This window comes from Fusarium solani (genome assembly GCF_023522795.1).
Source record: "Fusarium solani strain SB1 chromosome Unknown bctg00000009, whole genome shotgun sequence".
NCBI lineage: Eukaryota > Fungi > Ascomycota > Sordariomycetes > Hypocreales > Nectriaceae > Fusarium > Fusarium solani.
Window position 1 is genome coordinate 1,413,519 of NW_027072144.1, and position 218,570 is coordinate 1,632,088.

Below are 218,570 nucleotides of genomic sequence, written 5' to 3' on the forward strand. Positions count from 1 at the left end.
GTTGACGTTGGAGCTGGAGCCATAGCCACAGGCTCTGTCCTGGCCCATGAAGGGCCACTTACCATCTCAAAAGCTGTCATCTCCATTTTGTTGTTGCTGAATGCCAAAGTGTTTCTTGCAGAAGGTCAGAAGGCATGGCATTTCACCAGAAGGTTGCAATACTTATGCTGTCACTGACAACGTAGGGACGAACGTCCTTTTCCTCCTATGCGATGGTTCGGCTGTTAGACCGAGCTCAGTTCAGGGTTAACCATTTCTGCCTGCGAGCCGGGGCCCGAGAGACTTACTCGTCATCTACGTCGTGGCATTGCGTTCCGAGAGCTCTTCGAAGATTTGAGATAGCACAATGGTCTTTCAGAGCATTACAGCCAGCCACCCCGATTAAGGGATGGATGAAGGGACCTGCGTGACGGTAGTGCTCAAACCCGTCGCAGCAGCAAGGTCTGGAGACAGGAAGAAGCTCCACATCAAGAACTTTCTGTACTGCATCGATATCTGCTCTAGTTAGCTGGAAATTTCTAAACTATGGCAGCTTAACAGAGCACGTACATCGATAATTGGAACCTCGAAGAGGCTAAGGTCGCTGAGCAAGCCTGGGTCGACCTTGAGGCCGAATTCGAAGTCAGTGTTCAGTGCAAATCTACCAGCGTCGCCCCCAGAGTTGTAGATGGCGCTCTCGTTGTTGTTATCCATGGAAACCTTGTTGTCGTCATGCTCGGCGTTCCTGGTGTCCAGCCTATCCTCTGGATTAGGCTGGAAGTTCGCGCCGAAGTCTCCGGAGTCCGAGTTGACGCGGGTGCTGAGCTTTCTCTCAAAGTAGAGCGCGCTGTGCCCGCTGGCAACTACCATCGGTGTCGTTGAAGGGTGCGAGCGAGCATGCAGTGGACTTCCCCTACGGCTGGAAAGTCATCCAAGTGTTTCCGGGTGGGCTCAGCGTGCGCGCCTTGAGCTTGGTGGGCTTGACTTTGGTATAGGCTGGGTCAAAGTCAACGTCGCCGATGCATCGGACGGAAAAGGTCAGATCAGACTCTTCCTCTACGTTGAGCCAGATGTTAGCTTGTTCAATTTCCAGCTCGCTGTCCATTGAGGCCTGAGTTGTCCCTTAGATCCCATGCATGTTTACACGAGGGCGAGCAGGAAGTCTGTGCTATGGGACTTCAGCCTTACTTACAATGATGGAGAGGCTGTAGCTGAAACCGGCTTTGAATTTACCCTTAACGTGAGCTCCAAAGTCAAGTTTGTAGTCCTCCCGTCCAACTCACAATTCACCGGCTATGTCCTAGTTGATGGGAGTCTCGATCTCCTCGTTACTGCGTCGTTCCCCTTCGCTCTTGTACGTTTCGGTATTTTTATACATATCTCACCAGCCGGCCCGGCGCTCGGCGAAGAATCGTTTGCGATCCTGCGGCACAAGGATCACCTGACCCTATGCCTGGAGGGTCGATAGTGACGTTCCAATAGTCTCCGAACCCGGAGTTGTCGATGCGGACTTTGGAGTTTCCAGCACCACATCGTCTGCGGTTCAGGTCCATATCGAAGTCGAAGTCAATGACCTTTCGCGTAGAGCTATGGGCGGGTAGAAAGATGACAGGCTTTCATTTGCAAAGGAGTTTAGTAGAAGGAGAACAGGCAGAGGCTGATAGATAGGCGTCGGTCTTCAGATTTTTTTGGGAGATCGCTCGGGCCAAGGAATTGGGAGCCCACTGTGAAAATGCATGTCAGCAAGGCTAGCGGGCTTTCAGGGCTTCCAGCACGAAGATTCGAGCCCAACGTATCGGCCATAGAAGTCCAAGCCGAGAATGGTGTTATAAGGCTCAACGCCAACGCACCAGAGCTGCAGAGCTCGTGTGTCTGTCAAAGGTGCTAGATAGATGTTGAGTGTTCTAATGGCACTTACTAAGTTTAGGGCGTAGTCGATTTCGGTCAGGTTGGTATGCGGTAATTCTTTATGATAGGGTTGCCGCTATGCTAGAACGCCGTGTAAGTCATACGATATGAGGTTAACCTAATTGATATGAGCCTCGATGCCCTTGAGATCGAAATGGCGAAAGTACTAGCCTGAAAGGGGCGCTGCAAAGGTGATAATGTAGTCACGACTGCTCGCGTTAATAGTCTCCAGTGATGCTTTATAGATAGTTCTTGGCATCCCCGTCTGAGCCGTCGCCCTCGTCAGCGCTGAGACATCCCTAGTCTGTGACAATGTCAGTGATCCTTCTGCTCCGGAGAGTCTTCTCGAAAACGGCTAGAGCGGCAAGAGCTGAGGCAAGACTACCAGAGCGGGATATGAATAGCCCCCAAATGCAGCCCTCGCCGAAGTCTGTGAAGAGCAATCGATTGGTATTAGCATTAAGTCCGAATCCCCTGTGGTATGATAATCTATGATATTTACCGACATCGCCATGTTCGTATTTGGGCAAAAAAAAAAAACTCCTAAAAGGTTGCTGATCAAGGTGGCCATGTTCTCCTTCTTCAAAGCGAGCGACGGGGAGATATCTTACCATGAGTCGGGTTCGCTGAAGGCCCAACCATCAAGGGCAATGGCAATCTTGAGGTCCGGGTTCCTGGCTTTGGCTTTCGATGGTCCTGTAAACCTTAGATTCGATGGCTGATGATCTTCAGGGATTGGAATTTGACGGAAAGCCCAGGGGAACAAACTTTTCTCACTTATCCATACCTTATTTTAGATCATTGTAGATATCCCGATGACCTTCGCATCCCGCTCGAACAATTAGAGACTTACCCGAGAGTGCGTAGGCTTGCTATCCTCGTTGTCCCATTACCACGCCCACTAATAGTTGCCTAACAAGTCCTCGGTTAATGTCTTACTCTCGCTCTTGGAAAATGCGCCACTGGATTTGGAGGCACCTTGCATCACTGACGAGGTCGCCAGGCGGCCTTAGTCGACTACCCGAGCCCGAGGTGAGGGATTTTTCAATAAACACTGAATCCACCTTGTCAAAGGAAACTATGCCTCAATTATCTTTCCTTGTTCCACCGAGGGGACATGCTCGCACAAACGTAAGTCTGCTGGCTTCTCAATTCCCAGTCGTACTTACTTACCGTCAATCATTTCGGATACGACGAACACAAATATCCCGCGGGTACTCAACCTGGTTCACACGAGTACTTCAAGCCTCAGATAGCCCTTTTCTGACGATCAGCTATGCATTCCGTGTCAACTCATAAGTTTATTCTGCAGCTTCTGTCAGCCAAGGAATGTGGGCTGTCTGGACGACGATCTACGTGATTGCCGGCAATAGCCCTACAGTCATCTGCGGGTACTGAGTCATTAGCATGCAGAAATAGCGAACTGACTATGATTCCAGAGTGGGCAAGTCCAAAAATCAAGTCCCGGACGGCATGCCTCGCAAGTTGCTGGAAGTTGTTAAATTCGTGTTTTCCCGTCAACTAAGCATCGCGTGATCGAGGGAGGGCCCCTTTTTTCGCTACGTAAACAAATCAGCGTTTTGCTAGGTGGTGCAGAAGATGAACGCCATCATTACCGGGTTGTAGGTTCTCGCTGTCTTTCTAGACGAGAAGAGCAGTTCGGGCTATCAACCCCGCGTTACTAGCCCTTCGCCTTTCTCGAAGGATTCAGTCGGTTAAAATCCTGTCCTACAAGCATGCCGATTAGCCATTTTTCGTTTCCGCCTTTAAATAGATTACAAGTGACGGGCCTCCTCGGAGAGCCCGTGGCTTGGCAGTCAGGATTAGGACGAACTCTTCCTCGAGCTTTACGACGAGGAATCGCTCGAGAAGAATGGCCTAGCATCTGGGAGCCTAGATCAGCGTTGCCGCCAAGTCAACTTGAGTCAAATAAGTCAAGTTGGGGGCCAACTTGACTTGCTTGACTCCTCACCAGCCCAAACTTACCGGAACTTGACTTACTCGGTTCAACTTGGCAAACTGACCTAGTGTGACAGTGTGAGCCGCTTTCTGTCCCGACCGGCTCTATTCGATTATCATCCAAGCTCACCGCCGTCCTCGCGGCATTCTTTCCCAATGGGATCCGCGAGGAGATTGCCAAAACCGTATACCGTGAGTCCAGCCCCAATTCTTAAAGCACTGTAAGAACTCGAGGGCCTCCGGATGCATTGTCTGACATTGTGACGTCATCGTGAGCTTCGACAAACTAAAGACCCTCTCACAGTCAGCAGCCATCGCTGGTATAGCCAAGATATCGAGGGTAATCTGTGACGGCGCCTGATATTCGCTCTTCGTCTTACACCGCTGCCCAAGGGGTCATCTATGGCCTCAAGCTTTGCCTCGTAGTTTTTTTTTGAAGCTCTCCTTGTAAGGAACCTGGCTGCTAATGCTGCTGTAGCATCCGGCGCCTCTGAGCATCTAGCCAACCATTGCAACAACTCTTCTCGTACTCAAGGCCTTGCGATGCAGAGTGGTTCGGCTGCTCTCTACCGTCGGCATGATCAGAGGAAGTGGTATACCAACGCTCGAACTGGTCCTTGTAGTCCCTCTTAGCATCGCGGATTCATTCGTGTTGAACATCTGCATTCTACAGACCTTCCAGATATGTCATCAAGCACTCGCGATGTAGGATAATGGAGGTCGCAAATAAGGGCGAGTCAGCAAGCTTAGTGTAGTAGATATTGAGCTCAAACCAGGTGCATTGGATGGAAGCAGAGATATAGCGGCCTTGGCGGCAGCGATGCCCTCTCTTTTACTTACATCGCGGGCGAAAGGGTAGGTGTATTCATCTGGTATAGAGGTAAGTAGGTTGCTTAGGGCATTTTCACTTAATGGTGACTGTGGATACGGTTGAAGGCGGTGGCTGTGACGAGTGATGTTAACCTCGTAAGCCTCGAGTTAGGCGGGTAAGTTGCTAGACCGGACTGGGAGCCCTCCGTGCCTGTTGGCGGGAGACGATGGGCACTGAATAGTATCATCGTCAGTATCCTGTCTGCACGGTCTGGTGCTTACAAATTGACCGCGGTTTCGGCTTATTTGGGTCATAATGCTGCTTTAAGGCTTCGGGATGCTCGAGAAGCTAGGGTATTCTATCCCTGTATCACTCAGAAGCTTTCAATCGTTAGGTTCAAGATGAAATTTCGTGAGGGGGATTGCTACCTTATTGTGCCTCTCGAGCAAGGGAGCCGACGATGCCACGCCGCTTCCGCATAGCTCACTCAATCAATAGGTAGGTTGAATCCAACTTAGACTCGTTGTCGGTGACTTCAAGCTCAATAGAATTCTTTAGAGTTGGATTCGACTTCAAGCTGCATTGCAAAATCCACCAATGCCTTCTACCGCTGCGGCGATGTCCGAATGTACCTGACGATGTTATAGCGCTTTAGGATAGGGCTATTCTTACGCTATTACTGGAAGTCAGCTCCAGCATCGCCCATATTAACTTCATCATCAAAGGCATCAACCCCGAAGCTTGAGAGGAAGGCTTTGGCGATGGGGGCGAAGATATGGCCAAAACAGTGTACCCAGTGGGCCTTGGTTTCATCCATATCTATTAATAGGCCTAACACTTTGTAGAGAGCCTCCATGGTTGTATCGTTGTTCGCTGCAGTATCCGATATAGCAGTCTTCGCATGCCGGTTAGGAGAGGCTCAGAGATCGAAGGAGGGAAACTATCAAAAGACATCCTGTAAGTCAGCCTGGAGCCCTTCTTTCGTCGTCTTCTCGAATAGTTTTGACAGCTTCTCTGGGAAAGAGGTCCGCCCAAGGGCCAATTGACCTTCCAGGCTCGAAACGGACAGATTGAGCAGCTCTATCATGTATTTATTCGAGAAGTTGAGAAAGGCTGGTCGGCGTCGATGATATACGCCAGGTCATAATTCTTCGGCACGTGCAGCGCTTGCTTCCGTCATGGGCCCGAGCCAGGGGCGCTTCGAGGCGGCCATTTGAAGGTCGAAGACGGAATCGTGGTCATCGGCGGCATTGGGGTCACTGGGGCCTTGGGGTCTCCTAGAAGGATCCTGTGGTTACTAAGGCCGTCAGTAAGATCTGAGAGGGAGGAGGGATAGATACTCTCTAAGATGTGCTAATGCGGAGGTCGAGGCTTGATGTTGGAAGAGCATAGGGCTCCCCATCTTGCCACAGGCTCGGTTTAGTAGTGTCATCGGGGTTTAATTCGAGCAACAATACCCCGTAGTCCTTAATCCAAATCGTCCGTAGCTGCCCTCCCTTCTTGCGGGCCTTATCTTCTAGTACATGTGACCGGCCCTTTACATTAGAGCGCGAGAGCGATTGCATGTCGTCGATTGCGGGTAAGCCTCAATTGATAGCTCGTCCAGCTGCTGGGCTATAGTTTTGCGTGCCTGCGCTTGGCGACGAAGGAGGGTGAAGGCGTACGGCGCAGGGATGCTCTCTGGAATGCTCTGAGGCGTCGTGAAGGGCGAGGGGATTCTTCGGCTTCGTTATGACGGCCTAGATGAAGCATCAGAGTGCGAATAGCATCAACTGGGGCGGAACTGACTGTGGCGGAGGTAGTAGCAGTAGAGTGCCATCAAAAGACCTAAGGACGAAGGAGCTCATGGCTGAAAGCGCGAAATCTGTGGAATTTTGTGGTGTTGACTCGGGCAGCGCCCGAGCCACGGCTCGTGGCCGGCTCGTGTAATACGCTCCAAAACACCAAAAAAAAAAGAAAAATAAAATAAAATAAAATAAAAAATAAATGGCGATCATGATGTAAAAGGGACACTGTTTCGGTCTCATGTTGGATCGAGTGGAAACTGTAGCAAAATACGGAAAACATCAAAAAATATGTAATGCCTCATACAAGTCAAGCTACCGGGGGGCCATACTTAACTTACTTGACTTTGTTTGTGTCAACGAGCCCAAGCTTACTCAAGCCGACTCGGCTTGACGGCAGCGCTGGCCAAGGTCGTCTGGAGCCCGTTGTCAATCAAAAGAGCGTGCTACATGACCACCAGGGTTGGACATCTATCGAATGTGAGTTGAATCGATAGTCATTCGACGCCAAGTCACGACTGTCGAATCGAATTTCTTAGCGTTCGATTCGGTCCTGTCGCGTTGAGAAGCCCGTCGCGCGATCTTACGCGGCTGAGCATGATTGGTGTCTTAATGGCCAGGGTGCGGTGTGGGTGCTAAGATCAGTTAGCCAGTACATCCAAGCACCCCAAGCTTTCCAATGTAAACCAGGTCTCTTGCAGCTGCAGCCATCATCCTCTATGGTAACCCACAATTGGCTGCTTTATAAAATTTCAATGCCAATCTACTGAATGGGGCCTTTAACCAATCTCCACGGCGACCATGTTGCGCGTATGAGAGAGGCTGAAGAACGTGTCAACTCGGCTGTAAAATGCGGCTGGAGAAGTTAAGAGGTACTGGGGTCTTCATGATAGAATAGGTGAGAACCTTGGTATCCTCCATCATCTGGGTACAGGGTAGGTCCGCCTCCGAGCTTGCTCCGACATGCGCGACGGGATCATGCTCAATGCATGTCGATTATTCGGTAGAATGAAAGGAATGCAATAGAGAGGGCGGTGGGGGGTGGGAAGCCAATCTAGATTTAGAACGTTTATTAGTGCAGGATGTATGATGGCACCGCTGAGATGCCGGATGAGGGAGTGAGAAAATGGCGATGGCTCAGTGCATTCGAAGTTTCTGCTGAGGTGATTGAACGGAGACGGTCTGGTGATGAGTTTTGCCACCTAGTAGTGTTGGAAGACTTGCAGGAAGACGGACAAGCCTTTAACAGCATCTCTGATACTAACTGGGACTTTTATCAACGAAGACACTCCCACAACAATAAATTTGAACCTTCCCTATTTGGGGGGGTTTTGGGGGAAGAGGGGATCTTGGTGTTTCTACGTACTTTCTTGGTATTACATTTTAATTGTCGGACTGGCATGGTCACAAGAAGGTAATGAGCAAGTCAGCCGCCGCGTCGTTAGGGATACTAGGTCTTGGTAAAAGACCTTACAGATTTCTTGTCTTCTTTACGTGCGTGGCGAGATCATGGACCCTGAGTTGCCTTCCAACTTGTCTATTTCTTCCGAATTATGGCACTGCACCATGTAGGGAGAGACAGCAGTGCCCTCTTGGTAAAATTGCCCCCTTTTGCTTTCGCAAACGGTGGTAATGAAAGATGTGACCCCATAGAAGAGGACTGAGAGGATAGTTTCCTTTCCAACAAGGAGAGGGGAGAAGTAAGGTGAAATAAAAAAAAAAAAAAAAAAAAAAGGACTTCAAAGGGCGTCTAGTAAGTCAAAAGACCAATGGAATTAGGTCCCTCCTAAATTGAAGGAAAGATTTTCCAAACTCGTATCGCTTGATCCGAAGCCTTGGCTTATGAAAGCGAAAGAAGTGCAATAGACATGCTTCTTGAAGGTAAAGCAAATCATTCTCCCAGTCTCCTCCCCAGCCGCTCCAAGAGGTAAGAACAAAAACCTATCCGTCTCGTCAACGAGCGAGTTGGGCTCGTTGTCTGGACTTGGTGATCAGGATGAACTGAGTAAGAAATGTGTAGTCCTGAGGAGCCAAAGGCTTCTGTCGCTCCTACCCTTGACTACAAGGGAATCAAGGCAAGACTTCGCTTGTTGTTGATCATCATGCTTCCTCAATCAGCTGGTCGAACTTGTGAGACGTCATTTGACAAGCCTTCAATTCGAAATCAGGATGAAGTCACATTGATCCTCGGATACACTCTGAGGAAAGGAAGCGAGTGTTGGGAACAAGTCCGACGAGGTATATATATAGTGAAATCGGCAGTCATTTTAGGACACTTCACGATGAGGCGAAACTGACTGTGTACCTTCTTGTGGGACGGTGCAAATGGGACTTCAACAGCCGGTGTATACTCTTTTCAGACGATGGACTGAAAAGGCCCTGACTACATGTTCAAAGTGTAGTTCTCGGCTGCTGTGCTTGGATTGAGATTTGTGACCACACGATCCGTTCGCCCCAATAAACGAGTGTCCCTCCTTCCTTTGAGTTCCTATCATCCTCTCCTTCCTGCTGCTGCCACTGCCCTTATTATCATCTGCCTTGGTCTTTCAATCAGTTTTACGCCCAGTTTTTTTTTACCTAGCAGTTAATAAACGCTATCCTCGTGAAACTGGTAACTCGCACAATTATGACAGCCGCCAGTGTCATGGGCCATGCCCGGCACTCATTGGAAGGTTACTGGGAGTTGCTGACGTCTGACAAGAAGACACAATACTTTTTGATATGCTCAGTGTATATCTTGATCTTTACGTACCATACCCGGCGCAGCCTGCCAGTCTACCATGTCAAATTTCGCCAACAAAGCTCTTCATCACTGGCACTACACATCCTGGCCGGTTCGTTTGAGCTTGCACGATATTACACCCGAGCTGTTGACGGGGATGTGGTCCCAGAAGTCATCGACACGGTCGCATGCTTCGCCCAGGCATTCACAACTCTACGCCTTTCAAAGACCTTGTTGCGGGGCGACGTAAGGACACGACCGTCTTACCAAGCTCCCGCACTGATGCGACCCTTCATCGGATTAGCTGCGCTTGTTTATCAAAGCCCCTCTATACATCGGGCATCAGTCAAGCTTCTCCACGCCTTCCTCTACACTCGAATGATCATATTCTTGGCCAAGAGGTTCGGTGTGGGTAAGATTCACTCGAACGCCACGATCTACGCGCACGCTGTTTTCCTGGGTGCTATTATTGCCATTCATGATTCTGGCCTGCCAGCTGGTGTGCCTGTTTACATCGGTATGGTGGGGGCTGTCATGGTCCTCAACCGATACGTTGCGGATCGTCTAGCCAGGTGTGTAACACTTAATGACCCTCAGCCAATGCAAAGGCCTAACGCCGTCGATAGGTCATGGGCCTCCAAAGTCTCCATGCCGATATGGGAAAGAAATCTGACGTCCGTGTTGCTCTGGCTAGGGCTGGCTGACCTGGAAGTGGTCAAAAAGTATGATCGTTCTTCAAAGCCACCCTGGCCTGTGAAGGACGAGTTCGTCCAAGAAGGGATGTGAGGAAAGGAGGCGCAAGGGTTGGGAGGCGGCGAACGGATTTCTATAGAGCGATGTAATGTCTAAAACATCGCCTCATGGCGGTACACGCTTTGTAGTGAAGGGGAACAGACATGTGCGAGAGCAGAGCTACAGGGGAAAACCCAATGTAGCCTGTTCAGAAGGCCAGCACTTGTCTTTTGTGAATGAGCTCCACAGAAAGAAGTGACCGTTCTTATGCAAAAGCGGGTGCAGCGATTCTGTCTTCCAGATCAAGGAATAGAACCTATCAAGGCAACGAAATCTGACGGCCTGGCAGAGTAGAAAATAGTGTAAGATGGAAATTCCACCGCAACAGTGGGCAAGATAAAAGTGTCAATTGGTAGTTAATGACGATAGGTATAAAACCGCTAGTCAGTCACAACCATTTTCATAGCCCTATTGGTGTATTTTATCGTCGGCTTGGCGCAACAAGAAACAAGAAACGTCTTATTAAGACATCAATTATGATATACTCTTAAGGCCTTGTTCGATAGCAACACGGCGCGACGCTTCTCCAAGAACGTTAGTCACGAGAATTAACTAACTTAATCAAGACTTCCGGCCGATAACAATCCTGTGTCCGACGTGCACATTCGCCTTCACTTTCTGGGCCAGACGCCCCCTGCATCACAACGCGTGAGAGAAAGCTGAGTGGGTGATAGGTGTGCCTTACTAGGTTCAAAGCTCTCCGCTAACGAGGTTACTGGGGAGGACGAGGAAGGCTAGGGCGATAATGGCGTAAAGTCCAAGAAGCATAGCGCCCTCAAGGTAGTTGGATTTGCCGTCTTGCACAGTGTATGTAACGGCAAGAACGGAGACGAAAAAGACAGCAGTTTGGACTGAGGGGTAACAGGTTAACATACAAACATCCGGCACGGCTGCGGGTTGTTCTAAGCCTACAAGTCTCAAAATGAAAGTTCATATCTGAGCCAAAGGCCCAGCTGACGACGACGAGGAAAGGAGTGACGAAAAGAGAGATCTGAATGCTGAAGCCAACGGCAACACTCATGGCTAGGTCCATCTTATCCCGGACTGCAACGACGACGGCGGTGGTACGCTCGGCGGCATTTCCAATAATGGGGATCAAAATCAAGCCAATAAAAGCCCTGCTTATGCCTGACGTCTCGACAAAGCTGTTGATACTTCCCACAAGGTAGTTGGCGCAGACGGCAACCATGATGGTGGTGACAACAAGGACGGCGACAGCGCTGACGGTACCCAGGCTGGGCTCCTCGGGCTCCTCATGCTCGCCAGAGTTCTGGTTCTCGGCATCGAAAAGGCTGCTGTGAGTACGAAGCTGGAAGACGCGGTAGAGGAGGTAGAGGAGAAGCAGTATGATGGCGATTCCGCGCGACAGAGCGAGGATTCTCTGGTCCTTATCCCTGTAGCCACTCTGGTCAAGCACGGCAGACAGCTATATCCACGGCCAGTTAGCTTGTTCCTTGAAAGTGGCGAAAGTTGAAACATACGGCAGCGGGGATGATGAGCGAGGCAGACGAGAGTGCCATGAGCGAGCAGGTAGTTTGTGCTGTAGCCGAAGAAAAGACCTGCTCTGTACCGTTGCCAGCCGATCCGCGATGGACGATACCACCAAACAGGAAGCACATGCCCATCACCAGTAAAAGGTTGAAGAGGCTCGACCCGAGCATAGAGGCCTGGACAATGTCGATATGCTTTTCCTTGAGCGCTACAATGCTGACCTGCAGTCATGGTTAGCATCTCGGTTTCGACGTAGGTCTTTCGTAGGGGAGGCGCACAATTAGCTCGACGGCATTTCCAAGGGTGGCATTCAGGAGGCCACCAATTGTTTCTCTCAGCCGTAGAGAGATCTCTTCGGTCGCAAACGACATGACAGCAGCGAGGGGTATGATGGCGAAGAAGTTGATGGTAAAGACGGCAGTGGGATTCCAGCACTGCTCCCCGGCGACAATGCCGATGGGGACCATAACCAGAAGGAAGTTGGCATAGCCTGGAATTAAGTCAGTCACATCGCCACCAGAGAAATGGGGTTTCAGAGTCATGCGTAAACATACTGCTGAGAAGGGTAATCTTGGTGACATGCCATAAGTAGGCGAGATGTCTCAAGGCAGAGTTCTGGCTATTGAGACCCGGTGTATATTTTGAGTCCAGGAGAAAATTCAAGGTGCTCGAGCCTCGACGGAGACTGATGCGGCCGTCAACATTGCCATGAGGAGAGGCACCAACGAGGCTATTAATAGGGGCCGGCCTCATAAGGGGCGAGCTCTCGTTGAATGAACCGATCGACATTGGGCGCCTGGTCTTTGTTGAAGAATGTAATATGCGATAAGTGTGAGCTAGGGTGTAGGAATATTTGGCAAACAGAGATGATTCCTATGTGCCTAGGAACAAGCAAGACAGGGAGCCATATGAACGGGAAGACTTCTTGACTTAAGTAGGGAAGCCAGGAGCGACAAGGCGGCTGGATCAGCAAGGGTATGTGAAGGTGGAGCATGCTGCGCCTCATCCGTGATACGGAGGTCCAACTGTCGCACTCTGCCATCCGTAGGTAGCTCGTAATCATAATCCTGCGGATTACTAGGGGCCTGAAAATCATGAGTTCTATTACCTATCTGTATTATTCACCCTGTCAAAGCCCTCATATCAATGGCCATAGCGTCGGACTATCACGCGGACCATATCCTCCAGTGCCAAATTGCATAATGCCTCTTCCGCAAGCCTATCCCTCTCGTCCTCCCCGCCAATAAACCCGCTGCGCTCTAGAAATTGGGAAACGCAGAGTCGACCATTTACCCTCCAGCAGTCTCGGGCCATGGAAACCGCCTTCCCACAGCCTCTGTCTAGGTATGGGGAACGAGGAAGGTCTGAGTTGGGAAAGGCGGTGGCATAGATGCGTCGCCAGCGCTTTGCCTCGCCGAGATAGATTTTATCTCGTCGTTTCAACTTTGACTCTTGGTAGAAGTTGATGCCTTCAATGGGCTGTGGGTCACGAAGCTCACACGTTCTCTCCAAGATGTGGCTATCCCGGCTGGACAGTGTGTCAAAGGTCTGAGAGCAACGGGGGCAGTAGGGGGGCTTCATGTGGTGACGCCTTAGATGACGGATAACGTCTTCGATGGACCGCAGGTCGTATTGCAGCAAGCATTGCTGGTATCTGGCCGGGTTGTAAACGTAGAATGGGCATGCCAGGTGGAAGTATCCGACCAGGGGGAGACTACGACGAACCCGCCGATGCTGTCATCGCTGTCGTTGCCCTCCTTCCAGTGTGATGTCCGGAGTCGCTTCCGGGGGGGTAGCCTGTCGTCAGGAGGCAGAATATGTCGTGTGGATTTCATCCAAGCATCCAGAGAATCCAGGGCGGACTTTACAAGCTCCGGCCTAGAGCTCTGAAACCGGTGGTTGTGTGGTAAAACGTATTCTTGGGCAGCGCCCGGCGAGGAATGCTCGCTATCGCTGCATGAAATGTCATCAGAATCGCTACCACTAGCCGAAGAACTGCTATCCAGGTCATCCTCGGAGCTGTGACAGTACAAGGAGCCCCTCGAGCCGCGGAAACATTGGTTCCGGGCATGGGTCCTCGGTTGCCGAGACCGCTCCCGTTTGATGCTGGCTGAGTTGTTAGGGGGCGGGGGTTGAGATGATTCGCGTGTAAGGCCCGCACCAGGCCTAAATGGTATTTGACAGATGGTAGATGTCGTTTGAGTCTCGGCTTCCTCCTTTGGAGTTGGTGGTTGGCCGGGGGAACACTTCCCCTGGCACGATAGAATCCGCCGGGTCATGTTCTTTGGATGAAGCTAGTGCAAGAGCTTCGTTGGGGAAGGAAGGGACGACCTTAAATTGCGCCGAGCAAGGTCATCGCTCCTGGCTTTAATGGCTGATCCAGTTTTGCACCCTACGCAAATAGGACGCCTCATCTTGCAGCACTGGCGTCCAAATGGGGCTCGCGAACCGTCCCAAACGCGTAGTGTCCCTGGGGATCTGTTCCTGCAGTTGCATGAACAGTGTACCTAGCATATGCAATGATGGCTGTCGCCACCAGATGTCAGGGCAGAGAAGTGCAGCGGCTTGCCAGACATTCAGGGCGCGTGGGCACGGCTGATGGCTAGGATGATGCTTCATCGTGAAAGAGACTTGCGTGCATAATCAGCCATGAGAGGAGAGATGCCAGGGATTGGCTTCAGGCGGAACAGGCATTGTCGAGTCACGGCTGTCGTTGACGTAGGATGGAAGAGATTTGGGATAACGATGAGGTCGGCGGCGGAAGAATACTGTTAGGCAGACGCCTATAATCAGAGCTCCCCGTATGTCAGCCAGTCAATCAAGCACAACAATCATACCAACCGAGTTGGATAATTTCATCCTTCAATCTAATCAAATCATCCGATTTTCTAAGTTGAAATGATTGATATACCATGCACAACCACCCTTTCGCCACGTAAAAAAAAAAAAAGCACCACCAAAACTCGTCAATTTCACTTGCACGAAAGTCGGCCAAAATAAATAGCTACCTAAAAGAAGGTACCTCTATTGATTATAGAAATGATTGGAGGTGATTATTTTGACTCTGTAAGGCTGTGCGGGGTACGCGATATATGCAGGTCGTGCTATTGAAATATTGTCAGGTTAATCACCAAGCTCCTCACTGCTCTTTCTCGTGTTTTTTTGTGTTTGTCTTTGACAACGACAAAAAAATGCCTATCTCGCGGCTTCGATGGGAATACACAGAGGACGACATGGTTAAGGCTATATTGGATATTCCTGATAATGGCTTTTCGCCCTCTCAAGCGGCCCGGAGACGAGGAGTGCCCCGAGGGACTCTAATCGACAGACGTAACGGCCGCACAGCCGTGAAAGAGTAGATTCAGCCTCGCCGACATTTGTCCAAGAATCAAGAGGACAGATTGGCTTTCTGGATACTCCGTCAGGAATCCTTGGACCATGCTCCGTCCCACAGTCAGATCCTCGCTTGCGTCATCGGCTTGTTGAGACAGCAGGACGAACATCCCGAGTTAGGACGCAATTGGGTGACCAGATTTATCAATCGCCGCATAGCCCTAAAGACCAAGATGGGTAGACGTCAGGAAGCCAACAGGTTCAACTCTTTCACGCCCAAGGCAGTTCACTGGTACTTTGATATCAGGGAGGGCCAGTATGGCTGGATCAAGCCTGAAAACATCGTCAACGTTGACGAAGGGGGTATTATGACTGGTTTCGGCAAGCATCTATCTGTATACCTTGTCAGTTCTTGAAATTTGGCCGACTAATCCTTTTTATTTAGGCTTAGATAGCCTGGTTGTTGGAAGCGTGGACCCAAAGCGGAAGGCATTTCTCAAGGGACCACAGACTCGAAATTGGACTTCATTTATCGAAGCTGTCACTGCTGGCGGCCGCGCCTTGATCCCTGGCATAATCTTCAAGGGGAAAGAACTCCAGAAACAGTGGTTTCTTGAGGAATTCAAGAAGATAGCAGACTGGTATTACATAACTTCGCCTAACGGGTGGACTGACGACCACATTGGCGTTGAATGGCTTGAAAGAGTCTATCTGCCCCAGACCATGCCTGCCGACGACTCTGACGCGAGACTAATCATTTTAGATGGTCATGGGAGTCATGCAACGATATGTTCTTCCTTTCCTTCAGCTCAAGATCACTACTGAGCGACGGAAGGATGAATGGATGGCCACGTGCTTTTTGAACAACGTTTATTGCTGCTATCTGCCAGCACACTGCTCTCATGGGCTCTAGCCGTTAGACAATGGAGTATTCAATGCCTCCAAAGCCGCATATCGACGAGAGTTGGAAAAGTTCGCTTCATTGACTGATTCCACTCTAATGGACAAGGTCAATTTCATCAGGGCCTACGCCGAGGCGCGTCGAGTTAGAATGACTAAGAAGAACATACTCTCCGGCTGGAGGGTTACTGGGAATTGGCCGATCTCACGTGCCAAAGCGCTGCGGCATCCAGAAATCTAACAGGATAGGCCAAATGGCAACCCAAGAGCAACCCCCGAACCCGCGCCGTATTTTGACTCGGACGATACAACACAAACGAGCCGTCAAATTCGTGATCTCGGGCTGAACAAAACACCAAAGACGCGGAGACGGTACAACGTAATAGCAAAGGGCTTTAAGGCTTAATAGCAGACGGTAGCGGCGCATACTGTTGTTATGTCGCGCAGGGATGCTGAGTGCACTTGACAACAGGTAGTTCTTGTTGTAGTGATTGTGATTATTCTTTGTTAAGTTTCCATGATCTCAATGAGAGGCCCTTTGGGGCCTTATATCTTTGAATGATCCCATCTAGGACTTTGAACCTTAATCGTAGGACTTCAAACTTTAATCTTGATCCTGAAGTTAAGGGGGAACTCTCAGTTCTTCCAACACATACTGCGAGGATTGCAAGCCTAGAGGAGGAATTGGCTCGCCTGAAGAGAGGGAAGAAGAGGAAGGCGGTGCCGAATCCTAACAAACGTTTTATGACTCTTGGTGAGACTCTAGCTGGTGGAGAAGCCATATCCGAAGAGAAGACTCAAAATATGGCCGTTGTGGTGGAAGGTGGCTGTTCAGGCGAGCCGGAGTCAGAATCGGAGGCTGGCTCGGTCATTGAAGTCGGAGAGGAAACCATACCCCATCAACCAACCACGCGATCAGGGCGGGTTATCAGAAGACCGAGGATTCAATAGATATGTGCATTTATTATTTATAAAACGAAAAATTTTGCGCATATCTATCATTTTGGTCAAGTTCTGTGTAAGTAAAGTTGCTGATTTTTGGTGGTGCTTTTTTTTTTTTGTGGGGCGAAAGGGTGGTTGTGCATGGCAACGCTCCCTAAAACTATGGCTTCATCCTACAAGACGCACCCCTGTCTATAGTCTGACTCGATCAAACTGCATCTGGTCCGGAGGACACAAGTCAAACGATACGACACCCTTTTCATCAAGAGAAGCGCCACGGTTACACACGGAAACGTGGCGAGTGCCCCTCGTCGTCTGACGAACCTCCCAATCGCTTACCCCAAGATGATCTTTAGGTATCCACAGAGTAGGCCGCCGAGCACGTAGGGCTCTGTGTTCAAAGGCAGTGCGGACGAGCATGTCTCTCATACCCTCGGGCACATCTTCCAACCTTGTGGGAAGCTCGGAATATTCTGCACTATCAGCGGCCACCTCAAGGTATTTGTGACTAGTGGCTTTGTCGCTCCGGCTGCAGGCCTCGTCATTGACGTTGCACTCGGCAACGCGATGCTCCTGGGTGGATGAGCCCCGGCGCAGCGTTTCGTTCAAACAATCGCTCCCTTCTATTGGCAGATGATGGAAGAGAGGTGCAAAAGCTCCGTTGAGCCAGATCTGGTAGAGGACTGTAGCAATGAATAGCAGAATCATGATCACGCCCTGCGCCGTGCAAGCGAGCCTCCCATCTCCATCCTTCACTATGAAGAAGAGACCGGCGAGGCAGAGCTCCATCACGTATACGCCAGTGAAGGTCTGATTGAGCGCGCGGGGTAGAGCACCCCTCCGGTGTCGTAGTCAGACTGGTAGACGTAGAATATCATGTACCGCTGAGCGGCCCAGAGAAGGGCGAAGGTGAGAATAGCAAAGGCAGATATGAGGGGAGAAATGATACAATACGTCAGGGCGATACACGCAAAGTTTGTGTAGGCAGGGAAAACAGCGCTCCATCTGACAGAGACGGGGCTAGTATGGCGGAGCCATTTGGCACGAGGTGTAGAATCGAGCAGCGGCCCAAGAACGTAGCGTGTGATAAGAGCGCCTCCCTGCAGGAGCGTCGCGGAGCTGGCTGAGAGCGACTGCAGGATCATGTAGGAGAAGAAGTAGTTGGCTGCCTTGGGCAGATTCCTGGACAGCATGTCGAGCACGTCTCGTGCTCTTTGCAGCTCACGCACGTTGGCTGCCAATTCGCCGATCGACGCCGTAAAGAAGGAGGCGATGGAGACGACGAGGAAGATCTGGATATACAGAAAGACGAAGTAGAATCTCTGGACGAACTCGTCCCTTAATGCGTGGGTCTTGACGCCCTTGAACTCGGCCAGGAGTTCCAGGAACAGCGGCAAGAGGTAGAGGAGAAGTGCCAACAGTACGGTAGGCAGGAGGCCTGCGAATGCTTGGACGGCCGTTCTGAGCATCTGTCTGTCCTCCAAAAGCGACTCCCAGTGGCTCCCCTCGACAAGCTGGTCGATTTGGCTCAGAGCGCCCGTCCAGGCCACGGGAATGGACCAAAGCGAGACCATGACGAGCAGGATGCCGTACGCCGCCATCGATCGGAACCAGCTCGCCCGGTAGGATAGGCCCAGATTGGCCCAGATAACTCCCTTGGGGCAGAAACCGATAATTCTGGGGGTCATCTGCCCCGGGAGACGGAGAATCTCGCTCTGACAGGCCATGTGAGCTGCCACCTGGGTATTGAATTGGATGAATGCCGAGTCCAGGAGCGGAAAGCGATCTTCCGGGTTCTTCTGCAGCAGTTCGATTTCCGAGTTCATAGCATCCAGCTGCTCTCGGCACCAGTCTATGGTGTCGACTCTCTTCGAGAAGGGCGCGATCCCGGGAAGCCATGGCAAGCCAAAGAGCGGCAGCCGATGGGAGGGTCGGTCGTCACTGCTCAGGATCTCCCACCAAGGCCATACCTTGTCATGTTTCTCGCAGTCAGTGCCGCCGCCGCCGCCGCCGCCACCGCCACCGCTGCCATCACCAGAGTCTCTCATGGATAATTTCCCTTGCTTCTCGGAATCCATACGACTGAGGCCTGGAACTCGGGGCATCCGACGCCCAGACGCCGATTTCGACCTCTCGTACCCGCTGGTTGCGACTTCCAACACGCCGTCAGGTCTCAACACCGGTTTGCCCGCTTTTCTCCACGCCCGTTGGGTAGCCTTGACGAGGAGCGTTTCGGCCTCTTCGAGCTTACGATGGATTTCATCGCGGCGGTCAATCTTCTCTGCCAAAGAGGAGAAGTCTCTATTCACCCACACGTTCTCCACCCCGCCGGGAAACAGGAAGAACAGGTCCCGCAGCTTTTCTCTGGTGCACAACGAAGCGGGGATCGAGTTTACCAATATGGTCCTTGCCGAAGGCCTGGCCCGGTGGTCGGCGCTCGTGAGATAGCTCTGCCGCACCTCTACGTACCTCTTCATCTCGTGAAAGAAGATGAAGCAGACCCATGTCACGGCGACAACAGACATTGAGAGGTGCGCCCAGTAGCGATGCGTGCTCGTCGGCCGCACATTTCCCCACGCCAAAGTGTCCAGCCCCGTGGTCTGATCCGGGTGCCGGCCTGTCGAGTTTCCCCCTCCGTCAGAGTTGAGCTGACTACCCCGTCCGCCGACATAGTTTAATGGCACTAGCACGGGTATCACCACCACGGCGATTGGGACGAAGATAGCAAGCAGAGTCTGTAGGTATCGGAGGAAGAAGTACGCGTCAAGCCCACACCTCTTTATGGTGTCTTCGTCACGCACGTTCCACAGCCACTTGACGGTGGTGACGAACCCGTAGCGTTGCCGTTCCGGCCGCTCGTGCGGGGGAGCTAGATATAATTTTGACTTGCTGATTGCGCGTGTCAGTATGTGGTGTGGTCCCAGGTGGAGGCCAGCGAACTCACAAAACACGGACTAGGTAGTTTCTGAGGAATAGAAACAAAAGGAACTGGATGAGAAAGATGATAGAGCCGCTGCCGACGGCGGTAAGGAAGCTAACAACGCCAATGCCTCGGTCGTTCTGCGCGCCACCAGGCAGTCTATCGCCCGCAGCTCTAGCAACGAGAAGAGCACCTGGAGATACTAGTTCTATCATATGTACGAAGCCTACGATGGTGATGCGGCTGTCGCCTTCCGCCCTCTTGGTGCCTAGGGACGACCAGGCACGAGGTGCCGTTGGTCTTGGGTGCCACAGATCTTAAAGTATTTACATGCTCTGGATTTGTAGTCGTCTTAGCCGAATTCTACTGAACTTAGGCTTTAGTCCAAATTTCTGCGTCCTTTGTCAGACCCGTCGGCTAGTATGCAGGAAGCATGGGGCCTAGGGTTGCCCGGGATTGAAATGCTGTGAGGTTTTAAAAACCTAGAAAGACGTTAGATTAGCAAGTCTATTTTGTACCAAGATACAACGGCCATTTCAGTCCCAAAACTCGAAACAAGGTATCCTATCGCTACAGTGTGGTGCGAGTTCAGCGTCAGTGTATTGGTTTTAGACTTTCCAAGTTGAGGCCTAAATTGGCAACTGAAGCAACCTGTGCACTCTCTGTACGCGGTGAGCTTCTTGACAAAATGGGTCTTGCTGCTAGAAAGGGCCCGATGCCTGCGCACTGTTCTATGCCCGTTTTCGTCAAAACTACAATGTCAAGTTACTGACGCTGAAAACGCACCACACTGTATTACCGTAGTGTAGCAGAGAGCTGTTTCACGCCCTGGCTTACGGGATCGGAGGTTGCTGTTGCTATGTTACAGTCGAGACGTTAAAGAGTAGTCACCACTGCCCATGAGGCAGTCTTTGTTCTCTGAAGCTAGAGTGTGACTACATTGATGCTAAATTTGGTTTTATTTTTTCCTTACCTCCTCATCAGCAAATCCTAATGGCGGAGGATACTATTTAATCTGATAAATCGGGGTCCCGCATCCACAAACTCAAAGCCTTCGCCCTTCCTCTCTCTCTCTCCCCCTCTTGCTCCACAACAACCAGTAGCCTAGGGCCTTCAACACCTGAAAGTGTGCCCTATAGTGAGCGATGGTGTAATAGTAGTCATTATGGGAGCTGATTGTTCTTCCGTGATGGTTGTGGTAGCTCCATGTAGGATACACACCTAGATTCGAAGCAAGTAGATGTATAATGTCTTCTGCGTTTGCACGTAGAATCCTATGCCAGGAGGGAGTTTTTCTACGCGATCGTTACCAATCCCTCGGGAAGGCTTCTCGGCTTGGCTCAATAGAGGCTCCAACTCAGCAGTCTGCAGCGCTTTCTGGTACACGCGGCGAATATCGAATAAGCTGCGTACTGGACGGTTGAGAGGTTCGCCGTCAATATGAATGGTCTTCACCCCACGTCCAGTGACTTGAACATCAGTAACTCTCACTGAAATATGACGATTTTCATGGTGTTCTTTATTCATGTTGAAATGTATGCTGTGATGTGTTAGAAGTGTGTGGTGTGAGCGGCGCGAGGACTGGTATTTATCAGAGTGTGTCGATGTGAAGCGTCGAGGCTTGTATCGGTGTCACTATTTAGCACCTGGCCGAATTAGGCGGCTTGCTTCGTCAAAGTCGATGGGGGATACAATGGGCTATATTTAGAGTCGAAGATGAATGTCCAACACACTCGCTCTAGCGATTCTATGTTGGAAATATTACGCAGGGGTGCTGAATGCAGGTATCGATTGAACTTGATTGTTATTGTTGAGATGAGAGTCCTTGTCGGGTTTATATCTCTAAATGATTCCATCCAGGACTTTGAACTCTAAGTCTAGGACTTTCAGACTGATGGTCTTAATCCTGAAGGGAAGGGGGATCCTCGGATTTCCAACAAGACCTATACATGGCTCAGTCCAGATTCCATATCATCTCCAGCTCCTCCACCATAGCTATTGCCTCTTTGAAACCCTGTCTGTTTCTGATATAGACCGCATCTAGCTCATAATCATATGTTACACCGTAGCGATTGAGCGCAGAGAGCCAGCAGTCTTTCAACGTCACCCCGTGAACTTGGGGCATCTGCTCGATTTTCTTCAACAGCGTCGTCCAACTAACCTTGTCATCCATCACCACTTCCCAAAGACTGATTTCCTCCAGTGTTGATTGATGGCGGAGAAGTAAGCCAGCCAGTTCCGATTCGGTGACTTCCAACCGGGCTAATTCCAGTTTCCGTAGCTGGGGGATTGACAATATGCTGTAAAGACATGGAGAAATAGTTTGGAGATCGAAGTCATTGCTGAAGGCCAAAGAAAAGTGCGCCAGGTGAGGAAAAAGACCAATGAAACGGGTAAGATTCTGGCTCCAGGTAGGGGCGGAATCATTCTCCTCGGAGGTTTTCTCAAACGGCGGAGAAGCAAGTAACTTTAGAGTCGTAAGGCTGGGAATGTCACTGCGACTCTCGGACTGCGCCATATGCTCCGGTGACAAGTCGAGTAGGTGGAAGCTGATTGGGGACTTGGTCTGGGGCCTATCTTCCTGACCAAGGTAGATGCACAATTCCTCTAGAGGAAGCTTGCTTGCATTTGCAGCCGTAAGCATGACATGCAACACATGCTTCACAAACCGTTCGCTACCAGCATCGTCATAACCTAGGCCTCTGTCGAGTTCACCTATTTCCCTTTCCAACCGCGCGGCGCCCCAAGGAATACATGCATCGGTCAGGAGGAGTGTTGTGCAGTTGCTGAGGCGACTCATGGCTCGTCCAAGTGCTTCGACATCCGGGCCTGATAGAAAGTCCTCTTGGGCATCGAAGTTTCGGCGGTATGTGGTTGCATAGGGTTGGTTGGGGGTGTCGTCGTCATCATCATCATCATTCTCTGGCCACATACTAAGCTCCCCGCTAGGCCACAAGTCAGGCCCATCCGGGTCTGGGTGTCCGGCCATAATGCTCCAGGGGCTTTGGCTTTCCCTCAGGTCGTCTTCTGGTTCCGGGAAGTGATCGGTGCAGAGTCCCAACGTGCGCACTTCCGGCCCCAACAAGGGGTGTTCTGAGATGTGGATAAGCGTGTTCAAGCTTTCCTTTTCCAGCATTACATAACGCGTCTGGAAGTATGTACGCGCGAATCGACTAAAAGTCTTTGCATTTATATCTCGGCACGTTTGTCGGAACGCACAGAGGTCATCGGCGGAGAGGTATCCTAGTATTAACTGGGTAGTCTCCACCGGAAGCGATAGGAGGGTAGTCATAACGTGGGACGGGCGTGAGGAGTCGAGAAACATTGATCAAAAACAAAGTCGAGCAAATTGGCTGGCGTTCGCGCGCCACGCGTTCTTCTTATGGTCTAAGCCGGTCGCGTCGCCTTGTTCATTGCCCCTGACCGGGGTATCCCAAACTTTACATGCAAAATGAGGGGATCAATGATGGGTTTAGGTCTTCGGTTGTGTCTGGAAGGGCACAGCCAACAAGATGACGAATAAAACGAAGTCTCCACTCAGCGCGCGAGGTCCCTGCTCTTGTCTGATGTGATATGATATGATAAGATAAGATACATAAACATCCGGCCATTCACAGGCCATGACGGATCAAAGATTTGCCGGCGGTTGCCCCGGTCTGGTTGCTAACCAGAAACGCGATGTCACAAACGCGACCTCGGTTCTTTCCTGTCTTTCTGAATGTGTCCCATCCGCCATGAGAAATGAATCGCAGTCCAAGGTTATTGAGGACAACCCTATTGGAAATGGCCTTGATGCCTTTTGTGCGTCCTTCAATTCGATATGCGAAGGCGCAGGTATCTCCTGCTGTCCAGACGCGTTAGACGAACTTGACCAAGAAGGTGTGGCGCCCAACACTTTGTTGCAGCACTACTCTAACTAGCCTCTAGATCTTCGAAACCTCACGCTCCCTCTCCTTTTCGCTCTACAAAGCCATACGGTCTCGGGCTTGCTCCTCACAAACACCGGTCGTGGCACCCTCCGAGGCGATCTCCTCAGACTCATTTCCGCTGCCGTCTCCGACGACTTTAATTTCGATCGCGTCAAACCTCTCCTGAAATCAGCCCTCACTAGCGAACCTGATACCCTAATCTGGGATCAAGTCTACGTCGCCGTTACCGAATCCACCCCGCCTCCCCGACCGATAGCCTCGTCCCTCCAACAGACCCCATGGCTGCGCAACACAAGCAGCTTCGCAAACTCATCCGAGCACCGCAAATACGTGGACGACGTGCTGAAAGAGGAGCTTGGGTCTATGTATGTCGGGCTCCGTCACTTTCACAACACGTACTTTGGAGGCGTGGTCGGCCTTGACGCAGTTTCCGAGGCGTTCTTTGACCAGTGCATCGAAGGCAGCGATCCACTCTTTGAGGACGGTTGGAAGGGATGGCCCGAGGACGCGAACCAGGACGACGTGCTGAGCTGGTTTTCCGACTTCAGCGACAAGCTAGCGGCATTCGCAGACGGCCACGGGTCAATCTCGACGCATCAACATCGACGACGGCCTCTTGCACAGCCCAACAAGCCAATTCAAGGTTCCACCGGAGAGCGCAAGCTGGACGTCGGTTTCGTCAAGGACACGAAGGCTGGAAAAGACTCGCGGTGCCACTGGTCGCAGATCTTGGTGCCTGGAGAGCTGAAGAGCAACCCATCCGCCGACAAAGCCTCGATGGCGTGGCTTGACCTGGGGAGGTACGCGAGGGAAGTGCTTACTGCGCAGGACACGCGTCGCTTCGTCTTAGGCTTTACCATCTGCGGGTCCCTCATGAGGGTATGGGCGTTTGACCGGCTCGGGGGCATCGCATCGGAGCAGTTCGACATTAACAAAGATGGGCGTCAGTTTGTGTCCACGATCCTTGGCTTTCTCTGGATGAACGAAGAGCAGCTAGGGTTCGACCCGACGATTATGACGGCAAACGGGGAGCGCTTCATCGAGGTCAACCGGAATGGTTCGACCGAGCGGATCATCATCGACAAGAAGATGCAGCGGGCGCCTTGCATAGCTGGTCGAGCGACGACATGTTGGAAAGCCCACCCCGAAGGACAGCCGGAGATGCTGCTTGTCATTAAGGATTCGTGGCAGTATCCGGAACGAGATGAAGAAGGCAAACTGCTACGCGAGGTGACTGGCAAGGGTGTCGTTAACGTAGCTCGGTACTATCACCACGAGACGGTCCAGATTCACGGGGAAGATGATGATATCCGGAATAACGTTCGAAGGGGGCTGGACATTACGCAAGCTGCAAACTACCGTCCGGAACGACCAATGCGGCGGAGCAACGTCGCGTCCGGCACATCGAGAGGGGATCGCGGCAGAGCCGGTGCCAGCAGGAAGCGGTCATCTAGCCAAATCGTTGCTCCTCTTCCTTCTAGCAAGCGGTCCTGTTCTGTGTCTCCAACAAAGGCCGCCAGCATAGTACCAAACCGGGTACATCGGCGTCTCATTGTCCGAGACTATGGAATGCCCATCTACAAGGCAAGCTCCCGGTCGGCTCTGCTTGCTGCGTTTGAGCGCTGCATCGAGGGACATGAGTCTCTGCACCGGGCAGGCTTGCTTCACCGAGACGTCTCGATCAACAATCTCATGATCAACGAGGATGACGACAATCCGTCGTGGCCTGCTTTTGTGATCGACCTTGACCTGGCCATCAAAGAGTCGCGAGAGGCTGCGTCAGGGGCAAAGGGGAAAACGGGAACACGGGCTTTCATGGCAATCGGGGCGCTACTGGGCGAGCAGCATTCCTTTATGCACGATCTCGAGTCGTTCTTCTGGGTGCTGTTCTGGATATGCATCCACTACAACGGGCCAGGCGAGAATAGAGTCGTCCAAGAGTTCGATAAGTGGAACTATGTTGATATGAAAGAGTTGGCAAAACTAAAGTTGGGTACCGTGGCGAAAGAGGGGATTTTCCTGGAGACAATCTCCGATAATTTCACGCAGCACTACGAGCCGCTTATCCCATTATTGAATGGGCTGCGAAAACTTGTTTTCCCTCGAGACAAGCCGTGGGAACGAGAGGATGAGAAGCTGTACTCTACAATAAGAGAGATCCTCCGGAGAGATTGGGAAGCTTATAGTACTGATTAGCGATGGGCAGAATAGCGCTGGCAACTAACTGTTTAAAACTTTTTAGGGCACCATCACACTAAGTCCCACGCAACCTCGCGCCAACCCGATCACACTTCTATGCGTGGATATCCGTGAAAGCACCGGCATCGGCTTCCAATGGACCAGCGGACTCATGCCAGCTGTTGTTTCCTCCGCTAGGTCTACCGACTGATCCATTTTCTGCCTGGCCTTCGTCCTCCACAGGAGCTTTAACATCTAGTGCTGCCTCTGGACCAGCCAAGGAAGTAAATATTAGCCATCTGTCTTGATCACTCGGTACCTGGCGACCAACAAGGACCGACTTACCCTGTTGTTTTGCCTGCTTCTCCTTCCGGTATGTATCAAGAAGCATGTCGTATGGCAGGGTTCGGCCGGCAACGGCACGTTTGGCACGCATACTGTGCCTCTTGCATGCCAGTGATCTGGCACACGGTTGACTGTTGGTTAACATTATACCGCATTGCAAGTCCAAGTCCACAGGGCCTGTTGCGAATAGTTAGTAAACTCGACAGAAGGGTCATTAAGAAACACTTGCCCCTGGGCTTGGGCACCTTGGCCTTCGGCTCATCCTTCTTCTTCTTGGTTTTGGGTCCCTTATCTGGATCGCCATCGGCCTTTCGCTTCCTACCCTCCTTGTCGTCGTCGGACTTGTCCCCGGCAGCCTCCTTGCCAGTTTTGCTCCCGGCGACTTTCTTGTCGGCTGCGATACCGTCGTCGTTGTCGTTGCAGTTGCAATCACCACCCTTGCCTTCACCCTTCTCCCCATCTTCCTTGCGTGCCTGCTCTTCTTGTCTTGCAGCCCTCTTTGCCATTTCTCTAGCCTCACGTGCTTCCTTTTTCCTCTACGCCTTTTCCTCCTTAAGTCGAAGACACCGCGCAATGTGCCCTTTGCCGCCGTCGCCAGCAGACTCTCTTTGCAGTGCTTGCACCGTCGTATATTGGGACTATCTAGGAGCGGCCGGCCGGTCGCAAACGTCCCGCGCGAGCTCCCATCCAGTTGCTTCACTACAGGTCCTGGAGAAGACGCCCCGGGGCAGGTGATGGGCTGTTTTTTGGGTCGTCTTTTGATCTAGTAGTCAGTCACCTGCGTCTTGAGGCCTGAGGATGTCTTAAACAGAGCGCGTTTCACAGTAGCAAGCGTTGGAATTGAGGTTGAAAGAGCCTTGCTCTTCTACAAAGGAAAGTGGCTGAAAAGCCGGATTTATCAGCCACCTAGTGCCCCACAATAGGGGCTGTTCTTGACCAATCAGAGGGAGAGGCGTCACGCAACACATATGGACTGGCATCCCATGACGCTCCAGGACGTCAATGCCTCCTCGGAAAGTGGAATGGGCCTTATCACTGCCCCCTGCTCTCCTGGGGGCGACAACACAGCAAAGTCAGTTCGCTCGTTGCAACTCACGGCCCTCGGCGAAGACATATCCCCCATCGCGACATGTTCTCGAGCCTCGATCAGTTAAAAATTTTACGTAAGCAGAAAAAAACAGCTATCTTTGGACGTGCGGGGGCAAGCAGTTGTTTGCGTGGGATGAATCCAATGGATCATGAAGTTCAAAACGTCACGCAAGATGGAGATTGACTCGTGTACTGGGTATAGTATACTATCGGGGTTCTCTGCTTCTTTGCATATCTAGCGGGAAGATGGTAGGTAGGTAGGTTTTATTACGCCCAGGAGAACTAATCTCATAGAGCCGCTGGATACGCTAAGCCAATTACACTTCCGCCGTCTTGATCCCAACCACAAAGGGAAAGCCCAGACTTCTCTCTCCCATTCGTTTTGTTCCAGCCTCGGATCTCTGCGGTTGTGTTGTGTTGCGGCCAGAGTTGCGCGTCCGGGGGCGCGGAGTCTAAAAGCGCGCACGGGCGCCTCTGTAGCGGGCGCCGGCCACCGTGAAAGACAATAACGCTAGGAAAAAAGAAGAAGGGGAAAAAGAAAAGAAGAAGAAAAAGAAGAAGAAAAAGGAAGGACCACAAAGCACATAGAATGCCTAGCTCACTAGGAACAAGAAAGAGAAAATCCATAGTAAACCAACCCAAGTCCGTCGAAAAGCCATTCAGTAATCTACACGCACAAGTTCTAGATGAGAGAATCGATTGAAGAAAAGGGCCTTCTCATCTCCCCATCAACTTCATGGGCCGAGCATGAAAGGGACGAGGACCGGGGCATCAAAGTTCATGTGTCCGGTTCCGAGGTAGTATGTCCTCATCCGCCTCTCTTGGGCAAAATACTGCCTAAGCCATGAAGAACCTCCATAACAGGCATATCCCTCGTCCCTGCGGCAGTCTTCTCCTTCTCTTCTCGTTGACGCAAACGCAGGGCACTAATGCTGAGAACCTTGTCCGCCTCTTTTCCTGCAAGAAAAACCCGCTGCTCGAGCTTATGAACGGCATCGGCGAGTTGGTCAATCTGGAATTCGAGCAACGACTGTATGGTACCCAATCGGGATTCCGTTTTTGTCCGAACTGCGTTGAAAGATGCAGCTTCGTCTGTCAGCAGTCCCCTGATCTTGCCTTCGTCGGGATCCAGAAAATCGAAATCGGGCAGAGCAACAGGCCCATTTTCACCTTTGGGGAAGAGAGGTGGTACATCGAGTAGCGGCTTTCTTTTTGCCTGCCACGCCTTCTTCTCCTCTTGCAGTCTATCCAAAATCAGAACTTGTAGTCTCAGGATAAAACACCAGTTATCTTATACACACCTTTTAACGTTCATCTCCAGTTGAACCCGTTTCTCATCCAGCTCCATGTTCCTGGGATTAGCCCGCAGGACCACAGGGGCCTTTGGCATGTCGTCTTCCCTACTAAACCAGTCCGAGAGCTCGGACCGAGACGAGAAGTCCTTGCGAAGCTGGTCTTGGATAGCACGGGCTGCTCAGTGTTAGCAAGCTGGGCCCCTGGAACAGGATCTGCAGAAAGATGGGCAGATACATCTCGACTACTCACCACCTAGAATAGCATTTGACCTTGGCGTTCCGCGAGGAGGCTTCTCTGTCAAAGAACGTTCACTACACCAGATCAATAGCTGCTTCATCCGGCGAGGCTCCGTCAGGCCTTCGGCTTCAATGTGTTTGTAGAACTCGGCCGGGTTGACTTCCCGGTGTGGTATGGCCGTCTGGCCACTCTCGATCAAGGAACTGGCCCTTCGCCCTCTCATGCCCAAGCTGCTACGTCGGTTGGTGTTGCCCTTCTTTCGCATCTCCTTGTTCCGGTTGATGACGGGCGTGTCGCTCATCGCGAGGGCGACTGTGCTCGATTGCACCGACGGTTCGTTCTGCTGTGACTGATCCGGCTCTGGGGACCCGCGAGGAGGCGCCTTTGCGCGACCTCCACGTTTATGACGTGCGCCATTTGTCTGCGCAACAGCAACTGACCCTGGCGCGGGAGCTGCCTCTTCCAACTTTTCTCCCAATAGTCGTACGTTCCTCCTGCTTCGTCCCTCGACAATTTCGAGTGAGGACTCTTCGTTTGACACATCTGCGCTTGCCTTTCGTCTCGTAGACTTCCTCGTCGCAGGCTTTGCCGCTGCAAACGTTTCATTCGTCCTCACGCCCTTCCCCTCCGGAATGCTCCCATTGATCGCCGAGCCCCCAGTAGCGCGCGGTCCCGCTGACGTCCGGCTCCCCACCCCCTCAAACTTCTTGACGGGTTCCGGCTCCTTTACCTTCTCCCTCTTTGAATTGCGGGTAAACTGGAAGTCACCGTCCTGTTCAAAATCGGCAGCTGCTAGATTACATTCAGCGCGCCATCCCTACTATGGTTCGTCGTTCTACCCACACCTACCGATAAGGCGCTTGCCCGATCGTCGCGCTGGATGATTGCTCATGCTGATAACTTGAAGCGACCTCCGAGCTCCCACCAGCGTCGTCATGAGTAGGTGCGCATTCGGGAATGTTGTTGCACTCTAGCACGATGGATGTGGGAGGAGACACCGTCGCGGGAAAACGGTCATGGTGGAGGCTGCTCCGTCCTAACCTGTCGGTGGGCCGCGTGGACCCCTGAAGCACGCGTCGTGTCGTGGCACACATGTACCGACGAGGGCAAAAACCATTGCTGAACGTGGTAGGTGCTATTCTGTTTGAATTCGCGACGGGCTCTGTCGGGCATTAGCTTCGTCCAGAGGTTCTCGACTTGCAACCCAGTGGGGACGGACGAAGACGATAATTTTGTTTATATGAGCTACGATTGTAAAAGGCTAGGTACCTATCGGGCTTACGCCTGAATCCCTCCTTTGTTGAGCTTTGCGTCTAAGGGGCTAGCCGTTTTAGGGTTTGTTCGTTCTGGGCCTTCGACCAGTTACAACGAAGTTGGCCCAGAGCCCGCCCGGCCCTGGACGCCCTCGGGAGAATTGAGATGGGTCGGTCGCACTGAGCGTGCCAGAAGGGCAAGAACACTAGGTAGAAAACAATGAACAGGAATAGTGTGTTCGTTGGTTGGCTGCTGTCGAAAGTGCTGGGTAATCTTGAAGCACGCAGGTCGATTACTGAGCCACAACCCACGTAATGATATAGAGCATCAGTCCAATCAATCTGATCAAATTTGAGTCAAAGGTTGCCAGTGACCATCAGAGACAATAGTTTTTATTGGAAATGTCCTCGACCTTGGTCGAGGCATGAGCTTGGCAGAGGTGCGCGAAGCGGCCTGTCAAGCCTGGGCGTGATTGTACTTGCCGAAGGAGCTGACACGTGACGCGCTAGGCAACACCACCCTGATGACTGCCTGGGTGGCGAGAAGATGGCCGAGACAAACCATACATGGACGTTAGTATTGCTAAGAACAACGAGGCTTTCGTACTGGGCTGTCAAAATCGATCCGACGACGGAACGCGCTCGAACGACGACGCGTCGACCACGTCCAATGGACCAGGCGAGCTCGGCGCCGGCTTTCGAGATACGGACGAGGTGATATCGGAGGGCGACACACCATGACCCGACTGGTGTCGAGTTCGAAATCTAGGAAGCCTCGTCTTGTTTCAAGATCCCAGCAGTTTCTCGCTCCTATCTCCATCGCCGCTGATCGCTCAGCCCGACAAGATACTCCTACCCAACGCGCCAATCTCGGTAAGTGCACGGGTGCTACAGAGACAATCCATGTTGACTTAGGGTCCAGGCACATCGAGGTCGGATCTTGGCAAGACACATGCGCAAGGCGCCTCACCCAAGAATCCGACCCTGACCCCGGCCCCGACTCCGACCCAGACCCAGACCCAGACCCAGACCCGACCGCTTCGCGCGAGAAGCCCCGAGTCCGGCGACCTCAACGCCGACAGTGTGGCGTATCTGGACCTTCCTGATCATACCATTGCCTCCTCCGGCTCGCTACCGTTCGGCAGCGATGGGAAACTCTGGGGCAAAGATTGCGCATCTCGACCAAAGCCAGCTGCGTCAAGCAGTAAAGACAGGCAGAGCAAAGGGACCAGCGTGGAAGAATCCAGCGATTCGGGCGACTTTCCAGACATCTATCGGCTTCTCGGTACCTCTCCTCCTGCTCCGAGCCCTCGAGGTCAATCTGGAAAATGTGGAAGAGGCGGCGGATCGTGCCGCACGGAAACACACCGAACCCGCGATGGGAGCAAGCATCCTCTTTCGGCCGAAATTCTACCCGCCAGCGAGGAGGACAGAGATGCCATAGCATCGCCGTCAAGACGTGTGCACGGTCAGTTTGCCCGCGAGCGACAATCCCAGCAGGAGACGGTACCCATCACTGGCACTCGACCTTCCCCAAAGAAGGCATCAAGCTCTTTGGAAAGGTCTGATGCAAGATCGGAAGCTTCCGACGCCGTTCATCAGACTCGATCGCTTCCACAGCTCACAGATGGCAGGGATGAACCGTTCATTCCCGAGCCCCGCGACAAGTTTTTGATGACGCCTCCTGACAATAGTTCGATCGCTCTCTTGGAGATCCCCACGACTAGCACAACAGAATCGGGTACGCACATAGCGCTGACACCCGTGCCTCCGGCCCCGGCGGACGTTGCTTCACCCTCACAATGCCAATTGTGTCCTGCAAATGCGGCTTCCAGAGCGCACGCCGTGGCGACGAGCAGCAGCTCGCAGACCATCGAGGCGACCCCCGAGGGTTCGTCCGCCGAGCGTCCCCGTAAGCCTCCTTCCCAGTCGAGTCGAGTGCCGGCTCTTCTGTATCAGCTGAGGTCGGAACCGTCGGCCTTGACCAGATGGAGTGAGTTGATGGACAAGCTCATTGAGCAAAACGGTGCAAAGTTCATGAAAGCGATGAGCGAACGCTGGCCGAAGGAAAAAAGAAGCGAGGTCAAGTCGGAAAAGGAGCGATTGTTACGACGACAGAAGGCCATCAGGGATCTCGCTGCGACGGCGGATGAGTACAGGGCGCTTTGTAGGAACCGTGAAGAGCTTGCCCAAACCATTACCCAGGCCTACGTCCAAGGCCTTGACACAGATGGGGACGAGGTTCGACTTGACGACCTCACTGATGAAATCCATGCGGTGGAACAGGGCATTGTCGAAACAATCGATGGTAGTGGGCTGGACGTAGCTGGCTTTCTTGAGACCTTCCGGGAACCAACCTCCGGCACCCCTCCTGCACCATCGGTCGTGATGGGCGGTCAGCACATGCTTCAGAACTGCGTCACCGTGTCCGCATCTGTGGCGTCGAAGGATGCCATACCGGCAAGAGAGACGGGTGCACCATGCCGGCCAGAGCCGGCAACGACGCCCTCGGCGGTGAACTCCATGCTTGTGGATGCAGGAGGGCTGGATGCTGATGATGACGGCTTCTCCGATCTGGATGAACCTCAGCCCCAGCCGGCGCCCAGAGCTGCCAGCAACCTGGTACCAGATAGTCAGGCAAGGCCTCAGGCGATACATCACCTCCCCGACGACGTTGAATTCAGCGAATTTAACGACGACGAGGAGATGCTTGCTTTTGCACAAGATTACGAGGCTCGTCAGACCCATGCTCCCGTCTCGCAAGACTTTGGAGAAGCCTCCTCGGGGTCGGAGACATTTACCAACGGCGGAGCTGTTGCAGAGTCTCGAGCCACGTCAAGGAAGCCACTGCCTTCGGTGACGCCAGGATCAATCCCCGCTGACCTGATGAAACACCCATGGTCACCTGAAGTCCGAAGGATGCTCAAAGACCGGTTCGGAATGGAAGAGTTCCGTCATAATCAGCTTGAGGCGATCAATGCCACATTGGGGGGTAAAGATGCCTTCGTGCTGATGCCAACGGGTGGCGGCAAGTCCCTGTGCTATCAATTACCGGCTATTGTCAAGACTGGCAAGACTCAGGGTGTCACCGTAGTGGTGTCGCCGCTGCTCAGCTTGATGCAGGATCAGGTCGACCACATGAAAAGACTGGGCATTCAGGCTGTCGCGTTCCATGGCGAGTGCCCTGCCGAATACAGGAGGCAAGTGATGGCTGCGTTCGAGGAGGGAAGCCCGGAGGATTATGTTGAGCTCCTGTATGTTACGCCCGAGATGGTGAGCAAGAGCACTGCTTTCAACAATGGGATGCAAACTCTGCATGGTAGAGGCAAGCTTGCGCGCATCGTCATTGATGAGGCCCACTGCATCAGTCAATGGGGCCACGATTTCCGACCAGACTACAAGGCGCTGGGCCAAGTCCGCCAGAGATACCCTGGCGTGCCGGTCATGGCTCTCACAGCGACGGCAACACAGAATGTCATCGCCGACATTAGGCACAATCTCGGGATGGACAGGTGCCAAACGTTTTCGCAGAGCTTCAATCGCCCAAACCTGTATTACGAAGTTCGCCCAAAGACGACAAACGATAAGACGATAGACAGCATTGCCTCGCTGATCAGACTGCAATACCGGAATCAGAGCGGGATTGTTTACACCATCTCTCGGAAGAATGCAGAAAAGGTTGCGGAGAGCCTGACGAAACAGGGGATAGTGGCCAGGCATTACCATGCACACGTGGACCCTCGGGAAAAGGTGGAGGTGCAGGATGGTTGGCAAAGGGGTCAGGTCAAGGTTGTCGTTGCTACTGTTGCGTTCGGTATGGGCATAGACAAGCCAGATGTGAGATTCGTCATGCATCATGGACTTCCAAAGAGCTTGGAAGGATACTACCAGGAGACTGGTCGCGCAGGTCGAGACGGCAACCCGTCGGACTGCATTCTCTTCTACGGCAAGGGGGATATAAGGGTTCTGAAGAAGCTGATCGCCGACGGCGAAGGGAGCAAGGAACAGAAGGAGCGGCAGATGTCTATGTTGAACCGTGTCACAGCGTTCTGCGACAACAGGTCTGATTGCCGGCGCGCTGAAATTCTTCGATATTTCGGCGAGGAATTCACCGCGGGACAGTGCCGCAAGACGTGCGACAACTGCAAGGCGGGCTTGATCTTTGAGCAGCAGGACTTTTCCGAGCACGCGATTGCTGCCATCCGCGTCGTCCAGGCACAGGGCCGGATTACAGCGGTGCAATGCGCCGACATCCTGATGGGGAAGAAGTACCCGCCCTATGCGGCTCATCTCTCGGACAACTGGTATGGCATGGCAAAGAGCCTTAAGAAGCATGAGCTCATCCGAGTTATCGACAAACTGTCCGCCGAGAAGGTATTCGATGAGAACAACCACGTTGGGAATCACGGCATGGCAATCCAGTACATGAAACTCGGAGCGACACACCGCCTATTTCTCTCAGGACAGCGGAAGCTGATGCTGTCGATTCAAGTATCGGAAGACGGGGCGACTGACAGCAGGCTAGTCAAATGGCCGAGGATGTCCGACGGGAGCGGTGAAGGTAACGTGCAATGTTCGGGGAGTAAGAAACGGGCCGGCAAGAACTGGACAGGTGGAGTGGCAAAGCGGAAGTGTACCGACTCCGGCCGCAAGGCTGGCAGCTCTTCGACGGCAGCCATGACGATCAGCAGCGTGACAAACGGGAAGATGCAGCGAAAGAGCGGCATCAAGGTGATGCCATTGTAGGGAAAGAGCCCGAGACTTTACGCTGAAGCTCAGGCTTGGCCAAGGGTACTCGCTTATTTGGGGGGCCCTTCCGTCCGGCGATGACCCTCTGGAAGAGTCACTGATTAGGAAAAGGGGCTCTTGGTTAGGAAAGCGGAGGTAGTTGCCAATTTACCCAATTTAGTATCGCCTAGATGTAGTTTCATGAAGAGGGCATGCGTGAGAACTGTGACCGATGCGACTGCCTTGTGTTTGTATAGAGACGCAAGGATGATGTCGACCGCTGTTGACCTGCTGATCGCCATTCCTCCTTTGACGCCATGGATTTGCTTTGACTAGCCACACTGATCTCTCCAGCAGTCGGGTAAATGATGCATGCCGCGTAACAACCGGTTCCCAATCCTGAGCCACCGCCGAGTCAGGTTGGCTCGAATATTACAGAAAGTCCCCAAAGCACTATGAAATCAGACCAGGTTGAAATAGTAGTAAGTAGCATCCACCAACGACCGAACCCGTGCTTGCCCTGCTGCAGCAAGGCTGAATTGACTGAAGTGTGCGGCCTCGATGTTCATCAACCCAGACAATGCAGGATCATCAACGATAGGATGTCCAGTTTACTCCCAAACTACCGTGGATCGCGAGAGTCGCATGTCAGTGCTTCTTCTCTTCCAGGGCCGGCAATAGCTAGTTCGAAGTCGGCCAACATATGAAACGACATAGGAAGGAAGACCACAAGCGAGACATGCTTCCACATGCCGCCCACGGGCGAAAGTCTAGAGTTTGTGCCTTGGGAAGTAAAACTTCCGCTGCTAACAGGTCCTTGGCTGGAGACAAGTCAAAGGCCATCCGTTTCCAGAAATAATTTGCATAATATTACGCGGGCGCTGACTGGACTGGCTTTGCCGCATAGCTTTGTGACGTATGCTGGCTATCACTAATCACAAATACATCTGTCTCCATCTACCCGCTACCTAGGTGGCCGAAGATGATGACTTATACTTCGCCTCGAATGTACTCCTTTTCAGTCCGGTTCACTATCTTTCCAATCACCAGGACCGCCAATTCTTCCAGATTCCTAGCCGCATATCCTTTTCTAAATTCGACGTTCTCCCAACAGACTTCCCTTCGGCTGCCATCCTGCAGGCAGTATCTGCTACTGTTTACAAAATATATGTAAACATGTCTGCTGGGATCGCCTTGGAGCGGTGGCTGACTTGTGCCCTTCAAAACACCCACTTCGTAGAGTTCGTTGTTTAGTTGCAACCGACGCTTACGCTGCTGAGTGATTCTCTTGATCCGTGAGTCAGCTCGTTGCTGTTTTTTCTGTTTTTCCTGTTTCTGCATCCCGTTGGACTGCACAGCCACTGTCCTGACTGTGATGGCCTTAGATTGCTTCGCCTATTGTGAGTCATCCTCTTCAACACTTTGCAGCGGTTATGGATATACCTGGGCTGAAGCCTAGAAGCTATCGAGTCCAAATAAACAATCGATTCAGGTGGTGGCACAAAGCGGGGTTTTCTTACATGATCTCAACCCCCCATAACAGGATGCGTATCAAGGCGACACAAACCTCCAAGCCGGCCACAACAGGTAAGATTACGCTATTCGAGAGCTGCTGGTGTCTATAGAGGCTAGTCGACAAGCGCAGATAGAGAGGTTAGAGAAAGAGAAAAGCGGGAAATCGGAGGCCAGCTCGCTGACATCGTTGACGAGGTGGGGTGCCGCGGATGAGCATTGATCCGAGAGGCTTCGGCTTTGCGCTGGGCCCCGCCATTCAGTATTCGGTCCTATAGCACAGAATGCGAGGCTAAGTCAGATTCGATGAAAGAGACTAACGTAAGTACGAATCGATTGATATTTGAAGTATTGCAACGCTAGCAGTTTAAGGAAATGTTCTGTCGTTCTCCCCCCTGGTTCGATTACTCTACACCCGACCTGCTGCCCAACTCTCTCCTGTTAACATTTTCCCTTGGCACCCGCTGTTAGCATTCTGCTAGGGCGAAAATATTTGCAGGCCAAAATGGCAGCAAGCGCAGTTGTAGAGCTAACGGGACTCTAACAGATGCCAAAAGAGAGGGATTCAGAGAGTTGACCTTTCTCTGTGACGCCTGTTCCCAACGACACTAAGCTTCGCGAGCTCTTGGCATCGCCTTTAGGCGCTCTTTCCTATGTAGTATTTCCGGCTTCTTTGAGCCTCGACTTTCCGGCTTTGCGAGCCTTAGACACTCTCGGCCCCGTGCCCTCGACTTCCCGTACGACCGACCTCGGCAGCCCCGGCTGCCCAGACAACACCAGCAGCCGCCAGCTACTCGACCACTTGGGCCCTCTCAGGCCCTCAACGTACAGGGCCTCAATCACTCCTTGTCTTCCGTAGCTTCATGCTGCGTGACCGACCTCTGCAGTTATGCACTGCCCAGAGATTTTCTTCCTTCTGCAGCTACGGCTGCTGCCTGGAGTACAACCGGGCTCGACATTTCTGTCTCACCGCCTCGAGATAGCACAGACACAAACCGCTAGGTCGAAGTCGTGAGCCCTGCCCTGGGATAAGGGTTCTCTGATTGACATTCCCACTCGATACCCTTGGAACTTGCCACAGTTTCGTTCGAAGTAGGCTTGGTCGGATTCCTCATCATACATCTCACAATTACTACCGTTCTTGCTGGGCTTATTACTCCGCATACCTGACTCTTTGATGCGCTCACAGGTATTCCCTTCCTTCAAGACAAGCGTGATAGCAACCCTAGACCAAAACGACCCAGAATCATTCTTGAGGCGTCAAAATATACATGCATACATCCCTGAGGCGTCGAGAAAGTTGTGTCTGGAAATCACTGGGCGGTTTTGTAGAGCAGCGTGCCACCGAACGTAAAGTTCAAGATCGACGACATCGACAAGGAGTGGACTTGGGGTTTTTGGGTGGGTTGGCTGACGAAATGACAAATTGATTGGCAGCTCCTGATTTGACTAGGAACCTCATGCCGAGTAGCTACGCTGACCTGCAGGACGTCGATATATTCTCGTAGTCAGACGGCAACACGCTTACCAAAGACCATGCTCTTCGAAATTGAGTGTATTCACTACCTACACAATCCGCTTCGTCCGTACTTCTTCCAACAGAATGTTATCCTCAACCGTTAGGAGGACCTAGTCTCGGTCTTTCGAGTATACCCTGATGCCAACAGTGCAAACTGCATTCCAAGGATCAGACAACTCCTCTTCGTCCGAGTCGCAAAGATCATCGCTCGAAGATTCACTGAACTTGCGCCGCCTCTGTCCCTTTTGACGAGGGTGCGCTGCCGCCTATGAAGGCTTGCCTATATCGTCGTCTCTTGGTTCATGGGTCATGTCGTCGCTGCTGTATAGCGCCTCCCAATCGTCCACCGGCGAGTCCGAAGAGTCCTCCGCTGCGTCGTGCAAGGGTTGTACTCTATCTCTATCCCTGTACAGAGATCCGACGCTATGGGCTTTCTCCGACGGACCGACGCGGACGGATTTGCGACAATGTCACTTCTTGTCTCCTTGACCAAGCCCATTTTCTTCTCAGTTGACTTGGGCTTCTGCCAGTAATGCCATCTATGACAAAGGGTTTTCCTTCCTTTCCACGGGCGCACGGCAAAGAGAGCGCCTACAGGGTGATGTGCTGGGAACTATGCAAATCTTTCGCCAAGACCTTGCCGCTATTGCTGCTCGTTTCGAGCCCCTCATTCAGAACGATACTCCCGGGACCTTTGTCATTACTCTCCACATTCTCCGGCTCCTCCTGTTTGGATGAAGCGATTTCTTCCTTCCAGGCCAACTTCTTCCACCCCGCTCCGTGGGTCATCGGGAACGGCTGGCTCAGACTCCAGACTTCGCCGCCGACTTTTCTCCAGGTTCTTCTTATTTTATTTCTTGGTAGCGTGGCGCCTAGCACTGCGTTTAGCCCATTGTCGACGACGCTCTTTTCGTCGGTTTTCGGACGCTTTTTCTTTTTTTTTGAAGATTTGTCTTGACGCAGCTTGGCAACCTTATTCAAATAGAGCAAAGCTTTTCCATGAGCTAATTAGATTGTAGGCATGGCCCACTTGGATAAGCTTGTCGTTCTCAATCCTCTCAAGGCATTCTTGCCGAACAACCTCTTCGATCGACTTTACTGAATGGTCTCTTTCGCTTATCACTTTCAGGTAGACGTTCCTGGTGAGATGTCGGGGATGTCCACAGACACTGACCGATTCATCAAGTAGTTGCCGTGAGACCGGGCAATAAAACTATCGGCATTAGGGCTATCTCAGGAAGGGAGGCGGAAGTGCAGGTGGAAAGAGTACTGGCCGTGCAGTCCCCCAAAATAAATAGCGGCGATCTAGTTGCGATACTACAACCACGAGAAGTGAGCTTTGCGTTACCTTGATGCGAAACGTTCCTGGTAGCTGGCCTTCCAAGGGACGTCCTGAACCTCTATGGTTCATTCCTTGGAGCCATCGCTCTAGGGACCTTCCCAGATGCCTTTGCGAGCATCGCCCCAAGGGTTGCGTAACTTGACCAAACGGTGGCCATTCTTCCGTGAACGCGCTTCCAGGACGATATAGGCATGGGCCTCGGCGATGCCGTCGCGCTCACCCTTTCCGTTTGCTAGATAGCCAGTGGATGCGCCGAAGAGAAAGTCTTGGTTGACTTTGGACATTTCCCTGTGCCAGAACAGCTCTGTATCGAGGATATCAGAAGTTGCTAGTTCCGTGGTGACACCACCGGTCAGGTCCTCCAAGCCTTCGCTAGTCCAGCCACCGGCGAGAGAAGAATAGCCGCCGTGCACTTTCGCGTACGCCTTCTCGATGAGAGACACCCAGGTCTCGTTTTGATCTCTGCGCTGGGCAAAGAAGAGAGATTTAGATCCTGTCCGGTACCTTTTCCGATACAGGTTCTCGGTGCCGTCTTGGCCGACTTGTACCAACAGATCTCTCTGCGTACTCCGAGAGTCCCAACAGGGTGATTTGAGGTACAGCTTGTCGTCAATGATGGAGTATATCCACTCCCCATCTCGGTAAAAGACGAACCCGTAGACGCCGATCGTCGTGCTGTAGCTAACGCACGTCCGCTTGACAGCGGTGGGGATGTTAGCAAGAGCAACTAAGCCTGTCATCAACCAGCAGTCGCTCAAGTTGCCCTGCGTAATGTCGCCACCCTGGATGCGTTCCATGAATGTGGGCTGCTCCAATATCTCGTGGACTCGCTTGACGGCCTTGGGTACTTTGTCCTCCGAGCTTGACAGAGACACGGCGCTCAAGTCGTAATTTTCTTCACATAAACCATTCAGACAATCTCCTTTCTAGTGTTTCAAGTCCCAGTCCTAGAGTAAGGCCAGTCATCGTTGGAGAGCCGGGGGAGAAGGCGAACTGACCAGATCCCAAGTTAGGTCACGCTACCGCATATTGACACGCTTGCATTCGTCAACAATCTTTTCGACTTTTCTTCGACATTTTACGGCGGCTCAGGCATAATCATCTTGTAGCAACTTGTTCGACTGACAAATATTGAGGGCGCCCGGGTCCGAGTCGGAAGGAATGACGTTAACGACTTGACTAAACTCCCGTTGAGAGAATCTCGTCCATATACAGTCGACTGACGTCTGCGATGACTCGTTCTTGTCTCTTCTACTTTTCCCTCTGTGCGAAGAGATGCTCTTAGTACCCCTCCCTCCCCCACCCCCCGGCACGTCAGAAGTGTGAGGGCTCATTGCGTTGGTGTCGGCCCTCATGTAGGAATGTTTGGTTGCTAGTCCGTTGGTGGGCGATGCCTTGGCGAAGTAACAGTAAGCTGCGTTAGATATAGTATGCCAAAAAGACATTGAGGATGAGTTGCTCTGGGTAGGGCATTCGAGGTTATTAAAAAGGAGCGATGCAGGCATGAATAGGTCGCTCGCATGGTCTAGACTACACTGGGACAAATAAGACGCAGTCTTGTTTCGGTCCTTTGGCACAACTCAGAATGGTGTCTCATCCATCGCCTTTGGATGGGGACCTGTAGTCTAGCTATTTTGCGCGCGACGTTGCCTCCTTGCGTGCTTTGAATAGGTCATCAAGTATATCTATGTTGGTGCCTCAATCTACGGATGCTTTGCGACTGCATCTTGACCATATCAAATATTTTATAGCGAGCTAAGCGATGGACTTTAAGATCATCGCAAGGGTGTGATGAGACTAGGGCTTTGAGGCGAGCTAGGCATAGATGTATGAATGTATTATTGTTGTTGGTAAGTTCGGCAGTCTCGGAAGAAAAGATCGAATTCCAAAGGGGAAAAGAACCTTGTCATGGCCAGGTGGAGAATTGACGGTCGGCAGCAGGCTCGCCTCGAGTCGGCGGGGCATTTTCCGAGGACATTGGGACGACGCAGATGGTAGTCGGAGAGCATCATATTCACAGGCCACAGTTGGTTGGACGCGCCAATTACAGCCTATTATCAATCGAGTCGTCTGTCTATTAGTGATGAAGTTGACTAATGTACGTGTGTAGGATAAAAAGACAGAAAAGCAACAAGTTAGTTATAACAAGTTGCTCTGCTCTTCGTCAGACGTCTCAATATTGACCCGACTTGTCGCAAGTTCATTCCACAACGCCTTGCCCTCGGTCGTGCTGACCGTTCTTGGCCACCACTTGTCGGCAACTTGGTCGCCACCTGCGTATCACGCACCCACTCTCAGTTTGAGCCATCCTTCCTTCATTCCGCAGGTGGGGTGGTTTGTTAGGGGCTGATCTGTTGAAGGTTATACGGCAGATCTTGGACTCTGATACTATTTAGTCCGCTTCAGTAGAGGCACGTAATTGCCATTTTGAGTCCCGGCCAAATCCGAATGCCCCATCCGGAGCGAGGAACAACCCCTATAAAGCGACTAGGCTCAGATCTGAAAAGCATGTCATGGGAGCTTACACAAGCCCGAGTCTCGTTGGATTTCAGTCAATTCCGAGTTTGGGAAAACCGTATTACCTGACACAAGTGTCATAGGGAACGACCGGGTGCCAACGGTTCTAGGTCCTTGTTGTAACGAACCTGTTCCGCTTTGCCGTTCAATCATAATGATAGAGACACCAACGGGACTCTTCGAGCTGCTACCGAACGAGACTATCCTGCACCTCGCTGGTCTCTTGCCAATCGCAGACGTTGTATCCCTGAAGCGCGCAACACATGGCCTTTTACCGGTTCTGGCTGAACGCATCGATCCGTCTCGATACCTCCAAAGCACGGGCCCTTTTGCCGACAGCACCGAGTTATTGGAGGTAATGGCAAGACACGGTGCAGTGCTTTCCGGATCTAGAGCTCTGGAATACTTTGTTCCGGGGTCTTCCACAAACGATTCCGATTGGGATTTCTATGTGCCCCCTATACTGCCATCGATCATAGCAGTCAAGAATGCCCTGGAGAAGTCGGGTGTGACATTTGAATCCAGCCTTGAGTCGGCCGCCCGAAAGTTGAGAGAGAAGTCAGAAGTGGTTTTGAACCAGAACCAGATCGTTTCTATCGCCTACGAGGCATTCTTTAACAAAAGTTCATGGTCGATGGAGCAGCGGATAGTGATCAATAGCGTCCGCTACATGTACCCAGCGTTAAGGGATATGACAATACACGTTCGCGAGAATGGCTCGGTCGGCTGGATGGAGGATCTCATTCCCATCTTCATACGGGAGGGCGGCCGTGTAACTTTCCTGCCGCCGCACGAAGAGATCACCCATGTATATCCCGAGAACGTCGCGTCAAAGGTTCTCTCTGGCACGGCCCATCGGAACGGAAGTGCGGTGTCCGTCCAGTTAGTGGTCGGAACAATCGATCATCGAATGACCTCCATCACCGATGGCTTATCGCAGACGGTGTTTGGGAGCATTTTGTCTTTCTACGGAAGCCACGTGCAGTGCATGCTGAGCAAGCATATAGCCATACATCTGTATTACCGTCTTGCATCAGGGAAGCGCGCATTTCGTTGGCAAGTTCCTGAAGCTGTCCATCGAAAGGCGGAAGATGCCGTGGAAAAATACGTCACTCGCGGATTTCGGTTTATAACAGCGTCTGACAACGGGGAGGAATGGACTTTTCGCTCTGCCCAAGACAGTGACTCGTTCTTGATCGAGTTTGATGCCTGTGAGCACTATGTGCCTACTTTGTCACAAATCAAGGATTTGCGATGGTGCCATATGGGCGAGATGATCCAGATGTCTCCACACCCGAGAATGACGGATTCGCGACATGAGTTGCTCCGTTTTGGCATCGTCAGTAGGTAGAGATACTTTGCCGAGGCGACCCCCAATATCGACCATAAGGTACAAGCCACGCGCTAGGGTATTGCAGAGTAACTTAGTTACAACCACCACAAGATAATCTCTTTTGATGAAAAGCGCGGAAAGTTTACCTAGAACGCGGCAGAATGGCCAACCATGTGACCGTATTTTGAAAGCCTCGAGACTTCTGATCATTGTATAGACGTGTTTTGATAACAATAAGGGAAAATGAGGCTGCAAAAACTGTCCCTGCATGGCCGTTTTCAAAGACCAACCGGGCGAACCGACCGGCCAGGCCTAGGGTTGGCCCCGATAGCGATCTTTAATGACAAAGGTAGCACGGTAAATACGGTTTACGACGGCTTAATACGGGGTGGAAAATAATCCTTAGAATCACTAAACATCGATGGTACAAGCAGCTGGATCAGGGGCTGGTTATTTTTCTTCTGGCGATTTGCGAAATGAGAGGTTTCTCTCACCATGAGGCTATCATAGGCATACTAAGTCTGGATGAGATACTTGACTCCTAGATCTATTACCAAATAATCCAAGATCTCTAGTATAAGTAATAATCATCCACAAGGTATGATTACAACCCCTTTGGCACGAAACGTCCTACCCTGCCTTGGGCCGCTAATGTTGAAATGCTTCCATCCATCTGCTTCAGTACTTTCCAGTTCGATGCCTAAGAAACGATGTAATACTGCTATGGCTTCATCCACTCGGCTAGTTTTTCGATCATGGCATTTGTCCCAATATGCAGCGATTCGGCGTTTTTTTTCACTCGCGCCATCATGTCCGATATTTCATCGAATTGGCTGTCAAGCTTCTGGGTGGTTTGATCTTCGCTGCCCCCCTCCCATTCCATATCATACGCCAGTTGTTGAACGGAGAACAAACGAAAACCAAGATCCTCCATGAGGGCTATGGTTTCTGCTATCGTGTCTCTTCGCTCAAGTAGCACCGATTCCGATACGAGACGAGTTGCGGCTTTGTTTCGTGAGCATGTAATCAACATAAAGTCGTTTACCGATCGAGCATTTTCCCAATCGTTGCTAAGCGAGCTGAGCGACTCTTGCAGAGTCCTAAGTCGGCCTTGAACGCTAAGCAGGCGTGGCGCGGATGGCTCAGAGGAATCAGCAAGTGTTGACATGTCGAGCAATGGCAGATTCACGAGGATTTACTGTGCAGACCTGACCACTTGCCAATGACAGCTCTGTGGGTTCTTTTATTCTCCAGGCGGGCCACTATTTAGGATTTTATCATACTTTGGACGTGGAATAGGCGGGAATTGGACAATATAAGCAGAATCCGAGATCGCAAGGCCGCTATTTGGCCGTAAAAATCGGTATTTCTGAGCCGTCCGATCTCCCTTCCGAATAATATTCGGCGCGCTTATCTCTAGATAGTCTGTTTGGAATGAGGCTTGTACAGTAGAGTATCTGGGAATGAAACAACACATAGCCACACTATCAGCGTGAAGTTCGGGTCCGACATACCTATGTGGACCACAACAAGGGCCAACTCCATTCCAGCCCTGAAGACCTGCCGAACAAAAGATTAATGATAATCGGTCACCACAGAGATCAAACGAAGCTTGAGGCGTACGCATCCAGACCCGGAGGGATTCCATCTACCCATCGTGCAACGAATTGTATAATATTGTATTAGATGGTGCCTTTTGTTCCCACGTGCTTCATGGTAGGATTTGAGTGGTGTAGTTGTCACTTCTTTACCAACTATGGACAGTACTACAGTTATAATCGATCCCATAAAAGCCAGGCGTTGGATGAAGATACTCTCAAGAGCAACTTAGAAAGCCCTCTCCCCAGACTCTTTGCTGTTTTCCCTCTATTTAGACAATTGCATGGAAAAGTGTGGGAAATGAGAGCACTCGGACTTCTTTCAGAGCTTACTTTGTCATGACCCAATCTTGGCTGCTTTGCGTCGTTTCTGCGCGGCATAAACCGGGAGAAACACCCAAAGACAGATGGCAGCACGTAACGTCTTACGAATCACTTTGTGCCAACTGAAGGTGTCTTGTTCGTTACGTGCACGGCGCCGCTCTATGCTATTGTCTCAGCACCGAATTGCCATGTTATATCGGAATTCAAAAACCTTCCGACGGGTTGTCGACTAACCTTTGACCGCATAATAGCAGAATGTGATTAACAGCAGACTAAAGATGACTGCGGCGATAATAATTCCAACCCGTGCTGCATTAGACAAAGAGCCTTTAGATGGCCTATATTTGCTGCTATTTGTAGCACCATGCGCTGAATGCCCTTTAGATTTCATCATGGTCGATCGGCAAGGAAGATGGGGTTAGGGGTTCGTAAACTCAAAAACCGTATTGTCTAGCTGTCATCGCGTTGGGAAGTTGTTGATCTATATATTTTCTTGGGAGACACATCAGGCTCTTGATTTTACGACGGCCTTAGTACGCCAATGTTCTCCGCAGACGGTTTCGTCCTAATCTTGGAGAAACTATTTTGGCCCCCCGGCACCTTTTCCGTTCCATTTCTCGTATTTACGGCGCAAAGGGGAAGAAAGAAGGGAAGAATGAAAGAAGACAAAAGAGCTGAGTATTCTGCTTCCGTAGTTGAAGTTCTTGCCAAGATCGAATTTGGGGATGACTCTTTATTTTCTATCTAATGAGGGTCTAAATGTTAGTCTTTTATAGTTAAAGTCTGTTGCCAGGACTGAGACTTCTGTGTGTTTGATCCTTCGGATAGTCTCTATCCGGCTCGGATAGGCCCTATCGGTGTCACACTATTGAATGAGCGACCTGATCTTGACAGCGACCGTGACACCTGTCATATTACCCAGCAACCAGCTTTGTCAATGTACTCATCTTCTTCATCAGCCTTCGACTCTTTGCGTGCTCGGTATTCTATGTGCTTCTCTAATTATTGCCTCCTGTCAGAGCCCTTCGTGGCAATGTTCCTGTGCCGCTAGTTCGACCGCTGACGATGTTGACCATGGCTGGCATCAGCCGCCTGATGTTCATTTCAGCATATTGAACCTCCAAGTATGAGCTCCCGTACAGCGCCCGCGGATCTTGCTTGATGAATGGCGAAGGATCGTAAAGCGTATCGATCCTCCGCCATCTTTTTTTTTTTTCTTTTTTTTTTTCATTCTTTTTTTCCCTTGTGAAGGATAGCTGGGCAAATCCAGCTATCGTGACCTCGGCCTTTTAAGGCTTCCTGACGGTTACAGGAGGCAGCTTTGAGTGGATAGACGACATGGTCTTCCCATCATTCTGAGCTGGACTATTAGGTGTGACATTGATGAAATCTGCCCAGTCAAAGTGTGATGCTGGAGTGGCAGGGACGAGATTGCCGCTGCCGAGTGGGCTGACTGACGGAACCGGGTCTGGATTATTTGTTTCCTGTAAGGCAGTAGACGGGAACCTTGGCATGAGTGACGGTCGCAGATTAGTGGCGTGGAAAAGTCGGGCAGTTGATAAGTCGTCGTCCCTTTCAGGAACGGTCGGGCTAAATGGGGGATTACCGATATATTGGACCACTGAGGCGATACGTCCGCGATAGGTTTGGTCGACGATCGATGGCTGAGAACGCGCTTCACTATCTTCACTATGCTTCCGTGACTGGTCGTTGAAGGTTGTCACAGTAGTGGGGGATGGGCAGGGTCGTTTGCTGGGATTACATGGGCTATCTTCGACAAACGATGGGCAAAGAGCGCGCTTCCGCGCATTGGCGTGCCCATTGGCCTGCGAGCACGGGTCCGCCTCGTGCGGCGGGCTTGGGAGGGCAGAAGGGTGCGGAAGCTGGGCAGTGAACGCAGCAGAGCGGGAAAGGAGGTCGTATTCGGTCAAATGTCTTTGCCGTATCTCGCCCCTGTATGCCAGCTCTATAGCGCCGAAGGAAAGGTCTTCGCATCCATGGTCGGTTTTAAACTGGGCAAGGGCGAGACGATTCTGCAGCCGGCGAGCAATCTTCCCGTAGAGACAAAGACGAGTCAGCACGATCTCTTTGGGGCCATCACCAGATCCAGACCAAGTCAGTGGGGGTGGGGTGGGCCGAGTTGCGCTGTCGGACTTACCTTGGCTAACTCGGCGCGTCTGAGAACGCTATCGACAACGTCCTCAGGCTTCTTCTGTTGCGGTAACATAGTTGCATGTTCGCCCTGCCTTATCACACGCCTCTTGTTTCACGGCGTCGCCGAAACTTGGATTGCGTGGATAATGATCGTGACGTGTCTCAAAGCGGTGATGAGCCAACAACTCAGGCTGTGTTGTGGCGGCACTCAGGTGACCAGGCCGTACGCGGACCAGTAGCGCTTGGGGTTTCTCCCTGAGTTAGAATTTGGCCGCGGCGTGTTGTAAAACTGTGCAGAGTTGCTGGATGCACTCGATAAAATTGAGACGATTGCTGCTATCATCATCGGCATAAGAGTTTGTGATTCTATCTAAGATTTTTTGAACTCTTACCTAGGACGTCGAGACTTGGTCCTAAAGTTAGGGGGCGGCGGCGCAACTTTCCCCTGCAAAAACTTTTTTCCTTTTTTTTTTTTGGGAGTAGTTTTATTGGGGTTGCCTCACGTGATGACCACACTACAGAATAGACTTCCCGACTCGGAGGGGTTCCTGAGGGATTTCTTCTCTCCTGTAACGGCCTTACGGGGAGTCAATTGCTCGCCTCGGCAGGTATCTCGTCATCTCACGCAGTCAAGACTCGACTTTCACCCTCCCGCCTTCCCTCTGTATATAGCACTACTACAATATACAGGCACTTGCCTCCCTACAGGGGAGCGCGTCGGGCCCTCTCTGACGCTACGGTCTAACACGTTTACGTATAAGACCGCAGCGACAGGTGACCTGTTGCGGCCAAACTATACACACTCTGCCCCTCTTGACTGCGTGAGGTCGCCAATGGATTTTTTTTTTTTTAATTAGCTCCATCAAGTTCGGCCTAACCAGTAGAGGCGTCGGAGGATGATCCACAAGACCCATTTCTTTGCCGTCACTTCTCAGACAATGAATGGCCTTCCTCTGTGCTAGTGTCAGCTGATGCTGCTTCCTCTTCGTGCATATCAAGGCAGAACAGTCTGAAATATTTGGTACCGAAAAAAGAGATTTGGTACCCAGCAAACCCAACCACTGTGGTTGTCTCATTCGGCCTCTCACCAAGACTGAGGATTAATATAGCAGTTAGACAGTTGCACCTGCATCGTGTTTTACGAGCGCCAGGTTCATGAGTGCCTTAGGACCAATGCCCTGTCGGATAGCATTCGTCAGGCAGTCCGAGTAAAGCCAGAACCTAGGATCTTCTGGTTAATTCACTGGCTCGCAGTTTTGCAATCGATCAATTGTAACTTTAGAACTCGGATGGCGCGTCATCCATACAGTATGTTGCACCTTCGTCATCTAATTCCTCCCATGGCTCGATAACATCTGCCCAACACCACCGCCGCGTATCTATTCACTTAAAACAATCCCGTACTCCGTTGATTACATTTGGCCGTGCTCATGATCGATAGCAAACTATGTCTTGGTCATCGTCTTCGCCTTGGTTGTATTCAGGTGAAAATGGCGGATATAGTCTTCAGTCTCCCTCTGGGGATGAGCTGGGCCAGGCTAATTTGGTTTTGACACAGACATGGTAGGATATTCGTAACCGGCCTTTGAGTAGTTGGCTAAGTAGTCGGAAGAGTTAGAAATCTGCAAACTTCATTAGAAACATAGATCTTGAACTATCTCGGAGGAGGTTTGGACCGGCGTAGGTAACTTACGTGTGGCTTTGGCTGGTCGCAGGGGCTGAGCATATTAAAATCCATAGGAGGCATGTAGCCATAAATCATGTCAGTGGCCAGCTCGTCATCGCTGGAGGGCTCCCACTTGGTTGCGGCGCTAGCGTGCATCGCCGAGGTAAGCATCATAGGGACGGTGGAAGTTAGGGGGCAGCTGTGATAGGCACCAGCGGTGGCCATTATCGAATAGGACTGAGCGGAGCCGAATGGAGCCAGGAAGACCTCGTCGGAAGTAGAATAAGTCGAGTAAGTGAACTGAGGGGGGCTGTCGGAGCGGGCTCGAGGGCCATAGATCCCGGGGAAAAAACCGTCAGTTGGCTCCATTGAGGGAATGAACTGGCCTTGAGAGACGACAGGCTTGGCGGCGGTAGAAGGTTGAGGCGTTCCGGATTTGGAGGATCGTTTCGAGTTCTGCTCAAGATCCACGCGACGCTGCTTGAGCTTCTTCCCTACAGGAGGTCATGGGCGTCAGCTTTTGTTGAGAATCAGATTTGTAGAAGTCATCGGGAGTCTAGCCGGGTGGAAGCCAGGTTCTTGGGGTCGCCAAGCGGAGTAACATACGGTAGCTGCGCTGAGCAATGCGGTTCTGTATCCGTCGGCGCTCGGCAAGGTCAGAAATCTTGATCCAGTCCTCATCGGGTTTGGCAAAAGCGCTGAAAGCACTTCTGGCACGCGAGAATTGTCTTGGAAGAGAAGGTGCTGCCACGTGTGAGTAAGCGGGTTGTGGCATGAAGGTAGACATTTTGGGCAAGGTGGACGTTGGTTGATAGTGGGAGTTGAAGTAGAGAGGCGTCGCGGGATTCGATATCGTCGCTCTTGTCAGCGACGAAGCTCTAGATAGCCCAGGCACGGTTGGGACGATAAGTCGAACCTCTGCTCGCCCCCTTCTGTCGGTCTGGCTCTGATATGGACGCAATTGACAGGCAAGAATGGATGGATGTGGTGGAAGGACGAATTGTTCGAGGAGAGGCGGTGGTATTTTAAGAGTTTGAAAGCGTAAAAGCAAACCAAGGCTATGAAGACCTGAGCTGGTAATTGAATCGGTAATAGATGGAGAGCGGACGGTAGGTGAGGAGCAGACACTGTAGATTAAATATTCCCAACGTTAGGCGTAGGAAAGGCCAGCACGGGAGTGACGAGGGATGAACCACCAGGCCGCGGGAGGATTGAGGGCGTATCCAGCGCTTGGTGATGGCCTATGGTCCATGTCTCAAGCCATCTTTCCTCGCCATGTGCGGTCTGCCTTGCACCCCACGCCCGTCTCTTCCCGCATTCTGATGAAGGCTTCCACCGCCACTCTCTCTGACTGGGCGCCGGGCGCCTAAAGTTGAACGTTCTCACCCACTCTCCATTTTGTGCTCTCCATATGCCCTTTTACGCCGTGGGGGATCCGTACGCGGAGCAAGAGGATCAGGGAGGTGTATTCGCGACCACGTCATTGTGTGTAATTTACGACTGAGCCTACTCCTTCAATTCAGCCCTGCAACAGGGCAGCCATCTGCTTCATGGATACGAGCGCTGTCTCTTGGTGCCTGCTGTATTGTTGCTGAAAATTCCCCAGTATTCCGCTGTCATTCCGTCGAACTGTCAAAGGCGAGGCCTCCCATGCTCCACAAGACTGGAAAATGAGTTCGAGCTATAGTAATCGTTGAGCCGGAAAGACCACGGTCAAGTGTGCCAAGGATTTGACCAAAATGCCCTAGTAACCACTCATGCCTGATGGAACCTCTACATGACTGTTCAAGCAGGGAGCACGGTGGGAAGAGATGGAAAGAACGGCTTGTGAACTCGAGCAACGAGAGCCTCATAGCGTGACTCGCTGGGCAGTCAAAGCCTGTCCTTACGCACCCTCGCAAACACCTGGAGCCAGCTCTCTAAGATCTGCGTCATTCAGCATACTTGCCGTTGTGCCTCGCCGCATAGAGGTGTGAAATCCCTCTGACAACTTGAATGGGTGCTCACATTGGTTTCGGCTTGAACCTGGCAACGAATTGACTTACAACTACACACAGCGAAAACAAAACCAATATTCAGAGGGACGATAACTGTATCTAATTTGACTGGAACTTGACGTATAATATTGTGCTGAATGCTCCCCATACCGGTATGAGCTGCTACGCCATTTCTGTCTTATACTGAACGTGCTGTTTGCCATGTATTAAGGAGGAGTGGGGTATCTAACATAGTCTCGGCCTTCCACGTGGCCCTCTTGGGGCGGACTATTGACGTCGCTTGCATACTTGTTGGTGTGCTCGATATGAGGCATGGTAGGATTCATCGCTCGGCAGGTGATGGCAGCTTGCTCAGCTACGAACTTGACAAGCTTCTGTGACGCCCAGGAAAAGTGGCTAGTCGAGTACTTGAGGACTAGAGTGGGTGAAGGGTTATGGAGGTGGTCCGACAGCTGTAGATAATCGGGTTGATCCCGTTCTCCGTCACTGACTTCGGCCCGACCAAGGATAGTTCGTGCAAGGGCGAGGGAGGTTTGGGCCATAATGGAAGGCTTCGTTGAAACGAAATCGCGGTGGTAGAGGGCGATCTCGCGTAGGTAGGCGGCCATGTGCTCAACCTCTTGGTCCTCTCCTTCTTCCTCCACCAATTGTTGTGAGAAAGAGTCGGCAGTCGGGTGCCCAATGACCCACTCAAGGGTATCGAGCACATGCCACTCCATCCGGATAAACATGCTGACGTTGTACAGTTCGCAGCACATGGTATTGAGCTCGTGGATTTTGGGGACGTGGCGCTTCTTATCGCTGTACTTGGCGGAAATGAGGAGTGCGGTGCATCCGACCAGCTGGTAAAGCTCCTTATACACCTGTCGCTTCGAGCAGTACCGGTCAAGGAGATTGACTGCGAGAAAGAGCGTCTCGGGAAGGAGATTGAAGGCAGCATGGGCCTCGACGAGGAAGTCGATGAGGTACGGCCTCATGAACCATTGGATATGGGGCTGCGTGTCAATGAGAGAAGTATTGGGCAGAGTTTCATTCTAGTATTGATCAGTAAAAGTCATGATGGAAATGCGCTTGATGCTCGGACATGCCTCCATATACTCTCTATGCTGGATGATGTCCTCTAGATATTCGTCGCGTATCAGCCATGAAAGCTTCCCGGCAATGATGTCTTGCCGTTGGTGACCATTCGAGCTGAAAACTTCCTCAGCAGTAAGACTTTGATGCTGGTTGGCCATATTGAATTCGATGAAGAGGGTGTTGTCGTGATGGCCCGCTATCTCGGGTAAAAGGCAGCGATGTAAAGGAGGTAAAGTATGGACCTGGCCGAGTATAGAGAAGGCAAAGATTGCCCTTGGCCTCAGGTGATTAAATAGACGATCAAGGTATCCTGTTATGTCTTTGGCCGCCGAAGCAGGATTTTCCACTCCTGGTAGCTGCCCGAACGTGGACTCGACGCCCTCGTCAGAGGTTTACGTTGTCCCCCCACAGCGCCTTGCAGAGTGGACACCGTGTGTATGTGTGTGTTTTGGGGGTGAAATCCGGATGGACAAGTCAGATACGCTACTTGATAGCAGTAACGGGAAGCGTGCCAAGCCAAGGGAGGCGGGCGGTGGAGCCCTCTCGATGCCCGATTTCATTTTCAATGTCCGGGCTTTCATGGCACGTAAGCTTCTTTTGCGCCTTAAGCAAATCCTTGGAGACACTGTCGTTGAAGGAGGAGAAAGGGTGGGCTGCACCTTGTTCCCGTGATAGCTGCTGTGCGTTCTGGTGACTCGTAAACACTCGTCAAACCCTCGTCCATAGTATGCATGCTTTATTTGGTGGCCAAGACACTTCCCTCATCGAAGGGCCGACCTTACCGTTTAGTAGAAAGCGTTTCCTAGCAGGACGGTAGGGGATGCCCAGGAGAGAGGGGGTGGTTGAACTACACCGCGTTCTGCGTTTAAATCGGATCCGCCTCAGGCAAGACTTCGGGTGGAAGCTCCCTTTTGGGGAAAAACGAGAGAGGTCGTGTGCCGTACAAGAGCGAGAGGAGAGCAGTGATTGTGCGGTATGATATGCGAACGAACTCTTTAATTTCTCGATTGCTATGCCCAGAACTCACTAATACTGTGGGTATGAGCTCACCCCAGTATCCGCTCGAACTGCGCTACCGGGTTCATCTAGGAACGGTCGGGTCCTGTGGACGTATCTCGGGGGCCACGTCATCCTGTGAGCCTCCAGGAACGTGTACGCCTCGTGCTTGGGTTTGTACCTTCTACATCGGTCTGGGGCAGGTCTCAGGAAGGTGTGGTACTCGGTACTCGGGATTATGCCTCGTCTTGGCGCCACCCTGTCTCATCCGAAAGCTCAAGCAGGATAAGGGCTATGTTATAAATAGTGTCTCCTGGTGCAGTCTCTGAAACCCCAAGACTTTCCTCGCATATCACTCTGTTGCCACTTTTTGTGCCTCAATCAAGGAGAAAGAAATAATCGACATTTTTTCCGGCTTACAGCCCCATCGAGAATGGGTACTAAACGGAAACACGAGGGCCAGCACATGCATAGCTCGACAAGAGTTGAACAAAAGTATATGTGAGCATCTTGGATTTACGAAGAAGCCATCTCAGTAACCCCTGAGCTTCTGTTCCCGCAGCCACGGGCGCTAACCTCACGCCAGAGAGAACTTGATCAGCTTGGAATTTCATTTCTTGCCTCCCGAAGACATCCAAAAAGCGCTAGACACAAACAAATACGACCTCAGGAGATCTTACCTCGAGCTGAGCGACATGGTCAACTATTGGGACGTCGACGATCCGCCATGGCCTGTGAAGTGCACTGCCGCGAACACCAGCAGGGAAACTGAAACCTGCCTGATGGATATAAGGCTCAACGATGCCATCAGGAGAGAGATGAACATTACGCTTCAAGCTCTTAGAGAGGAGCGAAGGGAGCGGCTGCGGAGTAGAATTGCTGACCTGGCAACTACGGGGTCTAAGCAGCGCACCAGTCCCGGCCCCCGGAGTGACGAAAACTCGGCCGAGTGTGAATGCTGCTTCGGGAGCTTTCCCCGATCTGGCATGACACGCTGCAATGCCGAGAAAAGCCACGTAAGTGATGCTGAGTGCTATTCTTGATTCTATTTGGCGTGCTGGTTGACTTTACCAAGTGGTTTTGCGTGCAGTGTGCTTGTCGCAATGCCGAAGCTGTCGTCGGGAGAGCGCAGCATGAGATTCGTTGCATGTCCATCGAACCCTGCGGTGCTGGATTCTCACAACAGCAGCGGAAGTAGTTCATTGACGATACTCTTCAGAAGGCACTAGACCGGATTGAGGCCAAAGAAGTCAAGGAACTCCTTGCCAGGGATGGTGTTGAGCCTCTAAGTCAGTGTCCATTTTGCGGCTTCGCTGCCATCTACCCCCCTATTGAGTCGAGTGCGAACTTCTATTGCCAGGATCCTGCATGCGAAATCATCAGCTGCCGTATATGCCACAACAAAAGCCATGAACCATGGGGTTGTGCTGGTGTTGTCCGAGGCCCAGGCTGGCGATCAATTCAATCTAGGACATCGATTGAGTTGAAGCATGGATGGCACGGTCAATTCTATGGCACTTGCGCGCTCGCACGGTTCACTTGTTGATCTTTTGTCCACCAGATGTGTGATTGAATTGAATTGATCGCCAGCCTGCCGAGGCCAGAAAAGCGCAACCGATGCGCAGAGGGTGGAGGAGGCCAAGTCAATGGCCCTCATCCGGAAATGCAACAAATGTGTGAACCATCCCTCTTTTTGGCATATCTATAACTAAAGAATGACGGACACAGGTCAAACCCCCTTTGTCAAGTCGGACGGGTGCAACAGGATGAAATGCCCCCTCAAAAGTTGCGGCAACATGCAATGTTATGTATGTTCCACAACCTGCGATTACAACCACTTTGGTATCACTGGCAAGTGTCCTCTATTTGACAACACCGAGGAACGCCACCAGATGGAAGTTGAGTCGGCAGAGCAAAACATGAAGAGGGAGATAATGGGGGAGGATCAGAACAGGACTCGTGGCAACCTGCACGCTATGTGCCGGTCACATTTCTAGGTCAAGAACACAAAACAAAGCCTCGCTCTTGCCTCTTCTTCCAAAAGATCCACTCTACTCTATTGGTCGTGGCTCAACCAATGCCTTGAGGAACGAAAGGTCTATGCCCCGCCCTCACCCCTCAAATTCCCGCTTCTGATTGGCTCCAAAGAATTGACCAGGATGCGTTTCAAAGTCCGTCATGATTGGTCGTCGGTGCCTTGTTTCTTCTCCCTGTGTCTTGTCCTAGGAAGCGCGTTTCCCAGCCGCCCGCCGCCGCCTGATCCCCCTCTCCCATTCATCATCAAACCATCAAACAGGCGCAACGCCTCCTGAACCGTCCTGTCGCTCAGTTTCTCCAGTCTCGCCTGCGCCGCAGTCATTTCTTCGGGGACCCTGTTTCCCACCAGGTCTCTCTCCCGCACCTTGGACACCAGCATGATGCCGTCCAGCGTCCGACAACGCGACAGCTGAACGTACAGGCTGTACGGGTCGCACTGCGAGGGGACGACGCGTCCGTCGACGTTTGTCGTCCGCGTCCCTCGCAGCTCCAGAGCTACGCGCTCGAACGTCCCGCCCTGCACTTTGTAGTCTGTGCAGGCAAAGGCCGCCGCGCACGGCAGACCCTTTCGGCTGACATCGTTCTTTTGCCACGGCCGTTTCCGCTGGCATTGTATCTTAACGCTCATGGGCGTCAGGAGGATCGTGCCCTGCGGCATCCCGACGAAGTGGAAGTCTCTTGTCGTTTCCGACTCCAGGATTATCCCCGCCGGCGGCCCGAAGTGGATCGTCATGTCGGCCGAGATCCGATGCCCCGGGTACGCCTTGTCGACAATGACCTCCACCGCCAAGTAGCTGGCCCCGTTCACCAGCTTCAGCCCCTGATGGGTATTGTGGTTCACAACGACGGGCATCCCCGGCACGAACATGAGGACGGCCGGCACCGGTATCGCGCTATCGTCGCCCTGGTTCAGGATCATGATGGCTTCTTCCTCCGTCGGCAGGCCGTCCTTCCATCTGTGCCCGGAGATGAAGATGCGCATCATAGACCGCTGCTGGACCTGGAACGCCAAGGTTGCCTCCATGTTCAGATTCCACCGGTTCCTGTTCAGCGGCGTCACCACGGTGATGCCTGATTCCCACGGGATCCGCCTGCCTTCGCGGTAGCATCTTGAGTTGAGGAGGTCCAAATCCGTACGGTCCTGCACGCCCGATCGGATCCGCTTTAGCAGTCTCTGCAGCTCCGGATCTCCGGCGGCGCGCACTTGCTCGTTCAGCATGACGACCGTCGTGAATTTCTTCCACAGCGCGTGTGCCTTGTCATGCTGGTGCCGTTGCTCGGCCTTGAACGAGTTGTCTACGTCCCACGAGACGGCCGTGCTGGGGAGGAGGATCGACCGGTCTTGGACCGGGCGGAATTGGTGGAAGTCTCCACAAAAGAGAATGATGGGAATCCCTCCGAAATCCTGCTGCGATCCGCGCAGTCGGCAGAGCTGCTCATTCACGGCGTGCAGCGTTCGTGCTCCGAGCATGCTCACCTCGTCGATGACAAGCACATCTTTCTCCTGCCAGTCCATTCGAGACTGGCCGTGGATGAACCGCTCCGCCTGTTTCGGCAGCCGCACCCCGTCGAGATCTTTGGCCGGGTTCGCGCCCGCGCCTTGGTCTTTTGTGAACCCACAGGCGGAGTGGATCGTGATGCCGTTGATCCGAGCGGCGGCCGTCCCCGACGTCGCCGTGATCAGCAGACGATTCGAGACGCCCTTCTTGGTGAAAAGCTCGACGAGTGCCTCGATGACGCGCGACTTGCCAGTTCCACCCTCGCCGCCGACGAACTGGCAGAGTTGATCTGCGTCGCCCTTCTCCCCGCGATGAATCATGTCCAGCTGGCGGCATATTATCAGGAAAGCGATCGCCTGTCTTTTGTTGAGCGTCAGTCGTGTTACCAGATCCTTGCCAGCTTCGAGGAAAGAGGTCGATGGGCCGAAGTGGACCTGTACACTTGGATCCGCGTCGCCTGCCATCTCCTCGGAGTCCGCCATCGTCATCTCGATGTCCTCTTCCCCAAAGCCGGTGAGCACGCCACGCGCCGCTGCACTGCGACCAGTCCCATGGGCTGAGGCCATGTTTTGTATGCCCTGGATCATTTTCACCCTCTCCTTGGAAGCACATGTCTGCTGCGACTTGATTGCTTTGACCTGATCCTGTAGCGGCACTCTGGCGCCGGAATATATACGCCCTGGCATGTCAATCCGTTTCGGCCCCCCTTCGGGCGTCACGGTGGCCTGGAGCTCGGCCGTCGAGCACAACGCTGATTGTTGAAAGTGGCAGAGCTGCTGCGTCATTGCCAGGAGCTCCGGCGACCCAGCCGTGACCTGGTTCGTGCCTGCTGCACTTCTGATGACGTCGAGAAGCCGCGCTGCGTTTCCTACGTTACCGGACTGGTATAGCGGCCCGGTCCCTTCGCCCGCATCGCCCGCCCCCTCCTCATCGGCATGTGGAGCCGTGGTTTCACCGTCGCCGGATGAGGCCGCCCATTGCTTGGCGTCCCGCTTTGCGTCTTCGGCGGATCGACGGAGCAGTTGCACGTTACCGACGAGGCATGAGATTCTCGGAGACAGCGCTGCCCGTGCCCGCGCCCATATGTCGTTGATGTCGTCTCGCTCTTCGCCCAAGAATGTTTCCCACGGCACAAACAGGGCAAGATGCTGCACAGCTGCTCTTCAGCACGAGAGTTAGTCCCTTCAACCACCTTCGGTTAGGTCGTCGCCACACACATACCTACGATGGCACGACTCCTCTTCGTCGTCTTGTTCAAAATCTTTGCTCAAGTACCCGTCAAGGCAGACGATGGCATGCTTTCCTGGCCGTCGTAGCACCTGCACCCAGTGTTTCCCAGGCGCCCAAGTGCTCTCGAACGGCACCTCTCCCCAAGCACCGGAACTTCCGTTCTTGCCAACACGTTGGAGCCAGACGAGCGAAACGTAGTCATATAGGCACAGGCCTCGCAGGACATCTCCACGATGGTGATAAGCCTCAGCGAAGCTGATTCTTTGGCCTGCTTCTTCCACGACGATCGACTCGTCCACGGAAGCGTCCGCGACCGCTGTGCCGCTCTCCTGCCGGAGGTGTCGCCACCGTCGGAAGACGTGCCAGTAGAGCAGAGATACGTTAAGGTACGCCCAGGCGCTGCTGTTCGTGAACTCGCTCGGGTACCCTAGAAGATGGGCAACGACCTCGACTTGCGATAGGGGCTGCTCTGTGAATATACGGTTCGCCACCCTCATCAGAAACTGTCGCGTCTTGTTTTTTGTACCGTCTTCGTCGCTGGCGGCGCCGCCGCCTCCAGCATCCTCCCCAGCGGCCGGCTGGCCACCTGCTGAGACAACAGGCAACAGTTCTGCGGCCGCAGCGACGCGCTTCCACGTCGGGTCCTCTACTTTGGTCGCATAGTTCGTGACGTAATAGACGAGGGCCATGGTCTTCCGCTGTGTCGCTATGAAGGAGATGTCGTGGTTGTGGCGAAGCCCCACGGCGATGGCCTTGTTCCACCGATTAACCATGTTGTGCGTCCTGCGAATCTGCAGCACGCCGTCTGGCGTGAATGCAGTTTTGTCGACCAATCTCCATGGCGCCTTGAACCGACAGAGGTCGCCCTTCCGTCTCTTCTTGCCCAGGGAATACTTGACGCAGGTCGGACTGTGAGTATGAATCTGCGTTGCGCCGGCACAGAAGTTGGCTTCCTCGTCAAAGGCTGCCGAGAACTGCTCGGTGTTGTCCAGCAGGGAGGAAATGTCGGCCGTCACCGACCGCTCCGCTTGCACGGCGCAGAACCCTTCCTGGTCAAGATCCTACGGAGCATGTCAGCCTAACCCCGTTTACCCACCAGGAGCCCTGGATGGCCAACAGCACGCATTGCGCATTACCTACCTCGGAGAAAACACTATCGACGTATTGGACGATGCGCTCACGATACGCCGCCTGATCCTCCCCGTGGATGTCGGCAAGCATAGAGCTCAGATGCGCGTTTCCATGCAACCAGAGCAGCCCGTGAACGTGAAGCGCCCCTCGTTCGTTGGTTTCCACAGCGCCATAGTACTGGATGATACGCCCGAAAACTGACTCTTCTCCCACTTTCACGTAATGCTCGAAGAACAACGTCATCTCCCTGTGGAAAAATAGGGCCGAGCTCATAGGGTCCGAGATGGACAGCCGCATACGCTTGAATGACATGTCAAGGCTTCGCAAGAACTCTTCGGCTGCCTCGGGATCGCGTGTGCGGTACGCTGCCAGTCGGAGCTTCACTGGGTTCGTAATGTCGTTTGGGTTGATGGTGAACCAAATGGCAGGCACGCCATAGCGAACGATGAGCGCCTGGATCCTGTGCCGCATACTGAGACGGAGCTCCCTGGACATAGGCTGGTGGTAACCATACAGCGAAAGGCTCCTGAGAAGCTCTTTCACACCTTCATCGGTGGTCCTGCCCGAGCTCTCCAGCTCCGCCCTAGCTGCCGCTAACCTGTCTGCAGTCAGCGACCGTACGATGCGCTCCACCTTGCGGAAGTTCTTCCTCGACACGCTCAGCATGCTGACACGACGGTTCCTCGACCGCACGCCCATGTTGAACACCAGAAATGCGAAAATGTGGTGCGTCGCAAATCGGCCACCATGGCGCCGCAGCACAATGTCAGCCCAGGTCCGAAGGCTCATGTTTCGAGATGACAAGAGGTCTCGCGCCGCCGCCTCTGCTCCAAGGATATCGGCGGGACCTCTTTCCGGCTCCAAGGTGGCTTCTTCGGCCAGCCGTGGGCCCCCAAAGCCGAAAGGTAGTAGCGTGGGAAACGTCTTCGCGAAGAACGAGGCTTCAAACGAGTCGGCAAATTCATCCCCGCGACGAACGTGGATGTACGGCTCAGAGCCATCGGCATATCCTCGCCGGCTGTCTCCCGACGATCCAACCCACGTTCTCGGGCCCATACGGCCGTCGTCATCACTTTCACCGACTGCGTCGCAGGCGAACCGCAATTTCTCGGCGTCCGCTACATCTGGCGGTCCGTCCAGTGCGAACATTCCAGACGAGGTGACCTCGTTGATCGGTTTCACCGTCTCGTCAGGCTCAGCGTCCCTTTCAGCCGGAGACTTGTATGCCTTGTTTTCCCCTGCTGTTCCAGTCTCGCATCTAGGCGAGTTTTCTTCTTGATTGAGCGCGGTGAGGATTTCCTCGATATCCACCGAACCCTCGTCGTCCATGGCGCGCTCCGTGGGCGGCACGACTTGCGCAGTTCGTGTTTTCTCCCACGCTGACGGCTCGTTCCGCTCCATGCGATCGTACACCAACGACGGCACCCCATGCGGCGGGGCTCCCCAACTCTCCATCTCCGCCGCGTCGATCTCGATCTCGGCATAGTGTGGATTGTTCTTCTTCAGCCAGACAAGGGCCCTCTCAACAACTCGCCGCCTCACCGATAGGAGGCTTGAAAGATCGCTCGCTCCCGGCTTTTCCGCGCCCTGCCACGACACGTGGATCTCGTCCATGACTCGCACAAGCGGATGGGGGAGCACATTCGTGGCCAGCTCCTGCACATTGTTTGGGAACACCGTGATGTGGCCCTTGACGTGCCTCGGATACCTCACAGTCTGCCTCTGGCCACCCGGAATGCTGTACCTTGTGACAAACCCATAACACGAATTCAGCGCGATGAGTTTCTCCTCAATCAGTGTGAGGCCCTTGAGCTCGTTGGGAAACATGTGCTCACATCCAAGGCGGCTATGAAGCTGAGCCGCTGGCGACAGCCCCCCCTGCTTCAAAAAGCGTATACACTCTGAACAGCCCAAAATAGTCCCTCCAACGGGAAGGCAACTTCGACATGAAAATGGAGAGCGGTCGCCCTTATCGATGCGGCTCGACAACCATCGGTTCCACGCCACCTCTCTCAATTCTTTTTTCGCGCGCTTACGGTAGCACAGCCCGCAGGTCCGTATCGGCAAAGTGCTCGCATCGTGGAACGCTTTGTAGAAGTCTCTCACAGTCGACACCTTCCTCTCGTGCGGTATTGGCGTACACCACGTCTGATCGTTGGACAATCTCTCCTTCACGGCAAAGTCTTCCTCCAAAAAGCGAAGCACGCTCGCCAAGTCTTCGGCCTGCATCTCCCGTCTCCTCTGCCTTCCGGTTCCAGTTCGAACCTGTTTCCTCGGGCGCTCGTCCCGGCTAGGAGGACGGTCTCTCTGCCTCGAATCCGCGAGTTCTTCTCTCGATGGCTCATTCGCTTCTTCAAAACCCGTCTGATGTGGCAGCCCCGGCGACGACCGTCCGACTACGTGCGTATTCCCCGCCGCGGCCTCCGGCTCTTTGCACTGGATAGGCCGGGTGCCCTGCAATTGCTTGGGTTCGATAGGCCCGGGCGTGTATGCTGCATTCCGTCGAAGGAGCGAAGCGCCGCTAACCGCCGCCGTACCGCCCGGCTCATCATCTTCAGGACCCCTCTCCCGAGGCAAAAAGTGTCGATGAAAGAGCGGGGGTTCAGAATTCGCCGCCTCCGGTGCGCCAGGTTCACTGAGCAAGGAGGGCTGCCATGCCGACGACCCCGGTCCAGCAACTCCTCCCGTCCCTCGAAGCTCTCTATCATCAAGCTGAACCGATGGCAGATGTCGCGCGGAACCTCCACTATTGGCCGTATCATGAGACTTCCGTGCTCTATTTGACCGCAAGCCACCTCGCGGAGGTCTTCTGGGCAACGACCTTGCGATTGCTTCCGCATGCTGCCTCCATTCGGTATCTTCAACCTCAGGCTCCTTCGGCAGAATCTGTCGGAACCTTGATGCTGCATTCGCCAGTGAATGGTATCTTGATGAATGTCCCAGCCTCTTGCCCCGTGCGCTGGGCTCCTTTTCGGCAACCGCCACCACATCTACACCGACTCCTGTCATCCCATCTTCCTGCTCTCTCTCCCACAAGCTTACATCATTACCCCCTTGTCCGCTCCCAGCTGACGACGAGCAAGCTCCCACGTGAGCAACCGCCTCATGTGGTTTCGCCGCTGGACTATCCATCCTGCTGCTGCCTTCTCGACATCAATGACTCCAGGCGGGACGGTGGATCACAAGGCTTTCCGCGTCGGACTCCCTTTAGTTGCACGATTTCGCTTCTGGACGATGATGATGATTATGCTCCTTAATACGGCATTGGTTCCTGGAGTATCCCAGCGGTCCGCTAATAGTCCCCTTAACCACCCGCAACCCTTCCTGTATGCCTACAACCCAGACTCTTTGCTCAACTGCCGATGTTGCCCTTTGTGGCGCCGCAACTCCCATCCTTCAAGTCGGTGACACACTTAAGCTGAAACCGTTGCTACCCCGATATCAGCTGATTCCATGTCGGCACTTGGCCTTCATTCACCTGCTTCACAGAATAAGACACTGCTCCATCCCCTACCGTCACATCTCACTTCTGACATTTAACATACATCACTTTCAATGACGTCTCTGCCGCCAAATCGGCCTTGCTCATGACCTAAACCCCGCATTCTTTATCTACTTGAAACCTGAAGCTTTCCCGGACCGCCGTCTGGGCTCTGATCTGCCGAACCCCGCACCCCAGATACTGCGGCCCGCGAGAACTACCACTGCATCTGTATCCATATAGAGACCAAGCCATCGTCACCTCGCTCACTTCCTACTTGCTCTTCCCGACCGCGGCATCTACCATCCTATTACCTCCAGCGTTCATCTCCGGTATTCCTGGCTCGTTTCTGGCAGCCACTGCTCCAGTGTATCATATCTCCTCCCGCTCCCTTCCCCAATGGCCCCTCGAACCCTCGCAAACCTCTCGAGAGCCAGACAAACGCGGGCAGTGATATGTCTATGATGCCTTTCATCAGGAAGTTGAATAGGGATCCACTCGAAAAATCCCCTTATTGTAGCAACAAATGGTCACTTTGTAAAGCAACAAATTGACTGAGATATCTGTTGTCCATCCACCAGTGGCGGCCATCAATATCCCCCAAAGTACGCAAATCCTCCTCGCCCACATTACTCATCCTTGGGCATGCAGACCTTCTTGTGAATCTTCCACTTTGCCCTTTGATGCTCCCTCCTACAATAGCCCCCGGCCCGGAATCGCCCGCAACTCGATGCCTTCTGTCCTTTCCCACACATACCTTACAGAGGCGAACTAGTCATTTGGTCATGATGGATACATGATTCTACAGACGCAAGGTTGCGTCTCCATCGCACGACATTTTCAATCTTGCATTGTGTTTCAGGGCCCCTCGCTTCCTACACCACCTCGACGAGGATGTGCCGGCATACCCTTGAAAGGACCCCATCTCCCGCAGATACCTACATATGTGATCAACATCACCCAATCCAATCCAAAACCAATATTTGATAAACCTTTCGACGCCTGTCCTTGATTGAATTGTCGCTTTGCCATCAGATTCGCCAAACTGGCCACATCGAAGCCGTCAACCCACCAAAAAAATTCTGGAAAAGGAATAACTACATAAATGGTAGTCTGTTGCAATTATTTTCATCAGGAAAGTACACAACAATGCAGCTTGCCCTATTCATCAGCCACAATGTGAACCCAACTTGTCTGTTCCCTCACTCCATCCACAATCTCTGATGTTGTCCCCGTCTCCTTCCAGGCTCTCCTTGTCTGCTGACATTCTCTCGGCACACACGCCTTCTTATGAACCTTCCAGTCCGCCTTTTGGTGGTCTTTGCCGCAATATGCCACTGCACGACATCTATCGCACCGCTTCACTCCCACAGTCGTGCCGCATACCTTGCACAGCTTGACCTCCAGGCAATCAGTGTGTCCCAAAACCTCACCAAGCATCTCCTCCTCTTGCCGCATTTCCTGCATCATTAATTGCATTTCCTGTCGCATCTGGATCTCACACTGCCCGCTTCCACACAAGGAGGTGACCCAAACTACAATGCGAGGTTTATCCCCGTGCAACATAGATATTGGACTCTGTAGGATGTCTGTCGCAAACCGCCCGCAGCATTCACAGAAAGCCCCCGAGGCACTGCGACATGCTGATTCATGCTCCTTCATAAGAGGCATCATGGCCTGCGCGAACCGTTCGTTGTATTCGGCATCTCGTCCGGCACGATTCGCCTCGATGACAAGACTTCGGGCGATGCTGTGGTTGTGTGTGAATTGCCTGGCGCCAAATTGGCAAATGAACTCGACTTGAACTGTGGAGGTTGCCATAATTTAGTTTCCGGAGCTTTAGATGCTCTGTGTAGCAACGTGTCGAACCGAGCGTGCTTGAACGGTTAAAAGTGGAATGATGAGCAGCAAGCAGCAGTGTGTTGATTGATTGATATCGAATGTGTCTTCTTTTGAAGGAATATTCCTGGTTGTTTTATGATAAAATTTTTGGAATATTTCATCATGCTTGTCTCACCATCCCCTCATTTTCTCCGCCCTTTCATACCATCTTTGCTTTTTATAGTATTATGACGTTGCAGGGCATAGCGTTTCAAACTGCGCCACCAGGATACCCTGGACTTCAAGTGTAAGCCACCAAAGACGGCCCCACGTAACCTTATGAATAACACTTGTGAAAATCTCCTTAGCAGACTCGGGCCATCAATGCTGTAAAGCACTATGAAAACCACCCTCTCCATCTTCGTTCCTCAAGGCTCTATGCGCAAGCCGCGACCGGCTTGCCTCTCCTGTGACAGATTGATGATTGCCATGGTCGAGGCGCCCAAAAGCAACCCTGATTGGTGGGTTGAACGGTCCGTGTTCGTCTATGAACCGAGTGAATTGGCTCTTGGGCAGTTGGGAGGCTTCGGTAATTATTGCATCTAACTTTAGTTGCCGGGGTCGTGCTCGCAGAGGACGTTAATGCTTAAAAATGGAGAAAGTAAGGTTTCGGCAGGATGAAGAGGAGACTTGGAGCGAACTTCTTTCACTCAATGCATAATACATGCGCCGAAGCAGAGAAAGGCAATGTCTAGGTTGTCGCCCCGTTTTATTTGGCGCCCCAGGGAGGACTGCATAGGTGCCACAGATGACGGTATCCAGCCCGTGCTAGATCCTCACAGATACTGTCTGTATCTTGTCAACCTCAGGTTCGCCCGGATGCCAGGAATTTGGGGAGAACGTTGGAAAAGACGCCACGGACTGACTATTGGCAGTTGCAGATGGTTCTCTACGTCGAGTTAACCATCGGGGGTAAGAAGGGGAAGGGCTGTCCCGTTTATGAGAGAGCTGTGGGGATGAAAGAGCCACGATGAACGTGGTGGATAGCTTGACTGAGAAACCATATTTCGGCACGGAAAATGAAGAAATCGCCAAATAAACTCCCGGGGCTACAAGACCAAAGGCTAGCTTACAACATACTATCTGGGAGATTGAAAACGTGATACTTGACTGAATGATGGTGATCTGGTGACACTTGACGGCTACGGCCGTGACACCGTCGAGGCAATTCAGAACCAATTCATCTGCATATCCCTCGTCTCCCTCAGGATCCACAACGGCATTCTCAGATCTTCAAATGAGACAAGATTTCTGCAGAAGCTGGACATGATCTTCTCCTTGAGATTCAAGGGTACGCGGAAATGACTCAGATGAAGAGATTGCGACGAAAGCTATTTGGGGCGCCTGTGGCTGGGGCGTAGCATTCCGGTTGAAACCAACCCGTGATTTTCCCTTTACCTGGATAAGAGGGCATCTTGATCCCAAAATCAAGACGGTCGCCTGCCAGAGTGCGATATCGCATAACGATAGCCTCTTGCGCTTATTTCCATGATACGAAAAATCTAAATATGTTACCTAGTTTAGTGCTATCATATCAATACCTCAAAACTTGCGTAGAAGGATCATCGTGAGACATGGCCATCGAGAGAAAACCAACCTTCCCCTGAGCCTCACCCTATGGTTTCCCCAAGAAAACATCCATACACGTTGTCTTGATAAGATATTACTAATGGCAAGGGTAAGTCGTCATGGGAACATATATATAGTTTATAGAGGCCCTTGGCTTCGAACTGGTGTCCCGTCTCATTTAACCACTTCCTTCATTATCGTTCTCTTCCTGGTCAGGCCTAACCAGTACATTACATGAACATGACGCTCCGACCGAATTCCTCTTCATTCCAAAAAATATGTTACACGTGCCCGCATATTCTCGACGAAATTCTATCGCAATTGTCGGCCTCCGAAGCCGCGTATGTTCTCGCTCTCGTTAACTTGCCCGAAAAAGAACATACAAATGCATCGAAAAAGTACATCAAGCCCATCAGAGACATCCCGGAGCATGAAAAATGGATCAACATGGTGGCCTCGAAGGGCCATGCCGTTTTCCTTGTTGGCTCTGATGTGCCACGTCTGATGCTGAGGCTTAGGAGCCCTTTACGCTACTGGAAGAGCTTCGGGGGCGAGAGCTTTGAAGACGAGAAACCTTTGCGCATTTGGCTGGCCGTTAGGGTTTCCCGTAAAATCCATCGGCAGAGACAACAACGGCTTGAGAGCTCTGGGTATGCCACGTACTCGGTGTTGAGGGATGGAACCACGACCTACGGTGCGGGGATCAAAAGGCTCCGCGAGACGGACATGGTTTTGACAGACAGCAATGTCATTCCGCCACCGGGCGGTACAAAAATCGATGAGCGGGGACTCTGGTCACCTCAGTGGAAGCGCAGCAGCCTAAATAGGAGCCACATCGAGATTGTCTGGGCGCACTTTCCTCAACTCTGTGGCGAAAAACACGACGTCACTCCCCGGGTCGATTTATGCCCTCTGCAAGATGATGCTAGACATCTAGGCGATGTTATGGGGGGACGGCACTGTTCAGTCGGTGGCAACAATGCTTGCAGCAAGGTCACGCCAGGAGGACAACCTGAGTTGTTCGGTTATAGGAAGGACAAAGTCCGAGCCACCATGCCCTACGTGTGCTTGAACACTGGAGAGCAATCCATGTCTAGGGCAATCGATGACGGAGAGCTGCAGCCGGACGAATACGCATTTATCATCCGTTTCCGATGCATGGATGACACTTCTAGTCCTCAAATCCGCTCCGAAATACAAGGAATTCCCTGGCCTTCTGAGCTGGCGAGTTGAGGCCGGGAATAGCTGGATGATCGATGCGGTGGATAATCACAGGAGGCCCTAGGGAAGTACCGGTGTTATAGAAACTTTGAATAGAAGAAGGTGATTGGAAGCTAGGTTAGAACTGTTAGAACTGTTAATCCTATATAGCTATATACTAAATCACACGTTCCATACGACAACGCCAAGTCGCCTTTGGGGTAATTGATTTGCTCAACGAGCCCACCGAATTGGTGCAGCACCTTTGTAGTGAGCAGATGCTTTTGTTCACATTCTGGTCGCAAGAATTTTCCATGATCTCGCCGGCGTTGAATTCATTTGACTTGGTTCGGTCATCATGTCAAGGACTACTGTCCTCTCAAGTATTTGCAGACTCAACACTTCGAGAAGAGCGTGCAGGGTTTTGACTGAATCTTCTTCCCCAACCCTCATTCATATCAATAGAGGCCAAAGGAAACAATTCATATTTCTTGGCGGTAAAGAATTATATGCAATGAACAGAAAAAAGCGAAACTTGAATTGCGAGAGAAGGCCAGGACTGGCCTATGTTACATGAGGTTGTCAACGATTGCGCACTCGTCAAGAGTTGATATATTGAAAAGGTGGTTGTATACCTTCCTACCTTCCCATTACCCCATCATCACACGCCACGATTTCGTCTGGAACAATGAACAACGAACTTTGAACGGCAAAAGAATCAACGCGAGAGTGGAATTGGGCTGGTAGGACGCTACGCCTTGGAGATGTTGGCATTATAGTAAGACCGCCTAAATCGAGCCGACCGTGTGTAGCTACAGTGCCTGCATACGAACAGAAATCAGGATGAGCAGGCGGTTTTTAAAGCCGGTCCGTTCCGCACTCTTCTGGCTTTTGAAGGCTCAAATCCTCTGGAGACGGTGCTCTTGACCGCTTGAAGCAGGTGGGTTTTGGTTTCCACCAATACCGAAATCGACATTGGCGGGCTACAGGTTCAGTCTCGATTGAACACAAGGCTGCATTGTCTGCTTCGGTTGTAGAAGAACTGGCAAAAGCAGGCCCGTACGTTCCAGGATCAATTCCTCCTCTCAGCGACGTAAAAGCAGTTTCATCTCCAGAACTAGAATGTCATTTAGACAATTAGTAAAGATGTAAAGCGTCCTATGACGGCAGGCGCTGGCTTGCTTACAGATATGTGGATGCACCGCAGGAGCGAAGTCCATTTTCGGCCGTATTAGAAGAAGTTTGTCCACTTTTCGGCAGACTTCATGCCATGTCCAAGGATATTGCTGTATTGCAGAGCAGGATACGGCGGCTGGGGCTTCTCTACGGTAGCACCTGAAAATAAGCATTCAGCGAGTCCAGATTGGGCGTTGATTACTGTCCCATCAAAACTGGAAAGTTGTTTCCAAGACGTCCAAGGCTGGTTTTTGTTAGGGTGCCAGCAAACATCACACCACGAAAGCATCTCAAGCGAGCTTTGGAGGTTTAAGGGTCAGAGTGTGCCGACGCAATGGCTCACATGGCCAGTCGCAACGATGGAGAGGACTCATAGTCAGTCCAACAGGACTCACTTCTAGATACCTTGCTCAAAAGGGTTCCCTGTATCAACTTAGAAGCTTAATAGGCAAAGAGACTAAAAAAAAAAAAATCATATTTCATACTCATCTATGTTAAAAATCCATTCTTGGATATTACAAGGCTGCGCCGGTTCGTAATGGCTGTCAGAGTTGAGATTCATTGTCTATTTTTCAATCAGCAGTGGTTCACTGCTGGTAATCGTCCGAGTACGGACGCCTCCCACTCCTCGGTAGCTGACAAGGACGGAAGCAAGAGAGGTATATTAAGGCAAGGCAGTCCCTCAGTGGCCAACATCTAAATCGCCATTTCATTTGCAATAGCCATGGCACCTGGCAAGGGAAAGGAAAAGAAGTCCAAGGCAGTACCCTCAGCTGAGAGTGCGAGAATAACAAGATCGAAGCAACTACAACAACAGCTTGAGAAAAAAAGGCCTCACTGGAACGCGCGTCTGCAGCCTATGATAAGGCAAGTCCGGAAAAACAACGCGAGATTGATGGCATGCGTAATGAGGTCACTACGTTCCGTGCGGTTGCCGAGTCGATGGTTGTAGACCCGCCTGACCAGGGACCAAACGAAAAAGGAGACACTCTCCAAGACAATGCGGCGGGTCTGGAAGGAACGAATGGAAATGACGGTGGCCTCTCCCCAATAATAGGGCCCCCATCCGGCAATGGCACATCATCTTTCCAGAATGATGATGGCTCAAAGGCACCCGGAAATCGAGGCGGCGACGGCGAAAATGAGCCCGGGCACGAGCCTGGGGCGGCAGATGAAGGAGGGCAACTACAAGAACCAGAGACAGGGCGCGGCGGGACGGGGCCTGATGTTATGGAGTCCATTGAGGCTGACGAACCGAATGGATCTTTGTTCCTCCAAGATGATGATGAAACGACAGAGTTTGAAGATCCGGAGTATGGCAAGCCGCTGTTGACTATCCCGACAACAAGTGGCGTGAGCGAAGAAGGTGTGAAGACAGTCGGATGGTTTGGTAAGCACCTTCGCAAGTACATCAACATGTATGGGAAAAAGAATTCAGCAACCTACCGCCTAGAGAACCGTGCATTCCCCCGTAGCTATGCGGAAAATCCACCAGAAGATGAGAACGTGGGAAGTGCGAAGAACAGATTTGGAGACACACTACCGGGTATCGGCAGGCTCCACTACCCCGATGCGGAAGCGCCCAGGATCTGGGGAGTTGCCTGGCGGGGCTTGAACTCAGGTGACTTGGAGGATGACTTGGAGCTGATCGACCCTGGATGTAACGAGTCTTTCACGCATACTGTCACTTACGTTCTCGTGGGATGGACAATGGATGGAAAGGAGGAGAAGAGGTGGGAAACGCGAACCGCTTATCGAAACATAATCGGAAGTAAGTCTTTGGCCGATATCCACATTTACAAGGCTGCGGTCGAGTCTCAACATAGGTACATCGAGGCCATGGAGGGCCGGCGCAGGGCGATCAGCAGGTCGCCTTCCGTTCCCCTTCTAGAAGGAGGCCTCAACATAGCGAGGGACAGGACCCGATCATCGGCAAGGCGCACGGGCAAGTCATCACGGAGCAAGCGGGGGCTGGCGCAAAGCAATAGAGGATCATCGCCAACTCAGTTCTTACCGTCACCCAGGTCCACCGTGTCTCCCCAGCGACAGATGCAGGGTGCGGGTAGTCTCGCTGAGCTCAAAGCGGAATTTCTCTCAGACTGGCCAGAACTGCGGAGTGCCGGAGACTTTTTAAAACTAGGTGCGGCCAAACAGCAACAATGTGCAGAGGCTTGGAGGACCTATAAGTCGTAGGCTTTGGCATAAGAGAGTAGGAAACAGGAAACGTGATAGCGCAGCTTCTGAAGCCTGTCTTGCCTTGGTTTTCGTCGTCGACGTTGTTCCGGGAGCTGTAGGCTCTTTTCTTTTCTTTTTTCTTTTTCTTTTTAAAAGTGAGGGAGTGATGATAAGGATCGCGATTCGATGGTTTCTCTTTTATTGTCCTGGAAAAAAAGCTAAGGGCTATTGTTATCTAGATGAGTGAAGGTTTTTGCGAATTTTTCTTTCGTTTCCATTTGTTAGGTCATAAAGTTAGGATAGGAAACTTACATCTACGTTGCTCTCATTGCTTATACCAGTCTCTGGTGCGGCTTTATTGCTAAGATCTAAATCGCCACCCTAGTACACAACGAGCCAGCTTAAAATTTGCAGACGAATTATGTAAAGTTTAGCTTCTCCCAGATCTATTGATGGCAATAAGAAGCACTGCGCGTCATGGATGCGCCGCACTCGTGATTAATATCTTGATTTAATATAAGTTTCAGGTGCGAGGTTAAACAGGATCATAACGCCACATACGATGTTCTATAGAGTCAAGTTCTAATGTTCTCATGTATTGCCTGGTGTGTTCTTTGATGTTGTGCCCGATGCCTCCTCTTGAAGACGTCATTGATACCTACAATGATGTGATATAGTCTTTTTCCATCTTTGTTATTATTCCCTGCCCCTCCAACGATAGTTTGGAGTACGCATATGGATAAAGGCGCTATCGCCAGACGATGTGATTATCATTAATGAGACCGAGTTGAGCAAACTCAGAGCCCCGTCTCTTTTCATCATTCATGTATAATATAGTACGCCAGTCCACGTTGGTTGGTTGCCCAAGGCCTGCGTCGAGAATATGCTCTTCCGCTGATAATTCTAATATATTGCTGCCGCTGGTCAATACACCATGTATTTGAAGAGATAAAAATATCTACATAGCTTGATAAGAACCACAATAAAATCCATGGGAAGCAAAGAAGATTAATATGTACGCAGAGTATGGGGGTTTTAGAAGATAGAACACTGAACATGCTCGTGAACATGAAATTAAGAGGACTCAGTGCGTCATTGTATATTCTTGAACAGAACTGAGCAAATGGATTCATCTATACAAACTGAAGCTAAAAAGCCGGCACTACGGAGTCATGTCGACTGGGTATTGGCTAACTAGGGATGTAACCCTCACCTCCTTCGAAGCCCGCTCACTCCTTATCAGACTCCACCTGGGTAATGAAGTTGTAGCCATCTTCTGGCCTGAATTGCCAGATATTTCTCTCACCGCTGATTTCGTAGATAATAAAGAGATAGCCACTTTTGAAAAACCAAGAGGTGACGTTTGCACTGTCATTTCCGTACGTAACTGCACATAAGCGGGTGTCCTTCTGGCGACGTAGTCTAGTAAAGTCGGCAAAGGGGGACTGTCCGTAGCCATCGACATAGTACGTGCTGATGTTCAGGACGATGCCCGACTGTTTCAGTATGATGTCCCGCCCCATTTCATTCAGCCAGTCATGAGTCTTTAGTTCCTTAAGTAACCTTTCTCTGAGTGGAGGATGGTCATTGTGGTCTGTATCGTCGTCCTTTAGCCGAGCTGATTCGACCACTAGGACCAGATAGACTTGGCTTGCGTTTGGGGTCTGGCTTTGGTCGTGGAGCTTATCAAAGTCGGAGCTCAGTAGATGGAGCCGGTAACCCAGCTTTGTCATTTCTTTGAGCCATGTCGAATTGTCTTTGAGAATCACTTTCCAGGCGGCGCTTTCACCAGAAGCCGACTGTTTAGTGGTAGAATCTGACATTTCGAGAGGCGGTGTAGGAAGTGAATTTGGTTGGCTGATACCCGGAGATGGTGTAGGTGAGGTCGAACCTTTATATTAGTAGAAGATGTAGGCCTATGAGCTATTTTGTCTTTGTAAAGCTCGGACTGCTCTTTTAAAAGGACATTTCCGGACAGGCACAGAATGAAAAGAAAGAGAGAGAGAGAGAGAGAGAGAGAGAGAGAGAGAAGGCCATTTGGAGCCGCGCCGAGGCGAGTTATACTGCCCCAAGCCTTCGAGCGTAACGGCGGGTTTGAGATCGATCGTGTGTTAGGTGAGAATGGATGCCCGAGAATGGCTAATCACGCTCCAATTACATCCATCTATTTTCCACCCAAAGATGTAGGGCTAAGCAAATTTGAGTCTCAATCGCACCTTGCCCAGAGAAAGCTGATCTCACGACGATAGCCTCTTACCCCGCCAGGTCCGGCATATTTCTTTAAGCGGCGAAACAACCACACAGGCCATGGTGTGATTTTGTCCACTATTGTTGCCCCACACGAATCATTAATTTGTCCATCGCCATTTATCAAATTTCTTAAACGTAGATATGAACGCCGAGCCGATGACCTACGGGAGTTGGCGGATGAGTTGCACAGTTTTCTCCCAGAGTAAATCTTTTTTATAGATGCTGTAAACACCATCTCGCGATACGAATTGCGACTGGGCGCGGAATACTCTTTCCCGTGTTCACCTCCTTCGACGTCGTTAGCAGACGCCGAAGTATCTCGTCCGTCGTAGAAAATGCCGGTTTATTGGAACAAAGGCCGCAATTGGACGGCAAGTCTGACTGGAATACATTCATTTGTGGACCTTCGGAGCCTATATCAATCCTCCCTAGGTAGCTGTACGTGAACTCACAGGGCGCTGATTGAAAAGAACGCCTGCTCATAGGCCTAGGCTTGGGTAAGATGAAGGCTTTTCTTCTCCCCTTTTTGTTTTCTTACGTACATGCGTTCAATGAGGCGTGCGCTTTTACATATGGGCAGTGGGTACCTGAGCCAGGCCAATGCTTTGCGTTGGTAATGAGGGAGCTGGATATCAATCGACAACAAATTGAGGACCTCAATCCATCTGTAGACCTTGACGATATCTTTCCTTCAATACCCTATAATGTGCCTTACAAGGTGCCTAGGTACTCGGGCGTGTGGATTAGTGGTTGCCCGCCGATGCTGCAGCTTTCGGGCGGCGCCGGCTACCCTGACAGCCTCGTGTGTGGTCATAGACAGAGCATGACAAGTCAACCTCCCTCGTCCGCCACAAAAACAAAGGCGACACCTTCGTCCAGCTTTTCGACCGACGGCGGGTCGACTACAACTGATGCTACGAGCATTTTAGTGTCTAGGAGGCCCGTAATGTTGCCATCGTCCCTAAGCGCTGCAAAGTCTCGACATAAGGGGAATAAGGACCTCCCATCAGACACACCGTCGAGCCGAGAAGTACCCACGTCATCCACTACGCCTCCAGTCAGAGAAGCAAGCACGTCTCTAGGCGTTCCTTTAGGAAATACTATTCGACCATCTATAACGTCCTCCAGCGAAGAGATGAGCAGTACCTTGAGACCAATGCCGGCAGTAGGAACCGCAGCAGCGTCAATAGACCTTTCGAGTATGGGCAGCAGTGACCCTTGCGCTACACTAGCCTCCACGCGAACTACCACATCGTCAGCCACACAACCGGCAAAGGATTACTCACGAAACTCGCCTTCTTCAAGATTGGGTACGACACAAGAAACTGCCCCATTATCCAAGGACACTCCGGCTACAGGAACTAGGACGCCATCTGAGGAACCAGCAACCTTGCCCCCAGATACGCACTCAAGCGGGAGAACAAGCGCGGCCACCAAGACCAAGACAGAGCCAACCCAGGCATTCGAGGCTTCAGCAAGTCAAGTCACCTCGTCGGTCACTGAATTGAGCACAGCGCCAGTAAATGATAATGACTGGCAGTCGTTGATAGAGTTAATGAAGACTGTACTGACCGAGAATTCAAGCACGCCGCCGGCCACACGATCATCCTGGGAGAATAGGAAGACCTCGGATGCACAATTCACTACAGTCTCAACCGACAGAAGGAGTTCCGAAACGGCCACGATTACTGTATCATCTGCGATGGAGACAAAAAGATCGTCGGTCACGATACACCAAAGTGAGCACAATGATGAGACTGCTACAACAACCAGCTCTGATAAATCACCAATCGCCAAAACCGCCTCATCAACTACGGTATCATCTTCCCCCCATTCAAAGGGTCAGAAAACTACGCTGCATAGAACGAAATCGGCTCCGCCTAAGAAGGCGACGGCGACAACAGCAGACCTGAGTCAGACGAGCTTACCTCCACCAGTGTGTGGAGATGAGGCAGAACTTCCAGGGCATGGAGATATCAAGAAATCGAGGGTTGAGACAACCGCGGGCAAATGGTGCGCTGACGGGCGGTATCAAACATTGATTGGTCCGAAAGATAAGTGCTCCCTTGGCGTAGAATGGCTCGGTGAAGTAGGCCACGAGTATTCTATCTGTTGGGCAGAGGGATGTGTAGGTGAGGTACAATATCGAGAAAGTCCACTTGGAAAGGATGGTCCATCGTGCAAGGATATCATGCTTAAAAACTGGAGTTTGTGTAGGTCTGGGAGTCATACAACTTTTCCTCAACGCTAATATATTCACAGGCACCGGTAATGGAGGAGTTGGTGGCGTGACGCAGGTTGGCTGCTTACTTTACAAATTTCGAGGTGGAGTAGGGAAACTCCAAGGGTATAAACGGGTACGTCGGCAGTAACATCTGGAGAATTGCTACACTGTCTCGTGAGGTATGGTATGGGATCATCCTCAATTGATTAGATTAGTCACTGGATTTCAACTTCTTGGCTTTATGCCCTGCTCGAGTTCCTTAGTCGGTCGACCACTATAGTCGAGCATGACCATGTCCGGGTTAGCGTTTGGTTCCAAGGGCCGAATATCCTTCACTACTGCTTCACATCGCAATGTAGATGATGTTATTCCGGGCCATCATGGAAGGTACCCTGAGCCTTAGAGGTCATACATCGCCATTGATTGAGCGTGTTTCCGCCTCCAGTTATGGACCCACCGTGATGTTTGGATCCAGCCTTGGGGTTCCCAGGGAGTCGCTTCAAGACCTGAGAAGCTTCGGCGCATTGTGTGCCATCTATTGGTGTTCTTATTATTGTTGTCAGCAATGACGACAAAAAGCCATCAGCCACAACAGCCAAAAACACAGTTATTAAAACATGACAGTACCAAAACCCAATACCGTATATTGGTGTTCTTGTCATCACTTATCTCTCCGAAAGTGGCCGCCACTTAGCAAGAGACACAATTATCGAATACATGACGATGGTCTCTTACCCATATCTACGTTCAGTTTTCCCCTGATCGTCTTGCCAATCACGCTGCTTTTCAGCTTTGGATTTTAATGTTGCTATGGATTGATAAATATGCTTGTTTGGAGACGCCATTGGTGCCAACAATCCCTTGTCAAGCACCCCACGTCCAATTGTGTAGCGAAGAGAACATGTTCTCCTTCAGGGGAGTCGTAAAGCGACGTGCCTAGCGGCTGTAGTTGGAGTTAACGAAGTCTCGAGCTACATGGCCAATGAGAATCTTTGATGGTAAGTATATTTCTCACTGCTGTACAGCAATTCAATATATCATTGTACCTAGTTTGAACATCTCTTTTTGCCGCATCGTTGTGGGTAAAGGTCAGGAGACTCTTCCAAAACAAGCAGAAGCCACCGAGTTATCCGTCCGCCCTCATATCGCCTAGCTTATCATCAAACGGCCATTTTCAGCGCCAAGGAGGTCTAGAACCTAGAAAGCTTAGGCTTCTGTGCAGAGAACGAGGTGGCATAGTGTCTTGAAAAGGGAAGACTATAAACGCATGACTGGATTCCGCCCTAACTGATTTCACTTCATTCTATTTAGTTACATATGTTAAACGCCCGCTTCTCCTTTTCCATACCATACCAAAGAGGAGCAAACTCGGAAGAAGTCCAAGACCTTCCATGTTATAAGCACAACATCTTATGCAGGTATCCTTTTACCTGTGCCATATTGAATATTCTCAACCTTATAGTCAAGAGGTGTCACGATGCCAAGAGGACTAGGGCAGGATGGCTGGTTGCTGATGGCTAGATCTAGGCGGCATTCCTCATCTAAGCCAAATTTGCACAACTGGTCATTGATATTATACAGTGCGTAGTTCTGGGCGACCCAGCTGGCGGGCTGGCTAATGCAAGACGCGACATAGTTCATGCTATTGGAAGCAGAAAGGGGAAGCTTGCCATCGTGAAGCAGATGCCGGCATTCCGAGGCATGCACAACATCGTAGTTCATGTCAATGCCTCCACCAGCATGGGGCTCCTCAACGGCAGATTTACCGAAGGCAAGGTAGTTCCAGGCATCGTAGGATATGTCATAGGCCCCCCCGGAAGTGTCGATGCGGAGAAGATGAACTGAGCGGTCCTCGTTGTAGACCCTGACACAAATTTCATCACAGCCAACAGAGCCCGGCCAATACGCGACACGGTTGTTATCTATTTTGCAACCAAGGACACCAATGGAGCTGGAGTACTGTTCGTGAGGTGTGATATTGGCGATGCTGCGAGGGTGGCCAGCGACCACACAGCCTGCGAAAGCCAAAATAGTGATGGCGTTGGCGGTCAACGATGACCCGGGTCGTTGAAGCAGCATGCCTTTTCTAATCGGAACAAAATGTATCAGATTCATGGCAGAGCTACGTATAAATGTGGTCTAGATATTAGGAAAGGCTAGTTTTCATTCAGCTTCTTCACTACTTATATATCGAAGCGAGACTTGCAAAAGCTTGTGTTCCAGGGCGTCCACCATGGTTCGTATGATCTTTCTTTTTTGGCCCAGGTTTAGGCCAAAAGTACAATACAAAGGGGGGAAGGGGCCGAAACGGGAGGTTGCTCCTCTATCTTGTTGATCTGTTTTATACCTACCGGCACGACCGAGATTCATTGCGGAAGACCCCGTCGGGAAATGGTCCCATCTCGGCTGGTCGACAACCCTTGGCTCTTGGTTTCATAACACTAGCAAGGAATACAAGCAAAGGTAGCTACGATATCGACGCTGTATATAGCCCCCTAAGGCATGGGAGACGATGTTGAATCTCGCATTTGAAACAGTGTATCTACGGATGTTAACCAATGTATTGAAAGATAAAATTCACTAACAATTTGTCCTTGATGGTGCTTGCTTAGATATGAGCAGAAACAAACGATGGTTTTCAGACGCGTCATTCATCAATAGCTGACACTACCGCCTTCCAATGATAACCGCTGGGATAGAATAATTGAAATATCTCATGAAGATGTAGATAAAGTCTAAGATATTGCATTCTTTGTGGTCTGAGTTTAGCATTTCTGCCCCCGTCTCCATTCCGTGCCCGCTAGAGCGACACACATATGCGGCCTACATCATTCTTTCTTGCCTCTTAGGCTTGTCCGCCTATCCACGAAAGGAGCTACCGCGCCTCCAGTCATTCTCCTTGTTGGACCCGAGCAAACCACAAATAAACCATAAAATACGGTACTAAACAAAATTGTGGTCTGAGTTTAGCATTCTGCCCCCGTCTCCATTCCGTGCCCGCTAGAGCGACACACATGTGCGGCCTACATCATTCTTTCTTGCCTCTTAGAGTACAAGTTCCCACTTCTATGCCATCCCGCGCCGAAGTTCAGCAACTATAAGGCTAAGGTGAAGTGCCATCGGTAGCCCGCGTAAGAAGTGTACCCGTCTGGAATGCTTGATTCGCCGGAAACTTGTAGATCAATTTAGAGCTTCGGTTGGGCACCTCGAGCATGACCACTCGGGCCCTTGAATGCCTGCATCTTGTCGACAAAAACGGCCCATGATTTGTTGGACATGATAGGTGCAGTAGTGTAGGCATCCGCTTCAGAATTTTGCAGCGACTGCAACATGTCGGCGAACACATCATCGTATGCCTCGACTGCGGCGTCCTCGAACGCTTGGAGCGTATGGCCGTCGCACGAAAATTGCCTGAAGTCCGTACCGACACACATGTGTTCGTATAGACGGAGAACTTTTGGACAGGCCCCCAATTCCGTCGCTGCCTCGTAAGCCATGCGGTGGCCGATTGCCTCAGCTATAGGGCGACAGCAAGGAAGGATATGCTGGTTGAATGCCTGGCCTCTGTGTCCGCCATATCCACCAATATCCTTGAGCTTAGACATGGCAGCTTCCATCATTCGCTGTTCACGGCGAGCCAAAACTGCCGTCGGATCCCGCGGCGCCGGGAGGCTGTATTTCCCTCCAAGAAGTTCTGAGACCAACCCTAGCAAAACAGTTAGTTTCAGTCACTGAGGTGGGTGAATTCAAAGAGACACACGTATACACAGGACCAAAGTGTCCCCTTCAGCAATGGCGTTGCCCTGAAACGTCAATGCCAACTCGCTTATCTGGTTGTACGCGAAAAGGCCCTGCCAGCCACATCGCTCCGTAAGTTCGTTCAAAATACGGGAGCCTCGGACAACGGTTGATTTGAAAATGGTCGCAAGGGCATGCCGCACGGGCGGGCTATGGGTAGCATTCATGAATGCCTTTATGGTCCAACGGGCATACAACTCCAAGTATCTTACCCTGCACCCATCCCTCGATGATTGGGCGCTGCTGGGTGCTGAAGCTCATGATCGGTAGGCATGTATGCCCGTCAGGAGCGGTAATCGTTCGTCGTTGGCTGTAAGTACCAGCAATGTGCGTACCAACCTTGATGGCAGAAACACCCATGATGGAGAGCGACAATGTCCCTATAGAAACCCGCCAGATCTGGCGGAGAAAATCGGCACGCTCATCTTTCGGCTTGGAAATAGGAGCCGAGGAGAGCGTTTGGGGGTAGGCGAACATGCTCGAAAGTTGTAATTGAGTGATCGAGGGGTTTGGTTCCGGGCCTCGTAGGCAAGATCCGTGCAGTGATCCCTGGTCTCATGGCCTCGGAGTCGCTCAAAGCGGACGAGGAAAGGTTTCACCCCGTGGCAATTCCCACTCACCATCAGGCGAGCAAACACGATTGCGACTCTTGGCATTCCACAATAGGGAGTAGTCGGAGGCATCGCCTTTGCCGCTCCGGCGTTGGGGGTGTGGAGGTCGAAGGAGCCATCGGCTTGCAGCGTCGCCCTGGTCTCCAGGTCTGCGTGCGTCCAAGCCGTGGCCAACTTCTGTGAGCATGAATTGGCCGCAGAGGTCGAAATTCAATAGCTTCTCAAGAAGGTCAGCAAGGTCGGGACGGTCTCTGATGAAGGGACTAAGTGTCCCGATGCAGAGGTTGACGTGGATGGTGGCGATGATGAATGCCGTCATGTCTCGGGCGGCAATGACTTGATAACGTTAGCACGCTGTTTCGTATTTCCAGACAGGCAATTTCAAGCTCACGATCAAAATGAAAGTTCCAAAACTTTTGGCTCAGGTGTTGGATATCGCCAAGTGACAAGGCTTTGGATGGATTTCATCAGTCAACATGATCCATTTTCATAGTTTCGCTGCTCACCAGCATGGCGGCACATTGATTGTGCTCTTTCATAATGCAGGGCGATAGCTTTCTGCGATGCTGGCTCTTGCGACATCTTTGTCGATGCTGCCAGACATCTTGCTCGAGTATCGCTCGCGAATGAGACATGACAAGGCGACGTATAACCGCGTGGCGTCGAAGGATCCCTGTGGATAAGACACGGCCAGAACGCGAGTGTGAGTTGAATGAATACTAGAAGAGTCAAAGACTATGAAGAAATGCTCAAGAGATTTTCCGTTTTCCAGGCTAACGAGGTTATCGCGACTTATCAACACCTTAGCTCCTGTCTCTGGTGAGGAGTTCTGAAAGTAGACGTTCACTGAGACTACCACGTCTGTTCGCATGTGAAGCCAGAGTTAGCCCTGAATGCACTTTCTTGGACACTTCCAAATTAGATCCAGCGTCTCGTTTCGTGCTACGACATGGCTTACGCTGAAGGGTCGTTTTTGAACTCTGCATAGAAAGGCAAAACTAAAACATTCTGTCTCCTTTTTTTTCTATTTACGCAAATAAGTTTGAGGACCCGAGGAGCTTGATAATCTGCAAAGTCATCCAAGATTCCGTGGAGATAGATCCAAAAACTGCCATTGAGACCCCATGAGACGAGTGCTTGGTATGGTAGCAAACTACGGAACGAAAGAGAAAGCAGACTGATTTAGCTCTTTGGGCTATCCGTCGTATATTTAGAGATCCACAACAGGATTTGATTCCTTTTAGGACCCAGCGCAGAGAATTATAAATCAGGAGTACTCTCGATCCAACTATGCGCTATCCACTTCTTTCGGCACCAGAAGTCCTATCATGTGTGAAATTCAGGTCATCAAAACATCCTGCACCACTTGCAATGAAATAATGGAGAGAGAGTCTCGCAAAACATGGTGCAAGAAAACTCTTAGAAATAGGCACTCTGGACGTCGCGGCTGGGGTCTCTATCGGAGGTGTACCACAACAAAACTCCCCCTAAAAACTATCCACCGAACCTGTGATGATTGCTCAGTCTGACATGCGGCGACTTTCAACAACCAAGACGTGACTGGAGGGGACTTGCAACCGGTATGAATTTGACCAGGTGAAACGAATTTTACAAGCATAGAGGGGCACAGTCGTATGCTGGCTCGTATGCTGGCACTGAATTGGACAATATAGTTTGGTGTAGTTAGATGGAGAAATGTTCTTATTGAATTAATTATTGTCCTTGATTATGTTGTCACCAATAAGAGATCCCTCAAAGCATTCTACCACTGACTGATCTCTGCCCACGGCCTTGGGCTGTCAATGCAGGACTTTCAAGCTTTAATCATCTCACCATAGTAAAGGGGGGACTCTCAATTCTTCCAATGTATGTTATATTCAAGTCGGTACACATCGCGTAGAGAGGCGGCAGTGTCAAGGCCAGTCACCACTTCTCTGAATCAAAAACAAAAATTCCTCGCGTCTATCATCGTTGCCGTTAACTAACCAAGTCTGCCAATGCTCACCCGCCCCTTATACGGCCAGCAGACAGTTCCGCCATCAATCTTCTACGGTCATGTCTCCGAGGTAGACGTAACCAAAGTGAAATATATCCAACTTTGGCCGTTAGGGGGATATAACAAATGACGCCTTGTTGTAGCTTCAAAGCCGTTCAGGTCCTGGGCCTGGAACTACGCAGATCGTTTGGCTCGTGTTCGCCTAGGGCGAACGGTGTTGCCATCACCATTAGCACCTGGTTCAACGAGACCACCAGGCTCACTCATCGTTATCCATGCCCAGATGGCCATGACGATGAGTCCAGCAGGACGGAGAGCTCCACTCCAACCGATGTGGCAATCCAGGTGGGATACTTGTCTGTGTACCACAAGATGACGCCGGCCGAGAATTCGATAATGACGAGATCGAGCATAGCCAATGGAGTCCAGGCGAGGATTTTCCCCATACGGCTTGGTTGTTTGCAGCCTTCGAATGTAAATTGGAGCATCGTAGCAGAGGCAACAGCTGTGACAGAGGTTATCGTGGCGCTGATAAGCAACCTACACGCTATCTGCGAGCGCACCCCCATGTCTTCAGCCTGGAGCACGCCAAAGACCATGGCTGTCAGGGACATGACTCCCAACGTAGCGGCAAACGTATTGAAGTCGTCGTAATATTGCAGCAGCCTACGGAAGACAATGGTCGATGATGTATCGGCTAGCGAGGAGAACATGGTTAGTTCTAGGTGTAGAAGGTGTGACTTTTAACCTACGCTGAGTCATATTTGGTTTTGAGGCAAGTCGACGGCCACCGGTTGGATTGTAAGGCAAGGTATTGACCAGAGAAGTACGTGATGCTGAAGACAGTCGTGGTGTTAGATTATTGAGGCGCGGTCGGTGGGTAGGTCGGAACATGTACAAGTTATAACTGAGCGCGCGGGCGTTTCAATGATTCCTTTGATCTCAGAAGTTGCTTCCGTTTCTTGCCGTTCCGCCCCAACTGTAACTTCTGGCGTGAGTGGTCGATTATCACTGCATGTTAGGTCTACACCTTGTAACTCCTGAGTCGGATTGATAGCGTTGACATCTACTTCAGCAAAATCGTCGGGTCGGATTGTGTTTATGTTGAGAGGTTCAATTTGGCTGCCCTCAACAGTCAAATTCCCCCCGGCCAAGAACTGGATGTTTTTGCGCACATGTAGTGTGGGATTCTAAGCTGGAGGAAGGTAAAAATAGGATGGAAAGCATCTTAATGTAATATTAGGCATGCCGATACGCAGCAGTCGGACAACGTAGGTTCCGCACTATGGCGCTCCAAGACGAAAATGTATAATAATGTCTCTCTGCCGCGAGCTTGCTTAGTTCTCTTGCTACTCGAGTCCGAGGCCTTTCTGCTCCGCTGACACTAATGTGTTTCTGTGTCTTGTGAACTATGAATGCTCCCTCGTATACCCTGCGTGGCAACGATCAAGAGAGTGAAGAACATGATACATCGGACAGTTATCCTTATAGCCCAGGTCTGTATACGTCAGTTGTACGGGCCACTACCACACGCCCCACGCCAGAGGCTTGCACACATTCCTGGCTAATCAGGGTCGGCTATCTAATCGAATGGATTTGTCCTTCCTGCAAAAACGTAGAACCTGCTCTCTTTTTCGAGTGCCACTATTGTGCACTCAAAAGGTGTAGGGTTTGTGCCAAAGCTCAACACGTTCCTAGCTCCGGCGCCTGAGCGTCGGGTTTCATACACATCGGGAGAAGCAAAGCTTTGATTGAGCGGACGAGCGGACTGCTCGCAATCATACCTTCTGAGATCGGCCCGAGTACCGGGTACCGAGGCGCAATGGCAGTGGTAATCATAGCAAGGGTGGGGGATGAGGTTTTCGTACGGCATCCTTGATGACGCGATCATCGGTGACGCCCCAGAGCCTAGGTGTTGCATAATCGCATTAATCGCTTGATACGGAGTACATGGTTGGTATTCATTAGCCTCGCTAGCCCTTAAACCATTCACACCGATTCACCCTGTGGTAACCCTTTATGAAACTCACCACCCTAATGCAGAGATATCCACATATTATGCATATGAAACACAGAGTCTCGCTTGTGCTGCTATCTTGGAAATACAGTGAGGTCCTCCGTGCTTCTACAATCCTGCTGCACCTCCTCCGCCAGTGATGCCACCTGGTTGATGACTTGGAGGCATTTGTACAGCGTTGACTCGCCCTGGCTAGCTTTTTCAGCCTCTTGCCTGAATCGCTGAGCGAGATATTCGTGCTCTGCACTCAAAGTCTCTAGTTCCTTCTGCAAGCATTCTCTTCTGGCTGTCTCCGCCTTCAGACTTTCTTGGATCATGTACAGCTGGCATGTAGTATGCACGCACAGCTCCTCACGCGCCATTGCCTCGGATTCCGCGGAGAGGACACTAGAGGCTGGCGGATAGGTCGATGGGCGATATATGCCGAGGCTCGAATGGTCGGCGCCAATAGCGGCCTTCGCAAAGGTGACTGCATGGAAGCTCTGCCCGACCTCCCGGCAAAGTTCTTTGTGCGCCGTCAAGCCGTGGTCGCTCAAGTTTTTCGAAAAGAGATGAGCGACCTCTGCCGTATAAACCCAGGTGTATACATCGCTCTGTTTGGTTACGAGCCGAACTTTCGAGGGTTCGATCGTGATGCCTGTTCGCGTTTCTTCAATAGAGTCAGCATTTAGCACACTTGTTCCAATCGAATCCGTCTTACTTATATGGGCGGCAAGTTCTTCCCTACACTTTTACGAGACACCGCCGTTCTCATGGAGTGTTAGCACACTTGTTCCAACGAACTCGTTTCTCGCTCATGGAGTGTTACAACGAAGTTGTCCATTCTCGCAAGCTTGAGTCCCTTTGATGGATTGGCTTTGTTTTTAGCCCACCGATGCCGGGTATTGCTGGGTAATTGAAGGGAGACACGGCTGAACGGGTAGGTCTTCGTGCCTGTGCTGTTTCATATTGCACAGCCGTAAATATACTGACATGCGTCGTGTGGTCCACATATTTGACTCCGAATGGTAGGCGAGTATTGGCTTTGCGACTGTTGATCAGAAGGCCAAATACTACTTCAAGCATGTTTCTTTCGGCAAGGCCTAATAAGTTTTAATTTTTTTTCCCTTCTTTCCCCGTTAGAGTAATCAAGCCTAGCCATCCAAACGAGAATGCAGTACGCGTATCCTAGGTACAGGATTCGTCTCCTGGAAGCAATATGGGATCCTCGGACTCTTCCTCTAAGTCCTCAACTCCTGTGCCTGGTCTGTGCAGCGAGAGTAATCTTTCGATAGTTTGATTTTGCACGTCCTGCACGCCCCGCATGTAGTGGATTGTCTCCTTCAGCTCGCCTAATTCCTGGCTCACCTTGGCCATTGTATCCAAAAGGCTCTTATGCGCAGTCTCTATGTGACTTTTTGTCAACCTTTTATCATCGAGGCTGTCATGGACGCACGTCTTTGACTGGCTTGCAACATCGGCTGATTCACCTGAATCGTTTCCGGTGAAATCCTCGCGTGTGACGTTCGTCCTTAGTGTCTGACGTTGTTTGTGGTGCGGAGAATGAGAATAACACATGGCTGGTGATTCTGGAGCCAACGGTGCCCCCTTAGTTCGGAGATGAATGAAGTACAGAGGTGGTGGATTGGCTAACTGGGCATGCCGATTTATAAGTGTGGTTATATGCCTAGCCTTGCGAACATCAGTGTTGCTGCAGCGCTATTCAAGCCGAGGCCCAAATTGGCCACGGGCTGGTGTTCAATCATTGTTCACCTGAAAGCCGGACTGGTGGATTCACGTCGAAAGATGATCAGACACGTGAAAGGCAGGTGTAGTAGTATTATAGCTATCTCGTAATATTCCGAATTCCCTTCCGCCGCGGAGAGGTGAAGTGCGAACACGGCTGGCTTGAGCGGCAAGAGCTGGTAAACCATCCCAAATAATACCAATCCTGGAATGCGAAAGTAATCGAGGTAGCCTCAAGGGCAGGATTGCCTTCTCTGTGTGCAGACACAGAGATGGCGAGGCTGATTGAAAGAAACCTGCATGCCGTCTTTGCGTTTCGTGATCATGAAAACACCACAAAACGCTCGTAGAAACGAAGCAGCTGGATCTATTAGCGAAAGAGGGCATTTGGCAGGTGGCGAGGAAATGAACCTTTTGAGGGCATTTTGTATGCAACATCTGAGCTTTATGCCTTGTCTTCTCGCCTCCCTTCCACGTAGCGTAAACGACCAAGTCCCCGTTGCCTGCATCCTCGCAGCCATCAATGGTCTGGATGTGATCTTCCCAAGAGCCGACAGGGGGCCTCCACTTTAGCTTTTTAGAAACAGGAAGAGAAAGACCGAGTCTTCGAGAGGATGCTCTGGGAACATGGCCACCAGCACCCTCGTGGCGTTTGGTGCGGACCGCCGTTCTCGACTCCTTCATACCACTGGGCTTTCCAGCGAGCCGATCAAAGTAATCTCGAATCATTTCTTCGCCTGAGATTCTGCCACAACCCAGAGAATCTTAGGAAAATGCCATGAGACTTGAGGGATTGTATCACTAACCTGAGGTTCTCTAAAGGCTCCCATGTCCAGTCTTTCTCGGCTTCATAACCTTGCCACTTGACTCGGAACTTTGTGTTTCCCTGCGAAAGGACGATGTTAAACTAGAGATAAGCGGCTTGGTTCTTTCTGACATGATACCCATTACGCTTCAGGCTCTCTCGGTGGCGGGAGAGAACTGGAAGACGCCAACATTGTAATGGAAGGGGACTTGCCGGGGGCGGGGCGTTATTACATTTTCGTCCATAACATGCTCCTGGATTGAGTCCACTATGAATCTAAACGTCGTTATTATCCACTACGCACCAGTCTTGTTGCATCAGAGCTTACATGTCACTCTCGGACTTGAGTTTTCGTTTTTCTCTGCGTTGTTTGGCCATGCCGTCAGTGACCATTGGTGTTTTGCAAACCGCAACCTTTGCTCCGTCCACTCAGATATCGTCGCCTACTAGGTCAAGTTGGCCTAGCTATAGTCCGTCCTAGTCGTGCGGCCAACAAAGGGGAAAGTGGGGAAGCTCCGAGGTTTAGACCCATGTTAAACCTACGTAGTGAGCTGAGAGGCAGGATTACGGAGGGAGTAAAAGGGTTTGGTCGCATGTGGTGATGACGTTGGCCGCGCATGTCCGACTTTGACGGCGAACCCTATGATACATGCCGTTGCACCTCCATGAAAGACGATCTTTGGTAGAACTTTTTGAGTTGTGAAGAGATTGTTTGGGCAAGCAGCAGCGAATAATTCAAGCCGCTGATGTCACCGGTCCACCCGCGTTATGATCGGTCGGAAATAGGCTATTTGGCTAAGGGCAGAGACAGAGAAAGGTCGATGGTGAATCTGAGCCGTAACATGGTGTGCGTCTATCATTCGTCTCAATCAGACGCAATTGGATTGTGGCCTCTATGTTACATACGACGTTTGGTTCGATGGCGTTTAGTGCGTTGAGCACAGTAAAGCCGTTAATGGCTTTGGTGCCTACCTAGATTGAGACTGGGGGATTCGAGCGACGGCCCGACCGACATGATGCAAGCACAGAAAGAGACCGTGATGGAATCTCGGTTCGACCGGGACTGAGATCCACATCGTGCCCACTCTGAGGCCCACGGCCGAGAGAGCAGCTGGGAAGGCATTCAGGCACACGGACAGTCAGCAACCGGACGAAATAAGAAGGGACAGCAAAGGCGTGCGAGTTGGTGAAGCGGACAGAAAACCAGACAAGAGACATAGTGGGGCCCAGCCATACCACCCACACCATGCACCTAACGACATCTAAGTACTGGCGTTGCTCAGCAAGCAACGCTCTACGAGAGCAGTGAATCTTTTGTTTAACGTTCTCGAAGTCGCTTTTCAGGATCCTTCTCGGCACACTGATTCTCGTATTGCGCAGGACATCCCTACTCGTCTCACACAGTATCATAGCATAACTGTGGGAGGTACTTGTCGTAGGTAAAGTTGGCAGAGACCAGCGACAGTTTTGCACTAATTCTAGGTGCCCAGATGCAGCAGGCGGGTATCCATCCATCCCTGCGTTACCTAGAGTCAAACGCGAAAATTTGGACGGCCGACAGAAGACCCCTCCATCCCCGGCGGAAGCTTGTTGTAACGGACGGACAGTGTCCTGAAATCGTTCGTCCTCCGCAAAATCAGATATCGGACCGTTATCCTAGTAACGATGGACTTAGTTGAAGACAAGTTCTCGGCCAGTCGCATCACCGATGTAGGTTATTTTTCATCATCACACCCAGACAATTAGCGTCATGAAAACCCGATCTCAAAAGAGAGCCAGCGGAAAGGCAAGCCTCAGACCCAATAGGATCCGCCGGAAACACAGCACGAAACAGGAAGACTACAAATGGGAAAGTTTGGAGATTGATCGTGTGGAACTCGAAGAGTCGACTGGAAGTTTCATCGTTGTTGTGAAGTGGCCCAATGGCGACGTATCCCAGCACGACAAGGTAGAGATCTACAACAAATCCCCACAAAAGGTACGTATAACGGGAACGATCTCATAGATTGGAAAATAACTCGGGACCTTCTTATCAATAGATGCTGAAGTTCTACGAAAGACATTTACAGTTCGTCGACAGAGAAGAAGCCGAAAAGTAGGGCGAAACGAGCTGAGGATCGAGCAATTACGGCAACCGTATGTGGGCTTAGGGTAGTTTTTTATGTCTCGGCAATAATGCAATGCTTAACAAGATTTTCACATTCTTTATTGATGCGTCAAGTTCCTATCGCCCGAAACTCGAATGAGCACGACGACGTGGCCGTGAGCCACAGCATGTACCTAGTAGGTCAGTGGGGAAATTGTCTACCATCGATTACCACGAGAATGGAACAATTGACCGTTCTGTCATTAGATAAATGAGGAATAGTGAACCCGCGTAGCATGGTAAACTGAGGCGATTATCTAAAGCTGATCAGAAGCTGACTCTAGAGTGATATCGGGAACAGCACCATCTCGCAGGCAACGTCGAAACCCGACACCATTTACAACGGCCTCATCCATCACTTTATTACTATTCCGGTATCGTTCAGTGTGAACGCTTGAGGTGGCTTGAGTCCAGAACAGGGCCGGTGGAAACTAGAATCTCATACCCATGGTGATCGATTACTGCTGACCACTCACGCCCAATCAAAGCAGAAACATGGGCAAAGGTTGACGTCTTAAACGGACGGTGCTGCGGCTAGCTAGTCAGTCTAGAAATAAGAAGATACGTCTAATTTGGACTTTAGCTAATAGCGGGCTTAGCCTCGGTCTGCCCTCGAGGTGAAGATGCGTTGTGCTTCGGGTCCGAGCACTACCGGTATGGTTTAGTTACTGCAAAGTCGCCAGGATTGTGAATGCTCAATTCTGGACGTCTATCAATCTCTTATATATCAATATCATTAACAATGGTAGGACTCCTCTTTCATTATGTTAGGCTCCAATCTCTGTAACCCATGATACAAACAGGTCCAACCCAAATCGGCTTTTGTCAACATGTGCCCTGATGGTTTTCTGGCCGCATCCTGGCGGATCAAGATGATCGAGCGTATTCGTCAGAGCACTAGGGGTCAACGTGAGGAATGGATCCGTGCGGCCGGTTACAATCTATTCGAACTCCAAAGTGATCAAGTCTTTATCGACCTTCTCACCGATAGCGGGACCGGAGCGATGAGTGATCGCCAGTGGGCGGCTTTGTTAGTGGGAGATGAGACATACGCCGGGTCATCCTCCTTTTCTCTCCTCGAGGGGAAAGTAAAAGCCCTGTTCGGATTCCCGTACGTCCTTCCGGTCCACCAGGGCCGTGCCGCCGAGAACATCTTATTCTCCGTGCTCATCAACAGGGGCAATGTTGTGCCGGGTAACTCTCATTTCGACACTACACGGGCTCATATCGAATATCGACAGGCGACGGCGGTGGACTGCCCCCTCGACAACGCCTTCTGCATCGGCGAGCATCACCCTTTCAAAGGGAACGTCGACTTGCAGAAGCTCAAGGCCGTCCTAGACTCCGAGAATAACAACGTACCCATGATTGTTGTGACAGTCACCTGCAACAAGACCGGTGGTCAGCCAGTGTCCCTAGACAACATGCGTCGTGTCAGGGCACTAGCTAGAGAATACCGCATCCCTGTGGTTTTTGACTCGGCACGATTCGCAGAGAATGCCTGGTTCATTCAGAAACGGGAGCCCGGCTATTCCCAAAAGACCATTGAGGAAATTGTCTGGGAAATGCATCAGTGCGCGGACGCCATGGTCATGAGTGCCAAGAAGGACTGTAATGGCAATGTCGGAGGCATCTTGGCGATGAGGGACGAAGGTTGGTTTCGACAAGCTTCCGAAAACGTCATACTTTTTGAAGGATTCACGAAATACGGTGGAATGGCTGGGCGAGATATGGAGGCCTTGGCTATCGGCCTCGATGAAGCCACGTGCTCCGACTACTTGGACTCTCGCATTGGCCAGGTCCAGCGGCTTGGAGACAGGTTGATAGCAGCTGGTATCCCTGTCCAACGGCCGGTCGGTGGCCATGCAATAGTTGTCGATGCCAGTGCCTTCTTGCCTTTAGTTCCCAAGAACGAATACGCCGCCCAGGTGCTGGCCGTGGAGCTGTACCTTGAGGCCGGCGTGCGGGGCGTAGAAATAGGCACGCTGATGAATGATCGGGACCCGGACACGGGTCGTGACCGTCGTGCAAAAGCTGAATTCATGCGTCTCGCCATCCCGAGGAGGGTGTACACGAACGATCAGCTAGACGTCGTAGCCAATGCGCTGATCAGTATCTACCGCCGCCGATCGACTATATTCAGAGGATTTCGGATTCTCGACGAGTCCAAAAGGCTCAGACATTTCACTGTAACTTTGGAGAGAGCAGGATACTTTGTCGGCGCCTCCGTGAGAACGCCGGCAGGTGATACCCTGTAAGAGATTACGATTGCTCTAGGTGGAAAGGCCATTTGTCAATGGTGGTTGAGGCTCCGCGTAGCTATTTGATCATTCTGTGTTCAGGAATTAGTCCCTGAAAGAAATAAAACGAGATTTTACTAAATAAGTCGACCTCGGGGACGTGACCGCATATGTCGAAGAGTCTCATGAGTTTGAAAGACACGTGGGATGAGCTCCCTCTGGTGCAGATAGGGGGATCCGGGTAGAAAAGTCCAACAAGCCGATATCCACCACCTAGACTGCGATTCAGAAATTTAATTACTTCTTATCGGGCTTGCTTACGCTTGAGTAATGCTCACGGTCGAATGAGGTGCCCAGCGAGCTGGTCAAAGATGAAAAGGAGGAGGAAAATAGACTGCTTCCCTATCGCGGTCTGAATATTCTCTATCTGCAGCTTGACTGCTTCTTCAATGGCCCATTCTGCACCTGTATTACGCGTACGGGAGCATCTACCGTCGATTCGGGACATTCGGAGTGACCCAAACATGCTGTTTGTCCATGACATCCTATGATATGCTCACCAGACGACCTTATAAGATAAGACATCGCTTGCAACTCATAACGGGTCAGAATACTGCGTGATCTACATGGTTCTATTGCTTCTACTTCTTTTTCTTTGCCCTTCAGCTTGATTACAACTCTTCGGCCGCCACCCGCAATTTTTCCACCGCTCAGCAAACCCACATCAACCAACCCCCCCCCCCCCAAAGTCTCTTCATCATGCTGCTCATGTTACCAGAAGAGATCATATGCATGATTGCAGAACAGTGTTCTCTGAGGGATCAAGCTTCACTGGCACGCTCGTGTACCCGGCTGCATGGAATATGCAATCACATCCTGTACAGCAACGACGCTCGGAACCACAGGTGTTCTTCTGTGTTTCATGCTATAGCCTGGTGCCACGACCAGTTCCTTGCCCTGAAGACCCTCACGGCAGCCAAGGCAGGTGGAGCAGACTTCAAGCGATGCCGTGATTCCCGTAATCATCATCCCGCGTCCCTCCACCACTCCGACGCGACGCTCCATTCTCCCATCCATCTGGCAGCCAGGCGTGGACTGGATGGCATCGTCTCCTTCCTTATCGATCAAGGCATCCCCCCAGATGGACTGGAGGATGTAAAAAGAACGCCGCTCGCGGAGGCCATCTTACACAACCAAGAGTCGGCTGCCATCCTTCTAGTTCATCGAGGTGCGTCCGTCGGGCTTCAGCCTCCGCAGTTCGAGGCATACTGCGCTGCTATTCGCCAGGGCCTTGCAGAGCTCACAGAGATCATCGTAAAGGCAAGGGGCATCGACGTCAACTCTGGTGTTGGGTACGGTTGCACGGGATTCCTATTGGCTGCGTACTACAGACAGAGTCGAGTGTTGCGCGCCCTCCTCGACCTCGGAGCCGAGGCGAAAGGGGCATTACGGCATTTTAGCCAGACTCACTCGTTCGCATCTCTTTTGTGGACCTTGCAAGCGGGTGCTGTAGCCTTGCGGAAACACCTGGGCCCCAGAGGGCTCCTTGACCTCGTCGTATCCGTCGTCATGGAACAGGCGGCGCCGATTCAGAAGAGCCAGCAGGTGGCCGCGTTGCACACTCTGCTGGATCTGTTGCAGAGAGAAAAGTCTGCCGTATATTCGGGATCCGCGCTCCAGACTGATGAGTTAGATCGCTTCCTGGATGCCCTCCTGCAGAGAGTGCTATCGGTTAATCGCGCAGACGCAGCTATCGCGTCGGCACTGTTGCAGCATGGTGCCCGCATTCGAGTGGGCATCTTCTTGCAGCTTTTAGATGCTCTCAATTCATCGGCCTTTTCCAAGGACACTTCGCGCTACCTACGTCGCTATCCCAAGCTCCTTCAAAGCTTTGACTTTGTATACTCTTACTGCGCCAATCTTGCAGCCACAGAAAGGAGTTTCACGGTCGACTACTTCATCGAGAATGTACCGAATCAAGCCGTTCGGCTCGTGTATGAGTTGAAGCGGCTCGACTTGCCACTTACAGCCAGGGGAATCCAGAGGATGGGTCTCAGAATAGCTAGGGAAGGGAGCCGGGAAGCGCAGTCCGGCAGTGCGGCTTAGTCTGTGTTGACTAGTTAGCTCCCGCATGACGCGACGTTCCTTGCTGCGTCTTGAGCGCGTCTAACATCTTTCTCTGGTGATACCAGTGTGCTCTTGATAGCTATTATACTTACATGCCGGTAAATGGAGGAGTTGGATGTTGACGCGGGTGTACGCGAATGTGCCTGTTGTCCGGCTGCATCTGAGGAAACAGGCTCTGCCATAGAGTCGGATCAAGAGATTTCCGAAAGACGCGGCAGGCATGGTGGTCGCGAGTCTCAAAACAGTGTGCGATGTGCTTCATCCGTCATCACTATCCCCATCTTGGCGCATGTTTAGCTTCGCGCGAGGACCTGCGGAGAATGCAACCAACCACTCGTCTACCACTTTCTCGCCACCACTTCGGAATAAATACCGGCGGAAACCGTCAACTCTCTGGCATGAACACAAGCAGTCTCAAAGAATTTCCTTTTGGCGCCCACCAGCATCGTTCCTCTTCCATACGCACATCCTTCCATCGATCGTTGGCTTCCTCTTCGGACGTACTCCCACCATCGAGATGGACGCATCGCTTGAGCTTAGTATCTTTGCCGTCGCGACGATCATCCCATTGGTAGTTCAAACTCTTTCGGCGATTATCCTGTATGGTCGCAATTTCAAGTCTGTGTCCGAATCCAAGGCGGTGCACCGGAATGGCGTCCAAAGGATGAAGGCCGCTGTTCGAGGACAGATGTGGTTTGGCGCCATTTCAACGCCCATGGCATCCACATTGTTGGTGGTCTCTTGGTTCTATCAAATCGAAGAACTGCAGAAGGTTTTCTGGGGGCTTATTATCCTATCTTCGTCTCTATTTCAGGTTTGCCAGACATCACTTCCCTTGCATGCAGAGCAAGAGCTAACTGCTTAGATATTTTCCTTGCCAGAGGAAGCCCTTTCAGCCGCCAAAGCCCTCCATGCCAGCAGCTCGTACAGAGAGTTTTGGGATCAAAACAAGCCAGTCTTGCAGATCTCCACCGTCCCTCTCATATCTTTCGTGATTACCACGTTCGTCGCCGTCACTCTACGAATCACACTGCCCGCCTATTGGCCGGCCGCATGGGCCATGTGGATGGCTCTCGGCTGCGTTTTGAGCCTGGCTCGATCTTTTCGTTATTTGAGCATCTTTGACGAGTCGGGCGATCGCTGGAGGGCCTATACGCTGGTCACGGCTGGCTGTATTATTCTTGGCACCTCGAGTTTGGCCCGAGATCAGGCGTCTACCAGAGTCGTCATTCTAGGAGCGAACCATGTTGTTTTGGCAATCCATAGAATGTGGACGATGTGCGGCATGGATAGCGTACTGAGAGCTGAACAGGAGTGCAAGAGTTTAAGGCCTGCATCATCGTCGGTTTTCTCGGATGGAAGCTGCAACAAGGGCGAAGTTTGAGCGGCCTCTCATTGCTCGGGCCGAATCCAACAACCCAGCGTTATCAACGAAGCGGTGATGAAGCAGAGCCACGGCACAAATGGGGGAAGGGTCGAAGATGGTCGAAAGTCATGTTCGAAGTAGCTCAGTTCACTGAGGTTGCCTTCCCCAGGTCGTGGACACAAGCACACACCACCTCTTGGGACATCCTCCCAACGGGAACTGCTTTGCGGTCTCCCTCATCCCCAGGTCGGCTTATCTCAAGTCATGTCATGCTTAATAAATCGCGCATAAGAAGAGCTTATTTCATATCTAAGAATGTACTGCTGAGTTCATATCTGGTTATCAACAACCAGTTTCGCCGACCACGTTAATGCCAGTCACAGCCCAGCCACTCCCCTCCAATCTCACCTCACTCGTTGGGCCTAGCTGAATCTTTATGTAAAAACTGGAGTTCGATCTGGCTGTCGGCGTATCGGTCGCGTGCTCGCCGGGTATCTAATAGACATTTAAAGTATTATTAGCTCCATTGCTTCTTCATTGTTCGCTAGAAGATAAGGCTGTAGCTTACCGTGATGTTCACAACGATAGTGACTGGTGATTTATTGACCTTGCGTCTCTGTTCGTGCCACACGTCGCCTTCAGACCTTGCCGAGGAGGAAGGGGTGCAAGGAACGACCCTTGTGGGCGTTGTCGGTTCCTGGCCCGGCTCTGTTGGTGTGGCCGCCTCTATGGACGATCTTGGTGCAGTGGCGGAGGAGGCTGGGCCTGGTCCGGTAACACCCCCAGAAATCGACTCGCGACTTCGTCGGATTCTTTGCTTATGTCCTCTTCTCTCCCTCGCTGAGCGGTTCTGAGATCGGAGTTTAAGTTCGTCCTCGTCTAAGAAAGATTGTGTGAAGAGCGGGCTTGACATTCTGAATTTGTGCGCTCAGCAGCTTTGGCGAGTTCTCGGGAGGAATATGATCGAGTGGGATGGGGCGAGTCAAGGCAAAGAGAGATGGACGCATCAGCAGCGTGAAAGGGCTAGGGGAATTCGACCCCTTTTAAAGCCACCACCGTTACCACCAAGCATCCCTGCATCCGTGCCAGAGGATTGAGAGCGTGAAGTTTCAGCGCTGAAGTCCTTCATAAATCTCACAGAGCACGAGGCGATTGTGTCACCTCCAATCATTAGTCTCCTACACCAGCGAGGCCAGGTAGGAGGAAGGATTCGACGGCCCCCGTTGGATGCAGGCCGTTGGTGGGGAGATGCCGGCTGAGCTGATGTCACCAAGCATCGGATTACTCTACGGAGAGCAGCAGGGATATTTCGGCAAGTAGGCTGGGTCGTGTGAACTACCTTGAACGGTGCGTGCGGTTGCGAGTAGAAGCAGAACACAGCTACCCCCCAGAGACCAGGCTACAGATATACCTTGTTCGAACTCCCTACGATGCAAGAGGGCGCTATACAGAACCGGTTTTCAAATCACACTTCAGGGACAGTGAGCAACGAGGCGGATGAGGGAGAAGGATTTCGGGGGCAATGGTCGAGAAAAAAGATTCAGGTGCTTCGGCCGTAAGTAGGACTCCACACGTCAGTACAGAGTTGGTCCGTTCTGGTCGTGAATAAGCCTCCCACTTCTCAGCCAATCACGGTGGCACTGCAGTTGGATGTTGGTCCAGCAAGGTGGACTGTTATTGGATCAGCAGAGTTACAATATCTGAGGGCGGAGGAGCACATGTCAAGAGATTTGCGAAGACATCAATTATCGACGGTTATTGGTGTGCAGCATGTGGAGACTTGCGAAGATTTACTGATAGAAATATACCTCCATCGAGTGAACGCTGGAAGAACATCAGTAAACTGCATTAGTTTTCCGCCAGCTGCATATTTCTAGTTTGAGATTCCTGACGGTCTGCCTTTCTACATGACGATGAATGAGAACCATGAGCCTGACTTGGTATTTGAAGAAAAGCTCCCGTAAAACGCCAGGGGTGGCATGCGCAGGAAGGGTGCCGGGTACCAATAATGAACCAATCTAGTACCGTCACAAAGTGCAAGTATCATTACTTCCGGCCGATCTGAAAATGTCGGTTAGAAGTCTTGTTTTTGACGAATGCGTTGGGTCCAAGTCTCGCAGCGATGCTTGGCCCTGTCCACTTTAGGTCATGGCTTTGGATTATAGAAGGCCCATTGTCGGCTGATACGAGTACCCGGCAGCTTCAATGAGCCATTTTCGATTTCTAATGGCATCACTGAACCGAATAGTATATTTCTCTTGAATCCAGATCGCTCACACAATCCAAATGTACCCCTACGCCGTTTGGAAGGGCCGTCACACCGCCTCTCAGCCCTTACGAAGCGCCTCGCGATCGCTTTTCCTTCCGCCAGCATGGATACTCACCCTCGAGGTAATGGCCCCCCTAAGTCTATCAAGGCCACAATGAGGGCTCAGCAGTATGTGAGGATACTTGCCTCTGCTGCGTATCGGTCTCTAACACAGCCTCCAGATATGACCCGGCTGATAAGAAACTGCATCTTAACGAGGTGGAGATCCCGAAGCCCAACGAGAGCGAGATATTGGTCAAGGTCGTCAGTGCATCGCTCTGCCACTCCGACTGCCTAACCTTCGATCCGGGCCTCGCCATGAGCGAGGTGAAAGTTCCTACTACCCTAGGGCATGAAGCAACCGGTGTCATCACGGAGGTCGGGAAGCAGGTGAGGCAGTTCGAGGAAGGGGACGCCGTCGGTTTTCTTGCTTCCAGCGGATGTTTTGAATGTGATGCCTGCACCACGTGGTAAGTGCACGAGGCCTCGGCCGCGGGAGGACGGGTTTATCTAATGGTCGACAATAGGTCAAGCGTTGGATGTCCACAAGGCTTGAAAGCACAAGGGTTTACTTGCGATGGATACTTCCAGGAGTACGTCGTGGTCGATGCCCGCAGTGCCGTAAAACTCCCAGCAAGTCTGGACGTCGCCTCTTCAGCACCCCTTTGTTGTGCAGGCGTCACTGCGTACAACGCGATCAAGCAATGTCAGCTTACGCCCGGAAAATGGTTAGCTGTAATTGGCGCTGGAGGTGTCGGACAAATGGGCGTTCAGTACGCCAAAGCCATGGGGCTGAATGTCATCGCTGTTGACATCGACGGAGGTCAGCTGGATGCCGTGAAAATGGCAGGAGCAGACTACACGTTCAATCCAGAACTATGTCCGACTTATGCAGATGACATCAAAATCGTTACAGAACATGGGGTGGATGCTGCTGTCAGCTTTGCGCCTTCCGAGAAAGCTTATGACGATATGCCCGGCATGATCAGATGGGGTGGCCTCCTGATGGTAGTGGGGGTTGTCGATGGGCCTCTGACGATCGAACCGTTGGACATCATCTTCAAACGATACGTCATAAAAACAGCGTGCAACGGAACTGTCAGAACTCTAGAAGAGTGCATTAGCTTCAGCGCTGAGCATAGCATCAAGCCCTTTGTGGAGTTCATCGGGCTGGAAGATCTTCCGCAGGCAATAGAGATGATGGAAGCCGGCAAGCTTCGAAAGCGCGTCTGTGTCAAATTTTAGGCCAGCGCTCCTTCCACAGCGCAAGATTCGGCGTCAAATATAATATACTCAACCTTTATGGATTGGCTACGTTGGGAAAAGGGACTCATGTGGTGTCCACTAGTGAAGTATGGGATATGTAGAATACAATCGGACGAGGCACGAAGGGGCTTGTTAAACACACACTGTAGCTATCACTCTCTCATAGTCATCAATGTACCGTGCCCTAGGCAATTCCCACGGCTCCCCCTCCTGAAAACAAATGTCCTGCGAGCATTGTTCCCGGCCAGAGAACCCCGCGCCCGTCACCAAGATGTGATCCCGACCAAGTCGACCCCGAATCATCAACTCAAATCCCCGCCGACTGACCCCTCCCTTCCATCAGCTAGCGGGAAGCTATTCGTCGTTCCATACATTCTAGTATTGCCTCTTCCACTCTCGTATTGGCCACACAAGGGCGAGGCGTGGAGTTCGTCTCTCAAAACGCTCTATTTAACGTTGCACCATCTTCAGATGCCCTATAGTAACATCTACACGTACACCCAGTCTTGTTCCAGAACATGCCGGCACGTGTTCATGAGTTGAACAACCTCTGTAGACACCAATTTCTGATCTCTGATCAGCTTCGACCGAGACATTGCTTTTTGCATTTGCTCCGGGTCAGCCTCCTCCATTGAACCGGTCCCCTCAATGTCGACGATAGCGCCGTATATCACATGATTCTCTCGGGCGGAGTATTGCAGGTCGAAGCGGCGCTGAAAACGATCCTGTTCGCCGCCCAGCTCCTCGAGGAGGCCGCGCGCGAGGGCGACTATATGATGGGCCTGAGCGTAATCAAAAGATCCCGGCTCTAAGTGTCCTTCGACTTGCATGAAGGGCGCCAGTAAGGAAGCCTCATCCCGCGCCAGCAGTTCAGATGCTGCGGCCCCGTCGTAATTTCCAAGCAGGCTCAGGCCCAGAATCTGCAAGCATAAACAGAATTTCACCCGGGTGAGTTCATCGGCCTTCTGCAAGCAGGCTCAGCATCGGCTTTTATACTTGTTATCGGCTTGAAATATCGTCATACCTGAAGGCTACGTCCTAGCATCATCCACTCGAACAGTGTTTCGTTTGCAAGTGCTTGATCGGAAGGCATGTCGCCTGTACCTGGGCCAGCGCCTTCCATGCTTTGGACCGCTCTGAAGATTCCGAACGTGTCGCGGTGATGGTGCAGACCAATACTCGACCACCTAGCTTGCGGACTGATAGATATGTGCGACTGGAAGAACCCGACTCGTGGCTGGATGATACCGTATCTACGCTCTAGGACGTTGACTTGGCGAGGGATGAAGAGATTTCAGACAGTCTTATTTTTTCCAGAAACCATGACAGCTTTTCTAGGAGGTTGACTCTTCATAGCCAAGAGAAACCCCCTGCCCCCCCCACTCAGGCCAAGATTGAGGACATCCGTCTCCGCTTCCAGCCATTTGAGGACTCGGACGTTTAAACTCAAGGCCACCGGACACGTTTGAGCCTTTCGAGTTACGTTTAGATGCCACTAAAAGCTAACGGCTTGGTCCCCACTTCCACGCCGTCGCTTTCGGACACAATTTGACGGGGTTCGCAAATAGAGAACAGTAGATAGGTATCCATCGCGTGCAGTGCCTTTAATCTCCTCACTCTCCCCGTTCCCTGTTTTTCCCTTGCAGTTGCTTGATTACTCCGAGTGCCCTTCCTACCAGCGCCGAGATCTCCATCGATGCTTAAACCAAAGCCCGTCATCGACACATCCCTTCCGCGTTGTCATCGAGAGCGACTTGAAGAACCAATGAACGACCACGGCGAATCGCATAATCGCGATGGCCAGACTTCAGAGGCCAAAATACGGTTCAAATATGTTATAATATCGTCGCGTTCACCCACTCTTGTCGGCAGATCTTGGAATCCGGAACAACACTTCACCGACAAACCCCCCCCCAAACAAACTTTATGCATGCGGCCCAATGTTGGCGCATCAGGGCTACTCCTGAGACTACATGCGCCAGGGCTCTCTATGGAAGAGACAGCTTTCGACAATGAAGACTTTGCCGAGGTGAAGATGGCGTTCAACCGGGCTATTGGAGAGTTGAAGAAGCGACTAGCCCCGAACAAGGTTGCGAGGGTTATGATGCAGATGGAGCCTCTATATTTGACCCCTCAGCAGAAGCCTCTATGGATATTTGAGATGGACCAGACTTGCGAAGCACCGCGCATGAATACACAAGCGCGGAGGCGTAACAGTGTGTGGGCGGTCCAGCCATCCCCTTAGGGGGCTCTGGCTTCCTCAGAACCCTCCCTTCTTGCCGGACATGGGCTTATCTGGTTTACATCTCCCACGTTCAGTTCCGGTGTTTTCCGGCTTGTATTTGTGTCGCGCAAGGATGGGAGATGTGGAGGCAAGGACGAAGTCCACTGGCTCCTTCCTCTCCGAACAGCAACCCCCCTCCACGAGGACAGCGCCCTGCGTCCGTTGACATGTGCCATTTTATCACAAGCGGCAGCGAAAATCAGGTGTTTGGCACGGACATGTGACCAATCAAATCAGCATGAGGAAAACCAGTCGTTCAAGGTAGGTGCCCCCTGGGGGTAACCGCATGTCATCAAGTCCTCAACCCCTTTTTCACACCCTTCATACCATTAAAAGCCACTGCCTCCATGATCCTCAATCAACCCGCTCTATTCTTCTCTCATAACCCTGGGTCTACCGACAGGACAGAAACTCTTCTCTTGCCTTATGTGGCGAATTTGGTTTAAAAAGATATTCGCGGCGTTCAACATAGGTTCGGCGTCAAAACGTTCTCCTATCCAGTCGCTCATTCCCAAGACTTTCCTCGCATCCTGCCATGTCACACCTCCAGGATACCACACAGGGTCTATTTCCATCACTCCAGCCTAGGGAGCAATTATCACCAGACCAAATGCATCCGATGACAATGTATTATGGAAGCTTCCTGTCTGGCCCAAACTACTGCCAACCAGAAAATATTGACCCAAGCCTCACCCTTCTTTCTACAACATCGAGGGTGTTCGAGGGGGCACAAGGGACCACTCTCTCTTGCGTGAGCGAGGCGCCGCACTTGGCGGCTGATACACCAGATATGTTCGCGGAAAGCTGGGTATTCGGCCCTCGGGAGCCCACCCGTGAAGGCTGCCCTCTGCAGGATAGTTCAAGGTCTGTGGCCCCTCTTCCTTCGCAGGTCAACCAAGAGACTACCATGCCTGTCCCCGACCAAGCACTTGCCGTCTGTCACATACGCCCAGAACAACAGCCATGCCAATATGGCGGTGCTCGTCTGGCCAGTGAGACCGGGCGCAACCAGGGCATCACTGATACTATGAACCAGCAACGGGGTTCTACTGGGTCAATTGCCGATTTCCCCAGCGACTGGCCAGATGGAGATGCACCAACTATCATGATGCCGTGGGACCCTTCTTTCATTTTCTATGGTGAAATTCTGGCAGAACCATTCGAGCAGGGACACTTCAACTATAGAGAGCTGCGGTCCGATGCACCAGACGGCGAAGTCCTCCGTGTTCCTGATGACTGGGAGATGGCTTACGCCACGGCAGAAGAGAGCGTGAATCAAACAATACGTTTTGGGGCTTGTGAGAAAACGCAAGATCGTCTGCAAGGAGAGTGTAGCTTTATCAGAGAAAGGGATGCCTGCTGTGCGGAATCGAGGCACGATCAGAACGGTTCGGGGGCATTCCTTACCGATTGCAATAGAATGCAAGCCGAGGAGAGGGAGGGGAATCCTTTCAAGAGAGGTGATGCCTGCTTTGAAATTTGGAAGCTGCTTTCAGAAAGGCCCAAGATAGCGACTAAGTGGAAGAGAGTACGTAGTGGTTTCTAGTGGCTGGACAATAAATGTATTCTAGCATCATATTGTCAATGAACATAAAGGATCATGTGGGCCAGGAGGCGGGATTCTGCTTCTAAAAACCATGATAATCTACATTTTGGGAAGAGAATACTGTAGTGAGTTGCAGCCACAGACAGACAGAGAGGAGGGCGGATAGAATACCATTCTTCCCAGGGCCACACACCACCACCACGACGGTCGGTCGATCGGTTTGGGCAGTTATTTGATGAGAAAGCCTCCAAGCTTTGCGCAAAGTCCCTTTCACAGGCGTGACGACAGACTTCTCGCAAAACATGTATCCTCAATCATGGCAGCCCGTATTGGCCCCGCTTGTTTCGACGAAGCAAAGGGGGGAAGCGGACAAAAGCCGCGGCATGCTTATCGCCTGAACCAGCAGTATATGAGTGGGCTTTGGCATTCCCTGATGTCTTGCACTTGCGAATGCCACTTTCAAGTTGCTATTGCGCGATTTTCTTCTCGGCCGGCAGTCGCATCAATCTGACTTTGCAGGACATCGGTTGCGCATAAACACGCCGCACACACGCTCGAGGGACCTGTATAGCTCGCCAAGCCACAGGTGTCATCCGTACAGGAGTTCAACATACATCATGGCTGGACGCCATAGGGTAAGTAGCATTGCCGCTAGCTGCATTCCTACGATACGCCTCGTACTTAGCTAGGTTCCCGCCTAGATGAATAATGATTCTAATGCGACTCTCTAGTTTCCTACACCGCTCGAAGAAGCTTCAACGTGGTACCTTCCGGACCCCGAAGACAACTATTGCCGCTTCACAGGCGGGAAGAGCTTCGAGGACTTTGAAAAGCTCTCCGAGCACGAACGCCGTAATGTATTCCGCAGCTACTTGGCCGAGAAGACGCCTATTTTAATACAGGAGCCTATTGCCTGGACCAGTCAAGAGAGCATTGACTCGTTCTTGCTTCTGAAGAATGAAGCTCGAGACAACGAGGCTGGACAGCGTCTGCTGCAAGAGGCTCGGCAAGTGTTCTACGAAGAAAATTCCTTTATAGTCCTCTGGAGCGACTTGGATCGCTTTTTCGGCGATCTACTTGGCCGGTGGACCGACGCCACTCCGGTCAAGTCGCTGGTGCGAAAAATCACAGTCAGGATCGAAAGGCACGAGTGTGGATGTGGAAACCTTGGGGACTATCTGCAGCGCACCCGCCACTTTGCCACGAATCTGGAAAGCATCACATTCGAGTGGTGGGATTCTTGGAAGCATTGGGAAGCGAACAATATCGAGGAGGAATCGGTTGGAGATGGCACAGATGACGACGAGTCGGGCAGAACCCTGAAGGAGTCATCCTCAATTGGCAGTGTCTGGGAGTTCTGATGAGGGTAAGGCCTAGGACGGGTGTCAATATTTGTTTTATTTTAAGTTATTTTATTTTATTTCATTTTTGGGTGAGCAACGGTCAATACGTGTAGCCTTTATGTTTGCTTTGAGGAATCCACGGCGAAAATCGATCACAAGTGGCGTTGGTTCAGGGGCATGAGCAACTTGGGCCCACTTTGCCAATGGCCAGATTCGTTCACGCAGTATGGAAATGAGGCCCCGGATGTCGGCTTAGCCGAGTAACGAAAACCCCACAAATTATCTAGTTACTTATAAAATCTTTGCTAACTAGGTTTTTCGCGCTTACTCTGGAAAGCATCCGGGTCATTAACTTTTGTTCATCATCTTCCATTCGCTCATTCCACGCTCCGCGACACTTGCGTCGACTCGAGTAGCGGGCTCCTTTGCAACGTACTTCAAATGGCGAAACTTCCGGAAGAAGAGTACCAATTTAGGGTCGTTCAATGCAACGAGCCCCTGCCCTCAAAGCGCAAGCGAAAGACACGAACGGGCTCCAGCAGCGTGGGCGCTGAAGTCACTAAGCGACAACCATTTCCCTTCTCCAGTTCAAAAGTCTCTTACCGTTACCGCGTACTGCCCGCCGCGCAGTGGTCCGGGTTGCAGAGCTACAGATGTTTCCTCTGTGAGAGACGTCACCCGATTTCCACACGCCGTACAATTAGCTAATCGGTAAGCGCAGTTCGGGGCACTCGATTCAGGCTGGGAGATTTTGTCAGGGTGGCAAACCGGTTGGCGAGCCAGGATAGCCCGACAGAGCACGCTGTCAGGGATCCGAAGAGGCCCGAGAGAGACTGGATTGCCTATATACTGGAGATTAGGGCTGCTGACCCGTATCATGTCTTTGCTCGAGTATATTGGATGTATTGGCCTGAAGACATACCGAAACGTGTGATGAAAGACTTGACGCGCAGTCATGGGCCAGAAATATTCCACAGGTCACATGAAGTCATTGCCTCTAATCATAGTAAGTCCTGAACCCTGCGGCACCCCTCGATCCTGTAACTCAACCATAGCAGTGGACATCATCGACGTGATGAGTGTCAATGGGCTCGAAACAGTGAAACCGATGATAAGTTCACGGCGCGATGCGCGGAGCAGTCAACTGTTTTGGAAAGCATCTTTTGATTGCTTCCAGAAGACGATATCGGGGGACATGGGATCAAAGCAGTGATTTTATTCTACGGTACGGCAGCTGCATTACGCTGGATTCGCATGGCTTCGTGTCGAGACTGAACGATGGGGCATGAATATTACTTAGTAGGGGCAATGAAAGGGGCCGTTCGCCTTGAGTTACGTACAACGAAACCATTCCCGGGTTTGCCAACGACAACCGAGCCTAGGAGAGTGGCATTATATCGTCGACGTAACCGGATCAAGTTTGCCGCATGGCGATGCCGTGGGCTGCTTTCTTCTGGTCTCTCGTTCGGATGATAGTGCCGGATAAGAATGATTCAAGTGAGGCCAAAATGAATGGAAAACAGGAGCCTGAGATTTCTTACAGTGACGATGGGCGTCATGTTATCCTTTTACGAGACAGAGTCGACGAGACTATTCTTCGAAGCCACGCCTTCATGTCAACTGGCGCCGAATACCGCCCCCGCGTCGGTGCTTTTTACCCATGAACCAGATTTCCATAGCACGTTTGGTGTCGATGTGCCTTGCATTACAGTGTTATTCGCCCGATCGTCAACTTTCATGACCCGCCAAGTAGACGTAGAGATCCACATGTCGGGTGACCCAGCTGAAAATCCAACCACAGAAGGCGCAGGATGATTTTGGATGCTTCCAAGGCTACATGGCAGGATAAAGAGGACACCTTTGTGGTATCATGGCTAAAATTGACTTTTATCCCTCGCGTCCTCGTTCACTTAGGTACGCCCCGCTAAGTGTTGTTACCTCTTTCGGCTGCGCCATGTCGAGGCTACTAATCGACTCCAATGCATGCATGCAGAGCTTCATCCCTTCTTTGTCACACACATTCTCGAAAGCAAAAATCGGCCCAGAGTCCTAATACGTCATATTAAGTACTGGTTTATAAATCATCCTCTACTGCATCAGATTCAGGTCAGAACTACCATTGTTAAACACAATCTTCAGCATCCCATTTCCCGTCCCGCCCAAGATATTCCCTTTCACCGTCTTTCCAACTGTCAACCAGGTCAGCCTCAACACCACCAGGCCCTTGATCTAGGCAAAATGGAGTTTGACAAGCTAGAGGCTAACGACCCGAGGGTCACGTCGGACACAGCTTCTATCCGCGGCAAAACATACCACTATCTGCGGGCAGATCCGGAAACAGAGCCCCTTGCAACAATCTTCCTCATCCACGGATTTCCAGATCTGGGCTTCGGCTGGCGATACCAGATTCCGCATTTCGCATCACTGGGCTATCAGGTCGTGGCGCCGGACTTGCTCGGCTTCGGCGATACTGCTGCACCCGACCAGCCGAGCCAGTATGCGTTGAAGAGCATTGCCGAGGACATCAAAGAGCTGGCAAAAGTGATTGCCAAAGACAAGAAAATCATCCTTGGTGGACATGACCTGGGTGGCGCCGTGGTCTGGCGCACTGCCATGTGGTTTCCGAGTCTTGTTCAGGGCGTCTTCAGCGTTGGCAACCCTTTCATTCCGCCTTCGTCGGTCTTTCTTTCACCAGACGATGCCGCTCGCAACAAAAGTCTGGTAAGCTCGAGGTACCAGGTCCAGTTTAGGGGTACAGAGATCGAAGACGAGATAAGGGACGAAGAGAAGGTTCGACAATTTCTCAATGCCATGTTTGGAGGGACCAGCCCTGAGGGTGAGGTCGGATTCAGCGTCACAGAGGGCGTCCTCTTTGGCAATCTCCCTACACTAGGCCAATCCCGACTCATCTCGGACGATGATCTGGACCATTACACTTCCAAGTATTTTCGAAAGGGAGAACCTAGGCTGAAGGGCCCTCTCAACTGGTATCGCACACACGCGCACAATTATTTCGACGAGTTGCAACTCTTGCTAAAGCCAATCAAGTTTTCTATGCCAGCGCTCTTTCTCGCTGCTACGAGGGACGAAGAATTACCACCAAGCATGTCGGATGGGATGGACCAATACTTTGAGGACTTGACTCGTGGGGAGGTCGAAGCATCCCACTGGGCTCTATGGGAATCACCTGCCGAGGTCAACAAGCAGGTATCGGCGTGGTTGAAGGTGCTGAGACGAGATGCGCAACAGACGTAGGCAGCGATCAAGCCCTTGGTCAGGAGAATTGGGCTCCTCCAGTTCAGGTTTCAGCATCATACAAATCTTCAACATGCTCTTCGACCAGTTTCATCTGCTAGATAATATAGCCGATTGGCTCCGACCCTACACCAGTGAACAAACAACGCACCCCGAACAGCCTGCAAGGTGTCAGAAGAGCCTCCTAAGGCCGAACAACACGCTAGGAAGGTTATGTAGGATAAAGTTGCGGCAATTGGGCTTGTACCAGCTAAAAGTCCTACCTCTCTCTTCTTACAACCCCTTTTGGCTGCCTTGCTTGACCTTACTCCTCAAGGCATGTCTCTCCAAGTGTTCAACATTATATCCTCAGCAATTAAAGCATTATCCCCAAATCGGGGCCGTATGTCCTTGCGTCCTGACTCGCACTCATTCTTTCTGTCCCAATCGAGACTTGATTGCTGCCTACATAACCTGTAATTTGCGTGCATGATTTTCCCCATTCGACGGCGCCTTCCACTTTAACAATGAACGAAAGATTCCTCAACTTCGTTTGTCTTATTCGCCACCTGCATCCGTGTTGTGCATCTCCTTCGTGCGCCGAGGAGAGCAATGTTGCGCCATTCCAGCTACTTCTCCGTTGTCGCAGATGCTCGGTCCTGCGTTACTGCTCTGTCGCCGATATCTTTATCCGCCCCCCCCCCGGGCAGCAACACTACTCTTCACATTTCCAATGCTTCCGGGGCGGCGGTCGAGTCGTCGCGCCCGAGTTCATACGTGCTGAGCAAGCTGCAACCCCCCTCACCCCTTGCAAAAATGTCAGAGGCACTGGGGTTCCACTACGATGTCCCACGCACGGTCCATATCTCGATTCATCCTGGTCGGTAATGAAAATGAAGGCATGGGACCAAAAGTCAAACGAAAACATGAGCCGATATGCTATTCTAATGGGGGTTTCGTGATACTCTAGGGAATTGATATCGTAACCGAGGCCCGCCTTTCCGATGATGCCGAGAATAGCTCGGCTTAGCCACTCGAGTACTCCGTACCTCGAATGACTTAGCGGCCCACTTCTCCCCTTTCATCCCGCCAGCGATCAGCCAGAAGGAGCGGCTTTTCCGAAAAGATGGGGCTCATGGCTTTGATGGACCGGGTCGAGAAGTCGGAAACAAGTGTTTTGCGTTGGCAACCGTGCTCGTCTCCTTCGGCCGCCAATCTCGTACCGTAAGGATTATCTGACACCATATAGCAACCAAAAGAAGCTTGCTTTTGAAAGCCAATATCCATTTCTTCAAGCACGGCGCGCACCCGCTGTTACGTTGACTTTGGGCCGTGCGCAAAAACCGCCCACATGGTGGGGATGCACCATCTTTTCATGCGAGTGATGATGGCCGCTGATCACTAGCATAATGTCCGTTTTCATCGTACTTGGTACGTAGCATGTAACCTCAATCTGCACGCACGGATTCAGCGAGTGGAGGTTGATGGAGCTTTGTTTAATGAGGGGGTGGAGACGTAGAAAGAAATTTTTCTTAACCGGCCTCTGATGACGTTGAAATAACCTCACCACGTGATGAGTTTTACCAGGAGCCACTATACCAATTTAGGCCAACCGTGACCCAGCAATTAGTCAGCTTCCCACTCTACTTTTTGCCCGCCGACAGTCTAGAAAACTTTTCTTCAACCTTTGCTTCCACTATGACCGTTGGGCCAGCCACGGAGGATGCACCGGAAATGACAACATACGAGACCGGTCAAGGTGCGGTGTCCGAGTCCACGGTGGTACACGTCATATCAACAGCAACAGACGAGAAGTCATTGCGCTTCGTCACCTGTCATCAAAGCCCCCCAACGTGGCTGATCTGAAGTGTTTCGGAAAGCCATGCACAGTTATGTAGGTCGAGGGAGGCTCCTTCTCTGTTCCGGCAGTTCTGACGCTGTTTTGTAGAGAAAGCGTAAACGCTGGCATTATAACAACGCCAGTACGCTTTTGTTTCAATTCGGCAAAGATCCTCGAATTATTTACAAATTCACATGAAGTAGCACCGTTTGAAGACGTTGAACTCGTCTTGTCTTACTACGACACACCGACGGCGGAGAGATTGTCTGCTCTTGCCAAGTTCCGTGGCGTAAGCCGCTTGGGAGTCTTCTGGAACGTATTTCCCGAGTCATGCCCCTTGGACAGGACCGAAATTAAGAATCAATTCACCTCGTCTATCAGGGCCGAATGTTCTGTTGCGGTGACGTTCCAGGAATGGGGAATAACGATGGTCTCAAAAGAATGCGCGAAGGCCCTATGCCTACCCGGCCTATTCAACCTTGCTGGAGCCAACACAAACAATGACGATCGGCAATTCTACCACTATCATTTCCCCAATCCTATCCACCTCATTTTCAGTGTTGCTCAGGGTCCGTGAAGATAGCGGCAGGCAGTTGGGCTATGCACAAAGAACTGAAAATGGTATACGCGAGTCTGGTGGCAGCACAGGAGGACAGGCCAGATGTGCCTTCAGTGCAAGATATATTACAGCAACTAGGAATTACTGTACGCAACTAGCCTGGGCTTCCTTTGTTTTCTACTCACTTTAGTCGTATATACAGCTCCCTCTCTATTTGATACGTATATCTTGCTGCTAGTGAACATAATCAGACGATAAGGCGGCACAGGGTGTTGGAAGTAGCTACGTCTTCAAGACTTCCATAGACCACATTATGTGTTGTGCAAGTCACACCATGTAATGCGCCATATTAGACACATTGGAGTATATATAGTACCTTCATCGCTGTTGAAAGCCTTTCTTTCTTTCTTTCTTTCAGACAAAATCTACCAACCTGCTTTGCAGCCCCTAGCTACTTAAATAATACAGAACTCATCGTAACCGAGTCTCGTTCCCTGCGGAATCGGGTCTTTCCTCGAACGCTGGGCATCAGGTGAATCAAACGCCCTCTACCTGGCTTGATCCATTTCTCGAGGATGCATTGCCGTACTCCCTAATCACCCACCCGATAAATTTATCCCACAGTTGCTCCCACTGACGATAAATGCGGTCGTGTTCGGCGCCATCGAGGCAGGCGTGCCGCAGGCTCCATTGGATAAACTGCTTCCAGCCGAACAGCCCCATATCAGCCTTGCCTACCATGACCTGGTAAAAGTCGTGTGATAGAGTCGACCTAGATACCTGTCAGTAAATTCAGAGACAGAAACTTGCCAGCAGTGGCTTACCGAAATAGCGTCCCGTTATCTGAGCTGATGGTGCAGTGAACGTTGTTGGCCAGCAGTTGATACATCGCATGGCCACTGACACGTGGGGTGAGCCCAAGGATCTCGTTGGAGATGGGACACAGCTCTAGGCAGATGCCTCGTTCCTTCATGAGCTGCATAATGTACGGGTGCTTTGCGAGCGCAAAACCATGGCCGATTCGCTTCGACTTGAGGAGCAGCGCGTCGACCAGGTTACCGTCGGTATCCGAGCCCATGTCCAAGGTCTCGCCGCAGTGAAAGAGGAATGGGATCTCCACGTTCTGATCCGCACACTTCTCCTGGAACGCAATGAGCTCTGGAACAAAGTCCTTGATGGGCCGCCCCTTGGACTCTTCGCCGACGAGGTCGAAGCCTATCCTGGAGTCAGCGTTTCAGCCCTTGCGCGTGGGTATCTATTTGCTCACCCGCGATCCACCGTGGCCACTTCTTCTTGAACGTAAGGCATTCGTCAAGGGCTTCCCTAATTTGATCGGGCCTGAATGACCGGGGCGTGCAGTAAATAACCTTGAGGCCGCCAAAGAACTTGCCTTCGCGCTTCACTTTCGCCTGGAAGCTCTCCACCTCTTTGATGATGAGCTTCATGATGCCCTCATTGTCGATGCGCTCGGAACCGTCATCCTTCCATAGCTGGTTGCTCATCATGAAGTTGGGTCGGATCTCAGCATAGATGATGTTGTCCTCCAGCCAGGGTTCAAAGCCACTCCACGAAAATCCACATATGGATTCACATATGGATCCATATCAAATACACTCCATTCCATCAGACCCTCTTGTGGATTTACTACCACTCCATGCGAGCCGGGCCACATATGGAAATTGTGGAATGCAGTGGATATTCCATAATCTTAGGGAGGTTTACAAATACCACAGAACCCCTAGTTAATAGGTTGAGTCTGAGGTATATGCTAACTAATATGCCAGGTCTAAGACAACGCATGCCTGTCCCCTCAAGCACCTGGAATGCTGTTCAGCTGTTCCCGTGATGCTGCTCGCGACCGTAGCTGCCTGGCTGGCAGAATAAAGAGCTGCACGATCCCGTGCATTAGTGCATGGAGGACGCGTCCCTCAGATAATTCTCATCAATTCGCTGATGCTACTATATCTTCGACTATGTGGACTTTAATTGTCTGATAAAGCCACTGCGTCTGCCTACCTTGGCTTATTTTCGCGACATGGGTGGCCTTTTTTGGTCTGGCTGGCGTCAAATCTTCAGATGCAAATATCGGGTCACGATGGCCGACTATCAGCCCGATTCTCGGCCACCTACTCTCGAGCGCTCTGCGCAAGGGAAATCGACGGCGGCGATCCCAGAACGAACAGAAGAAGACGAATAATGGCTATTTCGCTTGTTCAGAGGATGGACTTTGTCCGAAAGAGATGGCCAAACGCGTTAATGGGTCTACCGGTTTGGATACGACATTCAGAATATCGCAACGAAGGAACGCCGCTGGGTCTGTTGTCTGTGTATCAAACGGAAGGACCCGAGGCCGAAGAATTACAACTACAAGGGCCTACAGAACGCTGAGAGTCACTTGTTCAAGGATCACAACGGCATAGTCGATCCTTCAGGTAAAAGGCAGGCCCTGAAATCTACAGTTGCAACACCCGCCCGCTCAATTGCTACGCTACTGCGATTGAATCCAGAGGTCCCCCGCGATCAAGAAATAACGAACCTACTGATCAAGCGGTTTAATAAAGCCACGTTTCAACAGATGATCGTCAACTGGATCGTCAACACAAATCGATCGTTCACCACCGCGAAGGACCCTGACCTGCGAGCAATCTTCGAATATCTCAACCCCTCTGTTTCCATTACGGAGGCTCACATATCCGATGTAACAGTGCGCGCGATCGCCGAAAGAGAGTTCAACGCGAATAAATTGGCTGTACGAGAGACGCTTCGAAAGAGCCCAGGCCAGATCCATATCCAGTTTGACGGATGGCGATCCGGGAACAGGCATGCTCTTTACGGCGTTACTTGTATATTCAGGAATCTCGACAACAGGCCCCAGAAGTGCGCTCTCGGCCTTCCGGAGCTACTAGACCGCCACACAGGCGAGAACATCGCTGAGCAGATACTCGACATCGTCCGGGAGTTCGAGATTGGGGATAAGCTGGGCTACTTTACGCTGGACAACGCCTCGAATAACAAAACAACAATTGAAGAGCTGGGCCGTGAGCTAGGATTCGACTGGAAAAAGCGCTGGGTTCGCTGCATTGGCCACGTTGTCAATAGAGTGGTGAAACACATGCTATTTGGCCAAGATCCGGACGCGTTCGAGCAACAGATCTACGATGGCCAATTTACGGCGGCGAGGGAACATGAGCAATGGCGCAAAAAGGGCCCAGTGGGCAAATGGCATAACTTCGCCGTGGTAAGCCGATCTTGTTCTTATTTTTACTACATTTTGTTTCCTAACTCTCCTCTTTTCGGGCTTATTTTAACTGGATTTGCAGGAGGTTAACAGATCCGATATCTGGACCGACATCCTTAAAAAAGTCCAGCAGGTCGAATCCCAACTATCCGACGATCCAGCGATCCAAAATCATGGCCCTGTTGGCGTTGTATTAGATAACGCTACCCGTTGGCTTTCACAGCTGGCCATGATCGACCGGGCTCTTGTTTTGCAGCCGTTTTACGACCCTTTTATCCAACGAGCGTTGAGTGAGTGGAACAAAGCGAACCTTACGAAAAGTGGCTCCGTTAGGAAGGGTGCCAGGATGCCGTTCTTTTTGAAGGAAGAGAACCGGATTTCAGGCAGCGACTGGCGTGTGCTCCAGGCGCTCCGCGATATCCTACTAGACTTTCAGCTAGTAGTCAAAGCCTTGGAGGGTGATGGACAGGGGAAACACCAAAAGCAAGCTCAAGAAGATGAGGTTGAGCCTCCATTATCCGGTAAGCCCTGGCTGGATTGAATTAGTCTGTAAATTGGCATGGCTAACCAAGACACGACTTGAAGGTACAAGCTGGGATCTTCTTCACGCGTACGAATATCTTCTCGAGTCCCTCGAATCCGCCAAAAAGATAGCCGTTGGCCTCCCTGACTCCGGGCATCTCGCCGTTAATATTAACCTAGGCTGGATAAAGCTGGATGAGTATTATCAATACCTCAACGATAGCCCCGTGATTTACGGCGCGGCGGCTCTCCATCCTGCTTACCGCTGGGCATTATTCGACGATCTGTGGGGCGACGATGCTAAGCGGCGCACGTGGATTGTAAAAGCCAAGGCAATTATTCAGGATCTGTGGGAATGCGAATATAAAGGCCTATTTTCTGAGGATCAAGACTCTGATTTACCTGCAAGTAAACGTCTTAAATCCTCGAGGAATAAATTTACAGCCTGGCGTAATAGCAAACGAGGGCTAACTCTTCAGAATCAGGCTGTTGACGAGTCTCCCGGGACATCTCCTTCGTCATCATATAGTGGGTTGGATCTCGATGAGTACGATCAGTGGCAACGCAATATCGACGATTCTGACGCCCTCGTTACTGATCCATATGAGTACTGGCACACTAGGCGGCTCAGGTACCCCAAATTGAGTAGGATGGCCCTGGATTTACTGACTGTGGCCCCTATGTCAGCAGAGTGTGAGAGGTTATTTTCAGTGGCCGGGCAGATGGTTACGAGGCTTAGGAATCGGCTAGATGCTTCAACTATCGGCCTGTGCCAGACTTTACGCAGTTGGCTACGTGCAGGATTGATCGGGCAGTTGGATCAGATACTGGCAGAATCTTCGAGGGAATGATGGCGATATGTCAGGGGTTGAGTTATGCAACAGATTTATTCCCTTGCTCGTTATGTGGAAACCCTTTCCACATTGTGGATTCACATCCATAATGGATACATATCCATCCATACCACCGTCGTGATCTTAGTCATCATCCACATCAATTCCATATCCTCAGATGTGTAGTGGAGTGGAGTGGCTTTGAACCCTGCCTCCAGCAAGTCCTCGAGTAATCGCCTTGTGTATGCTTTGTAGGCCGTCTCGTAGTTAAATAATCCCTTCATCATTCTCGTTCGCCCGTTGAACTTTTCCCATGCCCTGGACGGTATCAGTTTTTTCGCTTCCTGGAAACTCACACTGGAAAGGCAGCACAGAACTTACCCGGATGCTGTCTGCAGGTGATTGTGCACCTCTTCTTCGTGGAACATGAGCTTATCCTGTAGCCAGCCATCGGCCGTGGCCTTGTTATAATATTGGCCAAACCGGTCCCTGAACTCTTGAAACCTCATGGTCTGCCCAGGAGTGTATGTAGCGGAGAACAAATCACCCGGACATTCCCTTTCCGGGTTCATGATCTGGAATTGGATCTCGCACCGATCAAAGTTCTCGTAGCCGTTGTCCGGAACGAGGGGCAGATTGCTCATGATGAACATGCGGTCCATGCCCTTGGCGATTCCCAACAGCACGTCAGGCTGCAGGCAAGCATTGAAGTGGATGTGCAAGTGACTGCCCTTGGGCATGCGCTGAGCGACTTTGAATAACTCCGTTCGATCAATAAGCTCCCTGTTGGACAGGAAATGGTCGCCGGCAAACCTAGGGTGAAGTTGACCCCCATAGCCCGTCCTAGGTGGAGCTTTCCCGTAGACATTGGCATCGTCCTGGGCTTTCAGCCTTCGGATGATGGCATCAGCAAGCTGCTCACGCGACGTAGCCTCCTGCTGGCAGCTGTAATCAAAATCCAGCGCCCTCTCACGGAATAAAACCTCTTTGCGCAGTTCGTCATACTCTTCTATAGAGCTGGGACTTGCAGTAGAAAGGTTCACCGCGCTCAAGGGGTTGCCGGGGCTTCGAGCTGCAATATCGGCATCGTAAGCCCCAATGAGACTCTGCGCGGCGGCTTTCTCGCCTTGATCCGGGCCTTCCAAGCAGGGCTGTTTGCTCTCCGCCATCGGGTGGTGTTGTGCTGAACGCTGTGTAGTTGGTTTATCGTAGGTATCTTGTGGAGGTGGATAAAAGAAAACGTTGGTGTGTGATGATGGCAGGTTTGAGCGAAAGCCAAGGCAAGAGTTGCACTGATATATATAGTGAGGGCTCAATCGCATTCTGGCTTGCAGTATGCCTGGGCGGAGTTCGCCAGCTTCGCCTTCCGAAGCGGGTCCCTGGCCATCCGTCTTGTGTGGGTCAGCCCAAGGAAGACCCTCCTTAGTGACTTGCCTCATTGTAGGTTCAGAATACCCAAGGCCCTAATAGCAGGCCAAGCAGCCAAGCTCCGTGCCCACAACACCGTAGAAGAGTCACAAATGCCTAGAGGGGTAGAGTTAAGAGCTGCTGGAATACTTCTTTGATGAACGAGATGTAACATGACGTGTGAGATGCCTATTTTGAGTGCTATTTGATGTTACGGTGTAAGCAAATGGCAGTCAGAAGCCATCTTACCACCGAGTGAAAAGTGCCAAGTTTCCGGACCAAGCTTCTGCTTGTCCTACTGTACGAGGTTAGTCTCAGTGGACGGATGATGGGGGCATGGGAATAGAGGGTCCGTTACTGCGATATCTCTATAGCCTTACGCCTTCGCATATCCAACCAGGTCCGTGGGTTGTCTGTCCGCTTTCCTCAATTATCTTGATCGTCACCTAACACACTTCATGGGCTGCCTCCATGGCCTGGATACCATGATGTTTGAATATGCCTATCTTAGACCATGGTGCCTTGCTCCGGCTCTTTTACGCGTCTGCGTTCTCAAGAGTGACGAGGCCTCGCCGGAAGCATGTGTTCGCACACTCTCGACACATCAAGTCCAAGAGCTACCGCCACCCGACGGCTCCTCACCTGCTCCCACGTTACTAACGCCACTCATGCAGCTAAAATGATACGTGCGGTGCGCTGCTTTGACAACGGGAGGCCAGCTTCAGCGACCAGCCTTCTAAGGCGCGCGCAAAAGGCTGACAGTGGGCAAGACCAACATCGAAAATGAGTTTCCCAGGGACTTTGGCCAAGTTCCGCCGTCGCCAAGGTTGGCCCATGAATCCATGATCGGTCACGCCGTCGGCTACGCTCATAGGCCGAGAAGTCGAAGTTTAGGAAATTTGACATGTGCGGCAAGTTTTAAAAAGGAGTGTGTTAGGGACTATGCGTTCTAGCCATTGGCTCGATAGGGTAGAAAGACACAGCAAGAATTCACATTTGGTCACATGTGAAAATGATAGGAACGGAAGTTAAGAGAGAGAAAGAGAGAGAGAGAGAACTTAAGGCCTATGAAAAAGCAGGAAAGCTGTCTATACAGCAACTGTCTGGGAAAAAAAAAACCAGCTGGTAATGGATGATCAGGCCATTAACGTATGAGTGCCAGCTGGAAAAAACTAAATATGAAGTATTTTGGGCCTTTCAGAGGAGTTCTGTGACTCGTGAAAGGTGATCGTAACCTCGGAGAGCATTGCCCAGTCCGTTGGCTTATGTGCGATCGTAGCCTTTGCCTTTGAGAGCATTGCTCCGAGTCCTGTGGCTCCATCCGAACCAGCAACATCGTTGCTACCCCGTTCTTTCAGCTCGCCTCACTGGCGGCTGCAAGTGGGATCCCACGTGATCGCCGTCTTGGCTTGCGCCTCATCCAGGCATGCCCAGGTCTCGACCTTGTCCACACATCTCGATTGCCGTTGAATGGGTCAGTGACTTGGGTCGGGGCCTCAGTTTTGGGCCATTCAAGGTTCGTGACGCAGCACAAGGTCTTCCAACGCGTTCCTGCTTTTCCTCGCAGGGAAAGTCCTGCAGGAACGCGTTGAGAGTAAAGAGGAAAGAAGATTCGGAGGCAGTGCGGGGGGATGGGGGAGATACTCAAATCACATTCATGACGCCAAGGGGAGACGGAGGGAAAAGGGCCAAAATCGGCCACCAATTTTCTGGCCTAGCGCGACCTTCCGGTCGAGTGCGCAAAACGTCCCAAATGAGCCCAACATTCCCCGTCTTCGGGAGTGGGAGGGAAAAGTGCCAAATCGGCCGCCAATTTTCTGAACGAGCGGACCCGCCATTTGCGTCTTCAATGGAGGTGACCAGAAGAAGTGCTGGGCGTCGGCAAATGACCTTAGCGTCCTTTTTTTGACCGAAATTTTCAGCAGGTCGATGGATACTCGTGGCGGGAAATTTACGTTTTCTCCCGAAGCGCCGACGCGCTACCCGATCGCTCTGGATCTTTTTTGGATGTCTTCCCTGCCACAGGAGGAGCGAACGAGCAGGCACATGGAAGGAATCCAAGCCTGGCGTGCAGCTTGCCGTCAGGGAGAAAAGCATCTGCGACTAGCCGTCGTTGTTTGGAGGGCCTTGCGCGCCTTCCGATACTCCCGATCTGTCTTGGTTCTAAAGGCAGTCGCGACGTCCGGCGAGATGAGCTCTCCTAAAGTCTTTTTGTCCGTGCCCGTTAAGGCCCCGATGGTTTCTCAAAGGCAAAAAGCATGGTCGGGTAGCCAGAAAAATCCCCGTCCGCTAGCAATCCGCTAACAGCTGCGGGGAATAATAAACTTTTCCAGACCTAAATGGAGGCACAAAATGGTAGAGTGCCAACTGTAGGGTAGGTAAAACTCCAAATCACACACAACTACGAGGGGAAGATAGAATGAGGATGAGGCTTGATTGCCCACAATTTCTCCGATATTGATGTAGTGAGATAACTACGAATTCAAGTTCTACTGCGTGAATTTGTCCTACACCATGTGCATACTACCGATCACGCTGCGTCATATCATTTCTTCTGCCTAGTCTCTGCGACGACATCGAGTTTGGATAGTGAAGCCAATTATGGGCGTCATCGAGCACCTCCAAAGAGTGGAGGACTTTTGCTGGCTTCGGCTTTTTTGCCCACGTCTACACACAGGAATGGGGGAGGCGGGTGCTCACTGGATCTGCTAGAGGAAGACCATAGTGCTCTCTTGGCGTGGTTTCCTGGTGGAGCGAGCCAATAGACTGACTACCCTGCGTCCCAACAGCCTATGTCGTAGGGTAGGCATTTGATCTCTAGCCGCCTGCGGTCAGGTCATCATGGCGTTATGTAAACAACCTCAAGTTCACAGACAATACTTGGGTTAGCGAATCGGACGTTGGGCCACCAAAGTCCCAGGTAGGTCAGCCACACGATGTTTGAGGGAAAATATAGTACAGTATGGGGCGGATGAAAAGAAGAAGGAAATAAAGTCAGCAATGGGCTTGGGGCTCGCCGTTTCGGTTCGTCTCTGTTCAGTAGTCTTTTTTGTTTTTATTTATTTTTATTTTACTTAAAAATTTTTATTTGTTTTTTTTTTTTTCCTTTTTAAAGAAGATTTCCCTCCATACTATCTGGATATTATTGGAGAAGCGGCATGCATGATGGTGTTACATAGGCAGCCACCTCAAGGGAAGATGTCTCACGATGATACAAGAATTGTCTGAACAGCGTTATAGACCTGTTGCAGGATCAGCAGATCTAGTATCTTGGCGTCGTCTCTTTAAATATAGAGACGAGGAGGAACGAAGAACAAGAAGGAATCAACAGCAGGAGCCGGCCAACCTTGGCTTCTGGCCATCCTTCCGCAAATAAGTCGTAACCTCAAATAGTGTCAAGCTATCGTCCTTATTAGCTTCAACCGGAGTCAGATTTTGATCTCAAACAAGCTTACAACGCAATTCCAGTCCGGCGTGGGTTGGTTCGAAGGCACGTAAGCCTGACCAGTCCAGCACCGCGTGGAGGGACTGTAGTAGAATACGAGATAAGGAACGCCACGCATGCGCCCGAGCTTGCGGGCTCTGTTCTTAAGAGTGCGACCGCTTTTCGGAGTGAGTTCTGCCTGGCAGGGGAAGCTCTGAAGCCTTCTCAGTATTTGCTCTAGAAAAGATGGATGACAACTAGGTTTTTTTTTTTTTTTTTAAAAAAAAAAAATAATAATAATAATAATAACAACAAATCAAAATAAAGCAAAAATAAAATAAAATATATACCTTGGCATTTGCATGGGGATTGTTTTCAGCAATGGATCTTGTGCCCACCCAAGACTGGCTATTCAAGTCCCAAAAGCGTGCAACGGAGGAAGTTTTCCCATCCCTCCTTCGGTCGATGGCCCTTGACAAAAGGCTCTTACTCGACTTTAGGGCGTAGGCTAGCCGAAGACGGTTCCTCCTTGAGCCAGACTTTCGGGCGTAGACTGGCCGAAGACAGTTCCTCCCCGACTTAGACGGGGATAGCTTATCTTGGTTCTTCCGCAAATCCAAATCGTGCTGGTTGAGGTCTTCAGGCCGCTCCCGAACTGTATGGTTGGTAGGGTCGAAGTCATTGAGACTGGGGGTAGGGCCAAAAGAGGAAGCGTGAAGGTTGTCTGCCTGGTCCTGAGCGTTCATGGTGTCGCGACGTGGGGATTTTCGACAAAACTGCAATGCATGTAAATGATTAAATCGTGGACAAAAGTGGCATTCTGCCTTGATGGACAAGTCGTGATCGGCCGCAGATATACATACTACAAGGGCAGCCGTTTTTTACCACAAGCGCTTCACTTGCCCGGTTTTTTTTTTTTCCTTTCTTTTTTTCCTTTCTTTTTTTCCTTCTCGTGGGACAACACGACCAAAATCTACCATAATGGGCGTGCAATGGATCCCATTGATGAAGCGCGCACATCCTTACCGAAACCAGCAAGGGCGGTGGGCTTTGTTGTCACCTAGACCCCTGCAGTGCGCAGGGATGGGGATGCATTACATTACGGCCGAAATGGTGCGTGCGACGTTCTGGTTTGGCTACATGAGGTCAATTTCAGCCACCGTCCATCGAGCCGCGCCAAGACTGACAGCAGGCGGGACAAACATCCGACAGTGAGCTTTCCAGGAATGTTAACCACGTTCGATACGTGCATGATCGGACACCCTAGTAGGCCGATAAGCCAAAATTGGTCGGTTTGAGGGCGCAGTAGGTTTTACAGACTTGACAAGTTTTACAACGGCTTCTGGATTGCAGGTTTCTCGCAATTGGCTCATTTGGCATTTTGGCTGGTTTAAGCGTGGATAAACCAGCTGAAAGATGCACTGCTGGATGAGCTATGTGAAGAACTCATTCGGCTGTTGCATTCCACGCTTAGGAAGCCCTTCCCCTACAAACGACCCATCCGCATCATTGACTCGGACGTCTAGCGTCTCTGGCCATGCTGTGAACCATGTCGTCTTCCACTGTGAACGGGATCTGGAACCGTCCGGAGATGCGAATTCAGCCACGGAAGCCCAGCCCTGCGCTTCGCGCTAGAATTTGGCCATTTGCGTTCAGCCCCTCCAACTCCACAACTCCGTCACGCACAGAGCGCCCTTTTCAACCGCTCAATGACCTATAGGGGCTTCATTTGAGAGGATCAGACTCGTAGCGCCGCGTGGTTTGGGCAGTTTCAGGGCTTGCATTTTGGTATCGTACATTTTTGACCCCGCGGTCAAGCCACTGGAACGTCTGGGGAAATTTTCCGCCATGGGAGCAAGTAACATGACGGCGCGATCATGCAGGTATTACATGCAGCTATGGCGTGCGGAACATGTCGTGCAGGTACTACGTATGGATATGCAGGAATGACTACTGAATTGGACCCTTGCAGAGCCCGCACGGATCAGCGGGGCGGTATGTCACTCAACGGTCCCGAAACATCTGCGGCAAAGATCCGTTCCTGTATCCGTAAACGAGTAAGTGAGGAAACGACTGAGCGAGGAAACGAGTCGTACCCGATCCCTTTTTCGGCGCTTTGACAAAGGGTGATTACTTTCTTCAGTGGGGAAACAAGAGGCAATTTCCGTGCCCTTTGCCCTCTGTCCCTCCGATCGGCCTCGTATCTAGGTGACCTATCAACTTCAATATTATCGGGCCATCTGCATCGATTTGTCATTTCGTAGCCACATTTAACATTATTGCAGCTGATTCCCGACGTGATGATCAGGCCCGCTTGTCGCACTCGAAGTGGCTCTAGCTTCTATTGGATCCACTCTAATTTCAGCACCTCTCCACTCGGGGCGCACCAGACGAGCCCCGCGGCAGGACCATCAATTGGCCTCTTTTCAACGTGGCAATCATCGGCCGGCGCGCAACGGACGGCCGGCCTGGCACTGACTAGTACCCGCCCCGGCTGCCCCGGGAACAGTAGTGGCCGTTTCTTGCCTTTTGGATCTGAGCAACAGAGATGAGCAGGTAATGGAATGATGCATGGGCAGAATATCAGGCAGTTGATGGACAAAAGGCTCGCACCTTGTTTTACCCACAATGGCAGGTTCCGCGCCGATGTACGAGTCACAATCTGCTCCTTTTGAGTGGTATGTAGAACACTACGAGACAAACAGCTGTTCGAGCCTGCCAAGAACCATTTCCCATCGGGCTGGACCTCGGCGGTTACCCCTTGTTGCACCTGTTGGTCGCTGCCATCGTTAGCGTTTCAGGCGAGCACCTTTGATGATCGAAGAATTTCACCCGCAGTTTCTCATGTCCGCTCTCTCTAATCATCGTTTTCATTCCCAATTTCCACTGCGCGTCTCATCATGAAATATCCTCCGCGAAGACATCGCCATAGGGCCCATGTCTCTCGTGCGCAACCATACACCACGACCCAGTATCGGATAGCCCGGAGGCTATGCAGACCCAACGTTTGGTCTCGTCACCGACAGCACCGACAGTTTGCGGGCCCACCCCAGTCGACTCTTCTGAGGCAAAGGACAGTTGCCCGGCTTGATCCGCAGTCTCCAGCTTACCAGCCAGCAGGAGACGAAGGTCCCGGCTATCAAGATGAAAGGTTCGTGTTATACCAGCATAGAGAGCCTCTCTGATATGCACGAGCTGAACAAATCGTAGAGGCAACTATGGCGACGGTTTTGTCGGCGACTACGGCGAGGAGAATGCGTGTCAGAATCATCCGGAGCTGGAGCAGCGCATGAACCAGATTATTGAGATTGCCAGGGTACAAAGCAAACAGTGATTCTCCCAACAAAAAAAAAACCCTTCCCCTCTAGATTGGCCTTAGCTTCACTTTGACGTATCGTGCGCTGACACTTCATGTCTTTAGAATTCATGACATAGACAAAACGTCAGTATTTGGATAGGTCGAGTGATCTCGCTTTCTTGCCTCTATATGCTAACCATTTTACCGGGCAGAACGAGGGAATTGGTTCAGCAGTACGTAGTAGTCTTCGGCTCCTTCCTCCCCCTTCCCCGGGTCGCCGCTCCTGCTGACGTTTGAGTTGGATAGAATGAGGGAAGTAGCACAGCAGTAAGTATCGACCTTGAACTTCTGCTTTGCCTTTTTTCTGACATGGTTGCCTGCAGGGTTTCGACAATGCGCGAGGAGTGAGTGATATCTTTCATCTCAAAGGGAATATATTGAGACGCTGAACGTTTGTAGAGCACGAGAACTGCCGAATAATTTAGTTGAGAACATCTTGCTGCCCCTTTTTCAGACGGCCGAGACTCTATTGCAAGGAGAACAAGACCAAGTGCGTCACTCCGTGACGGGAGAACATGCAACAATGGACCCTGTCGAGATGTCCATTAAAGGCAACGAACCTCGTTGCTAAAGACCATATGAGAGTCAGATATCATGATGGTGTGGCCAACAGAGGGTTTCTCTCTTTTTTTTTTTTTTTTGCGTTTTTTGTTCATGTAGTCGAGGAATCGATATCGATGTCTCGTGTCGTGTCGGTGGCACGTTCTAAGACAAGGACCTCCAAGTGACGTAGCCTATCCAGGGTAGGATACCCTATTTCATCGAGTAGATTCGTGGTAGGGTTACCTCGGTGCCTCGCGGTTTCAGAGTGGGCTCTCTCCACTTCCTAGGATGGGGTAAGCATCAGTTCAAATGGAGCTACAGATAAAGGGAAATAGGTGTTTTGGTGGCGATGTCTGGATGCTTGAATTGTCTTTTCCTTCTTTGCCTCCATTTTTTGATCACTCATTACGTGGAACATCAAATGAGTTTACCTAGGCGTCGACTTGGTTTTGTTTGGGCTGTCACTGCTTCACTAAAACCAGAAACGACTTTAGGAGAGTAGACTTTTGAAGATTTAATGGTATGAAGAAGGATGGCCCTCGTCTTCCGAGGCATGGCATTGATCGTGTGCAGGCCAAGATGTCTTAGCACCTTGATTGATTGACCGTCCCTCTTCATCTCCTGGCACTTCAGCAACAAGAATTCGACCAACCAGTATTTGACGTGATTGCGAGAAGGGCTACTGATGCGGATGAAGATGATGCCACCCCTGGTATATCGCAACGGTATATTCAATACAGCTAGTAGTTTCCTATCAAGCCCCGATCCTTCTTCCAGTAGACCCCAGGGCCCTTGCCTGAGAGCCCAGAAAAGTCGCCCCAGAACTCCCATCACTTCTTCCGCTGAAGCTATCTAATACTACAGGTTGGAGCGGGCTCTCCGCCGGGTTCTGTGCGTGAACTATGTACGTGTATGCCTTCCTCGGTAGCCCGGGTCTCATTAGGCCAAGGAAAAACTTTCCAATCGCTAAGGATTCAGACGAGGCAGTGCGTAGCAAAGGCGAGTGTCTTTTGCTGCGCTGGCTCTGTGATCGGAGGCTTCCGGCATGCTATGTGTCTCGCCAAGCCGGCCCGTCGTAGGCCACCGGTGACAGCATCGACCGAGCAGTCCCAACCTCGTTCCTGTGATAACCGCCAGTAAGCCATCCGCCAACCTCTCTTAGTCTCTTAGAGGCAAATACGAACTTGATTGATTCTTCCACTTGGGCCTCCATAGGTAGGGGAGGGCGGCCAGAGGGATGGTGGGGTGTATCATGGATTGTAGTAGGTACGCGTTGAACTTGCCATAGCTGAAGGCAAAGATGTGTAGCTATCTGCTGATCGTTCCACCCGACTGATCGAAGCACATGAATCGATACATTGCGTTTTGTCTTTGACGCACGTTGGAGATCCCGCCGCGAGGCGGTCCTTGGAGGGGTGCCTGTGAGCTGCTGAAGGAGCTGGTGACGGAGCTCCCGGTGTTGCTGAGAAAGCTGCCCTTGGAGCCGCAAAAAAAGCTGCTCTTGCTGTTGCAAGATAAGCTGTTGTTGCTCTTGAAGCTGCTGCAGCTGCAGCTCGAGATCCTGCGTGGAAGCCATAGGCGAAACGTTGTCAAAGGAGGGCTCAAGCTGCGTTGTGTAGGTGTTAGGTTGAGATACCTCAAGAACGCGAACAACGATATAGGCTCCCTCAAGTAGGTTCAGGTTCAGGTTCAGGTTCTATTCCTACTCGGTTTTAGCCGCCATTTCCCAGCAGCCATCGCTCCCTCAAGTAGCATCCAAAAGTGATTCGCTCTTGCGCAAGGACGTTTCATCACGTGATAAGCTGCTTTCAACCTGCCCGCTCGCTCTCTCAGTCGATCCTCTTGTGGTAGGGAAAGCGTCGAAAATTGATGCCAGGGTGTTGGGATGGCGTGCATGTGCTTCGGGGAGAAAACGTAAATTTCCGCCGTGAGTATCCACTCGCCCGCTGCTGAAAATTTTGGTCAAAACACGGACAAATGCGGTGCTGAAGTCATTTGCCGACGTCGAGCGCTTCTTCCGGCCACCCCCATTGAAGACGCTAATGGTGGGTCCGCTCGTTCAGAAAATTGGCGGCCGACTTGGCGCTTTTTCCTCCCACTCCCGAAGACGGGGAATGTTGGGCTCATTTGGGATGTTTGGGACGTTTGGGACGTTTGGGACGTTTGGCGCGTTTGGGACGTTCTGCGCACTCGGCCAGAAGATCGCGCTAGGCCAGAAAATTGGCGGCCGATTTGGCCCTTTTCCCTCCGTCTCCTCTTGGCGTCATGAATGTAATTAAATATCTCCCCCACTCCCCCGTACTGCCTCCGAATCTTCTTTCCTCTTTCTCTCAACGCGTTCCTGCAGAACTTTCCCTGCGGGGTAAAGCAGGAACGCGTTGGAAGGCTTTGTCCGGCATCACGAACCTCGAATGGCCCAAAACTGAGGCACGCCCCAAGTCACTGACCCATTCAATGGCAATCGAGATGTGTGGACAAGGTCGAGACCTAGGCATGCCTGGGTGGACGAAGCGGGAGCGGGTGAGGCGCAAGCCAAGGCCGCAATGACGCGAGGTCCCACGCAGCCGCCAATGAGGCGAGCTGGAAGAACAACGGGGCAGCAACATGGTTGCTGGTTCGGAGAGTCACAGGGCTCGGAGCAATGCTCTCAAGCCGTAGGGGACTGGGCCTCGCCCTCCGAGGCTGGTACAACATTTACGTATAACAGGAGGGGACTGGGCCTCGCCCTCCGAGGCTGATACAACACTTTCGTACAACAGGAGGGGACTGGGCATAGCCCTCCGAGGCTGGTACAACGTACAACAGGAGGGGACTGGGCATCGCCCTCCGAGGCTGGTACAACACTTTCGTACAACAGTAGGGGACTGGGCATCGCCCTCCGAGGCTGGTACGACATTTACGTATAACAGGAGGGGACTGGGCATCGCCCTCCGAGGCTGGTACGACATTTTAGTATAACAGGAGGGGACTGGGCATAGCCCTCCGAGGCTGATACAACGTACAACAGGAGGGGACTGGGCATCGCCCTCCGAGGCTGGTACAACATTTACGTATAACAGGAGGGGACTGGGCATAGCCCTCCGAGGCTGATACAACGTACAACAGGAGGGGACTGGGCATCGCCCTCCGAGGCTGGTACGACATTTACGTATAACAGGAGGGGACTGGGCATAGCCCTCCGAGGCTGATACAACGTACAACAGGAGGGGACTGGGCATCGCCCTCCGAGGCTGATACAACGTACAACAGGAGGGGACTGGGCATCGCCCTCCGAGGCTGGTACAACACTTTCGTACAACAGTAGGGGACTGGGCATCGCCCTCCGAGGCTGATACAACGTACAACAGGAGGGGACTGGGCATCGCCCTCCGAGGCTGGTACGACATTTTAGTATAACAGGAGGGGACTGGGCATCGCCCTCCGAGGCTGGTACTATATTTCGCCGTAGGGGACTGGGCCTCGCCCTCCGAGGCTGGTACAACAGTAGGGGACTGGGCATAGCCCTCCGAGGCTGGTACAACATTTACGTATAACAGGAGGGGACTGGGCATAGCCCTCCGAGGCTGGTACGACATTTTAGTATAACAGGAGGGGACTGGGCATCGCCCTCCGAGGCTGGTACAACATTTACGTATAACAGGAGGGGACTGGGCATCGCCCTCCGAGGCTGGTACAACACTTTCGTATAACAGGAGGGGACTGGGCGTAGCCCTCCGAGGCTGATACAACGTACAACAGGAGGGGACTGGGCATCGCCCTCCGAGGCTGGTACAACATTTTCGTACAACAGTAGGGGACTGGGCATCGCCCTCCGAGGCTGGTACTACATTTACGCCGTAGGGGACCGGGCATCGCCCTCCGAGGCTACTGTTTTTTTTTCTCTTGCCTAATAAACGAGGCTAAGAGTTTTTTTTTTTTTTTTTGTTTTACATTTTCTAGCATTTCCATATGCCACTGAACGTGAATTCTCGTCGTGTATGTCCATCTAACTGGCCAAAGAAGCCAGACTAACCAGCACGAACCGATCGTGTGAACATGTAATGCGTAAGCTTCTGTAAATAATGTCATACGTGCAAAATTAGATATGCCCTCCAGCGGTCCAATGTTCGCTCTTCGGCCTACTGTACAACTCATTGTAGACTTACAGGACCGGCACTGACATCGACGGAATCCGGCCAATGTTCTTAGACGATGGTTAAATTAGAATCGAATGAAATATTGCCCTTTAGCATATCTGCGTGTTATTATATCTTCTTCTCTAGTGCTGCTAACTCTGCTAGTTTGACATCATCGCTGCTCTCTCCATAAGCTGACATCATATCAGGAGAACGTTTTATCCGGATATCAGGGTTATTTTATCATATCAAATATCATATCAGGATAGGCAAGTCTGGATGAGGCCAAAAGCTTCACTCGGTCCTTCTGGGGCGGTGTATATTGGACATCAGCGAACGGTGTATCTTCCTCTCAGACGACCGACAAAAACGGCCCTCCGTCTACTTGTCTAGAAAAGCCGCCGTGCTGGAACGGCGATTCGCGACTCCCCCAACCAGTTCGCCTCGATAAGCTCCCACCGTCCTCTCTCTGCAAAAAAAAAAAAAAAAAAAGATATATAAGATCGGTTGCTCTAAGCCCTGTGCCAGACAATTGGTTCCGCAGGGATCATTGGTGACACCAGTCGATTGATGAGAATTATCTATAGAACAAAAGAAACCGAACAGCCATGTGTTCGGGCATAGCTATATAAGTTCATTTCGTTAGGATTATGCGACAGGCCAGATGTGAAACCGGATAGTAAAGCTACATCCGGTCACACGGATGTTATGCGACACCCTCAGACGAATCCATTGATTCCTGGATGAGATCGGTAATTTGGTTGATATAGGCCCTCGGACGAGTTCACTTACTCTTGGATGGGATCGATTGATCTAAGCCCTCAGACAAGTTCCTTGACTCCTGGACGGTATTACTGAGGCAAAGGAGATCCGAAAGCATTCGGGGAGGATTGGAAGGGTATTGAAGCACAGCCAGTACGCTGGAGGCCGAAAAGGACAAAATCGTTGTCCAACCTCCGGGGTGGACCCACCACTCGCGTCTTGGCAGGCGGACGTCGGCAAATGACTTCTTCATCTGCGCTTGTTTGATGTCCTTATCAAGTTTGGTAAGAAGATCGCTAATTGGTGAGGCTAGCACGAGTTAGACAGCCCTAGGAAATCATGATGCTTCCGGGCTGGCTCTTACAACATGAACGCCGAAATCACAAGCGGGGTTGGAGACGTCACCGTGCCGTCGTTTCTGATATTGATATGGTGTGCTAGATCTAGATCTAGTTCTAAGCGTGGATATTGTCCGCCACTTTGCGTGTATTATTGATGACTCAGCGTTTGCCTTTCTACCCAGCTTTCCCAAGAGCATTGCATTTCGAATCTCGACATCCCGTCCTACATAGTGATTGGCTCGCCGATCAGGACGCCCCTTCCTCCATACCGGAAGCGATGTTTCTGTACCTCGAGTTTGGATAGTGAAGCCAGTTGTCGGTGTTGTCAAGCACCTCTAGCGATTGGAAGCTCGTCTCGAGGAGCGATGCCGATCCGCTCTTGTCGGCGGAAGCCTCCCAGAACATGGCCCCACCCAAGCCCAGTTGCTTCAGATAGGCGACTTTCTGCTGCACAGCCTCCGGCGGATCAAAGGATATGAGCTCGCGTGTAGTGGCATCGTAGCTGTAATGCGCATGGGCCGCGGGGTCGAAGCCCGGCACAGCCCCGTCCTTGGGCAGGGCGCTGTAGTCCCAGACGCCCTTCTCCCAGCTGCCGAAGCCCACATCGACGAATGGTTCACCGAGTCCTGCAGTTCCCTGGAACGAACGACCGTAGATGGGCATCCCGAGAACGAGTTTCTCAGCCGGTACACCAGCGTCAAGATAAGCTCTGACGGCGCCATCGGTGTTGAAGGGGGTGGCATCGGGTTCTTCGTCGTTCGCGTAGAGGTTGGCGTTATGACCGGTGTGGGTGCTCCACGATCCGGCGTAGTCGTAGGCCATCAGGTTGATGTAGTCAAGGATTTGGGCAAGGTCGGCCAAGTGGAGCTTGCTGTAGTGCTCAAATCCCGCTGGGGCGGCTATGGAAAGCTGGAAGCGATGGCCCGAGGCAAACTCGGCTGCATACGAGTCCAGCTCGTCTCGTACGGCCTTCAAGAGGAGGACCATGTTGGTGGCATCATCCTCGTTGGCTGGGTATTCCCAATCGATGTCGACGCCGTCGAAACCCCAGTCCTTCATTAGGGTGACTGCAGACTTGGCAAAGGTGGCTCTCGTGGTGGTGCTGCCTGCGACCGCGGCAAAATTCGTGGACCAGGTCCAGCCGCCGATGGAGAGCATGACCTTGAGCTTTCGATTGGCTTTCTTGAGGAGATAGAGCTGCTTGATGCATCCGTAGGCATTATCGTTGCCTTCGGCCCAAGCTTGAGCAGCGCGGAGGGGACATGTAAGCGAAAAGGGAACTTTTTCCTTTGTGATAGACGTGGAAAAACGAAAGTGAAAATAAATTTGACGAAAGAGATAGTGAGACATTGGAAGACAGCAAAAGGGGGCAAGCCGGGAAGAAGAAGGGGGAGACAGGGAAAAGGGAGGATTACTTACAATCGCCTGCGTAATGCTTCTCGAGATCGGCGTAGGTATCTTCTGTATAGCTTTGACAGAATAGCAATTAGCAATCCACACACCTCACCGATAAGCACATACACTGTCCCATCCACTTGAACATTCATAAAGGCATAGAGAATGTGCGTCAGACGCGAGACCGGGAGGTCTTGAGGGTGATAATCCCTCTGGTAGATGCCCCTGTGATGGGTAGTTTGTTAGCCTCGCTTCCGTCCCTCTCGCTCCCATGTCCCCCCTAAACGTGACGCCCAAGTCTGCATAACCTACCAGTTGACAAAATAGACCATGTTGACGTAGCTGGTGCCACGTTTCAGAGGCTCGAGCTGATGTCGCTGCAAGACATCGGGCTCTGCCAGACTCAACACGCTTTGGAGCGTGATCAGCGACGAGATCAGCAACGAGATCAGCTTGAAGCGGGTGAGGAACATAACTGTGATCGGAAAATGAGGTGGAGGCTGCTGTGAGATGCTCGGTCGTCTGCAAACTAAAAAGCTGCGGTCCTGCAATTGTATATGGGTATTTAGCTGAGAAGAAGGAACCGCGCGGCTGGGCAGCCTCCAAAAGCTATAGATCTAGATCGTCTTGGGAAATTGGCTGAGGATAGGCCAGCCCATTTAGGACGGTTGCCAATCCCAAAGACACCTGCCACTCGCCATGTTCGCCCCGGAATCTTCATTTTTGGACGTACATTATTACGCGACATCTGTTTTCTTCTAGCATCTAAGGCATCTGAGGGCTGTCGTGTTAAGCCTTTCGAGTTCACCTGCCCGTCAAAAGGGCATTTTTGTCGCATGAGTTCCAGCAGTCTCCACCACGCAGACGCAGGGTGGGGCGTAGAAGACGAGAACATCGGAGGCTACCCGGTACAGCATGATATCAGCTACCGACTCGCCAGTTTGTATTTCACTATCATGCCCAGCAATCATCTAAATCCTGCTATTGTGTGGTGCTGTAGAAGCATTGGCATAGAGCATGGTTCCAGCCTCACCAGGCAGGTCGGACAGTGCAATGCATAAGCCGCAAGCCCTGTATGTTCCGGGAGCCAGAGGCGGGATGATATGCACGATAACCTAACATGAAATAGTGTCGATGTTGGCGGTGTTTCGAGGACGGGCCTCTTGCACGGCATGGTCAAGGCTTCGAGGGTTCAGCGGGCTCCCGTTGATGGAGAAGTAACGGGAGATGGGATCACTGGAGTCGTAGGTGCGCCACCTGACATTTGTAGCTGCTCTCTGGCGCCAAAGTTGGCAAGGTTTTTCCTTGACCCAAGGCGCTACGACGAGGATCACGGTGTAGGCGCCCTGCATGGAGTTGTGCTGAACATTTGGTTGGACGCGCAGCGGACGGGGGAGACACAGCTTGCCTCTGATAATGTCCCAACGACAGCAGAGAGAAAGGAAGAGGGCGAACTCGATATCTAAACTACATCTTGCCGTGCCTTAGACCTCTAAAGTTTAGCTTGCAGGAGATAAATATCGAATACATTTATCAACGAGGACGAAGGGTTCTATTCTATTCGTTCGCCTGGGAACTCTTCCAGTCTGCCGTATGTCCATGCTCTTATCCTGAGCCGCTATTCACCGGCCTCTATTGAAGGTTGGGACTCCGTCGCCATCTCGGACCTGAGATGGTCCGCCACCTGTTGCGAATTAGACGAGGTACTGAGACGGCATAGAGAGAAGCGTACAATGGCATCCAAGCTTGGAACATCCTGGCTTTCCGGAATGTGCATTGCACAGACCCATTTGTGGCGGATGGGATTCCTGTAGACTAGGACACAGGCGGTATGACCGTATACTCCGAATTCAACGCTCTTTTTCGTAAGCGTGCGGCCCCTCTTTCTGATAATGGCCTTTTGTCTGTCATCATGCTGGTATAAGCTCTCGGTTACGGCAAGGGGTGGCTCGGTTGAGGTCAGAAAAGCAGGTCTCGGAATCTCGGGTTCGGGCTCCCGTTTCACTACCGTCAGACAGCGCCTTTTGTCTCTGGTAATGCCGATGTTGGCGTCCTGCTTTCTTTTGACCTACACAAAGTCAGTCACATAATTCCTAGAATCGATCGTAAAATCCCTACCGCGCCAGACTTTGCCACGGACGAGTCAGCCGATGGCAACGGCATCGGACGAAGCCTGCCAGCGTGTCTTGTATGGTAGCCTTTGGGCTGCAAAACTAACTCCTCGGCTGCTGCATCCGGCTGGTCTGGAGGGGAAAGCTTGTTGAAGTCGCCAGAGAGGCGAGCGATATGCCCTTGGTCTCCATTGGGAGAAAACAGTTCTGAAGCCAATCTCTGCATCGTTGAAAGGCTGAATAGGTTGATCAGATCCCCAATAATCTTTCCCACGAGTACCTCCATTCCGTGATCGTAGGCTTCTTGCTTCTGCGCCCTTGTGGCAGCGTGATTGAGCTCTAGTTCCTTGATTTGTCGGCCATCCGAAAGTAGTGCCAGCTGAACTAGCGATATATCATCTTGAGAAGGGTCGAGAGCAAACTGTTCTAATCTTCTCCTCGAACGATCGCGAAGAATGGCCAACTCGTCGTGAAACGCAGCATCGGGCTCCTGAATCCCTTTGAGATCTTGATCCCAGCTGGAGATTGAATCCTGCAACCTGACGGCACGACTCGAGCAGGCCATGACGTTCGGATGATGGGCTTCAGGGAAGGGAGTGGCCTCGAGCATCGCCCTGTATCAGACTAGGTTGATCGGGCGTTTTTTTTTCTTTTTCTTTTTAGGTTCCCGAGCGCCGCCGAAAATTCACAAGTTGTGGCGCGGTATTTTACTTATTTGCATGAGAAGTCAGGGCCTACTTGGACGGTCTGCTTTATAAATAAAGCCAAAAATAGACGCGCCGGACGACTTGGTCCATTTTCGGCTAGGGATCAAGGTGCTGGAGAACGTGGAGACGATGGGCCCTTGCAGATAGATGCGCTTGGTATGATGGCGTAAGATACTGTAACAACACGACAAGTTACGAAAATGACAACTGCAGCCCCCCTTCTGTTTATGCATTTGAGGATATTACATTAAACTATACACCCGTGCGAGGCGAGAGTTTTATGGCCTTTCTGTCACATTCTCTAGGCCAGTCCTCACACTGCCGACTAGTCAATACTGGCCGACCATTGTCTTTGTTTCGAATGCAAAAAAAAAAAATCCCATGGTGCATTATCAGATACGACGGTACCATGAGCAGTGGTACACTACTGTCCGCGGCCGTCCTCCCTCATTGAGGCGCCCGGAATGGCTGCGAGGCATTCAATAAGACGCCTCGGGTTATGCATAGTGAATGAGTGAGAAACCTGTCGACGAGCTCCGAAGCGTCGGATCGTGCAAGGAGGGCTCGCTGCATCGTGGTGTAAGAAGCTTCACTCGGGGCGCATCCCTGCGGCTGTAGAAAACCCTCACTGTCTGGCTTGGTGGATCTCCCCTCAAAAGCAGCCCAACATGACCAAACTTGCCATCCTGCGAGCCAGGGGCAGGCTCATCCGCCAATTCTGCAAGGGCCCGTGCGATTTGTGAAACTTCGCGACGATCCAAGTGTCCTACGCCCTCGATGGGGCACGGAGGAATGATGACGGTGATTGTTTCGAGGTAGCGGAAATTTGAAAGAGCGGCAAAAATCTCCATCAAGTTTACATTCGGCAGGACAAGAAAAGCAACATGCTGTATACGGGATATCATGCCCCCATGAGGATGGAGTCCCCTTGCTGGTTTCACATAAGAGTGTGGAATGCCCTGCAGCAGGCATATTGTGCGCTGGAGGCACAAATTGACGGGAAAGTACTCCGAGAAGTAACAGCTGATCATGGTCCACTCAACAGACGCTTCTTTACATGCTAGAGCCACTGTAGATGCTCCAGGTTGCTGGACAACCTCGCACCTTGGAGGGGGACTGTTGTCTGCTTGGCTTGCATCGTCTGCCGTGATAGATATCACCGACACATCTGCTTCCCACAGAGCTATCCGCCATATTCGGCATCTTATTTCAGGCGGTAAGAAAGGAAACTTGTGGAAGACCGTTGTGCTGGACACGAGCTTCGGTCCCACCTTTGAGGCCTCACCAGTTTTCATTATTGCCACTTGATGTTCGTTAGTGCGTGGCCGGTGGTCGGATACAAGGCTGGTATAGTGAATCTGGTTTATGGGACGGAGGGAGTGTTACTGGCTGTGACGAAGAAAGGCTGAGAAGATTTCTGGGTCCTATTTGTGCACGGATCAAGAGGTGCACCTAGGTGAGACTTTGGAGTTTATAGCTGTGAAGCATAGGTTTGATGGGAAAGCTGATGGTTATAGCATCAATTCGGATTATGGCGGCTGCTGCTTAGTAAGATATTGGCCTCAAATACATGATCCGTAGACGGCCTTGGACTGATAAGCGTGAGTGTAACAAAGAACAGTAGCTACCATCCGACGAAGTACGACTACTGGCCCACAGATGTAAAAATCATACTAGATTTATGATAAACCGAGCAACCATTGATACCAGCGGAGAATGCTGATGTAACAGAGGCTTGTATATGGCCGTAGTATCTTGAGATGTGAGATGCATTGAATTATGAAGCGTAACACGACTGGTGTAAGGATACTAGTTATTGTACATGGGGGAGACTACAGCGTCGCCGTGGGTTCGCAATCGAGTTGTTAACATCATGATTTGGCTTATGAGTCAGTTTGATTGTCGCTCATCATCATCGCCATCTCTCTCCATTGCGTTTCTCGCCTACTGCGTCCTTTCCTGCCCCGACGGGCGACTAGGCCCAGTCACATGATCAATCAAGCTCATTCGGGACCTCCTTGCTGCTTTCTAAGGTCACCGTCTGAACCCTATGCCATGCACTTCCCGTGTATTTTTCTGGAGCAACTCGCTTTGTTGAATTGGAATGGTGAGCGTGAAGAGTGAGATATGTCAGGCGGAATAGACGGGCAGAGGCATCCGTCCATCCGGGATTGCGGCTCTATCTACACTCTCTTCCAAAGCCATCTGATATGTTGGAGGTGATGTGTCCTGATCTGTCTGGCATGACCGGTGGGCATACTGTGCGACTCCCATCCCATTTATCCTTTCAACTTGAAGGCTGAGATGGCTCGAAGCATGGTTGGATATGCCTGTATTCTGCCCATTCCCGGAGCGGACAAGCTCGGGCTGTGTTTTCAGCCGGGGATGGGTTGCAGCCTGATTTTCCACATCCACTCTATATCCTGCCGGGATTTCTTCTGTCGTGTATGTTTTGCGTTTGCATCCTGTTTTCATTTGCGCCCAGGCTGAGTAATACCAAGTCGAAGAATGCCGGGCATTCCCGTCTCCTCCGTGGCAGGTGTGGTGGGAAGCAAGCGCGCGGGAACCAAGCCACATTGAACAGGATGATACGAGAACAACGGGCCAGCAAAGGGCGAGTATCGGGGTAGCGATAATGGCAAGGCTTCGCAGGCAAATGTCTACCCTCAGGCGCGGCCATTTGTGAGCGGCATTGACGAAGAGTATATGGGCGGCCAGTATGGCGGGTATAACCCAGAAGATGACCGAAATCGCGGTTATGACTATGACCTCGGTTGGGCCCATGCTGAAGAGTCGCCCACGGTCACTGTAGAGGCCTGCCCAGGATGATGACGTATGTACGTACGAAGGAGTAGAGCAATGCTTCGTGGTACGTTTGCTCAGGCTTGGCTGCTTCGGATACGAGGTCTTTGAGGCTGCTACATACTCCGTACTTTATACAACGCTCTATATCTGGCGTACTGTCTAGAACAGCATTTGAGTCGGGTCATCTGTCCGTAGCGTCCGTAGCGTCCGTAGCGTCCGTAGCGTCCCGTAGATGGGGTCCGCCTGCCGCCGCAATGAGCGCATGATTTTAAACTTCTGTTTTCGTCAGTGAAGTTTTAAAAGTCCCATACAGTGTTACTGGATCACCTTCGAGCACAGTATATGGGAAACCTGAGGCTAGGGCGTACTGTAGCGGATGAGTTAAGGTAACCCGCATGCTAACTCGCACTGTTCCTGTATGGAGAGGGTATTTACAGATACCGAAAGAGACCTTGGGCACCCAGCCAGCAACGGCCTTCCGGCGTAGCAGAGGTCCTTTCATAGTCCGCTTCTGGCACCATACTGACTTGCAATGGACTTGGACGCATTATAAGTCTCTCCTCCGCCTTTTCTAGAAAGAGATCGTTGATGAGAAGGGGAAGGTCGGCATGCACACAGCTGCATCACGTGTGGATTTGCTATGAACTGACATTGTGTTCGAGACTGCCTACTCCATAGTCTTGTCTGGGCTCCGTTCTTGAGGAGCAGTATATATCGGAAACGTGGATCCGGATTCGGATTATAAACAAGAGGCTCTAAACTTAAACACGCAGAAGGCCACCAAAGACAGAGGCCGAAGTCGAAGCCAAGGCACAAATCGGGGCCAACGCTGGGGTCGGAGTCAAAGTTAGCAGCTAAGATCAGGTGATTTAGATCGCCAACACTGATGATGCACGCTGGGTCGCTTAACCGGCGAAGTTACGTTGTTGAGCGTGTCTACTCGGAGCGCTGAGCCTTGCATGGCAGTCCTAATATGTTGTAGGCCCTCGCCTTCATCGTCATCACCAGAGGGTTTCTCGGCTTGCTCTTTTGGATAGGACTTCATATACCTCATGTGGCCTCGGGGCGGGGCAGACCTCGCAGGCGTAATATTCTTTACTAGTCAGGGCATACGCTCGATGGCAGCGTGTTTTGAACTCTGTTCTTCTCGCAAACTAGCACTATATCTAGGAAACTAAGACTGCTTGCTCATGCACGTACCTTCGGCTAACACAGCGGCTAGTGCAGGATCTCTCGGAGTTTGGAACGGCTTCTATCTCTGCCGGCGGCGATAAGCAACATCCTGGCTGCGACTTCGAACCGTGCCAAGTCCGCTAGGCGTCTCCGATTGATGCACATAGTAGCTGAGTATTTATCCCTATTTGTAATGAATAATTGTACAGGACCTACTGAGATGTCTGGCGATGGATGTGACCTCCCAGGCCCGCAACTAACATTGGGTATAGAACCAAAGAATGGACGGAGCCCCTCGCCGTTGCCGATTTCGGCGACCGCTTCGGTTACGTCCCAAGCTTTACAAAGTAATATAAGATGCATTCCGTCTGGAAAACGCCCCCCGCCTCGTTGCATTTGTCATTGATGTTTTCTAGAACCTCACGGCACGTATTGCTATGACCTGGTCCGACGGCGTCGTCCGGGCAGGACGGTAGCATCTGCATCCCGATCCAGACGTCATCGTAGGGTGCCTCTTCTATGGGATGCTGGGCGGTGATCTCGAAAGTGTCGAGCCGCTTACAAAACGACTCTATGAAATCGACCCTGGACTCCTTGCTTGAACTGAATTTTCCTGCTTCGGGGTGGGTTTCTTTCCAGCACACGAGCGGACTGCCGGTGCCTGTTGCCGCCGGTTCCTGTATATAATGAGAGCCTGTTGCCGTTGTTGCAGAGTCGGGGGTGGAGGCATCCGTCGTTGGGGTGGTCGACTGGGTGCCTGTGGGCTCCAAGCTCCCGGGTAAGCTGATACTGAATAAATCTCCAGAAGTATCCGTTTCGGTCGGTGTCTTTGATGGGTTTGCCGTACTATCAAGCCCTGTAGATGTGGCCGTCGAATCCAGACTGCCTCTGCTCACCGTATGAGAAGTAGGCGAACCTGCTTGTTTTGAATGTGCATTTTGGTTCAGCTGCAGGGTCCTAGGGCAGTCGCCTGACCATGCAGCTGGGGGAACGATCTCCATACTGGCATCATAAGGGACCTTGTATGTCCTTCCGGGGTAAATCTTGTTTATGTTAACACCGGAATTAAGTGCCTCGGCTTCCCCGTAATCGAAACCGGGCAGAGCCTGCCCGACATCCTGGGCAAATGTGTCCCCGTCACGAGGGATCCAGATGGCATAGTCGAGGGTGCAAGCGGCGCTGACAAGGGAAACAGAGAAGAGACTAAGTATCGGTTTCATTATCCTTGATCACAAATACACGAGGTCCAGGTTTCCATATCGCTTAGAGAGGTTTAATGCTGTTCTTATACTATTCTTGGATTTCCCGTCTCTCTTTGTTAAGTACGCTCGTATGGATAGGCTGTCCTTTATCGGCTGCCTAATTGTGGGCGGCTACGTTCGGCAGTTAATTGTTTTCTTGACGTTATGCCTGCCACCCACGGCCACGACGATGATGGTGATGATTGATCAACTAACCACTTGAGGCAAAGCCACACAACCTTCTGGAGGAATAAAAGGACGTGCTATGGCCAATCAAAATAGAGATACAAAGGACGAGGTCAGTCTCGCGCTGCCGGATCCGATCCGCCTTCTATAGAGGCCATATAGCATATCTCGGCATGTCGAGCTTCTCGATGTAAGAGTCGAATAAGGTTGGGCAGTGTTAGCCGAGGAACGGGTCCGCTAAGAGACTTTTGGTAGGAAGAGGAAAATGTCCGTGCTCATAACTATGAAAGTCCATAGCTTGATTGTCCGTGAGTATTCACCAAGGTTGACTCGTAGAGCCGATATCGGCCCAGGCGCTGCTCAACATTCATTAGTGTATTTTTTATCCAGTTACCGCGGAATCTTGTTTGAGCTAAAGCGAGACATGTTGCATGTGAGGCGAAGGGCGAATATCTGACGCATGACCCCCATCTACGGAACAGATCTTTCGGATGCCCGAGCTCTCCGTCTTATGTTAGATCACTATCAGGGTAAACTTTATTAGGTCATATGTTACTTGATGTGACCTGAGCTATCTACCTGCTGTCTCTTTGTCTTTTTAACTTGGAAATGTCCCTGCTTCTACTTTTCACGCTCGGCTCAGCTCATCGCATCATTCATTCATTCAAACTTTCCGACCCCACCACCAGCCTCCTTCTCGACCCCAATGCAGCATAAACATCCCGAATCAGCGGTCTCGAGAAGGGTTGTCGCGCAAAACCCGGCGAAAGGCGATGTCTGTCTTGTGCGCCGACACTGGAGGCTGGCTCTTGGGGCTTATCTGACGATGGTCCTGGCTGGTACTATGGCATACGCTACATTCGGTGAGTCGGAGGTGCAGAGCTTGGTATCCTCGACGCTGACAGAGTACCGTGGCAGCGGGTGTGAAACCTTTCGACCTGGCAAAGAGGTCGTGGGGAGGTTTCGATGAGCGCCCCACCACCGCCAAGTGTTACCAGCAAGAGCGGACAGCTATGATCCTCTCATTTCTGCTAGGCTCGTTCGGAGTAGATCAGTTCTACGCACATCATTGGCCTCTGGCCATCTTCAAGCTACTCACTCTTGGTGGCGGCGGAATCTGGTGGCTTGTTGATGTTATTCTTTGGATGGTTGGTGGCGTTTACGGGACTCCTGGCTGCCCCGGCGGAAGCAAACATGGCTGGCAGTACTAGAAAGCAGGGAACGGCTGGCTAAGTTTAGGGTATCGCAACATGAGAAGGAGAGCAGAGTTATAGCCATGTGGCCTTTTTTTTTGGAGAATGGGGACGTCAATCTGTTCAGGAAGGCATGCTCGAAATTCTACCCGACGTGTCTTATGCCTGTAGGCCGTTCCTTAGAAGCCTACATTCATCTCTAAGCGGCTGCCGACAGTTCCCTTGTCAAAGAAAGGGTCTAATTGATGCACCAGAGGCTTTGGTAGGTAATGTTGATTCCATGCACGGCATCTAGAAGACTGTTCGTTTAGAAAACTATCGTACGTTGTGTTGAAGCCGCAGGAACATTTCGTAGTACAAGTGATCGGCCAGTCGAGGCTGCTTCCGCCTCCATCCGGGCTCGCCTTTCATGGTCTCTGACTTCCACCAACTCGGGTTCCCATCGGCTACTCGTGCCCGCTGCTCGTCCCGTGGCCCTTGTGGGCAAGTCTGTTGTGCCAAACTTTGAAGAATTCGACACGCTTCAATGTCAGCGTCCTCCATCAGCGAATGATGCCTTTTCTCTGTGGCCGAAATCAGCCAATTGCCATGAGGTATCTAGTGGTCTCCTTCTTACTGCTGAATTGGCCATCATGTGGCGACAGCGGTAGCGTTGACGACGGCTGAGGTTGTGGCCTCATCTCCACTTGGCTCGGAAAGGTAGACGGGAGCAGAGTAGCAGAGGGCCAGAGCTACGCTTGCCTTCTTCTCTAAATGATGTACGTTGGTATAAGACAAGTTGTGCCGGGAGCGTCGAAGGATTTTCATGGGTTTTGCGGTGTGGCTGATATGCGGAGGAGGAGTAGCGGCGGAAGAGGTTCAGCCAAGGATCATGGCGATGTTGCGCTTTGGGTTCGCCAGTTATAAGCTCCACTCATGTGACTTGCCGAGAAACACTTACACCGGTTAAATATCGACCACCAGGCATACGCATTCGCGAAGCAACGACGTAGGCCATGTGGTTGGTGGCTGTGTAGTGTGGTCTGTGTGCCTCTTGACAAGGTTTCTTCAATGCCCAGTCTAAAGTTGGCCCTGCACGTCTTGGAAGGCGTCCAAAAAGGAGAAACAGAAGAGAGAGAGAGAGGCATTGAGTCAAGTCGATCGCGTACCATGATCTGCGGGTTATGGCTCCCAGCGGGGGTACTAGTCTGTCTGTCTTTTCTTCTTATCCCACCTGATTTAAACGTGTTGTTTCGAATTATACGTCCACAAGAAATCTCAACAGATCATCTCATCACCCCTTACCCCGAAAGGAATAGCATCGACACACTACAGCAATGCACGAGCTGCCCGAGAAAGTTGTAACTTGCGATGTGCTGATTGTCGGTGGCGGTGCAGCTGGTCTGACTGGTGCTGCAGCAGCCGGAGGGCTCAAGACCATCCTGGTTGAAAGGCAGAAAGCGTTAGGAGGCAAGACAGCTTTGGCAAGCGGAATGATCTGGATGCCGGGAAATCGGACTGTCAAATCCTGTCCTATATTGAAGCCTCATCAGCTTACAGGCTGCACCTTGCAGGCTAGGGCATATGTCGAGAATGCTGTTGCGATGTCCGATGAACACGGCAACGGCGCCTTGCCCACAACAGTCACGAAACGCATAGACGCGTTTCTGACCAAAGGGCCCGAGATGATTGACTTTCTACGTGGCCGCGGGTTTAGGTGGATGAAAGCGCGCTCCAGCTTCCCCGATCATCAACCCGAGCTGGATGGGGCACTGCCAGCGGGCGGCCGTACGCTCGATCCGGCCATCTTCGACATAGAATCTCTAGGTTCACTAGGGGAATACCTCTCCCATGAGGGTGAGGTGCCTCTGGTATTCAGATTCGAGGACTTTCGTATATTGACACGCCCGTTTGCATCTCTCCAAGATTTCCTTAAGATCGGCCGAATGCGCCTGAGGTCTTTGCTATGCTCTCTCTACTTCAAACGCCCGGCATCAATGGGACGGTCGCTCGTTGGACAACTTTTATCTATCTGCAGAGATAACGGGAGCATCGACATATACACCGAGACGGAGCTTGTTGGACTATGGCACGAGGATGGCGCGGTCGTTGGCGTCTCGCTGAAGAAAGGAAAGGAGACTTTCAAAGTTCGAGCACTACGCGGCGTGCTTCTGGCCACAGGCGACTTAGACGAGTGCTTGGGAGTTTCGGATATTGAATTTCCGTCAGGCGGCAACGAAGACGACACTACGAATGATCCTCAAGACAGCATTGGACATGTGGTGGCCCTGTGCCAGAGTATGGGGGCAGAGGCGTGCGTGGCGCGTGAGGTTAGGGGAATCCCGACGATGAAGGGGCTACGCACGGGTAGAACGACTCCCGCGATATTTGAGATCTCCAAGCCATTCTCTATCGTCGTCGATAACCAAGGGAATCGGTTCTTCGCGGAGTCCAAGCCGCATGGCGATGCGGCCAGGTCTATGCGCGCCAGAGCCGAAGCACGTCTAGCCCAGGATGCGAGGGCTTGGCTAGTTCTGGACCAGAACTATCGAAAGAGGTATACGCTGGGTGGCACCCATCGATGGACTGACATTACAAAAGCTCTTAGCGAGGGCATCCTCCTGGAAGCGGAGACTATTGGCGCCCTGGCAGACAAAATGGGCATCGCAAGGCAAGCGCTCGAATCCACCATCCGGCGCTGGAACGAAATGTGCGGCTATGGAACGGATATCCACCATAAAAGAGGCGACGATGACTACCAGAGGTTTATGGGAGACCCTAGAGTTGCGCCGAATTCCTGCATGGGAGCCATCGAGCGCGCTCCGTTCTATGCCGTTCGGATTTCTACCAGCGACGGTGGAAGAAAAAGAGACTCTTGACGGACGAGCACGGCAGGGTTTTGCAGTCTGATGGGAGGGCCATCCCGGGTCTCTATGCTGCAGGGGACACATCCGCTTGCGTTCTGAGAGCCACATCTCTCGGTGCTGGCGGAACTCTTGCGTCGACCATGGTCTTCGCCTACACTGCTGTCCAGCACATGTCGTCGCAGTCCCACAGTAGCCCGACGGTCTCGATCCAAGGGCCTTTAGACGAGAAGATCATTGATGGAAGCGAGCCCGAAAGGAGCCAGGATTGACTACGTCAGGGACTCCAGTTAGCGACCGTTGAGTACTCGCGTTAAGCACTAAATCCTAAACGGCAACCACATTTCATTCTGTTTCAATGCTGCAAGATAGTGGAGGGATAGGGCGATAGAATGACGGGATAGGTGCCGGACGGTAAGCCATATAGGTAATGCAAACGAGCTTTCAAGGATAAAACGTCCATAGAGATTCGCGCGCGGGGGGAGTGAACAAAAAAAAGGAAAAACAAAAACAATTAAAAGAACAGAGTAGAAAAGAAAAGAAAAGAAAAAGGAGCTGGCGCATTAGGACATATTTAATCGCAGAGTCAGACAGAAACAAAGAGGTACGCGATTAAAGCAGTGAGTATTATAATGTTATAACTATTTTACAAAGTGCAGAACCCTATCCCGACCCAGCTCAACGGTTTGCGGAAGCGCAGTCGATATTCCCAAAAACATCGGGAAAGCACTCTCTAATAGGAGGGAGTTCCATCACTACCCGCTCTAAGTCCGCAGGGAAAGTTGTTCTCGGCCCAGCTTGATTAAATCGACGCCCTTGACTGAAGGGCACCTTCGAGATCCTGTCCGTTCGATTCGGTACCCTCGACGCTTGGTTTTTATCCGCGCCATTGCCGTGCGTTACGGGTGGCGGCTTGAACTTCGTATGCGGCTGATTGCTTTGACGATTTCCAGTGCGCCAAATGGACATCATCGCTCGTTGGTGGGGATATGCGGCTCGAGTCGGACGAGCCGCTGGTCCGGGTTTTATTTTGGCTTGATCGCCGGCTGGCATTCGATTCGCTCCTGCTGGGCCACTCATCAGAGATTGTGGCATCTGATTCGATTCCCCGGGCAGGCACAACGCTGTCGTTTGAGATGATTGTTGACCTTGCTGCGGCCAAGAGGTTCCTCCTACGGCCGCGGGAGAGGCCCCATACCAGGTAACCCAACCATTTTCGCCTTGGTTCTGTCTCTGGACCACCAAGCCGGTAGGATGGGCGGGGCCCGTTGGCAGTGGCGGCAAATAGGAGTGATGTTCCAACTGCTGACGCACGTAGACGGCCGGGCGGCAGTCTCCCCAGCGGGAACTCGTTTTGGAAGCCATCCCCGCGCGGCCATGGGTCGGTGGGCTGGCCACTCCATTCCAAGACGTCGGGATTTGCTGTTGGCTATTCTTTGCATCAAGAGGTCCATATTGCCAGCCCTTCGCTGTGGCGGTCTGGCATGCCATGCTCTGAAGAGATTGAGCGGGTTGTGGGTTCCTGGGACAAGGCTTGACTTGAGGTCCAGCCATTTCGTAAAAGTGCCAGTCAGTCGGACGGTCCCAAGCAAGATGTGCGGCGGCGGTGACTTTTAGGCTGTGGTGTCGCTGGGCGGGACAAACACCTATTCGATGCTAAAAGGCGATAGCTTGAGAAAAGGGACAGGTAGGAGTTTGACTGAAACTTAGAACTGGGTGAGCGGCAACCAGAGCCCATGATTAGCACTTACAGACGGTCAATTCGGTCTTAGCTAAGCGGCTAGGTCCAAATGGCTTGGCTAATAAGAGACCGTTTTGAACAACGCCGGCGGCAAGATTAGAATGTTGGCGCTGTTCTGAGATCCGACATAGACGCTATGCTAAGCCCAAGGCTATTTGGTCAACCTAAACGTGGAATTTGGCAAGGAAAAAAAAAGAAAAAAAATGACGATGGCCATTTAGGGACTTTCACTTGACCGCAACGCCGGCATCACGGGAACCAAGCTGAGGGGGTTTCCGGGTGTACGCAGTCTCACCACTCCCAGCACACAGCCACTTTTGACCATGTTTTTGTTTCCGAAATCACAGCTAGCACCTCTGCCAGCATTCAAGCCCTCCTATAGAAGCCATTACGGATCATTGAATTTACGCGAAAAATTGATTACCGGACTGCAAACTTGGCTGTCATGAACCACCGCGACCTAGGTTTCCTAGGTAGGATAGATCGATGGCGATCTCAACAGAGTAAACCAACAGGGCACAAGGTACTCTACACCGGTCGAGTCCATGAGGACACAGATATCTCATCTTCATCCATGCCATCATCCTCGTCCTCTTCGCTCGAGGCCAGCCACAAACAGCGAAAGTCTTCATCCTCGCCAAACTCACGACAGGGCTGGTTATGCGTAAATAAGATGGAAATGGGGCTTGTAGAAGGCTCAGAATGAGCCTTTGCTTTATCAACGTTCTCCTCATTGTCAGAGCCGGATTCTGCTCCAAGATCCGCCGTGTGCTCACCAGCAGGCTGGATGGATTTGCAGTTACGGACGGGAAAGTAAGTAGCCGACTTTGAAGATGACTTTGGAAGAAAAGATTTCAGCCTCTTCCACCTGGTGATTGACCTCAGAGACCCCTGGGACTTTTCGGTCAAGCCTTGACTGTTGTCGATCATAGTAAAATTGCTGCGGTCCATGGCCCCTCACCCTAAGACAGAGCTCATTTTGGAAGACCAAGAACACATCTTATATACTATTACGCCCGTAGTGAGAGATGCAGTTGTCTGATTACGGACCGTTTGGCTGTCGCTTTCTGCGTTATCGTGGAGTTTCCTCGCGGGCTAGTCAATTTCAACCTCGTTATGCTTTTCTTACGAGGCCATCTTGTTCATGCGACCATTGACTGACTCTTATCCACAAGCACAAAATGCCCGGTCTCTAGAGGTTCGAGACACTGGGAGCGGAGTTTGAAATCTTGGTGCAGTGGTCGATGAATGACAGCTGGTACCCCTGAATCATGAAGGCGACCTCGCTGTGAAGAGAAACGGCCTCAAACCTTTGAAGTGGCTAGACGCCGCTTTTGTCTAGTAGTATTTCTCTTGGGTATTCAAGTTTCGGGTAGCTATTCCAGCGCCACAGCTACTGCAGGACTGCTGTACCTTCGGGATCGAATTGAAATGCGAAGGCTATTCCAGGGTGGCGTGTGGTGTGGTGCTTGTGGAGGGTTCTTTTTTCATGAAAGTTAAAAGCAGGCTTCCTCCTTCTTACCATATTCAATGGCTGTTAAGTTAGCCAAAGACCGAGGCACACGGTATTTATAGTCTAGGGTAGCCTTGGGTACATGAATAGACCTGAAACTGTACTTCTTGGAGGCCACCACTAGGCTTTCAAATTGATGGATGATAAGCTGGCGTCTCATTGATCTCTCTCTCACTGGTCTGTCTTATCTGTCGAGCCAAACAGTCAGTTGGGTCCGGCTTACGTGGTCTATTAAAGCCCTCAAACAACTGCTGGCTTAAAGTATTTGTTTTGTAGAGGGTGTATTTCTAGCTCAAATTATAGCCATGGCGAATAATTGCAGCGACACAATCAGACTTTTACATTCAGCCAAGTACTTCTAATAGCGACACTCAAAAGGCTTGCTTCTCATCACTCACTTTTCTTATCACCGACTTATTCTACGTGCTAGCGGGCATAGGATCCTTTGAGCCGAGCAAAGATCACAACGGGAATCTTCAACGACAATCATTCATGTTATGAAATAAAATCCGCCACCATAGCAACCGAGGTATAGGTTCAAAGCTATATCCAACTCGGCTCCTTGTACATAACTCCCCTGGGGCCTAGCGCGACCCGCGCCACTCCGCCTCCATCACAAACACAGACGCAACAACAGATACGCGTCTCCAGCGGGTATGCTAGCTGCAGCAGGCAGCCACGCTGTCTCAACGCTGCCCAGTCTCAAGCAATATCTGGTGGTAAAACGGCCAACGCAGCTGCAAAATATGAGTGATCCTAGTTCAACACATGGGAAGAGCCTGGATTATTCTCGTTTCAAGTCGCCTGCATCAAGAGCGCCGCAGGGATGAAATCGAACCAGCAGCTCCGGCTTTCGCCAGAATGTCAGCAGTTTCACCTGCCCAAGCCAATCCAGATTCTTATCGACCAGTTCCCAGTCATACGAGTACACCATGGCGGCGAGGGTCATCTTGGCCTCAAGATATGCCAGGTTGACGCCCAAGCAGGCACGAGGCCCAAGAGAAAACGGGCGGCTGGCCTCCTTGATACACCCAGAACCGTCCCCGATCCAACGATCAGGCTGGAAATTATCTGGGTCGGGAAAGCTTCGCGTATCGCGAGACATGACAAAGTTGTCCACTGACACTTCCGTGCCAGGCGGGACATCGTAACCGCCCACCTTCGCACCGGGGCAGGTCCGTGGAAGGCCTAGTGGAACTGGAGGAAACAGACGGAGGCCTTCCTCAACCACGGCATGAAGATATGGGAGCTTCTTTGTGGAATCTCCATCGATCTCATCCTTGGACGAGAAGGACGATCTCACCTCGCGCTGCAGCTTCTCCAGCGCTGTTGGCGTTGTTAGCAGATAGCAAGTCACACCGGCTAGGAAGGTTGCTGTCGTTTCCGATCCGTCCAGCAGCAAGATCTTGGCCTGCTCCGCTAGCTGGTCCTTGTTGAAGCTGCCGCGGCGGAGGATGTAAGCGAAGAAATCCTCACGCTTGCTTGAATTGCTCATCGCGATCCGCTGGGCCACCTTGTCTTTCGTCAGCCTCTCGTGAAGGCTGATACTCGCTTGAAGGTCACTGGGCATGAGCCAAGAGAGAAGAGATTCGGGAACGGATAGTCGTTTGGCCACCTGGAGCAGAGTGAAATGCTTCGTAAATTCCAGGATGAGCGAGACGTAGATGTCTGGTTTCCAATTGGCGACAGACCTGAAGGATTCTCCAAACGTCAGCTCGCCCATGGCTGTCAGCCCTTCGCTCCTCGCATCAGTGGCACATCTTACCGATGATATCAAATGTGAGCCAGTTGTACACAGCCGACATGTCGACGCCTCCGCTCCCCGGGCTGCCATGCTTGCCAATCTGCTCGACGAAGAGCCAGACGTGGCCCCGAATGATGTCCTCGCTCTCTCTCAGGGCTTTCGCGCTAAAAGCGTGAGAGAGGGATCGTCGCTGCGGCCGGTGCTGCTCGGGATCGATCGTGAAGACGATGTCCGGGTGCACGACGGAGGGACCTCGATCGTAAAAGACTCTGCTCTTGAGGAATGGCTTCCTGCCCTCGATGGCGTGGCCGTAGATGTCTTTGTAGGCTTGCGGGGTATTGAAGCTGAGCTCGTTGGGTGCAACCCTGACCACGTCGCCGTATTTATCATGCGCCCGCCTCATGTCGAATGGATAGTTTCCTCCCGCCCACGCTCGGATGAACCAGAGCTGCGCCGTCTTGAATTAGCATTCCGGTTTGCCTGGTCAGGCATTGGTTCCGGCTCACCTGACTGCATGCTGCAAGCTTTGGACCGGGATATCCAGCTAGAGGGTGGAAGCAGATGCGATAGATGGCCAAGGCCAAGAACGCGAACCCTGCCTGTTGAACGAGAAAAGGTTATTACGACAGATACGAGGGGCAGTTGGGCCATCTGACGTACCGTTGTGAGCAAAAAGACAAGACCGAGAAGGACGGAACTCTGAGCGAGAATGGATCGAAGAAAGCCATTGTCCAAGACGCTTCGCGACATTTCCGGTGCGACCGGCATAGGAATCAAATTACTCAGTCTGTAGGTCTTTGTTTAACTTGGAGAGCTTGAACCTCCCAAGCGAGCCGAGGACTACAGCCACCTTATGTAGCCTTCTGTGGATTGAGGAAGGAGTGACTTCTCAGTACAGGACTGGCTGAAATTAGCCGCTCGCTGACGAAGACTTTCAAGGCTTGTGCGTACCGGTCATGGATGAGTGCGTCGTAAGCAGTCCTTGCCGACAGTGTACTTGTGCCTGGCGGAATTGCCGAACGCTACTCGTAAAGCAGGTGCTTTGGAGCAAGTCCATCTGCTGGTGGAGTTCGAAATCTGCCGTCCACTTGACTCAGAGTAAGCCGTCCGAGTTATCCAGCTTATAGCTCTCTGCCGTCCATGTGAGTAATGACACTGGACTGCCGCACACGTACGCAATGAGTTCGATGAGTGAGTGCGCAGTCTTTGTCCCGGCTACCCTTCTCTTCTATCAACGTACTCTATTCAACCACGCACCAGGCCGCCATTATTCAAGGAGGATAATAGCAATTTTGAGACACAGTATGATGAAGACAGCATAGTAGACAGTAGGGATGTAGATAGAGCAAGGACGTAACGGTTGCATAGGAATATAGACGTTATTGATTATTACCATAGGCGAAGCAAAGGTATCTTCTACGCAATGATACACTCGGATCATTCTGCTAAGCCTGTTAACGAAGGCAACCGTGAATTAACGGCTCTCATTCTACTATCATATCATACCATATCGAAGGTTCCTTCCGTATGAGAGTAATAGTAGAGAGGATCTTCTATCTCTACAACTGTATCCTGTCCCTGTCGCTCCCTTCAAGTGAATCGAAAGGCGGCGGAAGCCAAGGACCACGTTATGAGCCCGGTGACAGACCGCAAGAATGCGTCGCCCTAGCCGACGGCGTTACCCCTAGAAGCTAGAGCGCCACTTAGCTCCGTGGTTGAAGACCACAGGCCTGCGCCGTTGAGGAATAGCGAACCGATGATAAGAAGACTGTTGAAGAGAGTCAACGAGGCGTTCTGCCAACTGGAGAACTTGACATTCATGTGAAGGGAAAAGATGGCACTGATCCCAAACGAGAACCAAGCTATTGTGACCGCCGAGGTCATTGAGACGATGGAGTCGAATACGGGAATGGCAATCGACAGGACGAAGGACAGCGTCCAAAACGCCGTGGCTATGCTCATCCAAATTGACCATGACCTGGTCGTGTTGACCGATATCTCATGGGCAATTTTGTAGTGCTTCATGACCTCGACGTAGACAAACTTGATTCCAGTGTGGCCGAATGCAAGGCCCTTCGACAACACAGAGGGAATGACGAGTCCGTAAGCAACCTGAGCCAGTATCCCAGGAGCTGACCCCAACGCAGGCGATGCCGTATACTCGCCGGCAAGGCAGTAGATAGATACTGCGACAAATACGTAGAAGCCGATGGAGCTGGCTTCGAGCCAGGCCAGTGCGGCACCGAAGTCTCTCTGCGGGTTGGTCATCTCAGCCATGTAAGACACAAAGCTGACATTTCCGGAGAAGGCGTAGCAGATCTTGAGGCAAGCGTTCAGACCGTCCCTGAATGAGGGTTTCGCAAACCAGACAGGCGCTCTCCTCCACTCGGCCGGGGCGTTCACAGGCCGTCCGGCTGCCAAGGCGGCTATCACGACGATGGTAGCGGCCAGGATGCTGATGCATGATGGAATACCGCTCTGCGAGACGAACCTTGCTGTGCGAGGGATGCAGAGAAACCAGCAGCAGATGCAGCCGATGCCGATGAATGCGGTCGAGCCGAGTGCATCATCACTGAGCAGCGACAACGCCACGGAGAAGGTCACAGAGGCTGACGCGGCGGTCATGACGACCAGGAGGATCATGCCGAACGCCGCCACGCATGCAAAGCCTCGTCCACCGACGATGCGGGCCATGTCGACGATGTTGAGCACATGCGGGTGGCGGTCGTAGAACAGCTTGAGCTCGAAGGCGGTATACCAGGAAAGACAGCCCAAGCCGATGATCGCGACCGTACCCGGGACCAGACCAAGCGTTTTTAACACGCCGGGGAGCGACAGGACGCCGAGGCCGACCTGGTTGGTCAAGAGCACAAAGATGGCATCTCGACGGCTCATTGTCCGAAGGCCGGGGGCCAAGGTGGTGTTGTCGACCACTTGTGGAGCCCGGTCGTCGACATCATGACTGCCGTCTGTAACCCCAATGCTGGTAGTTTCGATGCCGATTGAGTCGCTCCTTGGCGTAGATGAGAACACCGGCTCCTTTGCTTCCTTGTTGTACGAAGCCATGGGTTCGTCTACCGCCTTGCCTGAGGGAGTAGCCTAAAGAGCCCCGGCTCTGGTGTGGTGATGAAGTGCTGATCGGTTGGAGCAGAGCCAGAGGAGACGACTTGCGGTAAATCGGAATACTAATGGGAACACCAATTTCATGTCAAATAGTTTGACTGGGCCCTTTTACGCAAGCTTGAACATCTCCATGTCGTGAATGGTCTGTGTGGTTCTGGGTCCATTTCAGACCGGTCTGCTCCGGTGCCGCATGGCCTGTACGGGCCGGAAAAGATGGAGAAGAAATTACCAACTAGTTCGTCGCACTTCCCATACCGAGCATGTGGTCAAGCATGGGTTTGTCCTGACCCGGGGCCGAAAATAGACGACGTTGGGGTCGTACCCAGGGCTTCGGTAGCCCATGTAACAGCAATGGAATAGAGAGCTAATAAAGCCACGGAGAGTGGTGCACCTCTGTACGCCTTCATTCTTATCTCAAACCTTTTCGGACTGCACACTGGAAATTGATCGCCATCCTTATCCGTCTGCACGCCATTATGCGTTCATCCAGGAACACCAACACCAAGTCGGAGCTTCTGCAATCCCTCCGAGAGCGCTTCAGCCAAGCATCAAACCAGCAGCAGGAAAGGGTCAGTGAAGTGAGAATCGAAAACTGTATCGGGTTCTCCAAGGTCCCCCTTGGCATTGCTGGCCCGCTGCGTGTGGCTACCTCGGCGTTCACGGACGACATCTACGCACCACTCGCCACATATGAACCGACACTAGTGGCAAGCTGTTCTCGGGGATGTAAAGCTTTCAACGCTTCCGGCGGCATACGCGTCGAGGCCCTTGGCAACGGCATGTCTCGAGATCCCGTCTTCGTCTTTGCCAACCCCGGCCACGCTGCTGCCTTCGCCAAGACCTTGCCAACGATGCAAAGCTCGTTCGCTCGATGGGCAGAGGAGACGAGCAAGCACGTGAAGCTTCAGCTCTTCAAGCCCGCTCTGATAGGGTCTCAGGTCCATATCTTTTGTAGCTATGACTGCGGGAGTGCGGCCGGGCAAAACATGGTCACCAAAGCCACGCAATACGCTTGCGACATGCTTCGGAAGTTGTTTGCGGATAAGTACCAGATCCGAGACTTCTTTATCGAGGGGCAGTTGGCATCCGACAAGAAGCCGTCCTGGGGCAACGTCATGAACGCCCGGGGCGTCGAGGTCTTTGCCTGGGGGAAGATCACCCCGGCGGCGTGCCAGTACGTGCTCGGGTGCACCACAGAGCGCTTGTACAGGGCCCAGCAGACCCTGAAAGAAGGGGGCATCCGGAACGGCCAGTTCGGTTCCAACATCAACACGTCAAATGTCATTGCGGCCATTTTCATATCGACGGGGCAAGACCCGGCCAGCACAGCAGAGGGATCTTGGAGTCACCTGACCTCAGAGCTCGACTCGGAGACGGGTGAGTTGACGATGAGCCTCTACTTTCCGTCGCTGCCAGTCGGGACGGTTGGCGGCGGCACTGGATATCCGATGCAGAAGGAGGCGCTCGGGATGCTTCGGTGCGGCGCTGATGGGCCGGGGGACAAGGCTGAACTCGCCGGGATCATTGCTGCGTTTGCTCTCGCGTTGGACGTTAGCACGAGCTCAGCCATTGCCAACAACACTTTTACGGCTAGTCATATGCGCCTAGCACGTGGTGAGGTGGCGGCAAAGTTGTGATGCTGGCTAGTCGATTTTCTGTTGATAGAACCTAGCATGTTGATCGGGATCGCTCTCAACCTCTTTTAATCCCATCGCTTACAGATCAAGGTCGTTGCCTTTTCATGCTGTGATGATGTGCTGATGTGGGGGCAGATGTGTTGTCCCAGTTGAGTTGACTTTGATCAGAGAAAAGGCCAGGGTTGTGGCTTGTTTACTGATAGAGGGGGGAATGATGGAGAAAAGATGCATCGCTCTGTCGTTACTCAGGCATCAAACAACTCTACAGTATTGCTTGGTCAAACACGTGTGGTGAAGTTTTGGACATATATTAACGATGAGGACTATCACACGCCAACTCGACTCTGATTTGATTGAGGACCCTGGTAGGCAACATAGCCGCAACAGATTGGTTTATCGAAGTGTGCACATCCAGTTCGCCAAGGCCGCGATCTGATGAGCTCCCGACATTGACGCAGTCAGTGCCCATCGTATTCTTCATCACCGCGAGCTGCCTCCATCTTGACGCCTTGCAGGTAACTTTTCAGCTGGTCGAGGGTCAAGATGGCTCTCTCTAGTCTATTCACAAGCGAATGGTCCTGGCTCATGACCTGGCTTCCGCCGAAGCTACCCAGACGAGAGCAAGGAGAAGAGAATGGGGCAGATTCCGAGCCCGATCTGATCATGTAGCGGGACGATCTACGCCGCCGGGATTTCCGGACACGATGAAATGTTGCACTCGACTGCGCCGACGATTCTGACGGCGTTCGCGGCGACGCTGTCTCGGCGTACTCCACGACATGGTCTGGAACTACAATGGAATCATCGCCGCTTGAGTCTTCGGTTTCTTCGCAGTACGAGTCATAAATTTCTTCGCTGCAAGAGTCCTCGGTTTCTTCGTCTGCTTCGTCGCGGTCAGGGCTGACTCTAGCAAACTGGGACTCTGTATCCCTACCGGATTTTTGAGAATCCCAACTCTCGTCATCGACGTAGTTAACTGGCCTCGGGATATTGCGGGGCATACTTGCAACAAACTCGGTTCGATGACCTAACCCGGGATGCGATCTGCTTCAGGCCAATAAGGTCGTGGGGTGGGCGCCTAGTTAAACCAGAGACCCAAATCCATAGGCCAGGTACGATTTATATAGGCAACTTGGTCCCGAAAAATTACACCAATGTCTTATTCGAAATCTCTGGTTGCCGGGCTGCTTTCTGGGACACCAAGGACGCGAGGCGATATTAGGTCAGCGCGCAGGTCAGCGCGCAGGTCAACGGCCGGTTTCTAGCGAACTTTGGCAGCATCGCGACGAATAATACCCCATGCCAGAGTTCATTTCGCCCAGTAATGGACAGTAAAGATCCTTCCGTCAGTCGTGGTAGATCCTAATCCCTCGGCCGACGTCAACGATCTAGGCAGTCATTCCTGGCTGCTAGCTGTCCAGCCGAATAGTGTAAGAAAGCAACCTCACACTCGGCCTGCGGTCCGGGCCATTGCACGGTTCTTCACTCTTTATCCACGCGGCCTTTTTTTTTTCTTTTCTGCCCTTTTCTGCCCTTTTTCTTCAGAGGAGCCTTTCTCTTGCGTACAGCATCACTCTCTTCATACTCTCGCCTTTTCTGAAAAATTCTATCCTGTCTAGGTTGCTTCAGCTCTGGAGGAAGTGAAGATTCGCCATACGCTTGCCAAGATGCCAGGCTCCAGCAGATCCGCCATTGAGCTCTCTATCTTCACAACCCCCAACGGCATCACGATCGTCTCGCCCCTCCTCATCGAACTAAGGAAGAGCCACGAACTGCTTCCAGCGAAGGGTGATGAGGTACGGAAAGACCTTTCGATTTTAGCCCGAACCCTGGTGCAAAGCCTCGAGACTCCACACGAGACAATGGTCAAGCATCGCTGGGCCCAGGCATGATAACTCACAGCCTCTACCATGCCACGCGCGTGGGAGACTAACCTTGCAAGCCTGCTGCTTCCTCTACTGTCATCTTCGGGGCTGAAGTGAAACTGCGGAAGCAAATAACGGGCAACGGGGTCGTGCCTGGGATCACACCAAGCGTTTCCGGCGCACCGGAAGAGTGACAGGACGCCGGGGCCGACCTGGTTGGTCAAGAGCACAAAGATGGCATCACGACGACTCATTGTCCAAAGACCGAGGGCCAAGGCGGTGCTGCCAACCACTCGTGGAGTCCGGTCGTAGGTATCACGACTGCCGCCTGCAATCCCAATGTTGGTGATTTTAACCCTGGTCAAGCTGTACTTTGGTATAGATGAGAACACCTACTCCCTTCCCTATTGTGTAAAGCCATAAGCTCGTCCACCACCTGGCGCGAGAAAGTAACTCAGAAGCTCAAGTTCTGATTTGAGTACAAAGCAATTGTTAACCGATGGCGATCAGGTAAGCGAGGTGCAATAGGCTATATGGATTCGCTCATAGTCAACAATCTGAGCCTATCTGGCCTTCCGGCACCCGTGTTTGAAACAACTTACATTGTGCTTTATGTCTATTACAAACAACTGGCCAAGTTTAAGATGTAAATAGCTATTTGGGACTAGGCAAACAAGGAGGGCTATTCACCAACTGCTCAGCTCTCTTCCAGTGTCTTGTTTTGTTTGTAGGAAGCGTCATTGTGCGTGCATCCTTTCCAGGCCAACAGCGACGGCACGATGTTGCTTACAGTGCCTTCTCATAACGAACAAAGAGCTGTCATAGATGAAAATAAGACCTTTTCCCCTATTCTTTCCCCTTCGGCTCCTAGAGTCCATGTAATTCGTATAGCTCAAAGTCACTGTGCAGAGGCGCCAGAGCTGCGAGCCACGGGACTTCCATCCACGCCTAGCCAGTCTCTCATCCGACCATTGGCTCTTTTACGCTTCACAAAATCTTTTCGCAATTGGAATCACTGGCTAGTTCCTCTCGTGCCAGGGAATCTTTGGCTTCTTCGGCGTGCTGAGAGAATCCTTCTCATATAGGTAAAAGATTTCTGGAGTGCACCGGGAGTGCTTCTTTCCCATTTCAAAGTAATAGCAATGCTCAGTCGTTTCCAGATCATCATCGAAAGATGGCATATACGTTAGATCCAAGGTCCGTAGCTGGAACTCCTCATCCTTGAAGTAGAGTATCTTGGTCCGAAGGCTACCAAACTCGTTCTGGACATACTTGGAAAGGTCATCGACCTGAATAGCACGCCAATAGTTCGGGTCTGAGTACTTCAATATAATATTGGGGTTCCTATAATGAATCTCCATAAACGTTTTATGCTGGCTCCAGTCTATCCTGAGCCACTCAGGAGCAGACTCCCAGGACAGAATGAGATGATGTCTGTGTCGAGAGGCTCCTGTCTGCGCTGATCGCAGACCATTGTAGAGATGCTCGAGATCCTTTCCTATCAAAAATGCGTTTCCTCTGGCAGAAACGGCCTGATTAAGAACCTTGATGTCATTTTCAGCTGAAATAAAACGCCATAAGTCGGTGTGCTTCTCGCAGAACCCTGAGGTTTGTCCTGTATGTGATTCGGGCCTGATGTGCCCTGCCATAGTATGCGTTGCGTGGAAAGATAGAGCCGTGGTTGGGCCAGCAGGTCGGTTGATGATATTTATGTACCAGCTAGGATCGTTCTGGATAGCAATGCGTTTTACTCTGGCAAAAGCCTGGACGGAAGTGTTCTAACGTCCAGCAAAAGACGCATCCCCCCTCACCTCATCACCACGCGCCAAGGCGGACACATCACTTCGATCTTATCTTTGAAATCCGATACAGCAGAACCAACCAGGGGGTGTACAAAAAATGCAATGTAACCCAAGAGCCAGAAAGAGATTCGGCGTATGCGTCACCCTTCGGCTGGTGTTTCTGCGAGAGTGCCTCACTGCAGCCCCTAGGCAGCCTCCACCAAAGCGGGTGGCCATATCTGACCGTGTTCCTGCAGCCCATTGCACTTCTTGGCAAGTGACCATAGGTCGCAACGCTGAGAAGGACCCTAGTGGCAAAAAGGGGCTTTTACCTTGCATTTTTTGTACTACGCTGTTGTCACATCACAGATGTACGTTATGGGACTCACCGCTGGGATGCAAGCCCAAAAGTCGCTCCATTCCGAGTTCCCAGTCTAACAGAACAACTAGAGCGCGACGCAGGGTTTGCCTATCGAGTGCAAGCCAGATCTCACAATACGTGTCAACGCCCCTGGCTGTTTCAGACTTGACGGTCAGTATCTCTTGAAAATACGGGGGCGAGGGCTCTGAGAGAGCTTGAATTCAAAGACTATGTCTGAGAGAGGCAGCCCTGTCAGATGATGGCAGTTACATCGGGGCAACATCAGACATCAAATGTGAATGTCAGTGTAAGCAGCATGAATGCGAACTGTGACCGGCCAGCATGAATCTGCGTTCATTTCTAAGCGGTTTGCTTCGGTGTCGAATGGCCGGCAGGAACCGAGAAGGGTTAGGGGATAAGTTTTCAGCTAGTTCAGGATAGCTCCCATACCGAGAATGCAGCAAAAAGTAAGGCTACCTAAACCCGGGGGCGTAAGTCTCGTATGATAATGTGCCGAAGGTAAAGGGCGCAACCAATTTGTATTGATGGCTGAGTAGCTGGTAAGTATGAATGTGCAACGAGCGTGGTCTATATAGCTGTGTCTTCCTTGACCAAGACGTCTGGGCTCCGGTCTAGGGTAGGGCCGAGGCGTGCGAGGTTTGGGCCTCCTTCGCCGCTTGTCCCTTGTCATGGACGTGACATGGGTAGTGTCTGAGGCGTCGCCTGGTCAATAGAGCAAACACGGAATACAAGATGAGAGACTTCATGAGGCTATGGCTGGCTAGTATGTAATTGAACAGGAAGAATCGGAGAGGACAAAGTATCCGACCACACAACCAGGTTAAGGTGCCACATACCAATTGTCAACATAAGCGCAGCTGTCAAGTCCAGGATAAGTGATACTTCTGCAGTTTCAGCCAGCAAATGCTTCCTAGCATCACTAACAAGCTACTTCCTTAAGCAATGGTCTTCAAAACTCGAAGATCTTCTTTTCTCTAAGGGGGGAGGGGGGAGAGGGTTTGAGAACCTCTCGCTTGCTAGGAGAAGTTGCATAGTAAAGAGGATTGAACGATTAAATAGTTGCTTAGAAAAGGTAAATACCTAAAGGCCAGAATGACTGTTATTCTATATTGCCTGTCTGGAGATGATGATACCAAATATAGCGATCGTTCATAGCCTCCTGTAAGAGAGCTGATGACTAATTGTGTTGAACGATGCCTATGCGGTACTGAGCTACCCTACTACTTCCCCAGCACGCTCTTTACCTAGATTGTCCGCACTGCCGCCTTACCACACAACTCACTATACACACACCATAGCGGCTGGTAGTCTCCTACAAGCACCATCAGGCAAGTTGAAGACCTCGGGACCGGATTCTACGCTATTTTTAATATACTGCCTCTATTCGTATAGATAAATGCATATATACACAGAGAAGAAAATCACACATGTGCTATATCTAATCTAATCGAAAACGGCACATAAGCACAAAGACGCAAACATACCCCTTTCGTTAGAGCAAGACTTAGGCAGACAGCTGGTACAAGCTGCTGCCCTCCTCAGCCAAGGCAAAGCTCTCCACCCACTCGCGGATAGTAGTATCGCTTAGACCGGAGTTGAGGTCGAAGTCGCTGGGAAGCTCCTTGATAGCGACGCTCGAGGTGCGCCCATCAAAGACGGTGGCGACCTTGATGAACTTGTCGACAGGGCGGACAAAGCAGTCGGAGCTACTAGCGCCCTTCTCGAGGTGGAATGTGCTCTTGCACTTGGTATCGCCGGAGGTGAGCCCCTCGTAGATATCCACCTCGCCGCATCCGGTGGTCCAGCAGCTGTAGTCACCGTATTGCAGGGTGCGGGGGATCCGCGCGTTGAGGGCCCAGAGGGCGGGCATGCCGCCGTTGAAGCCGCGGCCACCGTCAAGGGGCATCTTGAAGTGGAAGAGGAAGACCTTGTTGGCACCAGAGAAGCCCTCTGCAGCGAGAAGTTAGTGACTGATCTTGGGGTTAGCGCGATGTCGAAGGGGCACGCACTGTACGCGACCTCAGGGACGCGAGAGTAGCCGCAGCTCTCGTCGCACCTGTCGGCGCTGAATATGGCGAACTCCTTGTTGGAGGGAATGTAAACATCCCTGAGCACCTTGGGAGAGCCAGAGCCGCCGTTGCCGTTGGCGTTGAGGTAGGACAGAGAGTTGCCCCAGGTGCTATGAACTCAGTCAGTACCAACCTAAACCAAAACACTCAACGTGTGTCAGCTCACTTGTCGAAAATTCCAGAGCCGTCGCCGCCGTAGTTGCCGAGGAAGACTACGTTATCGGCAACCTGCTGCTCGGCGTTGTAGTAGGCGGTGCGCTGCCAGTCACCTCCGGCAGGAGGCTTAGTCTTTGTCTTGCCCGGCATGTTAACCTTCTTGCTCACGTCAGGCTTGGGCTTGGAGGTGCCCGGCTCGGGGGGCTGCTCGACAGGTTCAGTAGCGGCGGCGGCGGGATCGGGAGTAGCAGGAGCCTGCGTAGAAGGGATGTCGCCACATGTAGCTGTTCTCCCATGAGACGACCTTACCGTCAATAGTAGCGGTCACCCATTCGGCACGCTTCTTCTTGCGTTGCTCATGGAAGTGGTGGTGGCCGTGGCGGCGAGCGTGGGCATGAGGGGACGGGGCATTGTCGCGCTTCTTGTTCTCGGAGCCCAGGCTGTAGACGGCAAACTCCTTGAGGTTGAAGGGGCCGCGGACGCGGACGGAAAGCTATAAGGCCGGGGTTTAGTTTAGTAATGGGAGTTATTACAAGCCTGGCTGACTTACCTACATCCTCATCAAGCGGCGCAAGGGGACCGCTGTAGGGAACATCTTCCTGAATACATTGGCCATCGTTGGTCATCTTGGAGACGGCCTTGTAAGTGCCACTTCCTGCAAACCCTCGTAGAGGATCTGCTTGACGGCACCGCAGAACCAGTTGCCACCCTCATTGAGCGCAGTACCGGTGCATTGTTGAGTCAAGGCCGAGACCAGACCAGCAGCGGCCAGTATAGCAGGAGTGATGAACCCCACCGAGTATCCCCCCAGACCCGGAATATTTCAGGCTGAAGAGTCGTAGCGAGCGACGAATGTCTTGAACCTGTTTTTGAATGGGGATTTTCGTCTTCTTGAAAGAGACAAGAAGCTCTGGGGGCGGTCACAGGAACCGATTGGCCTGCTGAATATAGACAAGGACTCTGGAGACCAGAAATATCACATGGATGACTAATGCCAGGGGCATCAAGCTCTGCTCGGGGCACTACTTGGGGTTCCGCTTTGACCTCCTTACGCGATATTGACCCCACGCCCCAGAGAGTTCTTGAAAAGACTTCTGTCGAAGCGGGATCCGAACATCGTTCCTGAATACGCCGGATGGCTTTGCTTCGTTTCCTCCTATGGTTGGTTATGCCGCCCAGAAATCAGTGGGTGCTGTAACCTATTGAGAGCACCAGTGTTAGTTTAAAAAGAAACCCGGGTGATAATGGCGATAGACCGCTATCGCTTGGGATTCTGGTCCGAAGTTCCGCGGACTCTTATTGCCTTTATCTCAAAAAAAAAAAACTCCCGCACGGTAGACGTGAATCCTTTTATGAAGTGTCTCCATACTATCTCCATATCCACAACATCTAGGCTGCTATCATTTGCTCTAATCCATGCCTTGTTCCTTGTGTCAACACTGTTCACCTACATTGGCTCAAGCGGATCGTGCATACCGGCAGGGGTCTGGTTCCGGCTCATTTATGGAGCGACGCAAACCGGCTTCGGGCCCAAGGTTCGTTCTCACTATATCAGCCCGTCACCTCATCGAACTACAACAAAGGAGAGTTCGCAACTCCAGTTTGGTAAAATGCAGACATTTCGCTTGATCCTCTCTCTTTCTTTCATTATCGCTATTCTCGCCGACGATGGCCATCTCGCACTGATCACCAGCACGCATAACAAAGAGGAGCATGTAAAGCATCCGCGTGGCTTGAACACAACAATCATATGCCATTCTCCGCAGCCATCGAGCTCTGCATCCCTCTTCGACCATCTTTCAAGAGTATTTTGCCTTGAGGCGGAGCAAGAAGGCCTGACCCCGGAAAAGGCCTTTCAAAAAAGTTACAACATAGGCGGGAAGTCGCATACGTTTTCAATTCTTTGGAAGCTCCCCTGTCAGCAGGAGAATAAAAGGCTGAATTTCCCGAAAACAATTTGCCATGCAGATCTCGGCGACATCTGGTTTACATGTGAGAACTGCCCCAACTGAGGAGGCCTTGTGCTAATAAAGGCGAATAGGCGATGGCCAGGGTGGTGTCCGCCTTGATAAATGTCTAAGTTACGGATACTGGAGGTCCGAGCAGGTGACTATTTGATTTGGGAAATCTGGGCTCATCTAGTGGTTTCTATCTCTATCCGGGTCATAGTCACTCTGAGTCCAAGCTGGTCTAGTTCAAACATGGCTGGAGCAACACCTCAATTGAGCCAAGCCCTCTCATGCAGACATCAGGCTAAAGTGGCTCTAGGCTAACCTTGCCTCCATTGCAAAAGAATGGTCCGCAAAACCTAGTTGAAAACTTGGTTCTTTTCGGCATGTCTTGTTCATAATGCCACAATCTTCCATACCATCCCTGTCCCATGATCTTCACTCTTGAGCGTAGATGGTAATCTGAGCTTGTGGGAATCAACATGATCATCCCCCTGGAGCCTACACGAGATCAGCTCTATCCCGGGTTAGTGTGGACTTTGGCAGCAGGAGCTAGGCCAGGGGAGAAAACTCTTCCGGGTGTTTCAAGCACCCGTCGGAAATTCTTCTACAGACCATAGCTTGCAGAGCGACTAATTCAAGTCAAAGACTCGACTGCTGACACTTGTAAAGACATGCTTGATTGGACCTAGCTTGCCAGGAGACCTTATAGTCTTTGGCAGGCTTAGGCTGCCGTCCTCAGCATGCCAGAAATCGACAGTCCCAGCTCGATAAGCAGAACTAACAAGACGGGCCTTGTTAGAATTAAACTGGAGGTGCACGACGCTAGAAATAACCTCTTCCTTCCCCTTTAGCTCTAGTATATTGTTTTGCAAGTCCGGCTTAAAAATGTGGAAGTGCAGTTGAGGACTCATTGGCATCGTAGAGTATGTTTGGTGGCATGAAGGCCATCCACGAGCGGGTGCTGGGAACTTCCTTCGCTACGAATACAGACCACATGTTATGTCTAGGAAGAAATCAGCGTCATAGCTATGCCACATGTTACCGAGCAGAACGTGGGCAGCAGGCGGGTTTGAGGTGCGGCGAATGGGCTAGATTGTAGCCAAGGCTATTGCAATGAGAAGCGCAGCCAGGGCACGTATGCTGAACTTCATAGTGGTAATGGCGGCCTGAGTGACAGGCCGAGGATTGGTTCATTTTAGGTCTAAGTGCGTCTCTTCGTCATCTATTGCCCGTGGGAAAACATCGAAGGTCAAGCTGAAGGGAGATTTTAATTAGGGTGAATTGCAGCTTCTACTCGAGCAGGCTAGTTCTCTTTTCTTTTCTTTTCTTTTCTTTTCTTTTCTTTTCTTTTCTTTCTTTTCTTTTCTTTTCTTTTCTTTTCTTTTCTTTTCTTTTCTTTTCTTTTCTTTTCTTTTCTTTTCTTTTCTTTTCTTTTCTTTTCTTTTCTTTTCTTTTTTTTTTTTTTTCCTTCTTCTTCTCTCTTTCTCGTCGGGGGACCACCTTGTTTCAGTTTCGTTGAGGAATAGCGATGCTGTTGAATACGGGTTCGTTGATTTAACACTAGCTACTTCTCTCCAGAAACTCTGTGCCAGTGCTCCTATGTGTTTCCAGACCCTTCCTCTTTTAACACACTCATCTCAACCCCCCTCCCAAGTTGGGCGTCAATCCTCGCACAGAGCATTTCAACATCCTTATCTTTCCTCTCCACATCCATGTCGCCATCACCCGGCGGGGGGTAAATAACGATGTCGGGAACACCTGGGTTGGTTTCGTCCCCTCTAGCCAATGTCATGTTCATTCTGCCAACACTGTCCACCAGCATTGGCTCAAGCTGATCGTGAGCACCCATGCCTTGACCTCTGCCGGTGCCAGGCGCATAAGAGGTCTTGTTCTTGGCCCATTTTTGTTGTCGCAAGTAAGCGTACGATGTATGCCTTTGTTGTGACTGTTTCCTTGTTCCTGACCTGTTGCCAAGTGACCTGTGCGGGTAGGTACCTGCAGCGATGCGGGCCAAGTCTGGTTTTGCCATCTCCGTCGACATCAAAATCAGTGCAAGCCCACATGAAGGCGTGGCGCAAGTCCACTTATAGGCGAAAAACTATCTACACGCTCAGCTACACTCGTGATGTGTCACGTGGCGGATAGGTTCGCGTCCAGCAACGGCCTCTTCATTGGAGGGTCAGCCAGCAACCAGCCAGGCATCAATCGGTTTCCCTTCCCTTTCGAACTCGTCTTTTTCAGCCACTTTAGACTTCTTCCCTAAACGCGTGCAAGGCTCTTTCGGCGGGTCCCAGCGTCCACGGTAAGCCTTCGTGCATGGCCCTCTTCCACCATGGCAAGCCTCGAGACGTCGAGGAGGAGGATGGCAACGGCAAGCAGGATATAAGAAATGGCAAGGTATCCCAAGCGCTCTGCTCGCTCCCTCCCCTCTCCCTAGCGCTGGTCGACCTTATCCCTGCCGAGCGAATCCTCGAATCTGAAAAATGCCGATTCGATGGCGTCAAATTACGTGCACAACCATGGGTTCTCTCATGCCGCAGTCATAGATACAGAGAACGAAGAGTCACACACAGACGCCAGGAGGGGCACCAAGGACAAGGCCATTTCATGCTTCCCACACTTCTGCCACCTTCCAGTCGAGGTCCGACTGATGATCTGGAAGACGGCCTTTGACGCCGTAGATCCTGCCGTAGTCGTCTGCTCCTTCTCCGAAGGCCGCCACAGAGCTTCGGTCAATCACCGGCACGCGAAAGCCAGCCGTCTACCGCCTGTAGCGCTGGTATGCCGTGAGGCGAGGAGAGAGTGGGTCCAATGCACGCGGTCGAGCAGGTCCCCCAGTTGGCTCCCCGAACGTGTTTATGTGCCCCGAACGGTGTTTCTTGTTCCCGCGGCCACAGTCGTCGGTTCTCGGTTAAGAGGGCTCAGTCTGTCTATAACGCACATCGCCATCGACATTGCCGACAGTCCCGACGTGTTCCTGATTTTTGAAGCGCTCGCCCTTTTCCCTCGGCTGAAGACCATCATCATTGTCGTGCCATCCGGCGCCGTTGACGAGACTCAGGTTGTCGAATGGCAACAAAGGCTAAGGGAAGACTCGCATACACTGCAAAAAATTGGCGCTTTAGTAGATGGCCCATCGAGCGACGGCGAGTGGCACAAGGGGACCTATCTTGGATGGCTGCTCCGCAATTATATGCAAGGCCCGCAGGTGAAGGCGTTTTACGCGCAGGACAACAGTCCCGCGTGTCAAGCTCTATATTGACCGGTCAAGGTCATTCTCAATCAGTTGGTGGAGAACCTTGAGCAACCTTGGTCTCTATTCCTTTATTAGAATACATCCAGTTGCAATAAAACTTGATAATGTATTATGCCATTAAGACTGAGCCCTTTGCGTGGTAACGCGCCCACCAGTGTTTTCCAGTAGCCCAAGTATTAAATAGTTACCCTACACCTTCCTTCATTCTCTTTTCTTTTCCTTTCTTTTTTTTTTCCCCTTCCCCCACTTCCCTATACCGGAACCTACTTCTCCATTTCAATGAACCCCTCATATTTATTTCCCCTCATAGTATTTCCCCTCATATTTTTTTCCCTTCATATTTATTTCCCTCAAGCTAGTACAGGGATCGACATGTTTACTGGTGCATGGGGCTCTCTCACCCCGCCAAAATCTTGGTAGGGGCCCAAGTTCCATCCTCTTTCAGCAATCAGGCCGACTAAAGCTTGTTGCATGGCCACCAGCACCTCTTCCGGCGTGCAGCGGTACGGCGCTTGGGTCGTGGTGACGGGCGGGTTTGGCGATTGTGCGGAGGCGATTGGCGCTGGTTGCGATGCTCTGGTCGTCTCGTTGTTGGGATTGGCCGTAGGCGACCAGTCCGGTTCGGGAGCTGGCTGCGGTGCTGACTCGTCGGTTGTGGTCGCGCTGCTGGTCTGCCGGTTTCCGCCAGCTGCTTCATGAGGAGATGCAGCTGACGCAACGGCGCTGGTCGCAGACAAGCTCGCCGTGGGCGCCTTCGGACTAGGACTGCCCAGGGGCTCTTGCAGCTCGCCGCCGGCATTGCTGAGCATGTCCATGGCCATGTCGATGTCCAAATTCAGATCGCCGAGGCCGTCCACGCCAAAGTCCGCCGTGCCCTGAAAGCCTGCCATGGACATGTCCATGCTCATCCAGGCGTCGTCGCCGGCCATCATCGCGATGAATTCGTAGGGCGCTGACTGCTCCTGGGGCTCTTCGAAGTGGATTGGCTCGCCTGCTCCATCATGCATGAAAGCTGCGCCGCCGTCTGCCGCCTCATAGGGCTCACCTTCGGCGTCGTGTTCAATCGCAGCAGGTGGAGATGTCCGTGGTTCCTGTTGGCGACGGAACACATCCTGGTCGTGATCCGCTGCAGAAACGGCAAGACCAGTCGGGGCAATCTCTTCGTCGACGCCGTCGTCCTCGGGCTCGTCGCGTTCGTTGTCATCGCAGTTATCCAGCGGTCCAACGATCGGAGACGCTGGGGTACCCGGCATGCTCCATATGCTCGCACCCCGATCCCCAAGTACTGACTCGCTTCCCGCGACTGTGATCTGCGTGAGGGCTGGAGAGGCGTGTGATGCTCGCTGGGCATCCGCAGGTGGCTTTCTGCGCCGCAGGTTGCGCTCCGTTGTCTGCTTTTGCACTCTGTAGGGCTTTGCTTCGGCCATCTGCTTCCTTTCTTTCGCCGTGTGTCGGACGAGCTCGCCATCATCGGACTCGACCTGTCTTTTCAGTATATCTCGTATCTGTAATTGCCGCCATCATTAGCCATCCGTCGAAAAAGGGTACCGTGTGGCTTTGTGCGTACGATTGCGTTCGCCTCTGGCAGCGGTTCACCGTCTGGGTTGTAGACTGAGCCGTCCCAGAAGTCGTGGATCTTGTTGTAGAAGAACAAGATGGCCGTAGTGTTGCATTCTTTGCCAAACTTGTAATTCTTGTGTATCGCAGTCATGCCTCTCTTTCGCATCACCTGGCCCACCCACGCAGGATCCCATGGCCGAGGCCCTTTCGGACGAGACCCTGCTGGATCAGGGTCTCCTGGATGCTCCCGTCTTAGGCCGGGCTCTCTCGGGCGAGACTCTTTCGGCGAGAAGACCCCTTCGAACGAGGCTTCCTGCAGGCCATCCCGTGCCGTTGACGAAGATGTTTTTGGCGGACGTTTCTCCTCTTCCAAGAGCGAAAACAACTACCACCTCAACCCATTTCTTTTCGGTCATCTCGCCGGTATCGTGCCCAGTTTTTGAACAGTCGTGCGGAATCGTCTAGGTGCGATATCGAGTCTCGAAACGGACGGCCGCTGTCCCCGACGGGCCATTGCCAAGGTTGGCCACTGTGAAGTCCATTCTGGACGACCCATGCTCTCTGTCGCCAGGTCAATTTCGCCATATTCGCTCGTTACCAGAATGTCGGGACGGTGTAAAGGTCGAGATAGGCCAGAAGATGGGATGGGAGGGGAATATGAAGGAAGTCCACATTGGACGTCTTTTAGAGCCAACAGTAAGTGACAGTCGGCGAGGGGTCCTTTCTCCCCGCTTGTCCCCGCCTTGCCTTGTTCAGTCGCTTTCGGATCCCTGTTGGGGTACGTGCTTGACCAGATCGAGATTGGCCGTTGCACTCGCGCATCGAAATCCCACTTACGATTGAATTGTGCGGAGGATTATCCCCCACCCTCCGGTGCCCACTTGGTGAAGCCACGAAACGAAATGCTACATTATGGCTGAATCGGCGCAATCACTGGTCATCACGGGGAGGGCTTCCGATCAGACCACGTCTGTAGCGTCTCCATCGGCCTCGGAATGGTTCCTATAACCCACCTGCGATGCTCCCGCTCTGGTCACGTCAGCTAATAACGGCCGGTAGCGGCCTCACTAACTTAGCTGCTTGTGCGCATGGAGCGAGATCTCCACACTCAGTTGAACCGCGGCAGTGTTGCCATCGAGCAGTTGCACCGGCTCAGGGCCAATACACGGCGCCACTGGCACCGCTATAGCCACCAGGAGGCCTTATAAGCCGCTATGAAGAAGTGAAAGCTTGGTTCTCCGTTTCGCATGCTCAATTCTACATCGTCAGGGAACGGGCTCAGACATGGCATTTGTGCACCCCAGGACAATTGAGTGAAATAGAGGCTCTCATACACGATAGGGGCTCTACGGAGATTAACCCACCCCACTGTTCAGCAACACAATATTTCGTGCATCCTCACTGTCTCATTTTGGCTGTTGCGTTGCATCTCACATACGGCATTCTGTCACCTTGACCTCTTTCGCCTTGAAGAAAATCTCCACAAAGGATCCTACCTCATTTGTGGGACCGCCCACCTCGCGGAACCGGACATCTTGGAAAGCATCCCCCACACATGGTTATGAAGATGTTCCCTTCCACTGCGACGGAGAGCTGCAAAGGGCCCGAGATGCCGAATTAACCCTCGAGCGTTCCTTGAGACCAGAGCTGCGTGTCATGCTCAGATCTGGCCATTTGCGCGCGGCTCCGCAGCTTCGTTACGCACAAAGCCCTTCTCAAGGGCTCGATGATCCCTAGTCCCTTACCCCGAGAATCAGGTCCGTAGCGCCGAGTAGTTTGAGCAATTTCAGTGCGTGTATTTTGGTATCGTATATTCTCGACCTCATGGTCAAGCTACCGAACTGCTCTCTTTTCTGGAGCGTTAAAAAAAAAAAAAAAAAAAAAAAAAGAGCAAGTAACGTGACCGCGTCTGCATGCAGGTGTTGCAATGCAGGTATGACAGCCGAATCGAACCCTTGCGCAGCACGCACGATCGGCGGGGTGGTACGTCGCTACAACGGTCAGAAAATTCTTTCCCAGGATCCCTGCATGTGCACGAGTCGTACGGAACGAGGCCCTTCTTTTTTGGCTCTCTGCCACAGCACGCGTTGATAGACTAATTCAGTGGAGAAAAGTCTATATTGGTTTTCCCTGCGCTTTGCCCTCCTTCTGACTCGGTGCCTCCGACTGCCCTCGTAATCTACGTGACCTGTCAACTTCCTTCATATGGGGCCATTTACATCGATTTGTCATTTCGTAGCCACACTAAACATCATCCATCGTTGCGGCTGATTCCCGACGTGATGATCAGTCCCGCTTGTCAAAGTCAAAGTGGCCCTGGCTGCAACTGCCGCTTCTATTGGAACCACTCTAATTTCAGCACTTTCCCACCCCGGCCCGTCAAGGATGAGTTCCCCGATAGGACCGCCGAATTCGCCGCTTTTCAGCTTTCAACATGGTAATGACACCCCGGCGCGAAACGGCTGGCACCCACCCACCAGCACACGCCCAGCGAGACACTGCCACGGCTGTCCAGGTGGACAACAGTGGCCCTTTTTTGCCCTTCCAATCCGAGATACAAAGAAGAGCAAGTAATGGAGTGAGGAATAGCACAACATCCAGCAGTTGATGGGTAACAGGCTCGCAGCTCGTTTTACAAGCAATGGCAGCTCCGGGGCGCGTGGGGGTACAACAGCCAGTTTCTGCTCTTCTTGTGAGGGGACCATACAAGACAAGCAGCTGCCCGAGCCTGCCAAGAGCCATCCTCGAGGCTGCACCCGGGACCCTTGCTGTGCATGTTGGTGGCGTTCATCATTACCGGTTCAAGCTGTACAGTACCGCACAGCCGAAGTAGGTCGACAAGTATATATTTCGAATGCTGCCGATCGCGCCCGATAATCGAGCGGTTTCATGCTCAGCTTCACATGTCCATTTTTTTCTAAGCATCGTTTTCGCTCCCAATTTCGACCGCGCATCCCGTCATGAAGCAATCTTCGCGGAAGCATCATTCTAGCACTCGTGACTCTCGTGCAAGACCATACCCCTCAGCACAGCAACGGACAGAGCGGAAGTCACGTACATCCAAGGCTCGGTCTCGTCACTCACAGGATGTGGACCCACCTAGGTCGACCCATTCGAGACTAAAGAAAGTGGCCCGGCGTGATGCGCAGACCGCCGGCAATGATCGAAGAGGGGGCTACGGGCCGCGGTCTCCATCCGATCAGACACCAGAAGGGGAAAGCTCCGACTATGAGTCTGAAAGGTTCGTTTCATACCAGCATAGAGAGCTGCCCTCGTAGGCACAAGCTGAACAGACAGAAGAGGCGATTATGGCGGCAATTATGATGGCGACTCTGCTAGCGATTCCGGCGAGGAGAATACCAGTCCAAGTCGTTCAGAGCTGGAGCAGCTCAAGGATCTGATCATCGAGTTTAGGAGGGAACAAAGCCAACAGTGATTCTCCCCAACACCCCTCCCACTTGGGTTGCCCTTATTGCCAATTTGCCACATTTAAAGCCTAGTGTGCTAACACTATATGCCTTTAGAATTCATCGCCTGGACAAAAGGTTAGCACTGAATAATGCGGGGGGTCTCGTTTTTCCTTCCACTATATGCTAACCGATATTTGGAATAGAACGAGGGAATTGGTTCAGCAGTACGTAGCGGCCTTCAGCCTCCTTCCTCCCATTCCCCCTGTTGCCGCTCCTGCTAATAACTAAATTGGATGGATAGAATGAGGGAAGTCACACAGCAGTACGTATCGGCGTTGAATTTTTGCTGTGTCTTTTGTCTAACGTGGTTGCTTGCAGGGTTTCGGCATTGCGCAAGCAGTGAGTGATTTCTTCTAACTCAAGGGAAATGTCGACACGCTGAACGTTGTAGAATACCAGAAAAGCCGAAAGGCTTCGCCGAGAAGACTTTGCCGGCCAATTTTCAGGGAAGCGGCTCTATGATGCAAGGGAAACAAGACCAATCGCATCACGGAGCGACGGGAGAACTTGGAACAATAGACCCTTTGGGGATGTTTAGCAAAGGTAGCGAACCTTTTGGCTGAAGACAATACGATGGTCGAATATTGTGACGGTGTGGTCAACAGAGGATGTCTTCTGATTTGCGTTTTTCTTATGTAGACGAGGGGTCGATATCAATGTCTCGTGTTATGCCCGTGACATATTCTAAGACACGAAGCTTCAAGTGACTTGATCGATCCAGGATAGAACAGCGTAACGCTCTCTCCAATCCGTTAGATAAATTCGTGATAAATTTATCGAAGTGCCTATGATTGCATAAAGAGATCTTCCAATTTCCGGAGATGAGATGAGAATCGATTTCGTATTAAACTGTAGATACATGGAAAAAAAACATGTCTTGCTCGTGATGTTTTGATATATGGCCTTTTTCTCATTTTCCCTCCATTTTATGATCATCCATCTATGGTTCATCAAATTTTACATAGAGATAGGCTTAGATGAGATTGCGTTTTCATTGCTTCACTAGCCAGAACAGATTTTAGCAGCGTAAACTGTTGAATAGTTAATAGAATGAAGTAGGATGACCCTCGTCTTCCGAGCCATGCCCTTGGCCGTGTCTAGGCCAGACTATCTGATCATCTTGATTGATTGTTCGCCGCTCTTCATCCTTCGGCACCTCAGTTACCGGTATTTGACGTGATTGTGGAAGCAGTTCTGGTGGGGTGTTCAACGGAGAACTAAAGGTTTGAGGTTGAAATTCGATCCTTTCATCCATTGGCAAAGGCGTTGACTGAGACCCTCCTTCGCGTTGAACTTGAATGATTGTCTCTAGTAGCTTGATGTGCTCTTCTCCTAGACTGACTAATCTGTGCTGCCACGAGACGAGGGCCTCGTTGTGTATGACGTCTTTTTCCAAGGTTTCATACTCTTCCAGGAGCCTCTCGTTCTCCACCGTCAGAAGGCGGTTCCGGTCGTGCAAAAATCGCACCAACTGATGGACTTCCGTCGGGGGAAGGGCCATAACATGAGGAGGCGACGGTGTATCGAAGGCTGATGGGTTTGCCATCATCTGACAAGGGCGTGGGCAGTGATATTGTGAAACTTGAATGAATAGTTTCTGTTGGTTCAATCGAAACTTTGCTGATCGAATAGATGTTCATAAGGAGACGGGACATATATAGGTCACCGTATGATACACTGGCTCCGTTCACTTACCAACGATGGAGGTTTCAAGGTCCGAAAATGTCTTTTCTTTGCGATTCATCTCAGATTCTGGAACTCTTCGACGTTCTAGCCCAAAACTCCTGTCCTTAGTTTCATGCAGAATTGTCGCTTCCTCAATACAGCATTTGGACATTTGCGTTGCCGTGTCTGATGATATCGACTCCTCCATCTTGACTTGCTCTATCCTCACCAATATTGGACCTGAGTGTAGTGATGGAAATTGAACAATGGTATGTAGGGCAATAGCTTTGGGAGTCACAATAGAACGATGATTAGGCAAAATACAGATAATCGATGGCAAAACTCGCTTCCACATGGCTGCCACGATTCTATAACGTTACCGTCCGAAATTCTACTTCTGCCCGGCCAGCTCTAAATACTTTCTCCCTCCAGATTAGGTTGAATGTTTCTCATAGTTCTGTGTTCTGAGATTAAATAACCGGGTTCCGGGCATACTAGTTTGACAAATATGCAAGTTAGCAAAAGTATCAAGGATGCCGCGCGGAAATCGAAGCGAAGCCTCGCGTCTAACAAATACGCTATGAGAGATTGACGTAGAACAAGTTGTGCAATTAAAGCCAAGAAGTGAATGATCCTATGCGGGAGATTTTTGTTTTGGAGTATGTCGCATCTTCCGGAGACTCATGCCTGTTTGGCCGTGGTCTTCATTATTGTTCCCTTTGCGTGGTTCTTGTGAGACAAAAGTAGTGTTGTGTTGAATATATGCTGAAAGAGGAAGTGCCGCATACCAAGCCCCGGCACCCACTGGAGCAACTGACTGCAAGGCAGCTGCTGCTGCTAACACAGGCAACACTTTCATTTATGTATAAAGAGCTGCACAACTCAGTGCATCTTGTCGATAAAACCTCAGACAGTTCTCATGGATCTACAGTACTATCACAATCATCAATACACACACAATTTCACCAAAATATCCGACATGTTGGGGAGAAGTCGCAATACTCGGTTTCACAGGAGCAATGGCGGTGCTACAATACGGCCATTGTCCAAAACCTTATCTTTTAAATACAAATAACTATATGAAGCATTCATGTAAAACAAACTACCGCTACTAACATCACAAGAACTAACACAAGGGACTGAATACGGCTGCTCAACATGTTTCCGAGTTCAAGGATTGTGCCTCTCCTGAAATGGGCACCTGATTTTACGGTCTCGTGCAGCATAGTTTTCCATGATGAATTGGAGCCCGTTTGAGTGAGACTCTATCGCTGGTACTACTTGTACCAGTACCTCTTCAATCAACTTTCTGTAGGAAGAACACTCAAATTCAAGGATTCTGCGATGGCGCCAGAGTTCGGTGGGGGATATGGCATTTTGGTTCTCTGCACTGTCTTGGTACTTTGGCTTTGGCCATTGTGGTATCCAAGTTCGTAATGAAGTAGAACCTTGTCCCTGCTTCGCTATATATGGGCAAGAGGCTTTGTTCGTGGATGGGTGTTCAGGTTCTGTGTCAGTGCAGGTTTGTGCAACAAAACTGATTTCTCGTCCCCATGCATCGTTTGCTTGTCTGAGTATGACGTCTCCCTCGTCGATTGCTGAGCGAAGACCAAGAATAAGATGCTGTATTTGAGGTATCAGGAGTACCAGCACCTGAAAAACCAGCTTTCTATTTAACGAAATTGACTGCCTTAACTTACCGTTTTCTTGAGTCAGCCTCACCACAAGAGCTCCAAGTACAGAACTGTCATGAATCCCAGGGGGTTGCGGCAAAGTGCGGTAGCCTGGGCGCAGCATAGGAAAGGGGTTGGCCTCATTGTTAGTCCTTCCCCCACAGAACCACCAGTTTCGTAGGATTGGGTTGTTTTTCTACTGAACCACAGCTCCCTTTTGTGATGACTATCGTCAGCCTGTTGGTTCATTTCGACGGCTAGCTGACGTCCTTCGATTGACATTTTGCAGTCACTAATCGAAGAACGTATCCTGCTGATGCGGTATTGAAGCGAAGTCAAGAGATTCCTCAACACGCCGTTGGCTAGATTTGCGTAGTAGGTTGCCTCGTGTTGTAACCTTCCATTCTCTTGATTCAACTCGATCACTCGTTCCTGGACTGAACCCCGTATCTTTTTGGGTTGAAGATGAAGAGACATGGAATCGAAAGCAGTTGTAGTACCGCCGTAGTCACGTATATCGTGATCTATCTTTTGGGGGAGGCGGCTGCGCCTCCCATGCCCCAGGCTCGCTCTGAAGGTTGTCACTAGCTTTCATCGACATAGGAAAAAAAGGGTATCAAATATGCCTTGGCAAAATGGCCTTAAATAAGAGGTTGAGGGCAGTTTTAGCACCGTTTCAAACCCCCCTATGAGGGTTTTGATTCGGGCAGCGTCTTATTCGGAGATTTAAGTTGCTTATTTTAGCTCCTACCTAGTGTCGAAAAATGGGTTCGAATGTGCTTCTGAATCTGCCGTTCTAGGATAGAAAATGACATCGGATTTATAAGACACTGAAACAGGCTTCTAAGTTTTTCATGCTATTGGGGGAAAATGGATGTAGTGCGTATGAGGAAGAAAAGCCGCATATCTCACCACCTCGTCTGAAACACATTGGACTTTTTGGTTGCCAGCTGATCCGCAACGTCCACTGGTGGTATAGTCGCTAACTCCGCTCTGAGGCAAAAGAACTCTCGGCCCAGGAGTTTTCTCTTTTACGTTCCATCACAGGACCTGGAAGAGGAAGATTGGAAAGCTCTTTTATGGGCGTGATGGGACTAGTCTCGCAAGACCAAAGAAAGGCCGCCCTCTTTGGCGTCACTGAAATGGCGTAAACAGCAGATGGGGAATCTGGAGCGACGAATCGTCCCTTGTGGGGTTCAGAACCGCAGCCATTGCTTCTACAAAGTAGTAGGATCCAACTATCGACCGCTAAGCAGCAGCTGATCGTCCATAATGAGACTTCCATCCATCTCTTGAACCCACGTTGGTTATATAAACGGCATAGGATTTCGACGTCTCTAGAAGGTTTGTTTAGGAAATTACCATATCGAGCCCCTTAAAGCCGTAAAGCCGTAGAAATTGGACATCCTGCTTCCCCATAACTAGAAGTTCGTATGTTCCAACCATGTTATTCAATATACAGGGAGTTGGAATCGACCGGAATGCATATTGTGGCTTGTCGTTCGTCAGGGCTCCGCGTCCAGAAGCGTCAGAAGGGTCAAGCATCTGTATCTGCTATCTGGTTAACGTTCGCATTGATGACCGCCCTGAGTTCCGTCGAGAGGCACCAAGTTTTGCAGCTACTGAACTGCCTCCCGGAATGCCGGTAGCCTCAAGTAGGCAAACCACGTTTTGGCTGATGAGAAGAGGACGCTGGACGTCTGAAGAAATTGGTCATTGAAACGCTGACCTTACAATGTCTAAAGCGGACTATAAGATTTGATTTTCCAACTTCGTGGCCATGTACCTGCAGGACTGGTGCTGGATTGACTGACATGATGTCGCTCGTTTGCTGGCACCATGATGGAGGCACAAACACCGATGGTGTTCCTTCGAAGAATCTCAATGTCTTCGTTGTTGTTGAAGAAGCGAAGACAGGCTGTTGGTATGAACTCTAATGCATGGATTCTTTTCACCTTTGGTCTGCACATATCAAGATCAGGTCGCTCATTCAATAGTGTCATAAGGATAGGGGCTATCCAAGTCGGCTAGAGACTATCCGAAGGATCAAACACATAGAAGTCTCAGCTCTGGCAGCAGACTTTGACTATAACAGACTAACCTTCAGACCCTCTTTAGATAGAGAAATGAAGAGTCATTCGTTGCCCGATCCACCGATGGACCTTCTGCCCGGTCGTCAGCTAGTCATGCACCCGTGCCGAGCGACAGGGATGGGCCCTGGACGTACAGAGCCCTCGCAGAATGTGGTATGAATCCATACAGCTGAGGTGCCACCCGGCGGACTAGTGGTGGTTAACAGAAGGCTAGTGTAAGGTACCCCATTTGTCTACTACTTTGGCCAGCATCTCCTCCATAATATCCTTATCATGGAGCTGTTGGAGCCTTCCATGGAGGATTTGCTGGATGATGGTGGGCGAAAGCTCACGCTTAAGACTGTGGTCATGGTGGGAAAATAAATGGTGCGTAGCATTACATGTCTCCGAACTGTCTGCTGATACCCCACTGATGCCTTTAGATATCGAGAGTGGACGTCTTACACCAGAAGGGATGATACACCGCGATATCAAATCAGATAATTTCCTGATCAGCAGGCCAGGAATGGAATTCCCCAACAAGATATCTTTCTTATCGACCCTGGTATGGCGAAATATTACCAAAACCCCAAGACCGAGAAACACATCCCTTATCGCGAACGTAAGTCGCTAGCGGGCACGGCACGGTACATGAGCATCAATACGCACCTCGGACGGGAACAGCCGCGGCGAGATGACCTTGAGGCACTATTCCACGTGTTCACCTACTTAAGGGACGCCTGCCGTGGCAAGGCTTGGTGGCACCTAGAGAGAAGAAGCGCCAGAGGATTGGCGAGAAGAAGCGAACAACGGCGATTAAGGATTTGTGTGAGAGCAGCCCCAATGAGCTTGATGAATGCCTCCAATACATTCATGGCTTGAAATTCGGCCAAGAACCGGACTACGATTCCCTGCGAGCCCTTCTTACTCAAGCTCTGGAGAACAGTGGCGAGATTGAGGACGGCAAGTATGATTGGGATAAGAGAGGTGCCGAGCCAGAGTCGGCTCCTACTTTTTCTTCGCAAATTCCAAACGATGCCAGGCCGTCTGAGCGAAGGGAATTGCGTGAAGCAGGAAGAGTTACAACGACCCGGCATCGCAGCACAGGAGGGAAGAGCTGCAGCTTGGCTGGGAGCTCAGCCGAGAAGAGCGGGTAGGGGGTGCTCAAGAGAAACAAATGGTGACACATATCTGGAAGCGGCCTAGGGGGGTGACATTCTCAGCGGGAACGGATGGCAAAGGCAAGAAGCAGGAGGAGGAGACATTGTGAGGAATATCCCCTGACGAAGGCTTTTGTGTGTAAAGTAGTGGAGCAAGAACACCCTCGACAAAGTCTCCGACTTCGCGGATTGCTACGTGCAGTCAATTAAGCTAGGTCGAGCTACAGCTAATACCTATGGCTCGCGCAAGCATTACGCAACAAGACATATGTGGACGACAAGAAGGGCCGATCCGGACACGGGCTACGACAAGCTCCAAAGGTCTTTTGAGTCTGTGTAATTGATTGTGACGCGAGCTGTGAGAACTTCCTTCGCAAGAGGAGAGTTGACCGCCTCACCGGTTTGATGTAGAGATGGATGAGGCTAGAAGCTTGGTTGAGGAGGAACTCGGGAGTTTAGAGTGACCTGCGCGTTTCACAGAACGTGCTGTAGAATGAAAAAAAAAAAAAAGAAACCCTATCCTGTTGCACGTGCACAGAAACAGATTCTCCTGGAGCATGAGGCTGGCTCACTAGTAAACCACGAAAGTAGTGAGTAGTAGCGGCGCACTGAGAGCCCCTATCTCGCGGAGGACACTCGCGATAGCCGACTCTCGTTCGTCGCAGACCCTTTGTCGGAGGCTCGAGGACCGACGTGGGCATTGACAGTATCGATCGATTGATTGACAGCAATTGGCTCTGCTGGCACCTCATCCTGAGCTTGGGCGAAACTCGCTGGGTAGACCTCATTCTCTTCAGTATGTCTAAGCTTTTCAAAGTCCACGGGCTAAAGTACATCCACTGTCGTAACGAGCACTTTTGGTGTCCTTCTGCTTGTCTGGTCAGAGCCTGTAATGATGTGAATGGGCCATGCCTATTAAAAGATATTCCCGGTCCTGAACTTCAACTCCCTCTGCTAAGTCCACAACTTCTCGCCAACATTCGTTCTCCTGTCCACTTCGAAACTTCTTGGGCAAAGGTGCACCAGCAATGACCTTGAGCATTCCGAGACCGTGCCACGGGCCCCTTACCTCGTCACTTGCCCTGTTCATCAGTAGAGGCAAGGGGCATAGAACGAGGCTGAATCCTTTCAATCGGCGCAGTGCAACTTTCTCTAGTACCGGGGCGATATTAGCCAACTCGGTGTCGTCAACAGCGCAACGTCCCCATTCGGCCCTGACAACGAGATGCTTGACACATTGAGAAGCACCACCGTGACAAAAGTAGGCTGCTGGTGCTGCTGCTTTTTCTGGAGGCAGTTACCCGCGCCGATATCCATAAAGGAGCGTGGTGACAGACGCGCCTCGAAACAGCCAAGCGGCAGAGAAGCCAGGGAGTGATATCGCTTAATGCAGGATGCTCCCGTGGACGCGACTGTTCGGGGTCATCGCACCACCGGGACGTGCGGAAGCCGCCGCCGATGATTCCTTCACGCATTTGGGTGAAAGCGAGGAAGGCTTGTGAATGACAAGCCCCGAGCGAGGAATGACAGCTCGCAGGTTGGGGTCCTTGGTGGGAGTGACCAAGTGGCCGTTCGTGACATCGTCGACGCTATAGTAGCTGACCAGATGATGAGGAATTCCTTGGAAGGACACACTGCATGTCTTCTTGAGAAGGCCATGAGGTTTGATATAGGACGAAGCAATTCGGGGCTCGATTGGAGTGTCTCCTACAATAGTGCTGTTGGGGACCATGGCGGAAGGGACAGAGAGGGCGTTGTTGGGACGCCAGTTGGCGGGCTTGGAGTTACTCTGCTGCTCCCTTTCACCCTCCTTGGTGGTACGCGCATTTTTTTCGAGAAGGGACGGCGACTCGAGTTCGTAATATACGAGGAAGCCTTCTTCATCAGGTACGAGATCAGAAGTCCAGAAGATGCCATCCTTCCAGTGCCTGATGCCCGACGCTTGCATCTCATAAATAAAGACGTTACCGCTCCTGATGAGGTAGTTGCGCTCGCAATCGTGTATCTGGCGAGGGCTGTGATTGAGCCGACCAGACAAGCTGGCCTCAAAGAGGATGAGAGCATCCATCCCTGATGATACATAACCCTCGAAGGTGGGGGACAGAGGATGTTGGAGGCTTGTCATGATGGTGGTTTTCGGATAACGTATGCCCATACACACAGCTAATTTTGGAATGACCTGGGGAGAAAAGAATTAAAAGTGATGAACGAGCCGGTAACAAAAAAGTATGATGAAGCTGGCTGAGCAGCCTAAGGTAGAGCAAGACAGGAGAGGCTGATGTACCCTGCAAGGGGGACTGTTCGCGGCGGCGCTTAGGCTGGTTCAACCACTCTGTATTGTATGACAAGGCTAATGTAGGTTTACAGCAGGGTAGACCCTGGAGCTCATGTTTAAAGATCCTGGCAGTTATCATGTGGAATAGGAAGGGATGTGATGCCTCTTTAATCGCTTGTCGGCCCTTCTCATCCGAGTGATTTCAGCAGAAAGCCAAGCAATTGCAGATGTATCCTTGTAATGCAAAATGCAGGTTCTGTAGCCACATCACATATTGATGCTCAGGTCCTCGGTGGCTCAATGTGGAGATTAGGCTGGGAACGGGAGCTCATGTCGTTGTGACTTGTCATTTCATGATATTCAGTGCCGAAGCGACTGCATTGGGGAGGGTTGGCGCAAGGAGGCTTCGTTGGCTCGTAGGAAATGCGATATCACAAATTGATGGCTTGGATGGGCGGCGGTTTAGAAGCCTTTGGTTTAGAGTCGATAGCACTTCGGAAGCAAAATGCGGTTGGGACAAGGTGAAAGAGGGCTGCGGTCCCCAGCCACTAGCTCGGGGAAATAGGGCTGCGGCCCTTTGGACTTAGCGTTGCCTGTTGCTAGGGTTTCGCCGATCTCCATGCGGGAGTCTGGCAAACCACAATCCTCTGAGGACCAGGCTTTCTACCTGTGACAAGACGAGGCGACCTGCGAGCATTGTTCCTAAGGCAGCATAATATGAGCATGCAGTATCGTGATAAGATGGCAAAACAAGTAAGCGACATGTAGAATACACTACGGTAAAGTCTGCCGTAGCATCCCCAATCCTCCCTTTCGGGAAAAATATATATTGGCCTTGGACTCTGCTGCCCCATTGAATGCGGTCACAAGGGGACATGGCCGCAGAGAAGCATGCCGTCAGGGGCGGCAAAGAGGGTGATCTGTCACCCTGCTGAGCCGCAAATCAACGCACCACTGAAATCCCGTAACCCAACAATGACGTTCTCGCACAAGACGAAATCAAACCAAGCCTACGACGGAGCTCTTTCTTTGACACTACATTCGAAGCAATCTCCGCCTGTCCGGGCTTTGGTGACTCCTAGGCGGAGCAAGTGCTGTCCAGGTTCATTTTTCTAGCGACTAATGCCCTTGTCAGCTGCCGCTGTTGAAGCGGGAGCGGACATTTACGGTGATGAAAAACTGCCAGAGTCATGGGAGCAGTATCATGCGCTTCGTTGCGGAGAAAATCTAGATAAGAATCAGCAGAATCTATTTTGAACGGCTGAATAGAAGAGACGGAGTACAAGCAGATCGTCTCGGAAGATCTAGTTAACTTAGAGGGGGAATGGATATCGAGCCTGAAAAACACGTGGTTGACGACCTCAAATGCAACTAGGTTCAAGAAGACGGTAACGGGGACCTTCCATCCCGTGCCAGACGAGAGCATCGAACTCCAAGCTGGAACCATCCAATGTGGCGTCAGGGGGACACGCCAGTAATCAATGGAACACCTGTTCGCAATAGGGATGGATTTAAAGCTGCATCATTACATAAAATGCGCTTTTTGCATTAAATATTTAAAGCAAGACGCGCTTTATATGCATTATTTCCTATTCTATATTAGGCTTAGCGTACTCCAAAACGGGCTTAGTGCATAGGATCAAGATAATCCTGATTCCGGCCTCCATTTCTCCACAGCCTTGGCCAGCTTCAGTCATGGGTAGTTATATGGGAATAAAAAGCTGCTTCATTATAATAAAAAGCAGTTTAATGCACATGTGTATTAAACACGTGCCCATCCCTAGTTCGCAAACACCAGTTAGCTCGCATGCAGTAGCGTGTAGGCGTGCCAGCTACTCCACGGCTCACATCGCGCCTAACGGGACGACTTAAACAACATTGATGATCCTCAGCAGGGGTCGGGTCGGCATCCTCGGTGGCGTGTAAGCCCCTGCGCCTCGGACTAGCGCTGTTTTCTCAATCGCAAGTTCAAGAGGGAAAAAGTGCCTCGATGAGGTCTCACATTTTTGTGGCTGTCTCATAATTTTGTGGCCAACCTCGCTTGCTAGGTTGGCTCGCCTGGGGCCCTAGCCCCACATGAGCCAACGGGTAGTAAACTCGGCGTTTGGCTGTAAGGGGGCATTGTGTTGAATATGTGGGATGTCACGTGTGGGTCAAGGATCTTAAGATTAAAAGCAGGTCCTTCAGGGGCAGACACAACGAGAACACGAACACAACACGAATACACTAATTTGGGATCAATGGACCGAACACACGTACTGTCTGACAGATTGTTGGACACGCAGCCGCCGCCAAAGCCTCACCAAACCAGATCCAGCGACCGGTGGCAGACATCAATCGAGTTCGGCCAGGCCAAGCATTTCCAATACCTCGTTCTAGCCGCCCAAAGGTGGCAGTTGGCCTAAATAGGGGTCCGAGACGTTTTTATCAGGGAGCGCCTCGTCTTCGATTGGCTGGGCAGTGTTTCAAGACTGCAACTGTAGCCTTACGTGCGGCAAGGCCAGGGCAATGACCCTCGTGGGCGTGATAAAGACGGCCATATCCCAAACCCAAACATCACGCTGCCACCCACGATTGTATGTCTCTTCTACTCCTCCCACGCTACTTCTAGTCTCTCATTCTTCGCTCTATTTGTTATTCTGCCAAGATCGCTTGAGCTCAGCGTCACGATGCTGCCCAGCGCCACCACCGTGAAACCCGCACGGCAGGCTCCATCAACGAAAGATATTCTCCCGGCGGTTCGGCTATCCAAAGGCCGCCCCCAAACTGGGAGACGAAACAAGCCCACGGCACGGCCTGGGCAGGTCTCTGGGTCACTCAAGCACGCACCTGTGGGAAGAAGCGGCGTAATTAATTCTGCATCCCGGGAGCCCGCTTCTCGCCTTGGGAGCCAAACGAAGCCATTAAACTCCACCTCACAAAATACCCAGCAAGACGTCGGACGGCGGCGGAGAAGCTCCCAGCGCGGACGTCCCGGGAAGGACACCATTTCAAAAAAGAGAAAAGAAGATTGGCTGACCCAAATATTCCGGCAATTCGACGTCCAGGGCAGTCGACACGATCGGCTGACGCTGGGAAAAGGCAATATTATTTTGGACAGATCACGATGTTCGAGAACACCATCTGAATCAGGGCGCAATAACAAGCCATTGCGAAATAGTGGCTTGCCACTTCTGGACATCGAGAAATGGGGAAAAGAGGCCATAATACGATAGGTTGACAATGGGGCTCGTCGCCCAACAACGCATTTCGGGCCACATCTATAATTGCTAAGCGGGTCTACGGGCAGTATCTTGCAGAAGCGAAGGTGCGGAACCCGATGGGAGACTTTACGGGGGAGTTTTATTGGGTTGCGATTGACTTTGGGCGTTGACTTTGGGCGTTCGGAGTAATTACTTTCAATGGATACCCCTCTGGGTGTGCCGCGTGAGTCTTGACGCACCACGAACACGAAGAGTTGCTCAAGACATCAAGTACCTATGAGATTCTCCGCCCGTAGACTTCCGGTTTCCCTCACAATTCCATCGAGCCACACGACATCTTGTTAGAGGTGGGTGATTACCCCGACATCATTCTGTGCATTCATGGAACAGAGAAGGGAAAGCTCACGACATCTGGGACTGGACTCGGTGAAGGAGCCCCGTATGCTTCCTGTAACGGCTAGTTGCCTTAGATGTTGCAACTTTCAATTCGTGTTCGTGAGCGTTCTGTTTGACAAGCTAAATGCCCGTATAAATTGCTTCCAGGCGACGCTGGAACGCCGGTCTTTTTATTGCCCCGTGCATTGATTTGCCATAGAGTGACACGGACTGTTGTTGATGCAGACAGTTGGTCCAGTAGGTATTGAATGGGATGCTATTTAGTGTTCGTGTGAGTACCTTTACTTATCTAGATCTTTTCATCCGTACTTGCTCGAGTAGAACACCATCCTCAACCGTCAACAGTAGCAAGTCTTCATCCTTCGAATATACCCTGATTCCAATAGTACAAGTGGCATTCCATGGAGCAGGCATTTTCTCCTCCTCTGAGTCATAACGCTCATCATCACTTGAGGAAGCATTCTGTAAATATCTCAAGCGCCCCTCTTCCAAGGGGCTTTGCTTTACGTGCGAGGGATTGCCTAGGGTGTCATCGCGTGGCTGCTGCGTCATGTCATCACTGCTGTATAAAGCTTCCCAGTCGTCCACGGGGGAGGCTGACGATTCAGCCGCTGAGACGTACGATGGTTTACCTTCCGCGTCTTCTCTCTTCCCTGATCCCGATTCCTCGAGCCTGGCCCTTGCTACAGTCGAGAACTTATGGCTCTGACAAGTCAGCCGGAGAGAGTCAGGTGATGCCAGGGGAAAGGCATATTTCCGAGACCAAGGCAACCTGTTTCTCAACTGGCTCGGGTTTCGGCTGACGACGGCATCCGCGACGGTGGGCTTCTTTTCATCGTCGCTGGGGCATTGAGAGGCTGAGTTATATTCTACTGCACTGCGTGGGGTGGAAAGATTGCTTTCTGATGACGCCCTGCGCCTGTTCTTTTCTGTTCCGGCCTTTGCTTGATCGAAGCCGCTCTTAATTTCCACGCTGGGCTTGGCCTGGCTCCGAATCTGGCAATTGAAGACACCTGACTGAGATTCCAAATGACGGCGCTGATATTTCTCCATGTCCTTCTTCTTTTGTTCTCTAGTCGCCTGCCGCCTTGCATGGCGTTTCGCCCATTGTCGACGACGTTCCTTTCGTCGGCTTTCGGAGGCTTTTTTGAATGACTCCCCTTGACGCAGCTTCATAGCTTTGTCCATCAGAGCTGAGGCTTTCCTGTGGGCGAAATCGTGAGCGTAACCGACTTGGAGAAGCTTTTCGTTTTCGGTTCGGTCAAGACATTCACGTCTGACCACCTCCTCTACCGGCTCGGCCGAAAGGTCTCTTTCACCTGCCACCTTTACGTACACAATATAGGTTCCTGGTAGGAGGGTAGGAATCTCCGCAGACACCGATCGGGTCATCAGATAATTGCCATGAGATCGAGCAATGTAACTGTCGGCATCGAGGTTTTCTTGAGAGTGGAGACGAAAGTGTAGCCTGAAGGAATATTGGCCTTGAAGGCCGTTGAAGTAGCGTCCATCTAGTTGCGAAATCACGAGAATGACAGGTGAGCTTTGAGTTACCTTGATGTGAAACCGTTCATGGTATTGGGCCTTCCATGGAACATCCACACCGACCCAACGTTGGCAGCATCGCCAGTCGGCGTCCTGCAATAGGCGTGTTCGGTCAATGTGAGAGAACTTGCGCAAGAGATCCTGGTATGAGATCCAAAAGACCGAGTCGCTGCCAAACTTGTGGCCAAGCTCTTCTTGGATGTCTCTGGTCCACTCTTTTGAGCCGTCGCTCCAAGGGCCGTCCCAGATACCCTTGCGAGTGTAGCCCCAAGGGTTTCGCAACTTGACCAAGCGTTGACCGTTCTTCAATGTACGTGCTTCCAAGACAACGTAGGCATGGGTCTCGGCAATGCCGTCGCGCTCGCCGTATCCGTTCTCTAGATATCCGGTCGAGGCGCCGAAGAAAAATTGGTCGTTAACTTTTGACAGTTCTCTGCGCCAGAACTCGTCTTTATCAAGGATATCGGAGGTAGACAGCTCGCTGGTGACACCACCGGTCAGATCCTCCAAAGCCTCGCCGATCCAGCCACCCGCAAGGGATGAGTAGTCACCGTGCGCCTTTGCGTATGCCTTTTGAAGGAGGGGAACCCAGGTCTCGTTTTGATCCTTGCATTGGGCGAAGAAGAGCGCCCTGGATCCGGTCTGGTACGTCTCCCGATAGACCTTTTCTGCATTTTCTTGACCAACCTGTTGCAGAAGGTTTCGCTGTGTGCTAGGAGAGTCCCAACAGGGCGACTTCAGGTAGAGCTTGTCGTCAATGATGGAGTAGATCCATTCTCCATCTCGGTAAAAGACGAAGCCATAGATGCCGACGTCGACGTTGTAGGCAACGCAGATTCGTTTAAGACTGGCTGGAATATTAGCTAGAGCAATCAAGCCAGCCATCAGCCAGCAATCACTTAGATTCCCTTGCTTGACGTCACCACCATGAATATTCTTCATAAAGGTAGGGTTTTCGAAGATTTCGTGCACTCGCTTAACGGCTTTGGGCACCCTATCCTCTGAACTCAAGAGAGAGGTGTCACTCAATTCGAACTTTTTCTGGCCCAGAGTATTCAGGCAGTGACCTTTCTCGTGTTTAAAATCCCAATCCTAACGGAACAGTCAGCGAGGGGGGTTCTCGTGAGCTGGAGGACAGCGAGGCTGACCAAGTCCCAGTCGGGATCGCGATACCGCATGTTCACTCGTTTGCACTCCTTGACAATCTTCTCGACTTTCAGTCGACATTCCGCCGCGGCACGGCCATAATCCTCTGAGAGCAATCTATTGGAACGACCAGTGTTGACTGGTGGCGGAACAGGGTCGAACGGAATGATGGCAGGACCGTTATTGAATTGATGTCTAGAGAATCTTCTCCATGTACGGTTGATTGACTGTTGAGGTGTCATGCTCTTTGTTCTTTTGTGCTTTTGTTTGCTCTCGCCGAGTTTTTCGGGGGATTGCTTGGGAGGTCGGCGGGAGTCCTCCGACTCCTCTGATGAGGTATAGCCAGGCATTCTTTTTGACTAAATGCGGTTAACAACGAGTAGGTTCGAGAAGATAAGAGAGAATGAGAAACCCAAGCGAGCAAATATGGGCTCGTGCTAGCGTAGAGTGCCACAAGACCGGGGTGACGAGGGGTATGGGTGGCGCTGTATAAACGTCAGCCTGGAAGACCACGCTCGGATTAACTCCACTTGGTTGCTAAAATGAGCTTTTTGGGCCTTATACCTTGAGAGTAGCCATCCAGCCTTTATACAGGTGGCAATTCTCTCGAAGCAACACGGGTTAGCCACTATGAATGACTGTGTAGGCACTGTAGAGATATAAGGCGTGAAGTGGTCTATATATAACCAAGAGCGTATCGTTTTCGGCGGAAAATGGATTATTTATTTTTTCTTCTACCGGAAAGCAATTAATGGACGCCTACCGAGAAAGCAATCAAACACTCCGGTGTCTTCTACTCTATGACCCAAAATGGCTGAGATACAACGGCCCCAGAGCAGCAAAGGGTCCAAATCTTGGCACAATATCAAATGATTTCCACTGAGGCATTACGCTACCGTTCACGCAGCCATGGGCTGACTGAAATTGGAAGGTTGGCCATCGGAAAACGAAGATCTGTGAACATCCCTCCCCACATGTGGCCTACTTGGGTTCGCTGTCCGTATCCTACCGTTTCCTGAACGCCCTACATGATACATTACCCATCAGTGGCCTTAACCGACCAAATTTTGATGATGTATTAGCGCGGTCGATTCTAGGACTGGCTTGTAGGCTTAATTGTCCTGACCGAGCCGTTCACGCGTGCTTGTGACCAGTTTGACCAATACCGGGCCATTATTCTGGAAACCAAGAGTGTGCGTAAGGCAGGGTCATTGGGTGGAAAAAGAGAGAAGAGTGGGAAAAAGTCTGTTCATACGGATTCTTACACATTAGCCTGTGCCAAACGTCCGGAATTCCTCTTGCGTACTGATTCAATGTGCCAGTTTGGTGGTGGCTTTACAGCAGTCCCTTCCGGGCAGCGTCTCGTACCATAACCGCAGCGCCTTGATACTGGCTGCCGGCTAAACAGGGCATAAGCATCCCAAACTTAGCCATTCTTATCGCAAAGAAAGCCCGCAGGCTTTATGATTGAATTGACGTTTCGTTTCCTCTAGAGACGCAGTCAAAACCTTTTGGTGGTAAAGGCAGCCTTAAAAGCCGATATCAAGCTACGTAAGGGTAACTTCCAACCACACGTGAAGCCACCACCTCCTTTGACGCTCTCGCTGGAAATGATAGCCCAAGGTCGAGATTGACGGGCACTAGGCCTTGTTTCCTCTGTAAGCAGAAAATTCGTTGCTGCTAGGGCAATCAGTAACATAGCAAGACTGGACGTTTTGGCCATTCGGATTCGATTGCTCCAGAGGTGTCTACCAGACGACGCCGAATCAGGCCTTCGTTGTGTCACTGGAAATCAAGAATTAACCGGTACCCTCCATCGTAGCCTATTAGACTTCCCCTGGCCCTAATCTATCGCTTTACTTGATGCCCTAAGCAACGTCCGACACCCTACTAAACACTATGACTAGGATGCTATTTTATGATAGATGCCTTGATGTACGTAATAGCTTTAGGTCCTGCGGGGCAGACATCGTACTGCAAACGTTAGCGCGCATGCATCTTACTTTTGCTCCTCATTAAGCTTGAGGGTCGGGCCCAGTTGGGCTGATCTAGCACCGATCAGTATTCAGAGTAATAAAATGGAAGTGGACCAATACCTCAGACCCCACAGCTTCGCCAGACTAAGCGTGGGAATAGAAGCTAGCAACACCATGGTGGAGTCGTGATGGCTGTATGAGACAAAGAAAGTGCCTTCCCCGTACCCGTTCGCCTAGCCAAAGGTCATTATGGCGAGGGAGGTTACGCCGAAGTGGACCATGCTCATCAGAGTCTCGTCATCATCTTGGCCTTGCTCTCTTCGCCATGGGCACCGCCCCGCTGAATGGTAGAGCAAAAACCGTATCGCGGTGAGGTTAGCGCCAGATCAATCCTGGTAAGTGAAGGCACACTTCTACAGCAATAAATAAGAGCCTTCAAACTCCTTCACCCTCGTAAAGTCCTAGCTTTCTAAAGAATCATCATTGCAATCTCCCCAGAAAAAGCTAAACCCAGCTACGATTACCTGTCCTAAACATCCAACTCGCGTTTCTTTTTACATATCAAGAAGTAAGCGCCACAAAAGAGACCAACATGCCTCGCTATGGGCTATTCACCAGCCTCATGGGCAAGTTCTCTCGAGGGCGTGATCCTTCTAAGGCTGCACAGAGGCCGTCGGCGTCGAATGACAGCGGCATGAAGCTAGACCTTCATTCCACGACTACCGCTCCGAACGATGGTATCCGTATGTAAACGCCTAAATTCTTATACTCTGGCGTAACCGCTACGGCTCGCGTATATCGATCTAACACGAAGCGTCCTAGCTGATGATCCTCCTCCCGCTTACTCACAGCCCACTTCCCTCAGGGTTGGCTACGCATCACCTGTACCCAGCCTCTCGAACATTACCAGCGCCGAAGACAAGTACGCTTTCCTCTCCACATTCGATACCATCTTCGTGATCGACGACTCTGGGTCTATGGCTGGCAGGTCTTGGCACGAGGTTCGCGAGGCCGTTGGTGCCATTGCTCCTATCTGCACCTCCCATGACTCTGACGGTATCGACGTCTACTTCCTTAACCATCGGTCGCGGAACTCCGGGTCCGGTACCCAGGCTCCCGGCGGATACTATGAAATCAAAAATGCCGCGCAGGTGCAGCGTCTATTCGAGTCTACACGTCCTGGAGGTGCTACACCTACCGGCACTCGCCTGCACAGCATCCTCAAACCTTACTGCGCCAACTTGGCACGCAAACCTGAGAATATGGACTCCACTAAACCCGTCAACGTCATCGTCATCACAGACGGCTGCCCAACCGACGACCCTGAGAGCATCATCGTTCATTACGCCAAGAAGCTCGACCAGATTGAGGCGCCTCCTTACCAGGTAGGCATTCAGTTCTTCCAGGTTGGCAAGGAGAATGGCGCGGCAAAGGCTCTGAAGGACCTCGACGATAACCTCACTGATCTGGGTATCCGTGATATGGTCGATACGGCGACATGGAGCTCCACCAGCTCGGACAACAATAAGACGTTGACGGCTAATGGGATTCTAAAAGTAGTTCTTGGCGCGGTTGTGCGCCGTTTGGATCGCAAGCCAACCCGAACGTAGGCTAAGCGATAGGGATTCATGGTTTGAGTATCGGTTCTCTGAGTTTGGATGGTTGTATATTTGCATTTTGATCATCCTAAATGTGCGGTAGGCCACTCATATCGGGCATATGATACGACCCCAAAGCCAACCCTCTTTAGGAAGGACAGCCTTCGATAGCAATAGTTCAGTTGTGAAGTTGGTGCACAGTTATGAATTATACATGTCTATATTTGTCTGCGGCCCCTTAGTGTCGCTGCTCAGAATGCCAGTTAATCTTCGCGAGCTCCGATCAAAACTCAGTTACAACTTAAATGTTGTGACGTTTTGGTTCCTCAGAAACCCCCTGCTTCGTAATAAAGTAAACCAGAACTTACCGGTAATCTCTGAACGGGCGCCACCAGGCACCGGTATGCTGGTGAGGAATCGTAGTCAATGATGGGTCAATTAATACTAATGGTTGGGTCCTAGATGCAAGACGTAGCGCGAAGAGGAAATAAAGAAGAAAACAAGATCAGTCTCCCCCTGAACATGGGCAACAACCAGTATGAGGTGCTGTCGCACGTGATACCCTTTACTCGCGCCACTTGATCACGTGGGTTCGTGACAGACACGAAGAGCACGCTAGAAGAGCTGTGCCAGTACACTCAACATGCTGCTATATATGAGCTGGCATAGAAGGCATGCCAGCTCATGTAGGCTAGCTTACTGAGTGTGCTAATGTATGTGTGCCAGCATATGTGGTGTGCTGGCATATCTGGGCTAGCATGTGCGGTATGCTAGCATACCTGGACTGGCATACGCGGTGTGTTGGCATAGACAAGCTAGCACGCGAGTTATGCTGGCTTATCTGGGCTAGCACAGGCAGTGTGCTGGCGCACTTCTACTAGCATCCGTTATGTGCCAGCCGATTTCTGCCAGAACGCTGAGTGTGCTAGCGTCTCTGCTCTAGCATACAAGCTATGGTAGCTTACGTGTGCTAACACACTGCCTGTGCTAGCCCAGATAAGCCAGCATAACTCGCGTGCTAGCTTGTCTATGCCAGCACACCGCGTATGCCAGTCCAGGCATGCTAGCATACCGCACATGCTAGCCCAGATATGCCAGCACACCACATATGCTGGCACACATACATTAGCACACTCAGTAAGCTAGCCTACATGAGCTGGCATGCCTTCTATGCCAGCTCATATATAGCAGCATATTGAGTGTGCTGGCGCAGCTCTTCTGGTGCGCTCTTTGTGTCAGCCCACATATGCAGGCACACTTCATATGCTAGCCCATGTATTATGGCGCACTTGGGTTATCAGCTCACTCTACTAGCTCTTCAGCTCATGTATGACACTTCTACTTTGTTACGAAGTCGTTTCTTTCGCCAGTTTACTTGCTTCTTTTGTCCTCTTTTCTTTTTTTGCTCTCGTTGGTTCTATGCTTATCTCTGCCTCTTTTCCGCTTGCCTTGTTTGGTTTCGTTGACCGGCAACCTCTGCCGGATAGTCTTTGTCTGCGGAGCGACGCTTGAGAGGGATACTCGCCTTGCCAACCTCGAATTCCGGTTTCAAAACCAGGATGGGTTGTTGTGGCAACTCGCTCTTGAGCACCCCGAAACATGAATCAGGCGTAAGTACCCCGTCACACCCATCAAACAACTTGTAACCCTTCCTTTGACACTCAACCAGGTACGCTTTTAGTTCCTTCTCAGTCATATTAATCTCTAAGTATTCAATTGGACCCTTTCCACTCTTAATCTGGACCTGAGCCGCCAACCTATCCTCATTAGGACCAACCCGAGATAGCTGAGGCGACAAAGGGCCAGTGTGAGTCTCATTGTTGTCGCTGGAAGCAGATTCATCCTGCGAAAATTAGCGTCCGCTCCTCTGATAGCTGCGGCTGTCTTCTTCCTTTACCTGTATAATCGCTGACACTAATTCTTGACTCCCTAATGCAGTGATTCCGTGAACATGAGCTCTTCTTCTCTATCGGTAAGTGGTCAGCAATAAGGACATCTCTGCTGATGGTTAACTAACCAACTCCTTGGCTTGTTGGGTCAGTTGGCGAATCTCGGATTCGAGGTCTTGTTTCCTGCTTTCCAACAGTGTTACCTCTGGGTCATCTCGTTGAATTCTGCTTTGTCGCGTCTCGGCGAGATCTCTGAGCTCTGTTTCGGCTTCTCTTTTGGTGCTCTCGAGCTTCTTCCCTTCCTGTTCGACCTGCCGACGAAGTGATTCAACTTTCAACTCAAGGACGCGCTTTTCCGCTTCTTGACTTTCTATGTTGCTCTTCAACCGCTTGGCCTCTTCCTGCAGCTGTGATAGTGTCCGCTCAACTTCCTGTACGCCCTCATGTTCTGTGTTTGACTGAAAGTCACCGCCAAGGAGGTGATACTCACTTTCGGAAACGGCAGAGCTTAACAACGTTTCGATGCCATTAAGTGGGAAGAGATGCATTAAGTCAAGGTAGAGTGAGCGCTGGACAAAGAAATAGTCAAAGTCCAACTTTTGCCCGGTGGCAGGCCCATGCAAGTTGGGTAGAAAGATGGAATCTTTGTATTGGGTCAGGTCGCAAGGTGTAGGCTTTCCATAAACGGCAGGCTCAGAAAGTATACCTGGACGACTGCGACTATCTGGCTGTTCGAACACCGGAGCTTGGGGTCTTTGGCGAAGGATGTCGCCAATCTTGTCAGATCGAACGCCAAGCTTATGAGCTAGTATGGCAAATTTGAACAGGACCACTGGATCCGTAGTGTTTTCTGCTCCAGCTAGTTTCTTCTTTGCTTGCCACGGCATGGCTGGGAACTCGCGGAAGGCGAAGAGCAAGAGATGTCTGTAGGCTAGTTCGAACTGGCTAACGTCTTCATTTCGAACCAGCTTGTAGCGGTCCCCGGATACTTGGAGCAAGCATTGGTCTTCCATACTTTTTCGAAATTTCTTAGTGAAGCCGTTCCGCAACGAGTTTCCGCTATTTTCGACAAATCCTCTTAACGCGGTTTGGTCTCCCATGACCTCCTGAGATAAGCAAACGCGGCCAACTTGCGGTGAGCTCTCTTTAATATCGATAAGCCTCCTCAAGCAGCCGGTAACTTGTCTCAAATACTCGAGATTTCCAAAGAAACCTTCCAGTGTCGGCACCAATCGATCCTCGGTAGCCTTGCACAATCCTTCCCAAATCTTATCCCGCTGTTCGTTGCTGAACTTTCCTAGTATCGTTCGGCTATCGAAGAGACGTTGAAGTACCTTCTTATGCTCCTTACTGGCTCCTGGGGCCTTGCCGCTACAGTTTTTTACTGTCGCCACATCAATGTTCTTGATTTGATGTTGGTCTGCCAAACATATGCTGGACCAGAATGATTTTATTCGCAGTAAATACGACAGCAATTCCTGGTTGTCAGTCACGCCGAGTAGCTTAGGAGTGTTAGAAACTTACTGGCCTGCATAGTAAGGATTTCATCTTGCCCACCTGCCCAATCCTGAAACCCCAAAACAACGCAGGAACGTCGTGAAACGTTTCGAAGATCACCATAAAGGGATCACTATCGCTCAAAAGTCGCTTGATCTCTGCCGCTTTTCCCTTCGATCTCCGAGCTAGGACAGCCAGCCACTTGTTGGGAGGTGGCGGAATATCGTGTCTGTGATGCCGCCAATGTAGGCTGATTCTATAGAAGAACTCTGCATCGCTGATCTGCCTCGTGTTTATATGTTCATCGATTAAGTCAATCTTCGCGTCTTCGCTAAGATCTGGCGCCATCATATCAGCCCCCGAATTAAACCCGGCGAAAGAGGCATACCTGATGAGTAAAGCCAAATGCGCCAGCGCTTGTGCTCGTTTGCTAGTACCGCATCGGCGGCAAGATATTCGTGCAACCCTCCAAGGCACTCGACGCGAGTACCCGCATCGAAGTTGAGCGTATCACCGTCAATCCTTTTACGTTGAAGAGCTTCTTCAAATTGACGGCGGTCAATCAACGCGGGGATTTGACTTGGGGACCAGCTGCATCCGCTTCGGATCGTCTCCTTCAAGCAATCAACATAGTCCCAGTCAGGCTCGTCGCCGCCGAGGATTCCCTCTCTGCAAGAAGAGAAATCGAGAGCCTTGAACCTAATGACGGCTGCACCCAGGAATTTCTGCTCTTTCTCATTATTGAGTTGCTCCATCTGGGCGGGGAGGGCCATGTTGCTCTAGCAGAGAAGGTAAACCAGAGCGAAGGAACGAAATAGAGAGGGGGTGAGCAACGTATTCAGCGGCCAGCTTTCAATGTATGACGAAATAGGAACTGCGAACCAAATGGGCTGGGAAAACGCCGAAGAAGGAGGGACCACATATAGACCATCGAAGGTGAGTGAAATTGGACACTCAAAAGGGCCAGCTTCCGACAGAGCAAGAGGCGCTTCTATTCATTAAAATCGACATCGAATAGCCAGTTTCAGCCGTATATATGAAGCCCACTATTCTTTATTAGTCCTCATTACGCACAAGGTCTGTTGACAGCCAAAGAATCACCACACAATGAGCTCCGAAGACGGAAAGCGCCGGACACGATTCGTAATTTCGCCATCCGCTGCCAAGCTAGCATCTATTGCAGAGGCTCCATCGCGGGGCGTAGCGCCTTCTATAACCAAAAACCCGCCCCTTACGGAAGTGATAAGGGAGGAAGCACGACCACCTTTCAAGCCGGAGAACGCATTCACTGGTGGCGGGGGTGCAATTCGTGCGCGAGCACCAGATAAGGTCGATGGAATTTCACCACGGGAACATTATCGAGAATGTTTTCGTATCTCTCTAGGCTTCAATAAGAATATAGCCGCAGCGCAGAAAAGACTCGCCACAACTACCAAGAACACGCAAGGTGCGCTGCTTTGGAAACTTTCCGGTCCCAACGCCCGGGATGAAGTGGCTATGGTACAATCCATCAAGCATGAAAACTTCGTCAAGGCTCTCGCAGTCTATGGGGAAGGGGATGACCTTACGATTGCCTTTGAGTTTGTTCCAATTTCCCTTTCTGAAGTGGTTGCCAATAGGCGTTTGGATGAGTCAGAACTAGCATGCATTCTGAAACAGGTCAGTTTCTAACTATATACTTCTACCAGAGTTGATTATAATAGGCATAGGTCGCAAATGGCCTGTTATACCTGGAACAGCACGACTGGGGCCACCCGGAATTGACGTGTTCGAACGTATTGATTGATCATGGGGGACACGTGAAGATCTGTGAACTACCCCGACACGAATTCTACGTGGCAACTGGGCTAACTGCTTCAGGGGGACAACAACACTGTAGCCAGCGTTCATCCCACAATCTCAGCGAGGGCCTCTGCTTGTTGACGGCGCAGCTGATAGCCGGTCGCGAGGAGAAAGTAAATCCTGATGAATTTAGTTACGGCATTTGGACGCCTCCCAAGGACGTGGTCGATTTCTTTGAGCTAACAAAGGAGCTAAAAAATTCGACAAAGGACATAGCAGCGAAATCAATGGTCAACCTCATTAGACAAAGCCATATGGAGCGAATCTCTCGGGTAAGCAAAGTCCCCATCCTCTGAACACAAGGTAATTTGTATGAAGCATCCACTCTTGGCAAAAGCCGGCGAGCCACATTCACTCGAAATGTTTTTACATTTAGTTCGCTGTACCACGAGATGGCTGGTAACATTCTCGGAAGCGACGGACGTGGATTGACCAAACCCTCAGTCGGCGTCAGTAGAAGAAGCTAAGCCTGTTCATTCGTTTAGCATATTGCACTGCACTTAAAATGCAGTTTAGAGTAGGAATCTAGGTCCTGTTATAGGGTAGCCATTTTGTTTCTGGTTTTAGCATCTTCTTCTTTTACCTCCTGTGTGTCTATTTGTATTCAACATTCAACTCGCCTACGCTTTTCAGTACGGGTGGAGGCCTTCAGTACGGGCTTACAGTACGGGCACGGCTAAAATAGGACAACCAAATTGAACTACCAGAGGAGGACCCAAATGACATATAAGCCTTGGGCTTATGTACTGCTGAACTCCATTGAATCCACAAGATGGTTTATGTAGCAAGCGCGAAGGCAGGAATTTCCTGAGCATTCAACTGTACTCTTGAGATCCCACGACACACCCAGTCCAGCCCTCTTCTCCACGGAGTTATAGGGTGATACCGCCCTAAGGCTGATACTCAGTAAACATGAGGTCAATGTGAGGCAACTTTGCTCTCGCAGCATCCGTAAGCTGATCCCTGAACTTCCGTGAAACAGACGCTATCTCGATGGTCAGCTTGGCCCGGTGATTTTTCTAGCTGACTTACCAGCGACAGCGCACGGTTTCCTAGAAACATCGCGAGTAACTCCAGTCACGGTTTCGTCATCCAGTATTGATGATAGTTCCTCATCCAGTATTGATGGTAGGTCTATCGGTTCCCAATGGATATCTCCTCTTACACTATCCGCAAGCTTTCTAGCATTAGCAGCACCGTGGCCCTCATCCTGACCGATAGTGGCTTTTTCCCCATAAACGGTTAATTTGATAATGGATCGGTGCTCCGTGCCGCATATCTTGCAGGCATTTGATGCTCTTAGCTCATCTTCTGCTAAAGCCACGTTCAAAAAGTAGGACACCGCCACGAAGACCTCTGTGAATCGTCAATTTAGAAGGGGCAAACGCCGAAAACTGATTACTTACCCCAGTCGCGCAAGTGCCAAATAAGGTGTATACTCCTACATGACTTGAATCTATTTGTCCCTTCTTCTAATTGATGAGCGTGGTGTGCGTGAGTTAACCATTGCAAATACGGCAGAAGAGCTACAATGCCAAGGTCTGTGGCGATCAGCAGAACGTGGTCGTATTTATCAACAGGAAGTCTTGAGCCATGGGGCCCCGTAAACATCGCAAAACTCTGCGAGTCGCCAAATCTCACCTTATTACGTAGGCTGCTAGTGAAACCTTTGCGTATTTCGGCGAAGACGACCAGTGTTTCCGCGGCATCTGGAGACCAAGAGGCGACGGTGAATGGGTGGATTTGCAGTGTGGAGAGCAAGCTGGAGGGGATCCATAAATTGATGTATTGCCCAGGCTCAACCTTCAGTCGACTCTGAAGACGGACAAGTACTTGGATGATGGGTTTGCTACTCCAAGACAGGTCGGCTAAGTGAAACCGGCAACGACTTCTGTACAGAGCGATCCCCATCTGAACAGTCATGGCTAAGGAGAAGACCCCTCCAATAATGTATAGATAAAGTCGAGGGAAAAGCTCCTTAGTAGGCAAGTGGCGCCATATCGCATAGCCCAACAGCAGCGACGTCGTGCGGTGAATGAACAGCAGGAACTCATACGGCAATATCCTGGAAACAAAGGAGATGGGCATCAAGAGAAGACAAATTCCACCCATAGCCTACCAAAAGTTAGTACCGGGCTGATGATGTAGTAAGGTGTTTTACAAGAACAGCCAAGAGATTGCGAACACTGTTCACCGCAAAGCCTCCTTTGGTTACCACTATTCCGACAGCGTGGAAACTGGCTAATATTCCCACCATATAGCCCGCACTGGTATGTACCTGGTGGTAGATTCGAAGAGGGAGGCGCAAGATGTCAGCTACGAAGCCGAAACATGGGCCAACATAGAGCAAAAGCATGTTGATCATCGCCAGCGTACCTGCTCGAGAGCACGCTTCTGACCAGCTCTGCACTTGGAAGAAAATGCAGCAAAGGTTTGCCGCAAAACAAAGAGCGAAAAACATGGCATGAGCCCGGCTGTAGGTGTCCACGCTGCTCCTACTGCGAAAAAAACTGCGATAGATGAGGTGTTCCGTTACCCAGTCCGATGTTCTCTTTGCCAATTGCGTAAACGGTGGAAGTTTCCAGACAATTGTGAATATTGGCGGAAATAGCAATCGTACAACTCCCAGGATAAACGGACGTAGAGCCATTGTGATAACTAAACCACTTAATCCCAACGCGTACCCAAACGTGGTGTTGAAGTGTAGCTCCATTGTAGCAAGATATGGGTCATGGTCCGACGCTGATCCAAGGAGCAGGCGGGGCAAAGGTCAATATAAGGCACCTTTATAGCCGAGTCTAAGTTTCCCCTTCGTAGGCGTGGCTTACAGTCAATTTCAGGTCTTGTTTCCATCGGACAAACAACAAACTTTCTTCCATGACAAGGCGCTTACTGTGGGGCCGGGGTGCTGTAAGTGCCGAAAAGTAGTCAGATAACGGCCCAAGTAAGATTGTGGACAGAAATACGACGTTGCATCACCCAAAACCCCATCAATTGGCGTTCTCATTGAGCATTATTTTCGCATGACTTGAGTTCATGAAACTGGATCATTTTGGAGCTGATTCCACTGTCTAGATGCCAGTGCAACTAATGTCGCCGCTAAGGCCCTACAAGGACAGTACAACGCATGGCGCATGGAGCGATGTGCACGAGCTACTTCTGCCCAAAAATAGCCGATGCAATGAAAAAATAAAAATTACGATTTTGGATGACGAATCTAGACTAAGCTACAAACCCATGCTCATCGACATGGGTCCACAGATAAAGACTATCAGGCCAGGTAATACTCGCCGGCACCAGACGACACTGTAAGTTGTCCTAAACCGTTCTTTTTGTTGCGCCTCTATTCTTACGTGGGCCCTTTGGAGTCGTCAAGATGTCGAAAATGGACGAAGGATCAATCCCCAGGTTGTCCTACCGTGTTTGCGCGGGCCCGCAGTACCGGTACTTCTTGACGCGCACTTTCCGTCCAGTTCTAGACTACCAGGGTGGCGATCAACGCAATCCACTCAACCTCAGCCTTCAATTGAGTGAGTTGACTGCTTAATAAGCTTTTCCTCCGTTGAGTTGATCAACCCAGGTCCTATATTGAGTTGGTTGGCGTTGCGTTGAGGTTGACCAGCGCCCCATGCCACGTAGTCCTTCTTTCACCGCACTAATACCCAACCCGCCTTGTGTTGAGCTACCCGGCACCGGAGTCTGGGAACATCGCTACAGTACCTGATCAACCTTGCCAACGCAACCAACTCAATATCGTGATAATATTGAGTTCGTTGATTAGTAAGAATAGGCTCCGTTGAGTTGGATTGAGTTGATTGACACCAACCTGACTGACAGCCTCTTGATTGACGTTGCGTTGATCGCCACCCTCTACACTACACCCTGAGCGACACGTAGAAATTCTCCTGGTTAGTTCATAGGTAGACTCCCGTAGCTCAGCACGTCCTGTGCTCCCTTAGGAGACATCTGGGGCCTCACGGCCCCCCGGACGAAAAATATACATACATACGTAGAAGTCCTCCGCAAACGTAGTACAGTCTCCTGAGACTTGCTGCACGTTTGAAGCTGGGACGTGGCCAAAGCCGTCGTTCAACTCAAGGTTTAAGTGAACTTGGTCTCAACGTATGTCTCGAGTTGCTTTCAGCGGCAGCGCAACCCCCCTCATGGTACACTATCTTTCCGTTCGAACGGGAACTAGTAAAATACTCTTCGCAATATACCTGATCCTCCTCTTTTCAAGCCCTGCATGTACGGCTCATCACCCGGCGGCACCCATTGGCAAATTTGTCGCATTTAGGATCAGCGGTTGGCTAATGGACTGCCTAAACAATTAGTCATTTGGCATGTACAGGCTTTCGCAACATCTTGTGCGACTAACGCAGAGGTCGATCTCGGCTATTTTGTTAGCATGGTTGCCTCAGGACTAGGTAGCGCTGTCTGATATAGACGGCGCTGGTGTGCGTAGCATTTGCAGCAAAATTGGCAGCGGCATCACAAACTGAATCGAAATGACCATATGGGCCAAATAGACTGTACAAACTTGGAGTCGTAAAAGGTCTCGCTGGAGTTGCGCCCAGAGTTTGGTGATCGATGCTGGGCGGAGGTTACAGCATGTCCAGAGGAGAGCAAGAACCAGCTGCTATTACGCTTGAGTGCGTCCCTTCCAGGTAAACATACGACGGCTACTTAACGTTCATATAGGGCTGGTTGACTCTTCAGATTGTTGGTCAACCTGCTAGAAACCGATTACCTATGAGTCACAATGTAAACATTCCTGGGCCAACTTTGACCGTTTCCTCCGCAACCCACATGGCCTGGAAATCAACGATTGGTAAGAAACGGTGGAAAATACCACAGCGCGCCATGCATCAAATGACTTTACATCTTTATTCAACTAGCCAGGCACCGTTCCCGTTGGAAAAAGGAGGCACTCAAATCAGCTCCGGGCCACCGTTGGAGACTTGTTCAAAAGGATCACAATACCCCAGTGGGTATCGCCTGTGATACGATCGTCTTGCCCCCGCACTTTTCTGCCATTGCCTTGAGTTTTTGCCCCAGATCTTGCGTGTCATGGCTGCACTGCATTCCTTCGCGGCAGAAGCTTTTACTCTTCTTGCACTTGGTATCGTCGTCATCGGCGTCCGAACATACGCTCGCGCTAAGCAGGAGGGCATACGGAACTTAAAGATGGACGATTATCTTATGCTACTCGTCATTGTGCCGTACACGACGGAGATAGTGCTCGCATACACGGTTGGGGCACGATTCTACGGTCTCGCCAACAACGCGATGACTGACGAACAACGTGCCGCGTTATCACCGAGCAGCGAAGAATACAAGTGGAGGCACGTACAATCCCGACGCGACCAAATCAGGTGCGCTTCAATAGTGTGACGGGCTAACACCAAGAAATCATCAAGAGTCAATGGATCAAAGATCCAGATTGCAGGCTGGGCCGTGTATGCGTCCGTTCTCTGGCTTATCAAGAGTGCCATGTGTGCATTCTATATCCGATTGACGGTAAGTGACCTTAACCATTGCCGAAAAAATCTCGAACAGGCTGACACTTTGATGTGTAGAATGGCCTGAGCGCGTACCGGACTCGTATTAACGTAGGGTTTGTCCTCATCGCCGTTACGTACATTGCCATCATAGCTTCCATTTTCTGCGGATGCCAGCCATTCCACAACCTTTGGCAAATAGACCCGGACCCTGGAAGTTAGTTAGCTGTTCCTCTTTTCCGCCAGAACACCTACGTTTGCTAACACTCTTTTTCAAAGACCTCTGCCAGCCTGCCTCCTCAAAGTTGCTCATCTTTCTCGTCGTCACTCTCAATATTGTCACAGACATCTACCTCATGGCCATTCCTATTCCAGTTCTTTGGAAAGCAAATGTCCCAAAATTCAAGAAACTCATACTTGTGCTTCTTTTCTCAGGCGGCGTCTTTGTCATGGTCGCTGGTATTCTCCGATGCGTTCTCATTCTCAAGGTTCGTCCTCGTTTCCTTTACCATGAACTACGCAGTCTTGACTAAATCGACGGATGTGAAATCAGAATCCTACTACGGGCCCGCAACAAGCGGCATCCTGGGCAGTGCGTGAATCTTTCGTGGCAGTTGTCACCTCTAGTATCCCCATGGTATGGGGCTGGATACGGCCGAAGTTGCGGCCGCTTTATCCCCCATTTCTCACGTCCATACGACTCAGGGACAAAGATACCCAGGATGGTAATGACGTTGCACCGAGTGACTTTCGGGAACGGGCATTTCTTGAAAATCAACCTCGTGTACCGATGAGTGCAGCTACTCGTCAGAATATCACGAGAAGCGGGAACTGGACAACGGTGTGTGCAGAGAAACGCCCGACTCTTAAATCCGTACAATGTAAGGCCGTAATCACAAAAAAAGTCGACATTGAGGTGTCTAGTTCTGTGGCAACGATGTAGGTTACAGCCCTTCTATATATGAGTCTACCTCATCACACAGACCAAAGCTTGTGGTGTCAAGGGACTAGGTAGCATTTGATTGACTGCACAATCCATTTTCGCTCCACTAAATTTTCTTACGTCGAAATGATCAATTAGACGCATTTAAAACGAGGATGGAACTACATCAAGATTGTCCCGCCAATGCTTGACCAGCAAAGCGTGCCTCCAGCATGACACAAGTGGACGGAAGATCGTTCGTGTTCGGGGTGTGCCAGGCATCATCTGCCGTTGCCATCCAGCAGCCCGTAGCGCACATACCTAGCACCCATCGCTTAGTCAACTGAACAGCTCATAAATCAACAACTCAATCATTCCAGGGTGCGTGTGAACTGGCCGAGCAAGTGAGTTTTACACACTTGTACGTAGTAAGCCTGTTGGTGGGTTGACTCGTTGAATCGCATAACCAATTAATTTTTCGGTTTTACTTTTTTGCCTTTTTCATCTATTGTGATGTATAGTTTTCTACAGTACCCCTTGTCCCACATGGTCTCCGTTCATCTAGTTTCGACCACGCGGCAGAGGGGCAAACCCATGGCTGAAGTCGAGGTGTTCATCTCCATTCACCGACGGTCTACCTTTGTCCTACGGGTAGCTATTCACACTACAATATATAATAATACGTGGCATGGATTAATATATGTAATTAATGATATTTTGATGCATGGGCTATTAGAATCAGTGTGCTCTCCAGACCTTTCCCTGTTTTGTGACCTTACAGTGTCAAGGAGAAGATGTCCGATTCTGTTCGCTTTTTGCCCCCAAACTGAGGCTTGGTATTCGCGTGGATGAATACGATCACGCCGTTCTCAACCTCGCCCCTTCTCATCCATACCTATCCATGCCCTGTGTGTTCATTGCCGATTTGGCGTCGCTTGTGAGCTACACTGATACCATCCTGTCATTCGTTCATGCATATCCCAAGACCACTGTACCTATGTGGAATGGCAGCGGCAACGCCGTATAAGGGCATCGTCAAGCATGTATATTGAAGCCAACATCAGATGCACTGCGTCTACCGCTCCGAGGGCCGATATTGGAATCACTGCAGTCGGATGGTTGATTCCTCTGTCGCGAGTAGTCGACTAACGGAGTCGCAGACCGTACCACCTCATGGCACAAAGCCCTGGATCGCTTGCGGCAATGGAGATTAATTCTAATGTGTTCATCCCCTTCCATTGGAAGCTTTTGGACGATGTTCTTCAGTCTATCCCCCTCGTAGAACACCCTACATTTCTGGACTTCCCCGTCGGGTTTTGTCCGACGACTATGAGGAACCCGTCTTTTCTGTCTCTTTGCTCCGGCCTTCGTTAGATGGGTCCTTTTGAGTAGAATTACTCTTGCTCTGTGTCTACACTATCCTGCGGTCAGTCTAGCCTCGAGTGGAGCCATATTGGACCTTCGCCCTTGTTGAAGGGCCGAAGTTGCCCACCGCAGTCAACCAGTAGACTTTCCATGTTCCTCTGCCATTGCAGGGTAATTGGGGGTATGAAAATCCTATATATAGCACGTCCCGACTCATCCCTCACACTCTTTAACCTGAGGCTCCGTATAACCATTCTATTGGCTCGCCATCTTCACCACGTTTTTAGCCATAGCCAAGTTGTGCATGTGCAATTAAGGACGATGATAGTCCCAGTCCATCCGCGAAGCCTTGACAAAGGGGTGTCAATAGAAACTCCTTGGTCGGCTCATGTCATTTTAATGGAAGTTCTTGTTACCACCGAAGTGGATGGCTGGACCTTTTACGGTGTTCGTGCAGAGACTCGGGACGGTGAGTCTTGGGACTGGCCGAGTACCGAATGCCTTCTCTGGGTATTCGACGATGGAGCAGGTTTCAGGATGTGGCAGGACTGGATTCAGCCAGCACGCTTCAGTTCGCCGGAGCCAGAATACAAACTTCAAACCATCGTAGGACATTGTGAGTTAAGCAACGGGCAATGCTATCTTGCCGTCAAGTGGAAAGACCGCGTCTCCCCAACATGGGAGTTGGAGCAAGACATGGCTTATTTCGCCGACGTTGTCACGGACTATTTCACACAAGAAGATTTTGAATGGCCTGAAGGTGCCTTAGAACAGCTTTGACCAGTGCTCAAGGCCTAGAAGTTCGGACATGTGGCGTCCGCGTACGCACATAACATCCAAGCTACTTGCCTTTTCGCAAGGGCATCACCCTTAAGACAAGACGCGAACTACCAGTCGAGCCGTGTCATTAATCACCAACTACTTAACATTTTCGAACGGCAAACCACCGCGTGGCCATCGGAACTTCCCTCTGCTCCAGAATCACACGACGAATTCACAACGAAAAATTGACTTATTGGCTCCTTACGAGGAATCAATAACTGCGAACACCAAAACACCTGTGGGTGGGTAAAGGGGTCCTCAAACTACACTATTCGTGCGGCTGTGCTTGAAGACAATTTCTCGCTGGCAATGTTACTGCTGGTTTCCTGGCGCTGGGGAACTCTAAGACTCGACGTGAGGGAAAAGACGCCATAAGTCTAGATCCTGGTTTGAAATAAATTTATGTTCACCCTTAGCTTGGGCTACGTTCCTATCTATCCAACTTTCCCTCTTCTTTTCTTTTCTCTTCTTTTTACCCTCTTCCTGCTCGTGCATACAGACTGTCAATCCTCAAAGAGAGAAATGCTGGAGGTAAATAGTACTGGTACAGTGGAGATATCTTTTTTTTTTTTCCCTGCGAGGGCTAGGTCCGCTAGTGGAGTAGAGCAAAGAGAGATAGAGATGTATAGTTAACACCATACGGAAGCGTGAGGCGCTTCAAAACCTCACATGAGGTATACAGGTAGGTAGGTAGCTATTTAACGCCGCTTTGGACCGTGGAGCAAAGCCTCGTCGAGGCTATGCGGTGGGCACGAAACCATGTGGGTGTGGTAGGTCTATAGAGAGGCGTACAGAGAAGATGGTGCATATTGTCAGACAGTACGTGTATTCGGTCCATTGGTTGAATCAGTGTATTCGTGTTGTATTCGTGTTCTCGTTAAGTATTTGCGCCCTGAAGGACCTGCTTTTAATCTTAAGCTCCTTGACCCACACGTGACACCCCATATATTCAACACATATCGACTAAATATAAACATGATAACGTGTGTGATAAGCGAGTAGATCAGACAAATGAGTGGATCGAGACTCCCAACCCATCAATACTCAACATTGAATTAAAACACAACAAAGCATCTGATCAATTAAAGCTGATTTGTAACGGCAGTTACAGCTGCAGGCACCTTAGCCGTTGCGCCACGGGGCAAAAGATTGGGCCATAATCGCTATTGTAGCAATTACAGAAGGTGCTTCAACTGCCTATAGGGGCTCATAGCGCTGTTCGGGTGACTAACCCGTAACATAATTACTATTCCGTTCCCTAGACATCCCAGTAACGATCTCACAGTACCACATTGTATGACTAAGGCTGCCCCGAGACTACATCTGAGTCAGGCAACAAGGCGCCAAACAAAAGATAACCAAGCCACAGGGGAGCATCTCCATACTCAGGGCTGCCTGTTACACATTGGTAAAACTGCGGAGAATTGCCACGCCGTTTTGCTTGTGGGAAACGACCCTCCAAAACGGCCAGCTCAGAGGAGCTAGACCCTAGTCGCCTAGAGGCTGGGCGTGGAAGACACTGCCATTTGGCAGCTCACAGAGTGAACTATCCATCCGAAGGGGACCTCTTTCGAAATAACCCTATTTAAGGACCCAAGCGGCCGTGGGCAAAACTCGACGCCGAAACTAGCCAGTCGAAAAAGGACTTCTGCGAGCAGAACGAGTGACGGTACAGAAGGGACAACCTGGCTCTATATAGTACTGTGCATGGTTCTACCTCATCCTTCAATGTGATGTAGTGCTTAGGTTTGGGATCAAAACGGCCTCCTACCTTCAGCCGAATATTCAAGCGACGCTGAGCGCATGATTCAGACTCGGTTCCCGATCGGTTCCGAGGACAGTGAATCATGGCCAATGAGGGACAAGATTGGAGTCTGTGACTATGCTACACTTTTACAGCTACACTCCAGTTCTACCATGTCACGCACACTACGCCATAGCACATTAATCATCCCGAACGTGGTATTAGCCACCAGCATCATGGGCATAACAGACACGGCAGCGGCGTTTTCTTTCCGCGATTCTCGGTTTGCGAGGGCGGAGAGCAGTAAACTACCCGGCGGCGCTCAAAAGGATCAAGGCATCGGCATTGTCAGCTTCCTTACTGCGGTGAGCAGCGGTTCCGCAATCTTTGCCTTCCAACTACTTCTATTTCTCCTTCTGAGAAACAAGCTTGCTCGTATTTTGTTAGGTCAGCGATCCTCAATTACTATCTCTTACTAACCTGGCCAGCAGCAAGCCCAAAACGTATCTAGTCCCTCGGCGTGAGCAAACAGATTCGCCGAACGGTGGCCTCATCCAACTTCTTCGGGGGCTATGGAATGTCATCGACCAGGAGGTCATACGCAAATGCGGGCTTGACGCCTATTTCTTTCTGCGCCACTTGAAGACCCTGCTCATCATCCTCATTCCAATCGCGGGGATAGTGATACCAGTGTTAGTCCCTCTCAATTACGTCGACGGGCGCGGCCGGCAACTCAACTCTGACGGGCAAAGTAATACCCATCTTGACCTTGCCCCGGTCACCGGCCTGGACACATTGGCTTGGGGGAATGTCAAAGCAAGTAACACCAATCGGTATTGGGCACATTTGGCGATGTCGGTGCTCGTAGTCGCATGGGTTTGCTTCGTGTTCTTCCTGGAGATGCGTGTCTACATCAAAGTACGGCAAGATCATCTGACAAGCGCCGATCACCGATTGAAGCCCTCAACTACCACTATTCTGGTCAGTTCAATACCCGAGAAGTGGCGTACTGAGGAGGCACTCAAGGATCTGTTCCGCATGTTTCCTAACGGAGTGAAGAAAGTATGGGCCAACAGAGACTTGTCATGCTTGCTTTGCAAGATTGCCCACCGCGATGCGGTCCATCGCAGGCTCGAGGCCGCCGAAACTGATTTGATCAAAGCCGTTCACAAGGCCCAATATAAACGAGGCAAGGCTGCGGAAACAGGACTGAGGAAAAATTCGGGACTAGATACCATGAGCAGACAGGATCAAACATCATGCGATGGCCGGAATGGTCAACAGTCACAAAGGCAAATGGCCAGCATGAAAAATGCAGACGGCTCTGAACCAAACAGTGTTTACCTGCAAAGCCATCCCCGTGCCGCATGTTTCGTTCGCGGAATTCATCGCTCAGCTGCACAGGAGGGATCTGCTAAGATGGCATCCAATGCGAGGTGCTCGAATGGCGTATCCATACCAAACCAAGAGATCAACAATTCTGACCACGTCGCAACTGAGGAAACACACTTGGCCGAAATTAGTCAAGCGGTTCGAGCAGCTGGTAGAGCTGGCATCCGAATGGAGAAGATGGCGGCGAGGACTAATGGGTTCTCTCCGCTTGCCCAAGCGTATGAAAATGACTGCTCCGAAGAACACAGCTGGATCGAGCAAGATCAGAGTGTATTGAATACGTCTCAAAAGTCGATGATTGAGAACCCGGAACAGGAACCTGGTCGCTTGAGAGTCTCATTCGTAGCGAAGTGGTGGCAGTTCTGGAAGCCACCCTCCGGCAGTCCTGTCACGCCTGTTTCACAATCAAAATTATTGGATCATGATTGAGGAAATATGTATACAGGCAGGAGCCCCTCGAGTGTCGAAGTAGCGACCGAATCAACATGCCCCTGTGGAGGTTCATGGGGAAACTTCCAAGAGTTCTGGGGGTCAGCGACCAAACCGTAGGGAGGTTTGAGTACCCTGAAGCCTGCAGTCATGAGCTTGACAAGGACTGGGAAGAAGGCATCTGACAAAAATACCTGAGCAAAAACGACCGCCCTACCCATCGACTGCCACTGTTCGGCATATGGTGGCTTCCCGGGATCGCACCATTCACCCGAAAGGTAGACACCATATCTTGGTGTCGAAGTGAGCTGGCACGCCTGAACATGGAGATAGAGGAAGACCAAAAGCATGAGAAGCTGTTCCCCGTCATGGACTCAGCATTCATTCAATTCAACTCCCAGCTCGCCGCCCATATGGCTTGCCAGAGTACGATACACCATCTCCCAGAACGGATGACCTCCAGGATCGTCGGGATCTGCCCGAAAGATATCCTCTGGGCCAATATGGCGGTGACTTACTGGGGGCGCTGGCTACGTACTGTGACTACCTCAGGAATTTTATTTATCATGATCTCCTTTTGGTCTATTCCAGTAGCCTGGACCGGAACGCTTAGTCAGGTTGACCAGCTCATTCAAGGGTACGAGTGGTTTTCTTTTGTAGAAAAGAGAGAAGGGCTCAGGAACGTCGTTCAGGCAATCAATTTCAGGCCTGCTGCCTGCTAGTTTGCTGGCAGGCCTCCTCTTTCTTCTCCCGCTGTTTCTCGACCTTTTGGCAGATTTTAATGGCGCCAAGTCTCACTCTATGAAGAACGAATTTGTCCAAAAGTTTTACTTTGCTTTCCTGTTCATACAGGTTTTTCTAGTTGTCTCTATCGCTTCCTTCTTCACCTCTTCAATCGATCAGCTAGTCACGAACATGAAGGAGTTGCAAAAAGCGAGCGATGTCCTTGATATTCTCGCTAGAAACCTACCGAAAGTAGCCAACTATTTTTTCTCGTACATGGTTCTCCAATCTCTTTCAACCAGTTCCGCAACCCTCCTTCAAGTAGGAAGCCTCATCACGTGGTACATCATTGCTCCCTGCGTTTGACTCGACCGCACGTGACAAATGGTCCCGAAATACGACGTTGAATTCGGTCAAATGGGGCGCTGTGTTCCCAGTATACACAAACTTTTGCATGTATTGCTCTGATCTATTGCATCATGTCTCCTCTCATATCTGTGTTCGCCATTCTCACTTTTGGCCTTCTCTGGCTAGCTCAGCGCTACGCCATGATTTACGTCAACCGATTCGATTACGATACGGGCGGTGTACTTTACCCTCGAGCAATCAACCAGACTCTTACCGGAGTGTATGTGATGGAGCTTTGTATTGCTGGCCTGTTCTTCATCGTAAAAGATGGAACTGGGAGGCCCGCCTGTACAGCACATGGTACTATCATGGTCTTACTTTTGATCTTCACGGTCCTTTATCAAGTTTTCCTTAATAAAGCGTTCGGACCTCTCTTTCGGTTTCTACCCATCTCGCTACGAGACGAGGCAAATGAGGCAGTTTGCCAACATGAAATATTCCAGGGGGATGGGACCGATAATTCCCTCTTGAATCCCATAGACAACGTGAGAAATTCCACCCACGGTCATGAAACAGGGGCAAAGAGTCGAGCCAGAGCGGGGATTGAGGTTAGCCAGGTTATGGCAGACTCACTCTTCGGAAGGCTTCCTTCCGGGCTAGAAGAAGTACCTCAACACCAGAGAGATAAGCTTATTCATACTGCCCTTCAGCACGGTGCTCTACGCGCTCGGCGGCCTGTTGTATGGATTTCCAAAGATAGCCTCGGCGTCAGCGATGACGAGATCCAACAAACGAAACGATACACGAAACACGTTCCCATATCCAACCGCGGAGCATTTATAGATAGTAAAGGGCACGTATCATATGGAAGAAATCCCCCAGACTTCTCGAAACTAGATCTTATTAAGCTATAGGCCACAAAAGGTGCATAGTGGGGAAATCAGGGCTCCATCTCCCATACTGCCTGCTCTCATGCCGACGAAACAGACTAAGAGCCACCCGGAGCTCTGCGCTGCCGATTAATTGAAATCACATCCCAAGCGTCGTTAACGGAGTGCCATTGTCAACGCCATTGCGGCAACACGCATTTATTGTAAACGCAAAAGGAGAAGCGACCCGGATGGGACCATGCTACCCGGAGAATGAGGACCTATACTGCACGCTGGTACGAACTGACCCCTGGCCCTTATTGAACGGAATCTGTCATGAAAAGTGGATGAGAAGTGTACCCGAAGAGATAACTTCTGGGAGCTTGTGGTTTGATAGAATGGCTCAATGACTATTCATCATTGGTGACTGCAATGCCCTAACTGCCTAGTTGTTGAATAGTCCAAAGCAACGCAGCAGGTGAAACACAGGAAGGTTCACAGTAGAGGCGTCATACCCGATGCCACGTCTCGTGTAGTCAGTCCGCATTGTTCGATTCTGTTTCATATTTAACCGACACTCCACCTCCTCGGCGGTAAGGGCTTCGCATCGACATCTGTTGTGAGAAGCCAATCAAGAAAAGAAGGCATGAGAACCATGCAGACAAACGTTACGGATAGTAATAGAATATGGAGCTTCGTGCGCCTTCGTAGGTGTTGTACGTCACTTTCTACGTAACGGGCTTTTTTGTATTCGCTAGTGATTGCTCGGTGAACAGTAAAAGTCTAGTTATTATATCTCACAGCTCTTCGTATTTAAGCCGGATCATGGCCCTCGACCACACAGTATAGCGTGTGCACGTTCTACTCATTTGTCGTTGGTTCAATAGAAATTTCCCCTTCGCTTACTTGCCAAGCCTTCCTATAGTTCTCTTTCTCGGTGAGAGCTTGTAGTCGAAACCACGTACGCAGCTCTTTGGTTTCTTGGAGCCAGCTCTCACCACAGATCTTTGACACACGCTGCTGGTCTTTGGTGATATATAACCGCTCAGCCACATCGCGAAAGGCCATGCGGTAGAGCATGAAAGCGTTAAGGGGACGTTTGATCTTTCCGTCTCTGGCTTCCGAACGTCTTTCAATCGAATTCCTCTGCACATATTTCTCAATATTCTGCATCGACTTATCGCTGGCTCCCAAAAAGCTGAGGGCATGAACGGTGTCACAGGGATGCGGTCCTATCGCTGCTAAGTCCCCATCCTGCTCGGACGGCCCAGCGGAGTCTGGAAATAAAATCCAATCCTCCCCAAAGCCATATGTCCATGCAGAATCAGTGTAGGCAAAACTAGAATCGCAGTCGTCCTCCAGGGCATTCGGCTGAAGTGCGGATTCAAGTCATTAACTGTAAACGATGATATAGAGCGAATTTAGGTGCCTTACTTCTATCAAACCACAAGGAAAAGACTCCTCGGAAGGTGGCGCTAGGCTCACGGCGATATCACCGGTCGAGTTCATGTTACAACCGTGTCAAGTCTGCGGTTCGATCTATGGCTAGTTGTTGTGTTCAGGGGCGACGAGACTTAGAGTTATGGCATGTACCAGTTTTTCTGAGAAACTGTAGCGAAATCGAAAGAGAAAATGTGCTTATAATTCAATGATTCAACCAATGCAGGGAGAAAGGCTGTTAAGCAACAACTCTGGCAGGTCTTGGCGCATAGGGTTCCACTGGTTAACGCGATTTGTGGTGCATGTCCATCAGCCCGTATTCGGTCTGAGAAAAAAGGAAAGTACATAACCTAACTGCAGTAAATATACTTTCGTAGAGTGTTTTGACTGCCAAGGCACGTCCTGTGTGAACCCTTATTGACTGGATATGCACCTACCCACCCTACGAGCGCGTTAGACACTCGTTCAAAAGTCGCTTGCATTCATGTACTCGTCCCAATTCTGATTGTGATGTATCGCCGGAAAACGCCGGAAAATAGCGGTATCATGTATCTGGGTTTGCAGTAACATACAGTAGCACAGTCGATTTGGGCTGAGTGTCCTGGAACTACCATCAAGCCTTCATCCAATATCAACCGAACGTCAGTCTGTCTTCGTTGCAACCCAATAATTTCACAGTCACGTGCATGTGAAAAGACGGATTAGAATATCATGAGTTCTATCGTGCGGTCACATGATGCTTCCTGACGGTGATCAAATTCCTGTGAGCTATGGTGTAGCCACGGACGCCGGGGTATGAGGTCAAGGCTTGATCCTTAGAAATGGCGAGATTCTCGGAGAATATAAAGAATCGACGAGCCCTAGATCCACAGATACAGGCTAGACCATCTTAGCATAGGGAATCATGATTTTCAGCTTATCTTTTTTTTTTTTTTTTTTTTTCAGGAGAAGAAAGCCCGACTCATAATCCGCGATCAAACCATGAGCGAAGGCATACCCATCGCCGGGGGGGCCTCTATGGGGATCTGCCCCTAGATCTAATCCAAAGTTCTTGACCCAATACCACCGGCTCCCTGATATTCATCGAATATTGGCTGACAGTGGGTAGATCAACAACATATATCCCAATCCTTTCAGTTTTGGATCGACAACAACTCACGGCCAAGATAATATTAGAAATAGCAAGAGCGCGACTCAAGTTTGAATAAGATTTATTGCAAAAGCTCGATGAATAACTTCGGGTACGTGAAGATGAGCCGCTAATACATACTCATACTTAGCAGTTGATTTCCTCGGACGAGTCTTCTGTCGCCAATGCCTGGACATCCCGGTTTGTTTGGTAGGAGCACAATCTAGGCCTTCTTGATCCGCAAGTTGATATCAAATGGGCATTTAGCCTTATTTTCTAGGTATGAATATGGAGATAGAACCATGTCCCGATTATCCCAAAGTTCCGAGATGCTCCGGCCAAGAAAGGAGGTTATTGGGCCTGGTGTTATCGAGAAGCCCTTAGAGATAGGCTTCTCCTGTTCTATGACGAGCTAAGGCGTTTTTGTCAGGATACCACCTCTATACTTTCCGCAAAGAAAACAATTGAATGGTTACAGACTCCTGCAGTTAAGTATCCCGACCGGCCCGCTCAATGCCTGATTTAAATCCATTCGAGAATATCTGGTGTCTTCTCAAGCCAGATGCACACAAGGTGTTCCCAACGTATACAGCTGGAAGAACAATATCATAGCCTGGCATGAGTAGATTCGACGTGCAGGGTTGGTGTAGAAGATAATTGGCTCAAGGAGATTGTGAGGTTAATCTGTATAATACAACACTGCATCGAAGTTGTGATTTGGGCACAGCGTTTGCCTACAAAACATTAAACGTCAAACTCAAAATCGGCGTCTAACACCCAAGTTCATGGTAAGGGCCTAAATCTGGGGGACGCGGACGCAGCCTATCACTTGGCTATCACCATTGTTCATTGCATGAGACCATCATACCAGTCATGATATGATGGCCCTCATGAAACCAACGAAGTATGAAGGCAGAGGAGAAGATATGGCAATCGCACAAGGTAAAGGGGACTCTATTCGTAATGAGAAAGATAGAGAAAGCTTGAGCGGTAGTAAGAGCAACTCAGAGAGAGGTATATAATGTTCTCGTACAGTATATTGAAGATGTCCCCATGTTCGTGTTCACGAGTGACCGCAGTCCTTCTCTCCTCAGAATAAGGTAGAAAAATATCACAAAGGGTGATTATTTTTGAGTGCAGTAAGGCGAAGAATAATGCTCATTTCAAGCTTTAATAAGGATACAAAAACGCCGCGTCGAAGTCATGCCGTGTTCGGATGCTATCTCGGCAGGGATCGATAGAATATCTAGTCCAAATCCGGCCCTTCAAAGTTCTTTCTTTGCTGTCTTCTCTACCGTAGACCGTTATTAAATCGAAACATTCTCTGACCTGAGATGAACGCAACAGCGAACGATTTACTCATATGAAACTGTACCATCAACTAGGTTCTCCCTCGAAGTAATTATGAAGGGGTCCACTTGGCTTGTTATCTTGGCTCTTGCAAAAGCCACTTACGCGCAGTCGTACGGACTCTGGATTGCTGGCTTGAACGACAACTTATGGGAAGTATGCCAGGCGCTTAACCTGTCTGAATACGGGGAGATCAGAGAACTGAATTCAGTGGGTGACGTAAGGTCCGTTGACGCGGGCAGGACATACACGATCCCATACAAGACTGTCGTTGCTCCGGCTACGTGGTTAAAAGACAGCTCCCAGTTCTTGCACTTGAACAAACAAGAGCGAACAATTTCACTTGACACGATAGGAGCTGCCACAGAGGCTACAACACTTCCTACACAGAAGGTGTTGGCTCTCTAACGGAATCATCAAGTCAACCACCGTTACAATGGTTAACGTTGGGTCACCCATATCTAGCTTGAGGTAGCCATATTACGCATTTCAAAATCTGTCTGTAATTAGCCCATTACCCTGTTTAAAACCTAGACGGGACTGCTCGGCAGATTAAAGCCTCCTCGTGGTTGTCGAGTTGCAGTATACCGGAAGGTATCTCTCAAACTGTAACGTTCCGATTTCGAACGATGCTTGCGGTGCACTCTGTCCGTAGGGTAATATAAGTGATGGGAGGTCTCTTTTAGAGAAGTGTCGCTTCGAGGGTGATACGTACAAGTCTGAGCTGGGTTAACTACCCATAATATCTAGGATAAGAGAGGTAAAGATAGTGACAGGTATAATTAAGCATTCAATCCGTCTTCTTCATTTAGTGAGGGGAGGAGGCAGGAAGCACGCGAGGAGGTATAGAAGAGTCTAAAGCCGTAGCCATGAGTGTCAGAGCGGCCTTGGTGATACGATGTGACACTTGGTTTACTTGCTGCACGAGGGCGCCTTTGTGGGAAACGACTGGTGTGTAGGGGAGGGATATGATGTTGCTACTTTGGAGCATGTGTCCTTCGCCCCCCCAGAGTTCGTAGGTTTTGAAGAGAGCTTTTGAGATGTGGAATTCCTGACCGTCTGACGGAATATTCCGTGAAAAGAAATTGAGGGTGTTAGCCCAATCATTTTATTAGCAATTCACCGTGATCTGGTACTCAAGTCTTAGGTTGGAACCGTTGGATGCTGAAGTTCACTTCGTGTAGGAGACTCCGGCGCTTAGGGAGTTGGTGCGCTAGTCACAGCGGTGAGAATTTCCTTCAGTTCATCAGCCTAGCAAGTAGAGGAGTCAGTGAACGTGTGAAAAGCCGAACTGTAACGTAACCACTTTGTATTTCTTCCACCCGTACAGTGCAGTGCGTTTTCAGCGTCAGTAACTTGACATATGTAGTTTTGACGAAAACGGGCAAAGAACAGTGCGCAGGCATCGGGCCCTTTCTAGCAGCACGACCCATTTTGTCAAGAAGCTCACCGCGTACAGAGAGTGCACAGGTCGCTTCAGTTGCCAATTTAGGCCTCAACTTGGAAAGTCTAAAACCAATACACTGACGCTGAACTCGCACCACACTGTAATGAATCAGTGCCAATCCGAGTGTATTGCTGGCTAGTTTCGAACGTCCAAAAACCTCGGAAACAAAGATATGAACCCGGTTCCTTTTTCGGATAAGATTGATTATTTTGGTGGCTGATTTGGACCGCAATGCAGTGTCCAGAACTCGATCACCACTGGTCATGGGGCAATCAAAGGCAGAGATTGGTCGGACTTGAACAATGTAAAATGGAAGAAGTAGCGAGGCAACGAGTACTTAAACTGCATGCGTGCTTCTACAAAGTCCTCAAACCGTTCAATTAACATGAGCAGGTGCAGGCATACATGCTGGCTTAAACCTTGGGTTAGAGGACCAGAATCTGGTCTGAACGTTACAGATCGACCCCAACGCATTCTGCGAGACTTCGACGACCCTGACGTTGATACTACTGGTGTCTTGATGCTCGTCGGGAATCAGTCCAAGCAAGCAGCTTTCAGAAAACTACTCTTTCAGAATGAGCCAGTCCGCGCACGGGCGAGCGGTGAAGTTCACCTTCTCGTATCCTCATTCAGGGAATGCCGCCAGAGACCTTTCGTGATCGCAGACACGGATATACCAAAATCCCAGAGTAGGCCATCCTCTCCCAGAGGTCGTCTGTGTCATGAGGTTACGGTCCACACATTCATGGAAAACTCAATGCCCAGTGAAGTGAGCGAGATCCACGATCATCTCTTTCACAAGGCTTTGCTTCCATTCGCAGATGTTATCTGTGTATTTGTGGAAGATATCGGGGGGTTTCAAGCTTCGTTGAGGCGGGTCATAGCGTGGCTGGAGAAAGGACCGCCGTCGAAAAGCCCTGTACGACCGCGAATACTTCTTGTGGCAAACCAAGAAGATATGCAACAGCATCGTATTGAATTGGAACGGTGCTTGGAGACTCATCATTTTAGAGATTTGAATGATAGTTTCAGTGGCGTTTCCATCGTAGGGGTCCCAAGACTCTCGAGTAAGAGAAGAAGTAGAAGGTGCAGGTTAACCCGGCGCTGGCAAGTGCTCGGGCCTGAAATTCTCAGGGCCTTGGAGACCAGTAGGCAATCTCGTCGACGATCCAACTACCTCTTCTCGGTCCGGCATCTGGCTGAGTTTCTACAACATGGAGCGAATGCGGCGAGAAACCTGGCCTATGAACCTTTTGATTTCATCAAGACATCTCGCGTACACCGTGATGTGGCTCCAGACCTGTCTCGCCATATCTCAAACTTCTTGGAGAAATTTACTTCTTTGAGCTCACTCAAGCAGTTTGCCGTACCACTAATTGCTTCGAGCTTACTTATTGATCATTATCCGCCTGGGATGCACCGTAAGATATCCAAAGTTATGCTTTTCAAGTCTAACCACAATGCAGTCTTCGACCCACACGATGTATTTCGAGAGCTGTATGAGGATGCGTGCTCTCGCGCCAGCTCTGAGTTCAAACCAGGCTACAAAGGCTGTTTCGCCCCTTCAGAGATAGTAAGACTGATATCGAGTAGTATGTTTACACAGTTCGCACAGTTCCAAGCACTTGGTGCATCTCTGGACTGGCATCGACAGCAGCTCGCGCGCATAAGCACTTTCTTAGCATCGGTCTACTCAAACGAGACCTGCCTGGGCTGCATCACTCGGCGGCCTCAATACAGGCTTCAATGTGGGCACCTAGTCTGCCAAAACTGTATCAGGACGTTTTACCACGCGGACGATTCCGATCCATGGGTCTTTAAATCGGATGCATGTCACATTTGTGCGGTATCCACACCTAACCTCTCTATTCGCTTAGCTCCAGATACCTGTCGAGCTCGAGTATTGAGCATCGATGGCGGTGGGATTCGTGGGGCAGCCCCAATTGGGTTTCTCAAGACAATCCAAGATGCGATTGGCATTCCTCATTACGACGTACAGAGGAATTTTGATATTATGTTTGGCACCAGCTCAGGTAACACCATTGCATGGGAGAGAGATGTAAACGGGGATATACTGACTGGTTTAAAGGTGGCTTAAGCGTGATAAGTCTTGACATTCTAGGCTGGAGTGTAGATGATTGCATGTCTCATCTCAAGAGGTTTGCTGGAAAAGCCTTCGACACTCGAGGCTCCCATATCCTACGCCTACTCTCGAGGATTCCGGTAATCTCTAGTGTGACTCGGTTGTTCTGCTTCATCTACGCAGTGCTGGTCGACCGCAAATACCCGGCCGATGGTTTGGAAGAGCTACTCATGAATACCTACGGCCGTGAAAGGTCCATTACAGACGTTTCTGCGGCCACGGAAATGGGGTCCCAGGTAGGTATCACACTGACGAATGCCCTTGATGGTAGTGTTTATATCGCCACAAACTACAACGGGGTGGGCAGACGGCCCTACAATCTTGGTGAGTCAAGAACTGAATCCAGGCTACGAACGCTAACCTTGAATAGACTACTGCCACCTGAGCTCAGATGACGGGCATCAGCAGGTTAAGTGGTGGGAAGTGTGAGTGAGTTTTGCCCAGCTTCTACGACTAAGGACTAAATCTTGGCAGCTTGCGATGCGCAACAGCAGCGCCGTTGTAAGTTCAGCCGCTATCAACGTCCGGGAGCTGAATTGACGAGAATGCAGTTACTTCAAACCAAGACGCATTGGCGATCTTGGAACTTTTCAGGATGGTGGCCTCGCATTCAACAACCCCGCTTCCATTGCGATTCGCGAGGCTATTGCTTTGAGCCCGGACGCAGCCGAGCCCAGCATTGTAGTCTCTCTTGGAACAGGCTCCTCTTCTTCGAACCCCGAAGGCGAGTCTTCAAGTATTCTGGTTGACAAATTTCCCTTTAGGCTTTCGAGGGCTCTATGGAGACAGACAAGTTCCAAGACGGCTTGGAACCACCTTTTGGGTCACCAGAAAGCCGGTGATCGCACGAATTTCTTTAGGTTTGATATTGAATTTGAGGAGAAGGAACCGTTGTTAGATGACGTAAACAAGATGGAGCATGTCAGACAAACCGCTTGCCAGACGATGACAGGATCACCAAGCCTTCACCGCTTATCTCGTCATCTTCGAGCAGAGCTCTTCTTTTTCGAGCTAGATGACTCATTGCCACCTTACTATTCTAATGGCGCCTACCAATGTACGGGTACAATTTCGTGTAGGCTTCGAGCAATGACGCTTGAGTATGAGGCTTTCATGCAGCAACTCTGGCAAAAGACGGCATCTTTCCGATTAGGAGGACAGATATTGGGGATTACCTGCGAGAACATACACGCGAACTTCAGCCACAAGGTTTGTTTTTCTTTGCCGAGTCCGAAACATCAATTCGCAATAAAACTGGCAGAACGAGACGGCGATTCATTTGATATCAGCGGGTCTCCGTTCACGCTCGACTGGTTGATGCAAAGACAAGGGTTAAACTCCAAGTTTGGTACCTCCGATCACCGGAAACGTAAGTGTTCAAGCGTCCCAACGCGGTTGCAGAGTAAGCGCCGGAAGTTCCGGTGATAAGGGATTTATCACGAAGGTGATACACCTAGATATTGTTTCCTTTTAATTGCGTGTAGATTTTCTTTCCATTTAGTTGCAACTAGAGAAGGCCACTTGGTCAGCGAGTGTTCCCGATGGCAGAGGCTACATGCGCGCCTGTCCACTCTATAATAACTTCTCTTACCTAGAACTCGCGCCTTTGCGTAATAAGAATGCATAAATTCTCGCTTTCAGGACGACTTTAATATCTAGCACTTGAACCATCGTGCCATGCGACTCATCATTGCTAGGTGAACGCTCTCAAATCCGCTGGCAACTGGCAGCCCAACGCTACTGACCCGAAGGCCTCAGGAGGAGGAACATGATTCACATTTTACAATAATATGATTGTGTTTGATATTAGCTATGCCTGAGCGGCAGTGATCCCGTGGCTGATAACTTCTAGTCTTCGACCCGCCAGTGCGCTGGTGCCCGACCCGACCGTTCCATTTCGGTTAAAGCTTGATGCAGTGGTTCTAGAGACCGGAAGGGTTAAAGCTGTGCTCCTGGTATGGGGAGTGATGCTTAACTCCGTGCATTTAGTCCGTTTTGAACAGAGAAACCAACTACATGAATGCTATGTACGTTTGCAATCTAATAAATACAATACGTTTGGGCCATTTGACCAGAAACGGGCAGGTCTCAGGTTAGGTAAGGCATAGCGGCATGGTTCATACTTCATTCAATAGGTTCGAAGCACCTTATGGCCTATATGCCCAATATCTAACATTTCTCCTTAACGGCCCCTGGCTGTGTTCTGCTCAAGTAACCTAGTCATAACAGCTTTCCATCGCGGCTCAGAAGCCTATCACCGCCTCGGTCATCATTACAACCAAATGCAGCCTATCACCGCCTCTGCCATCACTACAACAAAGTGCAGAAATGATATGACGGCTAGGCTAATGGACCCAGTGTACGCAAAGCCTCGATGAAGAGTACCGCCTGTGAGATCTCCCAGATCTAAGCCGTTTGTATAGATACTCATGACAATCCCTGCGAAGGAACAGAAAGCAGCTAGTCCCAGGCCGCTTATGATAATGTTTATGAGGCTCTTTAACGGAAACACAAAGCCCAAGGAGCTCGCCACGGAGATGATCGACGAAACTAAAATGAGGATTACTCCAACACTAAGGAAAACTTGTAAAGATGGAATGTGGTGTAGTATTCCTTTCAATGGTTTAACCGTTGTCGATATATCCGTAATTTTATCAAACGCGTTACCGTCCTCCATTGGGAACTCTACACAGTCTGAGCGACTGTCGAATTCGACACATCCGTACTTGGTTCCGACACTGCATGCTTTTGGAATGAGTCCGTTGATAAAAGTCTCGCCCGCCGCAATGGCACTAGTAGCCTTGTTTTTGATATCGTCTGCAACTTTCGTAGCTCGAGCAACTGCCGAAGTCGCTTTGTCGGCAATATCACCAGCATCATCTACGACGTGCGTTGCCTGTGCATGAATGCTCTGGATGGGGTTTGGAAACCCCCGGATGAAGACGTCTCGTTCAAACTTCATTTCAATCAGCATGGGGTGTACACGAAGGTATCGTAAGGGATGATACCGAGATCTTGAAAATGCCCTCCTTTTCGTTTTTGGTGTCGGAAAGCAGCTTCAGAGTGAAGACGAGGAGGGATATTATCAGGAAGCCGTGAATCAGAAACAGAATGATAGATTTAATTCTTGAGAACATTTCGATACTGTCGTTTTCTCTTTTGACGTGGAACACTGGTGCCTCGAGCTTCTTCCTCAAGAACTTATGGGGATCATTGAGCACTCTATAAATGATCAATACCTCATTAGTCCTAAACTGAGCGGCCATTTCTGGCCCTTTCAAGCCCGACAGCAGGGTTGAGAACTACAGGGAAAGAAGATTCGGCCATTTGAGGCTACTGCAACCCATACCATGCTGGAGACAGCCACTAGCAGACGCTATTCGAGACTCAAGAAAATTATAAATGAACATGAACCTACTTGCAGTATAGATTAACATACTACGTTGCTACCATGCTTATTCTGGGAGAATATACAGGTATTCCTACAAATACATACAGACTTGGTGTAGCTCCCCCCTTATGCCTATTGAAATCCCTGGACAGTCTGGACTGACTACGATTACCTAGCCGGCGACACAATGTCAATGCGACCAATTACCGGAGACTTTATTGCTACAGCCTACGTCAACATCTACCACCCAACTCCCTGCCATAGAAATCCAGGCTATAATCACAGAACCAACTTCCTCGGCCGAAGATAGCTCTGTGCAGTCAGTATGGCAGACGACGACCGCAACACCCGACCGAATCAATACTCTGCCAGCTGGGGCGGGTAGTAATCTTTCACGAACCCTTTGGACACCCACCAGCTTCCCTACCGAAACAGTCTCAGATATTTCCTCTGCGGATCGCAGATTTAAACTGAGCAGCCTGATTCTCTGGTCGACTCTCTTGGGAGTTGTGATCGTCTGTTGGTTCTAGGGCCTGGACCGGCCATGCATGTGCGAAAAGAAGATGTGGATAACAGCACAACTATATCCTTCCACCAATGAGAGCTTTCGTTCGATTGCGATGTCTCTATACACCGCTCAGCCTCGTTTGCACAGACCCAAGTCACGGCCTGCTTTGTCACTCTGGCGGCGGCAAGACCCACGGCTATAGTCGTCAGCCGTTGGGGGAATGGCTTTTTTCCTGCTCCTTTCGAATACGTATATGTACAGATTGATTAGTGATACTTAGTTTAGTTCAATATAGATATGGCTTCGACAGGCACTACATTTCGTTCCTTTCTTTCCTATGCCCCTCCATTTTCCTTTTCATATAGTTATATAACTAGTTATAACTATATATCTTTTTATCATAGCACACAAGTCCATCCAACCCTCTGATATTTCACATCGTCCGATACTGCTGTGCTCAAATGCAGCGCTGCTGTCAGATCAGATTAACAATCAGATATATCAATCAGATCAATCAAATCAAATCAGATATGGATTTTCATCAGATCAAACAATTCAGATACTAGCCTCTATACATCTGATATATCTGATATCCCTTAGGGAACCTTGCAATTCCATAGTTGGATAGCTATTACCCTAGAGCTGCCGGATCATATATATGTTCCGATTGAAAGTAAAGCGTTTTCTACAACGCACCGCGTTACAGGGGTCGTCAGCCCAGCAAAATTTGTCACGGACCCTTGCCCGGGTCCTGTCCAGAGGCAATTTTAAAGGAATATTCCCCCCCCCCCTTTTTTTTTTCTTTCCATGCTCGTAGTGTAGCCTTGCCAGCCAGGCATACGCCACCTTTAGGCCGTCAGAAACTCGTCAGCTATTTATTCTGAAGCTATCCACACATTCTGCTCGTGTCCAAAATGTCAGAGAGCCCTTTGAAAGGCAACCTTACTGGCAGCGCGTCGCCACAGGCGCCACTTCCTCCATTTCCTCGTCTCGGATCCTGGCCTAAGAGCATCGCTAAGCAGCATGATGCGGCTTTGGCCTTAGCCTCCACTACCGATTCTTCGGTCAACGACCTTTACAAGATCACTTGGGGCCAACGACGTTTCATCATAGCAAGCCTCTTAGATAGGAGGAAGAGCAGGGGCCGGCGAAGCTGGATCGGAAACCATGGCTGGTTCCTAGCAGAATTGAGGAGAGATAATACATCTAGCGGGGATATCTGGTGTTGCCGGCTCTGTGATGATAAGGGCACACCGCGATTTTTCAATGCTCAGTCGACATCTTCGGCACAAGCCCATCTTTACAAGTTGGCGGTCCTTCCCTTTTCCAAGGGTATCACTAACAGCGTCAGAGCTCACAGGATCACCGAGACCTTCGAACCGGGCTCATCTGACGACTCGTCGGTCCTCGACCTTCAAAGGAGAGCATCCAAGAAACGACCAGCTCCTCCTTCCTTAGTCCTTCCCCGAGCGAAGATGGCACGGATCAGAGAGCTGTCAGTTGGCTATATTATTGACTCTAATCTCCCCTTTACTACCCTCGAGAGCACTTACCTGCAAGAGCTGTTCCGTCAGCTGGATCCTGATCTCTGTCTCCAGGTGCCCTAGAGTCGAAGTACGGTCAGGAAAGATCTCGAGGATATACTCTCTTTAAAGAAAGCAGCCGTCAAGGAAGAACTCGACAAGGCTATTACCCAGATACATATTAGCTTCGATCTCTGGACCTCTCCAAACAGGCAAGCTTTTATTTCGATCTTTGGCCATTTTATTGACCGGGACAACCTATACCAAAGCCGGCTGCTTGCTTTCCGGAGGCAGATCGGGTCTCACGCCGGCGAGAATATCGCATACACTATAACGAATGTTGTCCGGGATTGGGGGATAGACTCGAAGCTTGGGGTCTCGATCTGCGATAATGCGGCTAGTAATGATGTTTGTTTACGAAGCCTCTACGCAACTCTCGATGCCTCGATGACTCGAGCAGATACAGAGGCACGAAGGATGCGATGCTTCGGGCATATTCTCAACCTTGTTGCCCAAGCTTTCCTCTATGGCGATGATGCAGCTTCTTTCGAACTTCAATCTGAGGCTTATGGCATGCTGGAGCAGGTTGAAGAAGACCTCGAACACTGGCGAGCTAAGGGTCCAGTTGGGAAGCTTCATAATATCGTCAGGTTCATCCGAGCCTCTCCGCAACGTACCGAAGCGTTCAAAGCACATGCCAGGGAGCAGGAGGAGGCAGACATATATAAGCTTGCAGAAGAGTCAACGGCCGAGCTTGAAGTGATACAGAACAACGCTACGAGATGGAATTCGACCTATATGATGATCGAACGCGCCTTGATCAAGCAGTCTGAGCTCAACAGCTTCATTCAAGAGTTAGGGCTGGAAGCAGACGCCTCAAGAAGGGTTCCTACCGCCGACATCCTGACCTCTGATGACTGGAAGGTCCTCAGGGAAGTTCTCCATATCTTGGAGCCGATCTATAATATGACGATGAGAACACAGGGATGGGGTACAAGTGGGAGTCACGGCCGGCTCTGGGAAGTCATGACGGGGATGGAGTTTATTCTGGAACATCTCGAAGACTGGCGGGCTCTCTATGATGAGGAATCCGCTCATCTAGCTGCGGAAGTAGGGCAGAGAAGCCAGGGAGAGGAGCCTGAGCTAGTTATGGGTGTGAAATCAACATCTGCGCAGTCACCGGCTGTCGGCCAAACCCGAGAGCGGCCCTCACGCCAGCCGCGACTACCATCACGGCTTCAGGGGTGTGAGCTCACGCCGTTACGCCGCCGTCGCGACACAGGTCTTCCGGCTCATCCACATGCCAGCCTACAGTTCAACGAAGATGCCCTCCCTGCGCATTCTCGAAACGACTACCTACAGAGCGATGCTCGCTCTATGAGTACTATTGCTAGTATGGAGGGTCAAGAGCGTGCAAGCATCAAGGCGAGCATCAATAATGCTTGG

The 218,570-nt window shown here is 51.1% G+C and overlaps 68 protein-coding genes across 68 annotated transcripts in view; 31 read left to right on the forward strand and 37 right to left on the reverse strand.

The window, feature by feature from the left end:
• MRS44_013494 (uncharacterized protein) overlaps positions 1-3,070 on the reverse strand; it is a gene marked incomplete at both ends in the record, with an annotated part of 4,192 nt that extends 1,122 nt beyond the window's left edge. The window contains 7 exons of the mRNA XM_065616966.1: positions 288-508; positions 550-826; positions 897-1,090; positions 1,365-1,566; positions 1,830-1,892; positions 2,499-2,583; positions 3,061-3,070. Coding sequence (XP_065473038.1) covers positions 288-508; positions 550-826; positions 897-1,090; positions 1,365-1,566; positions 1,830-1,892; positions 2,499-2,583; positions 3,061-3,070 — 1,052 coding nt within the window. The remainder of the gene's footprint in view (positions 1-287; positions 509-549; positions 827-896; positions 1,091-1,364; positions 1,567-1,829; positions 1,893-2,498; positions 2,584-3,060) is intronic.
• Positions 3,071-8,453: 5,383 nt separating this feature from the next.
• On the forward strand, positions 8,454-9,949 carry MRS44_013495 (uncharacterized protein; the record flags this gene model as incomplete). The annotated part of the gene is made up of 2 exons (XM_065616967.1): positions 8,454-8,679; positions 9,075-9,949. 2 exons carry the CDS (start codon positions 8,454-8,456, stop codon positions 9,947-9,949), a joined length of 1,101 nt encoding a protein of 366 aa, XP_065473039.1.
• A 696-nt stretch (positions 9,950-10,645) lies between these two features.
• Positions 10,646-13,725, reverse strand: MRS44_013496 (uncharacterized protein; the record flags this gene model as incomplete). Its single annotated transcript, XM_065616968.1, has 8 exons — positions 10,646-10,806; positions 10,868-11,381; positions 11,437-11,667; positions 11,725-11,936; positions 12,001-12,242; positions 12,377-12,531; positions 12,623-13,100; positions 13,172-13,725. 8 exons carry the CDS (start codon positions 13,723-13,725, stop codon positions 10,646-10,648), a joined length of 2,547 nt encoding a protein of 848 aa, XP_065473040.1.
• A 912-nt stretch (positions 13,726-14,637) lies between these two features.
• Positions 14,638-15,604, forward strand: MRS44_013497 (uncharacterized protein; the record flags this gene model as incomplete). Its single annotated transcript, XM_065616969.1, has 3 exons — positions 14,638-14,801; positions 14,901-15,187; positions 15,225-15,604. The coding sequence occupies 3 exons, from the start codon at positions 14,638-14,640 to the stop codon at positions 15,602-15,604; spliced, it is 831 nt and encodes a 276-aa protein (XP_065473041.1).
• A 1,209-nt stretch (positions 15,605-16,813) lies between these two features.
• Positions 16,814-21,068, reverse strand: MRS44_013498 (uncharacterized protein; the record flags this gene model as incomplete). Its single annotated transcript, XM_065616970.1, has 8 exons — positions 16,814-17,459; positions 17,504-19,510; positions 19,566-19,809; positions 20,193-20,260; positions 20,315-20,331; positions 20,379-20,392; positions 20,763-20,795; positions 20,852-21,068. 8 exons carry the CDS (start codon positions 21,066-21,068, stop codon positions 16,814-16,816), a joined length of 3,246 nt encoding a protein of 1,081 aa, XP_065473042.1.
• Positions 21,069-21,495: 427 nt separating this feature from the next.
• MRS44_013499 (uncharacterized protein) lies at positions 21,496-22,677 on the reverse strand (the record flags this gene model as incomplete). The annotated part of the gene is made up of 1 exon (XM_046277619.2): positions 21,496-22,677. One exon carries the CDS (start codon positions 22,675-22,677, stop codon positions 21,496-21,498), a length of 1,182 nt encoding a protein of 393 aa, XP_046125798.2.
• Positions 22,678-23,161: 484 nt separating this feature from the next.
• Positions 23,162-25,666, forward strand: MRS44_013500 (uncharacterized protein; the record flags this gene model as incomplete). The annotated part of the gene is made up of 2 exons (XM_065616971.1): positions 23,162-23,420; positions 23,469-25,666. The coding sequence occupies 2 exons, from the start codon at positions 23,162-23,164 to the stop codon at positions 25,664-25,666; spliced, it is 2,457 nt and encodes an 818-aa protein (XP_065473043.1).
• Positions 25,667-25,763: 97 nt separating this feature from the next.
• Positions 25,764-26,499, reverse strand: MRS44_013501 (uncharacterized protein; the record flags this gene model as incomplete). Its single annotated transcript, XM_065616972.1, has 3 exons — positions 25,764-26,085; positions 26,144-26,170; positions 26,219-26,499. 3 exons carry the CDS (start codon positions 26,497-26,499, stop codon positions 25,764-25,766), a joined length of 630 nt encoding a protein of 209 aa, XP_065473044.1.
• A 1,391-nt stretch (positions 26,500-27,890) lies between these two features.
• Positions 27,891-29,507, reverse strand: MRS44_013502 (uncharacterized protein; the record flags this gene model as incomplete). The annotated part of the gene is made up of 4 exons (XM_065616973.1): positions 27,891-28,326; positions 28,384-28,552; positions 28,628-29,407; positions 29,465-29,507. 4 exons carry the CDS (start codon positions 29,505-29,507, stop codon positions 27,891-27,893), a joined length of 1,428 nt encoding a protein of 475 aa, XP_065473045.1.
• Positions 29,508-30,605: 1,098 nt separating this feature from the next.
• Positions 30,606-34,614, forward strand: MRS44_013503 (uncharacterized protein; the record flags this gene model as incomplete). Its single annotated transcript, XM_065616974.1, has 2 exons — positions 30,606-30,741; positions 30,791-34,614. The coding sequence occupies 2 exons, from the start codon at positions 30,606-30,608 to the stop codon at positions 34,612-34,614; spliced, it is 3,960 nt and encodes a 1,319-aa protein (XP_065473046.1).
• Positions 34,615-39,055: 4,441 nt separating this feature from the next.
• Positions 39,056-39,935, reverse strand: MRS44_013504 (uncharacterized protein; the record flags this gene model as incomplete). The annotated part of the gene is made up of 2 exons (XM_046274433.2): positions 39,056-39,830; positions 39,886-39,935. 2 exons carry the CDS (start codon positions 39,933-39,935, stop codon positions 39,056-39,058), a joined length of 825 nt encoding a protein of 274 aa, XP_046123265.2.
• Positions 39,936-41,640: 1,705 nt separating this feature from the next.
• Positions 41,641-42,837, forward strand: MRS44_013505 (uncharacterized protein; the record flags this gene model as incomplete). The annotated part of the gene is made up of 1 exon (XM_065616975.1): positions 41,641-42,837. The coding sequence occupies one exon, from the start codon at positions 41,641-41,643 to the stop codon at positions 42,835-42,837; it is 1,197 nt and encodes a 398-aa protein (XP_065473047.1).
• Positions 42,838-46,030: 3,193 nt separating this feature from the next.
• Positions 46,031-46,968, reverse strand: MRS44_013506 (uncharacterized protein; the record flags this gene model as incomplete). Its single annotated transcript, XM_065616976.1, has 2 exons — positions 46,031-46,774; positions 46,900-46,968. 2 exons carry the CDS (start codon positions 46,966-46,968, stop codon positions 46,031-46,033), a joined length of 813 nt encoding a protein of 270 aa, XP_065473048.1.
• A 1,465-nt stretch (positions 46,969-48,433) lies between these two features.
• On the reverse strand, positions 48,434-49,348 carry MRS44_013507 (uncharacterized protein; the record flags this gene model as incomplete). Its single annotated transcript, XM_065616977.1, has 3 exons — positions 48,434-48,517; positions 48,589-49,055; positions 49,168-49,348. 3 exons carry the CDS (start codon positions 49,346-49,348, stop codon positions 48,434-48,436), a joined length of 732 nt encoding a protein of 243 aa, XP_065473049.1.
• Positions 49,349-50,764: 1,416 nt separating this feature from the next.
• Positions 50,765-51,793, reverse strand: MRS44_013508 (uncharacterized protein; the record flags this gene model as incomplete). Its single annotated transcript, XM_065616978.1, has 2 exons — positions 50,765-51,592; positions 51,758-51,793. The coding sequence occupies 2 exons, from the start codon at positions 51,791-51,793 to the stop codon at positions 50,765-50,767; spliced, it is 864 nt and encodes a 287-aa protein (XP_065473050.1).
• Positions 51,794-54,807: 3,014 nt separating this feature from the next.
• Positions 54,808-61,660, reverse strand: MRS44_013509 (uncharacterized protein; the record flags this gene model as incomplete). The annotated part of the gene is made up of 3 exons (XM_065616979.1): positions 54,808-57,328; positions 57,389-58,458; positions 58,538-61,660. The coding sequence occupies 3 exons, from the start codon at positions 61,658-61,660 to the stop codon at positions 54,808-54,810; spliced, it is 6,714 nt and encodes a 2,237-aa protein (XP_065473051.1).
• Positions 61,661-65,699: 4,039 nt separating this feature from the next.
• MRS44_013510 (uncharacterized protein) lies at positions 65,700-66,692 on the forward strand (the record flags this gene model as incomplete). Its single annotated transcript, XM_065616980.1, has 1 exon — positions 65,700-66,692. The coding sequence occupies one exon, from the start codon at positions 65,700-65,702 to the stop codon at positions 66,690-66,692; it is 993 nt and encodes a 330-aa protein (XP_065473052.1).
• A 1,867-nt stretch (positions 66,693-68,559) lies between these two features.
• MRS44_013511 (uncharacterized protein) lies at positions 68,560-70,028 on the forward strand (the record flags this gene model as incomplete). Its single annotated transcript, XM_065616981.1, has 2 exons — positions 68,560-68,614; positions 68,692-70,028. 2 exons carry the CDS (start codon positions 68,560-68,562, stop codon positions 70,026-70,028), a joined length of 1,392 nt encoding a protein of 463 aa, XP_065473053.1.
• A 1,211-nt stretch (positions 70,029-71,239) lies between these two features.
• On the reverse strand, positions 71,240-71,833 carry MRS44_013512 (uncharacterized protein; the record flags this gene model as incomplete). Its single annotated transcript, XM_065616982.1, has 1 exon — positions 71,240-71,833. One exon carries the CDS (start codon positions 71,831-71,833, stop codon positions 71,240-71,242), a length of 594 nt encoding a protein of 197 aa, XP_065473054.1.
• A 1,373-nt stretch (positions 71,834-73,206) lies between these two features.
• Positions 73,207-74,003, forward strand: MRS44_013513 (uncharacterized protein; the record flags this gene model as incomplete). Its single annotated transcript, XM_065616983.1, has 2 exons — positions 73,207-73,751; positions 73,910-74,003. The coding sequence occupies 2 exons, from the start codon at positions 73,207-73,209 to the stop codon at positions 74,001-74,003; spliced, it is 639 nt and encodes a 212-aa protein (XP_065473055.1).
• A 1,891-nt stretch (positions 74,004-75,894) lies between these two features.
• Positions 75,895-76,563, reverse strand: MRS44_013514 (uncharacterized protein; the record flags this gene model as incomplete). The annotated part of the gene is made up of 1 exon (XM_065616984.1): positions 75,895-76,563. The coding sequence occupies one exon, from the start codon at positions 76,561-76,563 to the stop codon at positions 75,895-75,897; it is 669 nt and encodes a 222-aa protein (XP_065473056.1).
• A 1,106-nt stretch (positions 76,564-77,669) lies between these two features.
• Positions 77,670-79,475, reverse strand: MRS44_013515 (uncharacterized protein; the record flags this gene model as incomplete). The annotated part of the gene is made up of 5 exons (XM_065616985.1): positions 77,670-78,190; positions 78,495-78,662; positions 78,903-79,229; positions 79,285-79,344; positions 79,400-79,475. 5 exons carry the CDS (start codon positions 79,473-79,475, stop codon positions 77,670-77,672), a joined length of 1,152 nt encoding a protein of 383 aa, XP_065473057.1.
• Positions 79,476-81,158: 1,683 nt separating this feature from the next.
• Positions 81,159-81,602, reverse strand: MRS44_013516 (uncharacterized protein; the record flags this gene model as incomplete). Its single annotated transcript, XM_065616986.1, has 1 exon — positions 81,159-81,602. One exon carries the CDS (start codon positions 81,600-81,602, stop codon positions 81,159-81,161), a length of 444 nt encoding a protein of 147 aa, XP_065473058.1.
• Positions 81,603-87,186: 5,584 nt separating this feature from the next.
• On the forward strand, positions 87,187-87,535 carry MRS44_013517 (uncharacterized protein; the record flags this gene model as incomplete). The annotated part of the gene is made up of 2 exons (XM_065616987.1): positions 87,187-87,414; positions 87,506-87,535. 2 exons carry the CDS (start codon positions 87,187-87,189, stop codon positions 87,533-87,535), a joined length of 258 nt encoding a protein of 85 aa, XP_065473059.1.
• Positions 87,536-88,412: 877 nt separating this feature from the next.
• Positions 88,413-89,840, forward strand: MRS44_013518 (uncharacterized protein; the record flags this gene model as incomplete). The annotated part of the gene is made up of 1 exon (XM_065616988.1): positions 88,413-89,840. One exon carries the CDS (start codon positions 88,413-88,415, stop codon positions 89,838-89,840), a length of 1,428 nt encoding a protein of 475 aa, XP_065473060.1.
• Positions 89,841-90,581: 741 nt separating this feature from the next.
• MRS44_013519 (uncharacterized protein) lies at positions 90,582-91,928 on the forward strand (the record flags this gene model as incomplete). Its single annotated transcript, XM_065616989.1, has 1 exon — positions 90,582-91,928. The coding sequence occupies one exon, from the start codon at positions 90,582-90,584 to the stop codon at positions 91,926-91,928; it is 1,347 nt and encodes a 448-aa protein (XP_065473061.1).
• Positions 91,929-92,466: 538 nt separating this feature from the next.
• MRS44_013520 (uncharacterized protein) lies at positions 92,467-93,333 on the forward strand (the record flags this gene model as incomplete). Its single annotated transcript, XM_065616990.1, has 2 exons — positions 92,467-92,763; positions 92,815-93,333. The coding sequence occupies 2 exons, from the start codon at positions 92,467-92,469 to the stop codon at positions 93,331-93,333; spliced, it is 816 nt and encodes a 271-aa protein (XP_065473062.1).
• Positions 93,334-93,657: 324 nt separating this feature from the next.
• MRS44_013521 (uncharacterized protein) lies at positions 93,658-94,228 on the reverse strand (the record flags this gene model as incomplete). Its single annotated transcript, XM_065616991.1, has 2 exons — positions 93,658-93,810; positions 93,884-94,228. 2 exons carry the CDS (start codon positions 94,226-94,228, stop codon positions 93,658-93,660), a joined length of 498 nt encoding a protein of 165 aa, XP_065473063.1.
• A 1,459-nt stretch (positions 94,229-95,687) lies between these two features.
• Positions 95,688-96,868, forward strand: MRS44_013522 (uncharacterized protein; the record flags this gene model as incomplete). The annotated part of the gene is made up of 3 exons (XM_065616992.1): positions 95,688-95,752; positions 95,806-96,093; positions 96,151-96,868. 3 exons carry the CDS (start codon positions 95,688-95,690, stop codon positions 96,866-96,868), a joined length of 1,071 nt encoding a protein of 356 aa, XP_065473064.1.
• Positions 96,869-97,377: 509 nt separating this feature from the next.
• Positions 97,378-97,982, reverse strand: MRS44_013523 (uncharacterized protein; the record flags this gene model as incomplete). The annotated part of the gene is made up of 2 exons (XM_065616993.1): positions 97,378-97,809; positions 97,914-97,982. The coding sequence occupies 2 exons, from the start codon at positions 97,980-97,982 to the stop codon at positions 97,378-97,380; spliced, it is 501 nt and encodes a 166-aa protein (XP_065473065.1).
• Positions 97,983-98,585: 603 nt separating this feature from the next.
• Positions 98,586-102,080, forward strand: MRS44_013524 (uncharacterized protein; the record flags this gene model as incomplete). Its single annotated transcript, XM_065616994.1, has 4 exons — positions 98,586-99,105; positions 99,154-99,330; positions 99,845-100,701; positions 101,451-102,080. 4 exons carry the CDS (start codon positions 98,586-98,588, stop codon positions 102,078-102,080), a joined length of 2,184 nt encoding a protein of 727 aa, XP_065473066.1.
• Positions 102,081-103,570: 1,490 nt separating this feature from the next.
• MRS44_013525 (uncharacterized protein) lies at positions 103,571-105,317 on the forward strand (the record flags this gene model as incomplete). The annotated part of the gene is made up of 2 exons (XM_065616995.1): positions 103,571-103,705; positions 104,202-105,317. 2 exons carry the CDS (start codon positions 103,571-103,573, stop codon positions 105,315-105,317), a joined length of 1,251 nt encoding a protein of 416 aa, XP_065473067.1.
• A 2,915-nt stretch (positions 105,318-108,232) lies between these two features.
• On the reverse strand, positions 108,233-109,197 carry MRS44_013526 (uncharacterized protein; the record flags this gene model as incomplete). The annotated part of the gene is made up of 3 exons (XM_065616996.1): positions 108,233-108,467; positions 108,520-108,910; positions 108,963-109,197. The coding sequence occupies 3 exons, from the start codon at positions 109,195-109,197 to the stop codon at positions 108,233-108,235; spliced, it is 861 nt and encodes a 286-aa protein (XP_065473068.1).
• Positions 109,198-109,935: 738 nt separating this feature from the next.
• On the forward strand, positions 109,936-111,926 carry MRS44_013527 (uncharacterized protein; the record flags this gene model as incomplete). The annotated part of the gene is made up of 5 exons (XM_065616997.1): positions 109,936-110,016; positions 110,076-110,933; positions 111,016-111,454; positions 111,519-111,863; positions 111,913-111,926. The coding sequence occupies 5 exons, from the start codon at positions 109,936-109,938 to the stop codon at positions 111,924-111,926; spliced, it is 1,737 nt and encodes a 578-aa protein (XP_065473069.1).
• Positions 111,927-112,386: 460 nt separating this feature from the next.
• Positions 112,387-113,727, reverse strand: MRS44_013528 (uncharacterized protein; the record flags this gene model as incomplete). Its single annotated transcript, XM_065616998.1, has 2 exons — positions 112,387-112,606; positions 112,670-113,727. 2 exons carry the CDS (start codon positions 113,725-113,727, stop codon positions 112,387-112,389), a joined length of 1,278 nt encoding a protein of 425 aa, XP_065473070.1.
• Positions 113,728-117,080: 3,353 nt separating this feature from the next.
• Positions 117,081-117,865, reverse strand: MRS44_013529 (uncharacterized protein; the record flags this gene model as incomplete). The annotated part of the gene is made up of 3 exons (XM_065616999.1): positions 117,081-117,095; positions 117,151-117,333; positions 117,470-117,865. 3 exons carry the CDS (start codon positions 117,863-117,865, stop codon positions 117,081-117,083), a joined length of 594 nt encoding a protein of 197 aa, XP_065473071.1.
• Positions 117,866-120,019: 2,154 nt separating this feature from the next.
• Positions 120,020-120,453, forward strand: MRS44_013530 (uncharacterized protein; the record flags this gene model as incomplete). The annotated part of the gene is made up of 2 exons (XM_065617000.1): positions 120,020-120,270; positions 120,330-120,453. The coding sequence occupies 2 exons, from the start codon at positions 120,020-120,022 to the stop codon at positions 120,451-120,453; spliced, it is 375 nt and encodes a 124-aa protein (XP_065473072.1).
• A 5,401-nt stretch (positions 120,454-125,854) lies between these two features.
• Positions 125,855-128,106, reverse strand: MRS44_013531 (uncharacterized protein; the record flags this gene model as incomplete). Its single annotated transcript, XM_065617001.1, has 6 exons — positions 125,855-125,874; positions 125,928-126,206; positions 126,508-127,518; positions 127,658-127,707; positions 127,760-127,858; positions 127,946-128,106. 6 exons carry the CDS (start codon positions 128,104-128,106, stop codon positions 125,855-125,857), a joined length of 1,620 nt encoding a protein of 539 aa, XP_065473073.1.
• Positions 128,107-128,650: 544 nt separating this feature from the next.
• On the forward strand, positions 128,651-129,099 carry MRS44_013532 (uncharacterized protein; the record flags this gene model as incomplete). The annotated part of the gene is made up of 2 exons (XM_065617002.1): positions 128,651-128,706; positions 128,763-129,099. 2 exons carry the CDS (start codon positions 128,651-128,653, stop codon positions 129,097-129,099), a joined length of 393 nt encoding a protein of 130 aa, XP_065473074.1.
• Positions 129,100-129,251: 152 nt separating this feature from the next.
• On the reverse strand, positions 129,252-130,309 carry MRS44_013533 (uncharacterized protein; the record flags this gene model as incomplete). The annotated part of the gene is made up of 2 exons (XM_065617003.1): positions 129,252-129,701; positions 129,752-130,309. 2 exons carry the CDS (start codon positions 130,307-130,309, stop codon positions 129,252-129,254), a joined length of 1,008 nt encoding a protein of 335 aa, XP_065473075.1.
• Positions 130,310-134,755: 4,446 nt separating this feature from the next.
• On the reverse strand, positions 134,756-135,649 carry MRS44_013534 (uncharacterized protein; the record flags this gene model as incomplete). The annotated part of the gene is made up of 1 exon (XM_065617004.1): positions 134,756-135,649. The coding sequence occupies one exon, from the start codon at positions 135,647-135,649 to the stop codon at positions 134,756-134,758; it is 894 nt and encodes a 297-aa protein (XP_065473076.1).
• A 913-nt stretch (positions 135,650-136,562) lies between these two features.
• MRS44_013535 (uncharacterized protein) lies at positions 136,563-137,067 on the forward strand (the record flags this gene model as incomplete). The annotated part of the gene is made up of 2 exons (XM_065617005.1): positions 136,563-136,719; positions 136,775-137,067. 2 exons carry the CDS (start codon positions 136,563-136,565, stop codon positions 137,065-137,067), a joined length of 450 nt encoding a protein of 149 aa, XP_065473077.1.
• A 1,298-nt stretch (positions 137,068-138,365) lies between these two features.
• MRS44_013536 (uncharacterized protein) lies at positions 138,366-139,907 on the forward strand (the record flags this gene model as incomplete). The annotated part of the gene is made up of 1 exon (XM_065617006.1): positions 138,366-139,907. One exon carries the CDS (start codon positions 138,366-138,368, stop codon positions 139,905-139,907), a length of 1,542 nt encoding a protein of 513 aa, XP_065473078.1.
• A 2,254-nt stretch (positions 139,908-142,161) lies between these two features.
• Positions 142,162-142,584, reverse strand: MRS44_013537 (uncharacterized protein; the record flags this gene model as incomplete). The annotated part of the gene is made up of 1 exon (XM_065617007.1): positions 142,162-142,584. The coding sequence occupies one exon, from the start codon at positions 142,582-142,584 to the stop codon at positions 142,162-142,164; it is 423 nt and encodes a 140-aa protein (XP_065473079.1).
• A 1,346-nt stretch (positions 142,585-143,930) lies between these two features.
• Positions 143,931-145,640, reverse strand: MRS44_013538 (uncharacterized protein; the record flags this gene model as incomplete). The annotated part of the gene is made up of 4 exons (XM_065617008.1): positions 143,931-144,871; positions 144,912-145,347; positions 145,397-145,489; positions 145,551-145,640. 4 exons carry the CDS (start codon positions 145,638-145,640, stop codon positions 143,931-143,933), a joined length of 1,560 nt encoding a protein of 519 aa, XP_065473080.1.
• A 915-nt stretch (positions 145,641-146,555) lies between these two features.
• MRS44_013539 (uncharacterized protein) lies at positions 146,556-147,956 on the reverse strand (the record flags this gene model as incomplete). Its single annotated transcript, XM_065617009.1, has 1 exon — positions 146,556-147,956. One exon carries the CDS (start codon positions 147,954-147,956, stop codon positions 146,556-146,558), a length of 1,401 nt encoding a protein of 466 aa, XP_065473081.1.
• A 533-nt stretch (positions 147,957-148,489) lies between these two features.
• On the forward strand, positions 148,490-149,650 carry MRS44_013540 (uncharacterized protein; the record flags this gene model as incomplete). The annotated part of the gene is made up of 1 exon (XM_065617010.1): positions 148,490-149,650. One exon carries the CDS (start codon positions 148,490-148,492, stop codon positions 149,648-149,650), a length of 1,161 nt encoding a protein of 386 aa, XP_065473082.1.
• A 458-nt stretch (positions 149,651-150,108) lies between these two features.
• MRS44_013541 (uncharacterized protein) lies at positions 150,109-150,651 on the reverse strand (the record flags this gene model as incomplete). The annotated part of the gene is made up of 1 exon (XM_065617011.1): positions 150,109-150,651. The coding sequence occupies one exon, from the start codon at positions 150,649-150,651 to the stop codon at positions 150,109-150,111; it is 543 nt and encodes a 180-aa protein (XP_065473083.1).
• A 666-nt stretch (positions 150,652-151,317) lies between these two features.
• Positions 151,318-151,542, forward strand: MRS44_013542 (uncharacterized protein; the record flags this gene model as incomplete). Its single annotated transcript, XM_065617012.1, has 1 exon — positions 151,318-151,542. One exon carries the CDS (start codon positions 151,318-151,320, stop codon positions 151,540-151,542), a length of 225 nt encoding a protein of 74 aa, XP_065473084.1.
• Positions 151,543-152,534: 992 nt separating this feature from the next.
• On the reverse strand, positions 152,535-153,533 carry MRS44_013543 (uncharacterized protein; the record flags this gene model as incomplete). The annotated part of the gene is made up of 2 exons (XM_065617013.1): positions 152,535-153,278; positions 153,495-153,533. 2 exons carry the CDS (start codon positions 153,531-153,533, stop codon positions 152,535-152,537), a joined length of 783 nt encoding a protein of 260 aa, XP_065473085.1.
• A 1,649-nt stretch (positions 153,534-155,182) lies between these two features.
• Positions 155,183-156,529, reverse strand: MRS44_013544 (uncharacterized protein; the record flags this gene model as incomplete). Its single annotated transcript, XM_065617014.1, has 5 exons — positions 155,183-155,628; positions 155,688-155,857; positions 155,914-156,158; positions 156,208-156,396; positions 156,458-156,529. The coding sequence occupies 5 exons, from the start codon at positions 156,527-156,529 to the stop codon at positions 155,183-155,185; spliced, it is 1,122 nt and encodes a 373-aa protein (XP_065473086.1).
• Positions 156,530-160,349: 3,820 nt separating this feature from the next.
• On the forward strand, positions 160,350-161,117 carry MRS44_013545 (uncharacterized protein; the record flags this gene model as incomplete). The annotated part of the gene is made up of 1 exon (XM_065617015.1): positions 160,350-161,117. The coding sequence occupies one exon, from the start codon at positions 160,350-160,352 to the stop codon at positions 161,115-161,117; it is 768 nt and encodes a 255-aa protein (XP_065473087.1).
• A 344-nt stretch (positions 161,118-161,461) lies between these two features.
• Positions 161,462-162,822, reverse strand: MRS44_013546 (uncharacterized protein; the record flags this gene model as incomplete). The annotated part of the gene is made up of 2 exons (XM_065617016.1): positions 161,462-162,592; positions 162,679-162,822. The coding sequence occupies 2 exons, from the start codon at positions 162,820-162,822 to the stop codon at positions 161,462-161,464; spliced, it is 1,275 nt and encodes a 424-aa protein (XP_065473088.1).
• A 2,809-nt stretch (positions 162,823-165,631) lies between these two features.
• On the forward strand, positions 165,632-166,107 carry MRS44_013547 (uncharacterized protein; the record flags this gene model as incomplete). The annotated part of the gene is made up of 2 exons (XM_065617017.1): positions 165,632-165,912; positions 165,969-166,107. 2 exons carry the CDS (start codon positions 165,632-165,634, stop codon positions 166,105-166,107), a joined length of 420 nt encoding a protein of 139 aa, XP_065473089.1.
• Positions 166,108-167,183: 1,076 nt separating this feature from the next.
• Positions 167,184-168,014, reverse strand: MRS44_013548 (uncharacterized protein; the record flags this gene model as incomplete). Its single annotated transcript, XM_065617018.1, has 2 exons — positions 167,184-167,722; positions 167,837-168,014. 2 exons carry the CDS (start codon positions 168,012-168,014, stop codon positions 167,184-167,186), a joined length of 717 nt encoding a protein of 238 aa, XP_065473090.1.
• A 4,104-nt stretch (positions 168,015-172,118) lies between these two features.
• Positions 172,119-172,821, forward strand: MRS44_013549 (uncharacterized protein; the record flags this gene model as incomplete). Its single annotated transcript, XM_065617019.1, has 3 exons — positions 172,119-172,173; positions 172,305-172,704; positions 172,758-172,821. The coding sequence occupies 3 exons, from the start codon at positions 172,119-172,121 to the stop codon at positions 172,819-172,821; spliced, it is 519 nt and encodes a 172-aa protein (XP_065473091.1).
• Positions 172,822-174,095: 1,274 nt separating this feature from the next.
• MRS44_013550 (uncharacterized protein) lies at positions 174,096-174,836 on the reverse strand (the record flags this gene model as incomplete). Its single annotated transcript, XM_065617020.1, has 1 exon — positions 174,096-174,836. The coding sequence occupies one exon, from the start codon at positions 174,834-174,836 to the stop codon at positions 174,096-174,098; it is 741 nt and encodes a 246-aa protein (XP_065473092.1).
• Positions 174,837-178,870: 4,034 nt separating this feature from the next.
• MRS44_013551 (uncharacterized protein) lies at positions 178,871-181,626 on the reverse strand (the record flags this gene model as incomplete). Its single annotated transcript, XM_065617021.1, has 2 exons — positions 178,871-181,222; positions 181,279-181,626. The coding sequence occupies 2 exons, from the start codon at positions 181,624-181,626 to the stop codon at positions 178,871-178,873; spliced, it is 2,700 nt and encodes an 899-aa protein (XP_065473093.1).
• Positions 181,627-183,844: 2,218 nt separating this feature from the next.
• On the forward strand, positions 183,845-184,862 carry MRS44_013552 (uncharacterized protein; the record flags this gene model as incomplete). Its single annotated transcript, XM_065617022.1, has 2 exons — positions 183,845-183,995; positions 184,075-184,862. 2 exons carry the CDS (start codon positions 183,845-183,847, stop codon positions 184,860-184,862), a joined length of 939 nt encoding a protein of 312 aa, XP_065473094.1.
• Positions 184,863-186,273: 1,411 nt separating this feature from the next.
• Positions 186,274-189,009, reverse strand: MRS44_013553 (uncharacterized protein; the record flags this gene model as incomplete). Its single annotated transcript, XM_065617023.1, has 4 exons — positions 186,274-186,693; positions 186,868-188,103; positions 188,264-188,574; positions 188,625-189,009. 4 exons carry the CDS (start codon positions 189,007-189,009, stop codon positions 186,274-186,276), a joined length of 2,352 nt encoding a protein of 783 aa, XP_065473095.1.
• A 334-nt stretch (positions 189,010-189,343) lies between these two features.
• MRS44_013554 (uncharacterized protein) lies at positions 189,344-190,374 on the forward strand (the record flags this gene model as incomplete). The annotated part of the gene is made up of 2 exons (XM_065617024.1): positions 189,344-189,895; positions 189,946-190,374. The coding sequence occupies 2 exons, from the start codon at positions 189,344-189,346 to the stop codon at positions 190,372-190,374; spliced, it is 981 nt and encodes a 326-aa protein (XP_065473096.1).
• Positions 190,375-190,968: 594 nt separating this feature from the next.
• MRS44_013555 (uncharacterized protein) lies at positions 190,969-192,001 on the reverse strand (the record flags this gene model as incomplete). The annotated part of the gene is made up of 3 exons (XM_065617025.1): positions 190,969-191,063; positions 191,111-191,434; positions 191,485-192,001. 3 exons carry the CDS (start codon positions 191,999-192,001, stop codon positions 190,969-190,971), a joined length of 936 nt encoding a protein of 311 aa, XP_065473097.1.
• A 3,147-nt stretch (positions 192,002-195,148) lies between these two features.
• On the forward strand, positions 195,149-196,112 carry MRS44_013556 (uncharacterized protein; the record flags this gene model as incomplete). Its single annotated transcript, XM_065617026.1, has 4 exons — positions 195,149-195,453; positions 195,499-195,598; positions 195,658-195,796; positions 195,859-196,112. The coding sequence occupies 4 exons, from the start codon at positions 195,149-195,151 to the stop codon at positions 196,110-196,112; spliced, it is 798 nt and encodes a 265-aa protein (XP_065473098.1).
• Positions 196,113-200,668: 4,556 nt separating this feature from the next.
• On the forward strand, positions 200,669-202,253 carry MRS44_013557 (uncharacterized protein; the record flags this gene model as incomplete). Its single annotated transcript, XM_065617027.1, has 2 exons — positions 200,669-200,797; positions 200,880-202,253. The coding sequence occupies 2 exons, from the start codon at positions 200,669-200,671 to the stop codon at positions 202,251-202,253; spliced, it is 1,503 nt and encodes a 500-aa protein (XP_065473099.1).
• Positions 202,254-203,455: 1,202 nt separating this feature from the next.
• On the forward strand, positions 203,456-203,739 carry MRS44_013558 (uncharacterized protein; the record flags this gene model as incomplete). The annotated part of the gene is made up of 2 exons (XM_065617028.1): positions 203,456-203,604; positions 203,652-203,739. The coding sequence occupies 2 exons, from the start codon at positions 203,456-203,458 to the stop codon at positions 203,737-203,739; spliced, it is 237 nt and encodes a 78-aa protein (XP_065473100.1).
• A 1,267-nt stretch (positions 203,740-205,006) lies between these two features.
• On the reverse strand, positions 205,007-205,702 carry MRS44_013559 (uncharacterized protein; the record flags this gene model as incomplete). Its single annotated transcript, XM_065617029.1, has 3 exons — positions 205,007-205,054; positions 205,100-205,564; positions 205,628-205,702. The coding sequence occupies 3 exons, from the start codon at positions 205,700-205,702 to the stop codon at positions 205,007-205,009; spliced, it is 588 nt and encodes a 195-aa protein (XP_065473101.1).
• Positions 205,703-211,573: 5,871 nt separating this feature from the next.
• Positions 211,574-213,474, forward strand: MRS44_013560 (uncharacterized protein; the record flags this gene model as incomplete). The annotated part of the gene is made up of 6 exons (XM_065617030.1): positions 211,574-211,592; positions 211,649-212,026; positions 212,073-212,127; positions 212,177-212,203; positions 212,254-212,911; positions 213,400-213,474. 6 exons carry the CDS (start codon positions 211,574-211,576, stop codon positions 213,472-213,474), a joined length of 1,212 nt encoding a protein of 403 aa, XP_065473102.1.
• A 790-nt stretch (positions 213,475-214,264) lies between these two features.
• MRS44_013561 (uncharacterized protein) lies at positions 214,265-214,839 on the reverse strand (the record flags this gene model as incomplete). The annotated part of the gene is made up of 3 exons (XM_065617031.1): positions 214,265-214,275; positions 214,370-214,658; positions 214,711-214,839. 3 exons carry the CDS (start codon positions 214,837-214,839, stop codon positions 214,265-214,267), a joined length of 429 nt encoding a protein of 142 aa, XP_065473103.1.
• Between the last annotated feature and the right edge of the window lie 3,731 nt (positions 214,840-218,570).